The 270,742-nt window shown below is 38.8% G+C and overlaps 11 protein-coding genes across 17 annotated transcripts in view; 4 read left to right on the plus strand and 7 right to left on the minus strand.

Moving 5' to 3' along the window:
• commd1 (copper metabolism (Murr1) domain containing 1) overlaps window positions 1-3,117 on the minus strand; it is an 8,847-nt gene extending 5,730 nt beyond the window's left edge. The window contains exon 1 of the mRNA XM_051705624.1: window positions 2,907-3,117. Coding sequence (XP_051561584.1) covers window positions 2,907-3,080 — 174 coding nt within the window. The 5' untranslated portion in view covers window positions 3,081-3,117. The remainder of the gene's footprint in view (window positions 1-2,906) is intronic.
• Window positions 3,118-28,271: 25,154 nt separating this feature from the next.
• Window positions 28,272-103,483, minus strand: LOC127444554 (ubiquitin carboxyl-terminal hydrolase 34-like). Of its 2 annotated transcripts, none has more exons than XM_051703975.1 (77): window positions 103,170-103,483; window positions 91,753-91,840; window positions 91,125-91,596; window positions 87,529-87,579; window positions 85,684-85,833; window positions 85,441-85,508; window positions 81,921-82,113; window positions 81,754-81,815; window positions 81,569-81,650; window positions 78,267-78,359; window positions 78,051-78,176; window positions 77,708-77,837; window positions 74,255-74,385; window positions 73,368-74,161; window positions 71,982-72,196; window positions 71,554-71,669; window positions 71,323-71,450; window positions 71,122-71,211; window positions 70,748-70,843; window positions 70,577-70,659; window positions 70,334-70,488; window positions 70,121-70,234; window positions 68,526-68,625; window positions 68,261-68,420; window positions 68,017-68,143; window positions 67,662-67,809; window positions 67,457-67,557; window positions 67,125-67,334; window positions 66,899-67,024; window positions 66,686-66,808; window positions 66,430-66,513; window positions 66,077-66,163; window positions 65,265-65,465; window positions 65,106-65,188; window positions 64,771-64,811; window positions 64,453-64,577; window positions 64,217-64,369; window positions 63,878-64,038; window positions 60,683-60,987; window positions 60,433-60,596; window positions 59,890-59,955; window positions 59,632-59,778; window positions 55,872-55,928; window positions 53,444-53,521; window positions 53,113-53,207; window positions 52,841-53,013; window positions 52,587-52,737; window positions 52,379-52,457; window positions 52,203-52,256; window positions 52,032-52,127; window positions 51,877-51,941; window positions 50,644-50,719; window positions 50,437-50,484; window positions 50,119-50,184; window positions 49,945-50,025; window positions 49,788-49,873; window positions 49,464-49,632; window positions 49,269-49,343; window positions 49,035-49,186; window positions 43,492-43,645; window positions 43,292-43,336; window positions 43,114-43,218; window positions 42,219-42,366; window positions 41,711-42,015; window positions 38,444-38,773; window positions 37,723-37,880; window positions 37,387-37,465; window positions 37,175-37,301; window positions 34,172-34,279; window positions 33,950-34,054; window positions 33,659-33,783; window positions 33,450-33,573; window positions 33,279-33,358; window positions 33,018-33,158; window positions 30,016-30,162; window positions 29,757-29,913; window positions 28,272-29,601 (listed from the first exon to the last, which is right to left on the minus strand). In XM_051703975.1, the coding sequence occupies exons 1-77, from the start codon at window positions 103,210-103,212 to the stop codon at window positions 28,928-28,930; spliced, it is 10,905 nt and encodes a 3,634-aa protein (XP_051559935.1). In that variant the 5' UTR covers window positions 103,213-103,483; the 3' UTR covers window positions 28,272-28,927. The 2 variants fall into 2 exon arrangements, with proteins under 2 accessions (XP_051559935.1, XP_051559934.1); XM_051703974.1 differs by having other exon boundaries at window positions 71,554-71,708.
• Window positions 103,484-104,634: 1,151 nt separating this feature from the next.
• LOC127444555 (exportin-1-like) lies at window positions 104,635-118,104 on the minus strand. Its single transcript, XM_051703977.1, has 24 exons — window positions 117,530-118,104; window positions 116,811-116,940; window positions 116,613-116,714; window positions 116,363-116,435; window positions 114,524-114,585; window positions 114,212-114,256; window positions 113,915-114,096; window positions 113,588-113,636; window positions 113,371-113,490; window positions 112,121-112,249; window positions 111,721-111,879; window positions 111,438-111,635; window positions 111,205-111,343; window positions 110,937-111,118; window positions 110,591-110,747; window positions 109,737-110,035; window positions 109,316-109,499; window positions 109,114-109,220; window positions 108,837-109,031; window positions 108,277-108,445; window positions 108,054-108,188; window positions 107,428-107,587; window positions 105,724-105,820; window positions 104,635-105,527 (listed from the first exon to the last, which is right to left on the minus strand). The coding sequence occupies exons 2-24, from the start codon at window positions 116,934-116,936 to the stop codon at window positions 105,381-105,383; spliced, it is 3,216 nt and encodes a 1,071-aa protein (XP_051559937.1). The 5' UTR covers window positions 116,937-116,940; window positions 117,530-118,104; the 3' UTR covers window positions 104,635-105,380.
• Window positions 118,105-118,336: 232 nt separating this feature from the next.
• Window positions 118,337-127,004, minus strand: fam161a (FAM161 centrosomal protein A). The gene is made up of 7 exons (XM_051703978.1): window positions 126,776-127,004; window positions 124,021-124,283; window positions 122,360-123,655; window positions 121,214-121,381; window positions 120,502-120,601; window positions 120,263-120,423; window positions 118,337-119,969 (listed from the first exon to the last, which is right to left on the minus strand). Exons 1-7 carry the CDS (start codon window positions 126,929-126,931, stop codon window positions 119,630-119,632), a joined length of 2,484 nt encoding a protein of 827 aa, XP_051559938.1. The 5' UTR covers window positions 126,932-127,004; the 3' UTR covers window positions 118,337-119,629.
• A 2,242-nt stretch (window positions 127,005-129,246) lies between these two features.
• On the minus strand, window positions 129,247-141,082 carry LOC127444558 (T-complex protein 1 subunit delta). The gene is made up of 13 exons (XM_051703982.1): window positions 140,803-141,082; window positions 140,408-140,460; window positions 140,239-140,328; window positions 136,142-136,250; window positions 135,793-136,057; window positions 132,459-132,591; window positions 132,119-132,258; window positions 131,521-131,617; window positions 131,272-131,382; window positions 130,864-130,994; window positions 129,974-130,208; window positions 129,759-129,872; window positions 129,247-129,412 (listed from the first exon to the last, which is right to left on the minus strand). The coding sequence occupies exons 1-13, from the start codon at window positions 140,909-140,911 to the stop codon at window positions 129,398-129,400; spliced, it is 1,602 nt and encodes a 533-aa protein (XP_051559942.1). The 5' UTR covers window positions 140,912-141,082; the 3' UTR covers window positions 129,247-129,397.
• Window positions 141,083-141,148: 66 nt separating this feature from the next.
• On the plus strand, window positions 141,149-152,472 carry pus10 (pseudouridine synthase 10). 3 transcript variants are annotated; one of them, XM_051703979.1, is made up of 19 exons: window positions 141,149-141,352; window positions 143,379-143,508; window positions 144,280-144,507; window positions 144,669-144,755; window positions 144,831-144,865; window positions 144,952-145,063; window positions 145,157-145,218; window positions 146,033-146,078; window positions 146,411-146,455; window positions 147,860-147,924; window positions 148,010-148,095; window positions 148,182-148,307; window positions 148,391-148,447; window positions 149,396-149,472; window positions 149,986-150,041; window positions 150,390-150,507; window positions 150,614-150,756; window positions 151,903-152,002; window positions 152,184-152,472. In XM_051703979.1, exons 2-19 carry the CDS (start codon window positions 143,383-143,385, stop codon window positions 152,220-152,222), a joined length of 1,608 nt encoding a protein of 535 aa, XP_051559939.1. In that variant the 5' UTR covers window positions 141,149-141,352; window positions 143,379-143,382; the 3' UTR covers window positions 152,223-152,472. The 3 variants fall into 3 exon arrangements, with proteins under 3 accessions (XP_051559939.1, XP_051559940.1, XP_051559941.1); XM_051703980.1 differs by having other exon boundaries at window positions 143,382-143,508; XM_051703981.1 differs by lacking the exon at window positions 146,411-146,455 and having other exon boundaries at window positions 141,150-141,352.
• A 1,407-nt stretch (window positions 152,473-153,879) lies between these two features.
• Window positions 153,880-180,513, minus strand: LOC127444559 (RAC-gamma serine/threonine-protein kinase-like). Of its 3 annotated transcripts, none has more exons than XM_051703986.1 (15): window positions 180,266-180,513; window positions 170,469-170,724; window positions 167,361-167,486; window positions 166,724-166,835; window positions 166,238-166,382; window positions 165,968-166,099; window positions 165,818-165,883; window positions 165,598-165,666; window positions 163,736-163,858; window positions 163,508-163,636; window positions 162,155-162,253; window positions 161,860-161,975; window positions 161,591-161,678; window positions 157,488-157,590; window positions 153,880-156,879 (listed from the first exon to the last, which is right to left on the minus strand). In XM_051703986.1, exons 2-15 carry the CDS (start codon window positions 170,512-170,514, stop codon window positions 156,794-156,796), a joined length of 1,440 nt encoding a protein of 479 aa, XP_051559946.1. In that variant the 5' UTR covers window positions 170,515-170,724; window positions 180,266-180,513; the 3' UTR covers window positions 153,880-156,793. The 3 variants fall into 3 exon arrangements, with proteins under 3 accessions (XP_051559946.1, XP_051559945.1, XP_051559943.1); XM_051703985.1 differs by having other exon boundaries at window positions 157,389-157,590; XM_051703983.1 differs by having other exon boundaries at window positions 153,880-157,590.
• A 27,246-nt stretch (window positions 180,514-207,759) lies between these two features.
• Window positions 207,760-210,761, plus strand: LOC127444560 (uncharacterized). The gene is made up of 6 exons (XM_051703987.1): window positions 207,760-207,925; window positions 208,735-209,146; window positions 209,300-209,671; window positions 209,851-209,920; window positions 210,211-210,240; window positions 210,334-210,761. The coding sequence occupies exons 2-6, from the start codon at window positions 208,753-208,755 to the stop codon at window positions 210,401-210,403; spliced, it is 936 nt and encodes a 311-aa protein (XP_051559947.1). The 5' UTR covers window positions 207,760-207,925; window positions 208,735-208,752; the 3' UTR covers window positions 210,404-210,761.
• A 16,244-nt stretch (window positions 210,762-227,005) lies between these two features.
• LOC127445507 (uncharacterized protein DDB_G0271670-like) lies at window positions 227,006-245,126 on the plus strand. Of its 2 annotated transcripts, none has more exons than XM_051705636.1 (6): window positions 227,006-227,086; window positions 227,426-227,624; window positions 227,725-229,014; window positions 243,595-243,655; window positions 244,073-244,117; window positions 244,643-245,126. In XM_051705636.1, exons 2-6 carry the CDS (start codon window positions 227,462-227,464, stop codon window positions 244,710-244,712), a joined length of 1,629 nt encoding a protein of 542 aa, XP_051561596.1. In that variant the 5' UTR covers window positions 227,006-227,086; window positions 227,426-227,461; the 3' UTR covers window positions 244,713-245,126. The 2 variants fall into 2 exon arrangements, with proteins under 2 accessions (XP_051561596.1, XP_051561595.1); XM_051705635.1 differs by lacking the exons at window positions 243,595-243,655; window positions 244,073-244,117; window positions 244,643-245,126 and adding exons at window positions 230,299-230,359; window positions 230,459-230,509; window positions 231,709-232,951.
• Window positions 245,127-246,483: 1,357 nt separating this feature from the next.
• Window positions 246,484-249,212, plus strand: LOC127445260 (lysozyme C, milk isozyme). The gene is made up of 5 exons (XM_051705185.1): window positions 246,484-246,851; window positions 247,716-248,030; window positions 248,119-248,179; window positions 248,637-248,684; window positions 248,944-249,212. The coding sequence occupies exons 1-5, from the start codon at window positions 246,635-246,637 to the stop codon at window positions 249,008-249,010; spliced, it is 708 nt and encodes a 235-aa protein (XP_051561145.1). The 5' UTR covers window positions 246,484-246,634; the 3' UTR covers window positions 249,011-249,212.
• A 1,219-nt stretch (window positions 249,213-250,431) lies between these two features.
• Window positions 250,432-255,700, minus strand: LOC127445137 (small integral membrane protein 28-like). Its single transcript, XM_051704958.1, has 2 exons — window positions 255,451-255,700; window positions 250,432-252,935 (listed from the first exon to the last, which is right to left on the minus strand). Exons 1-2 carry the CDS (start codon window positions 255,553-255,555, stop codon window positions 252,513-252,515), a joined length of 528 nt encoding a protein of 175 aa, XP_051560918.1. The 5' UTR covers window positions 255,556-255,700; the 3' UTR covers window positions 250,432-252,512.
• Between the last annotated feature and the right edge of the window lie 15,042 nt (window positions 255,701-270,742).

Genomic DNA, 270,742 nt, shown 5'->3' on the forward strand with positions numbered 1-270,742 from the left:
AGAGACAGAAGGAGGTTAGGTTGGTGTCAGAATGGTGTACTATGGAAAAAATTAATACAGAAACATAATGATTTACTGTAAGCAAAGTAAGACTTTGAGTATGTTTGGAATGGAAAATTAGTATTCTGCACAGTATACACTGTATACTAGAGGTTGATTCGGACCATCACACCAATAGCTGCTTTTGGAACTATCGATTATAGGCGAAAATCAACACTGATAGTTATTTTCCATATATTTTTCCATGCCCTGTCAACTCATAAAGTACATTACAGTTAAAAGACCCATGTTATGCACCAAATCTTGTATTTTAATTGCACTGCATCTGGGATTTCATTCATTTTGGACTCTTGTTGCATTTTTGTCTGTACCCATTAGAGGTCGACCGATAGCTTTGCCGATAACCATAACTAAGGTGGTGGAAAAGGCCGATAACTGATTGATTGGCAGATAGTTTTTAAAAATTGATCTATAGAATGATAAAAAAAATCACTTAGTCTTTCCTTACTATGAAGGGCACAGATATTAAGGCTCCAAAATGAATAAAATCCCGAAAGCAGTAAATAGTGAAACCAAAATCCCAACAATAACTGAAAAAGATTTGCGGTATAACGCAGAACTTTTAACTACAAACAAGCCCGCAATACTCCAGTGACTCTTATTTAGAAATGACAGAGACTTGGCGCCATTACAATGCTCTTTGTGTACGTATTTACCAAATTACTTTTTATAGCCTATATATTCACCAGATGAAGAGTTCTGAATATATATATATATATATATATATATATATATATATATATATATATATATATACACACACTGTTTATCACTAGATGAGGTTTATTGATGTGAAAAAAATAAATATCAGCAACAATCGGCATAGATTTTTCCGATAACAGATAGTTCAAAAAAGCAACTATCGCCACCGATCAATCAATAAAACCGATATATCGGTCTACCTCTAGTACCCGTCACGGTAAGGAGAGACAATATTTTTTTTTTTTTTTTACATTTAAGAAATATAAAAATTCAATACAATTTTTAAAACTATTGGATGATTAATCGGTAATTGGCCTTTTCCATCACCTTAGTTATCGGTATCAGCTAGGGGTGTAACAGTTTATCGTGGGAAGATACACTGCAGTTAAAAATGTGACGATGCGCATCATGGAGATCGGTCTTTTTAAAAAGTTTTTTTCGCGTCTATTCTTTCCAATACGCGCAATGTCCTATGCCTACGTAATGTGGGCATACAAATGGAAATCGCTTCATTGCACACAAGAAGCTATAAAATACAATTGCACATTTGCAGCCACAGAGTGCGGCCGAAACTCTGAAAACTGAAACCATGTAAGCAAATATAATACAGGGAACACCAGAAGCGGGAGAGAGACGCACCTTTTCAGCGCGAGGGATCAAACGTCCATTTGACGTGCAAGATTGATCTAATGTCAAATTTCATGTCTGATTTGATTTCATCAGTAAATTATTTTTATTTCACTGGATAAGCATGCACATCCATTAAAAGAACAGTTCACCCAAAAATGAAAATTCTCTCATCATTTAATCACTCTCATGCCAGAACTCAAATGAAGATTTTTAGAAGAATATCTCTTTTGGTCCTCACAATGCTAGTGAATGGGTGCCAAAATGGCGAAGCTCCAAAAATTACATAAAAGGCAGCATAAAAATAATCCATTTGACTCCGGTGGTTAAATCAATGTCTTCTGAAGTGATATGATGGGTGTGGGTGAGAAAATCACTTCTGCATTATTCTTCTTGCGTTTTTGGCGATTCACACTCTTCATCCATACCACCCATTACTGGGCAAGGAGAGGAATTTAAAGAGCAGAAGGACTTAAATATTGATCTGTTTCTCACCCACACCTTTCATATCACTTCTGAAAATATGGATTAAAACACTGGAGTCTTTTATGCTGCCTTTATGTGCTTTTTGGACCTTCTGAGCTCTGGTCACCATTCACTTGCATTGTACTGACCAACAGAGCTGAAATATTCATCTAAAAACCTTCAGCAGATGAAAAAGTCATACACATCTGGGATGGCATGAGGGTGAGTAAATTATGAGAGAATTAAAATTTTTGGGTGAACTATCCCTTTAAATATGCTTTTTTGAAAATAATATTTTGATGTAATCAGAGACAAAAAAAAATTACCATTTTAATTTAAATTATTATAAATGTATGTAATCATCAGTGACAGTGTGTAAGCAGCACATGTATCTGACATAATTCTATATTTTTCAGTAAGTAAATATTAGCAAATATTTCCATTTAGTGTCACCATTGCCCTGTTCTGGGCTGATTTTTAGTCCCAGTTCATCTCTGATGGATCATTTAGCACTTTTAAGAACAGTACCTTTAGCTAAATTTTAAGGGAAAGGAACTGTTTTGCATATTTCTTTAAAGTTTTAATAAGAAAAGAACACTTTCAATCTTAACTTCTCAAATGCTGGCCATATCTTAAAGTATACTACCATTCAATTCTTACTACTTCTGCAGTATACAGTATACATACTATGGGCATAGTATGATAATTTTCTGTAAGCACAGAAACCCCACAAGGCTTATATTTGCTAAAATGCGCAAAGTATACAAACTGCACAGTGTATACTACAGAAACAGTCAGAGTAGTATGGAAGAAAATGGTCACAACAGAAAAATTGAATTTTTCTCTAGTGGAATAACATGGTACTGCAGCCCCTCCTGAAATATGTAAATAAACAACTTGATACTCTTGCGTGCTCCCAGCTATTTCAAGTCTCACAAAATCACGAATTAGACTGCAGTTTGTATACAACTGCAGAAACATGAATAAACTACACTGTTGTCATTTATATTTGCTAATACAGTGATCAGAGAAGCAGCAGAGGAGAGATGTACCTTTAAGAGCGCTCTCATCTTCTCATGTAACGCGTGAAACTCGTCCTGGGACAGCTCGGCATACAGCTCATTCTTCAGTAACTCTTCTGTGATTTCTGTGTTCCCGTAATAAACTCTCTGCGCGATGCCGTTCAGTAACGCGCTCACACTTCTCGCGCTGTCCGCGTCAGCCATGTTGACGGTGCGTCATGTGATCGCGTCACAAGAAACCGTCCCTTCACTTCCGGTCTTCCGGTTGTTTTCATTTCCGGCAAATGCAGCGTTCTGTTTTCTTCTTCTTCTTCTTCTTTGGATTTATTGGTGGTTGGCGAACCAGGTGCATTTCCGCCACCTACTGGGATGGAGTGTGAGGCATTAATGGAGGAGGAAATAAAAAGATGGAAAAGAGAGAGGGGGGGGTTAAAAACTCCTATCTGAAATCTAATTGTTTAAACTGAATATCATATTTCCCAAGGACTTGATGTTATATTCTTTTAATCAGACCTGTTGTCTTTAGGTAATCTAATACAGCCTTAGTCACTTCTGAATTTTTATTCAGTAGGTTCTGTAATGTTAAACTATTTATTCCTTTGCATATGGCTTTAACATCTTCTCTGAGCTGAGATCTTTCTTTGTAATGGCCTATGCATTCTAATAGAGCATGTTCGACAGTTTCCGGTAATCCACAATTATTGCACAGTCCATTGTTATGCATTCCTATCTTAAATAGTGACTGGTTCAATGCAGTGTCCGATACGGAGTCATGAAATTACTGTGTCATCCCTTCTTTTGCCACAAACTACTCTCTCATTTCCTACCTCTTTTTTAATTCCCTTTCTCTCCTGGGTCCACATTTCTTGCCACCTCCTTTGAACTGGATTTCCATAAAATAAAATAAAAAATAAAAAAGGAGATTTATTTAAATAAATCTACATATGTAAGGCATTTGAAAAGTATCAAAAATAATTGAAGGCCTCGTACAAAGGTTAACAGTCAGTTTAATGTGACAAAAAGAACAAATCCAAAATCTGTTTCTCCTAGATAGAAATGAGATTAAATGGAGAGCAAATAGAGACTTTTCAAGTCCAACTCAGTCTCATGACAAGTTGTTATAATAGTACGAGATGGCGAAATCGCATGAGTTGTCCCGTACAAAAATGTACAACTTGTACAAATAAACGAACCAACGAACAATATTATTTTGATTTTTCCTAAATTTAATCTGAACCCCAAACCTAAACTTAACGATAAAGTGCATGTAACTCCTTACCCAAATCATAAACCTGATTATGATTTTAATCGGAAAATAATTTTTGTGTATCAGGAAAGAAAACATCGGAGTTTGGAACGAGACGAGGGAAGCGTTACAGGCTATTGACATACATAAATGAATGCATAAATAAATATAGAATGGGTAACCAAACTTGTTCACAGACATTTCAGTTCTTTCAAAAAAAGTGTTGGTTAGGCTAGATAAAACTGAATGCCTGTATTGTATCGATTTGAAATCCTTTTTGTTTATTGGATGGTGTTGAAAATCATACCTTTTCGTTCGAGCCAAGTCTTACGATATCTTATGATTTCGCCATCTCAGACGAATTATTACAAGTTGTCATGAGACTATTGTATGTTGCCAAGTCTCCAGCATCTCAGATGATTCTCATAAGAAAAATTCGTACCAGTTTTTTCACTTCTTGTCAAGAGATTTTAAGAAGAGTTTTGAGAAGAGGTCAACTACTAGTGGATTTTGCCATTACCAATAACTAAGGTGGTGGATCAGCCATTGTTTTAAAAATCGATTTATTTGGGGGACTGGGTAGCTCAGCGAGTAAAGACGCTGACTACCACCTCTGGAGTCGCAAGTTCGAATCCAGGGTGTGCTGAGTGAGTCCAGTCAGGCTTCCTAAGCAACAAATTGGCCGGTTGCTAGGGAGGGTAGTGTCACATGGGGTAACCTCCTCGTGGTCGCTATAATGTGGTTCTCGCTCTCGGTGGGGCGCGTGGTGAGTTGTGTGAGGATGCCGCAGAGAATAGCGTGAAGTCTCCACACGCACTAGGTCTCCGCGGTAACGTGCTCAACAAGCCACATGATAAGATGCGTGGATTGACAGTCTCAGACGTGGAGGCAACTGAGATTTGTCCTCCACCACCTGGATTGAGGTTAGTCACTACACCACCATGGGGACTTAGAGCGCATTGGGAATTAGGCATGCCAAACTGGGGAGAAAAGGGGAGGAAACCCCCCCCCCCCCAAAAATCTATTTATTGAATGTAAAAAAAGAAATAAAAAATCTTTCATTACTGTGGTAGGAAAAGGCATAGAGGCAACAAGGGACCAACATGAATAAAAGTTTATTGTGAAACCAAAAACCCAATAATAACCAGAGAGAAAAAGAAAAATCTGCAGGACTTTTAACTATAAACAAGCCCGAAATACACCAGGGACTCTCATTTTAAAAAAGTCTGTGCTTCCAGCTCACACAAACACACCTGGGAAACAAAACTGAACTATCGTTATTTTTGCAGATAATTAATAGTTCCAAAGAGCATCTATCGGCACCAATTAATCGGTAAAACCGATATATCGGCCTAACTCTAGTTTTGGTTTCTGATTTCCCAATACGATAGATTACCCAATTGTTAACTTCAATGAATTAATTTTATAGCAATTGATTCACTTGTGTCTATTTTTATTTCTCCTAAGGAATTTTAGTTGATAAATTGTGAAAAAGTTGATACTTCATAAAAACAATGAAATAAGTCAGACATAACAGAGAACTTCATTAAATCTTCTGCGCTATGAATGAGCATTTTATCTAAACAAAAGCACAGTAATGGATTTATATTTTTAGCAAAACTGTAGCACAATTATTCTTTTAGCAAAAGTTATGTTTGTTGTTTATATAACCATTATCATAAGACACGATAATGTTACTGAGTACACACAGTGTTTATTGTGTGAAACGGTTTCGCTGGGTGAGTTTACAATACCTTTGATTGGTTCTGTGATGTCACTGAAATTGCTGGTGTTATAAATTGTAAAGTTGCTTGTGATAAACCTGGCCCGTAACTTATAAGCAGTGATAAGATAAATCATTGATTATATTGGCAGTAACTACATGGAAATAAATGGAATATTACATTAAAATCTCAGTTACCCAGCAGTCCAGAGTTTGAAAAATGTGTCTTTACAACCAATGTTCAATTGCAGGCCAAAGTCCAGCATAAAGGTCAAACGATTTACGGCAATTAGTTAGTTATATGGGTTTTATTAATAAATACAAATATCCCTAGGTGACTGAAATCATTGTATGAGTAAGCATGGTAGTAAAATGTTTATACATGATCAACAACAAAGCCTAGGCTCAGCATAAATGATCAAGATTCCTAAGTGGAAAACCAAAAGTTAGAATGTGAGACACTACACAAACACAAATAAAAATTTCCATAAACACAAGCCATTTCCATTTCTTTCCAGCAAATGACCCCAGCATCATGATGATCACTCCTGTATTATTAGGCTTTATGAAGAACCTTTGATACTTGCTTACACCTCTTGAGCAGTGCTCATATCTGTTTATTGCATGTAATAAAGCACTGCACAGAGAGAGAGAGAGAGAGAGAGGCAGAGAGAGCACATATTACATGAGGAATGATCATTCCCTTTGCTCCCAGGTTTCATAACACAGACTGCACCTTTTTACAGTGAATTATGGAAAAGACGACTTTATTCTCTATTTTATTTATTTTATCCTGTCTGAATTTCCAAAGCGCATGGTGTGATGCTATTGGTAAGTCATAATAATTTATTAGAAATACACAAATTCTGAGGCTTTTTGACATGGATTCGACACGGTTAATAATAATAATAAAAATGACAATGTGCAGCAAGTTTAGCTCAATCAACAGCATTTGTGACTATGTTAATTACCACTAACAGTAATTTTGACTCGTCCCTCGTTTATTTAAAAAAATCAAAAATCACGGTTACAGTGAGGCACTTACAATGGGAGTGAATGGGGCCTGTCCGTAAACATTAAAATACTCACTCAAAAAAGAAAAATTGTATATTTAAGATTTTCGCATTTCAATTTCAATTTGAATAAATGTACGTTTTATTTATTTAATTTTGTTAAAGATTACACAATTCAATTTGATTAAGAAATTGCATAAATCTTAAAAATAGACAAAATATTTGTTGAGAGCTGTTCAAAAGTATAGTCACAAGATGTAAACACTATACATGATAATATGATTTTAGTGTGATAAAATCAGCGATTTACCAGCATTTTACCAGATTACAGGTTTTCCCAGCATTACGTTGTAACATTGGATAAAGGTTTATACAGTTAGGGTAAGCAAGTGATTTATCACACTAAAATCATCATAACACGTATAATGTTTACGTCTTGTGGCTATACTTTTAAATTGATGCGTATTTGAATGTTTATGGACTGGCCCTTATTCACTTCTATTGTAAGTGCCTCAGTATCAATGTGATCTTTTTAATTTATTGTAATAAACACGGGACGAATAGAAATAATAATAATTCTTTTTTGTAATCAACATAATGCCACCAATGCTGTCGATTGAGCTTAACATCTGTATTGAACCCGGAACATTCCTTGAACCAGAATCTTGAACCAGAACCTTTAATCAGAATTTATGCTGCGCTGTTCCTGAGAAAATATCATAAAAATATATATATATTTAACATTTCATTCGTCATTTAAAAAGACCTTCACATAGGCTACAAGTTGTAAATCAGTGTGTATGATCTGATGACAATTTACATTTCCCATGAACACTGCTCACTGCACACTGAGTTAATTTTATTCTACATTCTCTGAATTGCCACCAAAAGCTTATCGATGTTGAAAACAGAATGAGAATTTAATCATGTCCCCTGCATTTCCATTTAAGTACTTCAAAATACCTCTAAACAAACTTTTTTCTCATGTTTTTCCATCTATTATGTGGTTATATGTAGTGTGTGCTGATGAATTTAAGGCCTTATCCATTAATTACTTTCTGAATTCTTTATACTTGTTTTTTCAAGGTACCTCAGAGATAAAATGTGCAGAGGGATCTATGAAGACTGTAGGTGATGTCCTGGAAGGATATGAGGGTGAGATAAATATAAAAATAAACTGAATACAACTAGTGCATAATTTTTGTGTTATATATACAATACTAGTATTGTACTACAAAATATAGTGTATTAGTTTGCAGTATTTCCAAATCAAATGACCAGCCAAATTTAGTGACAGTTAAGATTAGATGTATTGGATCCTTTTTTTATATATGGTTTTAATATTATAATATTTTTTATTCGGGTCAGGGTTAGGGTTAGGTAGGGTTAGAGATATATATATAATTTTATTTTATTCTAAGTAAAATATATAAATAATTAATATATAGCAAATTATATATATAGTATTTATATATAAAATATATAAATGACAAAATATGTTCTTTATTATTTTTAATAATATTCTTCAATATTTTGATTTCTGTGGTAATCATAACAGTTGCTTGTGGGAGTATTATAGGAGTAATAATGCAAGTAAAGTACTGTTTGATTGTGTGTTAGAATGTAATGGTGTGTTTCGACATTGATTTATCTGGCGGCTTACAGGAGACGTGGAGTTTCTCACTAATATCAGACCTGAAGATCGTCTGGAACTGGAGGAACATTTATTCCCCATCGGTGTGACATTTCTGGAACTGGATTACACTGAAGGAGAATCAACTGCTACCATTCGCACAAGGAAACCACTGGACGCTGATGCACTAAAGGGGGTTTGTTTGACCTCACTGGTCGACTTTATTTGGACATCATTTACGGTCTGTACACTGGAAGATACATTTCTCTTGTTGTGTGTTTTATCTCTTCTAGGTCGGAGAAAAGGTGTTTTATTCAGTCACCTGTAGAAACACAGGAGTAGGTTTATTAAATTAAATAAATATATAATGCAAGAAATTAACATTATATAGATACCAGTGCATAAACCTTCACCATAAACTCTTCTTTTTGCATCTTAGCTTCAAAACCAACGGACATTAAATGTTCTTGATGTCAATGACAACCCTCCAGTCTTTGAGCACAAAACATACAGTGAAACAGTTTCAGAGGTGTGTACACGGTCACATCTTCTCGTAGCTGACAAACACTGACAAAAATCTCTTACTAAACTTTTTCGTTTGCTCTAGACGCTGTCGGTGAATTCAGATGTGCTCAGGGTAAAGGCTACAGATGCAGATGTCTCTCCAGAAAACAGCAGAATTACATATTCAATACTGGTGAGTCATGACATATCTGAGTGTACATTATGTTATACATTAGGTTACTAAATGAGTAGTCCACCTCAAAAGCTAAGGTACAAGACTGGTTTTAACTGGAAACAGACTGGAATACTGCTCCAAGACCAAAGAACATGTCATACTTGGCTCAATTACAATAAGCTCAGTTTATGTTCATACACTTTTTGCATAGCTTCATGCTAATTCATGACACTTCTGCCATAAACAGCATCCAGCACCAGCTGAATTTGAGCTGAGAAGTGATGGAATCATCAGGTTGACCCAACGTCTGAACTACAACAATAATGCTGCCTACACCTTCACCGTAGAAGCTAAAGTAAAGTCCTATCAGTGTCCTCTTTACTTTTAGCACTAAACTTCAAAGTATTGCTCTATACTTAAAGACAGACCTTAACATTTGTCCATTTCTTTGCAGGACAAAGATGAATTCAAGGACACAGCAACTGTTACAATAACAGTTGACGATTTCGACAACCTAAACCCTTATTTTGATTACAGTCTCTACCAGGCATCCATAATGGAAAATCAGGTACATGACATCAGAGGACAAAATCAATGCTTCAAATGCATTTCTGATCAAACGTATAAGACCGTACATCTGTTCTACACATTCACAGGCAGGGCAATTCTCAACAGTCTCTCCCGAGGCCATTAAAGCTCAAGATGGAGATACTGGGATCAACGAGCCTGTCATTTATAGCATAACAGCAGGTACTGTTAACAGAGGTTTTACAACATATTTCCATGACATAAACTGTAATCTAAACAACATCCTCCACTCGTTTCCAAATATAGATTCTTGATGTGGTCTGGCTAGTGGTGAAACATTTTAAATCATTTTAAATCGAATAGTACAGTAGATATGTAAAAAGGAGTGGTCAACCGAAATGGATTTTTAAACATCCGATGATGATTTAGGAACTATGCACACGTATATACTGAAATTTAAAACAGAAACTCAAAAATATATAATATAATAATATAGTTACAATGTACAGTATATATATATATATATACACACACTATACAGTATATACACACAGTATACATATATACACACTGTATATATGTATAGAAAATCGGGCATGGTTGTCATTCAGTACCATTAAACTATTTAAAAGTACAAAACATTTTTACTTGAGGATTGGTACAGTCAAACTTTTACTTAAAGGAACGTTGCAAGCTCAAAACAAGTTAAGCTCAATTGACAGCATGTGGCAAAATATCGATTACCACCAAATAAACATTTCAACTCGTCCCTTGTTTCTTCAAATAAATAGCAATAGTTACAGTACAGTAATCACAGTAAGGCCTTTACAATGGTAGTGAATGGAGCCAGGCCATAAACAGTAAAATATACACTGTTTCAAAAGTAGAGCCACATGACATAAACTTTATATGTGTTAACATGAATTTAGTGTGATAAAATTGCTTACTCACCTTATCTGTATAAAGTTATATCCAATAATACAACTTTGTTGTCATGGTGATGTAATGGCTGTAAAACCTGTAATCTGGTAAATGCCCTAACTCTTGTAAATCTCTGATTTTTTCATTAAATTATGTTAACAATTATAATGTTTACATCTTGTGGCTATACTTTTAAAACAGTGTGTATTTTAACATTAATGCACTGGCCCCATTCACTTCCATTGTAAATTACTTCCTGTACCTGGAGTTTTTGCTTTTTTTAAAGGAATATTCCGGGTTCAATACAAGTTAAGCTCAATCGACAGCATTTGTGGCATAATGTTGATTACCACAAAATGTCATTGTGACTTGGACCTCCTTTTCTTTAAAAAAAAAAAAAAGCATGAAAAAAAAAGGCACTTACAATGGAAGTGAATGGGGGCCAAGTTTTAAATGTAAAAATACTAATTTTTTCAAAAGTATAGCCACAAGACATAAATAATATGCATGTAAACATGATTTTAGTGTGATTAAATCACTTACTAAACTTTTCTGTGTAAAGTTAAAGCCATGTTACAGCCATGATGCTGTAATGTCAACAAACCCTTAAAATGACTGTAAAATTAGGATTTAAACAAATTTACATCTCAAATAATACACGAGTTTAACAGTAGAATTCATTATTTAAATGCTTTTGTAAAATTATAAGCTTCACATTTCTGCCTTTAAAACTACTAAAAATTGTCCCCATTGACTTCCATTGTAAGTGCCTCACTGAAACATTGATTTTTGCTTTTTTTTAAAGAAAAAGAGGGACAAGTCAAAATACATTTTTGATAATCTACATTATGCCACAAATGCTGTCGATTGAGCTTAACTTGTATTGAACCCAGAATATTACTTTAATTAAAAGCCAAAGTGGCCAAAAACTAGCCAAAAACATACTTGAATGAAATTGTTCTTATGTAATCTTAGTACATAGAATAAAATGTTGTATTGTTACTCATAAAAGTAATGTTGATGCACAGGCTTCTCACTGCTTAAAATGTAAAAGATACAAAGTTAGAGAAAACAAATGATTCAAATGAAATGTTGTTTGCCCAGATTATATAAGGCTGTTAGGCTCACCGTATTAAACATTTCTGTTTCAGTCTTTCCAAATGAATATCAGACCAACTTTGAAATTGACCCAAATAGTGGAGTCATCTCAGTGGTAACATCTCTGGACAGAGAGGAAGTAGAGCTGATAACAATTTACATGCAGGTATTGGAAGTTTTTTAAAGACCAAAAACAACTATGCTATTAAGCAAACAACCTTCCCGAAGAGCATTAATGCTTCACAGGACAAAAAAAGGAAATTTGTCTCTATGTTTCCAGGCCGTTCAGCAGGATGACTCCAGTAAGACAGCTAACGCTGTGGTGTCTGTCACTGTTGAGGATGTGGATGACAATTCACCAAAGTTTGAGCAGGATCAGTACACAGTAGATATTCCAGAAAATTCACCACAGGACCAGTTTGTGCTTCAGACCAGAGTAACTGATTTAGACCAGGTATTATTCCAGAAAACCATTGTCTGCATTGAAAATAAAAATATACAGATCTGCATAAACTAAAAGTATAACTCTTAAACAAACTGTCAAGAACATGTCCGGGTCATATCTCACCTCAAATTCAAAAGAAAAAATTACGAAATTTGCATTAATTGCCTGAATTAATTAACTGAATTTCATTGTTTACATTACATTACAGTTATGAGAATTTTGGGGTAAAATGTACTTGATTGTCATACAAAAAATGTCACAATGCAAAAATTATTTGTGGTCCTAAAAGTAGGCTTCATTTTCTTTATTAAAAAAAAAAAATTATATATATATATATTCATATTCTTTTGATTTTTGGGGTGAAATAAGACTTGGACATTTCTTTGAGAGATTCACTCAATCACCAATGCAAGTCTTTGACTTGAAAAAGGAACAAACTAAATGACTTGTTTCACCACAGGGAGGGTTTGTAGGATCATTCCGGATTATTCCAGACTCCGTCCCTTTTTCCATCAGTTCTGACGGGACTATTCGGGTGAAAAGTTCTGCAGAGCTTGACAGAGAGATCACAAGCAGCTTCAGTTTTCAAGTAATATTAAGGAGCATTTAAACATCAGATATCACTTGGATTTTTCTCAATGACATAAAGATTTCTCCTTTTAAACCTTTTTACCATTGCATAATAAACAGACCAATTTTGTCTCCAAAAACTAAAGGTAGAAGCACAAGAAAACCCTCCTTCCAGCAACATGGCGACGGCCAATGTGAACATTGTCCTACTGGATGAGAATGACAACAGTCCACAGTTTGCAACCTCCAAGTATGAGGGCAAAGTTTACAGCAATCAGACAACTGGAATGCCGGTTATCAAGGTGAGTCATCTTATCATTTACCAGCATAAGGTGCAATCAATATTTTAGTACAATTCAGGAGATTATAAAATTATTATGTTTTAAAATGCCCATATAACTACCATATTATATAGGAATGTGTTGTGCAATACAAACTAAACAAATATTTTCATGTAAATCAGGTTGAGGCAACAGACCTGGATGAAGGTCAAAATGGGGAAATCAGTTACACAATTGAGTTTGGAAATGATGACGGTTACTTTGGTATTAATGAGAATGATGGACAAATCACACTGGTTAATACAATCACACTGATGGAAAACACAATCCTCAATTTTTCACTCTATGTGACTGCAAAAGATGGTAAGTTACACAGTTACATACAGTGGGTTCCAAAAATCTGAGACCACAAGATCTGGAAATACTTTTATTTAAACCTATAAAATCTTTAGGATTTTTAAAGATTTTAAATTTTTTGCAATTGAAATGTTCAAATTGTTATGTAAGGGATAATCTACAGCAAAATAAACCCTGACAGTGTGTTTACTTTGCTATTATGACTGGCTGACTGTAGATTGTCCCCCTTATTACATGGCTAATTACCAAATAAAAAGTAAATCGACATGAAATAATGAATTATGAAATTATTGTAAGTTGAAACTATGTTATTATGTGAGAAGAAAGAGTCCGCAGAGTCTCTAGAAACAGCTGAATTCCACTTCCAGTTTGCGTCGGAGTTCTGTTGGTGTTTATACGTCGAAAATGTCTGTCTGACTGCTCATTATCCTGCTTATTACACGGCTGCTTGCCCAGTGAATAAATAAATGGATATGAATAATGATCAAAGTGAAATGATGTTATAATATGAGAAGAAAGAAAATGTGTGATGTGTGAAATTGAGTCTCCAGAAACAGCTGAATCCAACTTTGGGTATGCATCAGAGTTCTGTTGGTATTTATATTGCGAAAATGATTTCCTGCAGTTCATTATCCCGCTTATTACACAACTATTGCCAAACAAATAATGGACTTCAAATATTGAAATTATTTTATTAGCTTACTTGTAAAGATTGCAGAAAGATATGGGAAGTAGGAAAGAAGACTTGCAATCCCCGGATGACCGGTAAAATATCACTTTACCCCCAGATGTGCGGTCATTATTCAGAAATATCAGACCACTGGATGGCTCGACTGACCAATCAGAATGGAGACTCCAGAGCGCTGTGTAATAATCTGATGTTTTTAAATCATTTTTATATTATATGTAAAAAATTGTGAAATACAGTAGAAGCATTTTCACTAGTGGTTTCAGAATTTTGGACCCCATTGTATAGGCGCTTTTCCATCATCGCGCCAAACGATTCTCATTGTTGAACCATGCCATTCCCTACTGATCCGGGCTTGTTGGAAGGTTACAGTTTATTTTTCCACTGTGATGATGCAAAAATTAGAATTAGAATGGACTGACTGAGCAAGCGAGCAATCTCGAGTTATCACTATAGGCATTCCACCAGAATGGTTCTCTGTACTGAGTATGGTTCAGTAACCATGCTGAAAAATCCAGGCAGGGAACAGTTTATAATTGTACCATACAGAAGCATGCTCTAGTGGAATTGCAACTTGAACTGTTACTGACCGTTGACAGAACCATTTGGCCTGATGGTGGAAAAGCGCTGAATGTTTTTTCTTGGTAAACATTTGATGAAGGTAAATATGGCTGCGGATAAATAGATTACTGTTGTCTTAAATATGGCTGCACTTCCTTTTCATATATTTAGGAGGCGCTATAAGTCGATCAACTTCTGCAATGGTGGAGGTTAAGGCACCTGGAGATTCCCGTCCTCAGTTCCTTCAGAAGATCTACCAGGGTCAAGTAGAAGAGGAGAAGTCAGGGGCCAATATTGTCAAGGTACATATGGTATATTGTGACGCCGTAACAGATTTGAAAGGCATAGAAGAGGGTAAGATTTTCAACTATCACCTGCATTGTCTTATTTACAGGTGGATTTCCTGTCCATTTATCCTGTTGTTCCTGTCAATTTAATGGTTGAGAGTGAAGATGACAAGTTCTCCATAGACCAGAATACAGGTGTTCTCTCAACCAAAGTCAAACTGGACTTTGAGGTACAGAAAAGTTACACTGTTCAGCTGTCTATATCAGATGGAACCAACCGGGATGAAGCATCAGTTCAGGTTGAAGTGTTGGACATCAACGACAACGATCCTGTGTTTGAATCTAACCCTGTAACTGTTGACATACCAGAAGATCTCGCCATGGGAGATACTGTATCATCAGTAAAGGCGATGGATGCAGATGATGGGTTTAACGGTGAAGTGCGGTACACTCTTCAGGGAGGTGCAGCGAGGTTTAGTGTTGATCAAGAAACAGGGGTGATAACAGTAGCAGCTCCACTTGACAGAGAAACCCAGGATGAGTACAGCTTAGAGATCATTGCACAAGATCAGGGACGCCCATCACGTTCCTCAACCACCACTCTGGACATCTCTGTGACTGACATCAACGACAATGCCCCTATATTTTCCAAGCAACAGTATGAGGCCACAGTGTCCGAGCATGCAACAGTGGGAACAGATGTGGTCAAAGTTGCTGCGACTGACAAAGATAAGGATGTCAACAGTATCGTGACCTATCACATTGTCATGCAGGAGCCTTCTTCAACACCACCTGTCTTTAGCATAGATGCTGTGTCTGGTACCATAACCCTGGCAGAAGCACTGGACTATGGCAAAGTGAAGAAGTATACTCTGGAGGTGGAGGGACGGGATGGAGGAAGTCCGGCTCTCACTGGCAGTGCTGCTGTCAATGTGTGGGTGCAGGACATCAATGATAAAGCTCCCCAGTTCAGTATGAATGAGTACGATGTGTCTGTCTATGAAAACCTGGCAGGTGGAGCTGCTCTGGTGTCTTTGGAGGTTACAGATGAAGATGAGGTGAGAGAGGAATTTTGGATGTCAGAATGGATTGGTAGATGAATAGAGTTACTGGACAGTTTACCATCAAGTGAAAGCTGTTATTGTACACATCTGGGTTAGAGTTTGCCCAAAATCTAGTTACTACCTAACAGATGCTCAGAAGATCTTAGCAAATGACTAGCAATGGCCTAGAAATGCCCCAAGCAACTACCCAGAACACATAAGTAAAACCTCACTCAGAACACATCTTAGCAACCTACAAGCAACAGCTTGGTAATGCCCCTAGTAACCAACCAGAATACCTTAGCAATCACCTTGCAATGCCCCTAGCAACTACCCAGAACACATAAGCAGAACCTTAGCAATCACCAAACAAGAACTTAGAACACCCTGGCAACAGTTTGCTACTGCCCCTAGCAACCAACCAGAGCACCTTAGCAATCGCCTAGCAATGCCCCTAGCAACTACTCAGATAAAATAAGCAAAACCTTAAAAATCACCTAGCAGCCACCAAAGGCACCCCTTAAAACTGTCTAGAACCATTCACAAGACACAAGAAAACACATAGCAATGCTTTTGCACCCATACATCACCCTAGGAACTGCATAGTAACCACCCAGAAAACCTTATCAATTGCTTAGAATGCCTTAGCAATACCCTAGCTACCACCCAGAACACCCTGGCCACAACTTTTGAATACCAAGACAAATGCTTAGCAATTCTCTAGCATCCACTCAGAGCACTTTAGCAATAGTTTAGTAATGCAAGTTTACAAGTCATAAATCTTTGTGCGTTACAGATTAGGATGAGGTGAGAGACGATAGGATTGATTGGTAGATGAATAGAGTTTCAGGGTACTTCACTGTCAAATAAAAATGTTACTGGGTGGTTCACTGTCAAGTGTTTTCACAGTTTTTTTTCTTTCTTTCTGCTCAGGGTGGGTTCTCACAAGGTTACTTTTTACTGGACAGTGATACCTTTGATATCAATAGTCAAGGTGTTGTGTTGCTCAAGAGCGATGTCACTCTGGATAGAGAAACGACAGACAGTTACATCATACAGGTACAAAACAATCTGTTTCACATTCTTGTTTGCTTCACCTGAAAAATGAAAGTTCTTTCATAATTTACTCATCCTCATTTTCTTCCAAATGCATATGATTTTCTTTTTTCTGTGGATCACACTTGGATTGTCTTTCTCAGGTAATAGCAGTAGACCAGCCTGTTGATGGTTTGAGTGCAACAGCTCAGGTCAAAATCACTGTTCTTGACGTCAACGACAACAACCCAGAATTCCTTCCTCTCCCAGACAATATTGAGATCCAGGAAGGTCTGTACACCCCCTCATCACCTGGAGAGGTGTGTGTGATCTCAGCCACAGACGCGGACACTGAGGACAATGGACGGGTCACCATCTCCACATCTTCTTTCAGTGAACTGTTCAGTTTAAGAGAGGTGAGAGGTCGATGCTTTTAGTGCATATCAGTATAATCAGTATATTCCAACGTCAAGAAACACTGTAGTTCCAGCAGAAATCTTAAATGCGTCCTGCAAAGTTTTTGGAAAAAAGTGTATTTTCTTCTCTTTTAGGATGGGACTCTGCTAGCTGTTGAAGAGCTGGATCGAGAAACCCAGGATGTGTACGATTTAGTCATTGTTGCCATGGATCATGGGATGCCACAGAGAAATGTAATAATTTCCTCTTCTTTTTATAATCAAATGTTATAAATATGTGTAGCTCAATACCATTTTGTGATAGCACTGATTGGTACATTCAAGTGTGGGTTGAAATAAAAAAGAAAAAAAAAAAGAAAAGAAAAATCATAATCAGTATTCTGGTGTTGTTTTCCAGCAAAATTTCTAAACATCCTTAAAACAAGATACATTTACACGAGAAGTACAATTACATAAGATATTAAGACATTAAAACAAGGATATTCTGGGCAACAAAGACATCTGTCTAGTGCATGTTTACATAGAAAAACTATTGAAAAACAGTGCAATTGAAAAATAGACGAAAAACGCATTCAGTGAGAACGGCCCCTTATTACTGAACAAAAGTTTGCTTCAAGTAAATTTATCTTTTTAAGGACTATTTAGATATTTTTACTGAAAAACACAACATAAATACTGATTAAGAAAATATATTTTTTTCGGTATGGGGCCAGAATTACGGTTCCGTAAAAGGTTAGGGTTTATACTATGCAGATTTTAGCCTATATGGAAAAGTTTTGCTTTGGTTCATTTTCTGCAGAGCATCACCACAGTGAGGGTCAGTATCACAGACGTCAACGACAACACTCCCGTATTTTCCAAGCAACAGTACGAGGCCACAGTTTCCGAGCATGCAACAGTGGGAACAGATGTGGTAAACGTTGCCGCGAATGACAAAGATGAGGGTGCCAATGGTATCGTGACTTATCATATTGTCAAGCAGGAGCCTTCTTCAACACCACCTGTCTTCAGCATAGATGCTGTGTCTGGTACTATAACCCTGGCAGAAACACTGGACTATGGCAAAGTGAAGAAGTATACTCTGGAGGTGGAAGGACGGGATGGAGGAAGTCCTGCTCTCACTGGCAGTGCTGCTGTCAATGTGTGGGTGGAGGACGTCAATGATAAAGCACCTCAGTTCAGTTCGGAAGAGTACGATGTGTCTGTCTATGAAAACCTAGCAGATGGAGCTGCTCTGGTGTCTTTGGAGGTGACAGATGAGGATGAGGTGAGAGAGGAAGAGTGGACGTTAGAATGGATTGGCAGAGGTACTAGAAAGTGGCTGACTCCTGAAAGTGACTCAAAAGTGACAGACTCACATTCTCTTTTTGCTTAGGGTGGCTTCTCTCAAGGTTACTTTATCCTGGATAGTGATACCTTTGTTATCAACAGTCAAGGTGTTGTGATGCTCAAGAGCGGTGTCAATCTGGATAGAGAAACTAAAGACAATTACATGATACAGGTACAAAACAATCTCTTTCATAATTTCTTAAGCCTAGTTTTGAATACTCAAGGTGAATGAGACAAATGCATTGTCTTTCTCAGGTAATAGCAGTAGACCAACCTGTTGATGGTTTGAGCTCAACAGCTCAGGTCAAAATCACCGTTCTGGATGTCAACGACAACAACCCAGAATTCCTCGCTCTCCCAGACCATATTGAGATCCTGGAAGGTGCGTACACTGCCTCATCGCCTGGAGAGGTGTGTGTGATCTCAGCCATAGATGCAGACATTGGAGACAATGGACGAGTCACCATCTCCACTTCTTCTCACAGTGCACTCTTCAGCTTCAAAGAGGTGAGAGATCTTATGAGAAAGGCAAATGTCAATGATATTTTATTAGTGCTTATCAACTGTAAATGAGCTGTAATGTGAAATACTCAATATTCTATAGAGTATTTACAGTAGATGTGGCATACTGTATGTACAAGGCACATTTTCCTTCTTAATTTGTCAAAGAAATCCTAATTTTGCTGTCTTTCAGGACGGGACTCTACTAGCTGTTGAAGAGCTTGATCGGGAAACTCAGGATTTGTATAATTTGGTCATTGTTGCCATGGATCATGGGATGCCACAGAGAAATGTATTAACTCACTCTTCTTTGTTTTATCACATAATGCGAATAGGTGTACCTTACTGATCGTTGTGTTTATACAACATAAGACATGGTCCCTGGATCAATGTCTTTTGTTGGAACTGGACAAACATTCCTGTTAAAGACACAAAGTTCTGACCCTATTCATAACCCTAAACATAACCTAACCACTACAATCAGACAGAAATAATAAGTTGATAAGAATGGTGCATAAGCCCCTAACCATAACTTAACCCCAACCCTACCCTTTCTCCTATCGCTAAAACATGATTGATTGACACAATGTTGTTTCAGGAACATGTCACACTTGGCAAAATCATGGCCACAATACTTCAATACCATTTTGTGAGAGCATTGATTGATATATTTCTAGTCTCAGTGTCTGATAGCACCCCACAGACAATCTGATGCATATTGTGCACAAAAATAACACGAACTTTCTTAAACTGGGAAGCTCAAATCTGATTAGCAATTTCTGGGTGTCAAAGCGGAAAGGATTTTATTATTCTCCTGGGATACAAAGTTTCTAACGAGCACTTCCAAGGAAGAACTAGTCGCTGGATTTTCTATAGTGATCCAAACACAAAACGTTTTGCACCTGTTTACACCTGTATTTAACGCTGACCACTTGTGATAGGATCACCTGAAGTGCATCTTAATACAAGGTGTAAATGAGGTCACTGTGAATTCTGTGACAGTACATTGAAAGTTCTTCAGCTGAAATCAGTCTTTGTTTACCGAAATTTGAACTGCCCTCAGTGCCTGAAGTTGGAAGTGTTGTTGAACGTATGGGCATGTGTGAGTTCCAGTTTCCAGGCAATATGTAGAAAGTGTGGTGCCAAAAGAGAGATATTTTTAGTTGTTAATGATGTAATACAGTCAATTGGAATGCATATTTTATTAACCATACACACCCTAGCCCAAACCTTAACCGTCAATGGAGTAAAAATGTAATCTCGCAGGGAAAATACAACCTCAGAATCGCACTTGTCATTGATTAGGTGTACGTAATTACTTCCTGGTTTCCACGGGACCAGAACACATGTCTCTGAGGCTTCTTGTGTAACGTGCTATCAGCTGCATAGAGGAAAAGGTAAACACATTTAAATTAATGCAAAAATGTCTGATGGGAGATGGAGCTTTTCAGAAACTCAATAAGGTCAAATATAGGGTCGATGTGAGGGTACCGGAACATTCGATTTCCTTTGTGATCATGTTAGGGTACTTAGAGGCACTTAGTAGCAAGTAAATTATATATCCTTAGGCACACCTTTGCTCTCACGTTTATATCTGATTTCAAATGTATCCATCCCTAAAGGACACATAAAAAGGCAAACTCAAGTTGGTAATTTTTGCATGTCGGTCAGATGGTCTCTTCTCGGCTAAGGGGGGGTTCTTGGCCAGAAGAAGCTGCTATGTGAATCAGACTCTTATGTCGATTGGCAAAGGTCTGCTTAGGCAAGACTAGAACATTCCTTATCAATTAAATACTGTTAATACCAGAAGTTAGGTCAGATACTAGACATGTCATATGTGGATTTTGTGGTCATATGTGGGTCATATACTGTACCTACAAAATGTTTGTTTGGTTCATTTTCGGCAGAACATCACCACATTGCGGGTCAGTATCACAGATGTCAATGACAACGCTCCTGTATTCAGTTCCGATACTTACAGCCAAAGCATCCTGGTTAAAGACGCCAAGGTTGGAGACCTACTGTTGACACTCTCTGCCACTGATAAAGATGCTGGAAGAAACTCACTCATTATCTTCAGGTCAGCTCCAGACTTTCACATGTTTACAAGAATTCAGACCATGCTTGCATTCAGAAACATTCAACATTCTGCTCTTGAGAATCAGTAGTATGGAGGCAAAGCCATGAACACACTTTACAGAAAACTTTTTAAGACAGATACATGATTCATCATGAAACTTGTGTATCTGTAGTTTCTTGGAAGACTCGTCCATGGTCACTCTTGATCCTGAGACGGGAGACATCACTTTGGCCTCTGACCTTAGTGAGGTCACAGAGGACACACTGCTAACCCTAACTGCTAAAGCAACAGATCATGGAACACCACCAAAATCTGCTACAGGTTTGTACTTCAAACTCACAAATTGTTCTTCTGCCTTAGAGACACGGATGTCTCTGCTGTGCTCTGACCTACATAGTCTTAGTCGGAGACAGCAAGCCTACAGACAGTTCACTGACTGTCTGTTGCATATTGCGAACAAAACTGACACACACTATCTGAACATCGGTGGTTGAAACTTATCTGGGTGCACCTGTCAGCTTAAACACAGACGTGTTTATTTAAGCCAGTATTTGATTAATAAATTGAGCACTTTTGAGAAAGAACTGGTCACTACATTTAACGTTTGCAAGGTTAGTGGCATCAAGTCTTTGAAAGATATTCAGAGTTGTAATGGAGGCACCTGAATTTGAGTTTTGCCTCAGAAACAAAGCAGAATATACAGTTCTGCTTGTGAATATCTAGTTAAAGTACCTCAATTTGTGTGAAATAATGTGAATTTGATCTGTAAAGTAATGTACCATTGTGCAACAAAAAGTTCTAGGATCTAGGAACCAGTTGATCAATGAGAATTTCAGATAGGCGAGTCCAGTTATGGTTTCTGAAATCAAATTAATTGTACAGTAATTCAGTCCAAGTAAATAGCAATTCCCTCCACAATGCAGACAATGCATGCTAAAACACAACTCTATCAGTTGGCCACAATTTATTCTTAGTGTATTCTGCCCTCAGTATTCTAATACGATCTGACTAACATGTCTTCTTCCTTCTCTTTGTAGCGGAAGTCTTGATCTACCTCAAACTTGTCTCTGTCAGTGAGGGTGTGGCTTTTGTCAGCTCCTCCTATAGCTTCTCGATAAAAGAGAATGAACCGGAGGCCACTGAAGTGGGTGTGGTCAAAGCATCAGCAGGAGATCCACTGCATACAGTCAGCTATAATATGAAGTCACACAAGGACATCTTCTCTGTGGATGCGGATGGGACCATTAAAGCTCTTATTCCACTGGACAAGGAGGAAGAAGAGTGGTACATCATCAGGGTGGAGGCTAAAGACTCTAGAACTCCACCAAATACTGCTGAGGCAACGGTATTATTTAAAGACACAACACATCAATGACTGGATTTCAAATGTACTAAAGTCAGAAACACACTCTGTGCAAGTATGCAAATGTAAAGTCCTAGCCAACGCATTAAAAGCGTACCATCCTGTAGATACTTAACATGCGTTCTTGTGCCAGTGTGGCAATAACAAAGCTCAGTACCAAAGGGGGAGATAGAGTTATCTTAAAAATCCTGCAATTAAACCAAATGTGTTATTATTCAGGTATCTATAAACATGTCAACAGTTTAACTAACTTTACCTTTCTCAAGATTCTCTTCAGATTGTTGCTCCACCATGACAGTAGTGGACCTGATAGAACACATGGTCTGTAGATGACAGTACGTCATAGCACCCCTTGTGGCAACGCTGAGAATGCAATGCATACTTGTGTAGCGTTATAAATCGAATAAGGACACATTTCCGAACAAACAATGCGAGTTTGCATAACTAGAAGGATTTGCGTTCACATACTTGCATAGAATTAAGTTTCGAGCCTAATTCCTGCTCTTTAAGCACTTTTAAAGCCAAGGTTTCTTAAGAGGATGCCCATTCGAGGTTTATTTAAATTGCCATTTTACTTTCTCCCTCTTAATGTTTAGGTCAGCGTTCAGGTTGAGAATGTGAATGAGGCTCCTGTGTTTGATGCTGAAAACTACAAGGCAGAAATCTTCAGGATCTCTCCCTATAAATTCCCAATAGTGAAAGTACAGGTACGTATATCTCAGTGAGGCCTGGTGCTTTTCATAGGAGGGCATAGATGTCAGTTAGCAATGAAAATAGACATTTTCAAATCAATTATATTTGACTGCTCAGGCAAGCATTAATTTACCTGCTATTGCTCAAATTAGGGTTAGGGTTTTGAACAAACCCAGAACACCATAACAACCACCCTTACATTCAGAAAATCACGTTTTGGTGTCTACATTTTTGCTCCCAAAAGCAGCTAAGCTGCTAGCCATCAAATTTTTCGTAAAGAGTGAATTTGCCTATTTAGAATACTTGACCAAGAACTGAATAGTTTAGAGGTTTAAAATGGTTACATTTACTTCTACACTTTCTTTTTGTACGTCCCTCAGGCATCAGACCCAGATGTTGGGGAGAGCTCAGAACTGCAGTACACCTTGCTGAAATCGACCTCACTGCTGGACGTAGATGGTCCGACTGGTCAGCTCTATGTGTTGGATGCAACCAGTTTTGAAGGGTCTCAGACCTGTGAGGTTAAAGCCACCGATAAACACGGATTGTCAACAACTACAACAGTACAGGTGAGCAGAGATGGAGAGAGGAAGCCATTAAATGAAAGATTCGAAGGCATTACACTGCAATAAATACACTTTTTTGAAAGTATAGCCACAAGACGTAAACATCATACGTGTTAACATGAAATTATATTGTGATAAAATCGCATACCAACCTTGTGGCAACCTTATGTGTGGCATTAAAATTGAAACCGGAATGTTCTTTGAGTCCAAGCACCAATGTGTTTGACCCCCCCTTTAGGTGGTCGTAAAACCAAGTGAAACTGACAGCGTCGTGGTCATCTCAATAAACCAACCAGTCTTCTCAGTGGAGAAGAAAATACCAGAGATTCAAGAGTGAGTAACACTGCACTTTATGATTACCATATTCAAGTACAATGGTATTTACATGGTACTTCAAGTTACTTAAGAGAATACCATGGTACAACAGTGGTACATGCCCAAAAATACCAGGGTATTACCATGATACATGTCTTAAGAGCTATTTCTATGAATCCATGGTGCTTTTTGCTGATGTTGTGTGTTTTCCACAATATCTGATGATATATTTTTCTCTCAGTTCTCTGACGAGAGCTCTAGGCTGGACTGTGAGCATCCTCAGTGCGAGAGCTGATAATGGAAATGAGATGCGCTCCGTTCTCAGAGAAACCACAACCAAGACTTACGTCAGGTTTATCGCTACTAGCACAAGCGGGACTGTGATCAGTGCAACAGACGTCAAAGAGTAAGATAAATTCCTAACCGTTTGTTATTTAGATTAATCTTGAGTGGAAACATCTACCTGAAAATATGGAAATGGCATATTCTGGGTTACTGTCAACTTAATGTCTGTGTACTGCAAGAGTAATTTGGGGATGGTTCTCTCCTTGTCCGACTCCATGGTTGCTTCATCATCCGACTGGACAAGTGAAATCTGTAGGGGCAATGCCCCCCTCTTAGACCGAGTCATGTTACCAATCCTCCTAGTTACACAGTATCTGTATAACTAGGAGTAATCCTGGTTACTTTCATGCGTTCACGCAAAAATACCAGGATGGAGCATGGAAAGAACATGTCTGTACCTCATTTCCAGATGTTCCTATGCATAGAAAAGAAGTCCTCAAAAGGACGATTCAGACTTCACAGCTCAAAAATAAATTTTTCTAATAAAGAATTACTGCCTGCTAGACTTCCATTGCAAGTGCGTATCTTGCAGAATGGGAGTTTTTAGGAGGCTAGAATCTGACCGGTGTTGACTTCCACAGAAAATTGCAACGTGAGCAGAATGCTGTAACAGCTGAACTGGAGAATGTGTTTGGTCCTGGTCTGGAAATCTCAGTGGAGGAAAGTTCTGAAGACTTTGGCGATTCTGAAGATTCCAACCAAGCAGTCGTCATTGCTCTCGGCATTCTGCTGGGAGTGAGCACTGTGGGGCTTATAGTGCTAGCGACAGTCTTTGTGATCAGGTAAGTTACTTTTTTTTTTCTAGGCTGGTGTTTTCTTAGACACTGAGTAGCCTTAACTTAGTTCTGGCCTACTGTCTTGAAAATCTGAAAACTTGGCAGGAAAACAAAATCGAAAACAAATTTACACCAACAACGATTAGAAATGATCTCTAAGTCAACATGAAACCAAAAGTGACCCTATTTACTTTTTTAAATGCACGTTCCTTGTCTTACTGTACATGTTATTCCAAAGAACAAAAATGTTTCTTTGCAATCTTTTATGAAATTGTCATTGCATGCTCTGCCTCTGAAGAGCACAAATTTATAACATCAAGTCCCACTCTACGGTGGCCCAGTCGTGCGCAACACAACAAAATTAGCAAAGCAAATAAAAGCTGAAAACAACTAAATTAAGCCACAACACACTGAGCATGCTTTAACATGTTTTGTGGGAAGATAAACTACTTTAATACATGTTGTTACTGTTTCAGGTTTAAGAAACTGAGCAAGGACACGTATTCGGACAAAGAGAGCTTCAATATTGGCAAAGATGAAAGTTTTAACACTTTCACGTAAGTGCCAAAATCTTGATGCAAACCATTAAACTGACATTTGTTTGAAAATGAGTTCAATTGCAAAATGTGTATTATCTTAATCAGTTAGTTTTGAGATGTTCAGCTCAACTTTCTTCTCACTCCAACAGAAACCCTGCAGTGTCCACAACCAAAGAGGTACTAAAATCACATGACCTTAACAAAAATTCAAAGGGATAGTTCACCCAAAAATGAAAATTCTGTTAACTTATGCTCATTTTGTTCCAAAACTGTATGACTTTCACATTCTGTGGAACCCTTAAATAACGTAAAAGTCTGGCAATATTTTATTGGATTGTATTTTATTGTATCTGATTTTTCTAATGTCCAGTGATGTGTGTTTTTCAGGAGCAGGTCGTTAGCAGACGTGATTCTGAGAAAGAATACACATATGACCGAAATGAAAACGGCATCTCAAGCTTCTGAAAACACCGATTGATCAAAACACCTCTTGATGGATTCAAAGACTTACATAAGCTCACATCCCTTCAAGAAGATATAGAGACACTTTTAGACAATATTTACTGATATATTTAAGATATTTTCCTTTAAGATATATGAACACAGTCCATGCAACTGCCTTTTTTTTTCTCCTTAATTCCCAAATGTTATCTTTGATGCAATTGGATATTCTGTGCTTACAAATGTTTCAGATATTTTGCACTTTAACCGTTCTGCATTTAATTTGTGTCTTAGAAAATGTAAATAGCCATGAAAATAATTCAAATGTATTTGAAAATAAAAAATGTTTCTTAACCAGCATGTTTGATAGACATGCAGTGTTGGGTGTAATCTGATTACAAAGTATTTAGATACTATAATCTGATTACTTTAAATTTGAAAAGTAGTGCAACTTGTTACATTTTAAATTCTTGTAATCATATTAAAGTTATCGACTTTCAATAATGTAAATTACTTTTAAGAACAGTATTTCAGTTACACGAATTTCTAAAATAATATTATGTTGAATACATTTAAAACTTGAATTATGTTCGTATGTACGTCTGTTTGCATTTCTGTGATGGTGTGTGCCCGCTAACAAGTCATTGTCAGGGAGAATTGTGTGGTGCTGAGTGCATGAGGTGCAGTGAACAAGGAGGAAATACAGACAATTTGGAATTCATTGAGCGGAAAAAACTTTTCTATGAAATGTGTTTTAGAAAGTAACGTAAAAGTACTTAGTAATGGGATTAAGTTTTCAATAAATTAATCAGTAAAGCAATCTGATAAAAAAAATGTTTTAGGTGTAGTTAGTAATTTGTCGTGGATTACTTTGAGTAATTTACCCAACACTGAAGACATGGCTTGTTTCCATTCATCACACTTTAAACCAGCGGATTTTCATTGGCTATGTTCAGCATACTACCATACTATCCATACAATATCCACAGTACCTTTACTGTTTGCAGCGTGCAAAAATCAGTTTTGACGGAATCCTCAGCCTACTAAATACCAAAATGTGCAACATTTCCAGTGTGACAAATAAACAATGATTTTTAACATCTCTTGAATTGTTATTTAATCGGACTGCCAAAAATAAACACCTTTTCAAACAAAATTTTATTAAAAATGTTAAATTACCATTTTTATTTTCACGATAACCAGATGGCAGTCTGAATTAATCGTGATCATGTAACAATGTAACTATTTTTTGAAACGTTTATTGCCGCATATACATTACTTTTTTGTTGTTGTGTGATTTCCTGGGGTATTTTCTGAATAGCATACTTCTCATTCCATTTCTGCAGTATGCAGCATGTTTAAATTTCTATTTAACTGAATAATCAAACTACTAAATGCCAAAATAGCAAAACTGGCATTATTTAGTAGTATAATAGTAGTCCAGTCTAATAGTAGCCAGTATACATTCTATACTACACAGTATGTAGTAAGCAGTACGCTAGTATTCCCAGGAGATTCACCCAAAACACAGACTCTCACACACACACAAAATCAAAACCAACACACCTGGTTTTTGACTCTGTTCATAATTAAATCATATTAAAATTTTATTAAGTTATATCCTATATTAAAATAAAATCAAAACAGAAAGACTGAGAAAAAAAATCAAATACAGAGAATGCAAGAATGACATCCAATAGATTATGGAATGTATTTCGGTAAATAAAATAGAGAGCTGTTCCAACAAATGTGCAATAATTCAGGCCACAAATGTTCTGAGCCTGAAAAAAAAGCACCGTTAAGTTTCTATATACACAATGTAGGTATATATACAGTAGATTTATATATACAGTATACTGTGCTTCAATGGTTATATACTGTATACATATATCTTACAGGAATATATATGTATATATATGTATATATATATATATATATATATATATATATATATATAACCATCTCATTTACAAAGCCAGGCAACAACTAGAAGATTCTTTACAGAATCAAGGTTCTTGTGGTTCGTTCTTCTTTTCAATGTACAAGTAAACATAGTTTTTCATATCCACCACAAAGAAACAAAAACACAGCAAGGCCATTTTCAGCCCCGCATCTTTAAGTACAAAACTGGCACAGGAGACAATCATAATAATAATAATAATAATACACGTGAATAAAAACGCAAATTAAACTTTGCACTGACGGGACTAAAACGTTGTAAACCTTTTCCCTGTTTCACTGCAGCCTCAAAAATCAAACCACTTCAAAAACAAATAAACCAAACAAAATTACGCTTTTTTAAAAAAAGAAATTGCCCTTTGCGAAAAATAGGTATCAGCTAATATTGGTTATTTTTCCTTTATTTTGAGATAATGTGTAATTGATTTCCCCGTCAACGGAAATGTCTGTTACCATGGTAACCACATGTATATCCAGAGTGCCACGGAAACGTGAAACAAATGATGCAAGCGTGTAAAGGGCAAAAAAACAAAAAAAAACAAAAGGACAAATCTGACTCAAAACTGAAATGTGTGGCGAACGGTAAAAGAATAAGAAAAAGGAGGGACACGACAGTAATGTCACAAAGGTGGCGGGCGTGACCCCCCTTTCCCGTTCGAAAGTTTGGCAACCACCGCGATCGTGGCCTCGACTGTGCAACAGAGTATTTCCAAAGCGTCCTGTTGTGGCCCTGCTGGATTTAAAACACCCTGTGAGAGGGCGTGGCCGTATGACTCCGCCTCCTGGAGTGAGCAACTCCGCCCCTCGGCTGCATCCGACAGACTGGAGAGAAGAAGCGTCGGGTCAGCAGAGGAAGTGGAGGGGACTTCCTCTCTTTCTGGCTCTACTTCCTGCTCTTGTGGTTCTTTACTTCCATCTTCCTCCTCCTCTCTTCCTGCTATCTGGGGTGGAGCTTCATCTGTCCGACTAAATGCTTCGTGAAGGGAAGATGATGATGATGATGAAGATGACGACGATGATGAAGCATCCATTTTCTTCTCCTCGAGTGATGCGCTGTCGGGAGTGGGTGGGTCATTCTCGGTTCCTGGGTCAATGAGGGAGGAGTCTCGGGTTTCAGTGTCTGAAGTGCTGGTTGGCGTTAACGCCTCGCCTGGCTCCGCCTTCTGCTCAGAGCAGGGAGCCAATGAGGAGGTAGAGGGTGGGCAAAAGGCGCTGCTGCTGCCCTCTGCTGGCCGATCTTCAGCACTGCTGCTCACTCGCCTGCGCTTCACTGGAGTTACACCCTCCTCTTCCACTGACAGTGACACAGAGAAATATTTTTAAAGCATTCTTAGATGTAAATTAATTCTTAGATGTTCATTCAATCAGATTATAGAGCCAGAACGATCTATTTTATAATACAGTGAGTTTAGCATTTACAAGTGTCTGTGATTGTGCATGTATTGATACCTTTGACCTTGCTTTCCTTGGCCTCCATCTCTAATGTGGTGCGATGCTGCAGGCACAGTTTGCATTTAGACAGCAGCTCCTGTAAAGCCGGGCCTAAAGCCGGGTCTAACTGCTGAGGAGCGTAAACCGACACTATCAGCACCAGCGCCTGCAGATCCTGTAAAACACCGAAAGAAGAGAGAGAAACAAAGAGTTAAAAAAAAAAAGAGTGATGGATAGCTGGAGTGTGGACATGATGTGAGGAGGTGGCTGTACGGACTGCGTTGAGGAGGCTGCTGGTCTTGCTGATCTCTGCTCTCTGATTGGTCAGTTCAGGCTGCAGACTGTGGTACTCGTTCAGTAGGTTGGTCACCAACACATTGATGAGATTCGAACAGCTCTGCCCTGATAACACTTGCACCGGCACCTAAACGCACGCACGCACACACACCAGTGTTTTTATGGTTAATGAAAGCTAAAACAAAAACTAAATGAACAAATTTCCTGAACTTAAAAATAAAAATGAAAAACTAAAAACAAACTGAAACAAAAAACCTAAATGTTAACATTTTAGTTAACTAAAATAAAAATGACCTAAAAAAAAGCATTTTTGCTAAATAAAAATTACAAATGAAAACTAAATGAAAACAATTTCGTTAACTGAAATAAAAATAAAAAATAAAATAGAGCTGCAAGCAGCGATGACGGGCCCAAGCACAACTGGTCCATTTCCACCTGGTGGCTTTTGGAAAACAATTCAAGTTGGACACATGCATTTGGCATATGACATTATTCAAAAAAATTTCGAAGCAATTTGGGTAAATATAAAAGGACTATTTTAAAGTCTGTTGTAAGAGCCACACTTCCTGCTGCCAGGTGGTGGCACTATGGCCGTGACCCAAAATAGTCAAATCCATGTGATTAGCCCCCAAGACTAAACATATATCTAAATTTTGATCTAAATCACACATTGCACACAGATGATACGAGACATTTCCTGTTTCCTATTTTTCGCCATTAATGCCTCGCCATGACAACACCGTTTGATATATCATAATCTGTTCACAATTTAGCATCTTCAATGTCTTGGCATAATGTTGTCTAAATGTGGTGACAGTCTCATGAATCACCTAGGAGTATTTTTTATTTTTATTTTTGGGGGGGGATTTTTCCCCTTTTTGTCCCATTTTGGAATGCCCAATTTCCAATGCGCTCTAAGTCCTCGTGGTCGCATAGTGATTCGCCTCAGTCCGGGTGGCGGAGGACGAATCCCAGTTGCCTCCGCGTCTGAGACAGTCAACCCGCGCATCTTATCACATGGCTTGTTGAGCGCGTTGCCACGGAGACATAGCGCGTGTGGAGGCTTCACGCCATCCACCGCGGCAACCAGGCACAATTCACCATGCGCAACAATTTCAATTTCAAATTCAACAAACCACATTATAGCGACCACGAGGAGGTTACCCCAAGTGACTCTACCCTCCCTAGCAACTGGGCCAATTTGGTTGCTTACGAGACCTGGCTGGAGTCACTCAGCACACCCTGGGATTCAAACTAGCGAACTCCAGGGGTGGTAGCCAGCGTATTTTACCACTGAGCTACCCAGGCCCCAATCACCTAGGAGTATTTAAATGTTCAGAGACTGCAATATTCAAAAAAATCTTCCTGTTGGGCAGACCTAATGACTATACTTATGAAAGCTGTCCGGCTTGAAGAGAACTATATATGTACCAAATTTGGTGACTGTGGGTGAAAATGGGGGTGCTACAGAGGCCGTCTTACACACCTATTTTAAAGGGGATGCTACAGAGCTCCCCCCTACACGCCCATGCGTGAACTTTTGGCCAGACCTAATGGCCAACGACTCTGACCTAACACTAACCCTAACCATGTGTGCAAAATTTCATGAAATTTTAAGCATGCCAAATGCCTCAAAAACATCCAATTATAGGAAGGAATAATAAAAATTAATGTGTTGCCATGGCAACAGTATTTAAAATATCAAATATCCCTTTACAAATTTACATCAGCAGTGTCTTGACATTATTCTAAAGAATTTTGAAGCAATTAATGTAAACATAAGAGGGCTATTTCAAAGTCTGTTAAAAGTGCCATACTTCCTACTGCCAGTTGGTGGCCACATCAATGTGATCAGACCCCATTACCAAACAAACAGCAGAATTTTCATCCAAATCATACAAAGCACACAGAAGATATAAGGAAGTTCCTTTTTCGACGTTACTTTATCACATCGCCATGGCAACACCGTTCGATATATCAAAATCCGTTCACAATATAGCATCGTCAATGTCTTGGCATGATGTCGCCCACATTTGGTACCTGTAACATGAAATCCCTAGGAGTATTTCAAATTCCAGAGCATGCATTTTTCAAACAAAATCCAAACAATCCAAAATGTTCAACTTCCTGTTTGGCGGAGCTTATGACTGTAAGTGCAAAATTTGTCCAGCTTGATGAGATCTATATATGTACAGGAGCCCCCTGAACATGTCCATCTTCTAGGTGGCACTACATATCCCCCCCATGCACCTTTGCCCAGCCCTAATGGCAGACGACTCTGATGTGAGTGCAAACTTTCAAGAGTTTAAGCATGTTAAGTACCCCAAAAGTACTGAAAACCTTGAAAAGAATAATAAGAATCTTTGGAAGAACAATAGGGCCTCTGTACTTTCAGTGCTTGGGCCCTAATAATCCTTAGAAGAACAGCAGAGCCTCTGTACTTTCAGTGCTTGGGCCCTAAATAAAAACTAAATGAAAACATTTGTTATCTAAAATAGAAATTAAAACAAAAAATGAAAACTTTAACATAAAAAATGCAAAAATAAAAAACTAAATGAAAACATTTTCATCATCAGTTAACTTTGTCAGCCATTAAATACTAAAACTAAAATACAAATGAACTATACTAAAACTAGAAAATGCTGCCAAAACTGAACCAAAAAAAAGTTTCACACAAAAAGGAAAATTCTGTCATCATTTTTTCCCACCCTCATGTTGTTCCAGAACCCCTACAGAGAGGTCAGACACTGTCAAGCTCCAAAAATAATAAAAAAGCACCATAAAATGAGTGCATACAATACATACTTTAAAGTCTATTAATGTAAAGTTTGCAGAGATTTGACAGCTTGAATTTGGGTCTGTTCCTCAAAGACATTTTATGACATAAGAATTCAGTGAATACAACATATGCACTACTTTTTTATGGTGCTTTTTGTCATTTCTGGAGCTCATCAACATCCATCTTGATTTCTGTGTATTCACCTTGTTTAAGAAGCAGGTGAGGAAAGAGTAGGCGATGTTGTTGTTGAGGAAAGTCCTCTCGTCCATCAGGATACACTTCATGTACTCTCCAAATGCCGGATCCTCACACAACAGCTTCACACACGACTGAGCCATCGCACACTTACACACAAGAGAGAGAAGCGAGACTATAAGATTTTGTGTATGTGTGTGTGTGTGTGTGGGTGTGAGAGAGAGAGACAGATAGAGTATTTACAGTATGTATATGACAAAATATCATACCTGAGATTGAGAAAGTTCTGTCCATAGTTTTGGAAAGAGAGCCAAGTGCAGAGGAAGTCCTTCATATGCAATCAACACACCTGTATACACATGAATAAAAAAACATCAGCACACACACTCAAACACACACACACACTCACACTCACACACACAGAGCGAATGGGCTCTTACTGAGTTTGACGAGAGTCTCTGTGAACTTCTCGCAGTTGATGGCGACTCGACAGAGCAGGTGAATGAACTGATGATATGACAGGAAGTAGTCCAACAGCATCCTGTCATAAACCTCATCTTTACCCTACAGGAAACGCAAAAGACACACATGAACTAAAGCCGACAGTGAAAAATTATTTTCCTTGAGCTGAATTCCCGGTCATACACACTTTGCTGGTCTCCACCATTGATGGCAGCAGGCACATGTTGAGTTCAGGCCTGGGTGGCCGAATATTGTTCTTTCCTCCCATCAGTTTAATGTTTTCTCTACAGGGCAGATACGGCCCAAATGACACTACAAACACACGGAAAACAAAAAGTGTCATGCAACAATGCTAAAAACATACATTAAAGTGATATTACAATGAGAAACAACATTTACCACTCTACTCTGCCCACCTAAACAGGCATGAAGTCATGATATTGATTATTATGGCTGTAAGTGTTATGGTTTGACTCACTTGGGATGTTGCTATGGTGATAGGTGCAGTGGTTGTGTTGCAGGAAGGGCACGAGTGTGTGCAAGAAGTCATGAGGACTCAACAGCACCAGCTCCTTCAGCACATCTGAGGACGAGAACAGACACACAGACATAGCTTTAAGATGCTGGTTTCCTTTAAACTATGTCATGGAGTGTACTGCAGTTTTTGTACTTTGAGTACTGCATTGTAAAGGCAACTCACCCAGACAGGCGTTCCTCAGCTCTGGTGGACTGTACGAGTTGAGGAGTGTTAGCAGCTTATGAGCAAAATCAATCCTTTCCTGCCACTGGATCAGAGCCTGCTTCACATCTACACAGAGAAATCATATTGGCAGCTATTGAAGGTTTTGGAGTCAGTGTAAAACAGTGTCCAAAGCAGGTATGAATCGATAAAATGATATGCAACAAATTTCTTGTACATTAAAGGAATGTTCCGGGTTCAACACAAGTTTAAGGGATAGTTCACCCAAAAACCAAAATTCTCTCATCATTTATTCACCCTCATGCCATCCCAGATGTGTTTAACTTTCTTTCTCCAGCAGAACAAAATGAAGATTTTTAGAAGAATATCTCAGCTCTGTAGGTCCATATGATGCAAATGAATGGTGACTAGAACTTTGAAGCTCCAAAAAGCACATAAAGGCAGCATAAAAGTAATCTGTAAGTAGGGTTGTCACGATTATGATATTTAGCTGAAGATTAATTGTCAAACCAATAATTGCGTTTATGATGATTGTCTGTTTTAGGGCTGTGACGATTAATTGTCTCGTTAAGGGCTTTCACGATTAATTGTCATATAAACGGTCATATTTTTTTAATGTGTGCTTTGTTTCTGCATGTGTGCTTCATACACCTTAAGAAGTCATTTTTACATATTTAACTTCAAATATATAAATCAAATAATAAAAGAGGGATAAACTATGATTTTCTTTTAAGGATTTAAAAACTTATGAATAACATGAAAATGTATGCTTTAAATATCAAAATATTTCTAAATACTTAAAAAAACAAAAAAAAACAAAACAAAAAAACAAAAAAAAAATATATATATAAAAATCTCTTATTGGTCAACTTTAGTTTTGGTCAATTTTACATTTACACTTGTTTTTTGAACTCATATTTTATAATTGTTTTAATAAAAAATAAAATATATTTTATATATATATATATATATATATATATATATATATATATATATATATATATTATATTTATATAACATTTTTATTACACTATGCAATAGTAAAATATTTATTTCCTTTTGCATGTTATTTTAATGCTCTGATTAAACCCACGAGCCCTTATTTTATCATGAAGCAAAACCTTTGAGATTTCGTTTTATCAGTTTATCACTCCACAGAAATAGAGTAAGTGTGCGTCTCCTCTGTCACTGCATATCATTAACACTGTGTGTATGAACCAGAACATATGCCATTACACGATCATTTAAAGTGAAACTGGAGTGCTCTGCGTTCACTATCAAGGTTTATACTTGTTCATTTATATTTACGCAGGAGTTTGGCATGAGCCTCTGCTGACAGCACACGCTCTTCTGGACAGAAGCCGGTTGACCGCCGCGATGCGTCTCAGAGATGCTCGGACTTGTAATTCTATTGAACTCCACGCACGTTCATGGCATATATACAGTATATTCGCTTAAAATTCACTTAATTGGGCATTAAAATGTGATTGGAATTTGAATGCCCAATAATTGCGGTTGTCTCAAATAACCACGGTTAGATGAAATAACCGCAATCAGACGGTTATTTAATAATCACGACAGGCCTGACTGTAAGGCTCCAGTCTTCTGAAGTGATCTAATCGGTTTTAGGTGACCAAAATATAACTTATTTTTCACTGTAAATAATGAAATCAGCAAATCAGACTCCTTGGCGATAATTATTTTAAGCTCAATTACACTTCCTATAGTGCCATCTAGCGCTCTGCGCATGTGTCAAGCACTAGGAAGTGTAATCGAGCTTGAAATCATAATCATGCCGAGAGACTGCAAAGGCAAGATGTTCAGTGAAAAAGGAGTTACAGTGCATTCAGAAAGTATTCAGACCCCTTTATTTTTTTCATGTTGCAGCCTTATGCTAAAATGCTTTAAATTTTTTTCACATCAATCTACACTCCATACCCCATAATGACAAAAAAAATAAAAATATAATGTAAGTATTCAGACCCTTTGCTATGACACTTGAAATTTAGTTCAGGTGCATCCCATTTCTCTGGATCATCTTTGAGATGTTTCTACACTTTGATTGGAGTCCACTTGTGGCAAATTCAATTGATTGGACATGATTTGGAAAAGCACACACCTGTCTATATAAGGTCTCACAGCTGAAAATTCATATCAGAGCAAAATCCAAGCCATGAGGTCAAAGGAACTGCCTGCAGAGCTCAGAGACAGGATTGTGTTGAGGCACAGATCTGGGGAAGGCTACAAAAATGTTTTGGCTGCATTGAAGTTTCCCAAGAGCACAGTGGCCTCCATAATTCTTAAATGGAAGAAGTTTGAAACAACCAGGACTCTTTCTAGAGCTGGCCGCCCGGCCAAACTGAGCAATCGGGGGAGAAGGGCCTTTGGTAAGAGAGGTGGCCAAGAACCTGATGGTCACTCTGGTTGAGCTCCAGAGATCATGTGTGGAGATGGGAGAAACTTGCAGAAGGACAACCATCACTGCAACACTCCACCAATCTGAGCTTTATGGCAGAGTGGCCAGACTGGAGTCATACACATCTGGGATGGCATGAAGGTGAGTAAATGATGAGAGAATTTAAATGTTTAGTTGAACTATTCTTTTAATCCACATAACTGTTAGATAAACATCAAATTTGATTGGATGGGAGTTTTTTCTCTCTCGCAGCATTGCTGCGTTCAGAAAAATGACTTGGTGCATGAATCTTGTTGCATCACCTGGTTAAGCATACATTTTACACAGTAAAGTCAAGAAATTAACATTTGTGTCATTTTGTCATAGATGCATTTGCAAAAGAAGATAGACAGTAATCTGATATTGTCATTAAGAGTTACTGTAGTTGTATGTTTTTAAGTAAATATGCTTCCTATATAAGGTAGCCCTAACCATTTCCACGTAACTGTAAAGTCAAGTGCAGTACCCTTATATAAGATGTTAGGGTGCATTACGGGTAATGAGGTAACTCTGTTTTGTGGTGTGGTGGATTGTGAAAAATGTAATACCTTTGCGCTGCATGTAGGGCCGTGTTGCCTTTAAAACTGACAGAAAGATGGAGAGCAGCTCCACTAGATCTCCTGTCACATGACACGCTGTGGCCTCATGGTACATCATGTGAAGGGTGTTGAATGACTGCAGACACAGACGTATTTAATCGTTCATTACATTCAAAGACAATAAATAGTTTAATCACAAGAGACTGAATGTGTATGAATACCTCAGTCATAAGGATGAGGCCTCTGTTAAACACCACCAGCAACCGATCTTCATCATTCTCCAGCAGTATCCGGAAGGCACTGACAGAGATTTAGTATGAAAGAACATTTTTTTTATTTTTTTTATTTTTTATTAAGTGAACATGAAATGACATTTGAGACCTATTTTACCTTTTAATGTGCCGTATTTCTGGGCTAAAATATTTAACGAGAAAAAAGTAGGGCGGGACGTGATTCTATTCATATCCATAAGGAATTTAATAGGATGTGAAACGTGGGTGCTCTCTACCGGAGTGGAGCCAGACCTAAATGTGAGGTGTGTATTTGTGTGTCTGTACCTGATGAGTGTGGTCCAACAGGAGCGTCCGTCCAGACAGCGCAGGTAACAGCTGATGGTGGTTTTCTTGAACTGTTTCACGTCCTCCAGTTCTTCCTCTCTCATATCAGGCCTCTGAGCCACAAACAACTGCATCAGGTTAAACAACTCCTCCACCGCCTACAGACACAAAGAGAGAGATAACATGTTGTGTTAATGGATTTTTCTAGCAATAAACATTAAATCTCCTATAGTTTAAGAATCTGCACCCTACTTTTGTCCTTCGGGTCATTTTGACCCATACTGAAAACCATTCAAAATGCATAAATTCTTGAATGCAAGAATCTAAGGCTTGTTAAATATTTTTTGGTCAAATTTAATTCATATATTTACAAAAAATTATTTCAAGCTGTAAAACATCCAGAAAGTCTGAAGGTGAAAGGTCAAAACTGGTTCTTCCAATATGGGTCAAAATTGACCCATTAAATTTATCAAATTAAAATTCTTATTTCACATAATTATATACAAAAATACATTTTCGTTTTTGTTTTATTTGTTGTGATGGTCTTGATCAAGTCACAACATTCTTTACCTGTTCCGAGTCAAAAATGACCCTAAGAAAATAGGAGGGTTAAATAGACATAAAAATTGTCTATGTGACAGGGATGTTCAACGGTAAAGGGATTCCAGACAAAAAACAAAAAAAGAACACTATAGTAACAGGGAGACATAGGAGTACCCACCCCTGGGTACTGGCTGGCATGGGGCGTGAGGTTTTTGAAGGCCCACTGGATGTTCTGGTGAGATGCCAGCTGCCGGGTGAAGGCAGGCGACTGCTCGCAGCACATGCGCAGTATTGCATAGTACGCCGGCAGCATCCCGCGGTTGAACAGCACCACCTCCTGATCGTCATGATCTGCCAGGATGTAGTTGAATGCGATGTTTTTAGTGACCACGGGGTTTTGAACAATGAGACGGACGTTCTCGTTGCAGTCCACACACACATTATACCAAAACGACAGAAGAGCCTGTTTGTTGTGATTCGTGGCAATCGCTGGCTCTGACAACTTGGGCTGAAAACACAGAGAGAGAGAATGGTTGACAGGTGATTAAATAAAACAGGATGTAATAGTTCGAATTTACGCTGAAATATACATCATAAAGGTGGACAAGAATATCACAGTTGGTCACATTAATTTGGTGTAAAATCAAGAGAGTAACTTTAGCAAAAATGGTGCTAAGAATTAGAAGTTCAATTAATTTCCATGAATCAGTTTAAACTGTCCATGCCAATGAATCGGTTCAAAACACAGATTTAAAGATTTGTTGGTATCTCAACTCAAAATGTTCATGGAAGTCTCTGTGTGACATTTTATATGCTTTAAAAAGTTCTAGTTAAAATTAGGGCTGTCAATTTAACGCATTAATTCAGTGCAATTCAGTATATAAAAAAATAATGCAATCAATCATGCCACCTTCATAATAAGGAATATTTCACCACTGGAGCAATTTAAGCTTGAAGTACCACCTGTTTTCAGCAGGGGGCAGTAAGCGAAACTCCAGCTGTAGAGAACAAACCACACTACACTCAGGTCGAATGCGTTCTTTCGTTCAAACGCAGCTGGACACGTCCGTCTGAAGTAGGTTTACATTGATGCATCCTTAGAAAGTCCTTATGATAAATCTATCTCAGACAGACTGACAATTCAGTTGCAAAATAGATTGCTGTGGACTGTAGGCCAATGATAGACTTATGTTCGATAATATGAAAATAAACAATATACTGCCTTCTAAAGCCACTTTCTGTCTTATCAATGCTTTACTTGTCTGCCACAATCATGTAATGCATTTTAGTAATTATATTATATTTGTTTTTACTATGTATTATATTTATAATTGTTTAAATATAATTAATCATTATATATATAGAATTATTGGTATTTGAGGGGCTCTCTCAGCAAATATTTATATATGCGATTCATTTGATTAATCAGCATATCATGTATTAAATTAAAAATTATCGATTGACAGCTCCAGTTAAAATACATGTAAATATTGCTGTTTATTACTAAGTACTGCTAAATTGGGGCATTTAAAAGAAAAGTACTTTATATCATTCTTCCTTTTGTTCATTAATTGAAAATTATACTGGAAATCATGCCTTACACAGATTTTTATATCAATATTTTACTTTTTGCATTGAAAATGTTAAATCTACTTGGTAACAATGGCTGTTTGTTCCACATGATGGTTCCTGGAAAAAATTGTAATCTCCTTTTTCAAATAATTTATTGGAAAAAAAAAAAAAAAAAAAAAATGTATATATATATATTAACTACAGTATAGACCACTTCAAGGACGGTTCGTTGGTTTAAGGAAGTGACGTATTTGACCATTAGTTGTCATAGAATGTCATTATTAAAATTTGGACCATGTTGTTCAGTGGTTGGATGCTCCCTAGATGTCTGGAACTAACGTAAATAAAAGTGTTTAGATTGCCAAAAGAGCAACCACAAATGGACGCATGAACCGCAGCAGTGAAGCGAGGTATGTGCAGTACTAACTGTAGCACTGTCTTATTTCTGGAAGGTGAACAACGTTTTCACAAACTAATAGTAAGTTTGATAGGTAGAGTTTAGCTGGCTAATTAAGTCAGACTATTTCTTTACGGGCTCTCAGAGTGAATATAGATAGCCCCTACTATAACCCAGAACTGTCGACAGACTGTTGATATTATTATAATACCTCTATAATAACAGAGGTATTAGGGAGGCCAGCAGGGGGTGCGGTCTTTGTGGGTCCTAATGCCCCAGTATAGTATACTGTATATACAGTACACTATACTGTAAAAAGGTCCTTCGGATGAGACATAAAACCGAGTTCCTGACTCTCTGTGGGCATTAAAAATCCCAGAACACTTCTCAAAAAGAGTAGGGGGTGTAACCCTGGTGTCCTGGCAAAATTCCCCCCACTGGCCCTTCTCAATCATGGCCCCCTAATAATCCCATTTCATGAATTGGCTGTATCACTCCACTCTCTCCTCTCCACCAATAGCTGGTGTGTGGTGAGCGTACTGACGCACTATGGCTGCCATCGCATCATCCAGGTGGATGCTGCACACTGGTGGTGGTTGAGGAGAGTCCCTTGTTCACTGTGTAAAGTGCTTTGAGTGTAGTCAGAAAAGCGCTATATAAATGTAACGTGTATTCATTATAATAAATGAAGCTGCGCAAGTTATTTACATCTTCATTTAGCAGATGCTTTTATCCAAAATGACAGAATTGAGGAACGTAAGCAAATAGTCATAGAAAAGTCAACAGTAGCTTGAGAAGTATAAAAGCTAGCGCAGAAGAAAAAGACACACCAGGAAAGTCTTTTATTATAATAAAATAAAAAAAAAAAATAAAAAACTTACCTTGTCTGCAAGACACACACTTACAGCTTCATTGATTATAACAGGAGCGATCCAATTCTCCTGACCTAAGCAAGCATGAGCATCTAAACTACGATACACTTTCATCACCTCTCTCACGTAGACACGCTCAGTATCAACAACAAGTCTGGATAAGTCACTGGAAATGTTTGTTCTCTGAGAAAATGTGTTGACTTAAAAGGATCCAGTAATGACTCTTCAATGTTTATTTATTTTTTGCATGTATCGTATTTGTTCTGTTTTAGCTAGACTCTCAAGGTATGTGAAAGTAGTCATTTTATTTTGAGAGTTCGGGTTTATAAAAAAGCTGCTAAATGGAAATGCTTCCACAAGACATGTGCAGTCCTTTGTTATGGTTTACGTCTTTGAAATGGTGTATATAGCCCAGCCCAGTTGAGAACTGTACTTTAACGTTTTCAAAACACCAAAGATTTTCATCATCCACTCTTCATTCATTATTTATTCTTCATCCAGAATAAAGCTGAGCTCTTGAATAAACCTTGCATATTTAAAGGAACACCAGCGACAATGTCAATTACTCCAACATTCAGTGTCTCTTCATGTGTGCGTAAAATACCTGGAAGAGGTTCCAGAGGTCCATGAAGTAGCTGGAGAACATGAGCTTCTCAGTTTTGGAGATGAGGCAGTAGGTCATGAAGCTGAAGTACTGCACCAGTTTGGTAGTCCCGTGCACGGGCACGTCCACGTAAAGTTTGGCACGACCCAGCAGACCCAGCAGCAGGTTATACACCTGGTGCAGAACCACAGTGGTGTCGGGACTCAGCGGGAGGTCTCGCGTCGGGATGTGAAGAGAGCGCGTGGAGCGAAACATCTGACGAAACGAGTTACTCGGGATGAGAGAGACCAGAAGATATGCCGCAGCTAGGACAGAGAAACAGAGGGGAGCATTAGATCACAAAATATCAAACCAAGTGGCATATTTTTTGTTATCAAATGCAATTACATTCATACATTTTTAAGCGTGGCGTTGTTTTCAAATCATTTTCTTTCCTGGCCATGCATAGAGACTGTGTTTGAGCTTCTCCCCATATATGTGTCTATGTAAAATAAAGGTGTGTTCTTACATGTGCGGACACGAGGGTAGTTGTGTGCCAGCAGAAATCTCTCCACCCAGTTCTCCATGTTCTGCAGAACCCAGCTGTGAGCCAGTTTATTACGAGGAGTCTGCACCGCCAACCAGTCCAGACACTGAGATGGGTTATACTCGATCACCTTGCACAGACATTACAGTTTCAGATTATAGAGTTTCAGAACTCAGTAGAGGTACAACGGTGTTTCGTGGCACGATACATCGTGGTTAAAAAAAATCAAATCAAATCATTGATAAATTATGCAAACAGCTCTGAATCCAATTTGGTGGCGAAACTGATAACATCAAAACTCATTGGTTCTTGAGACATGATGTTTAGTTACTAAATGTGCAAGAACCGACAAGGTTTGATCTTATCGACATTGCTGCCATAACCGATTCAGGGCTGTTTACATCATGATTTCAATGAGTGAAAAACAACTTTCATTTTAATCCGTATATAAAACAAAGTCATTATATGCATTTAGAAGACTATATAAGATATAACACAAGGACTACTATATGACATCTCTTGGGTGCTTATTTATAATCATTAAAGTGAGTAACTGTTTAATGTCATTTGATTGAATTCAGCCATTACATTTTCTCCTTTTGTGTTCTGCAGAAGAAAGTCATGCAAGTTTGGAATGACACAAGGGTGAATAAACGATGGCAGAATGTAATTTGAGTGAACAATCTCTTTAATATGAGAGCGCAAATCATAAAGAACGGGCTGTAAATGGAAGAAGTCTGAAACAGGCTTTTGAGTCTCAGATGAATTGTGACTGAATCAGCATTAGAATCTCAGATCAGTGAGGATTGATTTAACATCACAGAATCAGATCAGTGCGGCAGCATTAGAGACTCAGATTGAATATGAGCTGATTTACCTCCCAGATCCTTTGCAGAATGTAGGACGCAAACGAGGGCATTCCAGGAGGACCAGCAGCAAACTCCATCAGCATTGTCAGCAGCTTGAAGAACGGGTTTGCTGCCTGGGAGACAAACACACAAAATATAAGGTCATGTGTGTACAACAAAGAGATCAAATGAATAAACAGCACTTACTTCTGGAGTGAGTTTAGCTATGGAGGTGAACAGCATGGACACAATCTACACCAACAGAAGAAAACACAAATCATGAGGTGTTACATTACAGTTTACAATGCATACGTGTATGTCTGTGTGTAATAGAAGTACAATACAATAGAAGCCTATGGTATGTCCTCATTTAGATGCGCAAGTAAATGTGTGTGTGTGTGCCGTACGTGTTCTGCCAGGCGGTTGTTGTATCTGCAGAGGCTGAAAATGAGGTTGCAGGTCTGTCTGATATTGATGCTGTCTCTGATGTGCTGGAACAGGAAGGGAAAGCCTTTTCCTCCTGTCAGTGCTGCCATATCACTCTGAGACAGAGTCAAGTGTCTGCAGATTCACACAGACAAACAACAACCAGTCAATGTCAATGACCTCTTTCAAAAATACATAAAAAATACAATTCACACAAAACAATTACTTGAATACACCTCTTCTATGATGAACATGTTTTCAATTTCTCAAAGTTAACTTGATATTCATTCTGTAAAAGCAAAACGGCATATGATATTTTGTCTTGTTTTCAGAGAGATCTAACTAAATTTAGTGAGTGTTATGCTTAAAACAAGAAAAAACGCTGATTACGAATGTAACTGTGGTTCTATGAAAGACCGCCAGAGGCAGTACTGAAAGCACTAGTGGAAAACTCTTAAGCTTTGACCGAGAATCGAATTAAGAAAGTTGTCACCCTGTGACGCATGACGTGTCTTCACCTATAAAAACCCCTGAACACGTCAGCTCGATCTCTAGATCATTCTCGCGAACTCCGAGTGACCAGAGACTCTGGCGGTCTTCCACTCCACCACTGTTACATTTGTAACCAGCCTTCTATTTCCTTCCATTCTAGACCGCAAGAGGCAGTGACGAAAGCACTAGTGGAAGACGAAAACCTATGCAGTCACGAAGAATCCCCTTGCGATGCATTAGTGGAGGTAGAGAGCACCGCAGCATACACTGCTGGCAGGGCAAGAAAAAGTACAGGCTGAAGCCCATGTTGCTCCTGCACAAATTTCAGAAAGCGATAGACCTCTGAGTGCTGCCCAAGATGTTGCGAGTGCATGCATAGAACGACAGTTAACAGATGAGGGGCCCTGAAGACTCGTATGCATGAGAAATGACCTGCTTCACCCAGTGCGCTAGCCTCTGCTTGGAGAGTGCAGTCCCTTTGCGTGCATCACTAAAGCAAACAAACAATTGGTCAGTCTTGTGCCAGGCTGCTGTCCTGTCAATGTAAACCCTCAAAGACCTAACAGCACATAGCTCAACCCGCACGCCAGCCTGATCTGGTGGCACAGCAGCCAACACAATGGGCTGATTCATAAATTGTGGAGACAATGTCTTGTGTAAAAATGCTGGATTGGGCCACAATGAAATATTACTGAAATCCAGCCCCCAGCGCAAACAGGGAGTGCTAACTGTTAATGCATGGAGCTCATTCACACGCTTTGCTGTTGAAATGGCCAAGAGCAATGCAGTCTTTAAAGACAGCCATTTAACATCAGAGTCCATTATAGACTCAAATGGTGCTTGACATAAGGAATTGAGCACCACACTCAAGTCCCATGCTGGGCTTCGCACATCCCGTGGAGGGCACAGATGATTAGCTCCTTTCAAAAATGCCACAACTAACTGGTCAGACCCAAGTAAGACACAGCTCACCTCAGAACAGTGGGCTGCCAAAGCTGCTACATACACCTTGAGTGCAGACGCAGAACATCCAAGCTCCAAAAGATCTAGCAAAAAATCTAAAATCGATCATACAGAACAGTTTAATGGATCAGCAGCATGGCCGGTGCACCAATCACAGAACACCTTCCACTTACCAACATACAATTTTCATGTAGATGCTGCACAAGCATTCAAAACATTGTCCCTGGCCCCCTGTGGACACTCCAAGAGAGGCCTGGTGGACCCAGTGGCCACATCCACAACTTCAACCAGTCTGGGTGAGGATGCCAAACTCTCCCCTCCAACTGAGTCAGCAGATCTGATCTGCTGGGTAGTGGACAAGGTGGCCCTGCTAACAATGACAAGAGAGTCTGAAACCATGGCCTCGCAGGCCATTGAAGAGCAACTAACAGCAGATGGTGACCACAGTCACGCACATGGCACAGGGTTCTCCAAATCAGTGGTAAATGGGGGGGGGGGGGGGGAGCATACAACGTTACGTCCGGCCAATCGTGAGCCAGTGCATCCAGGCCCAGTGATCCTGGCTTGTCCATCAGAGAGAACCAACAGGGCAGTAAGCTGTCTGACTGTCGATGAACACATCGAATACTGCAGTCTCGTAAGTCTGCCATATCATCTGCACCACCTCCGGGTGTAGTCTCCAATCTCCCTGTAACACCATGCCACGTGAGAGAGCGTCCACGGCATGGTTGAGTCAACCGGGCATGTCAGCAGCACAAATGGAAAGAAGGTTTGCTTGAGCCCATCTCAGCAGATTGTGAGCTACTTGAAGTGCGCTCTGTGATATTGTGCCCCCTGGTGATTGATGTAGAAAACCATTGCCACATTGTTTGTGTGCACCAAGACATGTTTGTCCCTGAGCACTGTCTGAAAATGGAGTAAAGTGAGAAACACTGCAGTCAATTCCAGAACATTTATATGTGCTGTGCACAAAGCCCTGCTCAAAGTGCCATTCACTCCTCTCTGGCGCCAGACTCCACCCCATCCGAGAAGACTGGCATCCATCCTTATTACCTCCCACGGAGGACTCAATGGAACTCCTTTGAGGAGGAACTGCTTCCATAACCATGGAGCCAGGGCCTGAATGCAGCGCTAGGTGATTTTGACCCTTGCATATTTGTCCCGCACTGGACACAGCTGCTTCTGAATGTGCCAGAGTTGGAATGGTCTCAGTCATAGCAATCCTAGTGACACCACTGCTGTTGATGCTGTGAGCTTCCCTAAAAGCCTCATTAAAATAATGTAGCATTGAGTGTGGCCCAGCCAAAGATGCTTCACCGCTGTCAGAATTAAATTCCTTACATCTAAGATCGGCCGAAACCTGAACTTCGTGTGCAAGGGTGTCTACCTGCCGTGGATCCTGAATTACTGTGGATCTCACGCCACTGTGTACAGGGAGTCGACGGCGAAACTGTATCAGATAGCCTCTTGAGAGGGTAGTCAGCAGCCACTGGTTTGTTTTATTGATCCCCAATGAGCCAGTTGACTCTCCATAAAACAACCCACAGTCGACCTTACCATATCAGCGCTCCTGTCTCAACTTGTCTGCAGACATGGGAGGGGAGGGGCGACGCTGGGGGCCTTGATGTTGCATGTGAGACTGATGACCCATAGTAAGGTGCCACCACGTCTGGCAGGAGGAGGTTGAGTTTGGGGTCTTGGATGGCGAAACTGATGAGGCGGCTTAAATGTAGGTTTTGACCAACATTCTGATAGCAAGCAACAGGGGTCACTGTAGGTGCCCTGGGGCCTGAAGCTGTTCCTAAATGATGGGAACGATTCTCTGAGACTGAAACACGCCAATCCAGAACTTCCTTTGCCGTCGGTCCAAAGATACGACCAGGTACTAGCGGTAGCCGTCTCAAGTTGTTCCGACAGACCTCTGACAAAAGGGATTGGGCCAACCAAACCTGCCACCGTGCTTGCACTAGAATGCCCAAAGCTGTGCCGCAGTGGTTGGCAATGACACCTATCGCCTGCAACACAAGTTCAGTCAGATCAATCACTAAAGGGTTAGATGATGTTGTACTCAGGGAGGAGTGCAACGCAACAAGAATGTGCGCCAAAGAATTAGAAACACGACCAAGACATGCTGTAGATTTGTATGCCCATGACAGCAGTTTATCTGTGCGTCTGCACTCAACGTTGAGGCACCGCACGTTCTCACGGAGTGCCTCATCAGGAGACACTATGAGTGCCGCAACACCCACTGCCTCCGGGTCCTGCATCACAGCCAGTGTGCAGGCCAGTTGATCAGGACGTGTGGCCTTTGATGATCTCTGTAATACAGACACCAATAAGGATGTAAAATCACAGCACTGAGGCATCATAAAGGAGGCTCTTTGTGCACGACGCAGAAAAACATTGTCAGAGCCCACTGCTGGCTGTGGGGGATCCAGATTAATACGAGCAAGCATCGTTTTCGACGTTCCCTCCAAGCACATTACCATTGAAGACAACCCACCCGATTTCTCAGACACATTATCATTGTAAGAGTGGTGTAACTGGGCCTCAGGCAAACTCTCATCAATCACTGAGGTCGCGACCGGATTTGTGCCAAAAAGCGAGTCAGAGGCAGCCACTGACATTACATCTAACTCCTGTTCTACATGCATAGCTGGTGACGATGGCGTGCATGAGTTTTCCACTAGTGCCTTCAGTACTGCCTCTGGCGGTCTGGAACGAAAGGAAGTAGAACTATTTGCCAATGGCGTAAGAAAAATAAACTTAATTTAGAGGGAAAACATGTTCATTTTTCTTGTCTTGTTTTAAAAGTGAAGTTGACTACATTTTGTCAGATTTCGCTGAAAACAAGACTTAAAATTTATACCACTTTGATAGTCAAATAAAATTGTCAAACACAGTCTTGTGGGATTTGATGGACTATTAATAAAAAATATTTTTAAAAAAAATTCCCACTGCTTATCTTTTTTTAAAATATATTTATATATATTTTACTTATAATAATAAAAATAATACGATTATTCCAAACTACGTATGCCAACATTTTTTTTTTTTTGATTTTCAGCTTTTTATTAGACTTTACTTAGATAGTTAGTCTGCAAAAATCATTTTGTTAATTAGTATTTTTGTCATATTTTACAGTAAAAATATCTAAATATTCTTAAAATATATATTTACTTGACAAGCAAAATGGCATAACATTTTAAGTCTTGTTTTCAGAGAAGTCTAAAAAAAATTAGTAAACTTCATACTTAAAACCAGACAAAAAAATCTGCCAATAGGGTAAAAATGAATTTGTTTTCCATTTGAATTAAGTTTATTTTTCTTACCCCACTGTCAAATAGTTTTTATGCCATTTTGCGTGTCAAGTAAATGTATCTTGTTTTAAGAATATTTAGATATTTGTACTGGAAAATATGACAAAAATACTAATTAACAAAATGATTTTTGCAGACTAAGTAAAGTAATTTTAAAAGCTGAAAATCTTGAAAAAAGACATGCTGGCATAAGTAGTTTGGAATAATCTTTTATTATTATTTCTGTAAGAAAAAAAAGCAGTGAAAAAAAATTTGTTCTAAAGCATTAAATGAGTCGTGGTGTAGCCAAAATGCAGGTAACCAGTCTGTTGTCATGAGACAAGAAAACCATAAAACAGAGAAAGCCTCAAGACTGTGATGCGATCTTTGTGAAAAGGCACATTTTGTTCAGGTCAAATGGAATACCCTGAGAAAACGTCTTGATGTACGTGACATAAAAATTCATGATATTTACAAAAAAAAAAAAAAAAGTATTCAAGGATCAAAGAAAGTAATTTAATACATTTGACTTGATGGTTACACCACTTGACATTTTTTAAGTCATTAAATATTTTTTGTTTGTGTAGAAAATGCTATAAATACATGTTTTTTTAAAAATGTATGAAAGCAACATGGACACAAATATTACATACATACGGACCTGATACATGGGTTTTAAGCTAGTTATTTTTTAAATATTTCACATTTTTATTGTCTTCCACAACCTCATTTTGTATAACACACCAGTGTACATTTGAGCATGTGTGTACCTCTCAGATCTGGACTGCTCCACCAGCAGAGCTATGAGCGCGATCATCTTCTCCAGAGCGGCCGGCCGGTATTTCTCCTCTGCCAGAGACAGGATGTCCTCCTCTTCATCCTCCTCTCCCTCCTCTTCCTCTGATAACACCTCAACCTGAGGCTGAGAGACAGAACGAGAGTTTGATGTCACAATTTGAGATATTTGAGGGAAAGATCTAGAGAAGGTCTGCAGATCCACTCACATTTTCAGGTCCTTTAGTGCCCATGTAGAAATGCACCATTATAGAAATGGCTTGAAGAGACAAGAGGAACTGACTCTAAGGACAAAATGACCAAAAGAAGAAAAAACTTTATTGTATAAATACATACATACTGTACAATAAAAAACAAGACTGGTTATAAAATGTGCGAAACAAAGTAGATAAAGTGATGTGTACCTCCTCTTCACCCATTTTTGCAAACTCATAAAGGAAGGCAAAGTATTCGGTCAGATGTTTGCTGTGCGGCTTCACTCCATGTTCCATGATTGACAGCAGCGTTTTGACAAACCGCGTTACACAAGAGCGGCTGCCGATGTCCTCCACAGGCCCATCCATGTCATCAGAGCTGTAGAAGAACAACAACCATTAGAACCAAGCCATTTAACAGAGCACAGTAAGCAGAACTTTGCAGAGTTACATTAAAGGTGATGCTTTACATTATAGCTACACAAAATACTTTCAATTATTATCGAAATAAAACATCTAAAAAATATCACACACCCGTCCTCCATGCCAGGCTGCAGGTACAGGTGAGCGTGGACTGGTCTGAGCCTCTGGATCACATGAATACACAACCTCTGGAACATCTGAAACAACACAACAGCATGTCAGACAACACACTTCATGGTGATTGTTTGTGTGCATGCAACACACTCACCTGCCGTACAATCTGATTGGGACACTTGATGAGAATCTGCATCGGCCACCAGTTATCATCTGCCATTTGATCCAAAAACCACTGCACAGATAGAAAGTTACCTTTGTAAAAACACAGTACTGAGGAGGTTGGTGGGAAACAGGAAGCTGGAGGTTAAGTGTGTCTGCTTGTTACCTCGCAGGCAGCTTGACTGTTGTTGAATTGTTTGGTGAGGAGCTCGATCCACTGCAGCATGGTGGGCTTAGAGAAATAACATAACAGAAGATTAACTAACAAGAACACGAGATAAACATCAAAAACATACTCTGTCCCGTCCAATCAGATACAATCACATCATCAACGAGACCCCCCTACAAGTATTAATAATTTAAAACAAACTGCAACAGAACAACCACAGAAGTCTAAAGTACACAACTCAAGTAAACACATCGTCTTGATCTTTAGGGAATGTCCATTGAGTGGCGCCTGTGAAAGACGACAACACTGTCTCACCTTTTCTTTGGAGTGAATGAAAGTCTCTAAAACAAACGACGTGCTGAGCTGTGAGAGAAAGAGAGTGAGGAGAATTACTCTGATAATCTGTACAAAGCATTTCCAAAGGCAATAACTCCTCAAACAACCTGTAAACCCTGTTCAGTTGATATTTCATCAGTTGAAGAAGTGTTGCGCTGATAATGCTGTTTACGTCAACAGACTCACCTTAGCAGTCATAAGAGACACAGATTTAGGATCAGGTAAAGTGCTGGGAATACTACTGCACAGCTGCCACATGAAACTACAGAAACAAAACAAAAGAAAAAACCAAAACAAGGCAAAAGCACAACACAAAACACAAAAAAAGAAAAACAACAAATACCAAATTGCAAACAAAAAACAAAAACACAAAGAAAAAACAAAATGCAAAAACAATAAAAAAAATAAAGCAAAATCACAACAAAGAAAACAAAATAAAGACAACAAAGAACAAACAGCAAAACAAAAAGCAAAACAATGCAAAAAATTTAAATAACAACAAAAACCATCAAAATAAATAAAACAGCAAAACAAAAGCAAAAAACAAACAAAAACCACACAAAACAAAAAGAAAAAAACAACGCAAAGCAAAAAAAAACAAAGAAAAAAACACAAATAAAAAACAACAAAATGCAAACAAAAAACAACAACAAAAAAAACAGAACAAACAAAACACAATAAAGAAAAAACCAACCAATGAAAACACAAAATAAAGAACACAAAAACAGCAAATAAAAGCAGAACAAAAAGCAAAACAAAACAATGCAAAAAATTACATTAAATAAACAAAAACCATCAAAACAAAACACCAATAAAACAGCAAAACAAAAAAGCAAAAAACAAACAAAAACCACACAAAACAAAAAGAAAAACAAACAACGCAAAGCAAAGCAAAAACACAATACAAACAAAAACAACGCAAATAAATACATAAAAACAACAACAAACAAAAATATCATTAAAAAACCCAAAATAAAACAGCAAAAACAAAGCAAAAACACAAATAAAAAAACAACAAAATGCAAACAAAAAACAAAACAAAAACCAGAACAAACAAAACACAATAAAGAAAAAAACAACCAATGAAAACACAAAATAAAGAACACAAAAAAGCAAATAAAAGCAGAACAAAAAACAAAACAAAACAATGCAAAAATTATAAACAAAATAAAACACCACAAACAAAACAAAAAACAGAACACAAACAAAACAAAAAAGACAACAAAAACAAAATAATGAAAACAGAAAACAGCAAACAAAAGGCAAAACAAAACAATGCAACAATAACAAATACACACAAACAAAAAACAGTAGAAACACAAGAAAGAGAAAAAAAGATTAGTTGTCAAAGATTTCAAAAATATCCTCATATATTCACCAACTTTATCAAAGTTCAGAAGATGGTTCTAATTCTCTCACCCAAAGTATGTGTGTTCAAAGATGTTCTTGTCTTGGAGAAACTGCATGTTGTCATGCCAGATCCACTATAAGAGAGAGAGACAAGACAGATGCCAACTGTTAAATGCTCAGAAAAACAACAGTGAAGTTTGAGGATGAAATCGAGTGAGGTTTACCTCCAGAAGGTCTGGAGAAATGTCAAAGTTAAAGTCTTTCCCATTTTCCTCTTCCACTTCCACTCTCTTGTAGAACAGCATATATGCACTGTGTGTCTGAAAGAGAGAGTCATTTGTCACTCTGTTTTGAGAGTAATTCGAGAAGAAAAAAGTGTGAAAAATCTCACCAACCTTCTCGAAGGAGAAATCCATGAATTTGTCTGTGACAGAATCATAGGTTTTTGTCTGAAAACAGACGCAAGAGCATATTTCTCAATTTAAACGTTTTACACAACAAAATGAAAAAATAAAACTGAAACTGTATTGGATGACTTGATCTGATAAAATAGAAATATGAAAATACATACTGTCATCTCTCCACCAAAACACTCTGAAGCCAGCTGAGCCGAATCAAAAGGCTTCACCTCTGCATCATTAAACAGGTACCTGCAAACAAGAAATGACATCAGCACTTCAAAATGACATCAAATGCATCTAAAAGCCAGTTATCAATACCAAGACCTGTGGGTGGTAAAATGACTCCGTAGCTGTGAATGCATGAGTGTTAATAATCACCATTTGTTATTTCGGTAAGCGTGTGGATTAACAATGTCCCTGATGAAGCTGTAATAATGGCCACCATCCGCTGTGCCCGTGTGCACCGTCACACCGATGAGGTCATACTCATAACTCTCTGCTGCCTTTGCATCACTGTCGTCACGGAAACCTGCCAACGAGGTCATGATTAGTTGACTGGAGTGGACAAACAGCATTTTACATTTCAATTCTTTACATCTTTGAGGTTGTATTCTAGAAGAGTCCCAGTCTACCTTCCTTCCTGTCTCCCTTGGCCATCAGGAAGTCCTCCGTGTATGGCGTCATATCGAGCCGGAGTGGAAATGAAAAGTGAGTGTTCACTTTTTCTTTCATCATGGTCACCATGTTGAACGTGTATCGCATTGTGTTAAAACTCAAGATCCGTGGAAGCTTCTTAAAACACGCCCTGAGAGAGAAACAGAGAGGCAAAGAATGAAATATTTGCTTCTCTGTAACATAATGGAAATATTTCAGTTTGCAGACTCATAAAAAAATTGAACTGTACCGTTTTTCAGCACGTACTTTCTTCCCACACTGAGAGCAGGTGTACATGTTATCACCCTCTAGTGTGTCTTTAATAGTGACCTCATCCAGAGACTCCTGAAAGACAATAAAATTGATAACGTCTTAATGTTTGTCTGTTCCTTTCAGAAGACTGATGCTGCTATTTTGTCCTTTTTGGAGCTTGACAGCCCCCTGGTCAATTGTATGGAAAAGAGCAGCCTGGACATTCTGTCTAACATCTCATTCTGTGTTCCACAGAAGAAAGTAAGTCATATGGGTTTGGAACAACATGAGTGTGAAGAAAAATGACAGAATTTTCGTTTTTGACTCACATAGATGTTCTTCATGTCTGCCACCTGACACCTCACTGTGTAGAACTCCTCAGCTGTTTGACTCACATGATCACAGTCCTACACACACACACACACACACACACACACACACACACACAGAGAGAGAGAGAGTTGCAGAATCAACTTAAATGTACAGTTTTGCATACCTTGGCAGAAATTTTGGCATTGATTTTGAAAATATGACTGATCATGCACAAAAAAAAAAAAAACTGTCTTTTATTTAAGGATAGTGATCATATGAAGCCATTTATTATCACATAGTTGTTTGGCTCCTTTTTAAATCATAATGATAACAGAAATCACCCAAACGGCCCTGATCAAAAGTTTACATACCCTTGAATGTTAGGCCTTGTTACAGACACACAAGGTGACACACTCAGATTGCAATTTAAGGTTAATTTCCCACACCTGTGGCTTTTTAAATTGTAATTAGTGTCTGTGTATAAACAGTCAATGAGTTTGTTAGCTCTCACGTGGATGCACTGAGCAGGCTAGATACTGAGCCATGGGGAGCAGAAAAGAACTGTCAAAAGACCTGCGTAACAAGGTAATGAAACTTTATAAAGATGGAAAAGGATATAAAAAGATATCCAAAGCCTTGAAAATGCCAGTCAGTCCTGTTCAATCACTTATTAAGAAGTGGAAATATTCGGGGATCTCGTGATACCAAGCCAAGGTCAGGTAGACCAAGAAAGATTTCAGCCACAACTGCCAGAAGAATTGTTCGGAATACAAAGAAAAACCCACAGGTAACCTCAGGAGAAATACAGGCAGCTCTGGAAAAAGATGGTGTGGTTGTTTCAAGAAGCACAATTCGACGATACTTAAACAAAAATGAGCTGCATGGTCGTGTTGCCAGAAAGCAGCCTTTACTGCGCCAATGCCACAAAAAAACACCTTGACACGCCACACAGCTTCTGGCACACTGTAATTTGGAGTGACGAGACCAAAATAGAGCTTTATGGTCACAACCATAAGCGCTATGTTTGGAGAGGGGTCAACAAGGCCTATAGTGAAAAGAATACCATTCCCACTGTGAAGCATGGTGGTGGCTCACTTATGTTTTGGGAGGGTGTGAGCTCTAAAGGCACGGGGAATCTTGTGAAAATTGATGGCAAGATGAATGCAGCATGTTATCAGAAAATACTGGCAGACAATTTGCATTCTTCTGCACGAAAGCTGTGCATGGGACGCTCTTGGACTTTCCAGCACAACAATGACCCTAAGCACAAGGCCAAGTTGACCCTCCAGTGGTTACAGCAGAAAAAGGTGAAGGTTCTGGAGTGGCCATCACAGTCTCCTGATCTTAATATCATCGAGCCACTCTGGGGGGATCTAAAACATGCGGTTCATCCAAGACGACCAAAGACTTTGCATGACCTGGAGGCATTTTGCCAAGACGAATGGGCAGCTATACCACCTGCAAGAATTTGGGGCCTCATAGACAACTATTACAAAAGACTGCACACTGTCATTGATGCTAAAGGGGGCAATTCACTGTATTAAGAACTAAGGGTATGCAGACTTTTGAACAGGGGTCATTTCATTTTTTTCTTTGTTGCCATGTTTTGTTTTATGATTATCATTCTGTTATAACCTACAGTTGAATATGAATCCCATAAGAAATAAAAGAAATGTGTTTTGCCTGCTCACTCATGTTTTCTTTAAAAATGGTACATATATTACCAATTCTCCAAGGGTATGCAAACTTTTGAGCACAACTGTACATACATATTCTTTAGATAATGCATTCACACACGCTTCTCTTTTTCCAATTAAAAGATGTTCATTTGCGACCCTATATTTGGCTTTTTGACACTGTTTATAACAGAGACGGTATAGAGTAGACAGAAAGTTATGGTAGGACAGAGGAATAGGATGCAGGCAGCACTCAAACCTGCATCTCCTGCATTTCAGAAAAGACATAGACACACGTTCAGACAGTTGAGTGATTAAGTTTGCATCCTCCTTGCAGAATCCGCAAGATGTTTCTCATTTAAAAACAAATTTAAGGGATCATAAAAATTGCATTTTTTTGCAACAGTGGATATGCGTTATGAAGATGAGATCCAGCTTCAGTGCTTCAGTCAATTGAGGGACTTGTACACAATTATTACAAAAGGTGCAAACATTCATTGATGTGCAAGAAAGCAAGATACTAGATTACTTTTAAACAGGATGATTTGAGGTAACTGTTATTATTCTGTCTTTTGGAAAATACTGTATTTAAATATCTGTTATGTAGCTTCAGAAGGGCAGAACTAAATAAAAAAGAAAGATGATTTTTTTACCTCACGTTTGCATAAATTCAGAATGGGGTGTGTAAACACAGGAGACAAAAGTGGGATGCAATCTTATACAAACAACTGTAGAAATGGTTGAGGGTTGAATAAATCCATCGTCTTACCAGTGAAACAACGTTGTTTGTGATGACGCCTCCAAAAAGTGTTTTCACTGTGTTTTTCTGAAACAAACACACAACAGTTATTTAATACACAGACAAAGAGACAGATTGATATACAGACAGACAGTCAAAATGATCGACAGATAAATAGACAATGATCCACAGACAGATAGATATACAGACAGACAGACAGACAGACAGAATGATAAAAAGATAGACAGAGAGATAGGAAGAAATGTAAACAGATAGACAGACAGACAAAAAAAACAGGTATACGGACGGACAGACAGATATACATAGACAAAAGGATCAACAGATAAATAGACATACAGACAGTCAAATATTTAGATATAAAGACAGACAAACAAACAGACAAATAGATAGACAGACAGATAGAAAGACAGATCAATAGACAGATAGAAAGACAGACAGATTTCACTTTTTCTCTTCCGATCCGATTCCGATATCTGAAATCTCAGTATCGGCCGATACCAATCCTGATCCGATAACAGTGTTGTTTTTCTGCATAATCAGTTTAGAATATCTTTACATTATTGAGTGGAACTAATTATGGGTACTCTTTAATATGTAAAGAAACAAACCTCTAACTACACATTATTTCAATATAAATGTATAGCTTATTAAGAAAAACTTTACTGTTAACTAGTTTACTGGATAATGTAGCAAAAAATTAACAGTAATTCCAGTCTACAAGTCTTCAGTAGAAAAGAAACCAGTGTTTTATTTTTTTCAAAAATGGACTTTAAAAGATTCAGATCTCTTTTTTTGTTCAATTTAGTTGTAAGACATCAGTCCACTTTTCATTCACACAGTTATTTATTGGAACTCATACAACTTAAATATTGTTATAAATTGTAAACAAATACTAATGATGACAATAATAATAATACATTGTTATTAATATTATTATTATTGACATTTAATTTTAAATACAACAGTAATATATTTAAATCGTGCACTTTTTAAACCCTCACGCTTTTCTAAACTCTCCAGGAAGTCCTGTATGAGTCTGTTTGTAGGCACGTTCACAGTAGTTGAATTCGCTTCTTATTCAAATTCAATCTAAATGCATATTATAAATGAACCGAACTACTGAACATCTACATCTGATATGCTGTTCTTGAGTAGCGCTCAAATATTGCGCACCGCTGTGAAGGCTAAAAATAGCCGCGAGTGCATCACCAGCCTGTGCGTGAGTTTGTTTCAACATTCACTAACACGCTGGCGCTGCAAGTGCATACTATATATTTACTTATTAAATACAGCCTTTTGTTATTCACAGAGCTATCAAATGTCTTCAAGTGGCTTTGAATAAAATGCACAAGTCATATGAACTGCTTTAATGGTGTTTTTATGGTTCTTTTATGTCATTTTTGGAGCTTGACAGTAACGAACATGACTAACACACAGTATCGGATTTGGATTGGGCTCATCAGACCGATACCCGATCAGTCTAAAAGCTTCAGTATCGGAGCCGATACTGATCCATGTATCGGATTGGTGCATCCTTAATCAAAAGACAGATATACAGACAGACAAAATTATCGATAGATAGACAGATAGATAGATATACAGACAGACTGACACACAGACAGATCGATATACAAACAGACAAATATAGCTGAAGTCAGAAGTTTACATACACCTTAGCCAAATACATTTAAACTCAGTTTTTCACAATTCCTGACATTTAATTGTAGAAAACATTCCCTGTCTTAGGTCAGTTAGGATCACTACTTTATTTTAAGAATGTGAAATGTCAGAATAATAGTAGAGAGAATTATTTATTTCAGCTTTTATTTCTTTCATCACTTTCCCAGTGGGTCAGAAGTTTACATACACTTTGTTAGTATTTGGTAGCATTGCCTTTAAATTGTTTAACTTGGGTCAAATGTTTTGGGTAGCCTTCCACAAGCTTCTCACAATAAGTTGCTGGAATTTTGGCCCATTCCTCCAGACAGAACTGGTGTAACTGAGTCAGGTTTGTTGGCCTCCTTGCTTGCACGCGCCTTTTCAGCTCTTCCCACAAATGTTCTATCGGATTGAGGTCAGGGCTTTGTGATGGCCACTCCAATACCTTGACTTTGTTGTCCTTAAGCCATTTTGCCACAACTCTGGAGGTATGCTTGTGGTCATTGTCCATTTGGAAGACCCATTTGTGACCGAGCTTTAACTTCCTGACTGATGTCTTGAGTTGTTGCTTCAATATATCCACATAATTTTCCTTCCTCGTGATGTCATCTATTTTGTGAAGTGCACCAGTCCCTCCTGCAGCAAAGCACCCCCACATCACGATGCTGCCACCCCCATGCTTCACAGTTGGGATGGTGATCGTCGGCTTGCAAGCCTCACCCTTTTTCCTCCAAACATAACGATGGTCATTATGGCCAAACAGTTAATTTCTTGTCTCATCAGACCAGAGGACATTTCTCCAGAAAGTAAGATCTTTGTCACCATGTGCACTTGCAAACTGTAGTCTGGCTTTTTTATGGTGGTTTTGGAGCAGTGGCTTCTTCCTTGCTGAACAGCCTTTCAGGTTGTGTCTATATAGGACTCATTTTACTGTGGATATAGATACTTGTCTACCTGTTTCCTCCAGCATCTACACAAGATCCTTTGCTGTTATTCTGAGATTGATTTGCACTTTTCGCACCAAACTACATTCATCTCTAGGAGACAGAATGCGTCTCCTTCCTGAACAGTATGATGGCTGCGTGGTCTCATGGTGTTTATACTTGCGTACTATTGTTTGTACAGATGAACATGGTACCTTCAGGCTTTTGGAAATTGCTCCTAAGGATGAACCAGACTTGTGGAGGTCCACAATTTTTTTTCTGAGGTCTTGGCTGATTTCTTTTTCCCATGATGTCAAGCAAGTTTGAAGGTAGGGCTTAAAATACATCCACAGGTACACCTTCAATTCAGTACACCTCCTATCAGAAGCTAACTGGCTAATTGTCTAAAGGCTTGACATCATTTTCTGGAATTTTCCAAGCTGTTTAAAGGCACAGTTGACTTAGTGTATGTAAACTGCTTACCCACTGGAATTGTGATATAGTCAATTAAAAGTGAAACAATCTGTCTGTACACAATGTTGGAAAAATTACTCATATCCTGCACAAAGTAGATGTCATAAACGACTTGCCAAAACTATAGTTTGCTTATATTAAATCTGTGGAGTGATTAAAAAATTAGTTTTAATGACTTCAACCTAAGTGTATGTAAACTTCTGACTTCATTTGTAGATAGAACACACAAATGATAGACAGAACAAACGATGGATGGATGGATGGATGGATAGACAGACAAAATGATCCACAGACAAATAGATAGATAAAAAGACAGACAGAGAGAATGAAAAATACAGACAAATAGGAAGAGATGTAAACAGATCGATAGACAGACAGATAAAAAGACAGATATAGAAACAGACAGACAGATATACATACAGATAGAAAAAAGACAGATAGGAAGAGATATAAACAGATCGATAAACAGATATACAGACAGACAAAATGATCGAAAGATAAATAGACATACAGACAGATAGATAGACAAATAAAACAGATCGATATACTGTACAGCAGACAGACAGACAGTCAAATAGCTAGATATACATACAGACAAAAAGACAGACATACACACACACAGACAGATCGATATACAGACAGGCAGACAGATAGATAGATAAACAGACCGATAACATTAGATAGACAGTCTGACAGACAGACAGGTGTCGTACCAGGTCCTGAGACATCTCCTCTATCTTGGTGATGAGGTCAGTGAAGAACTCAGTCATGTCTTTTTGTTCTCCTGTGTTCAGAGGTTGTTTGTCCATCGTGTAGGTCTTACAGAACGGCCGAGGGTTATATGCCTTCCTCTCACTTTCCTGCGCATTGAAATAACATTTATATTGGCATTTAACGCACTTTCATTCCAAGAGACTTACAAATGAGAATAATATGAGAATTATACAAGCAGATCAGTTAGAATCACATACCATGAGATAGGTGAACATCTTCTGCAGCTCCAGCAGCGTGGTCTTATGCTTTATATCCTCCAAATACTGTAAACACACACAAAAACATACATACACAAGAGTCACACATGGCACATTCCAACACATCTACAGATATACACAACAGAAAACATGATTCTTTGACTGAGTAATATACTGCAGTTCATTAGCTTCCCAGTAGGCTGTTTACAGTTGCCAAGCAACACGCAGGAGACATTCACACTGAACAGTTCTTGCGTTGAAAATGCTAGACGCAGTGCAATGTGTTTAACAGAACTCAGGTGTCTTGACAACTGTTTTCTGGCATGGCGCTGAAAAAATAGCAAGAAGTGCCACAACGGTCAAAAATGTTTGTCAAGCCTATGTTTACATAGCAAAAAAAAATTAAAAACAGCAAAGACAGATGCAAGAATCTGTTTGGTGTGAATGGCCCTAGTAGGTGTCTGTATACTGCCTATTTTACAACAGCTTCAAATTTAGCTCATCCAGTCAGATTAGGGTGTCCTTTCGGTGTGTTGTACTCACTTTAGCAGTAAAGACTGCTTGTCTGGCCTCTGGGATCATGTAGAGTTGTTGGATGGTGGAGGCCAGGTAACACGTGGCACCCAGGTTTGTCAGCCCCACAAATCGACATTCGGCTCGGACATCATCATGAGGCCAGTAATCCCATTTATATGGTGCATGAGATGCTACAGAATGTAAAGACATATTTGAGTGGTTTATACGTTTTCTTGGTCTTTATGTGATGATTACAGAGTATGTGTGTATTCCTCACCCTGCATGTGCTGCGACATGACCCAGTTGTGCAGGAGTCTGTAGTTCTCCACCGAGCCCTTCACCACCTCCACCAGCAGGTCGTAGGCTGCGGCACGCGCCGCGGGACTCTTGCATTTGGGCTGCTGGCGGTCCTTTAAGCTGGGCAGCAGGAACAACAGATCATACGTGTCCCTCAGGAACTCTTGACCCTCCCGTGAGAACTTAAAAGGAGGCTTGTGCTTCAGGACACTGGTGGCCAGACGCAGAAGACCCGTCAGACCATCGTCCTCGATCGCACTGTCCTGCTGGTCTAGAATCTCACGGCTACTGGATTAAAACAACCATCAATTAGAAGTGATGTAAATGTATAGCATATTTCATTCTGATTGGTCAAACGCAGCGAACTGATTTCTTAGCTGTGCTTGTTTCATGTCTCTCGAACCACTCTGCGCTCTCTTTTTTATTCTCACATAGGCCTGTCACGATTATTAAATAATCGTCTGATCGTGGTTATTTGAGATAAATTGTTTGAGAGGGGCAGTGGTGGCTCAGCGGTTAAGGCTCTGGGTTACTGATCAGAAGGTTGGGGGTTCAAGCCCTAGTACTGCCAAGATGCCACTGTTGGGCCCTTGAGAAAGGCCCTTGACCCTATCTGCTCCAGGGGCGCCGTATCATGGCTGACCCTGCACTCTGAACCTAGCTTAGCTGGGATATGTGAAAAAAAGAATTTCACTGTATATGTGCAAACGTATAAATTAAATTAATTAAATTAAATTGCGATTATTGTTCACTTTAAATTCCAATCACATTTGTGTCATTCAGTTAAACTCCGAGTGTCACTGAGCCGCACCATGGATGTCAACCAGACGAGAACCAGCCAGATATATATACAAAAACATATATATACAAAAAACATAAAATACAGGAGTTCCAAAAACAACAGTGTAAATGCAAAATTGACCAAAACTAAAGTTAACAAAACAGAGACACATTTCTAAAATATTTAGAAATATTTTTCGTCATTCAGAAGTTTTTAAAGCCTTAAAAGGAAATCATATTTCTCTATTTTATTATTTGATTCATATATTTGAAGTTAAATATGAAACATGACAATTTATCTAACAATTAATCTTCATAATCACAATTATTTGTCTGACACATAATTGTCAGTCAGATTTCAGAATCGTGATAGCCCTTTTCTCACATAATAAAATAATTTAAATTCAAATCAATATTTTATGTCTTAATATTTAATATACTTATTTGGCATGTAGATGTGTAATAAAACATGTAATATGATTCATGTCTTGGTCCTGACGTCAGCTTTATTTCATGATATTGACTGGTAGCACTGGTTAAATTTGTTGATTTTTTTTTTATTAACCGTGAGTCCATTCACTAATCCCATTATTGATTCTTAAAATCCCAAGATCGACCTTTACATTTTACTTTAAAGTTTACATCAGTTTTGGTTGTGTTGATTATTATCTGCTATATCTGTTATAAATAGATAGCAACTGAACTGCAGTTTGGGCCCTGTTGTTAATTGTTTAAAGGTGCAGTCAGTAATTTTTTTCCTAATAAAAAATTTTTACTCCTAAAGAAATGAATTGTAATTTTGAAACATATGTAATAAATAATGAGCACTCACATGAGATGAGGACTCTAGTCATATCAGTAACCTTATAAAAGCTGTTTTATTCTGCATGGGGAGGGGCGCCCTCATGGGGGCTGCCATTTTAGAATCACATGACCAGCCAAACTCTACTCGCTTAATCTCAGTAACCATCTTATTGGACACTTTCACTCTTGGGTTAAATTAATCACGGCTGATTGTGAATACTGAATTTCTACAGTGGCATCTGTAACTGAAAACTATTGATTTTGAATGATGCTGCATCCACACCACTAGGTGTCACTGTAAGTCCAAGATGACACGAGCAAAAAGTCACTGAGTGCACCTTTAAAGTTTTCGTAAAGTAACAAGTTAGAAGGTTCCCTGTATAATTTACAGCATTAGCTGAGAATTTCTTTCATATGCAAGCAAAATAGACATTATAACTGAAATATAGCTAAATAATTCAGAATCTAATCAAACTGTATCAAAATCGGAATCAAATCGAGAGCTAGAGAATTGGAATTAAATCAAACCGGGAAATCTGTATCGATTACCAGCCTTAATGACTGGCCTACAGTATATCAGATATTTTGATAGTTACATGGTTTCTATTTCCGTTGCATGCGTTGGTAAAATCTCATTGGTCCAAAATCTCAGTCCACATAGCTGCACATTAAAGGAATAGTTCGCCCAAAATAAAATTCTCTCCTCATTTACTCATCCTCACGCCATCCCAGATGTGTATGACTTTCTTTCTTCTGCAGAACACAAATGGAGAAATGTATTTGAGCTCTGTAGGTCCTCACAATGCAAGTGAATGGTGATCAGATTTTTAAAGCTAAAAAAATAAAAAATAAAAAATCACATAAAGGCAGCATAAAAGTAATCAATATGACTCCAGAGGTTCAATCCACATCTTCTGAAGTGATAGGTGTGGGTGAGAAACAGATCAATATTTAAGTGTTTTTTTTTTTTGTTATAAATTCTCCTCCCTTCCCAGCAGATGGCAATATGTACAAAGAATTTGAATCACCAAAAACAAAATGAGAACACTTAGGAGAGCTGTAAGAAAGTGGACATTTATAGTAAGGACTTAAATATTGATCTGTTTCTCACCCACACCTATCATATCACTTCTGAAGACATGGATTTAGCCGCTAGAGTTATTTGATGTATTACTTTTATGCTGACTTTTATATGCTTTTTAGAGCTTCAAAGTTCTGGTCACCATTCACTTGCATTGTATGGACCTACATAGCTGAAATATTCTTCTAAAAATCTTTTTTTTAAAATGCGCAAACTATCCCTTTAAACATCAAATCTGTTCAGATTGACTGTGATTTTTGTTGCTTTGGGCAGGATTTTCATTTTCAGTGTGGACATTTAAATTACTTGACATGTTGTGAATGGTACAAATTCTAGTGCTGGCCTTCACGTTGATAGTGATTTTCCATTTAAAATGCAACTCTAATCCAATTTCTAAGTTGACGTGTTTGTGGTTGAGCCTAAGAGGAGCCAGTTCTCTTTACCAAATGAAACTATTCCAGTTAAAGGAAATCGTGAAATCCTGCTGAAAGAGAAAGATGTGTGTGTGACCTGCGAATGCAGTCGGCGAGGTGTCGGGCCAGCGCGTCCAGATCCAGTAGGGTGGTCTGACTAGCGTCTTTCACATGGATGTTGTCGATGAGTTTGCAGAGCAGCCAGAAGTATTCCTTACAGCCTGTGCGGAACATCGCCTCTTCCTCAAAATCCTCCACCTGAACCAGCAAAACAGAAGCACGTATACTCATTTAACAAAGGGTTAGCATGTACACATTTTAGAAACACTGTGCATCTATTCACTCAGCATGGCATTTTACTTCTAAAGCCAAAAAACCCCACACCATTTACAAGTATATACATAAACATTGAGAACTACTGTACGTGTGTACTGACTCTGGTTGGTTTAAGCGCTTGAGCGTCTGGCAGGAACTTGAGCAGTGTTGATGCAGCGAGCAGCAGGAAGGATCTATTGATGGATTCTTCTCCTTCCAGTCCAGACAGAGAGAGCTTATAGAGACCACTGCATGCCTCCTGACGCACCGCCGTCTATACGCAAAAACACAAAACAGTTCAGTGTTATAAGACCAATGCCACCACCAATGCCAGTGTGTCTCTCTTCTGTGTGTCACCTCGGGTATGAGCAGTGTGAGTTTCTTCAGCCAATCGTGCAGATGTTCACTATCAGCCAGACTGGATTTCACCAGAGAACAGCAGTGAGCCCAACTCACCAGCAACCACATGGAGTAATGAGTTACTGAAGAACCAAACACAGCAACATACTCATCATGACACTATAAGTGAAACATCACAGGATAACATCACAAACAACCACAAAGACCACTAAATATGTTTAAGAAACGAAAAACAGTCCAGTTGGAAATTCTTCCTGGCCGTCTATGACTACCTAGACCCATCACAGATAGATATTCAACCAATCACTTGCTTACCTTCATGTCTGGATCTGTGATCTGATTGGGCCTTCAGAACCCTGCAGAATAATCAGAGGACAGAAGGTATTCAAGAGGAGCTGAGCTTGACTGGAAACAGATGGTTGCCATGTGCCCTGACTTGCCTTAGAGGCTATCAGTTTGTTTAGCTTAGCAACATGCCACTGTCAAACTCTACAGAAATTAACTGAGAGAAGTCTACTGTGTGCTTCACACGAGGAGCACTATTTGAGCGGATGCCCATCTAGAGCATTCCAAATCAGTCACGAGGTCCAAATCGGGTTGGATGCTGCCTTAGATGGTAGCTGCCTACGTAAGCAGCGAGTGTCTCTCACCTGTGTGCCAAATTGTCGTAAGTGTAGGCCACGTTGATGAGTCGCTGGATGAGATTGGTTCCTTGAACAAGACTCAGGAACACCTGACAATAAACAAAATTAGCTGCAGTATACACAGGCACACACAGACTCTGGAAACGTTTGGAGAAGGTTTCACACCTCCGTAAGGCGTGCTATATGCAGGCCCTTCCCATGGTCCCCGCCGGCTTTGCGGGACTTCCCTGGCCACGCCCTCTTCCTCTGGGAGTCCGTGAGACCAGACCAAGCGAACACGTCGTGATACGCCAAGTCCAGATCGGCCGGGTCCACCGCAAACTGACAAATCAGCTTCAACAGACACGCGAGACAGTCCAACAACCACTACGGAGAGAGAGAGAGAGCAAGAAAATGGTAAGGCTCAATATGCCGGCTGTAGGAATGAAAGTCCTACCAGTTGAGTTTGTTTACTCTTGAACATGCACATGTGCATTAAGTTTTTAGCATGTTTTGAGCTAAAGAAGCAACATTTGATGATCCCACTGTTCATACTGTCTTTCTTTGAAATAAGGTCTTTACCCATTCAAGTAGACAAGAGCTGTACTTGTACGTAGAGATGGACGCTTCAAAAGTGGATTTAATACATATAATACACGTTGTTATTATTATTGTCATGGTACAATCAATCATTTAAGACAACCAAAGTTGGTTTGATAATTAATTTGCTTATATCTAATCATTGCACAGGAGAACTGCATTGCCGACAAGGGGGAGAAGATAACTTTAGAGCTAACATTAGCTGTTCAAATTGTTAGAACAATGTTACAAAGTCAAGGATGGAAACTGCTTACCTTTCCTCTTAATATGCTCTTTTGAATAGAATAAAAAAAGTCACTTATGAATTCTGATCATATTTATCAGTTAATCGGCTATCGGCCTGTTTTCCCACCTTAGTTATCGGTCAACCTCTACTGGGTTTATCCAGAGACACTCACCACAGTCCAGGATTCCTGTTCTTTCGGCTCTAAAATAGCTGAATTAAAAATATCCAGCAGAAGCTGAAGACCTCCAGACGACACAAACTACAAAAGAGACACAGGAGGATACATTAATTCAGAAACAAGTTTCCAGCACAATCACACATCACTGACAATGAGGCCATTTGTAACAACAGAAATATGTTGGGTGTGCCCCAAGGCTCAGTAATTGGCCCCCTCTTTTTTTTTCTAATTTACAAGCTTAAAATTAGCAGATAATTCAGCAGCATGGTCTCAGATTCTATAGCTATGCTAATGACATGAAAATCTAGGCCTTTATCAGCTCCCAGGTAGGACCCAGGTGTTTGTACCTTGCAGCTCCAGGTGTTCTTGCTGTTCTCAATCTGTTCTTCACTGGAATCATCAGAGTCTGGATATAGATCACTGTAGCTGCCCTGCAACCCACACACATCAGAAAGGTCAGCTTCAAAACTGAAGACAACATTCAGGAACCCTTACAGACTCAACAGATGGCACGCATGGACAAGTAATTGAGAAGAAAAATTATGAACGTGATGTTGGGTGAGTGTGTTTGTCAGCTGAAAAGCAGCGCAAGTGTGTATGTACCGTAGATTCACGGTGAATCCTGCGGTTTGGTTTGCCGAGGGCCTCAATGATTTCTAAAGCATACAGCAACTTATGAGGACTCTTGATTCTCAACAGATCCTTCCAGCACAAACCGTCAGACCCCTAAAAAACATACAACACATGTATGTCATGTAGAAAATACAAAGGCTTTAGGTCAGTGAAGACCATGCTGGCGAGGGTCATGTGACTGACCGTGTCATCAGAGATGTTCTGGAAGGCCTGAAGCATGCTGGGACATGTCGGTAGCAGCATGAGCAGCTCCCAAACACGGCGAGACAGATTTTCTGCATGGAGGTGCAACTCCTCACAACGAACACTCTGCCGAAGAGTAAACACACACAAACACTGATTAGAAAAGACCTCTGGATACTATTTCGCTTTATCTGAGCTCAAAGGTGTGGAGCCAGATGTTTGTTACCTCAGTGCTGTGCTGGGGTCTGTCGGGGCCGGGTGGTTTGAAGCAGGCCAGCATTTCCAGCAGGTCAAAGAGTGTGGTGAGGTGTGGCTCCTGCAGAAGGAGCAGCATGGGGATGTGTTCCTTCTGAGGTGGAGGTAAACACGATGCCGGTAGCTGAACTCCCTCGCCCTTCCTCTCCCTCCGCGGAGCCCCCAGAGACACAAACACCATCTGACGGGACATGAAAGATATGGAAATCTGAAAAAGTGTGTATGTGAGAAAAACTAGGAGTGTTCTAATTGCTATCTTTGTTAATCAGGTTAAGTGTATGTATGTTGATTTGTTCATGTTACCTGCATGTCTTTGAAGCCGAGCTCATGAAGAGTTTTCTCATCGTAGTCAGTGGTCAACTCGTGTCCTGATGAGATCATACGCACTGGACCCATCAGACCACCTGTACAATGGCAATGAAACAGAGTCACAATGATCCAATACTGGTATTTTTAATAACATCTGGAGAGTGTGAAACTAGCCGGATCTCTGTGTTTGTGTGGGTACCTGGGAAGTCCTGCTGGCGGCTGGTTTGGCCAAACTCCTGCAGCTGAGCCTGCTGACTGAACTGATCCTTCTGAAGATTTTCATACCAGTGAGTGACCTCTGCCCTCAGATCAGCCACCTGATCACTAGGGTACATCTCGATGGTCATCTACACACACAGCATGACAATAAGGCTTGTTTACAAAAGTCAAAAGGACAAGACAAAGTTTTACACAGTTGGTCAAACTGTCAGTATAAACCAGTCGTTGATATTACTGAAAGTGCATGTGTTAGCATGTGCTTACTGCTTTTTGAAGCCCAGCCTGAAATCAGAGCTGATATTTTTAATGATGATGAGGAAGGTATTTAGTCTGACCTTGTCTGGCAGTCCAGCAGGCTGGCACACAATTCTGAGAGGGAGTGATTGTTTATCACTGAGTGCTTTCAGATGACTGCTGATGCCTGTTCCCTCAATCTGCCACTGGCGGAGGTGATATGCAAACCTGAACAGACACATCAGATCCAAGCAGCCTGACTATAACACACTCAATAACTGCCAGTAATTGTGTGTATCTGTGCGTTTAGTGTATGGTTGTGTGTTTGTGTAGTAGTGTGTATACCTGCGTCTGAAGGCCTCCAGGTGTGTTTTGAGCAGCAGTAGACCTCTCTCTATGATGGTGAGGCTGGAGTGAGCGTCTTTCTCCAGGTTAGAGGAAGCCATCATCAAACTCTCCATACACTTACTGATAAACTCCTGCTCTTTCTCTAGACCTGTCTTACCTGCAGCCAAATTCACCCATAAATAAATAAATAACACAATGTCCTTTTTGTTATGTGTTCAATGAATTATACAAATGTATGGGAGGGAGTTTAAAGTTTACAGACCGCTGATGTAATATGAGTTGATATACTGGATTGCAGCTCGGCTAATGTCTGCAGACTGAGCCCTCAATGCGATTCCCCACAGCTGATCCATACCACACAACTACAGACAGCGAGAGAGAACAATCAGAGAGAACAGTCAGAGAAAACAATTAGAGAGAGATAACAGAGAGAGAATTCAGGGAGGGAACAGAGAATGAGAAAAATCAGAACATTTACAGAGAGAACAGAGTAATACTCAGAACAGAGAGAACAGTCAAATAACAAAGGGAATAGCCAGGGATTAAGCAGGGAAACAATCAAGAGAGAGAATAGAGAGTGAGAAAAGAGAGCAAATTTAGAGAACAAATTTTAAGTATAGCCAGAGAAGAGAGAGAACAGCCAGAGAACAGAGAAAGCCCAAAAGAACAGTCAAAGAGAGAACAGAGAGAACAGCCAGAGATAGGAGAGAAAACAGTAAAAGAGAGAACAGAGTATGATAACAGTCAGAGAGAACAGAGAGTGAGAACAGTTAAATAAAAAGAACAGAGTGAGAACAGTCAGATAGAAAAAACAGAGTGAAATAGTGAGAAAACAGAGTGAGTGCAGTTAAGGAACAGAGAGTGTGAACAGAAGAACAACCAGAGAACAAAGAGAAGAGTCAGAGTACAGAAAGAATAGTCAGAGAACAGAGAGAGAACACTCAAAAAGAACAGAAAGTGAGAACAGCCGGAGAAAACACCCATACAACAGAGAGTGAAAACAACCAGAGAACAACGATTAAGAACAGTTTGAAAGAACAGCGAGTGAAAACAGTCAGAGAGAACAAAGAGTGAGAACAATTAATTAGAAAGAACAGAGTGAGAACAGTCAGATAGAAAAAACAGAGAGTGAGACACTGAGAAAACAGAGTGAGTGCAATTAGGGAACAGAGAGTGAGAACAGAAGAACACCCAGAGAACAAAGAGTGAGAAGAGTCAGACAGAGAAAAGCCAGAGAACAAAGAGTTAGAAGACTCAGAGAAGAGTCAGAGAGCACAGAAAGAATAGTCAGAGAGAACAGCCAGAGAACAGAGAGTGAGCAAGAACAGTCCGAAAACAGTCAGAGAGAACAGCCAGAGGAAGAACAGACAGAGAGAACACCCAGAGAACAGAGTGAAAACAGTCAGAGAGAACAGCCAGAGAATAGAGTAAGAACAGTTGGAGAGAACAGCCAGAGAATAGAGTAAGAACAGTCAAAGAGAACAGCCAGAGAATAGAGTAAGAACAGTTGGAGAGAACAGCCAGAGAACAGAGAGTAAGAACAGTCAGAGAGAACAGCCAGAGAACAGATAGTAAGAACAGTCAGAGAGAACAGCCAGAGAACAGAGAGTAAGAACAGTCAGAGAGAACGGACAGTGAAAACAGTCAGAGAGAACAGCCAGAGAATAGACTAAGAACAGCTGAAGAGAACAATAAAGAACAGAGAGTAAGAACAGTCAAAGAGAACAGCCACAGAATAGAAAGTAAGAACAGTCAGAGACAACAGCAACAGAAAAGAGTGTGTGAGAACAGTCAAAGAGAAAACAGACAGAGAACAGAAAGAGATAACACAGATTGGTAGTGGTTCTAATGTCTCACCTCGCAGTTGGAGTTGCTGTCGTAAGCACTGGTGGCCAAACGAGCCAGATTACACAGATGCTGAAACAAATTGAGTCCCGTCATGCTGATTGTCTCCGGCTTGAGCTGAGGCATCTGAGAGAGAGAGAGAAGAGAGAAAACCAGGTGATGACAGACTCATTCTCACACCACATTCTGTTTAAGGCTTAGTGTTCAACTCTGCATTCACCAGACCTTCTCCAGGAAGAGATGTTTATACGTCTCCATGCCCATCGCATGCTGGTCTTTACTACGGACCTGGTTTAAGAACCAATGCAGCGCATCATCGTAACACTCGGAGTCCTCTACCAAACAGTGCCACAGGATGTCCACCTGCTCCAGACTCAACCCTGACAAAAACACATTCAAGAAATCCATCCAGTTAGAGTGAGTCTCAGATGCACAACCTGTAGTTATATGAGAGAGAGAGACACTCACTGAAGTGGTCAGGTGATCCGAGTGTTGAGAACACACAGGTGAGAAACTGGAGACGCACCTGCACCTCTGCACTGTGACTGTATCTGGGATACACAGGACCGATTTTAACACACACAATCCGGACATTAAACACACATACTTATAGGCAAAAACACACACAGAGAGACTTACAGAGCAAATTTGTGGCACTGTTCTCTCACTTCCTGGATATAATGTAACAGATCTTCAAAGAAGAGCTTCATCATGTGCAATTCCTTCTCAGCCCACCTGCAGCACAGACAGGACACCATCCTCATCATCTTTATCACAATTCAGTTCTGACACATGGAGTAAGATTCTTATAGCTATACTATAACTATTTTACTTCCATAGTCATTATATTATTTTACTACAGTTTTTTCCCCAACGTTTTCTGAGATATTTAATTTTAACCCCATTTTAGAAATAACTTAATTATTTTCAAAACTTTTGCCATCCTCAGAATTAACAGGAAAATAAGATCCAAAACAAGTTGGGCAAAGCAGTGGTGGGCAGAGCTTTCTTACATGGTTATCCAATGAGTGTCATAACTGGAGCCAAACTGCTGAAAGGTTCCAAAGAGCTTTGGCAGCAAACGCAAAGACACCACCACCGACCTGACATCAGAAACAAACACTTGAACATCTGCTGGATCTCAGAGAGACTCAAACCTCCCAGTGCAAACCGCAAACTGAAATCAGTAGCAAGTGTATGTCTGATGGACTCACCGGTGGTCAGAGAGGTTCTCCAGACAGCCCTCGATGAAACGCATGCGGATCTGACGATCGGTGAACCAGCACACCAGAGAACACAACAACTTCTCTGCTTCATTAATGAGGCCTTCTGACAGGTGTATCTAATCACCATAGCAACAAAAGAGAAACACATTTACCAAACATAATTAAAACTATACATGCAAAGTTTCAAAATAGTCTCAGTCTGTTGTAAGGGGAATGTACCGCGTTGTCATCCTGGACCAGGTCCCACAGAAGAGTGTTTCCATTCTTGCACACGTTGTCCAGGTTGATGTCAGTCACGCCGTGGGCAGAGTACTGATGCTTGTGCACCGCTGGGCCTGGACGTTTAGACATACATCTGACTGAAACTCCCAAGACTTTTATTTGAAAAAGGGGCAAAATGAACCTGCTGTACAATTGTTGGCAGAATTACTGAAATAATGTCCGTTTTACCCATGTAATAAGTGACTGCTAATGCAAGCATAACCATTACTAATGCTTACAGGGATTTGACCAAACCCCTTACCTTAAGTACTTTACTTCGGCATGTAACTTGTCCTGCGCATTTGTGCTTCGGGCATGAATGATCCCTCAAATCATGTAGCTTGTTTAGGAGAGGTGAGTAGGTGTCAGTGCAAGTGTGTATGTACCTTGTGCCAGGTGTTCATGGTATATGGAGGCCAAGTTGGGCAGATGTTGCTGCAGGTGTGAGCTAAGTTCAGCGTGAGAGTTGATCTGGACCAGCTCTTCCTCGCATCCGGATTCCTCTCCGTCAAAATCCGCCATGTTTTTCTCGGACTTCGCACTGACCTGGGAACTGCTGCAACTGACATCATCAGCACTCAGCATGTCCTCTACCATATGACTACGAACAGAGAGAGAGAGATTGAGTTTGAGAGAGGGACAAAGGTGGTCTTGAGAGCACATTTCTCAATGAAGTTGGAAAACCTAGTGAAGCTGCCTACCTAGACAGCATTTTTATGTATCACAGGTGCATTCCCAATGCGAAGGCTGTTCCAAGAAGTAGGCAGCAACATTATGCTGCCTTCTATGATTTCCTTCTTATGCCCAAATTCTAAGGCAGCAAAGTCTACGTATATCCTTCGTGGAGAAGGTAATCACAGAAAGCAATGCGATGAGTGGAATAATTCTTCAAAGATGGCAAAAAATGAAGTGTTGATTATAAATGTAATTATTACCAAAAATATTCATACCAAAAACACTGTTGAAACTAGTTCCAAATGGTAAAAAATGTCCGCCTGCGCTATTTTTTATGTAAACGTGCTAGACGAAAGTCTTTGACATATGTCCCACATCTCACTGTTTTTTACAGTGTCATGTTTTTAAATGCACTGCAACAAGCTCAGTGAAAAATAATCCAGGATGGCAGACGAGTTGAGACAAAATGTTGATTATAAATATAATTCATTCACTACCAAAAAATACTGATAAACTTGTTGAATCTAATTAAAAATCGTTCTTCTGAACTAATTTTTCTATCTAAATGTGCTATATGAAGTTTTAGACAGTCGTATCGCATCTCGCTGTTTTTTATCATCTCACGCTATGAGTGCCACATTTTTAAATGCATTGCAACAAGCTCATAATCTAAGATGGTGGACGTGTCTAGATGAAATGCTGATTATAAACATAATTAATCACCAAAAAGTATTGAAACCAAAAACACTAGTTGAAACTAGTTAAAGATAGCAAAAAACTTTCATCTGTGCTATTTATAATATGTAAACATGCTCTATTTGGATGTCTTTGAGAGCTGTAACATGTCTCACTTTTTTTGTAGCATCTTGCGCTGTGAGCACTGCATTTTTTTCGATGGCATGTCTAGCTGAAAACTTTTCAAAATGTGTCTCGAGATTTTTCCGTTCTGTTCCTTACCTTTGCACTGCATCTACCTGTTTTTGAACACAAGTCCTGTGTGAACAGCCCCTTAGATGGTAGCTACCTATGTAGGCAGTAGACAACAAGGCAGCTCACTAGATTTTAATGTATATATCACTTTAGAAAGGTAACCTCACCCATCATGATGATGATGGTGATGGTGGTGGTGGTGATGATGTGGGCTAATAAGACGTCTGCAGTTGAAGAGCTCATTGCCCATGGCCTCAGTCAAGAAGTCTGTTGGCCGTGGCAGACAGGGTGGCTCCTGGGAAACGGATGGCCCGTGTGAGGGGCCCATCTCTGGCCCGCTCTGCTGTGGCTGCTGAGGATTCTGGGAATGGGAATGTGAGGAGGGATCCGCCTGCTCTCCGGATGTTCCCTCCAGGCACATGGACGAAGAGGAGCAGGGTTCGAGGATTCGAAGAGATGAAGAGGCGACCACAGCAGCAGCTGCCTCAGGGGAGAAGGGGAGGGACTTGTGTTTGGAAAGTCCAGAACCGGAGGCGATGGATCCAGGAAATCCCGGCGGAATCCTGGGTCGCTCCGGAGGACCCTGGACTTCTCCGAGAGCTTCACCGGCTTTCCGTTTGCGCAGTTCTGATGTAGGAGCGTCTCTGGAATCTCGAGATTCTTTCTGCGGGCTTCCCTCGGCTGTGACGGCAGGCAGGTCATCATCGTCGTCTTCATCATCATCTTCATCATCCTCATCATCATCTTCCTCTTCTTCTTCATCCTCCTCCTCCTCCTCCTCTTCTTCTTTCAGAGCCTCGCTGTCGGCCATGTCGTCGGAGTGCAGCTCACTGCCGGGACTGCCTGCTGATTGGCTGGCTCTGCTGGATCCAGCCTCATTACTGGATGCTTCGCTGCGGCCGCTGCTGCTGCCCTCTTCCCCGCTGTTGGCTGTCTCGTCTGAGCTGCCCTGCAGAGACTCCTGTGATAAAACCCACCAAAATCAATAATAAACATGTATGACACACTCATTTTTTCAATACTTATTGGAGTCTTTGTGTGTGCTCAGTATTACCTCTGTGTCCGACAGCCTTTGCTGCCCCCGTTTTCCGCTGCTCATGATTGGGTCGTCCATCTCCATGTCACTTCCTCCACTGTGATGAGTGTCACTGTTGTCACTGCTCTCTGGGCTTCCTGCAGGAGAGCCTGTGGGGACAAATATCATACAATGACATTTAAATCCTTTACCAGAGCTATTGTGGAATAAATCATTCATACATTCCGATTCATTAAGTGACCTTTTCCAATTTCTGGTTGCACATCTAAACACAATGAATTAACTAGTGTCTGATTCAGCATAATATCAATCAAATGTGTTGTTGGAGTAGGCTGGTTCACTCAGTGGCCATCATGGTGATGAACTTGAATGGGAAAAAAAATGAAATCTCCAAAACTATTTGTCAAGATTGTTCAAACCAGTAGGGTGATCCTCACAAAACAGTTCAAGAAAATGTCCTACATTTAACCCCAAATCAGTTTTATTGAATTTGATTCAGCATAAAGAAAATGAAGTCTACATTTAGGACCATATAAAGTTTTTTTACTTGCATTGTGACATTATTTTTTTAAGGATACTTTAAGCACTTTTTGCCCCACGATACTCATTTCCATAAGGGACATTTTACTTTTTACAATTCCCATTGTTTTCAATGATGATTCTCAATACCATAACATAGTCATTTGTTTACTGTATTACTGTAAAAACGATAGTGTTGTACACCAATTTTTTAAATTAAAATGAGCAAAAGGTAGTACCAATATAGTACTACTATGATGTTCAAATAATTTACAATTTTAATAATATATAATTTTTTCATGTTGCAGTAATGAGAATATCATATTAATCGTCTTTTATCGTGTCATTATTGTCAGGACACTTGAGCACGTTACCCCCAATTCTCATTACCAGGACATTTTATTTTAACTATTCCTATTTTTTCAATGATGATTCTCATTACCACAATCGTTATTTACTGTAATACAGTAAAAACGCTGCTGTTATACTGTCTTTTTTTAATTAAATCATTAAAAATGGGAGTCACGTGATGCTATGCGAGAGGATATGGAAAATCGGAGCAGATGTAATAATGTGCGTTTCGTTGGAATCCCTGAGTGAAAGGAAGGTCAAGAAATGGTGAGGGTTTTGGAGGCTTATTCCAAAATGTATCGACATAGCAGGCTGCCGGCTCGAGAGCACGCACCAGAGCTCTCGGTCAGCTTCCCGGGGCAGGTGACAGACCCCGATCTATCCAGGCAAAATTCTTGCAGTCGGCTGACAGAGCCTTTGTTCTACGAGCAGCGAGGATTAAAGGCAAGCTGTGCTGGGAGGACCACAACATCATGGTTTTTCCAGACTTTGCTAGAGCGACCCAAGCGAAGTGGGACGGTTTCAAAGAGTGTAAAAAATTACTGCACCAACAGAAGGTAAGCTTCACCATTTTCCTGCAAAGCTGTAAACTGATGCCAGGGACATGTGTAATTTTGCCTGCACTCGATCAACAATACAGACTACACCTCGTGCATTTTACTGATGCAGCCTGAGAGGGTTTGTTGTTTGCCCACTGGCTCCTAACTGACAACTTGGCCTTGTGCTTGGGGTCATTGTTGTGCTGGAAAGTCCAAGAGCGTCCCATGCGCAGCTTTCGTGCAGAAGAATGCAAACTGTCTGCCAGTATTTTCTGATAACATGCTACATTCATCTTGCCATCAATTTTCACAAGATTCCCCATGCCTTTAGAGCTCACACCCCCCCAAAACATCAGTGAGCCACCACCATGCTTCACAGTGGGGATGGTATTCTTTTCACTATAGGCCTTGTTGACACCTCTCCAAACATAGCACTTATGATTGTGACCATAAAGCTCTATTTTGGTCTCGTCACTCCAAATTACAGTGTGCCAGAAGCTGTGAGGCGTGTCAAGGTGTTGTTGGGCATATTGTAACCGGGCTTTTTTGTGGCATTGGCGCAGTAAAGGCTTCTTTCTGGCAACTCGACCAAACAGCCCATCTTTGTTCAAGTATTGTCGTATTGTGCTCCTTGAAACAACCACACCATCTTTTTCCAGAGCAGCCTGTATTTCTCCTGAGGTTACCTGTGGGTTTTTCTTTGTATCCTGAACAATTCTTCTGGCAGTTGTGGCTGAAATCTTTCTTGGTCTACCTGACCTTGGCTTGGTATCAAGAGATCCCCGAATTTTCCACTTCTTAATAAGTGATTGAACAGTACTGACTGGCATTTTCAAGGCTTTGGATATCTTTTTATATCCTTTTCCATCTTTATAAAGTTTCATTACCTTGTTACGCAGGTCTTTTGACAGTTCTTTTCTGCTCCCCATGGCTCAGTATCTAGCCTGCTCAGTGCATCCACATGAGAGCTAACAAACTCATTGACTATTTATACACAGACACTAATTGCAATTTAAAAAGCCACAGGTGTGGGAAATTAACCTTTAATTGCCATTTAAACCTGTGTGTGTCACCTTGTGTGTCTGTAACAAGGCCAAACATTCAAGGGTATGTAAACTTTTGATCAGGGCCATCTGGGTGATTTCTGTTATCATTATGATTTAAAAAGGAGCCAAACAACTATGTGATAATAAATGGCTTCATATGATCACTATCATTAAATAAAATACAGTTTTTTTTTGCATGATCAGTCATGTTTTCAAAATCAGTGCCAAAATTTCACAATTTCTGCCAGGGTATGCAAAATTTTGAGCACAAGTGTGTGTGTATGTATAGTATATATATATATATATATATATATATATATATATATATATATATATATATATATATATATATATATATATATATATATATATATATATATATTATTGTTTATTATTTTTTACACAAGAATCAATAAAAACTGTTAATAGCAAATCATTAAAAATGAAAGGCACTACCAAGGGAGTAGCACAGTGATGAATAAATACTTTACAATTTAAATATATAAATATTTTTATTTTATTTTTTCCACATTGCTATAACAAGAATACCACCATTACCATCTTTGTCTCATAGCGGTCATGAGAATTAGGGCGTTAGAAATTGTGCAACTGTCATGAAAATAATGTCACAATGTAAAACATCTTAATGGCCCTAAAAGTAGGCTTTATTTTCAATATGCAAACAGTAACTTATTATTTGTTTCTTTTGATTTTGGAGAACAATACATTTTCTTGACAGGTTTTGTGAGAATCACCCAAAATTGGTATTGACAAATGGTATCTGTGATTTCACTTAAGCTAAAAATTGTATGTTAGACCAAGTTATTTTAGGCTGATAGCTACTAGGCTAATTTAGCTAGTGTATATTTAAGTTAATTAAACCAGGTAATTCTTCTATTAATAAGGCGATTGGCTCTTTTATCTGAAAGACAGGACTTTCTTTCTTATAGCTGGCATGTTAAACATTGTAATTTTTCCCTCTTCTCCTGTGCGTTAAATGCAGATCTCTTACACACCTTTCTTGTTACCCATGGGAATGTTGGTGTTGAGCAGCGAGGCAAAGGAGCTCTGCTTGGACAGCTGAGTTTTGGCTGCCAGGGCATTATTCCACAAGGCCTTGATCAACATGGATGCCAAATACAGCGTCTACACACAAGGAAACACAACTTAATCACATAAAGGCATAGTCAGGTGAAAACACACAATTTAATTTCAATCTGTCCAGAGAAGGCTGTGACATTCTAGGGACTTACTATGCATTTTAGTGCTCAAATGAGAATTCATCTTAAATATATAACACTGTCATGCAGTCATCAGGTCATATAATTGCTAGATATGCACATATAGAGTGTGGCATACCTGTTCGGTGTGTGCGCTGGGGTGTAACCCAGACACCAGGCTGAGCACGTGTCGCAGGGGCAGAGGGTCCAGGTTCTTTATGAGCGAGGGGAACAGGTCGTGGATGTAGCGACTGCAGTGTTTCAGCTAAACACAGAGACAGCAGTTTAACACTACAACATTTAAACCATCACAACTGTATGAAATACAAAGAACATCAGAACAGCGTGTGTGTACCTGAGCAGCAACCCATATACAGTCCACATGCTGAGTGCTCAGTCGGCCCTCGGCAGCCAGAAAGTTCAGGATGACTTGGCACTGTTTAATGATCTACAGTAGAAACAACACAATAATAAATCTCTAGTCAGTGATCAGGGAGAAATAAATGTTCAACTAGATTAAATGTCACAAAACATGCTCAGAGCAAAAGCCCACTGACAACAAGGACAACAAGACTAACATTTTCAGAAGAATATCTGAGTGGTGCTTGACAGTGTAAGGCCACATTCTCAACATTTTGGCCTTTGTCCAGTGAAAACGGAGCTTTTCGAAAATGCTCTCCCAAGTGGATAAATTTGAAAATGCCGTCTTTGTCTACTAGTGTGAACAGGAAAAACGGAGATGTTCGATAAAGACTGTGTTGTCATGTGACGCAGTCATGGGATCCATTCAACCCAAAACAATCAAGATGGCGCCCATGGAGCCTGGGTAGCTCAGCGAGTATTGACGCTGACTACCATCCCTGGAGTTGCGTGTTCGAATCCAGGGTGTGCTGAGTAACTCCAGCCAGGTCTCCTAAGCAAACAAATTGGCCCGGTTGCTAGGGAGCGTAGAGTCACATGGGGTAACCTCCTCGTGGTCGCGATTAGTGGTTCTCGCTCTCAATGGGGCACGTGGTGAGTTGTGCGTGGATCGCGGAGAATAGCGTGAAGCCTCCACATGCTGCGAGTCTCCGCGGTGTCATATACAACGAGCCATGTGATAAGATGCGTGGATTGACGATCTCAGAAGCGGAGGCAACTGAGACTTGCCCTCTGCCACCCGGATTGAGGTGAGTAACCGCGCCACCATCAGGACCTACTAAACAGTATGAATTGGGCATTCCAAATTGGGAGAAAAGGGGATAAAAAATAATAATAAATAAATACAAAAAAGATGGCGGCCCATGTGTATCGCGTTTCAATAGCGTTTCAGACCGTACATGGAAATTAAATTTTTTTCACAAGTGCAGTAAGGGGATTTAAATGTTTTCTGACGGTTTAGAAGCTGAAAGAAATAACAAGATGTGAATAAAATCTCCAAAATGCGCATTAAAACTTATAAGCTCACTTGAGGTGGACACATTTTTTATTCGATAAGAAGAAATACCCATAAACTATGATGGAAACACATTTACAGAATGAACTATTGAATTTATCAGGAATACAAGATGCGCATCAAAACTGTCATGTGACTGAATAACTCGTTCATAACTGGACTAACCAGCGGACCTGAAATGTCGCTCTAGTCATCCTGAAATAATGTGTCCTGAAAATCCAAAGCCTGCAGAGAGTTTGTAGAGAAAATAAGTGGAATATAAACTTGAACTGTGCCGAAGAGCAGGTTTATTGACACTTTTGAAAATTATCTTCTAGATCCGCACGGTAAAGTCATAAAGATGGAGGAATGCACACACATAGCGCTGCCAGAACTGTGTGATGTGCTGTCGCTCCCAGACATGTGACAAAGTTCTTTACAGTGTTTTGTCTGCGTGATCGAAATCGCAAGTATTTTAATTAATAAAAGAGTGGCAGTGGCAACAATTACTCTGGAAGTGACGATTTTCTTCTTCTGAACACATGGTATGGAAACATGGCTTTATTCGCACATTGTTTTTGCGTTATTATGGTTTTTCGCATAAAGGAGCACTCAGTCATTTTTTGAAGTATGTCGAAGTACGACTTACACTGACACCTAGTGGCATGGATGCTGCATCATTCAAACACAGTAGGTAGAATGATGTAGTTCAGTTACTGATGCCATTGTAGAAATTTACTATGCACTAGGAATGTCAATTTTCAGACATTTTCATAATCGATCGTCGAGGAAATGAACAATCAATTACTCGTTAATGTTAATATCATGCAAAATGCCTGTGGAGGACTCCAAATAATATGTGCATGTAGCCTACTGTTTAAATATAATTTTAAGAAATGCAAGCATTGGTGTTTTCCTCTTAAAATATTCTTAGTTCAGTGTATTTTTTATTATAAATGAAGTCCCATTATAACACGCTGCATAAACAGTACATAACACGCTACCACTTCTCTGGTGATGGTGAGACGTTAGCTGAATGTGCCTTAGTGCTTTCCCGGTGATCGCTGACGCAATTGTACATTGGGATGAAGCAAGGAGATCAACAGTGCTTGTTGTCAAGTTGTACTTTAACACTATCATGGTGTGTGCAGAAAACATTAATGTTCATTTATAAAGAAATGCTCCAACATTGTTTACATTGAGCCCGCTTCATCTCTGATCTGTGTGTAAGTGTGGCTCTTCTAATGCGAAATGGATAAAACATGACATGCAGGATGCAAGCGCCCTCGAGCGGCGGGTGACTGTATAGACAGCCTAATCACCGTCTGCAGGAATGATTACTGAACAAAATGAATTAATTGATAAGCTTAATTGATCAAATTATTATCAACAATTAATCATTAACATCCTTACTATGCACAGTTAATCATGATTAATTTAATCCATGAATGAAAGTGTCCAACAAAAGGGCAGTTACTGAGATTAAGCGAGTAGTATTCAGCTGGTCATGTGATGCTAACATGGCCGCCCCCATGAGGGGACCCTGTTTCATGTAGAATAAAACTGCTTTTATAAGGTTACTGATATGACTGAACTCTTCATCTCACATGAGTGGTCTCGATTTTATACATACATTTCAAAATTACTATTCATTTCTTTAGATGTAAAACTTTTTAAATGACGAAAAAATAAAAATTCGCCTTAAATTCACCTTTAAATTCGCAACTTGGATGGAAACATAGCTTGTGTTTATGACCAACTTTTGGAAAACGTATAAAAAACAGCAGCATGGTGTCTCGAAAACTATTTTGTTAACAGGACTAATAATAAAAACTAACATGGTTACAAAATACTGAAACTAAAACACTCCAATAGTTCATTACTCCAAAACCAACTAAAATAAACTACAAATGACCAAAATAATGAGTTTTAGTTTTTGTTACTCTGTATATTATACAATTTGAAACATTTAACAATATAACACAATAGATAGCAGCAAAGCTAAACGTCCCTGCGAAATGTAATGCAGCTTAACATATTTAAATAACACCAGTTAACGCATTAGCTTTGGAAACCATAAAATACTACAATAAAATCAGAATTGAAACTAGAAATCACTGAAAAAACTAAAACAACTAAAATAACAAAGATAATTCAAAAATTCAACTGAAATCAAAACTAAATTTGTCTAGCCAAGGCTGTTGTAAATATATGAAGCATAATAAATTAATACATAAACTCACCTCAATGTGCAAATTTGGTCCAAATATGTGCTCTACAACATTGTTGTTGATGAGCCAGTCAGCGAGTTCCTTTGCAATTGACCTGAGAGAAGAAATGTAAATCATGTTGATACACGTTCAGGCTCTATTAATAGCATTGGACTATTTAAAAAAAAGTCCAAGAGCTAAAAAACACACAGACTCACGTCTCAGTGTCAGACACCAGCGATTCATTATTACAGACATCATTGAAGGTGTGCAGCTGATTCTGTGAAAAAAAACACAAAAGACACAACATTTAAAACACGAAGCACACTGGGGAGAGAGAGAGAGAGAGAGAGTGTGTGTGTGTGTGTGTGTCTCTCTCTCGTACTGTGATCTGACTGAGTCCAGCCAGTCTCATGGTGAGTGTCGGACTCATAAAGTATTTGAAGGCCAGGTCCAGACTCTCTCTGTCGAAACACAGCGCACTGTCCAATGGCTCTTTCACCGTACTCCACATCAGATCGGCCATGTTACGCGCCGCGCTCTGACGCAATTCCTGATCCGACAACTTACACAGATACCTACAGAGAGAGAGAGAGCAAGATAGTTTCAGACAAGACTCTCCAGCTGTGATTTTTCATGAGGCAGATCAAACAGGCTGTCATCAGGTGCATATAGATCTCTGTTGGCAAATATTCAGTACAATTTAAAGGAATAGTTCACCCAAAAATGAAAATTCTCTCATCATTTACTCACCCTCATGCCATCCCAAATGTGTATGACTTTCTTCTGCAGAACACAAATGAAGAATTTTAGAAGAATATCTCAGCTCTGTAGGTCCATTCAATGTAAGTGAATAGTGACCAGAAATTTGAAGCTCCAAAATGCACATACAATTAGCATAAAAGTACATTTATCGATCCAATCGATTTTGGGTGAGAACAGACCATAAATATAACTCATTTTACACTATAAATCTTGACATCAGCAGTCTCCTTGGCAATCATGATTTCAAGCTCGATTACTCTTCCTAGCACCATCTAGCGCTCCGAGCATGTGTCAAGCACTAGGAAGTGTAATCGAGCTTGAAATCATGATTGCCAAGGAGACTGCAATAGCAAGATGTACAGTGAAAAAGGAACATTTTGGTCTGTTCTCACCCAAATCCATGGATTGGATTGCTTCAGAAGTCTTATGGATTACTTTTATGCTGCCTTTATGTGATGTTTGAAGCTTCAAAGTTCTGGTCACCATTCGCTTGCAATGTGAGGACCTATAAAGCTGAAATATATTTCTAAAAATATCCATTTGTGTTCTGCAGAAGAAAGAAAGTCAGACACATCTGGGATGGCATGAGTACCGTATTTTCCGGAAATAAAGTTGCACCTGACCATTAAGTCGCACCGAGTCAAAATCGCATTGTTGAGAGAAAAAAAACACACATAAGTCGCACCTCTGTATAAGTCGCACTGACAGAGGTTGCATGCAGAAGGCACTAGGACCCAGGAGCAGCCGCCAGACTTATACAGTATTAAGACAATGCCAGACAATATTAAGTCCTGCAGTCCTTGCAACTAAAAGGGATAGTTTAAACAAAAAGCAGAGGTGAACAATGTTTCTGGAAGTACACTAAACATACAGTATATATTTAAATTTACAGTGGATATAAGATATTTTTCACCATCTAAGTATAGTTATATGGAAACTTTTGAATTCCACAAATTTGTTTTAACTGTAATGTGCTATATAAAATCAAACTAAACTTAATTTAACACGTTAAAAATCATTTGTTTCCTAATCCATAACAGGCATCGTTTTCCTTTCATCAGGCTCTTTAATGATATAAGGAATCTTTATGAATATCTGAAGCAAACAAGGCCAGTTTATTTCCTAATATCTAACACCATTCTCACAGAACATACAGTATATGACACATTAGTTTGGCACATGAAGCAGAGCGGTTCCCTCGCGCTAGCAGTTCTGTGATGGCTCACGCCGCATATTTAGTGCAAGATGAATATAATGATTTTTTTAATGAAGGAAAAACCTCGGACAAGCCAAAATGCAGCCAAACTGTGGATTTGGCAAAAAAACAACAAAAAAAGCAACAAAAAAAAAAGAGGGGAAAAAAGGATAGAGGCAGGCAGATTTTGAATAGTCTCCGATGCATCCATGCTGTCAAAAACTTTTCCATGTTGTGGGTGATGTCTGAAGAGTTCTGTTGTAGTGTAGCTGTTGTTTAAGTACTAGATCGATTTGGTTAAGAGAACGTTTTTTCCCATGACCATAAAATTAATGTGGAAAAATGTAAATAACAATATTGATATTTGGTGGGGGCCTGGGTAGCTCAGTGAGTAAAGACGCTGACTAACACCCCTGGAGTCGTGAGTTTGAATCCAGGGCATGTCGAGTGACTTCAGCCAGGTCTCCTAAGCAACCATATTGGCCCGGTTGCTAGGGAGGGTAGAGTCACATAGGGTAACCTCCTCGTGGTTGCTAGAATGTGGTTTTCGCTCTCGGTGGGGCGCGTGGTGAGTTGTGCGTGGATGCCGCAGAGAATAGCGTGAAGCCTCCACACGCGCTACATCTCCGTGGTAACGCGTTCAACAAGCCACGTGACAAGATGCGCGGATTTACGGTCTCAGACGCAGAGGCAACTGAGATTTGTCCTCCGCCATCCGGATTGAGGCAAGTCACTACGCCACCACGAGGACTTAGAGCGCATTGGGAATTGGGCATTCCAAATTGGGGAGAAAATTTGTTTTTTAAATTAAATAAAAATAACAATATAGATTTTTGGCACGTGAACAACAATACAATATCGTAAGGAAAAATATTGCAATACTTTAACATAGATTTTTCTCCCCCACCTCTAGTTGTCATGACAACAAAGTAATATTGGATGTAACTTTGCACAGATAAGATTAGTACGCAATTTCATGTTTCATGACACTAAAATCATGTTTTGTGGCTATACTTCTGGAACAGTGTGTATTTGAATGTTTATGGACAGGCCCCATTCACTTCCATTGTAAGTGCCTTACTGTAACCACAACTGTTGCTCCTTTATTTTGTTGGAATAAATGAGGGAGGAGTCAAAATAATTTTTTTGTGGGAATAAACATCGCCACAAATGCTGTCGATTGAGCATAATTTATTTTAAACCCGGAACATTCTTTTAACACGTATGCTTTCAAAACTTTAAAATATTAACATTTATACCACTGCAATGCGCTGCCCCACAGAGTTTCGATATAAATGCATTACTGTAAATGAGATTTTAGCTAGTTTCTACAAACAGAGGGATGAGTCGAAATTATTGTCAGAAGCAATACACAGCCATAAACCCAGAGTTTACCTTTAAGGGGAAGCTGTATCTGTATCAAAAGTGCGTAACCACTGGTGAATGTGATAGCTTGTTGTATCAAAACCCAGAAAAACAGTTGACCGTTGAAAGCTTTAGTTGGAAATTAAAGCTAGTAAATGTAAGAGTCAGTATGATAAAGTCAGGATAGAGCACTTCCACGACACCATCAAAACCAATGATCAGAAAACCAAAGAAAAAGATAGAAACAGTTCTTCAGGATTCTGCCTGTATACACAAATGCTCTTTCTCACTGTGTCTCTATTTTGCTGCTCTAATCCTGTCTGGCTTGAGTCACATGACCTGCATTCTCTCAGCTCCCCCGCCAGCCGTCTGGCTCCCCCAAAGGTGATGTGAGGAGAGCTGTGGCGACTGTTGCTATGGTGAGGGATGCTCTTCCTAGCAACATTCTTGGCGGTAGTGCTCTTTATGAGAGCAAGCTCTGCCTGCCTCCCGTTTATTTTTTCTCTGTGGGTCACTCTTATAACCAATTAGATTAAACTAACACATTTTAGGAGAATGAGATCTAGTTGAATGTTCTTACCTGATAACATAAGTGCGAAAAGGGATGATGTGCTGCATCACAGCGGGAATGTGCAACCATATTCTGATCTGTAAGAAACACAAATTATGCTTTTAAAATAACTATTTTCATTTCAAGATTACTTTCAATGAGCATGAGATCGAAGGTTAACGTATGTGTAACACTACATGTCTGATTGGCTAAAACTCTGACATGCTGATCTCTGATTGGCTGAGACGTTTATTTCGATTAGGATAGACTCACGTTAGAGACAATGTTGATGAAGGCATGGGCGATGGGGAAGGGCAGTGTGTCAGGAGTGCCGAACTCAAAACAATCCTTCATCAGAGAAAGGCCGTGCTTCCCACAGAACATACACACATAGCGCAGCAGGTGTAGCGGGACCTCCACATCCTGTAACACACACACGTTAACACATTAGCATGCTACGTAATCCTTATTAAAAACAAATCACAAGTTATTTCTATCACAAATGACACCAAAAGAACAACTGTCTTCATTTCTAAAGCATGAACATGTGGCAAAATAATACCAGTTGGATGGAACAACAGGACAGAAACTGATTTTAAAACACATTCTTTAGAAGAGCTCTGTGATCACCAATCGTGAACAAGATTCCAACGAGATTCCACTTTGTTTTTTCGAGTTCTATCTGTTATATAACTGCTACTTGTTACTTTCGCATTGTCAAAAAAAATACAAATTTTCATTTCTTTGTTTTCTGTACATTCTAAGACAGCCAAACCATTATCAGTCTTCACTTTTAAAGGGATAGTTCACCCAAAAATGAAAATTCTCTCATCATTTACTCACCTCATGATTTTAAGAATATCTCAGCTCTGTTGATCTTCACAATGCAAGTGAATGGTGGCCAGAACTTTGAAGCTCCAAAAAGGTCATAAAAGCAGCATAAAACTAATCCATAAGACTACAGTGGTTTAATTAATATCTTCGGAAGCGATATAATAGGTGTGGGTGAGAAACAGATCAATATTTAAGTCCTTTTCTTACTATAAATTCTCCTCCCTGCCCAGAAGAGGGCAATATGCACAAAGAATGCGAATTGCCAAAAACAAAAGAAGAAAGTGAAAGTGGAGATTTAAAGAAAAAAAAAGGACTTAAATATTGATGTTTCTCACCCACACCTATCATATCACTTCTGAAGACATGGATTTAGCCACTGGAGTCTTACGGATTAGTTTTATGCTGCTTTTATGTGCTTTTTGGAGCTTCAAAGTTTTGGTCACCATTCACTTGCACTGAATGGATCTACAGAGCTGAGACATTCTCCTAAAAATCTTTATTTGTGTTCAGCAGAAGTCAGTCATACACATCTGGGATGGCATGAGGGTGAGTAAATGATGAGAATTTTCATTTTTGGGTGAACTATCCCTTTAAGTTTTAGTATTTAAGTTGTAGTATGACTGATTTCAGATTTACCTGCCACTAAATGTCACAAAAAAATAAAACAAACTCTAGATGGTTGCTTTAGATACTGGTCACATGGTCTCTGAGTGGGCCGTTCTTTTCCAGAATAAACTGCAGAGTGGACCAGACTTTATTCTTATAGTCAAAAGTAAGTCTCACAGAGTCTTATGTACGGCTCCTGTTTCCTTTACATTAAAACAGGAGCACAACTGTCTGTTTCCGTGGCATGTTTGAATAAAGTGAAAACAGACTGGTGGATCAGGGCGATGACAGATGTTCTTCTAAATTAACAGCTGACATGAATTTCATCCAGATACAGCTTCAGTCCGAAAGACATGTTTGCTGATATCGTGCTCATACGAGCTCCATGGATCTACAGAGGCCTGCTTTATATTAAGTTTTTGAATGAGAAGTCACTGCCAATGCCATAGTTGCATTTAATAACTAAAATCCTTAATGATTCATGAGAGCAGATGAATTGTAATAGCCAATATTCAAACAAAGAACAACTCGTAATTTGAGACATTGGACCACACCTAGTTCTAGTCAGAGTCAGTTAGTACTGAACTGAAAGGCAGTGGCCCCAAAAAGTTTATTTCTGAACTTTGTGATTCAGGCCAATGTCATGAGCGTGTCTGCTTATGTGAGCGAGAGACTTACATTCATATCACAGAAAGAGCCGAGGATATTGCTCTCTTGTGCCGAGATATCCTGGGGGAAAAAAAATAGGGATATTAAAATAAAATTAAAAAAAAGAGAGAAAGAGAATGACCAAATTAAAATAAAATAAAAAACATACAAGTGAGCGACTACAAACAATCCAAAACTGTTCAAAGAAAAAAGCTCCTCCACTCTATTAAGGTTTTGTCAAGTTATTTAACACAGTTTGTCCAAATGTTCAGGAATAATGGAGCCCTAACTGGAAGAGTGTATCAAGTAACTCTTTGTGCATGTGTTATATCTGTAGTGTGATTGTGTTGTGCGGGTTGTGTGTATATATTATCTCTATGGAGCTCAAAAGCAGAGTTCTGAAAGTAACAAAGCCAATCAAACGCAAATAGCGCAATTCATTTTTTGTGATAATACATGTCTACAAACCATTGAAAACAATGTTATTTCATTTTGAATTGCCAATTCCTATTGAAGTACTACACTACCCACAATCCTGAAGCGAGATCCACCAATCAGAACCAGGGTGGGTGACATACCAGTTAAATCAATGTATTCGACAAAATGTGTCAGCTGGTGGAAATTTTTGAGTTTTGTTTCTCTTGCGGTAATGCAAAACCCCGCCGTACGGTAGGGAATTCACATTCCAGTAAAGGTTGCGCAACAAGTAAAAAGTGCCTTTTTCTTCACTGTCTTGGATAAACATGCACACAGTGCTGTAGATAAAGTAACTAATACAAATTGTAAAAAAAATAATTAAAAATAATAATTGTAACACTTTAAAATAAGGTTCTATTAGTTAGCGTTAGTTAATGCATTAGATATAATAAACAATATATTTATATTTTTTACAGCATACATTTTTACAACAATATGTTTACAGCATTTGTTCACCTTTGTTGATGTTAGTTTACAAAAATACAATTATTTATTATTAGCTCATAGTGTATTAACTAATCTTAACATATACAAACTTTTGAATTTAAAAATGTCTTAGTATATGTAGAAATAAACATGGAAAAAATATATACACTGGCGGCCAAAAGTGCAGCAATGACAGCTTTGCAGATCATTGGCATCCTAGCTGTCAGTTTGTGCAGATACTCAGGTGACATTTCACCCCACACTTCCTGTAGCACTTGCCATAGATGTGGCTGTCTTGTCGGGCACTTCTCACGCACCTTACAGTCTAGCTGATCCCACAAAAGCTCAATGGGGTTAAGATCCATAACACTCTTTTCCAGTTATCTGTTGTCCAATGTCTGTGTTTCTTTGCCCACTCTAACCTTTTCTTTTTGTTTTTCTGTTTCAAAAGTGGCTTTTTCTTTGCAATTCTTCCCATAAGGCCTGCACCCCTGAGTCTTCTCTTTACTGTTGTACATGAAACTGGTGTTGAGCGGGTAGAATTCAATGAAGCTGTCAGCTGAGGACATGTGAGGCGTCTATTTCTCAAACTAGAGACTCTGATGTACTTATCCTCTTGTTTAGTTGTACATCTGGTCTTCCACATCTCTTTCTGTCCTTGTTAGAACCAGTTGTCCTTTGTCTTTGAAGACTGTAGTGTACACCTTTGTATGAAATCTTCAGTTTTTTGGGCAATTTCAAGCATTGTATAGCCTTCATTCCTCAAAACAATGATTGACTGATGAGTTTCTAGAGAAAGCTGTTTCTTTTTTGCCATTTCTGACCTAATATTGACCTTACATACTGTGGCAACTCAAAAACAAACACAAAGACAAAGGCTGTGTCTCGTTTGGAAGACTGTGTCCTCCGGAGGTCGCATTTGTCGGCCGCATACGTCAGCGAGGCTGTCTCGTTTCAGAAAAGCGAGCCTTCGAATGTGACCTTCTTTCACGGGAATTCAGAGGATGCATGAGGTGAATCCTTCGTGGGCACTCACAACCCACAATTCTTTGCTTCAACAGAAATGTCTAAAAAATTAAATGACGCCAATTTGCCCGTAAATATGATGTTCAAACGCAAGGAATGTTAATTCCCAAGTTGAAGTACCTCAGTAGATGGGTGCAGAGTATATGTATAATTATATTAATATATAATTAAAATAACGTATTAGACTAAAAGTACACCTGTAAAACCTATTTTGTTTTCTCTTTACATCATAACTCTCCTAAATTTTACATCATACATTCCCTTCTAAAGGGACTTTGTTCCCTTCTCACTCAAAGTGCTCCCGCTTGTTAAAGAGTGGCGTGCTGTCATAGCAACCATGATACAATCTGTTTCCGTTTGTCCTACGAAGTCCGTCTCGTTTAAACGAGACTTGTTTAAAGGAGGATGCTCAGTATACTGCAGCCTTCAAAGGACACGTCCTACCTAGCATGCAGCCTTCCAAACGAGACACAACCTTTGTTAAGCTTCATTTAACGAACCAAATAGCTTTCAACTGTGTTTGATATAATGGCAAGTGATTTTCTAGTATCAAATGATCAATTTAGCATGATTACTCAAGGATAAGGTGTTGGAGTGATGGCTGCTGTCTAGATTTGATCAAAAATGACTTTTTTCAAATAGTGATGGTGCTGTTTTTTACATCAGTAATGTCCTGACTATACTTTGTGATCAGTTGAATGCCACTTTGGTGAATTAAAGAACCAATTTCCTTCCGAAACAGCAAAATCTGAACATTATTCCAAACTTATGGCCGCCACTGTATAAAATGTAAAAGTAATGTTCATTATAGGTTCATGTTAACTAATGTTGTCAACTAATGTTAACAAATTGTACCTTATTGTAAAGTGTTACCATAATAATTTATTTATTGATAAAGGGGTTTCACTGCAGTGAACATGACAGGTCAACATACTTTGGACATCATTTTAAAACGAACTTTTTTATTTATTTATTTTTTAATCATTTATAAATGCATATATTGTGATATATATATATGTATATTGTTAACGACCAAAACATTTAGAAGAATATTGCAATCTACATGTCTGCTTATATAATCCACCTCTATGTATGTAAAAGAAATTAGAGCAACACTTAAAATTAAATAAGGCTGTATTTGTTAACATTAGTAAATGCAACCAACAATGAATAATATATTTTTACAGCATTTATAAATCTTGGTTAATGTTAAATTTACACAAATACAATTGTTCATTGTACGCTTCAAGTTCATAACATTAACTAATGATAATATATACAACTTCTGATTTTAACAATGTATTAGTATATGTTAAAATGAACATTAATAATAGCAGAAAAAGTATTGTTCATTGTAAGTTTGTTCACAAATATTAACTAATTCAAACTTTTTGTAGTGCCGTCAAAATTTCATTAAAAATTCCAGAATTCTTTTGTAATGTTCAACACGAAATGCCTCTCACAACCCATTTAACTTCTGCAATATGACATATTTCTGACTGAAACAGGATACTCAACAAGATAGGGTGGGACTTTATTTTATCCATCAGGAATTGATTGGACGGTGAAAATTAGGCATTACAAAACAATGAAATTTTGATTGGACAAGCACGTTTGAAGGTGTTATAAAATTACTATACACCCACACCTGTGAGCACACACTATTAATGCACTGTGTGTTTTGTTTTTTATATTACCTCTATCGTGGGATGTGTGTTGTGTTTGTAGGCCGTATATAGGGGGAACTGGATCTGGAAGATCTTGGCAGCACATAGCAGCAGTTTCTCCTGGTCTTCTGTGCTCCAGGATGCAAATGGGTCCAGGCTACTGTCAGTCATGCTCTCGTCCGCCATGGGCTCACCGAGTCTGGGCTGAGGGTCCGGTTTGACCCCCTGGTTTTGGTTCTGCTGCTCATCTCCTTCCTCCATTCCACCATCCTCTTCAGCTGAGTCCCTTTCCACATTCAAAGGCTCATCCTCATTGGGTGAAGGCTGGGGCTGGGAGGACCCCCACTCTGACCCCGCCTCCTCAGTCCTGCTGTTGCTAATGCCATTGCGTAGACTGTCCCTAAGGTTGGTCACTTGGGCAATCACCAGGTTAATGAGGGCATAGACCAGCTGGCTGAACACCTCGAGGTGTTTGTATTCTTTAAAACAACACAGACACTGCCTGCAGATGAACACAAAGAAAATCAAGGTCTGCTGTCCCGTCACGTTTACATGCCAGTGTATGAAATAATGTGTGAAAAACTGCCATAATGAAAGAGAAAACAACACAACATGCTGCAGAATGGAGTGCAGAACGAATGAATGAATAAAAACTGACCTCTGTGTCCATGTGCTAATATATGTGAAGACTCTTAAGGCGTGCTCCTTCTTCAGCTGTAGGCCATCTGAGCTGTCTGCTTCTGAGACTGAGAGAGAGAGAGACCCACACACACATTTAATGAACCTGGTACAGGTCCAGGGTCAGGGTGAGTTCAGATACATTTCGCACTTTAAACGTTTGCATTCAGTCAGCCGAAAACAATAATTCATCCTTTAAAATTTACAATTAAAACACAGAGAACAGAAACAATAAAATATCCAGTAATTTAATCTGACTTACTTTCTCTCTCTCTCTCTCCAACACACACACACACACCACACACACACACACACACACACACACACACACAGTCTTTTCACTCATTCTGTCTTACACCGTCAATCAGTGATTTGTTTTACATTTCATTAGGAACTGGTACAGAGTTTTGTTTGATGTTCAGTTTTCAGAGCTTGCGACTAGATTTACTTTCTCATGTCAAATGCACTAAAGAGGATTTTCAATAAAAAAGGCATTCTTTAATCAGAATTATGTGTTTTCAGTAATGAAATTCAGTTGGTCTTATTAAAATGAAGATTTTTAGTATTATAAGTATTATTTGCAAACTGTACATTTGGGTGTCCAGCTATACAACTCACGTTGCACAAATGCCTGTTTTCCCCATTCTATATGTATCACTTGATATAAAAACTAAAAAACTAAAACTAACAAATAACTAAAACTAACAAATAACTAAATTGGAGTGAAAATGTAAAACAAAATAGAAATAAAAACTAAATTAAAAATGTAAAACTATTATAACCTTGGTTGGATTTTAAGAATCAATTTCCAATTGCAATTAATCTGAAAATCTTTATTTTTACCTAACCCTAGACATTTTGTGAAAGTAAATAATGACAGAATTTTCATTTTTGGGGGAGCGTTTCCTTTAAAGTAGCACATCTCTCCTCCACAAACCGCATGATTTGTCGTATCACTTATGGCTGAAACACAATTGTTGTGCAACATGTTAATACAGAATGTTCTGTCTTTCCCACGCACAAATACATCTTAATCCGTAACAGTCTGGACAACACTATGCCTGGAACTGGGAATCATTAGATCCTCTGAACCCAAAATTTCAAAAATGTAAGCTCCAAATAAGCATCAAGCATAATAAGTTACATATGATCAAGAAAAAGTGAACTCATTTGCAGTATTAAGTAAGTACAGGTCAACCAAAAGTGGATTTTGCTGATAACGATCATAACTAAGGTGGTGAAGTCAGATAACTGATTAATCGTTTGATAGTTTTAAAAATCAATTTAAAAACAAAAAGTCTTTCCTTACTGTGACAGGTACAGATTAGGGATACACCGATACCACTTTTTCTCTTCCGATCCGATTCCGATATCTGAAATCTCAGTATCGGCCGATACCGATCCCAAGCCGATAACAGTGTTGTTTTTCTGCATAATATCTTTACATTATTGAGTGGAACTAATTATGGGTACTCTTTAATATGTAAAGAAACAAACCTCTAACTACACATTATTTCAATATAAATGTATAGCTTATTAAGAAAAACTTTGTTAACTAGTTTACTGGATAATGTAGCAAAAAATTAACAGTAATTCCAGTCTACAAGTCTTCAGTAGAAAAGAAACCAGTGTTTTATTTTTGCCTTTTTTTTTCTTTTCTTTTTTTTTTTAAATAGACTTTAAAAGATTCAGATCTCTTTTTTTGTTCAATTTAGTTGTAAGACATCAGTCCACTTTTCATTCACACAGTTATTTATTGGAACTCATTCAACTTAAATATTGTTATAAACTGTAAACAAATACTAATGATGACAATAATAATAATAGATTGTTATTAATATTATTATTATTGACTTTTAATTTTAAATACAACAGTAATATATTTAAATCGTGCACTTTTTAAACCCTCACGCTTTTCTAAACTCTCCAGGAAGTCCTGTATGAGTCTGTTTGTAGGCACGTTCACAGTAGTTGAATTCGCTTCTTATTCAAATTCTGGTATAATGCACCACCGGTGTCGTTCTAAATGCATATTATAAATGAACCGTACTACTGAACATCTACATCTGATATGCTGTTCTTGAGTAGCGCCCAAATATTGTGCACCGCTGTGAAGGCTAAAAATAGCCGCGAGTGCATCACCAGCCTGTGCGTGAGTTTGTTTCAACATTCACTAACGCGCTGGCGCTGCGCATACTACATATTTACTTATTAAATACAGCCTTTTGTGATTCACAGAGCTATCACACGTCTTCAAGTGGCTTTGAATAAAATGCACAAGTCATATGAACTGCTTTAATGGTGTTTTTATGGTTCTTTTATGTCATTTTTGGAGCTTGACAGTAACGAACATGACTAATACACAGTATCGGATTTGGATCGGGCTCATCAGACCGATACCCGATCAGTCTAAAAGCTTCAGTATCGGAGCTGATACCAATCCATGCTATGTATTGTTCAACCAAAATCCCATTAATAACCGGGAAAAATTACGATTTGGTGCACAATGCGGGACTTTTAACTATAAACAAGCCTGAAACACACAAGGGACTCTTATTTTTAAATGACAGAAACTTATCTCAGTTACAATTACAAAATATGCATTGAAGTATAAAAACATCAATTATGAAAGATTTAAATACAGCAAATCACAACATGACTGTTTTTATTTCACCTCTAGAGGCCGCTTTTATACGGTAGAATCAAACCGTTCTTACCGTCGAGTCCTCCAGATTTGGCCACAGAACAAGGAGGAATAAAACAAAATAAAATCTATTGGCAACTATCAGCACAGATGAGGCTAATCGGTAAACCTGATACGTTGGTTTACTTCTACTATTGAGTGATTGTGTACCGTGTTTGTGTGTTGAGTTTAGGTGCACCCTCTCACCTAACCACACACACATACATACACACATGTATGCACAATAGAGCGCAGTAAAAGTTTTCCATGGTAATGAGGGAGTTAAAGGACTTGGTAATGTACCTTAGGGTTGTACAGTTCAGTCAAGCAGCTGGCTAGCCTTGACCTACATGAGATTTTTCTCTCTTCACTCCCTCACGTTCTGTAAAACAGCTTTCCTGTCTATTTTCCATCATTCCCATGCAGCTCAAATGGTAACAATCCAGGGCATTGTGTTCAGGCCTGACTGAGAAACAGAATGATTGTGATAATAATCTGTTTTCAAAGCCGTTCTTCTCAAAACTCACAACCGCAAAAGCTTCCTAAAACCCTCAAACCCTTATGCTACAAAAAAGTTAGTAAAACTCCTCACACAGTCTAACCGAATAGCATTATTGGGTTCTTTTTAAAGGGATAGTTCAAGAGTTATATGGAATACTTTTGTGGCGCTTTAATGGGGTGATTCTCATGAAACCCGTCAACAAAATGTCCTTGTCCTATTTCACTCCAAAATCAATTAAATTTTTTTTGCATTGAGACATTATTTTCAGGACATTTAAGCCCTCAATTCTCATTAACGCAGTACGAAAAAAGATGGCCATTATAATATTCTCATTACCGCAACATGAAAAACAAAAATATATATTATTTAAATTATAAAGCATTTATACATCATCATGGTAGTAGCCTACTTCCTAGGAACTTAAAGGTGTACTCAGTGACTTTTTGCTTGTGTCATCTTGGACTTACAGTGACACCTAGTGGTGTGGATGCAGTATTATTCAAAATCAATAGTTTTCAGTTACAGATGCCATTGTAGAAATTCACTATTCACAATCAGCCAGAATTAATTTAATCCAAGAGTTGAAGTGTCCAAAAACAAGACGGTTACTGAGATTAAGCAAGTAGTATTCATCTGGTCATGTGATTCTAAAATGGCAGCCCCCATGAGGGCGCCCCTGCCCCATGTAAAATAAAACAGCTTTTATAAGGATACGGATATGACTAGAGTCCTCATCTCATGAGTGCTCAAAATTTTAAACATATGTTTCAAAATTACAATTAGTTTCTTTAGGAGTAAAACTTTTTTTATGGAGAAAAAATTACTGAGTGCACCTTTAATTGTAATCAAGTAAAAACAAAACTGTTACAGTAATGGGAATCATCTAGTGCTGCAACAACTAATCGGTAAAATTGATAATGAAAATCATCAACAATGAATTTCATTATCCATAAGGATATGTGCTGCGTGCACAGAGAAGCTCCGTCACTGACATCACTTTACAGTGGTGAAAAAGGTGTTTGCATAATGATGGAAAAATTACGGAGACAAGTTTAAGTGGAAAAAACGATAATTTTGAGTTTTGTGAGAGTACTGAATCATGAATTTAATGTGAATCTAACCAAATCCTTTCACCCTTTATCATTTCTTTAAAAAAAACACACACACACTCACACACACGCGCGGGCCTGGGTAGCTCAGTGGTAAAATACGCTGGCTACCACCCCTGGAGTTCGCTAGTTCGAATACCAGGGTGTGCTGAGTGACTCCAGCCAGGTCTCCTAAGCAACCAAATTGGCCTGGTTGCTAGGGAGGGTAGAGTCACATGAGGTAACCTCCTCGTGGTTGCTATAATGTGGTTCGTTCTCGGTGGGGCGCGTGGTGAGTTGGGCATGGTTGCCGCGGTGGATGGCGTGAAGCCTCCACACGCGCTGTCTCCGTGGCAACGCGCTCAACAAGCCAGGTGATAAGGTGCACGGGTTGACGGTCTCAGACGCGGAGGCAACTGAGATTCATCTTCCGCCACCTGGACAGAGGCGAATCACTACGCGAGCACGAGGACTTAAAAAGCGCACTGGGAATTGGGCATTCCAAATTTGGAGAAAAAGGAGAAAAAGAAGAAAAAGAAAAAAAAAAAACACAAAACATCCACATTTTAATAAAATACTGGAAGTATTTTTAAATCCAATTAATCGATTAATCGAAGAAATAATCGAAGATTAACCGATTATCAGAATAAATCATTAGTTGCAACCCTAGAATCATTGTTGAAAACAATGGGAATAGTAAAAGTAAAACCTCTAAAAATTCCATTACGTTAATGAGAATTGGGGGGTTAAAATGTGCTCAAGTGTCATGAAAATAATGTCACAATGCAAAAACAATTAACTGGTCACTATATGCTTTGAAACATTCTATAAAATTAGCCACATTTTTTTTTGAGTTCCATGGAAGAAAGTCATGACAGTGAGTAAAAGAAGACAATTCTTATTTTTGGATGAACTAACTTTTTTTTAAAGAGGATATAAAGTTTTTTTTTTTTTTTTTTTTACAATGATTTAGGCCTACATCTTTTCTTCTTTTTTGTTTTTTATGACATCTGGCACCAGAACTGGTCCAGTGACTGTCTGGCTGCTATTGTACCTAAACATAAAATTACAGTGTATGCATAAACTACCACTTACAAATACAAAGCATAAAGGTTTTAAAACACACACACAGCATTAAAACTGGAAAAGGTCTGTCCTGAACACACATACAGCAAATCTTTTTCAGGTTAACAACACTGTCAAACACACACAATTAAAAGGAATAGTTACAAAAATGAAAATTCTCTCATCATTTACTCACCCTCATGCCATCCCAGATGTGTATGACTTTCTTTCTTCAGCAGAACACAAACAAAGATTTTTAGAAGAATGTTTCAGCTCTGTAGCTCCATACAACGTAAGTGAATGGTGATCAGACCTTTGTAGCTCCAAAAAGGAAACATAGAAGTAATCCATAAGACTCCAGTGGTTCAATACATATCCTCAGTAGCAATATAACAGGTGTGGGTGAGAAACAGATGAAAAAAAAAAAAAAGTCATTTTTCCTATAAATCTCCACTTTCACTTTTACATCTGAAAATGTCACATGTGGTGCCTGTTTAGTTTTACTTCCACATCTGAAAGTGAATGTTAAAGTGGAGATTTACAGTAAAAAAAGGACTTAAATATTGTTCTGTTTCACACCTATTATATTGCTTCTGAAGTCATTAATTTAACCACTGGAGTTGTTTGGATTACTTTCATGTTTGCTTTATGTGATTTTTGGAGCTACAAATGTCTAATCAACATTTACTTGCATTGTATGGACCTAAAGAGCTGAAACATTCTTCTAAAAATCTTTGTTTGTGTTCTGCTGAAGAAAGAAAGTCATACACATCTGGGATGGTGTGAGGGTGAGTAAATGATGAAAGAATTTTCATTTTTGGGTGAACTAACTTTTTAAAGGGTGGGGTTTGCTGGCTATCTCCATACACACACAAACCACAGCTTTTGTGGGGGTCAAAGGTTAAGCTGCATATGCACATATGGGGCTGCAACTCACTATGGGGGAGCACAGACACGAGACATGCCTGAAGGCCAAACACACACTAACTAATAGGCTTATATTATAAGATTATTCACACAAAATAGGCAGAAATTATCTCGCAAGTACGCGTATGCAAATGCAAGCCCTTGGCCAACGCAATGCTAATGCGCGGTCCGGTTAAACAAGCTTAACATGTGTTTTTGCGTTACTGTAGCAGTTACAAACTCAGTACTCGAGGGGGCGATAGAGTTACATTCAAAAGTATGTGCCATTAAACTGGATGTGTTATTCAGGTAAGTTGCTATAAAATATTGACTTGTATTCACTGACTAGTTCACACTGAATTGTTCTTTAGCATCACCTGCACCGACATTAGGGATGCAACATGTACTTACGTTGTGTTATGAATTGCGGTCTGACACAGTTTGGAACACAACATATCACGAAATTGAGCTCGGGTAGCTAGAAGCGCCAGCGTTCATGTTTGCATAGTGTGTTTCGGTCTCAAGAGTCCAAGCTTGGATTATTTACTTCTTAAACGTAAACCTGGATTTAGGTAAAACAATTAGGCTAATCTAAACAAAAGTAGGCATTTCAATACACCGGAGAACACTAACAAACCACATCACCTCTGTGAATGGGGATTTACAAAATGTTTACAGCCACGAGATGCTAAAAATGACTATGTTTAGGCTATCACCTTGTCAACCATTGCGAAATCAGGAGTGACTCCTGTTTTCTGTTTACACATGGAATACAGGAGTCACTCCAGAACTGGCGATGGTCGACAGTCAGTACGTTTACATGCACTTTAAAAGACTAAAACAACAATTTGTCTTATTAAAATGTCTTATTAAAAAGTGTAGTATCATCCCTAATGGAACACGTAACATTTTTTTTTACTACACGGAAACATTCGCCATTTAACTGCGGACAGAAGTGACATCAAACATGCAATGTGTTGCCGCTAGCTTTAGCCATCCTCACTTTAACACTTGTAACTCAATTCACATACATATTCAGACAAATTGGGGTAGGCCTGTCGCGATTATTAAATAATCATCTGATCGCGGTTATTTAATCTAACCGCAGTTATTTGAAATGATCGCGATTATTGTGCACTTCAAATTCCAATCATATTTTAATGCCCGAATAAGGGCATTTTAAAGGAATATATAAATGCCATGAACGGCACATTTGTGCGTCATTCAACTGAACTCCGAGCGGCACTGAGCCGCACCACGGACATCAACCCAGAGCAGCTCCTGTCCGGAAGAGTGTGTGAAATGCTTCTCAAACGCTCTGATGCGCTCATGACAAACTCCCACGAAAATATAAACGAACAAAGGTAAACGTTGATAGTGAACGCAAAGCACTCTGGTTTCACTTTAATTTAATGATCGAGTCATGGCAAATGTTCCTGTTCAAAGCGGGTTCATTCACACGTTGTTAATGACACAGAGGAGGTGACGCATGCTTTATTTCGGAGTGATGCTGAAATCATATATCAAAGGTTTTGGTTCATGAGAAATAATGGCTCGTGGGTTTCATCAAAGAGCATTAAAACAATTTGTCAAAGTGAAGAAATTAGGACAGAACTATTTTACTATTGCTTAATTTAACATAATATTCTATTATGTAATATAAATACAAAAAAAAAATCTATATTTTTTATTATATTTAAATTATATATATATATATATATATATATTGCCCCCATAGCCTTCAATTTTGTTTTAAATAAGTTCCAAAAACAACAGTGTAAATGTAAAACTGACCAAATCTAAAGTTGACCAAAGAGATAGATTTAAGTATTTAGAAATATTTTATATATGTTTTTAAAAACATATTTTAATGGGGCCTGGGTAGCTCAGTGGTAAAAGACGCTGGCTACCACCCCTGGAGTTTGCTAGCACGCTAGTTCGAATCCCAGGGCGTGCTGAGTGACTCCAAGCAACCAAATTGTCCCAGTTGCTAGGGAGGGTAGAGTCACATGGGGTAACCTCCTTGTGATCGCTATAATGTGGTTCTCGTTCTCAGTGGGGCATGTGGTGAGTTGAGTGTGGTTGCCGTGGTGGTTGCCGTGGTGGATGGCGTGAAGCCTCCACACGCGCTATGTCTCCGTAGCAACGTGCTCAACAAGCCACATGATGAGATGCGCGGGTTGACGGTCTCGGATTCATCCTCCACCACCCAGATTGAGGCGAGTCATTACACGACCACGAGGACTTAAAAGCACATTGGGAATTGGGCATTCCAAATTGGGAGAAAAAGGGGAAAAAATCAAAAAAATAAATAAATATTTTAATGTCATTCATATAGTTTTCAAGTCTTAAAATGAAATCTTATATCCCAATTGAATTCTATGATTAATATATTTGAAGTTAAATATGTAAAAATGAATTCTTAAGATGTATGAAGCACACTTGCACCTTAAGAAATATGACAATTTATATGACCATTAATCGTGAAAGCCCTAAAGGGGCAATTAATCATCATAGCCCTGAAACACACAATTAATCGTCATAGCCCTGAAACAGACAATTAATTTTTAAAAAAATTTTTTTGCTGCATTTTCTGTGTAAACAAACTACTCGCACTACTTGCACTTAAAAATAATGTAGAATAGTGCAGAAGTGTGCGGTTTCGGATGCACCTTTTGATAATGCGTTAGTAGCACAGATCATATTGAAAGATTAGAACTGTAGCTCGATTATAACTGGACATGTAAACACTGAGTGATCTAGTGACATCGATTTTATGGGATTCACTCCCGCATTTAAATGCTATTGCTAGTCCCAACACTTTTCATGTGCATTTGGCTTATGTCAACAAACACAAAATTCCCAATACATTCAACAGAATGCATTTTCTTTTATTTCTTTGCATAGGGATTATAATACTTCTGAAGGATCTGAACACAAATCCACAGGTTTATTTACAAAACAATCGCACGGAAATTAATGGATTCATCCTGGTTGTTTGAGTCAAATCATGACACCCATCTTAATATTCAGTTATTGTTGTTTTTTTTGGAGATACTGAATAAAATAGTATTCGATGTCCATCCAATTAACCAATGAGATACAAGCAAGACAGTCTGCACAGTAATGAAAGCCCATCATCAAAAGACAAAGGATTTCTGGACATGGTACCATGGCAATGCCATGTTTTTTGGACATGGTAATTCTATGCTATCCTTTGAATCACTTTGGAGCACCATGCAAACAGCATGGTATATACACTGGCAGCCAAAAGTTTGGAATAATGTACAGCTTTTACTGTTTCTGAAGGAAACTGGTTCTTTTATTCACCAAAGTGGCATTCAACTGATCAAAATGTATATTTAGGACATTAACAGTGTGAAAAATTACTATTACAATTTGAAAAAAAATTTCAGAACTTCTTAAACTACTTCAAAGATTTCTCATCAAAAAATCCTCCATGTGCAGCAATGACAGCTTTGCAGATCCTTGTTATTCTAGCTGTCAGTTTGTGCAGATACTCAGGTGACATTTCACCCCACACTTCCTGTAGCACTTGTCATAGATGTGACTGTCTTGTCGGGCACTTCTCACACACCTTACAGTCTAGCTGATCCCACAAAAGCTCAATGGGGTTAAGATCCAGAACACTCTTTTCCAATTATCTGTTGTCCAATGTCTGTATTTCTTTGCCCACTCTAACCTTTTCTTTTTGTTTTTCTGTTTCAAAAGTGGCTTTTTCTTCGCAATTCTTCCCATAAGGCCTGCACCCCTGAGACTTCTCTTTACTGTTGTACATGAAACTGGTGTTGAGCGGGTAGAATTCAATGAAGCTGTCAGCTGAGGACATGTGAGGCGTCTATTTCTCAAACTAGAGACTCTGATGTACTTATCCTCTTGTTTCGTTGTAAATCTGGTCTTCCACATCTCTTTCTGTCCTTGTTAGATCCAGTTGTCCTTTGTCTTTGAAGACTGTAGTGTACACCTTTGTATGAAATCTTCAGTTTTTTGGCAATTTCAAGCATTGTATAGCCTTCATTCCTCAAAACAATGATTGACTGACGAGTTTTTAGAGAAAGCTGTTTCTTTATTGCCATTTTTGACCTGATATTGACCTTAAGACATGCCAGTCTATTGCATACTGTGGCAACTCAAAAACAACACAAAGACAACGTTAAGCTTCATTTAATGAACCAAATAGCTTTCAACTGTGTTTGATATAATGGCAAGTGATTTTCTAGTATCAAATGAGCAATTTATCATGATTACTCAAGGATAAGGTGTTGGAGTGATGTCTGCTGGAAATGGGGTCTGTCTAGATTTGATGAAAAATTACTTTTTTCAAATAGTGATGGTGCTGTTTTTTACATCAGTAATATCCGGACTATACTTTGTGATCAGTTGAATGCCACTTTGGTGATTAAAGTACCAAATTCCTTCCGAAACAGCAAAATCTGTACATTATTCCAAACTTTTGGCCGCCAGTGTAATTATGCCAATCATTCAGTACAATGGTATATACAAGTACCGCATGCCAATTTATCATCACTGAGCCAAACAAGATTTCACTCAATCCACAACTATAGCATCAGTCACCCCGTTGACATGCCAAAACATCACCATTTAAGCAAAGAAATCCAATCAAGCCACATCAGATCACACACAACAAAGCCCAAACAACACACAAATACTGGCTCATTTCTGCCCTGCATCCCACATCAGGCCAAAGACCCTTAAAAGCTCCAATCATGCCTGTCTGATCACTTTAAATGCACCATAACACCAACGAATCAGTCGATTCAATATCAATAAACTTCGATAAGGATCGTGCTGTGTGTGTTCATAAGTTGATCGGAGTATTCTGAAGGATGACAATGTCAAAAACACTTTCAGCTCAGGCTAATGCTAAAGCTAATGTCAGTTCAACTTCTCGCCAGCCTCCAAACACACGAAAACAAACTGCTGTTGAAACCTTAAAATTCAACCATATCTGACATATTCGTATAAGGTTATTGCATATCAGATTAAACATGTAAATCTGCGCTGCTGTGAGGCATTGAGCCGCATGCTCGGACACTCATGCTAACAACTTCAGCTGCAAACAACTCGAAAAACACAACAAACTAAACAAACAACAAATACCGATGACTTACTCTCATTGAGCACCTCCAGAAGCTCGGCGCAGTTTTCACACATGGTTCATAAAGGCGGAAAGTGTGATTAGACCATTGGACAAACAAAATGTAGCCTGTTTTTCTCTCTGTCTCTTTTAAGGGGGTGTTTAAGGCCCGACGAAATGCTTGATAGAGGTTCGTTTTTATTAGACAACACAACCAGGGAGGTTTGTACTCATGCAAGCGGAATTATTAGCCGAAATGTCGAGGGTGCAGACTGTAAATGTGAGGCACTAAATGAACAGAGAGTCAGTCTCCGAGCAGAGCGTTGCTGTGTAGACTTGCACATACGGTAGCCATGATGAACAGGGACGGCAGTTCCACTTCGGTTGTTTCCGTCGGGTGCCCTCGGATATATTCGGGTTCCTCCGGAAATTTTCGCGGTCGCTCGGGTGCAGACTGGCAACGTTCTGTGAGACACCGGCTGTTTCCGTCATGTCTTGGTGTGGTACGTTCGGCTTTTTTCGTCAATCCCGAACGGAGAGAGGGAGGAGCAACGGTTTGTTACACATCGGCTGTTTTCGTCATGTCTTGGTGCGGTCCATTCGGTTGTTTTTCGGAAATCTCGCGATCTCTCAACAACGTCTCGCAGTCGAGCACGTGGATGCGATGCGTATTAGTTTCAATTAATGTACTATAAGGACTGGTGACATATACAGAACACTATCGGTATTTGTTGTTTGTGCAACAGTTCTGGAGCATAGATTAGATTCATTCTGGGTTATAGCCAGAACATATCTTTATATCCTTTGTGTACAAAATAGGATCCGACTTTGTACATGCATAATGTAAAGACTTCCATACAATGCAAGTTAATGGTGGTGACCAAAACTTTGAAGCTCAAAAAATCACATAAAGGCAGCATAAAAGTAATCCATCTGACCCCAGTGGTGTAATCCATGTCTTCTGAAGCAATCTAATCGATTTTAAGAACAGACCAAAGGATAACTGCTTTTTCACTATAAATCATAACGTCAGTGATGATTTCAAGCTCGATTACACTTCCTAGCACCAGTTAGCACTCTGCATGAAGCAAGCACTAGGAAGTGTAATCGAGCATGAAATCATGATCACTCCGGAGACTGCTGATGTTATGATTTATAGTGAAAAAGGAGTTACATTTTCATCTGTTCTCACCCAAAATCAATTGGATCACTTCAGAAGACATGGATTAAACCACTTGAGTCTTACTTCTGCTGCCTTTGTGCTTTTCGGAGCTTCAAAGTTTTGGTCACCATTCACTTACATTGTATGGACGTACAGAGCTGAGATATTCTTCTAAAAATCTTCATTTGTGTACTGCAGAAGAAAGTCATACACATCTGCCCATGGCTTGAGGGTGAGTAAATGAGGGAATTTTCATTTTTGGGTGAACTATTTAAGTTCAACAAGTCCTACAAGCTAGGTGAAAGACACAAACACAATGCTTTGTAAAAATATCCAACTTTATGTTGCCATAGTACTAATACACAGCTTTACAAAGTGAATATGAACAGACCCTTCCATTATAATGGCATCCTTATGAAAAACAAAAAACACAGCAGACACTGAATTAAGACAACAATTCAGTCATTCCCAAAATACTGCAACCAAAGAAAAAAAAAAAAAAAAAAGAATTATATATATATCAAAACCTTCAAATAATATAAAAATGAACTCAGAGCAGCTTTACCACTGATCCCAATCCTTCACATTCACTTGCTGTGGTATGTACAAGCCACACGGCCGCACAGCTCAATGACGTGTCCCTATGTGAGAAAATCTCTTCCTGTGCAGTACACTTTCACCTTCATTGGCCTGTCTTACTATATATTACATATTCACAAACAGAAGAGGGTAAAGGGCAACAGGGAAAACATTTAAAATGTTTGAATAGTTTAAACGTTATGTACTTGCAAACAGGAAAGCAAAATACCAAACAGAAACCGTGGTGATTAATATACAGTGAATTGATATACACCAGTTTCCTCCATATAAAACACGCTGTTATGCTGCCAAGTAAATCCAAGGGGTGGCCGGGGACCGAGTGGGAGGGGCTTGGTACAAAGTGAAATGTTTTTAATTTACATATTGGCATTGATTTGGTCGACAAACAACCAACATATTTGTCCTCATCGAACCACTATGTTTCCATTGGAGGAGCTTTGAGGGCCCCTCACATATTCCTTCAGTGTAAAACTGTACAGGTGCTCATTCGCACATCTCCTCCGGGAGCTCGTGAGGGTTCAGGATTCCAGGAACAGACAGCTGGAGCTTGTGTTTCTCCTCCTGAGCTTGACGCAGAGCTGCTTCCCTCTCCTCCAGAAACAGATCTGTGGAGTCCTCGCCCGCAAACTCCTGCAAACACACAATATATTTGATTATGAGCAACTGTGGAAACAAAATCAGTCATATTAGACTGCAACAATCAGAATTATTAGATCCTGGTTGGACTGATTTTGTTCTTGTTAAACTTTCAGTGGCTGGCTGTACATTGGTCTATAGTTAGCTACAGAAAGAGGATGTAAAATCAAGCAGGAAGGAAGTGACATACCTTAATCTGCACCAGGAAGTCCCTTAGATGCTCTTTAAAGGCAGGAATGTCCTGATTCAAGCTGAACAGACCCGTGACAAACACCTTCACCTGAGCACTGAAAGAAACAGTATATTAACCTCTTCAACTCGTACAAATTTTTTGCCTGCAATTTTTCACACCCAAATTTAAATGCTCACCTTCCATACAGTTGACCAATTGCCAAAAAAAGGTAATTTTACAGAAAACCGCCCAAATTTCAAAAACAGATTTCAATCTTTCATAAATAATACTGCATATGTTTATAATCTTATGATGAGCAAATGTCCTTAATTTGTTAATGTAATTCTGGTTGTGTTCGCTCTATCTCCCTGCATGACATCTTATTTCATTCCACTAGACGGCAACAAGTACCAGCAAAAATAATTTTTCCTCTATCACCATCACAATATACAGATCTGAACTGTAGGTGGTGTTCTAATGCAGCTAAACACTGACACCATAGACATCCTGTCTTTTTTGGATCGCATGCGTGTTCCCCACTGTTTCGTCAAATATCTCGGCCTCTGAGTGGACTAGAAGCTCAATCTAGGTATCGTAAGAAAGCTGATATCGGTGATATATAACATTTCATCAGTAGTTGATAACATATTTTGCCAATCATTTGTTAATCATGCTTTTTTTTTTGCTGGACTGCAAATTATGCCTGAGATATAACATTTAATTAAACAAACAAGCTCACAGACATGTAAAAATGGCTCATTTTGAAGAAAACAGGCTATTTGGGTCTTACAGAAGCAGTGATCGGAGCAGGCATGAGACATTTGTTTTTGTCATCTTACAGGGATGATATTTTACTTTGTGATTCCTTTGATCATTCAAACTGTGGTGTTAGGATAAAATAAAGTCACATTACATTCACATTCCTCAGAATGAGAGCTTTCATTTGATATATGACTTGCCTATTTATGTGCTATGTGAAAAGTATTTATATTCATACTCTTATTTCTACATCACCTCTAGGTGACGGTCATTTGCGCCACAGAGGATTTCTGGCTTTTTGTTATTTCATATGTAACAAATGCAAAAGTGATGGGTTTCTATTCAAGTCTTTCTGGAACACTCCCGGGAGACTATTTCCTGTCATGACAGTGCAGCTCTTATCTACTTGAATGGGGGAACACCAAAATCTCAAAAAGGGTTGGTGAAGATTACGATCAAAGAACATATTTCAAATCATAAGTAAAATCTGACAACACTGGTATCATTAATTGTGCTTCTTTACCTCAGATTACACAAATAAAAAAATAAAAAAATGCAATTTTCCCAGCTTGTATAGCTAATGCACATGCACGTTCTCGAGATGATTGACAGGCTTATGCCTGTATCTAAACGTGATTGGTTCTTTTACCTGTAAGGTGGGACTTCCTTTCTACATCTGTTGACCATTGGGTGCTAGAGCTTTTTGGCTGGGCATTCCAATTTCTCTCATCCATTTTAATAGAAGTGGCACGTCTCTGCTAAATAGTCTCTGGTTTCTATGATAAGTTCAGATTCTAACCTTTCAAACGGTACCACACCTGACTGACTTATGTCTCCAGGGACTTGTACAATTTAAGCGTAAACATATCGCCAGCGGAATTTACAGTAAGAGGTTAACAAATGACAATGGCCACATGTATAACTAAAACAGCAACAAGATTCGAGACTGTTCAAGCAGCTTACTCTTGCAGGTGTGGGAATGCCGTCTTTAGCAGGTTGGCCACGTACTCCTGCACGTAGCCCTGATTGTTTGCCGTGGTGCCTGCGTTCAGCGCTACGCTGATTTTACCCTCCTCTATCAGGTTAAACATGTAGGCCAGGATGGAGGCGTGCATCGTCAAACCTGCCAATCAAATACACAGAGTGAATAAACTTTATTACAACACATAAGCATGGTGCTTATATCCACAAGTAGAAGTTGAATAAAATGGAATGAACAGAAAGGATCTCATAGGCACGTGAATCTCACAAATAAATGCCCCAGGGTATATTTCACCACAAAAGCAATAAAAGAAAAACAAAAACAATACTAATTTCAAAATGCTAAAGTTTAGAAACAAAGAAAATGAAGCCTATTTTTAGGACTGCTAAGGATTTTTGCATTTTGATATTTTTCAAAACAATTATGCAAATGCCCCAAAATAGGCTTCATTTGTTTTTTAGCTAAATATAATTTTCTTTCTTTTGGCTTTGGGGTGAAATATGACCAGGCCATTTCTTGTTTTTGTAAGATTCAAAAGCGTTTTGTTTGACAAGTTTCCATTATCTACACTGTAAATTTGTCACTCCATCTCTGCCTAGCAACTGACCAGCCGTGTGCGACGTATCCGTGACAACAGAGAAGATGTGTTGCAGGATGTCGCAGAAGTAGGTCTGATAGAAGCTTTGAGCGGCTCCCTCTTCCTGTGCGATGTTCTGCAGCATGGTGAACAGGATCTGAAGCCCTGGAGGGACACAAACACACTCCCAGTGAGTATTTTAAGTGATGTTTATGAATCAGAATCAAACTGAAGCTCAAGACATGCTGCCCACCTGTGTCGGCCACGTTCCTCATGGTGTGTTTAAAGGCCCAGATGATGGAGTCTAGCACCAGTTTGAACTGTGCAGGTGGGATGGACAGGAATGCTGGGAAACACTGGGAGTTGACAGCCTGGAGAAGGTAGAAGAAATGTGTTCTGTGCTCTGGGAATTCCTCAAAGTTCTGAAAAGGAAAATAAGGAGTGAAAGTGTTAAAATACATACAAATGCACATTATTTATCGGCAGCTGTATCGGTCAACATTATAATTATTTTTATTACCACAACAGCCTGATTAGGCCAATATTGGAATATTTAGTGTAAAAAAGGCTTAAGAACAGGCAAAAACCTGCATATTCATAATTTATGCCATAAAATTAAATGAACAGCTAATGTAAACGGCCAAAAATTCTATCAGTGATTCACTGCTTAAGTGAAGTCATGTCCTCATCAGGTGATTGATCCTTTCATTTGCCATTTACTTATCTATACTCAAGAGTCACACTGGTTGGATATGGCAGTGTTGGGCTCATGAGAATCTAAATGAAATAACCAATCACTGATAAAAGACTAACCTTGTTGATCATTTCCAAGGTGCATTCAAACACAGCGTCAAATATCTTCGGGATCTCTCCTGTTATGTGACTCCCAAGTTTGTTGACGATGGTTGCCATGGTGCTGAGCACCTCTGGTTCTCGAGCAGCTGGAACGTTCCTTTGGTAGTCAATGAGAACTGCCTCCAGCAAAGGTGGAACAAAGTTCTCTCCGACCTGAGAACACAAAATATCATTGTCAAATCTGTCTTTATGACTCATTATAAGCTCTGGCTGATCCAGGACAAGCGGAACTCACCATCTGTGGGTCGTTGGAGCGGCTGACCCATCCTGAGATGAGTTTGAGAGTTTCTCTCTTCACTGTTCGCATGCTCCTGATCAGAGGCTGCTTTGTCACCATTTCGCCTGCAGAGACAGTGTTTTACACATTAACTCTGATGTATAACAATAAGCCAGTTATTGAGTCTTATCCTAAATGTCTGTTTGTGTGCGTCGCTCACCGTTGGTCTGGACGGCAGAGGAAATGTTCTCACTAAGGCACTTGTACACATTGAGCATGTCCAGGTAGATGCGTCCCAGCTGCAGGACGAAGGGGTGTCCCACAGCTTTACATGCTCTGACATTGGTCTTCAGGATGCTGCCTAGCTGACGCACTGTCTCGGGGTCCTTCAGGATGTCCACGTTCTGAAAAAAGAAATCAGATTTTGGTGTTATTCTTTCAAGTTTTCAATCTTAGCACCCACTTCTGTATCAAGCGATATGAAAATGTTCACCGCCATGCTCAACCTCACACAACAAACTAATGACTATGAAATGGAAATGGTTTTGATTTATCAGAAACTGAAAACTGAACCTTTTTTTTTTTTGCTCTAATAGATTTGTTTGATTTATTAAATGTTTCCAAATTCTAATAACACTCACCTTGGTGGCCTGCTGAATGATGCTGTCCCACACCTGGTTGGGGAGCAGCATGTATTTCTCAATCAGGTGCTCTTGGACAGTCTGGTCCGTCTGAGCTCCAATCATGTAGCCCACAGCCTCGTAGAAGGTGTGCACCTGCTGTGGCTGCAGGTCACAGATGATGGTGTTGATGTTGTTGAGAATCTCATCGATGAAGGGCATCACCTCGCCCACCTGCACCTGTACAAAATGCCTCCTACATTTCTGAGCGATCTTGATGAACGTGTCACACGCCATGTCCTGCACGCCATCGTGCGTCTCTGAAAAAGAGATGAGGCTTTCTGGTTAGCATAACACCAGAATAAACACATTCGATGGAACTTGCCGAGACAGGAAAAACAAACATACACATGGAAGGACACCTGGTGTTAATTATGCTTTTTCTGCTGGACTGCAAATTTTGTTTAGGACATCTGCGATATAACATTGAATTATTTAACCAAGCAAGCTCACAGACATATAAAAATGGCTTATTTTGAAGAAAACAACCTAAGGTAAGAGTTGATAAAGAGTTTGTGGCTATTTGGGGCTTACAGAAGCAGTGATTGGAACAGAAACGAGATGGTTGTTTTTGTTGTCTTTAGAGATCATTTTCACTTTGTGATTCTTTTGAAAATCATTCGAACTGCGGTGTTAGAACAACAAAATAAACTTAACAGTCACTTTCCTGAGAATGAGAGCTTTCATAATGGTGTTCCGATTGACATACACCGGAATAAACACATCCAATGGAATTTGCAGAGACAGGATAAACACAGTCTCGCAAACATACACATGACAGCACACTTGGTGAAACTCTGTATACTCTTCCTCACCGTGCATGAACTCGAATAGCTTGTTGACGACAGTCTTGAGGAACTTCCAGTGGGCCCTAAGGAATCGTGGATACTGGCCAACGATGTACATGATGTTAGAGGCGATGATCGCCTTGTTGTCTTTCCCTCGTTTCTGTTCGCACAGACCCAGCAGATCCTGAGACAGAAAAACGGATCACAGTGTGAGATCCAAACATTAAGGGAAGCGCTTTTTCTCTTCACTGAAAGAGAAATGCATCCACAAAGCATCCAAAATCACTCACTAAAGTAGTAAGTTCTTTAGTGAGGTTTTATTTTCACTTTTAGTTTTCAAGCTCTGACTGCAATTTGAAAGTTGAGTAAAGACCTTAATGACGGTGACGAGGAATCTCTTCTCATCCTCCTCGTGCATGGCTCCACTGATGGACCCAATGGCCCAGCACAGTGTGTTTAGGTTCCTCCAGGACCACTCAGTACCGTTAACCTGATTATGAAGCTTCTCGGTCATGATACGCTCCGTATCGGCATAGTCTAGATGAGTCAAGTAGACTAGACAAAAGAAAGAACCAAACAAAAACATAAGCCTTCTCTGCCTGAAACGCTTAAGCCGAATGAGTAAAGCTCATGATGATTACCCAGAGTCTCTCTCATGTTCTTATAGAGGTTGATGGAGTCGGTGTCCTTCATGAACTCTCTCACTACCTCACCCTGATCGTTCTCCACCACCAGAACCTCCTCTGGTTTGGCCATGCGGCTCACCATAAGCAGACGCACCTGAGATGGGTCGAACACACACATGGCTTTCAGAAAGAGCATTTATGAGCAGATTCCTACCAACACCCTTTTATTTGAGGACAGCATGTCTGACCTTGGAGAGCACAGGCAGGTAGAGGTGTCTGCGGGGCGGCACGTCAAAGTGTTGGCTGGTGGACAGTAGAGGGGAGGTAGAAGTGGAGAATGGACTTTCTCTGTACAGCTCAGCAGCCAGATGGTTCCAATACTCCAGACAGATCTTAAAGATCTCCGTATCCTCCACCTCGGAAACCAGCAGCATGTAATGCAAAGCCTGAACACATGGAAGTCACATTATTAGACATGAGATCATCTGAGTGTGTGTGTATTTCAATAAACATCTCTCAGTATTTGTGTACCTCCATGAGTGTCTCTCTAAGGTTCAGTCGTTTCTCTATCAGTTGTCCGTGCTCTTTGAGGAATGTGCAGAGGAACAGGCTGAGGTTCTGGATGAAGTTTTGCTCGTCATCTTTCCCATTTGCGTACGCCAGACGAATATTTGTGTTCAGTGGCAGCATCTGTTAAAAACAAATCATATAATCTAATTTCTGATCAAACAAACATGGTGATAGCCATCAATTACACTTCATAAATGGACGTTTTTCTCCATCTCAACCTTTTCTTAAGCTTTGTAAAAAAAGTTTCAATTCTAAAAACATTACTGGGAACTATAAGAGGCAAACTCTTTGGACATACCCAGACCCATGTAACATCATGAAGTGTTCCTCCAATCGGAGGACCAGTTGTGTGTGCGTGTACCTGTTTGAGCTGCATCATGGTGAGAGTGAACAAGTTGACAAACTGCTCCTCGTACTGACTGACACTGACGCCTGCGATCTCCGTCAGACACTTCAGCGTCACGTTCCGGAACATTGGTACGTTCAGAAACTGCGCAAGGAGGCAAAACACCAATTAACAACCAATTCTAAGCTTGCTCCAAAGATCTTCAACTATCACTCTGTGATATTTGGTAAGACGAAGATGTAGGACTGCCAGCTTGGACACAAAGCTCGCAGCAGAGTGCCGATGAGATCAGCCAGCAGTCCTAATGATCTTCCTCTCTTTCTTACGCACAGGCAAACTGAATCAATGCAAGTGCGCCTTTGTCAGAGGATCAACTAATTTATTAAACAGTTACAACTGTCAGAGCACACTAAGATCATTTCCTTAGATTTGAGTCAGAGGTAGATCGATATATCTGTTTTACCGATTAATCAGTGCCGATTATTGCTTTTTGGTACTACCTATCCACTGCAAAACTCAACAGCGATACTTGCCGATATCTTTTTGGAAAGATTCTACAGTTACAACTGCTTGGTTCTACTGTACAACAGTGGCCTCTAGAGTTGAAATAAAACAATTACTGACACCTCATGGGGATTTGCTATATCGAAATCTTCCATCATTAACCATATTTACCCCTATTTTTATCACCACTTTATTGCATACTTTATTTTTATTAGATAATATACATACAAAATCCTTAATCTGGTGGATATACAAGCTAAAAAAGCCTAATTTGGTAAATACTTGAGCACTGTAATGGAGCTAAGTCTCCGTCATTTCAAAACAAAGAGTCCTTAGTCTGTTTAGGGTTTGTTCACAGTTAAAAGTCCCACGTTATGCACCAAATCTTGGATTTTATTAATTTTAGACTCTTGTAGCGACTATGTCTGTGCCCGTCATAGTAAGAAAAGACTAGGACATTTTTTTTTATCCTTCTATAAATTGATTTTTAAAACTATCTGCAGATTAATTGGTTATCAGCCTTTTCCACCACATTAGTTATTGGTATCACAAACTTCACTATTGGTTGACCACTAATCTGAGGTACTGTGTTGCTTAATAGATCAAGTGTACAGATCCTCATTTAATTTTGGTCTTTCAGATTAATTCCGAATTTAAGCACTGGACACTGTATGGGACTTTTCACACATGGGCCAAGTCACTTACAAGGACACCTTCAATAATATATTGGTGCTGTCATTGACCAAGTCACTTTCAAGTACCTTGTATACCAGCGTGCTGATAAGTTTGGTCTCAAATATGTAACCCAGCGGAATCCAGTTCAGGAAACGAAGCAGTGTCTCCAACGTGGCATGGACCAGAGGGGCATTCTGGGAATTCTCCTGGTGAACACAGCATCATGTCAGTGTTAAAAAATGAGAGGCTGCCACTGTAATATTCCAAGATAAACATGAGAGAATGATGTTGTTTGTAACCTACCATGACAAACTGGCAAAGCTGGAATATTTGGGAAAACTCATTGCACATACTGGGAGAAAAAGACAGATAATGATTAAACAGTTTCCACATCAGACTTCTCATTTAAGATTACTGAATAAGGATTTTTAAGAGAGCACCCTCATGAAGCAATTTCTAGCCAATAAAATATCTTAAAGCAGAGTATGACTAGAAAAATGTATGTTCACTAGAACTATTTCAACACTAAGATTTCATGCTGTCCCATTACATTTCTAGGCCTGAAAGTCACAGTTTTAAAACTCCCTGACATTTCCAGGTTTTCCAAGAACTTGGGAACCTTGAAAATACCTGTCCTTCAGGTGCTTGGCTTTGACCTGAGTCATCTGTCCACTTGAGAAGTCAAACACCTCTTCACTCAGGAGCTTCAGAATGATCATGTTGTTCTGACACAGACTCTCACTGGTGCGACTTGCTCCCACAATGTCACTGATGAACGTGGGCCAGTGCTTCGGCCATTCCTGCTTCAGGATCTACACACACGTACAAGAAAATGCATTTACACAAGAACCACAGTCACTTCTTAAATATCACAATGACTAAATATGCCCAGCCACAAAAAGAAATGATTTATTTAATCACGCTCACCTGCACCAGGATCATGTTCAGCTTTGCTATGTAAACTCCCTCTTTCTGCAAGAGTGAAGAGATGAGCTCAGTTGGGATGCATTCAGTATGCACAAAACACATGGAGTGACTGCTTATGGATGAGCATAGTGTGAACAATATTATGTACATAGGTGTGTGCGGTTACAGTGAGTATGGATTGTGTCTAAGAATGAACTAAGAGTGTGTTGGACATATATGTAGCTGCAGTACTGATGCATAACTACTAGCCCAGTGTACACTTAAATGATGAGCAATGCTAAATATGAAACTACCTAAAGAGGGACTGTTTACCTCTACACTGTTTGCATCAGAGGAAGTCTTGATAATCAGCCCTACAACATACTTCTTAATTCCTGTGGACACAGACACAGCTGTTAGTTATTTGTGTACAAATGATACATTTACAGTTTTCAAACATTTGGAAAATTAAAAATGATTCTTGGAGATTATTCAAATGCGGTTGTTTGAGAATACTGGTCTTGCAAAAATCATATTGATAACAGAATATGCCCAATACAAGCATATCTCAGAACAGCAAACACTAACTTTTTCTAAAGATATATATTTTTTAAATTATATTTACATTTTTATAGAAAATCTAAGTGGTGCTTGCATGTGCAAAACTCCCCACTAATATGCTTGTATGTTTGCCAGGGCATTGCCATTGTATAGCAAGTATGAGCAATAGTAAAATAGGTGCTTCCCATAGCAACCACCACTAATAAGTGTTTTGATCCAGTGTACTGTAATGATTGCTTAGACAGGGAATGTTAAAATGCTATATATTCCAAAGAGCTGACAGTAGGTCTTCTAATAGCTGTACTGTTATATAATCCGGATGTGTGCAGTAGATTTGACATAATGAGACTGAGGATCAGGGCACCTTTTCTAAATGCTCTTTTGGAAATGTTTGATGTTTGTGATTTAACACCATGCCAGCTTCCATGCCTTTTTTCATGGTGAAAACCAGGTTTAAGGCTGAAGTATGTTACTTTTCGGTGTTAAAATGTGTTCTCCTATCACAGCTTAATATACAGAGACAACTATAAGTAAGCCATTCATGGGTTAATTTTCTCAAAAACAGTAAGCACTTTGTCTCTGTGGCTCTATGAAAACGGCTCTGTTTGTTTGGAGTGAGCCGCTTAGACCCGCCTCAACAACACTACTCAACCAATGGCATGAGTTGGGGGCGGGACTATCTCTGTTTGACCAACAGCAGTGTATTCAAAAGTCTGATTTGATAGTTTATTTTTGCAATTCCGTTTGGTGGCGCAGAAATGACATACTTCAGCTTTAAATGTACTAAAAGGTATAGTGATTAAAAATCTAATATAGATATGTTTTTAATAAAAGTAATAGCTCAACCAAAAATGACAATTTTCTCATCATTTACTCACCCTCATGCCATCTCAGATGTGTGACTTCCTTCTGCAGAACACAAATGAAGATTTTTAGAAGAATATCTCAGCTCTGTAGATCCATACAATGTAAGTGAATGGTGACCAAACCTTTGAAGCTCCAAAAAGCACATAAAGGCAGCATAAAAGTAATCCATAAGACTCAAGTTGTTTAATCCGTCTTCTGAATCGATAGCAAAATATAGCTCCTTTTCCTCTATAAATCTTGATATCAGCAGTCTCCCTGGCAATCATGATTTCAAGCTTGTTTAAACTCCATAGCGCCATCTAGCGCTATGCATGTGTCAAGCACTAAGAAGTATAATCAAACTTGAAATCATGATCATGCATAGAGACTGCAATGGCAAGCTGTACAGTGAAAAAGCAGTTATAATTTGGTCTATTCTTACCCAAAACCAATTGGATCGCTTCTGAAGACGTGGATTTACCACTGGAGTCGTACAGATTACTTTTATGGTGCCTTTATGTGCTTTTTGGAGCTTCAAAGTTCTGGACACCATTCACTTGCATTGTATGGACCAACAGAGCTGAAATATTCTTCTAAAAATCTTCATTTAAGTTATGTAGAAGAAAGTAAGTCATACACATCTGGGATGGCATGAGGGTGAATAAATGATGAGAGAATCTTCATTTTTGGGTGAACAATTCCTTAAAAGAAAAACCCCCGTTGGAAATGATTGTTGAGACTAAAGACATTCAGTGTGTGCCTCACCTTCACATTGATTTCTTGGTAGAATTTTCCAACGTGTTTTGATTACAGTCTCGAGTATCTGCAAAGCGTAGTACTGCAATACAAAAAGCAATCGTGTTGAAATTACAAGAGATTAAACATCAGCTCAGTGCCGCAACAGAATAAATCAATTTAATTAATGCATTTTTGCCTGTAAGGAAAATGAATTTTGCCATTCCATAGTAGTAAGACAATGTGAGGACGACACACACTCGCATCAGTGTTGACATACTTTGGTCTTCATGTTCTGGGAGAACTCCAGAATGGTGTCCACTCTGGTCCATGCATCTGGGTGATCCTTCAGGTTAGTAAGGACTTCCTGTGCCAGTCTTTGCTGAAATAAACACAAAGAAAACAAGATTTTAATGCACCTCTCTGGTACCAACTTACTGCTGTGAACTTGTCTCTGGGTCCACAAATAAACTCGTACCTGAGATCCCACATCATAGTACATGGAGTTGACGACATTGTCCAGCAAGTTGATGTCCAGCTTCTGACTGAAGTCCAGCAGCTGTCGGGCTGTGTGATCCGCCAACATGGTCATGTCTGCCGGCATAGAGCTGCAAGAATGGGGGGAGGGGGGGGACACTTTTATGACACATCTTTGATTGCTCATTCCAGCACAACATGAGCTGGAATTTCTGATAGGAAAAGATAGGAGCTGACTTCATCTTGATCACTGATCCAAAGGGCTCACATCACATGGGATGGGCTTTCCCGTTTAAACACACTGTAAGCATGCAGATCACACTGAAAATAACTTATAACGATTACAACTCAGTGCTGTTTGCTGATTTCAATCTTAAACAGTCTGTGTTATTAGTTAAGTACTAGTTTCCCTACTAAATGCGTTATTAAGCTAACAGGATAACACTTAACACATGCTGCATGTTATTCTTGCACTGCTTGGAGAGATGAGCAAGTGAACAGACAAGTTTAATTCAATGGATTGCAGGCTGATCAAACTTTCACTATAAACCCACATGTATTCAAGCAGAGCAGCTGCAGCTACGGTGAACGATGAGGGACAGAACGCGTTTGAGTTTATGCAGTGTGTCAGCAGGCAAACCAGTACTTCATTCAACTCACTTTTGTTTATGGATAATATTTACATCAAATTAATATATCACTCATCCTAAATATACTTACATGTTTTAATCAAAGCTCCTCTTTCGCTGAAAAAACACGATGCTAATGCGGTTTAGGAATCGTGTCCTGGAAATGTATGTCGCATCAAATCACGATGATGTAGGAAAAAAGGCTTCAGGTAACAAAGTGAGTCAATTTTATCTCATTTTACACAACAACAGTGTGTAACACTAGTCCAAATTCAATCCGAGCGCCCTGCAAGTTCACTTTAAAAGCTCCCTAGCTAGTTAGCTCACTGCACAGCAATACACACTACAAAGCACACCGTGTGTATGAAAAACTCTTCTGGCGCTATTTTATTTTATTTATTATCTTCAGTAATTGAGTCCGAGTCTCTTCTCTGTCAGCAGCTCGTGCTAGTTCATCTGTTTCTGTGTATAACGCTCTACAAATCGTTTTAACGAATCATTCCTTTACATAACAACCGCATCAAACCAACCGTTAGTTTATTGTTGTATCTATTGCAGGAAAAAAACGTTGTTTATAAAGCAGATATCTGTGAGACTCTGTAACCCAGCAGCTCTCCAGTCTCACGCATCACACGCAAGACCGGTTGAAACCGGTTCAGACTGGCATATTCCATCTCGGTTTAGTTTTCAGCCCGTAGCGCCGCGGAAAATTTTGGACTGTTGACACGCCCTCTGCTGCATCTGATAGGCTGTAGAGAGCAACGCGAACGGCGTTCTGGATTGCGATTGGATAGAGGTGCTGTCGATCAGGATTAACCCCTCCCCTCGTGTCATTTGCCCTTGGTCTCTTGTATGAGGCGGGCTTTGCATCACAGCGTGATGTGGGCTGGACCGCGTGGAGCATGGAAAATTACTGAGATGTTGACTGCGATGTACATGACTTAGTATGCCGCGTATTTTTAGGTTAATGTTTAAAATGTTTTATATGCATATATTTATATTTAACACGTAGAAATAAAACAAGGACATTTGAATATAAAGTTGCTTCCTAATTATTTTATTACTCTCATACATTCCATTAAAATACCAACATAATTCCTTTGATGCAGGGCCAGTATTGTGCTTTTGCCCTTTGTTAATTATATTTGACTATTCTGACATGAAACAGGGCAAAATAATATATATTTGAAACATCCAGGTCACATTTCACCTCAATATCACATTATTTTCATGACAATTAAGCACATTTCCTTCTTGAAATTCTAATTTACTGTAATGTGCCTGGTCACTTTACACAATACTGCATTACTGTAATTGAGTATTGTTTTACTGCATTACAATAAAAATGATTGTAATACAATGATTTCTTAAAAAAAAAACACTAATAAAAACTAGTACATGATATTCTTAATATATAATTGTATCATTGTTTTTTCACATGATGTTATGACAATAATTTTTTTTATTTTTTTTATTTTGCATTACAGTAATCTGCTTAATTGTCATGAAAATAATGTCAATGCAAAAAAAATTTAAAAAATAAAAAAATCCTATATATGGTCTATAATAATACAATAGGCTTATTTCTCTTTTAGTAAATACATTTTTGAATTTGGGGTGAAATGTGACCTGGACATATTTTTGACAAGTTTCATGAGATTCATTAACAATAATGTGCTGATGAGGTTCCTTTGGTTTAAAAATGCAATAAAGTGGGGGTCTGGGTAGCTCAGTGAGTATTGACGCTGACTACGACCCCTGGAGTCACGAGTTCAAATCCAGGACGTGCTGAGTGACTCCAGCCAGGTCTCCTAAGCAACCAAATTGGCCCGGTTGCTAGGGAGGGTAGTCACATGGGGTAACCTCCTCATGGTCGCGATTAGTGGGGCGCGTGGTAAGTTGTGCGTGGATCGTGGAGAGTAGCATGAGCCTCCACATGCTGTGAGTCTCCACGGTCTCAGAAGCGGAGGCAACTGAGACTTGTCCTCCGCCACCTGGATTGAGGTGAGTAACCGCACCACAAGGAGGACCTACTAAGTAGTGGGAATTGGGCATTCCAAATTGGGAGAAAAGGGGATAAAAAATAAATAAAAATGCAATCAAGTACTTGGACAAAAGCTACATGACTATCAGTCCTCACCACAAGGGGCACCAGTGAGACTCACAACATTCATTCAGTCCACTCTCATCATCACTTTTCTGATCCAATACTTCCTGATCTGCTTCTGTTGCTACGGTCACTGCTGTTACTCTCACTACCTTTTCTGCTCTGGCTGCTCTTACTGATGATGTCATCACCCTTTACACTGTCATCCTGCTCAGCTTCATCAAAATCTAGCTCATCATATGAGTGTCCATCATCCCCTCTTTCCTTATCACTGTTATGGTATTCATTTAGTTTCTCATCATCATCTCTGTCCATGTGTTCTTGCTCCTGTTCATGGTCGTAATTTTCATAATCATCTGGATAATCATCGTGGAAAGGATCCTGCAGGTTTGCATGCTCCACAGTATCCTCACTTCTGTTTTTACTATAGAAGAATACATGAAAAGCAATTCAGAAACTGTTAAATGCTATCTTAAATGCTCGTTTCACATAGTTTGATGAACAACCAATTAATCTCAAATGATTGAGACAAACTTATGAAATACTACTGTACTGCTCACTGCACAGTATACTGTTTAATTACTTCTTTCATAAAGTTCAGTTAGCTACAGTATAGCATGTATACTAAGAGTAGTATGCTAGTCTGAACACAGCCTTTAAAAATGTGAAACAGAACACGGTACTTTGACCAACTCATTCTATTTGGTATTGCCTTACCTGTATGTGGGTGGAGTTTGGCTGTCTGAGTGGGAGGGGCTTGGAGTATCCTTTCTGTTTTTCAAGTCTTTAGGAGCTTTGCTTCTGATAAAGGATTCACTCAAACCACATCCATGCAAAGTGGCAGAGTAGAGCTTTTCTGCTGCTCTCTTAGCATTCATCTGAGACACAGAGAGAGTACAGAAAGTAAAAGACAAAGTAAAAGGCAAAGACCAAAAATCAAAAGACAGAGAGCTCACCTGTGCTACCTGCTCCAGTAGTAAAGGTCTTCCCTTCACTCTCTCCTGGATTTCTCTTATCTCCTCCTGATACTCACGACATCTCTGGAGATCTTGCTTTCTGTAACCGTGTACACATGTATACAAGAACGTATAGAAATATATAACATTTGTCACAGCTTGTTTCTTGAATTCATGTTTAAGTGCTTCTAAACAATTTAGCATCAATGTTTTAAGCGTTACTCAAAATTACACGGCACTATTGGCCAGGCCCAGACAGAATACATCTGTTTCACATTTTCCACACTAGTTTTGTGGGAAAATCAATGGGAAGAATTTAAACATGGTAAAATGTGTTAAACAAGAGTATTGCAGTCTTATTGGTAGCTGAAAGTATGATCAAATAAGCAACACATAAGGGGGTGTACCACATTGCGAAAAACGGGCATTGAAATTTTGGAGAACCTCTAGACACCTTTTCAGTTGTTACTCTTAGTTCCTGCAAGACCTCTAAAGAACTCTTAGGAACTGTCAACGGTTCCTTTGGTAACCCCATCATTTGGGAAAGGCCTTGAAGCACTTGAAATGTAACTTGAAGTTTCTTGAGTACAATAATGGAAAATTTGAGGCTCCTTTAGAGCGTCTGGAGGATCTCCAGAGGATTATGCTGTTGTAGGTGAGGATTTAAGAGGAACCACCCAACATTTCCCCAAATCCCAGTTGCAGTGGTTACCTGAACTCTTTGAGTTTCGACTGGCATGTCTGAGCCAGGGCCACATGAGGGTCGTTTGCCTGGGCTCGCTTCGTTATCAGTTTCTGCAGTTTCTTCTCTCTCTGTTTTTGCTTCTCCTTCCATCTCTCCTCCTCTTCCTCTGCCTTCTTTCTCTGCTCTAGAACTTTTCTACTCAAAGGGTCAAAGAGTTATCAGAACTGAAGGAACTTCTGAATTAAGGACACCAGTAAAGGGATGACTCTACAGTAAGCCAGCAGGGACAGGGTTTGTGCTTATGGGAGTGCACAATGGACAAAAGCTGCCTCCAAGTCATGTCGGAATGATCTTATTTATGAGACAATATAAATGGCAACGCAGTGTATGTAACTTTTGCCAGTGTGGGATGCTTGGGCATTTTGAGGGCTTCAATATGGGACACAATGGACACGACGTCAGATCGAAGCCCCCTTTGAGCGTTTTGCCATTTGTGCATCCGGGTGGGGAGGAGGTGTCCTCCTTGAGCGTTCTGTTAATAGGCAACCCATACAGGACACTTCATTTTGCCCAAAACACTAGACGACATGGCAGTATATAAGACAGTTGGCAACCCTACTGCAATGTCGTAATTACCATTAGGAAAAATTTATTTGAGGCCCGACATTGTGAAGGAAATTGGTATTGACCATAGTTAAGTTTTAATTGTGATTGTTGACTGTACAATTTATTTTGTACCCATTTTGTGTACATGTGATGAAGAATATCTATAAAGCCAGTTGGAAAATACTACTCCTTTAGCCAGTTAGGACAACAAGCCTATGTAACAAAACTATATCTCCCAAGTGTAAGTGAAAAGGAGAAAAATATTAAATTGCCCAATACAGTATGTCCATTTCATTCTGACCAAAATCACTTAAACGGACCTTCCCAGTAGAACTTGAAGGCAGCAAGAGGATTCAGGATTATCCACAAACTCACACAAACACAACTAGCCTTTTGTTGTTGATGGATTTTGAGGTTGCAGTGGGAGACACAATGGCAGGGATAGTCACTGGCTGCACAAAATTTGGTGGCAGTCACAGGACTTCCCTTGAGTTCTAGCAGGGTGAAGGTTTAGAATAGGATTGGGTTGGTACCAAACAGGGGTTTGCCCTTTGGCATCATAGTTACCTCACAACCTCTTGCCGTTTCTTGGCCGCATCAGTGATCTTACAGGACAAGTATTCCTGACTACCAGACAATGAGGAGCAAAGAGATGAGGAGGGTGTCTTGGGCGAGAGGACAGGTGGGGTTACAAACGGCCAACGCAATGGTCTTGGGCTTTTATTTTCCTCCTCGATATCTGCAATGATGCGTTCCTTGTGTGAGGTAATGTTAGCTGTGCACAACTGGAAGGGTTCGCATGCTGTCACAGGCCGCACATCTCTCCGATTCGCAAGCTGCTTCTGAAATCTCCTGTAGCTTGCATCAAAGTCTGGAACTTCCGTGTTGATCTTGGGTCGGTGGCTGCCGTGGGCCTTCTTGTCATCCTGGGTGGCTTTCTGCGCTTGTCTTTCACTGAGGTGGCGTGCTAGCATGCTCGGAGGCATGGAGGCACTGTGCAGCAATTCTTTTGCCCGCATTTGCATCTTTATTGCCCGATAGAGCTCCTCCTCTTTCTGTTTTTCACCCAACGCTGCCTCCTTCACTGCCCGTGGGACAGGTTTAGACCTGAATGGGCATTTCCTCCTCTCCTCTTCCTCTTTAGTGAGTTTGAGCATCTCTTCACAAAGCTTGGCCTCTTTCTGCTCTTTCTTCAACCGCTCACGTTCTAGGAAGCTGAAAGGTCTCTGTGAGGAGTGAAGACGCTGCTGTTCCATCTCTCGATGAAGTCGGCGGCGTTCCTCATCACGCTCTTGCAGTTCTTCATACAGCGGGAGGCGTATGTGTGCGGGCACCGGGCTGGCGTGGAACTTCCTCTGGCACTCTGTAAGCTCCTCCAGTTGGCGTCTAAGATCCGCATTCTCTTGTTCGATCTGCGAACGTGATTTTATACCCTTCTTTCGTCGTTCTGCCTCTCGGAGAGTCATCTGGAAAGGTTCAGGGACTGTCATTCTCAAATGCCAACCCTCGTCTCCAGGTTTCTTACGTTGTTTCAGTTGTTGACGCTTGACCCTACCCTTTGGTTTAGCAGCGGTTTTCTGGCAGTCTTCTGGCAGGCTCTGCAGTGAGGATGAACACAGGTGCCGTTGAGGTGGAGAAAGCTTCTTTACACTGAAGTCCTGCCACATGTTTGTAATGTGTTCTTTGGGTGAGAGGAGAAGACCTTTCTCTGTGTTGTAGTTGTTGCGGTCTCCTTGTTCCTTGTCAACAATGGGGTCCTCATCAGACACGTCGGAGAGTTCTGAACCACGCCGCAGCTCCAGAGCGGACTGGGCTTTTTTCAGACTGCCAGTTAACATCGGACTTGACCTTTCCCGCTGTGAACTGCAGGTTTAAAGAAAATATTACACTGCAGTTAATTTCTTTATTTCTTTTCAAAGAGTTAGGCTTTATGAGGAAACCACTGCAGTTTTTCTTGAGATGATATAGAAAATCTATATGTATTCTCATTGACTTCAGACATTCATTGCAATATTTCGACAGTTATCGATAAAGGCCTATATGATATTACAGGGGTCAAAAATAAAGATGGCCTGCTGGCCCGGGGCCAGTGAGAGAGTGTTTCAGGCCATTTTATTCAGACAATTTCTTATTTTTCATTCAAAAGAAACCCTCAATATAACTTGACAATGTCTTTTGTACTGAAGTATTAAAAACATTGATCAAAACCAGTGTGAAAGTAAACTCACTGATTGATTCGATCAGTGTTCTCTGCAGGTGTCACTCCATTGAGCTCAAGTTTCTTGCGATACATAAGTTCGAGTTCGGCCATCGTCTGAAGATGAGCTCTCTTCAGCTGTTCTAGTTTATGGTAGTACTCTTGATTTGAGAAGTAGAACTCCCTGAGATCAATATGATCGCCCGTCATGCGGTAGTCTTTGATCAGCAGAGGATTACCATCTTTAGCTGGAGAGTCATCAGCCCCCGAATCAGATCCTGAGTCATATTCCATCTATTAAGATTCACAGGAGGAAATAAAAAATATACATTGAATTAAGTACGTTTACTGTAATGGTCCACAACTCCATACACTGCAGTCCACATCATAGATTAATTGGACATGATTGTTTTGAGCCTTAATGTCAATAAACCATCTAGAACAAATAAACTATGTAACATAATTCATATAATAAAAGAGAAATTAATGTGTTAGCATCAACAGCACACCGAATTATGAGCACAGTACAAATATTAATATCATATTCTTTCATTATTTCATGCCATCCCAGATGTGTATGACTTTCTTCTGCACAACACAAACAAAGATTTTTTTAAGAATATTTCAGCTCTATTGGTCCATGCAATGCAAGTGAATGGTGACCAGAACTCAGATGGTCCAAAAAGCACATAAAGGCAGCATAAAAGTAATCCATTAGACTCCAGCGGTAAAATCCATGTCTTCTGAAGCGATATGATATGTGTGGGTGAGTAACATCAATATTTAAGTCCTTTTTTACTGTAAATCTACACTTTCACTTCCACATTCTGGTGTGAAACAGAATTTCAGGTTCACATTCAGCCACCTACTGGTAAGGGATGGTCAAAGGTGGAGATTTATAGTAAAAAGAAAACGAAAAAACATATCTTATCATACCTATCATATCTCTTCTGAAGACTTGGATTTAACCACTGGAGTCTTATGGATTACTTTTATGCTGCCTTTATGTGCTTTTGGACCTTCTAAGTTCTGTTCATCATTCACTTGCGTTGTATGGACCTACAGAGATGAAATATTCTTCTAAAAATCTTCATTTGTGTTCATGCACATCTGGGATGTCATGAGGGTGAGTAAATGATGAGATAATTTTCATTTTTGGGTGAACTATCCCTTTAAATACAGAGTTGTGAGCTGCTCGATTCTGGCAGGTAATTAGTATAAATCTTTCATACTTTAATGCTTTTAACTAGAAATGGTTTTAAAATTGCAGTTGCAGTTCTCAGCATTATTGTAGGTGGTAAAATGGAAGAGTATTGGTTGAAAACCCTGTGTCTAATACATCAGACTCCTTGTGTAATTCTTGCCTGAAAAACAGTAATTTGCAGTCTGTAGGTGCAAATGTTATGACTCAGTATGTATGTGTGTGCGCACGCACACTGTTAATCTGCAGGTCTGTGAGATTAAGTGCCAGATGGCAGAATGTGTTCCTCATTCAGACAGGAGAGTCTCACAGGTCTTCACTGTAGTTAACACAAAACAACACAATTTTATACACTTGTTTACATAGCAGTCTTCTTGAGGACACACCATAGACTTGTATTGTTTTATATAAAGCTTACTGTAATGACAACAGACCAGGGCTATTACCACAATTGCAACCAAACATTGAGGTGGACACGTCCCCCCTAATATTCAGACTAACAAACGATCAAGATGGATATCTCATTGACTGATTCTTAAAATATGACCTTCACTCCAATCTTAAATATTTGGTTACATCCTACAACTTTTTGATTTAGAATTAAATTTGAGGACAGATTTTGTCAGATTTAGCTAGCTTCTGGGCGGATTTTGTCCCCATAGCTAACTCATAGCCAGCGTTGTGTGTAATGCATTACTAAGTAACTAATTACTGTAATTAAATTACTTTTCATTGAAAAAAAAAGTAAAGGGATTTTTCTTAATATTTCAGTTATTTAATTGCAGTTACTTCTGATGTAATTGTGTTAAATACTGTACAGACTATAGAACAATTCTATATAAAACAATAGTGAATTTAAAATCGAAATTTAACGTCTAATGTTAAAATATATGTTTTCTAATTTAACGCTGCCCCTTTAAATTCTTTGGTCAGTTCATGAATAATTTATTTGATTTTATATGATTTATTTGAAAGAATTAAAAGAACAGTTTCATGTCTGTCCTTGTATTTTCATCTGGTCGAGGATGATCAGGGTTTTAGAAAGTAATTAGTAATAAGTAATGCAGTTACTTTAAAGACAGAGTAATCTAATTACACTGTAGAATATGTAATTAGTAGTTAGTAACTTACCCAACACTGCTCATTGCACGTAATACTTTCTAATCCATAAACGGTAATTTTTCTAATATGTTGGTAATAAAATGGCATTTCCTTCATAATCAATTTAATATGCTTTTGGCATAAAGAACAATGTTTCCATGGTGATAGACCTTCAATTAGTCACAAGAAGTCACAATTTAAGGAGGTCAATCTTTCCACTTAACCACCTGAGTCTATTACATAAATATTGCTTTCAACACTGAATCTTCAAAAACATGTCATATTCCACTGTTTCCATTACAGATAATGCCACCAGTTTCAATTAAAACCAATGCAATTGCCACTATAACTTGTGTGAGGGTTTAAACTCTTGTTTTTTTCTGCAGAGATCGATGCAATATCGCCTTCAATTAAATACATCATCTTAAATCTATTGCAAATGCAGATTAATAACTTTTATCGCCATAAAACCATTTTTAGTTACCTCTTTCTCGTAGTCCGTGTTGTGCACGAGTCCGGCGGGCGCACGCGGCAGTGATCTCTCTCTCTCGTACTGCGCTAACGGCGTTTTAGTGTGCGGGTCCACCGGCGTCTTCAGGCAGGATGTCACCAGAACATTATTCCGGTGACACTTCTCCATATCTGTCTGTCTCTCTATCTCATTACAATCACTGAATGAGTGAATGACGGACTGCTGCTCTGTAACAGGTGCGCGTCTCCTTGGAAACGGCGTAGCGTCGGGAAGCCGCAGTGACGCTACAGTTGCGGGAGCGCGCGCGCGCACACACACACACACACACACACACACACACACACACACACACACACACACACACACATACATACATACATACATACACACATATATATATATATATATATATGGCCACGCCTTCTTTTGGGTATGTTTGGACTATCCTCTTGTTTCCATGCATAAAAAAAGCCGATGCATTTTTCTCCTTGTATTGTCCAATGAAGCGAACTACACGCCTTTTCTAAAAACAAGTTTCAAAAGTTAAAGGGATAGTTCACTCAAAAGTGAAAATTCTCTCATTTACTCACCCTCATGCCATCACAGATGTGTATGCCTTTCTTTTGCGGAACAAAAGTATTTTTAGAAGAATATTTAAACTCTGTAGGTCCATACAATACAAGTGAATAGTGATCAAAACTTTGAAGCTCCAAAAAGCACATAAAGGCAGCATATAAACCACCCTTAATACTCCAGTGGTCCAATCCATGGCTTCAGAAGTGATTTAATTGATTTGGGATGAGAACAGACCAAAATATAACTCCTTATTCAATGTACATCTTGCCATTGCAATCTCTCGGCACGATCAGGATTTCAAGCTCGATTACACTTCCCAGTGCTTGACTTCCCAGAATGTCTTGGAAGTCTGTGACATTGTTAAAGTTCTGGAGGTCACCATCCAGAGTGATTTGAGATGGGATAGTCAAGTGGATCACATGCTGACCTCAGCCAACAAAAAGCTTTTTGTTTTCCATCGGTTAAAGAAATGTGGTGTCAGAGACCCTGAACTGGTTACCATCTATACAGGATATGTGCGCCCTGTGCTGGAGTATGCAGTTCCTGTTTGGCACAGTTCTCTGACTGTAGATCAAGTTAAAAGGCTTGAAAGTGTGCAGAAACGGGTCTGTAAAATTATACTTGGTCAAAGGTATTTAGGGTACTCCGATGCTCTCTGTCTCCTTGGACTGTGCACTCTAGCAGAGAGACAAATTCAACTGTGTCTTGACTTTGCCAGAAAGCTATTCAAGTCTAGTTTCAAAGACTGGTTACCTCCCCTCAGGGAGGAGCTTACAGGTCACCAGACAAGGAACTCAGATAAACTGACAATTCCAAGATGTCGAACTGAGAGATATCGGAGATCACCCATTCCCTATATGTGCAGACTTCTAAATGATTGCGGATTTTAGAAACTACCTTTGTAATATGGGGTGTTTGATATTAGATTCGTAATTTGTATATCTTAATACTGTATGTTTTAAAATGTTGTTTATTTTAAATTGTGTTTTATTGTAACAGCAAAATAATTCAGTGTTCTTCATTGACGAACGTCTTGAAGAACCTGTAATAATGCTGAAAAGCCAATAAAAAATCAAAATAAACTTGATGCGTGAGCGCTAGATGGTTCTAGGAAGTGTAATCGAGATTGAAGTCATGATCGCCAAGGAGACTGCTGATGTCAAGATTTAAAGTGAAAAAGGAGTTATATTTTGGTCTATTCTCACCCACACCTATCATATCTCTTCTGAAGACATGGATTTAACTACTGGAGTCTTATGGATTACTTTTATGCTGCCTTTATGTGCTTTTCGAGCTTCAACGTTTTGGTCACCATTCACTTGCATTGTATGGACCAACAGAGCTGAGATATTATTCTGAAAATCCATCTGGAATAGCATGAGGGTGAGTAAATGAGAGAATTTTCATTGTTGGGTGAACTATCCCTTTAAAGCACGTGCTTTATTCTTGGTAACAATAGTGACCAGCGAAAACACACAGTTATAAATTGTTTAGTTGGTCAATAAAATCTGAAATAAAGATTAAGTAGCAATACTTTTACAAACAGGCAGTTGTAGGAAAAAGGAAGCGCTACTAAATGCATGTTAATTTTTGCTTTGTTTCATAATTTAACGTAACAGTACTTTGAAATATACAATTTTATAATGGGAGCCATACCTATTCAAAACGTGTTGTTTTACTGAAATGTATTGTGCTCCGTGAGAACTTATATATACACTGCATATCTAAATCATAGGATAGTTGATTCAAACTGAAATCTTCACAGACTTGATTTTCACCACCCTCCAATCACTGCCTTCCCTCCGATTAGATAAGATTAGCTAATAAGATTACACTGACCTGCAGTAACACAAGCCATTACGAGTACCATATAAATTACAACACCATGTATCAAGGTAAAGAAACAACAACAACAAAAGGCGAGAATTGGAGTGTCAAAAAAAAACGTTTTATTAAATTACTACAGGTAACATCTACAGAAAGCGACAGAGCCGTTGGTCTTAGCGGGGTGTTAGAATGGTGCAAGGCCTTCCTTCAGTAATCACATTCAGGCACACTTTACCGGGTATTCACCTGAAGAGCAAATGAGAGGAAATTAGTGTTGGTTCAATGCAATTAAAGTCACTGTATTCTGAGCTTGTCGTTGTTAAAGGAGTTCTATAGAATTGCTTTCAAAAAAATATACTAATTTTGTTAGCATTAAAGCGATAGTTCACCCAAAAATGAAAATTCTGACACCATGCACGTTCATTGCATCTTTTTTCCATTCAATTAAAGTGAATGGTGACTGAGGCTCACACTCTGCCTAACAACTGCTTTCGTGTTCCACTGAGTGGGAGTAAATGATGGGCCATTTTCGGTGAACTATCCCTTTAAGTATTTACTTTAGTAGACTAATTGGTTGTGACAAATCACTCACAAGATCATCAATCTTCAGGATGCTGCGGACCGTTTCCGTGGCGAGGGTGAGCGCGCTGATGGAGACTAGCAGAGGCTGAACAACCAGCTCCTCTAGGATGTTTGAGATCCCACCCTGAAAGACAGACAGAGACATTACACACTTCCATTACCTGCTAGCAGTTACAGGTGTCTGTCAGTAGGGGGAACTAAAGAGCAGGTTGTTTTAAGTCAAACCTTGCGGACATTAATCCCAGCCATCATCTCCCCCTGCGCATGTCTATTACGCAGCTCCGTTACTGTGGAGATGGGATTAAGACCAGCGTTCTCTGCCAGAGTGGAGGGAATGACCTCGAGGGCATCGGCATAGGCACGCACACAGTATGCCTCCATGCCACTCAGTGAACGGGAATATTCTGCCAACCTCAGTGCCAGCTCGATCTCTGGTGCTCCACCGCCGGCAATCAGAGCTCTGCAAGACCACAAAGTTAATGAACTGATAAGCTCTAAAATGTAATTATTGAATCTTTGTAATGAGTCCATTTCCATAATTTTGTTTTGAGAAAGTAGTATTATTGCCATCTCATAACAAGTGGTCAAAAATCTGGGTTCCAGCGTGGCACTTACAATAGAAGTGAATGGGGCAATTTTTTAATGTTAAAATACTCACTTTTTCAAAAGTATAGCCACAAGACATAAGTGTGATAAAATCACTTAACCAACCATTTTTGTGTGAAGTTATAGCCAATTTTACAACTCTATTGCCAGGACAATATAATGTCAACAACCCCTAAAACGACCATAAAAGTTACGATATACATACCTTCACAGCTCAAATAATACATGAGTTTTAACAGAAGTAATGCAAGTGCTTTTATAAAATTGTAAGCGTCACATTTCTGCCTTTAAACCCTCCAAAAATTGGCCCCATTCACTTCCATTGCAAGTGTCTCACTGTAACCTCGATGAGTTGAAATACATTTTTGTGGTAATCAACATTGTCACAAATGCTGTCAAATGAGATTAACTTGTATTGAACCTGGAATATTCCTTTATATCTCATCTGTCAAGTAACCAAAACTCTTGACTGAAAAAAGCAGTCCTTGGTACAAAAAAAATAGCTTTACCTCTTTTTGACGAGGCAGCGGATGACGCAGAGGGCGTCATGGATGGATCGCTCTGCTTCCTCAATCACCAGCTTGTTAGAACCGCGGACCACAATACTGACGGTCTTTCCGGGATTGGCAACCCCTGTGATCTACAGACATGCAAACACAAGCCCAAATCAAACTCTGCATTCATTACACAGAAAAATAAAAAGAGTAATCAGTTATCCAAGCCTGCACAGAACATCAATTAAAGTTTCATTAGTAGAACCAAAAAGATGATGTTTCTCCACAAAGCCAGGTGACACTAAATTCATTTTCAAGTGAGTCTAGCAAAAATCATGTTAATGTTTAAAATACAATGAGGATTAGAACGCCTCTGTCCACATTCTAGGTTATAAAAAGGTCAAATCTGAATGGCATTCTCACCTTCACCAGTTTGCCTGATCCGTCCAGGCTGACCTCTTCTGCCAGCTCAGCTGTGCCCAACATCTCTGGAGTGAACTGGTCAATGTGAGCTATGGGTTTGGTACCAATAGTCTGACGAGAGTGGATAAAAATGGAGCAAGTTAAATAGCAGACAAAAGCGATGTCAGATATAGGCCTTGTTTAGTGGCTTCAAGACAAATGTTCTGGTCATCTTTAGTGTCTGGCTGAGAGAGTTTCAGCTGGATGTACCTTGCAGATGAACTCAATCTCTTCCCTCTCGATGTCCTTTATCACCATGATCTTCATCTTATTGAGGAAGTGCAAGGCCAGATCACTCAGGGCATCTCTGAGAAACACACATTCACAAACATCATGAGAACCTCTCAATTACTTCCCACAGTGTCTTTCAAGTGAAAGCAAAATGGACATTACTGAAATGTATCTGAATAAATCAGAATCGAATGAAACTGGATCACATCATGAAATCTGTATTAATACCCAGCCCTATTAAAGAGATTATTATATTAGGGTGTAGGATTCCTAAAGCTCTTTGAGGCGAGCATACTGTAGATAATGTTTGCCGTCTGTATAATGGAGGTTTGTGGTCAGTAGTGTAGCGCAAACAGCGGTGGCCCACCCGCAAGAGAGGTGGAGCCCTCGATAATTAGTACCAAAATAAAAGTCCCATTGTTTCACGTAATGGTTTAATATTAGCAAATAAGCTTTGGCCTATTTATTTGCATCCAACTTTAGGTGGCCTTTAGATTTGCGTCTAACAGTCAAAACGTTAGCCTCCCCCCTACAGTGTGTGCCCCTCCTTATGCCTCTGTTTGTGGTACTAGTGTACCTCAGAATAGATTTCTGGATGAGCAGCACATTACAGCCAGCTTTCTTAATCTGCTTAATGAGGTTGAGGATGTAGGCTCTCTCTTCACGCAGAACACGGTCCATCTGAGCATAGTCTGACACCACAATCTGGTTGTCCATCTGTCCACAAACACACCAACAACTAAATCAATGACCATTACTTTGAAACCAAGGCATACTGAAGATTAACAACAAACATTCTCTCTTATTTTTAACATTTAAAAGAAAATAATCTATATTCAAAACCATGGTCAGAAATACAGCCGTATGTAAAAGGCTTCTGGAACAGTGACTACTGTAGAATGCATGTGATCACGTACATCAGTTTTGGGAGGGGACAGGCAGAACTGTATCAGGCCGATTTTGGCCTTCTCCACACGGGACACTCCGGAGTTCACCACCTTCTGAGTCAACACAAGACCATCCACAAGCTCACAGTCATCAATGGTCCCTCTGCAAACACACATGACACAATAAAGGTTCAACAGGGCTGGGTGGCATCAAATATTTTATTATATGAAATTAGCCAACATAATGTGGTGCATTAAAATAAGATGATATAAAGTATCAATGTCGAGATGATTAACTATTTATTAACATTTATTCTAAAATTTTACTAAGATTTACACTTCTGTATAGAGTAGAGGTAGAATAATATATAAGTTTTACACTGCTGTACAGAGTAGAGGTAGACCGATCTATCGGTTTTACACTGCTGTACAGAGGTAGACCGATATATCGGTTTTACACTGCTGTATAGAGGTAGACCGATATATCAGTTTTACACTGCTGTGTAGAATAGAGGTAGACCGATATATCGGTCTTAAACTGCTGTATAGAACAGAGGTAGACCGATATATCGGTTTTTCACTGCTGTATAGAATAGAGGTAGACCGATCTATCGGTTTACACTGCTGTATAGAGGTAGACCGATCTATCGGTTTTACACTGCTGTATAGAGGTAGACCGATATATCGGTTTTACACTGCTGTATAGAGTTATATGATATATCAGTTTTAAACTGCTGTATAGAGGTACACGATATATCAGTTTGACACTGCTGTATAGAATAGAGGTAGACCGATCTATCGGTTTTACACTGCTGTATAGAGGTAGACCGATATATCGGTTTTACACTGCTGTATAGAGGTACATGATATATCAGTTTTACACTGCTGTGTAGAACAGAGGTAGACCGATATATCGGTCTTAAACTGCTGTATAGAACAGAGGTAGACCGATATATCGGTTTTTCACTGCTGTATAGAATAGAGGTAGACCGATATATCGGTTTTAAACTGCTGTACAGAGTAGAGGAAGACAGATCTATCGGTTTACACTGCTGTACAGAGTAGAGGTAGACCGATCTATCGGTTTTAAACTGCTGTACAGAGTAGAGGTAGACCGATATATCGGTTTTACACTGCTGTATTGAGTTATATGATATATCTGTTTTAAACTGTTGTATAGAGTAGAGGTAGACCGATATATCAGTTTTAAACTGCTGTATAGAGGTACACGATATCAGTTTGACACTGCTGTATAGAATAGAGGTAGACCGATCTATCGGTTTTACACTGCTGTATAGAGTAGAGGTAGACGATGTATCTGTTTTAAACTGCTGTATAGAGTAGAGGTAGACCGATCTATCGGTTTTACACGGCTGTATAGAGGTACACGATATATCAGTTTGACACTGCTGTATAGAATAGAGGTAGACTGATCTATTGGTTTTACACTGCTGTATAGAGGTAGACCGATATATCGGTTTTAAACTGCTGTACAGAGGTATACGATATATCTGTTTTACACTGCTGTATAGAATAGAGGTAGACCGATATATCGGTCTTAAACTGCTGTATAGAGTAGAAGTACACGATATATCAGTTTTACACTGCTGTATAGAGGTAGACCGATCTATCGGTTTTACACTGCTGTATAGAGGTAGACCGATATGTCGGTTTTAAACTGCTGTATAGAGGTATACGATCTATCGGTTTTACACTGCTGTATAGAGGTATACGATATATCAGTTTTTCACTGCTGTATAGAATAGAGGTAGACCAATATATCGGTTTTAAACTGCTGTATAGAATAGAGGTAGACCAATATATCGGTTTTAAACTGCTGTATAGAGGTACACGATATATCAGTTTGACACTGCTGTATAGAATAGAGGTAGACTGATATATCGGTTTTACACTGCTGTACAGAGTAGAGGTACACGATATATCAGTTTGACACTGCTGTATAGAATAGAGGTAGACCAATATATCGGTTTTAAACGGCTGTATAGAGTAGAGGTAGATCAATATATCGGTTTTACACTTTTGTATAGAGTAGAGGTAGATGATATATCTGTTTTAAACTGCTGTATAGAGGTATATGACATAACAGTTTTACACTGCTGTATAGAATAGAGGTAGACCGATATATCTGTTTTAAACTGCTGTATAGAGGTAGACCGATACATTATATCAGTTTTACATTGCTGTATAGAGTAGAGGGTAGACCGATACAGTATATAAGTTATACACTACTGTATAGAAGGAAACCGATATATCAGTTTTACACTGTTCTATAGAATAGAGATATACACCGATATATTGGATTTACACTGCTGTACAGAGTAGAGGTAGACCAATATCATTTTTACACTGCTGCATAGAGTAGAGGTAGACCAATATATCAGTTTTACACTGCTGTATAGAGCAGAGGTAGACTGATATATTGGTTTTACACTGCAATAGAGAGTAAAGGTAGACTGATATATAATTTTTTTCAGATTAATCGTGCTGATAGTCGCTTTTTTGAACTATGGTATCGGCAAAAATCGATACCTATTTTTTTTTTTATTATCCCTCCGTGTTCCTCTGTGGCCGACGCTGGAGGATTCTACCATAAGTACGGCTTAATTCTACAGTATAACAGCGGCCTCTAGAGGTGAAATAAAAACAATCACGTGTGGTTTTGTTGAATCTAAATCTGTCATCACTGACAATATTCATGTTTTTATCCTGACTTCAATTCTGAATACTTGATTATCTAATTAAATTTGAAAAAATATGCACTGAAGCGAGGGCACGCAAAAAAATAAAACATTTATAAATATATGGAAACGTGCCCCGTCAGAACGTACATCGTATCTCCAAATTATACCTTTTGAATAATGCTAAACATTAATCTTCATTAAGCCTCGTCCGGTTAAATATTTATATATTCAAAACTTTTTATCTGATGAATATATTGTTTATAAAAAGCTTAATTTATACTTAAATATTGAGCATTGTAACAAAACCAAGTCTCTGTCTTTTCAAGATGAAAGCCCCTTGTGTGTTTTGGGCTTGTTTACAGTTAAAATCCTGCATTTTGCATCAAATCATAATTTTTTTGTATTGTCGATTTTAGTTGAACAATAAACTGCTTCTGGGATTTTATTAATATTGGACTTTTTAGCCTCTATGTCTGTGCCTGTCATTGTATGGAAAGAAATTGATTTTCAAAACTATCTACTGATTAATCGGTTATCTGCATTTTCCAGCACCATAGTCAACGGTATCGGCAACATCCACTGTCAGTCGACCTCTAGTATAGTGTTCTCAATCTTCCTGTTTGATGCCTTGCTCTTCCTTGAGAGGCTCTTTTATGTCTCACCCTAGTTTCTTTATGATATTGATGTTGCGGAGGTCGACACCGGTGGCTGTTGTGGGGTCGATGACCCTCATGACAGCGTCGACGCTCATGGGTGCGAGCAGACTGGAATATTGAGACACAACTTTGGAGCACAGGGAGGTGGTGGCGCTGTTCAACAGAGTCTCTCGGTCACTAAGCTGCACCGGCTGACTCATGGAGGTCAGGATCTCCACACCTTTATCTACAGCCTTCTGAAATGACTCAGAAATGATGGTCGGATGGATACCTGCCAGGAAACACAGAAATTCAGCACTTTCATGCAACCTTTATAATTAGCGCAAATATGACTTTAGCAACAACTTGGCCTTACCTTTCTGTAGCAGTTTAGTACAAGAATCAAGAAGAGCTCCAGCAATCACCACCACTGATGTGGTGCCGTCACCAGCCTCGATATCCTGAGCTTTAGACAGCTCCACCATCTGAAAACACAGTGAAATATCCCCATTATAGTCAAGCTATAGCCTCAAATTGTGGCAATTTCTAAGTTCTATATCAGTGAACCGGATGAATGCTCAAGTGCTAATCAACCACGGACCATGCCAAATGCTTTTCATCAAGGACTACTAGAACTAACAAGAACCACCAAACTATCAGTATCAGATGTTATGATAAAAAAAAAATTGTGATCAGCACTTCCCTAGCTTATACGTTAAGACAGTTCAGTTTAACCCTTAAATGCATACCTCAGGTCTTTAGTGACTTGGAAGCTCATTCCACCCCCTTTACCTCATTCATTTTTTGGAGTTTATTCCCACACCTCTTTAGCATTCCTCAACCTATCTTTAATAGTGTGTAAAAAAAAAAAAAAATAAATAATAATAATAATAATATATTGTAGTCACAGTTATAAAAACTTAGGACACTAAAGAGACCTTTCTACTGACTCTGAAAAACACCAGAAGAAAGATGCCCAGGGTCCTTGCTCATCTGCTTGAACGTGCCTTAGGCATGCTGCATGGAGGCATGAGGACTGCAGATGTGGTCAGGGCAATAAATTGCAATGTCCGTACTGTGAGATGCCTAAGACAGTGCTACAGGGAGACAAGAAGGACAGCTGATCATCCCCACAGTGGCAGACCACGTGTAACAACACCTGCAGAGGATCGGTACATCCGAATATCACACCTGTGGGACAGGTACAGGATGGCAACAATAATTGCCCGAGTTACACCAGGAACGCACAATCCCTCCATCAGTGCTCAGACTGTCCGCAATAGGCTGAGAGAGGCTGGACTGAGGGCTTGTAGGCCTGTTGTAAGGCAGGTCCTTACCAGATATCACCGGCAACAACACTGCCTATGGGCACAAACCCACCTTCGCTGGACCAGACAGGACTGGCAAAAAGTGCTCTTCACTGACGAGTCACGGTTTTGTCTCACCAGGGGTGATGATCGAAGGAATGAGCGTTACACTGAGGCCTGTATTCTGGAGCGGGATCGATTTGGAGGTGGAGGGTCCGTCATGGTCTGGGGCGGTGTGTCCCAGCATCATCGGACTGAGCTTGTTGTCATTGCAGGCAATCTCAACCCTGTGCGTTACAGGGAAGATATCCTCCTCCCTCATGTGGTACCCTTCCTGCAGGCTCATCCTGTCATGACCTTCCAGCATGACAATGCCACCAGCCATACTGCTCGTTCTGTGCGTAATTTCCTGCAAGACAGGAATGTCAGTGTTCTGCCATGGCCAGCGAAGAGGCCGGATCTCAATCCCATTGAGCACGTCTAGGACCTGTTGGATCGGAGGGTGCGGGCTTGGGCCATTCCCCCAGAAATGTCCGGTAACTTGCAAGTGCCTTGGTGGAAGAGTGGGATAACATCTCACAGCAAGAACTGGCAAATCTGGTGCAGTCCATGAGGAGGAGATGCACTGCAGTACTTAATGCAGCTGGTGGTCACACCAGATACTGACTGTTACTTTTGATTTTGACCCCCTCTTTGTTCAGGGACACATTATTCCATTTCTGTTAGTCACATGTCTGTGAAACTTGTCCAGTTTATGTCTTAGTTGTTGAATCTTTTAATGTTCATACAAATATTTACACATGTTAAGTTTGCTGAAAATAAAAGCAATTGAAAGTGAGAGGACATTTCTTTTTTTGCCGAGTTATTTTTATATATATATATATTACACACTACCGGTCAAAAGTTTTGAAACACTTGACTGAAATGTTTCTCATGATCTTAAAATCTTTTGATCTGAAGGCGTATGCTTAAATGTTTGAAATTAGTTTTGTAGACAAAAATATAATTGTGCCACCATATTAATTTATTTCATTATAAAACTAAAATTGAATTGCATTTTTTTTTTTTAAATTGATGACTTGGTCCGAATAATAAAGAAAAGCAGCCAATAAGTGCCCAACATAGATGGGAACTCCTTCAATACTGTTTAAAAAGCATCTCAGGGTGATACCTCAAGAAGTTGGTTGAGAAAATGTCAAGAGTAAGTTTCTGCAAATTCTAGGCAAAGGGTGACTACTTTGAAGATGCTAAAATATAACACAGTTTTGATTTATTTTGGATTTTGTTTAGTCACAACACAATTCCCATAGTTCCATTTATGTTATTCCATAGTTTTGATGACTTTGCTATTATTCTAAAATGTGAAAAAAAAATTATAATAAAGAATGAGTAAGTGTTTCAAAACTTTTGACCGGTAGTGTATGTAATACTTGCTTAAAGGAATAGTTCACCCAAAAATGAAAATTCTCTCATCATTTACTCACCCTCATGCCATCCCAGAAGGTTATGACTTTCTTTCTTCTGCAGAACACAAAGACATTTAGAAGAATATTTCAGCCCAGTAGGTTCACACAAAGCAAGTGAATGGTGCCCAGAAATTTGAAGCTCCAAAAATCACATAAAGGCACCATAAAAGTAATTCATATGACTCCAGTAGTTTAATCAATGTCTTCAGAAGCTATATGATAGGTGTGGGTGAGAAATAGATCAATTTAAGTAATTTTCGACTACAAATCTCCACTTTCACATTCTTCTTTTATTTTTGCCGATTTGCATTCTTCGTGCATATCGCCACCTACTGGGAAGAGACTAAAAAAAACGACTTAAATATTGATCTGTTTCTCACCCACACCTATCATGTCGCTTCTGAAGACATGGATTTAACCACTGGAGTCTCGTTGATTACTTTTATGCTGCCTTTATGTGCTTTTTGAAGCTTCAAAGTTCTGGTCACCATTCACTTGCATTGTATGGACCATCAGAGCTGAGATATTCTTCTAAAAATCTTTGTTTGTGCCCTCCAGAAGAAAGAAAGTGATACACATCTGGAATGGCATGAGGGTGAGGGAATGATGAGAATTTTCCTTTTTGGGTGAACTATTTCTTTAAGTACCAAAAGTGTATCATGCCACGGTCCAAATTACTGAGGTCACATTTTTATGCATGATTTTATGCACTGCTGCCACACGATTGGCTGATTAGATAATCTCATGGATGATTGTTGGTGCCAGATAGGCTGGTTTGAGTATTTCTGTAACTGCTTATTTCCTGGGATTTTCACAGTTCATTTACTCCGAATGGTGCCAAAAACAAAAAACATCCAGTGAGCGGCAGTTCTGTGGATGGAAACACCTTGTTGATGAGAGAAGTCAACAGAGAATGGCCAGACTGGTTCAAACTGACAAAGTCTACAGTAACTCAGATAACCACTCTGTACAATTGTGGTGAGAAGAATATAATATCAGAATGCTATTCTGAGATGCGGGTTGGCGCTGTTTTGGCAGCACGAGGGGGACCTACACAATATTAGGCAGGTGGTTTTAATGTTGTGGCTGATCAGTGTATTTAGACTGAAAAAGTACATGAGAAAATACACGTGTAAATTAATGTGTTTAGACAGCCAGTTGCATCTAATGACATTTCAGTGCGGAAGTGATGAATCCCGTTCTATATTTGTTGCATCTCTTTGATTTATAAAAAACAAAACATCAAAATATATCAGCATATATTCTCTCTTTTTTTAATTGTCTTTTAAATGCTTTGAAAATTTGACACTATCTGAACATTTTAAGACGGACACACATGCCGGGTCTCTAAAGATTAAAGTATGTAATAATGTTTGATTAAACACCATTAGTTGGCTCTAACACTCCACCAACAGCTGCTGTATGGCGGGCGTACCGGTGCACTATGGTTGCCGTCGCACCATCCAGGTGGATGCTGCATACTGGTGGTGGTTGAGGAGAGTCCCCTGTTCACTGTGTAATGCGCTTTGAGTGTAGTGTCAGAAAAGCACTATATAAATGCATTTAAAGGCTAAACATGACTGTCAGTTTATAGTGGATATATGCCTTATGGTGACACTGTCACCTAATTAATATGCATGAGCCAAGCTGATAAGGTTTATAATGTATACACAAATTTTCAGATCTGAACCGTGACTCACCATCTTAGCTGCTGGGTGCAGCACCTGCATCTGTTTGAGGATAGTGGCTCCATCATTAGTGATGGTGACATCTCCCTTCCCATCCTGAATCTGCAACAATACACATACACTCAGTGCACGGGAAAGACAAAAGACGCAGAGCTTTAAATCAGTCAGGAGACAGCTATACCATTTTATCCATGCCCTTAGGTCCCAGACTCGTCCTGATGGCATCAGCAACAGCTGTCAATTAAAAGACAAGATCAATCGTCACACCTGCTGCCACACCCATAACACAATGCACAACTGCTATACAGAAATATGAGCAGTAAGTAATGGACAACATGAGTTTAACAAAACGAGTTCAAACACAATGCCTGAAAAAGACTTATAAGGACGCAAATCAGTACGCATATGACATGAACTGAGCTTAAAACATGTGAGAGGGTCATAGGCAGCTTTAAATGACTTTAAATACAGCATATATTGACTCGTGTTTCCAGTGCAAGGCATAGCATGGAAAGCAGCAGAATAATATGGATGCTGACAGTCACTGTATGTGAATCTCCAGAGGTAATTTCTCACCTTTTCCAGCACTAATGTTGCTGAATCGGATCTGGGCGGGTTTGTCTCGGTCCACATACGCGCCTCCTTTGTTTTTAAAACCACTTGCAGCGGCTAAGGCTCCCGGCATGGTGGGCAATATTAATGTTGTTTTATTCTTCAGGAATCACCGAAGGGAACTAATGTTCCCTGGTCTCTCTAAGCCGCCTGTGCGGTTCGGATGAGTTCAGATGAAGCTCGGCTCTGATATCCCGAACAGAACCTTCCAGAAACACCGGTAGCGACGGAAGCTGAGAAAGGACCCCAAGCGCGACCGTGCGGGGCGCATGATGATGACGTCGACGGGTGTCTTAAAATACGCCATGCTGGACAGATGCTGCAATAAGTCTGCAACGCCACCACATTAGCATACAAGTTGCTTAGACTATATTATCACTGCGGTTTGTATGCTTTAGGATAACTTTGATTTACATGTATGTGTAGTTCGATATTGTGATCTGTTTTCATAACACGTGTGCTTGACTTGGACACGCATGGAAGAAGCCGGTGTCACTGTGATCTTGTAATAAAGGTAAGCTAGAGGAAAGCTTTTGTCTGACTGAACATCTCTGCGCGTCCTAAAGGAATCAAATAGGATCTTGGACTGAGTGAACTGAAATTCTGGGGAACAGCTGAAAATAGAATTAATTTTAGTTCACCTTATTTGATTCCTACAGGATTCCCATTAGGATCGGTTCCAATGTATGATCTAAATTCCGTTAGTATTCCTTTAGATTTATTGACAAGTTTGTTTATCTCTGGCTTCTGTGTGATATGTGATGCATTTACTGTTTTTTAGTGAGACATTGTCACCTTATTATTTACTCACACTCATGCCATTCCAGATGTGCATGACTTTCTTCTGCAGAACACAAATGAAGATTTTTAGAAGAGTGTTTAAGCTCTGTTGGTTCATACAGTGCAAATGAATGGTGACCAGAACTTATAAGCTCAAAAAAGCACATAAAGGCAGCATGAAAGTAATCCATACGACTCCATTAGTTTAATCCATGTCTTCTGAAGCGATATGATAGGCATGGGTGAGAAACAGATCAATATTTAAGTCATTTTTTACTATCAGTCTCCAATCTCATCCAGCCCTCCTCCTGTTTTTTGTTTCGTTTTTTTTGTTTTGCAAATATGATTGATTTATTCTTTTCGTTTCCTTTATCACTTCCTTTTTTCTTTCGCCTTCCTCCCCAGTAGGTGGCAATATGCACGAACAATGTGAATGGCCAAAAAACAGACTGACTGACTGTTGAAGTTTAGTTAACAGCATTTGGGACATAATGTTGTTTTTATTTTATTAATTTATAAATTTTTTGATTTTCTCCACAATTTGGAATGCCCAATTCTCAATGCGCTCTAAATCCTCGTGGTGGCGTAGTGACTCGCCTCAATCCGGGTGGCGGAGGATGAATCTCCGTTGCCTCCGTGTCTGAGACCGTCAATCTGCGCATCTTATCACGTGGCTTGTTGGGCGCGTTACCGTGGAGACATAGCGCGTGTGGAGGCTTCACGCTATTCTCTGCGGCATCCACACACAACTCACCACGAGCCCCACTGAGAATGAACCACATTATAGCAACCACGAGGAGGTTACCCCATGTGACTCTACCCTCCCTAGCAACCGGGCCAATTTGGTTGCTTAGGAGATTTGGCTGGAGTCACTCAGCACACCCTGGATTCAAACTCGCGATTCCAGGTGTGGTAGTCAGCGTCAATACTCGCTGAGCTACCCAGGCCCTCATTTCGATTTAATTTGTAAAAAAAAAAAGAAAAAGAATAGAAAGAAGCAAAAATCGCATTTACTGTGAGGCACTTACAATGGAAGTGAATGGGGCCAGTCCATTAAATGCTAAAATACAAATTATAGTCACATGACATAAACCGTATTCATGGTAACATGGTTTTAGTGTGATAAAATCACTTACCTTATCTATGTAAAGTTATATCCAGTATTACAACTTCTTACCTTCTAATCCCAGTATTGGATATAACTTTACAAATAAAAGGTTAGTAAGCGATTTTATCACACTAAAATCACGTTAACATGCATATTGTTCACGTCTCGTGGCTCTACTTTTGAAACGATGAGTATTTTAGTGTTTATAGATGGCACCATTCACTTCCATTGTAAGTGCATCACTGCAACCGCTTTATTTTTTAATAAAAGAGGGACGACTAGAATTTATCAACATTATGCCAAAAATACTGTTGATTGAGCGTTACCTATGTCTCTTATATTTCAACTAGAAAGAAATGTGCGTTATTCATTTGTTTCTGTTACTAGGGAGTTATTATGTTTGATATAATATTAAAAAAAATGGAGTGGTTTCAATTTCACCCATAACCAGGCAGCCCATCAAATGATCTTATAACAAGAAAGGCAGAAATACTGAATAATGATTTTGACATAATATCTGCCTATTTGCTATTTATTTGTTTCAGTTTGTATTTACACTACGTATTTGGATATGACTGTTTGGAGTGCTCTTTATTCATACTATGAAGAAAACAAAGAGCATCATTCTGTCTCTCTCTCCCTCTCTTCTCAGCAGTATGCTTTCCCTCAAAGAGAAAGATCGACCCATTGTAAGAAAGCTGTTTGACGCTGGCTGCTGTGCGAGATGTGTTCTCCGGTTCTGTTGTGTAGGAACCTACTCATCTTACAGACAACCCTACGAGGTCACTCTTAACCTCTGTTAAAGCACTGATAGAAAAACTCTACTATATATGAATGCAAAACATTTTGAATGTGTTTTGTATTAAAGGGATAGTTCACCCAAAAATGATAATTCTCTCATCATTTACTCACCCTCATGCCATCCCAGATGTGTTTAACTTTCTTTCTTCTGCAGAACACAAATGAAGATTTTTAGAAGAATATCTCAGCTCTGTAGGTCCACACAATGCAAGTGAATGGGTGCCAAAACTCTGAAGCTCCAAAAAGCACATAAAGGCAGCATAAAAGTAATCCATGTGACTCCAGTGGTTAAATCCATGTCTTCTGAAGTTACATGATAAGTGTGGGTGAGAAACAGATCAATATTTAAGTAGCTTTTTTTACCACAACTATCCACTTTCACGTTTGTTTTTGGCAATTCACGTTCTTCGTGCATATCGCCACCTACTGGCGGCACTGCTCAATGGTGGAGATTTATAGTAAAAACGGACATAATGTGAATCCTGTTATCACCCACACTTATCACATCACCTCTGAAGACATGGATTAAACCACTGGAGTCTTTTATGTGCTTTTTGGGGTTTCAAAGTTTTGGTCACTATTCACTTGCATTGTATGGACCTACAGAGCTGAAATATTCTTCTAAAAATCTTAATTTGTGTTCTGCAGAAGAAAGAATGTCACACATCTGGGATGGCATGAGGGTGAGTAAATGATGAGAGAATAAATTTTTTTTGGGTGAACCATTCCAGTAATGTTCGTTTACTTTGTAGGATATACACAGAGAGCTTTTCGCCTTCATCGGCGAGGAAAACAGCAAGTCCCATGATGCATCTGATCAGGGTCAGTCCGAGGACCCACCGAGCAAACGCATGAAAATAGAAGACAACGGCAGCCTGGAAGATTCTGTCACGCCAGCAGAGCCAAAGACAGTTTCGGATATTTGTCCAGTGTGTCTCGGAGTACTGCAGCACTTCTGTGATCACACTTATGCCAAACAGGTACAACGGATTACTGAGCATTCAATGTGAAAATCACCCATTCAATTCAGTACATTTAAAGGAATAATTCACCCAAAAAAATAATCATTTACTCCTGCTTTTCCAAACGCATATGAGATATTTTGCAGAATGCTGCTCTCACTGTTTTTATTTGTCTGCAGGTGTCCGATGCTGTGAAGAAAGAGCAGTATGAGTTTGACCGTCTGGTGCTGACTGTCTCTCTTCCTGCTCAGCTCTCCGTCCGAGAGGTCAGTCACACTTCCACATGTGACCGCTGTATAATGTGACTTATTATAATAGTCTCTCTCTCTGTCTTGCTACAGCACTCTTGCTGGTTACACATCAAACGGGAAGTCAGGTACGTGCATTTGTGAGCAGCACATGTTTGCCTTCAGTGCTTGCAACCGGTGTTTGCTAGAACCTCATGAGGTGTTGTGTTTCCAGGGAGAAGAGCATGTGTTTGGGGAAAGATGATGTCATCCAGGTGAAGGATGCCTTCAAGTGGGCCGTACAGGGAAAGATCGGCCAGGATCTGGGCGCTAATGTACTGGCCAATGTAAGACTCTCCTTTGACAGTGTAAACACGGGAGTATTTTTCCCTTTTTCTCTTTTTATTTAGTCCATCATCTGTCTGTTCTCTGATCTGTAGAGTGCGTTTGAAGTGAGTGTCGGGTTTACACACCCAGAAACAGATGAAGACTGTCATTTTCTGTAAGTATTCGAAGAGATGGATTCATTTGAACAACAACAAAAAAACTGTAGGGCGATATTTGGGGTGGGCGGGGGGGGGGAATTATGCTTTAAAAATGTAAAGAGAGGTACAAAAGCTGTTTTATTGTTCTAACATGAAATAATTTCCATTGAATATGGATTGGATCTGTTGAATATTTCCAAAATTTTAAGAAAGCAACAATGAAATGTAAATACAAGAAGAAGAAATATGTTAACACGATGCTTGATGGGGGGGGGGAATTGATGGTTGATGTTGGGATATTTTGCACTTTTAAAATTTTAGTGCATTTGTGTTTTTGTGACTCACATTTAACATATTATGACAGAGCTTGACAAATTCATAATATGCACATTTGACATGCTTTAATTTTTTGGATTTAATATTTTGGCAGGTATTTCTTATTTTTATGATACATTTACTGCATTATATAAAGTTTATGTAATTAATTATAAATAAACCATCTGTTTTTCATATCTGCATTTTTGAGCTTATCGGTATGCCGATGGTTAATAATTGGCCTATAAATATTGGTGGCCGATACGTCAGTGCATCCCTAGCGTTGGAAGAATAAACAAACCAAAATCCTATTTTATAAAATGGATAATTTCTCCTCGACATTCTGAGTGGATGAGCCGCTATTGAAGCCTTTGTACAATGCAGACAAACGCACACCTGCCAAAAATGATGCCAAAAGAACAATCCCTTACCTGTGGTAAAAGCACTGTGTTGCACAGCGCCTCACAACATATTGCTTTAATTTATGCAGATCTTGTCATTCTCTCTCTTTTGCAGGGCGACCATTTGTCCAGACTGTTTCAAACCCACCAAAAACAAATTGGTATGATTGTTGTCTGTAGTAGTAAACAAAAGTTTTCATTGTCTCAGAATTGTATTTCTTTTGTGCTGGTGTAGTCAAGCCGACATGGGTGAGGAAAAATAATATTAACCATTAATATCATAGCCTAACATGTTATGATCTAATTAAATCCTGTTGAATATAATCAAATCCCACCTCACATTATTTCCCACAAAAAATTCAGTTTTAATCAGAACCAAGTCTAATTATGCAAATTGTGCATGTGTTGTAATTAGGGCTGTTGAATTAACGTATAAATTCAGCGCGATTAATTATGTAAAAAATAACTGTAATAAGGTATTTTCTTACCATAGGAGCCATTCAAGCTTGAAGTACCACCTTGTTTTCAGCAGGGGGCAGTAAGCAAAACTCCAGCTGTGCAGGCAACAAACCACATGTTGTTCAATGATATGGAAATAAACAAATTGCCTTCTAAAGCCACTTTTAGTATTGTCTTATCAATGCTTTACTCGTTTGCCACAATAATGTTATGTATATTAATTATCTGAATTATATTTTTTGAATATGTTTTAATTATTTAAATATGACTCTTCGTAATTATTTAAAGGAATATTCCGGTTTCAGTAGAGGTCGACCGGGCCAGTGTTGAGAGGGTTTAAAGGCAGAAATGTGAAGTTTATAATTTTATAAATGGCAATTGCATGAATTAGTCTGTTAAAACTCATGTTTTATTTCGAGCTGTAAAGTTGTTTAAATTGTCATTTGTACAGTCGTTTTAGGGTTTGTTGACATTACATCGTCATGGTAACGAAGTTGTAAAATCGGCTGTAGCTTTACACAGAAAAGGTTAGTAAGTGATTTTATCACACTAAAATCACGTTAACACGCATATTGTTTACGTCTTTTGGCTCTACTTTTGAAAAAGTTAGTATTTTAACGTTTACGGATTGGCCCCCATTCACTTCCATTGTAAGTGCCTCACTGTAACCGCAATTTTTTTTTTTTTTCTCCTCTTTATTGCCCAATTTGGAATGCCCAATTCCCAGTGCACTCTTAAGTCCTCGTGGTGGTGTAGTGATTTGCCTCAATCTGGGTGGCGGAGGACGAATCTCAGTTGCCTCCGCGTCTGAGACCGTCAATCCGCGCATTTTATCACGTGACTTGTTGAGCGCGTTACCATGGAGACATAGCGCATGTGGAGGCTTCACGCTATTCTCCGCGGCATCCACACACAACTTACCATGTGCCCCACCGAGAGCGAGAACCCCATGTGACTCTACCCTCCTTAGCAACCGGGCCAATTTGGTTGCTTAGAAGACCTGGCTGGAGTCACTCAGCACGCCCTGGATTCAAACTCACGACTCCAGGGGTGTTAGTCAGTGTCTTTACTCGCTGAGCTACCCAGGCCCCATTTTTTACTTTTTTTAAGAAAAGGAGGGGCAAGTCAAAATAAATTTTTGTGGTAATCAATATAATGCTACAAGTGCTGTTGATTGAGCTTAACTTGTATTGAACCCTGAATATTCCTTTAATGATTATATTCCAAATCATTTTTATTTGTGGGCCTTTCTCGACTAATATTGATATATACGATTAATTGCGATTAACTCGATTAATTAATCAGCATATCATGTAAAAAAAAATAATCGATTGACAGCCATAGTTGTGACTGATGTTTCACGTCAAATTTAAACACTTCGCTGGATCCACCTTATTAAATTTATGGAAATGAATATGCTTTGCTCTGTGTTCAAACATTTTGGAGATTAAATGTAATTGTAATCTTTCTCTGTGTCCCTCAGTCTATCTTCACCAGGATGGCGGTGGTGAAAGCTCTAGAAAAGATCTCTGATGAGAAGTTTAGCAGGTCAGTGTTTTGAGTTTTCTTCCGCACGTTGGTATGTTGGTATTTTTATAATCTCTGGTTTTGTGATTTGATTTATTCTATACAGACATTACCCCTGTCCACCGAAGAAACCAGAAACTACATGTACAGCACTGGACACCACATGTCTCCACAATTCTGTCTTTATAGCAGGTACATCCAAACCAGTACTAAAACTTAAGATTACAATGTGTTGATAGGTAAACAAATACAAAGTCTCTCTCTCTGTTTGTCTGCAGGTCGGTATAATAAGTTTTCTCGGGAGCTTCCACAGACACCGTGGGTGATAGATGGAGAGAGACGGATGGAGGGATCCGTGGAGGAGCTGATCGCTGCTCCTCTCCTCTTCTCGTTCAGAGCTGACGGTGAGTGTTTGTGAATGTGATTCTTGTGTCAAATGATCTTCAGCATGCAGTAGGAGGTTTACTGTTATCTCTCTTGCATTCAGGTTTTAACTTCTCATCATCAGGACGAGAGGATGTGGACGTGAGGACTCTTGGAAATGGTAAAAAAAAATAAATATATATATATATAGATTTACATTTACACACACACACACATTCTTTCTGTTTGGTTTCTTAAAAGGAATATTCCAGGTTCAATACAAATTAAGCTCAGTCGACAGCATTTGTGGCACAATGTAGATTACCACAAAAATTGGACTCGAAATAGAAAATTTTAAGCGATTTTATTTCACGAAAATCATGTTAACGCACAAATTGTTTGCATATTGTAGCCAAACTTTTGAAACGGTGAGTATTTTCATTTATTTTTATGTATTTACAAATTTTGTATTTTTTTAGAAAAGGAGGGACGAGGGGGCCTGGGTAGCTCAGCGAGTAAAGACGCTGATTACCACCCCTGGAGTCGTGAGTTTGAATCCAGGGTGTGCTGAGTGACCCCAGCCAGGTCTCCTAAGCAACCAAATTGGCCCGGTTGCTAGGGAGGGTAGAGTCACATGGGGTAACCTCCTCATGGTCGCTATAATGTGGTTCTCGCTCTCGGTGGGGCATGTGGTGAGTTGTGCGTGGATGCCGCTGAGAATAGCGTGAAGCCTCCACACGCGCTATGTCTCCGTGGCAACGTGCTCAACAAGCCACGTGATGAGATGTGCAGATTGATGGTCTCGGACACGGAGGCAACTGAGATTCGTCCTCCGCCACCCGGATTGAGGCGAGTCACTACACCACCACGAGGACTTAGAGCGCATTGGGAATTGGGCATTCCACATTAGGGAGAAAAGGAGAGAAAATCCAAAAAAAGAAAAGGAGGGACGAGTCAAATACATTTTTGTGGTAATCAACATTATCCCACAAACGCTGTCGATTGAGCTTAATTTGTGTTGAACCCGGAACAGTCCTTTAAGTATTGCCGAAATGGTGTAATATACAGAAGCGGTTATGTAATTGTTTTTGGAAAGATATTTGTTATATTTGTCATCTGTGTTCCTCAGGTCGGCCTTTCACTATGGAGTTGTTGAACCCGCACCGAGCTAAATTTAACACAACCGAGATCAGACAACTGCAGGAGGTAAAAACCTTTTACTGGATCCAGTAAACTGCTGTTTTACTCGCAATTCTTTGGGAGCCCAAACACATAAAGAGCATCTCTCTTATGACCTTGTCACACCAAATACATATTTTTAGCATGAAAACCATACATGACAAGATTTTAAAAGAAAACTTCTCCACCCAGCTAGCACATATACGTCTCTGAGATGTCTAAGATCTTTTCATCTTTTCACAATCTAATTAACATCTGCTAAACGTCTTAAAAAGATCAGATTTACAAACAATATAAATCATAAATGTCTCAAAAGCATCTGTTGTCAAATTGACATCCGAGAGGAAATGTCTTATAGACATATTGCAGATGAGCAAACAACATAAAAAATACATTTTCCAGATGTAAACACACATGACAAATAGTTTACAAATAGTCATTTTATCACTTATCATCAAACATGAGCTCTCTCGGTCCTGGCATAATGAACATTTACATTTTCAACTTTATGGATCTGTGCATTTCTCTCCTGTCTTGCAGACGATCAACCAGTCATCTGACAAAATTAGAGTACGAGACCTACAGATTGTCACAAGGTGTGTGTGTGTGTTACATATAAGCCCAAACCCTTCCAAGATGTATGTAACAAACTGCAGTTTACTCACCCTTGTTGATCAAAATCTGTATGACTTTCTTCCATGGAATAAAAAAAGGAGATGTTAAACAGTTTGTAAGTTTCAAGTACAATTCACTTTCATAGCATCTTTCTTTTTCCATACAATGAAAGTGAATGTGACTAAGGCTGACATTCTCCATAATGTCTCTTTTTGTGTTCCACGGCAGAAAGTCATATGGGTATGGAACAACGTGAGTGTAAGTAAACGATGACAGAATTTACATTTTTGGGTGAACTGTCCCTTTAAGGTGTGCATGTGTTCCTGTAGGGAAGCAACAAGTCGCATGAAAGAGGGCGAAGAGGAGAAGACGAAATCCTACAGTGCCCTCATCTGGACACACAAAGTCATCTCCAGCACTGATCTGGAGTTTCTGGGAAACATCAAGGTGTTCAATATCTGTCCATAATCTTAGATACCTGCACAGGGCATCAGTGAAACAAGAAAAGAGAGGTACTGATTACTGTTGTCTGTCTGTGTTTGTATGTGTGTAGGACTTGAAGATTGCTCAGAAGACCCCGTTGAGAGTTCTTCATCGCCGGCCGCTGGCGGTCCGACAGAGACTCATACACTCTATGAGTGTTTCTTACCTGGACACACACCATTTCACCTTAAAGCTCTGCACACAAGCTGGGACGTATCCTTAGACACACACACATATTTGTTTATATCCTTGTGGGGACTTACGACTCACAATTATTGTTCTAAGATTATGGAAGCCCTTTTCCGGCACGTGAAATAAATGTGCTTTGTTATGCCATAATAATGAGATTCATATTTATGTGTTAAATAGTCATAATTATGAGATTCAAAGTCATAATTTTGAGATCTGAAAAAAAAATCTGAATTATGAGATAATTCATACTTATGAGATAAAATGTTGATTATGAGATAGAAAGTCATAAAAATTAGATAAAAGTTATAATTATGAGATGAAGTCAAAGTGAGACAGTAAGTCAGAATTATGAGATAAAATGTCAAAATTGAGAGTGTCAGAATAATGAGATGCAAATTCATAAATATGAGATAAAAAGTCAGAATTATGAGATGCAAATTCATAAATATGAGATATAAAGTCAGAATTATGAGATAAAATGTCAAAATTGAGAGTAAGTCAGAATAATGAGATGCAAATTAATAAGAAATGAAGTCAAAATGAAATAGTAAGTCATAATTGAGTAAAAAAAGTCATAATTTGAGTCATAATAAGAATATCTCAGAATTACAAGATAGTACATCTTAATTATGAGATAAAAAAAATCATAAGATCTGAAGTCATAATGAGAATATCTGAATTACAAGATAGTAAAATCATAAGTGAGATCAAATTCAAAATGAGATGAAGTCAAAATGAGATAGTAAGTCATAATTATGAGATAAAGTCATAAATATGAGATACAAATCAGAACTGTGAGACAGTTAATTATAAAAGTAATAATTATGATAAATATGAGATAAATATGACTTTGAATCTAATAATTATGGCTTATCCTACAATTATGATTTTTTAAAGTCATAATTAGATAAAAGTCAGAATTATGAGGTTGTAAATCATAAATATCAGATTAAAAGTGAAAATTATGAGCTCAATATGTCTTTAAATGAAATACTAATGGCAGAGGAGTTTATAATTATGACTTTTTATCTCATAAATGTGACCAAGTATCTCATGAATTATCATAGCACTATTTGATGTGGTGGAAATGGGCTTCCATACAAAGCTAATTATAAAACTAATATATAATGATACTGAAACTTGGTTTTCCTTTAATGATTAAACTAGTTACATAAAAGAGTTTGTGCACGGGGACTTTGGCCGCACTAAACCAAACCTCTGTGACCTCATGAAAACTGATGCTGATATTCTAGAGCTGGACGTCGAGGTCAGTTTCACTCCACGTTTTTTTTGTTGTTTTTTTTTAAATGCACTAAATATAATTTTTGTGCAAAAGTTTTGCATTTGATAAGGTTTGAATGCAGGGTGGAGGTTTTTCAGCTTTAGTTGCACTTTATTTCATTTATAGTAAGATCACTAAGATTTCTCCCACCTGTTTTTTGTTTCAGTCAGTAGATATCGACTGGCCTCCTGCGATTCCAGATTGACTTTCCATCTTGAACCGAGAATTACGGAGGAATTCTGGGGAATTAAATTTAACACACAAAAAAAGCCACACAATCCAAAAAAATAAATAAAAATATACCCATTCCAGTTTGAGAATAGCTCTGAGTTTGTCAGAATTATATATTGTGCTTTTGTTAGTTTGACAGTTATATTTGTAATGGCATTTGTTGCATTATAAAACCAATCCTAATGCATTGTATTTTGTTAATAAAACAGCCCGATTTTGTTTTAGCTTGTTATCGTCATGTTCCTCTTTCTTAGTGTAGCGGCTTGTTTTGTAGTGTAATTGTCACATAGAAAAGTATATAGTGTGGGGTGAGATTTCTAAATATCTGAGTGTAAACGGACCCATATTGAGGGATATGTTTAGGTTTAATTACATTTAATGTGTAAGAAAAAATGTATCTTTAGACACTTTTTGCTTAGATAATCAGGCAAATATAGAAACTGCATTATACAATTCCAGTTTAGATGATCTAAATGTAAATGTATTAAAACACATTTCTGATTAAAAATATAGTGAAAAAGTACTTTTTTTAAAATTACTATACATATAATTACATACTATTCAATTTAACAGAATATACAGTATACCGATCAGCCACAACATTAAAACCACCTGCCTAATACTGTGTAGGTCCCCCTTGCACCGCCAAAACGGCACCAACCCGCATCTCAGAATAGCGTTCTGATATTATATTCTTCTCACCACAATTGTACAGAGCGTTTATCTGAGTTAACGTAGACTTTATCAGTTTGAACCAGTCTGGCCATTCTCAGGAGATCAGCAGTTACAGAAATACTCAAACCTGCCCATCTGGCACCAACAATCATCCATGTGATTATCTAATCAGCCAATCGTGTGGCAGCAGTGCAGTGCATAAAATCATATACGGGTCAGGAGCTTCAGTTAATGTTCACATCAACCATCAGAATGGGGAAAAAATGTGATCTCATTGATTTGGAGCGTGGCATGGTTTGAGTATTTCTGTAACTGCTGATCTCCTGGGATTTTCACACACAACAGTCTCTAGAATTTACTCTGAATGATGCCAAAAACAAAAATCATCCAGTGAGTGGCAGTTCTGCGGACGGAAACACCTTGTTGATGAGAGAGGTCAACAGAGAATGGCCAGACTGGTTCAAACTGACAAAGTCTACGGTAACTCAGATAACCGCAATGTACAATTGTGGTGAGAAGAATATAATAACAGAATGCTATTCTGAGATGCGGGTTGGCGCTGTTTTGGCAGCACGAGGGGGACCTATACAATATTAGGCAGGTGATTTTAATGTTGTGGCTGATCATTATATATATATATATATATATATATATATATAAATAATGCGGGGTCATTGTTTGTTCAATTTAGCTAATGCATAAATACTAACAAATAGACCTTGTTATAAAGTGATACCACATTTTTTTTTGTTAAACATATTGAGCTGTTATATACAGTATCAAAATGAGTAACTTAATTTTACTTTAGGTTTTAAATCTTTTTCTTTTTTCTTAGAAAAGATGGTTACAAAATTGCTAAAATTATGTCTATACATTGAGCATTAATTTAATACAGATATAACACCATAAAAACATCCCAATTTGAATTTAGAAAGAAAACCACATGGAAACATCCACAAATTTGAACATTTTAATATAACTTAAAATAAATACTACCAAATGGCAATGCAAGTCCTCTATGTGGCACTTGCCCTAATGATTTGGTATGAAAACAAAACAGGCAAACGACTAAAGGAAAGGTATAAAAAATAATGAGGGAGAGAGAGAGAGAGCACTTAATGAACGCATCCGACAGCGTCCTTCATCCCAACATATGAAAATAAATACAACTAAATTACATCTATGGTACAAAAATACGCTGAAACAAACAAAACATTAGAAAACCTAGTGAGGATTTGCTGTTAGCCAGAAATGTCACAGAGTGAAAATAACAAACTTACACTCACATACACTCATATCATTCGCTATGAAGAATACTGGCAGTTTCCAAAATGTTCACTGGATCAGGAACAAACAGGATGGGACTGAAACCATAGCAACTCGTCTCTATGGAAACATCCACATGATAGACGTTTTCCAGTGATTTTGTGTCATTTCAGGACATTTTTTCAATTCGCATTTTAATTTTTGTCATCCAACAGTTCACACAATTACTGTCACACAACTTTTTTCTCGGGCTGTGACGCATCACAAACGGAAGGCATTGCATATGTACATCACACTTGGGGTGGTTTCGGGGTCGGGAGTCATTCACACTGGTATTGCATGGCTCAGTTGCACATAAAATGAGTCTGTGATCTGACTTGTTATTGATTCCAAACACAGACAACACGCATCCGTACGATTTCCACAGCAATGGAGACAGGACTGTAACGTTTCGATGCAAAAAATCATAATACATGTAACGATAATGGTAAAAAGAGATAGAGAGTTTGTATTTACATCTTCTGGAATAGTCCAACATTACTCCAACTATTATAAGTTAACTCTTTGTGTTATGAAGTGAGGGATAGTGGTTGAGTTGTCTTTCTCTGTGCTGGGTGAGAAAGACATACCTGTTGATCGATACAGTAAAGGTGAAACGCCACCCAAATCCAGTCCTTAAACATTGTCCTTAACGGTTGAATCAGTTTTGGAGAGAGTAAAAAGTTCAAAGTGGTCCTTTTCAGCAAGGCAGAGGTGAGGAATTAAGGACAAGATGATAAACATCATATCTGGGTAGGTTTCACTCCGTCGGTGGGTAGATTTGTGGGTGAATCTCACGAAAACATGTCCAGGTCGCATTTCACCGCAAAATAAAAAAATAATAAATGATGTTTTGTGTCAAGGAAATGAAACTTGTTTTAGGGCCATTGCAAATTTTTGCATTATGACATTATTTTCATGACAATTTAGCAGTTTTCCTCTGTAATGTATACGGGTGTATTGTAATTGGGGGGTGGGGGGTGCATCATCAATCTCACAATATGAGACTTCTTGTATAACAAATACTACCATGACATAAATACTTTAATACGAAACAAAAGAGTCATTTAATTTTAAGTGTTCATGTCACGATACTATTTGTTGTACGAGTCGTTTAGTATTGACATTTTCATGACATTTAGGCACACTTTCCCTCAAATTCTCATTACTGTAATGTGAAAAAAAGCGCTCTCATTACTGTAATATGAAACAAAAATTCATTTAAATTTTACAGTAATGACAATTAAAAATAATTACATTATGGTCATGAGAATTTGGGGGGAAATTTGCTCAGTTATCGCTAAAATGTCACAACGCAAAACATCTTGTACAACAAATATTTATTTGACATAAATATTTAGATGACATTTTTGTTTCGTATTACAGTAATGAGATTTTTTCACATTACGGTAATGACAATTTAGGGGGAAATGTGCTTAATTGTTATGAAAACAATGTCACAATGCAAAAACTCTTGTACAACAAATACTACCATGACAAAGTTTTAAAAACTTTAGATGTCTTTTTTGTTTCGTATTACAGTAATGACAATGAGATTTTTTCACATTACGGTAATGAGAATTTAGGGGGAAAATGTGCTCAGCTGTCAGGAAAATGTCACAATGCATAAATTATTTTACAACAAGTACTACCATGACATATATTTTAAAAAATGTAAATGACTATTTTGTTTCATATTACAGTAATGAGAATGTGGTATTTTTCACATTACTGTAATGAGAATTTAAAGGGAACATGTGCTTAATTGTCATGAAAATGATGTCATAAACCTGATCGAATAATGACATAATTTCTTATGATGGGGACATGTTCTTGCCAGGTTTCGTGAGATTCACTCTTGTGCTCTGAATTGCCTGAGAGAGCTTACAGTAACGGCAGTTTGTTGTACAGTTGTGTATTTGTAACTTAAACCTTCATATCAGAATGTAAGCATTAAAAAAAGAAACCAAATATTAACACTAGAGTCCTCTGATACACTTTCCCACTCTTTCTTTACATTTTCCTTTTTATCGAAAGTATCGATAAAGATCAGAATCCTCCAGCTCCTCCAAAGGAGGATGTGTGTAACATAAAAATCAACTAAATTTAATTTGTGAGCCTCATAGGAACAGAACTAGTGCTGCTTCTAATAACCCTAACTACATGTCTGTGCATCCATCTGTCTGACAGATGAGATCCACACACATAAGGCAACATTTTTGGTTTGTTCCCAACAACGGCTCTTAAACAAGTGCAAAATAAAAAATAAAATTAGGTCGTCATTAACAATACTGGTCATTTTACCGAAAACACTGTCCATGATCTGTAAACAAGCTGACAGTGAACAAGAATTTTAAATGTGGGTCGACTTGCTCAAGACTCACCCAACTGTGCAAAACCCCCTTTTTAAGTCCCACATTAAGAAATAAACCAAACCCCGCCCCCCCCAAACAAACAGAAAGCAACAAAAATAACTTGCTATGTTTATCAGTAATGAATGAGAGGGGGTAGAGAGACGGGAGGCTCTTTCTAGCATGGCTACTCAGGTTCCGTTGTTTGATGACATCACTCCCGCCCGCTGGCTGAATAAGAGAACTGTGGGAAATGTGGTCTCCGTTCGCTATCGGCTGAGTCCATCCCGTCCTCATCATCTGCAGGGAGAGACAGAGAGAGAAAGACGATCAGTTAAAAATGTCCATGCAAGTTTGCCTCTATGATATGCAATATAAATATCTTATTTTTACTGGTATTAATGCATTATGCATTGATGCAAATTTAAACACTTTCCACTCCAGAATGTTCACTTTAGCAGCAAGAAAACAGATTCCTTGTCAGAATAGAATGACATCTTTCTACCGAAAATACATCTAATTTCTCATTAGATTTCTAGAAGCTACGACCAGTTATGCAGCCCACCAAAAACATTAGAGCGACCAGCGTCAGGAACGGCCACTACCGACGAACAATACAGCGACCTGGTGACCTCCAGTGATAAAATCACTGTCTGTGTGAACGGGACTCAATGCTATTCACCGACAACAGATTGAATTTTCCATTTGCTCTAAAAGAAAAATTAATTTCCTAGCGATAGCAGAAAAAAGGTGTTCACTGATTTTCACAGTGATATGCTCAATACAGAGAGGAAAAAAGTGTCTCTTACATTGTGTACAGCTCAGACTTGAATGTAACTTCCTCTTCCTGTGCCATGAGGAAGTGTCTACGGGAAAAGAGAGAGCGGGAGGGAAAACAGCACACTCACATTTCTCTGGAGGAGTGATGGTGATGGTTTGTGCTGTGAACTCCTCATCAAAATACCTGGTGTCAGTTTCAGATGATACCTGCGGCATGAATGGCGGTACGAGCTACACACGAGATGTGACAGACAGACAGAGAGAGGACCAGAGAGATGAAAGAGAAGAGAAATCAAACATCAAAAACAAAAGCCGTTTCATATTGTTAACTAATGATATTACAATTATATATTCCAATAAAAAAAAATAATAATAATAATGTGTAAAATTGTATAAATGTACAGTATACACAACTATAGAAATGTTTACTAATGTATAAATGTATACAGTATTGTACAAATGTATATATGTATGCATAACTGCACAAACATATATATGTACTGTATACATAACTGTGCAAATGTAAACAATTGTATAATTATACACAGCTAAATAAATGTTTACTAATATATATACAATATGTATACATAACTGTACAAATGCATATATGTATACATAATTGTACAAATGTAAACAAATGTTTATGTATAAATAACTACACATATTTACAAATATATAAATGTACACATAACTGTACAAATTTAAAAGAAAATATAACTACACACAACTATACAAATGTTTACAAAAGTTTAAATGTACAGTATATGTTACTGCACGAATGAAAACAAATGTATATACACAAACGCATATGTATTAATAACTGTAGAAACATATACACTGGCGGCCAAAGGTTTGGAATAATGTACAGATTTTGCTCTTATGGAAACTGATTCAACTGATCACAATGTGTAGTCAGGACATTAATAACATGAAAAATTACTATTACAATTTGAAAAAAATGTTCAGATCTTCTTAAACTACTTCAAAGAGTTCTCATCAAAAAATCCTCCATGTGCAGCAATGACAGCTTTGCAGATTCTTGTTATTCTAGCTGTCAGTTTGTGCAGATACTCAGGTGACATTTCACCCCACACTTCCTGTAGCACTTGTCATAGATGTGGCTGTCTTGTCGGGCACTTCTCACGCACTTTACAGTCTAGCTGATCCCACAAAAGCTCAATGGGGTTAAGATCCAGAACACTCTTTTCCAATTATCTATTGTCCAATGTCTGTGTTTCTTTGCCCACTCTAATCATTTCTGTTTGTTTTTCTGTTTCAAAAGTGTCTTTTTCTTTGCAGTTCTTCCCATTAGGCCTGCACCCCTGAGTCTTCTCTTTACTGTTGTACATGAAACTGGTGTTGAGCGAGTAGAATTCAATGAAGCTGTCAGCTGAGGACATGTGAGGCGTCTATTTCTCAAACTAGAGACTCTGATGTACTTATCCTCTTGTTTAGTTGTACATCTGTTCTTCCAAATCTCTTTCTGTCCTTGTTAGAGTCAGTTGTCTTTTGTCTTTGAAGACTGTAGTGTACACCTTTGTATGAAATCTTCAGTTTTTTGGCAATTTCAAGCATTGTATAGCCTTCATTCCTCAAAACAATGATTGACTGATGAGTTTCTAGAGAAAGCTGTTTCTTTTTTGCCATTTTTGACCTAATATTGACCTTAAGACGTGCCAGTCTATTGCATACTGTGGCAACTCAATAACAAACACAAAGACAATGTTAAGCTTCATTTAACGATCCAAATATCTTTAAACTGTGTTTGATATAATGTCAAGTGATTTTCTAGTATCAAATGATCAATTTAGCATGATTACTCAAGGATAAGGTGTTGGAGTGATGGCTGCTGTCTAGATTTGATCAAATATGACTTTTTTCAAATAGTGATGGTGCTGTTTTTTACATCAGTAATGTCCTGACTGTACTTTGTGATCAGTTAAATGCCACTTTGGTGAATTAAAGTACATATTTCCTTCCGAAACAGCAAAATCTGTACATTATTCCAAACTTTTGGCAGCCAGTGTATATGCACAACTGTACAAATCAGTATATGTATATAAACCTGTACAATTGTATATGTGTATTCTTTAACTGTACAAATTTATTTGTATGTATACTTAACTCTAAAAATGTAAACAACTGTATATACAGTTGTGCTCAAAAGTCTTCATAGCCTTAGTTCTTAATACTGTGTATTGCCCCCTTTAGCATCAATGACAGCGTGCAGTCTTTTGTAATAGTTGTCTGAGGCTCCAAATTCTTGCAGGTGGTATAGCTGCCCATTCATCTTGGCAAAATGCCTCCAGGTCATGCAAAGTCTTTGGTCGTATTGCATGCACCGCACGTTTGAGATCTCCCCAGAGTGGCTCGATGATATTAAGGTCAGGAGACTGTGATGGCCACTCCAGAACCTTCACCTTTTTCTGCTGTAACCACTGGAGGGTCAACTTGGCCTTGTGCTTAGGGTCATTGTCGTGCTGGAAAGTCCAAGAGCGTCCCATGTGCAGCTTTCGTGCAGAAGAATGCAAATTGTCTGCCAGTATTTCCTGATAACATGCTGCATTCACCTTGCCATCAATTTTCACAAGATTCCCCGTGCCTTTAGAGCTCACACCCCCCCCAAAACATCAGTGAGCCACCATCATGCTTCACAGTGGGGTTGGTATTCTTTTCACTATAGGCCTTGTTGACCCCTCTCCAAACATAGCGCTTATGGTTATGACCATAAAGCTCTATTTTGGTCTCGTCACTCCAAATTACAGTGTGCCAGAAGCTGTGAGGCGTGTCAAGGTGTTGTCGGGCATATTGTAACCGGGCTTTTTTGTGGCATTGGTGCAGTAAAGGCATCTTTCTGGCAACTCGACCAAGCAGCCCATCTTTGTTCAAGTATTGTCGTATTGTGCTCCTTGAAACAACCACACCGTCTTTTTCCAGAGCAGCCTGTATTTCTCCTGAGGTTACCTGTGGGGTTTTCTTTGTATCCTGAACAATTCTTCTGGCAGTTGTGGCTGAAATCTTTCTTGGTTTACCTGACCTTGGCTTGGTATCAAGAGATCCCCGAATTTTCCACTTCTTAATAAGTGATTGAACAGTACTGACTGGCATTTTCAAGGTTTGGATATCTTTTTATATCCTTTTCCATCTTTATAAAGTTCCATTATCTTGTTACGCAGGTCTATTGACAGTTCTTTTCTGCTCCCCATGGCTCAGTATCTAGCCTGCTCAGTGCATCCACGTGAGAGTTAACAAACTCATTGACTATTTATACACAGACACTAATTACAATTTAAAAAGCCACAGGTGTGGGAAATTAACCTTTAATTGCCATTTAAACCTGTGTGTGTCACCTTGTGTGTCTGTAACAAGGCCAAACATTCAAGGGTATGTAAACTTTTGATCAGGGCCATCTGGGTGATTTCTGTTATCATTATGATTTAAAAAGGAGCCAAACAACTCTGTGATAATAAATGGCTTCATATGATCACTATCCTTAAATAAAAGACAGTTTTTTTGCATGATCAGTCATGTTTTCAAAATCAATGCCAAAATTTCACAATTTCTGCCAGGGTATGCAAACTTTTGAGCACAACTGTATGTATTGTATACATAGTTGTACAAATGCAAATATGTATACACAACTATACAAATGTACAATTATAGATACTGTAACTCTACAAATGTAAACAAAAGTATACAGTACAAGAAAAATGTAAACACACTGTATGTATACCTAACTGTATGAATGTATACAAATGTCTGTAAATTTATGCATAAATGGTGGCTTTAGTTTAAATGTTGTACAGCAGTAATTAGGCATTCACAAAGGACACATTCTCTCAGTCCATCTGCACTATTTTTTAATGGTTTAAATATACATGCGTCAGATGACTTTGGTTGTTGCATCAAACCTTGTTGTTCTTTCACTGTTTCACACCATCCGAGTTAGAAGTTAAAAAGCCAAGTTAAAAATAGTGCAATCTTTGCTACACAGCATTTAAATGGGAAAAGGGACAGGATGGTCAAGTTGATAAATAACCAATTAGTGATTAAGGCAGACTTTTCGGTTATTTTTGTGTGTGTGTGTGTGTTTATTTTTCCATTAATATTTAAGACAATATCTTTTGATGATCTTTTCAACTGTTGATGAGTTGTCCCAGTGCCCTGCTTGATCAGATAAATAAAGGTACCTGTGATAACAGGTAATCTAAGATACAGTGCTCAGTTGTACCTTTTTGTCATAGACATCCTGCCAGTCCACTGCCGTGAAGAAACTGTGCCTCATGATTTCTTTAGCATCATCCGGTCCTCCTCCGAGCCTTCAGAGAATAAACCAGCAGTTTAAAACTCATGTACAGATCACATCACACAAAAACACATTCAGTACTGAAAGAATGATTATGTCACTGATCTGACTGCATTTAATTGGTGACTTTAAAATGTCAATATATGAGAAAGAGGGAACCTCTCTCATTCTGAACCATACACATATACACTGACCTCTTGTTGGGATCTTTTATGAGTAGTCCAGACAGTAAAGACTTGGCATCAGCAGAGAGGGTTCTGGGGAATTTGATCTCCTCCATCAGAATCAGTTCAAACAGCTTCTCATGGTCCTGAAGACAGATGCACATCGGAATAAATGAGATAAATCATTTGTGTCTGTAATGAAGACAATCAAATAATACCTGATGCAAAAAAAGTCTTGTTAATATTCAAAATATGACTTGCAAGATTCACAAGATTTACTCTCTAGATTAATCATTGTAATTACTGTTGATATAGTATATCGTACCTGATTGTAAAAGGGCAGGCGTCCACACATCATCTCATACATAACGACTCCAAGACCCCACCAGTCCACCGCTCTCCCGTAATCATTGTCCTCCAATACCTGACCAACAATCAATCAGTCAATAAATTACCCTCCAATACCTGATCAATAATTAGTCAATCACATTACGATCCAATATCTTATCAATAATCACAATACATGATCAATAATGAATCAGCCTATCACATTACCCTACAATACCTGATCAATAATTAGTCACAATAAATACCCTTCAATATCTGATCAATAATCAATCACAATATCTGATCTATAATCAATCACACTACCCTCAAATACCTGATCAACAATAATTCACGCTATTGTCCAATACATAATGAATGATCAAATTACTCTCCAATACTTGATCAATAATCAATCAGTTACATTATCCAGATATCAGATCAATGATAAATCAATGAGTTACATTGCCCATAAATATCTGATCCGTGATCAATCAGATTATCCTTTGATACCTGATCAATAAATCAGCCACATAATCGTCTTATACTTGATCAATCATCAATCAGTCAACACACTGCCTTCCAATCCCTGATTAATTACAACCTCAATAATTAATCAGACACATTATTCTTCAATATTCATTCATATTATTCTTAGATACCTGATCAATAATCAGTCATATTACTTTCCAATATCTGTTCCATAATCACTTACATGATCCTTCAACACCTGATCGAAAACATCAAACTGTCTTCAAGTACATGATTAATTACTACAATAGCCTTGTTATTTTCCCTGAAATACTAAAAATGTTGCAATCACTAATTTCAGTAATCAATTAATCAGAATAAACCAGCTGTGCTTCTGTTCAGTGATGTTATGCCTCGTCTGAGATCAACCAATGAAATCATGGGGTGGGTGTATGACTCAAAAAATGGAAAAACATCCTGGCATGTGATTACATCATACAGTTACTGTATGATCATTATATCACCATGCTATGAGTCATCACTGTTACAGTATCCCTAAGCAATAACATCATTTATATTAAAATGTACACTCTAAAACACCAATTAAAATGATCTTCAAGAATGGATAGAAGTTCCCCATTTCCTATGTAATTAATCCAATTATTGCTCAGTCATGTCTCGACACCAGTTGTGTATCTATTTTTGTACAGATGTTAAAAAGGCTCAGCTAAAGAGTGACCCTGTTCCTGCTGACCTGTTTCTGGCAATGACAGACAGAAATTAAATTATCATTTATATTAAATTTATATTAGTATTTCCTGTGCTGTGTCTAAAGAGATAAAACAATATACCTGATGACTGTGTAAATGTTTGTGTGCGGTACCTCGGGGGCCAGATACTCTGGAGTCCCACAGAATGTTTTCATGGTGGCTGCGTCTGTAATTCCCTCCTTACAAAGACCGAAATCAGTGATCTTTATGTGACCGTCTTTATCCAACATCAGGTTTTCCAGCTAAAAAAACACATTTTTGTTGTCTCGTGATCAGCTAATAATGTTGACGATGAAGTTTGAGTGTGAAAATATTTATATTAAACTGTGTGTTTTGTTTACCTTCAAGTCACGGTAAACAATCTTTGCAGAGTGCAAGTAATCCAATGCAGAGACAATCTCGGCACCATAGAAACGGGTTCTATCCTCTGAAAACACACGTTCTCTCGACAAATGAAAAAATAACTGCAACAAAAATTAAATAAGAAAATTCTTACAATTCACAAATCCAAAATCTAGATGTACAGCTCAACCACATCTATTACACAACATATCATTTAGAAGTGCAGAAGAAGAAAATCTGAAGTTTAAAAGAAAAACTTTGTAGTAAACTTCATGAAGTTTATTAAGTTTGAAGTGCAAAAGTTTGAAACAACATTTGAAACACTGAAAGAAAGTTTGAAATATAGAAAGTTCCAAATAAAGATCCAAGCTTGAAAAAGTTTGTTTGAAAGAAAAAAAGATGAAAAGAAAGATTGATGTTTGAAAGTTCGAAAGAGATTGAAAGTTCGAAAGAAAGTTCAAAAGAAAGTTCAAAAGAAAGTTCAAAGAAAGTTGAAAAGAAAGAAAGTTGAAAAGAAAGAAAGTTGAAAAGAAAGAAAGTTGAAAAGAAAGTTCGAAAGAAAGTTCGAAAGAAAGAAAGTTCAAAAGAAAGAAAGTTCAAAAGAAAGAAAGTTCAAAAGAAAGTTCAAACGAAAGAAAGTTCAAACGAAAGTTCAAAAGAAAGTAAAAAGAAAGTTTGAAAGAAAGTTTGAAAGTTCGAAAGAAAGAAAGTTCAAACGAAAGTTCAAACGAAAGTTCAAACGAAAGTTCAAACGAAAGAAAGTTCAAAAGAAAGAAAGTTCAAAAGAAAGTAAAAGAAAGTTCGAAAGAAAGTTCGAAAGAAAGAAAGTTCAAAAGAAAGAAAGTTCAAAAGAAAGTTCAAAAGGAAGAAAGTTCAAACGAAAGTTCAAACGAAAGTTCAAACGAAAGAAAGTTCAAAAGAAAGAAAGTTCAAAAGAAAGAAAGTTCAAGAAAGAAAGTTCAAAAGAAAGAAAGTTCAAAAGAAAGTAAAAAGAAAGTTTGAAAGAAAGTAAAAAGAAAGTTTGAAAGAAAGTTCGAAAGAAAGAAAGTTCAAAAGAAAGAAAGTTCAAAAGAAAGTTCAAAAGAAAGTTCAAAAGAAAGTTCAAAAGAAAGTTCGAAAGAAAGAAAGTTCGAAAGAAAGAAAGTTCAAAAGAAAGTTCGAAAGAAAGAAAGTTCAAAAGAAAGAAAGTTCAAAAGAAAGAAAGTTCAAAAGAAAGTTCAAAAGAAAGAAAGTTCGAAAGAAAGAAAGTTAGAAAGAAAGAAAGTTCAAAAGAAAGAAAGTTCAAACGAAAGAAAGTTCGAAAGAAAGAAAGTTCAAAAGAAAGAAAGTTCAAAAGAAAGAAAGTTCAAAAGAAAGAAAGTTCAAAAGAAAGTTCAAAAGAAAGAAAGTTCAAAAGAAAGAAAGTTCGAAAGAAAGAAAGTTCAAACGAAAGAAAGTTCAAAAGAAAGAAAGTTCAAAAGAAAGAAAGTTCAAAAGAAAGTTCAAAAGAAAGAAAGTTCGAAAGAAAGAAAGTTCAAAAGAAAGAAAGTTCAAAAGAAAGTTCAAAAGAAAGAAAGTTCAAAAGAAAGAAAGTTCGAAAGAAAGAAAGTTCAAAAGAAAGAAAGTTCAAAAGAAAGAAAGTTCAAAAGAAAGTTCAAAAGAAAGTTCAAAAGAAAGAAAGTTCAAAAGAAAGTTCAAAAGAAAGTTCAAAAGAAAGTTCGAAAGAAAGTTCGAAAGAAAGAAAGTTCAAACGAAAGAAAGTTCGAAAGAAAGAAAGTTCAAACGAAAGAAAGTTCAAACGAAAGTTACAAAAAAAGTATGTAAAAAATAAAAACTTTGAAATAAATTTTAAAAGAAAGTTTAAAAGACTTAGAAGATTTACCTCTCCTCCATTCACATACTCCATAACAAAACATAAACGATCCTTCGTCTGAAACGAGTACTTCAGCGACTGTAGAAAAAGAGCAAATATTACAAATTTTACTTTCAATAAAAAATGTGTTAATAAATTATGGGTAGCAAACAAGGATTCTGTTTGGCTCTAATATTGAGGAAAGTGTGATTGAAAAAATGTGAAGATACTGTGTTCAGAAGACACTCACAGTTAAAAACGGATGCCTAGTGTTTTTCAAAACTCTGCTCTCTGTAAGCGTATGAGCCACTTCATCCTGAGAGACAGAAAGACAGAAAGTGTTTATATAAGGTATAATACATCTCATCATGTCTCAGTACGGTCAGTTCTCAGAACATACCTTAGCAATAATAACCTCCTTTTTCAGGATCTTCATTGCATAATATGTGCCGCTCGCTTTCTCTCTGACCAGAATCACTTTCCCAAATGTGCCTTTGCCCAGTAACTTCAGATAGTCAAAATCATTCATTGTCTGTTGAAGAAAAATACATTCGAATGACCGGCATGTATATGTATATGTATATGTATATATATATATATATATATATATATATACGTACTACTATATAACCATCTAACTATCTTTTTCTATCTCTAACTCATTCACTACCTTTCGTTTGTGATGACTGGTTGACGTGTCCATCTCTTCCTCATTGACGTTTTCGATCTGCGATATGGGGCTACACAGAATTCCTTCCTCTTCCTGTTTGGCGAGCTTGTCCGCCACCATCTGAATGGCCTCCACCCACTCATCCCTTGTTACCAGGGCAACAAAAGTGCAATCAGGAGCAGCGAAAGACAGGCCGATTATTCGTCAGATTTTTTTTCTGCATTTTCTGAGTGAATTCAATATATAAGTATTTTTTGTGAATTTGGTGTAAATAACGTGAAAAATACGTTTGTTAGACAATTTTGTGGATGTCTTAAATAATGCAAATTGCATAAATAAATATGCAATTTAGACATTGGTCAAAGCATTTCAGCCATAAACGACATAAATTAAAGTCACGTTTTCTGATGTAAGAAAAATAAGGACTAAATTTGACTTGATCTGGACTATTCAGTCATGTGATGACATCAGCGTGATGTGTAGCACCTCTCCTCAGGCGTGTCCACGTGGAAGGTGCGTTCGATCACAGTGGTCCACTGCAGACACCTGATGATGAAGGTGTTAGGCTTCGGTCTCTCCGTCTTCATCAACTGACACTCTAATAGCGAAACAACGAAAAAGAGGAAGGGAAATAGTGAGATAAACAAAAGGGGCAACACATAGTCTATGCTTGGAATAGCAAACTACCGTACTACTATAACTATATCTGCAGTATGCAGTATGTATTCAGTGAGTGGTGTACAATTATCATCTTGGAAAGTGAGCCTATGCTACCGTCTGAAACATTTATCAATGCATAATTTATTCTCTTTCACATACTATATGTGAAAAATAGTAGGCAGTATAAATATAGTATATAATATAGTATACTGCACAGTATGTAGCAAGCATTCCATTCCGGGCAAAGCCACAGAGATGCATGCATGTTGTTGTGATGGTATGGTGACGTCACCATCTTAAACTATTGAGTTCAACTTTCCTTTGATCGTTGTGAGTCATGGATCTGAATAACAGAAAATGTACTTATTTTCCAAGAACATGAAATTCTGTTCTCACAGATGAAAAACAGACTAAAAATAACATTATCTAATAATGAGAGAGAGAGAGAAAGAGAGACACTAACTGGCCACAGAGAAGTTGTTGAGTGGATATGCCAGATCAGCATCCTGTGGCTTCTCTTTATATCCAATAAACGATCCATCCGTCTTTAACAGGAAGTACCGCGGTCGCCAGTTCTTAATGTATTCACCTGTTGAACAGAACAAAACCAGATTATCAGGCACACTTATACACACACAGAGGAACATAATGAGTGTTTCTTCAACTTTGGGCACTCTAGCACTGAGGAATTCTAGGAAGTAAAGTCTTGTTAAAAAATGTCATACTTTTACAAAAAAAAAAAACATTTGTCTGCTAACAATGTCTAACCGTATATTTACATGCATAAGAGGAGATTTGTGTCATTTTTGTAATTTTTTCCTGAAAGTCATGAAAATTTCCATCATAGAGTGATTTCCAGCAAATCTCAAATTCTTTATTGTGTTTAATAGAATTAGGTGCTGGAAATGTCGCTGAAGGAATGACAATTTTTAACTTTTCTGAAATAAAGTGGCCGACTCCTTTGTCTTGCTAAGGGTAATTTCATAGCTAACATTTTATACACCCTGAATACACACAAGTAAGTAATATTTTCACAGTTTTTGTGCAATTTGGCAAAATTACAGCTTGGAATGATGCCTAATAAAAATAATCTGTTCACAAGTTATATTTACCTAATTAATTGATTTTATTATTTTACACCAACCTTTTAAAAAAATTCGGGGAAAATTGTTTGGTGTGGCGAAAATGACAAAAAATCTGGAGCAGTCGTAATTTCTGAAAAATATCCACAAATCATTTCCCACGATAAATATTGAAATGGTTTATGTTTATTTCACGCTTTGTTTAGATTATCATAGTTTTTATCATGTTATAATTTTTATTTTTATTATGGATTTTCATAGTTATTATTGAAAGTCTGGGTCTGGGACAAGGCTAAAACAGCCTTTTAATAAAAATCAAACTCTGGGACATGAAAGTGCCCAAAGTTAAAGAAAGACCCAAACAGAGATCAAAATCGTAAGGAATTTAACGTTTCTGTTTCCGATTCTTATTTCACTTAATTATTGTATTAATGTTTCTTAATACTTTTGAAGAAGAACCAAATAAGTAAGGGATAATGTACAGACATTATCCGCTTCGCATTGGGGTCCTGATCACCCTGTCGGGGTTTATTTTGTGATAACAACTGGCTGACTGTACATTATCCCGCTTATTACATGGCCACTAATAAAATAAATAAATACATGAACATAAAATATTGATTTGCGTTGAAATTACATGAGAAGAAATATACTGCTGAACAGCTGAAATCCACCTCTGGTTTGCGTTGTTCCTTTGGAGTTTACTTTGCAATTTATGCATCTTATAACAAGACAGCTTGTCAAATAAATAAATATATGCACATGAAACACTGATTTGAGTTGAAATTATTTTATTAGCTAACTTGAAGAGATCGCACAGTGAGCCAAGAAGCAGGAACGATGGCTTGCAATACTACGATGAGCTGTCTGATACGTGGATGTGCAGTTGTTACTGAGCAATATCAGACCACTAGATGGCGCCATTGACCGATCAGAATCGAGTATTCCAGAGAGCCGTGTAATACTTAACTATATCATATTACATACTATATTTTGTTTTTATGATTATACTATACTATATAGAGTATTATATACAGTAACCTGTATATAATTAAATTATTACAAACCATTTGACCTTTTTATCATACATATCCATGTATACATCATATAACCATTTATTACAAGAAAAGTCTGTTTCTATCTTTTACTTCATGTTGTCATATGAACAACAACTCCAATGAACATTGTACAGCATAACACACATTAGTCGTACATCATAATAGTTCTTGGTTTCCTTTCTTTTGCGGAGGAAACTCACTGTCCACATTCATCAGAAGAAGAACCATTAACTAGACAGAACATCAAGAAAAAATGGAACCAGTTTGGCATAAGAACCGATTCTCAACACCCATGATTGGTTACACAGCTCAACCACCCAAAAAAACAATTTGTAAAAAGAAAATTTGGAAGCTACGGGAGTAGACCTGGAATGCTGTAATTGACAGTTTTCACAATTAGTTACAGTAATTGTGTTAGCTTTAATTGTACTCTCAATTATTTATGAGTAGGGCCTTCAATTTAAAAAGTAAATTCTGTGCAATTAATAATATAAAAAATAACCAGATAAAACATATCTGATATTTCTACCATCAGAGCAATTCAAGTTTGAAGTACCAACTGTTTTCAGCAGGGGGCAGTAAGCGAAACTCCAGCTGTAAGGCATCGTGCTGGTGAACAGACACAAACCACACCTAGGCTTGCATGACACTAGCGACAGCCCAAGATGAGAACACATTCTTGCGTTCAAGCACAGCTGGACTGAGTGCAATTTCGAATGCAGGGATCTCAAATCTTGTTTTTCTAAGTTTCAAACTACTTTTAACGACACGGCAACCTAATAAAACGTAAGATGCTCCAAAAGCGTCCATCTGACGCATGTGTACATGACGAATTCATTTGCAAAATAGATTACTGTGGACTGTAGGCCAATGACAGGCTTAGGTGTAATAATATGGAAATAAACAAAATATTGCCTTCTAAAGCCAGTTTTGTCTTATCAATGCTTTACTCGTCTGCCACAATAATGTAATGCAATTTAATTATCCAAATTATTATATTTTAAAATATTTAATATTTACTGTTTATTTGTTTAAACATAACAATTTATAATTAGTTAATCGTTGTATATTGAATTATTGTTATTTCAGGGCCTTTCTCAGCAAATATTTAATATGTGATTAATTGCAATTAATTAATGGGCATATCATGTAATTAATCTATTACAATTTATAATTGATTGACAGCCCTTTTTATAAGAATAATTGTGCATCCCTATTTCCTAACAGACAAAATTTCAAAACCCACCCAAATCCAGCACAACTCTTCTATGGACACCTTGAAAAACCCTCAAAAAGCAAAATAAACATAAACACACCCATAAAATAAAAGTCCACATCTGAAGAAGCACAGCCACATTTCAAAGACTAGATTTTTACCATTTTAAAGAAATTGTGTGTGGTGTTTTGCCTGATATAAAATCCAGGTCTCACCTCTCTTCTGCACCCAGCCCTCTTTCACCACGTTCTGGTCATTCATGTTGGCACCGAGGTCAAAGTTCAAGGGTCAGGGGGTGAGCCCAGTGCTCTACTTTCTGTTTGTTGTTTTGCCCTCTTCTCTTGCTTTCCCTTACGTTCACTTCACTCTGGTCTTCTTTTCTCACACACTTCCCCTGCCACTATGTGATGTAATGTCTCTTCACTTTCACTCTCTCTCTCTGTCTCTCGGGACCTTCAGTGGTGACTCAGCCTGGAAGGAAACAACAAAAGAGAGAGAACACACACACATGGATCATTCTCTTCCGCTTCTCCCCCTATCCCACACACACTTTCAAGAGAAATAAAGTCATTGTTAGGAGCAGAGAAACATTTCCCGCCTCTTCCTTTCTTGTGGCCTTCTCTTCCTTTCTCACACTGGAAGCTGAAGCTGTGGATGACTCTAAACCATAATATGAATAAAGTCATGTACGCTGTTTTAGTGTACATGCTCTCTAAAATTTAAGGAATTAGAACATAAGAATCAATCTTAAACCCTACAATAAAATGTGGAACCGTAGAATGATCTCAGAATCAACCTTAGAACCCTTGAAATCAATCTTAAAACCCTTTAATCAAATGCAGAACCTTAGAAAACTATCAGAATCAGTCTTAAAAACTAATCAAATGTAGGACCTTATCAAAGAGAATCATCTCAAAATCAACCCAGAGATTCTAGAACCCTAAAATCAAACTCCAAAATGTACAAGAAATCTTACAACCCCACAATCAATTTTTAAACCTTACAATCTTCAAGACCTGAAGTGGGAGACCCACATTGACTCCATTGTGAAGAACGCCCAGCAGAGGTTGTACTTCCTTCGCCAGTTGAGGAAGTTCAACCTGCCACAGGCACTGCTGATACAGTTCTACTCAGCAGTCATTGAGTCTGTCCTCTGCACTTCAATAACTGTCTGGTTTGGTTCAGCTACGAAATCAGACATCAGAAGACTACAAAGGACAGTTCGGACTGCTGAGAGGATTATTGGTTGCCCCCTGCCCCCCCCTTCAAGAACTATACACTTCCAGAGTGAGGAAAAAGGCTAGAAAAATCACTCTGGACCCCACTCACCCTGCCCATTACCTTTTTGAACTGTTGCCTTCTGGCTGACGCTTCAGAGCTCTGAGCACCAGAACCGTCAGGCACAGGAACAGTTTATTCCCACATTATAGCGACCATGAGGAGGTTACCCCATGTGACTCTACCCTCCCTAGCAACCGGGCCAATTTGGTTGCTTAGGAGACCTGGCTGGAGTCACTCAGCACGCCCTGGGATTCAAACTAGTGAACTAGCGAACTCCAGGGGTGGTAGCCAGCATCTTTTACCACTGAGCTATCCAGGCCCCCAGTTTAGTCTTTTTTTATATTTATCCAATACATCCAACCTTTTCTGCCATTTCATTCCTCTGAAGAAGAAGAAAAAAAAAAGAAAAAAAAAACATTTGCACTGTACATAACAGATTTCTATTTTGCACTGTACATAACAGATAACAGATTTGTTTTAGATTTGCACTACGTATGTGTATGTATGTGTGTGTCTGTGTGTGTATTTTTTATTATTATCTATGTCTTGCTGCTGTATTTGTATCGTTTTTTTTATTGTTGTACACTGGAAGCTCTTGTCACCAAGACAAATTCCTTGTATGTGTAAGCATACTTGGCAATAAAGCTGATTCTGATTCTGAATCGTAAAATCAACCTTAGAATTTCAAAAACACCCTTAGAAAGCCAGAATGGATCTTGAAATTTTTCATTCAATTATATTAGAACCTTAGAATTAACTTTGGAACCTCAGAATCAACCTTAGAACCTTATTTGACTCATACACAGAACCTTAGAGTTAACCTTAGAATCTAAAAATGATCAACCAACCTTGGAACCTCATAATCAACATTAGAATGAGACTGATGTCTCTGAAGAACAAAAATGGGGGTTTCCCAATCAGTGGGCGTTTTCAAGCTTCTAATCAAAATAGGGAACCTCTATGTGAGCTCAGACTTCATTGAGGTGAGGAAGGTATTGGGAACCGATCACTTGAATTTAGCAAATGAAGTGGTTGAAAAATGCCCATCCTGGTTTGAAAATGCCAACTGATAGGGAAACCCCCATTTTTGTTCCGCAGAGATATTTACTTCCTTTGAATCATCTAAGAATCAAACACTGATCCTCAGAATCAACCTTAAGGCCTCGATATACTTCCGTAGAAGTTCTTCTTCGTTTTTCCTTCAGGGGTAAAAAAGAAGTTCTAAACAGCCGAGCAACAGTATACTGTTTCTGAACATTCAGACACCTGCCACACTGATGTAAGAGTTAGAAGTACATTTAAATATGAGGACGCTACATGTAAAACCTGTGTTCAAACTGTGCGAGAGACTTTATGCCTCATTCTGAGTAGAATTCACATGAGGTCAGTAAAAGAAGCCACTCGATGATGATTTAAAGTAATATATATGCAGTAGAAAATGTTTACATTATGAATTCATGACGCTAATGCACTAACATGCTACACGCGGCCATAATATGCTCTGTTATTGTAATTTATTATGACACTGATACCATTGCAAAGACGACTGTATAAAAGTTTTAATTTGCAGAACAAAGACAAAATGATGATAGTGGCATATCTTACTTTAGACAGATGTGTGAATGGCTTTTGCCGCAGATGGCACATGAGTGAATGGGCACTTGAGAGTATTTGAAAAGATCTGATTCCTTTAGTAGATAAAAAATAATAATAATAATAATAACAATAATCACATGACTCTAAGCAAATGTCTCTAACCAAACGATCTTACAGATGTAGGTACATTTGCACCAGCTCGCTAATAACTCTGCATATCGATGTGTTCATGTTGACAGATTTTAACTCACTGAACAATGTAAACAAACAAACAAAAAAAAAGCTCTAGGTCACACCTACCGATGACGTGGTCCAATGGCAGTAAGAAACTGTTTAGCAGCCGATAAGAATTTTTCCTAAAAGTTCGCCCCAGCAAGCTGTTACGAACCATCAAAAAGAACACAAAAACACCTTCTTTTTGGCCAGATTTTGTTCTAAATTATGTCACACCCATTTGTTCTTCGATTTCGTAGGAAGTATATCGAGGCTTTTAGAATCATCTAAGAATTAAACACAGATCCTTAGAATCCAGCTTGGAACCTCAGAATCAACCTTAAAACCTCAGAATCAACACTGGAACCTCAGAATCAACACTGGAACCTCAGAATCAACCTTAGAACCTCAGAATCAACACTGGAACCTCAAAATCAACCTTGAAACCTCAACATCAACCTTAGAACCTCAGAATCAACACTGGAACCTCAAAATCAACCTTGAAACCTCAACATCAACCTTAGAACCTCAGAATCAACCTTGGAACCTCAAAATCAACCTTGGAACCACAGAATCAACCTTGGAACCACAGAATCAACCTTGGAACCTCGAAATCAACATTAGAACCTCGAAATCAACATTAGAACCTCAGAATCAACCTTGGATTCTAAGAATCAACATTGGAACCTCAGAATCAACACTGGAACCTCAGAATCAACATTGGAATCAACTTGAAATCAACATTAGAATCATCTTAAGAATCAAATGTACAACCTTAGAAACAACCTTAGAACCTCAGAATCAACATTGGAACCTCAGAATCAACCTTAGAACCTAAGAATCAACATTGGAACCTCAGAATCAACCTTGGAACCTCAAAATCAAACTTAGAACCTCAGAATCAACCTTAGAACCTCAGAATCAACCTTGGAACCTCAGAATCAACCTTGGAACCTCAGAATCAACACTGGAACCTCAGAATCAACACTGGAACCTCAGAATCAACATTGGAATCAACTTGAAATCAACATTAGAATCATCTTAAGAATCAAATGTACAACCTTAGAATCACCCTTAGAACCTCAGAATCAACATTGGAACCTCAAAATCAACCTTAGAAGCTCAGAATCAACATTGGAACCTCAGAATCAACCTTGGAACCTCAGAATCAACCTTGGAACCTCAAAATCAAACTTAGAACCTCAAAATCAACATTGGAACCTCAGAATCAATCTTGGAACCTCAGAATCAATCTTGGAACCTCAGAATCAACATTAGAATCAACTTGAAATCAACATTAGAATCATCTTAAGAATCAAATGTACAACCTTAGAATCACCCTTAGAACCTCAGAATCAACATTGGAACCTCAAAATCAACCTTAGAACCTCAGAATCAACCTTAGGACCTCAGAATCAACATTGGAACCTCAGAATCAACCTTGGAACCTCAAAATCAAACTTAGAATCTCAGAATCAACCTTAGAATCTCAGAATCAGCATTGGAACCTCAAAATCAACCTTGGAACCTCAGAATCAACACTGGAACCTCAGAATCAACACTGGAACCTCAGAATCAACCTTAGAACCTCAGAATCAACACTGGAACCTCAAAATCAACCTTGAAACCTCAACATCAACCTTAGAACCTCAGAATCAACACTGGAACCTCAAAATCAACCTTGAAACCTCAACATCAACCTTAGAACCTCAGAATCAACCTTGGAACCTCAGAATCAACCTTGGAACCACAGAATCAACCTTGGAACCACAGAATCAACCTTGGAACCACAGAATCAACCTTGGAACCTCGAAATCAACATTAGAACCTCAGAATCAACCTTGGATTCTAAGAATCAACATTGGAACCTCAGAATCAACACTGGAACCTCAGAATCAACATTGGAATCAACTTGAAATCAACATTAGAATCATCTTAAGAATCAAATGTCCAACCTTAGAAACAACATTGGAACCTCAGAATCAACCTTAGAACCTAAGAATCAACATTGGAACCTCAGAATCAACACTGGAACCTCAGAATCAACACTGGAACCTCAGAATCAGCATTGGAACCTCAGAATCAGCATTGGAACCTCAGAATCAGCATTGGAACCTCAGAATCAACATTAGAATCAACTTGAAATCAACATTAGAATCATCTTAAGAATCAAATGTACAACCTTAGAATCACCCTTAGAACCTCAGAATCAACATTGGAACCTCAAAATCAACCTTAGAACCTCAGAATCAACCTTAGAACCTCAGAATCAACCTTGGGACCTCAGACTCAACCTTGGGACCTCAGACTCAACCTTGGGACCTCAGAATCAATCTTGTAACCTCAGGATCAACACTGGAACCTCAGAATCAACATTAGAATCAACTTGAAATCAACATTAGAATCATCTTAAGAATCAAATGTACAACCTTAGAATCAACCTTAGAACTTCGAAATCAACCTTTCAATCTCCCAATCACACATAGAACCTTAGGCCAGGTCCACACAAATATGTTGTGAAAAAGTGATGATTCCTCTATTTTGCTACGTTTATGCCTCTTGTCCACACTGGAACAGTCGCTGCATCCGAATATCCATACCTCCCTACTATATAGTATGCCGAAAACAGTATGCCAATGGAGTAGTATGTCCGAATCCACAGTGTTCATGAAGCAGTAAGCGAGAAATACCCAGATGACCTACTATTTCCGGTGAGATTCTGAAGTGCAGATGGACTGGACAATAAACAATCCCATAATCCCTCGAGAGCTGAGGCAACGTCACATTCAAAATGCTGAATTTAAAAGAACGGCAGTGAACCGCGAGTCAGACAGCTCTTTTCAACTGTAAGTGTTCCATATGTCAAACTGTTCCTTGTGCTTAAATGATAGTTGATCTTATGTCATATATGCGGGTCACGAGACAATGCTCACGTCCTCGGATGAAGTATGTCCGAAATCTATTCATTCTACTCGCATGCATACCTAAAAGAACATACTGTTTTGCCGACAGATAATTGCATCCTTCATCAAATACAGTACATACTGTGACAGTATGCGATTTTGGACGCAGGGAGTGCTTTCTCTACCACAAATGGAGACTTTCGTTATGTCTAGTGCCACATATTTTGGAAAACGATGACGTTAAGAACCTAAAAACAGAGTTTTTAAATGAAAATGAATTAGTGTGGACGATCAACCCCTTAATCACTGAATCAACCTTCGAATCATATTCAGTCAAACTCAGAACCTTGGAATCAACTTTTATTTCTTAAAAGGAATATTCTAGGTTCAATACAAGTTAAGCTCAATTGAGAGCATTTGTGGCATAATGTTGATTACTACAAAATTAATTTAGACTCGTCCCTCCTTTTCTTTAAAACAAAGCAAAAATTAAGGTTACAGTGAGACACTTACAATGGAAGTGAATGGGGCCAATTTTTGGAGGGTTTAAAGGCAGAAATATGAAACTTTTAATTTTATAAAAGCACTTACAATAATTCTCCTGTTAAAACTGATGTATTATATGAGCTGTAAAGTTGTTTACGCTATAATTTTACAGTTGTTTTATGGTTTTAGGGTTTGTTGACATTACATCAACACAATGATTTTCTCCCCTTTTCTCCACAATTTGGAATGCCCAATTCGTTCTAAGTCCTCATGGTGGTGTAGTGACTCACCTCAATCTGGGTGGCGGAGGATGAATCTCAGTTGCCTCCACGTCTGAGACCGTCAATCCGTGCATCTTATCATGTGGCTTGTTGAGCGCGTTACCGCGGAGACGTAGCATGTGTGGAGACTTCATGCTATTTTCTGCGGCATCCATGCACAACTCACCACGTGCCCCACCGAGAGCGAGAACCACATTATAGCGACCATGAGGAGGTTACCCCATGTGACTAGCAACTGGGCCAACTGGTTGCTTAGGAAGCCTGACTGGAGTCACTCAGCACGCCCTGGATTCAAACTTGCGACTCCAGGGGTGGAAGTCAGCGTCTTTACTTGCTGAGCCACGCAGGCCCTGTAACCCAGATTTTTGCTTTTTTGAAAGAAAAGAGGGCAAGTCAAAATTAATTTGTGGTATCAATATTATGCCACAAATGCTGTCGATCGAGCTTATCTTGTTTTGAAACCAGAATATTCCTTTAAATCCTTACCATCAATGTCTCACATTTTTACTTATCCTAAATAGTCTATTCTCTTATTTCTGACTTCAAGGTTCTTTGTTTGATTATAGGGTTTGAAGATTGATTCTAAGGACACATCTCTGGCTAGGCTAATCCTTGCTAAGAGAGAAACTGGTGTGTGGTGAAACAGGCTCCTTTCACACCCATTTTATATTTAAACATCTATCTCCATCTAGTAACTACTGTGTATTCATGAGGCATCATTATCTACAACCTCCTTTGTCAAATTAACAATCCATGAAATCACACAGCAACATGCTGAGATGGAAAAAGTGAAATTACAAATAAGGAAAATTAAAGGGGAAAAAATTATCCCGAGGATCATTGTACACTTGTGTTATGGCATCTGTCCCAGTATAGTAAAACATTATCATGCAGTTAGGATACCAGGAAAGTAAAGATCCACATATATTAAGCCATATTCACTGGGTTCTGACATGGTAAACTGTCATGAGAATGTGAAATTGTACAAAAAAGATTCAAATAGTGGATGGCCAGACACCAGGGAATAAACAATGCTAAATGCAAATAATAAAATGCAATGAAATTCCATATTTATTTTAGATCTGGAAAGCATCACATTCTAATTAACATCTGCTAAAGATCTGAAAAACAACAACAACAACAAACAATCTAAATCTTAAATGTCTGCTGAATGTCTTAACGACATCCGAGAGGAAACGTCATATAGACATATTGCAGATGAACAAACAACCTAAACACACATCAAATAAACATCGTACGTGACAAATGCTATCAGGGAGATGTGTGTGTTTACATCTGGAAGACGTGTTTTTTTTTATTCATGGTTTGCTCATCTGCAATACGTCTGTAAGTCATATGTCAATAAAAATGTCTTGGATGTCAATAAGACATTCAGCAGATGTCTTTGAGATGGCTATGATTTTTATTTTTTTTGAAAATCTGATCTTTTTCGGGGACTGGGTAGCTCAGCAAGTAAAGACTCTGACTACCAAACCTGGAGTCGCAAGTTTGAATCCAGGACGTGCTGAGTGACTCCAGTCTTAAGCAACCAAATTGGCCCAGTTGCTAGGGTGGGTAGAGTCACATGGGGTAACCTCCTCATGGTCGCTATAATGTGGTTTGCTCTCAGTGGGGCGTGCGGTGAGTTGTGCATGGATGCCGCAGAGAATAGTGTAAAGCCTCCACACACGCTACATCTCCGTGGTAACACGCTCAACAAGCCACATGATAAGATGCTGGATTGACAGTCTCAGACGTGGAGGCAACTGAGATTTGTCCTCCGCCAACCGGATTGAGGAGAGTCACTATGCCACCACAAGGACTTAAAGCACATTGGGAATTGGGCATTCTGAAAAGGGGAGAAAAAAAAAAAGAAAATCTGATCTTTTTAAGATCATTAGCCGATGTTAATTAGACCGTGATTCTTACCAGATGAAAAGATCTAAAACAGACGTCTCAGAGATTAACGGGTGTCATTCAGAAGCAAGCCAAATTAGACATGGAAAGATAATGTGACATGTCCTCATCATCAAAAACCATAAACAAAACTATATGCAAGGTAAAATAAAATACAATCCTGCAGATTACATTAAATATGAGTTTTAATTGTAGCGGGATAATCAATTATTGTCTGCTGTCAGAATAGACATTTAGAAACCAAAATTGTCAATTTTCAAATTCAGCATAATGTCTTGTTATGCGGTCAGGGGCGTAGATTCTGGGGTGGGGGGTTGGGGGGGGTAACCCGCCCAATAATCAAAACAACCAAGTACAACCCCCCCCCCCCCATCACCCCCCCAATATTTATACCATAATCAATGGAAACATGTAGATGCTTAATGCTGCAAAGCCCCCCAATGTTCAAGACAAATCTACGCCCTCCTGTGCGTTTACTAGTAATATCAATAAATTTCAATGTTACCATAGATTTTAAGGACATTTTCGTGTGCTTTTGTCCGCTAAACAATCTTCTGATTCAGAATCTGGGCCCTGAAGGCAAAAACAGTTGGAAAATCAGTGCTCTAAACAATGGTGTTGTTTTGTTGTCAGTAACCCATCAGGCCACCCAAAAATGAGGTGTGTAAACAACCTACCGGTACGCACAATCTCATGCACCTTTCGTCACATACACCTGCATGCTGTAAAAACGCATCAGTTTCCTGCTTGTATCACATTTGTTGTAATTCTACGAGTTAATTCCTGTCGTTAAGAATAAAGCGAAGTCCGAGCTCTTGCAGTAAACACAATGAAGCAGAGGCTTTTGTGTCCAAGGGCTTGTGGTGTCATATTGAGCTGCTGTTATATAATCCATCGCCATAATAATAAATACAATACAGCACACTGACAGCTCGCCATAGGGAAGCATGAACAAATAGAACAAATGTGCATAAGAATAGAGTGTGTATGCACAAACAATACAAAAGCATGCATTTAAAGTGAGTGTTGGAGGATGTGAAATGTGTGCGCTCTCTATTTGCGCGTGGAATGCGTAAAATGGTGGACGCGCATCAATAATATCATGCAGAATGTGGTTTAAATGTGTTTATTATGGCCTATTATGATGGTTTGTGTCAATATCGCTTTACATCTGTAAAGAAGCGCGTAATTAAAGCTTTATATGTCCAGCAGCATCACGAGCAAGGCCGAGTGGCATCCCCGCCCGGCGGCCAGTGATGCTCCAGCGCGGATGCTCGGCCTTGCCCGTGATGCTCGGTGATGGAAGAAAAATAAACAGCACGGAACGCGCGGTACCTGGCAGACGCTCCGCCAGACGGGGGGATCGGTTCCACGCCAGCCCGGTAAGAGACGAACCCAAACCAGCACGCAGATGCTGCCGCCGCCGCCGGTCGGTCATGAGGAGAACGGAGGCACGCGCGCCCGTGATGTGGCCATCATCTTCGTCTACTGCTGCTGTGTTACCCCGGTGAACCGAATGACCCTGTATGAATGGCGTAAACCGATGCAGAAAGCGCGGTGACGGCGCACCCCGTCTCCTGCATGCGAATGTACACGAATCCTACTACGGTGAAGGTTTGGTTGTTCATATTCATGAGATAAGCTTCGACATTGGACGGTTACCAGGTTAACGTAAGCGGGAGGTAATTAATATTCATAACTTAGGTGTTTATCACTATAAAGTGAGCATGCAAAGTCAGTTAACATAATTCATATACAGAATGTCAGTCTTTTTTTATTTTTATTTTGATATAGCACTGATCAAGGAACAATACAAATGCTACCCATATCCAAGTGGTTCCAAATAAAAGAAAATGACAGGATGTAGGTCTGATTTGAGATCAAACCAATCAAAAGTAGAAAAGGAAAATACATTATTAATAATTGTAAATTCTTAGGAGTTATCGATATCATTTAAATAAAGTGTGATTATTTTAAATTCACTATTGTTTATATAGAATTGTTCTAGAGTCTATACAGTATTTAATACAATTACATCAGAAGTAAATGTAATTAAATTACTGAAAAATTAAGAGTAATCCCTTACTTTACTTTTTTCAATGAAAAAGTAATTTAATTACAGTAATTAATAACTTAGTAATGCATTACACCCAACGCTGAATATTTAGAACGCAAGCCTTCGCCATTGGAAGGTTAGCGAGAAACGTCCGCTTGAAGTCATTAATATTAATGAGCTGAACCTTCGCAATAGTAGGATTCGTAATTTGGTCTCCTTCACCAGCCATTCAGCCACTGCCAGTGGGACGGAGGTGGAAACCTCACGACGTCACACCGGGTCCCGTTTTTATCCCCCCCCCCCCACCTTCCTGGCTTTGTGGTTCGCCAAGCTTTTGTTGGTGTGTTTGTGAATAATAAATGCTTCATCTACCTCTCACCAACCCGTTAAAGACCACCAATAAAAACATAGCTCCATAAAATGACGATAACAATAATAGTCATCAGTTAAAATGAGTGTCCCCCACCTCCATCCCGGGACAGAATGGGGATTTGGGTCCCTTTGTCTCTTTTTTAATGAATGCACCCCATCCCACAATGAAAACAAAGGACACAAAAGAATAATACTATCACTAAGACTAAAGCTACTCTTTGCAAAACCACCACCACCAATCTATTAAAGCCACAACATCTGAGAGTAATTTTCATAAACACATATGATATCATCATTTTTTTTTTTTTTAAACAGACTACACGTGGAGTGCATAGTTTATGAGCTCCCTCTTGCGTTCAACGCATAAAACTGATACCCCTTATGAAATATGACTGATTGGTGAACAGAGTTTTCTCAGATTCACAGGCATGCATAGATGTAATTTTAATGATATACAACTGATCTGCCATTGTGATTGATTTGATGAGGCCTGAACCAGCAATCCTGCAGGCAGCATCAATGTATCTGAATCAGGCCGTTCCTGTGCTTTGGCCGATGGAAGGCCTGTGTCAGATTTCTCTGCTCAGGTAACAGAAGCAGTGTTGTCTATCTATCACTCTCATATGCACAGAGGACAGAAGGACGGTGAGTTTCAGTCACACAAAGTGCAAATGAATCTACCTGCTGACTGAAAACAAACAGGTAAGGCAGCTTGTGTTTTTGCCTTCTGTTTTCACATTTGCATGTGTCATTATTTGGATGCAAATGACCCGGTGTAGTCTGATTGCTCAGCACTGATTCAATGTGCAAAACAACATCTCCACAAAAACAAGACAGAAATGAGGAGATGCGACAGACAGACAGACAGACCTGTTTTCATTAACATGTAATCATAATCAAATTATAATCATGTGAATTATGTTCAGTGTTGGGTGTAATGCATTACTAAGTAATTAATTACTGCAATTAAATTACTTTTTTTATTGAGACAAAAATGTATTAAGAACAATTCTATATAAAACAATAGTGAATTTAAAATCGAAATTTAACATCTAATGTTAAAATGTATGTTTTCTAATTTAACGCTGCCCCTTTAAATTCTTTGGCCAGTTCATGAATAATTTATTTGATTTTATATGATTTATCTGAATGAATTAAAAGAACAGTTTCATGTCTATCCTTGTATATTTCATCTGGTCAAGGTTGATCAGGGTTTTAGAAAGTAATTACATTTACTTTTATGCATTTGGCAGATGCTTTTATCCAAAGCGACTTACAGTGCACTTATTATAGGGACAATCTCCCCGGAGCAACCTGGAGTTAAGTGCCTTGCTCGAGGACACAATGGTGGTGGCTGTGGGGATCAAACCAGCAACCTTCTGATTACCAGTTATGTGCTTTAGCCCACTACGCCATCACCACTCACAGTATTAAATATTCATTAGTAATAAGTAATGCAATTACTTTTCAGACAGAGTAATTAGTACAGTAATCTAATTGCACTGTAGAAGATGTAATTAGTAGTAAGTAATTAATTACTTTTTTAGAGTAACTTACCCAACACTGATTTTGTTTTTGTCAAGGGTTTCAGTACATGATGGCTGGGTCAGGTGTGGCTCTCAGATTACATGTATTTAAAGACACAGCGGGCACAAATCAACAACCAAAACACATGTAAGAACAATGATTTAAAAAAAAAAAAAAGAAAAAAAGCATTTAATAAATACCCCATCCTTAAAGATTCCAGTCCTTATAATTCAAATCCAAATTTGTACATTTATAAAGCTGCATGTTTCTGTCAGGTCATAACTTTCAGGGGCTGTTCAACCGTGTGCAGTGTTAACTGATCTGTGTGTTCCTCCAGTGCTCAGCACCAGGACAGAGATGTTCGGGGACTGTATCCAGGTCTCCAGAGTTCGCACCTCGAGCACACACTTGGGTAACAGAGACACAGACACAATATCAGCTGATAGAAAATGGTGCTTGCAACACCAGCATGGGTTCAATTCCCAGGGAACACACATACTGATAATATGTAAACCTTGAATGTGGATTTGGATAAACGCTTATCCCAAAAGCATAGATGTGTGAGTGTAATGTAACTTCTATAACTACTGGTATCGAAGTGCCAATTTAATTTACTAGGAAATAGCAATCATATTATTAAATAGAGTTTAATTTTAAATCAAATCGAATACAATTTCAATATGTGACACATTTTTGAATAATTAAATAATAATAAAAAAATTAATTGCATTTTTATCACACTATTGCATATTTTAATGAATTTACATGCACTAGTTTTCCCAGACCTGCTGATTAGTGGAGTTTATAGAACCTAAAATTCTTAAATATTCACAGTAGCTTTTACTTCCATGTTCCTATCCCATGCATGTTCCTTTAATAGACTGCAGTTCACGCCATGACCACTAGAGGCCACTTTATTCTACAGCAGCTAACACACATTTGAATGAGAATGTGATGACTCCTTTCCTCTACTATATATTTGGCAGTGTTTTTTTAATTGTTTAGTTTAAATAACATTATATAACATTATACTTTGTATTATATTACTCCGGAAGTAATTTTAAAAAGTAGTTTCCACAGCTGTGATGAAGTTTCTAATACATCTGATGAGGGAATGACAGTTCAGTGGTCGTTTACTTATTTTTGTACTGACTGTCCTATTTCATATCTCTCTCTCTCTCTCTCTCTAATTCTCAGAGACTTGCAGTCTGAATCAAACCATTTTTCAGTGTCCAATTTCTTTTGTATGTTAATGTATGTTATTGCCAGTAATGAATCAGGCCCCATGTGATTCTATGAAATCTAATTCTACACTGGTTCTAGAATTTAAATCACCCAGAAACAGCACATTTCCCTGGGCCGGGAAATGGCTGATTTCTCGCTCTATGTTTTGAAATGTATCTTCTTGGAAATAAGGTGACTCAAGGGGGGGTATATTTATGGCACACAGGAAGACAGGCTGAGATGTTGACTTAAAGTCTTCAATTCCTCTCATAAAGTCAGAATTTCTACTCTTTAGGCCAAAAGCTGAGGAGTTCAGACCTTGAATGTTCCACATGGAAATACTAAGTGATTTCATCACAAAACTGTTAAGAATATCTACAGGGTTCGTTTATAATTTTGAGAAAAAAGAAAGACACACACACAAAAAGGCAAATACACAACTGTTCAAAAACAACAGCGAATACAATCAATGTGAGTAATGTTGAACATTTACAAAGTAAAAAGGGAATTTATTTTCTTTCTTTCATTGAGTCTTTACACTGATATTATGTATGTATGTATGTATGTTTTTTTTGTTTTTTTACCACTGTCTGTTATGAGTTATTAAGGAAGACCAGATGGTACTCAGCATGTGTTGGATGTCCTGAAGTTCAGCGTTGGCTCGGTTTGCTCCTCCACTGACAACCTGGGCATAGCTCTGCCTACCTGGCTGGTGCGGGATCTGCTGTGGAGGGGGTTCCAGTGCTGTGCGGTATTCGGTAGGAGCTGTGTGACTTTTATAGAGTAATCTCTGTCTGTGTGGCTCCTGTCTGGGTGCTGAAGCACTGGGCGGGTCCCTGGTAGATGCTCTGGTAGATGCTCCAGATGAGGTGCTGAGTGGGCCGTTGTTTCTTGAAGTGTGTCTCACTGGATTGGCTGGGGCTGGTTCCGTTCCACCTGGGGCTTGTCTGGTTGGTCCTGTTAGCGCAATATCTTTGAGTCTCTTTGCCAGAACATGCAGCAGATTCTTATATAAGTGGACGTGATCATACAGACAGTCAGTGTCCAGGTCTGGGTGGTGGGCCAAGTGAACATTAGGCAGAAGGGCACAGTATCTGGAGATGCTTACGTTTATTTATTAATTGTTTGGGGATGGAAATCTTTCCTCTGAAGCAGAGTGGAAAAGATGGTTTTTGAGTTGGAGAAAATGTGTCTTGCTCTCTCCACAACAGCTCTGAGAGAGTCGGACACTCTGTCCTGTTGGCTCCGCAGGTCGTTTGTGTCCGTATGTATTTTGATGTGGCTGGGGTGGCCCAGCTTGGATTCTGTCAATAGCTCCAGCACTTTGTCAGTGTTGGGATACCAGAGTTTAACATTTCTGTGTCAGGGGAAAAGTTTCTTTATATCAATGTATTTCCCATTTGAATCAATAAGTAGGGCTATTTCAGGTCCTTCTGTGGTTGGTGCTGGGCTGCTGTCAGACGAGTGCTGCTGCTGCTGTGCTGGGGCACTTGACAGGGGGCACTGTGATGACTGTGAGCTGTCTATGTCAGGCCTCTCTGGACTGGGGGGTGATGGATGTTGTCTGTCTGTGTCAGGTGTCTCTGGGGTGGAAGAGAGTGGGGAGGGGGGCAGTGTATGAGCTCTGTGGATCTGTTGTGATTCTCTCTCTCTCTCTCTCTCTCTCTCTCTCTCTCTTGCTTTGCATGTAGGGATTGTTGGGTGTGTGAGCGTGTGAGCGTTTTACGGGTGAGAAGAGTGACTGTTTTTTCATTTTTCTTTCTCCTATTTATTTTTTGGGTTGGTTATTTTATTTATTTTTTTATTTTATTTATTTTTTTATTTTGTGTGTGTGTTTGTTTGTTTGCTTGCTTGTTTGTTTGTTTTCCGACCTCGTGGCGGGGTGTGGAGATGGAAGCTCACCCGAGTGAGTGGAATTCTTCTCTTTCACTCCGTCATGGAGTCAGGTGTGTGCCTGATGCCGATGCGTCTGTGGAAGATGTGCTCGTGGCTGTGGGCGAACAGATTGGCTTTGAGAATATCATCTCGGCCTCAAGAATGAATAAGGCCGTCGTGATCTTTTTGAAGGAGCGCGGTTTGGTTAGTCGGCTGATTGAGAGCGGCGTTTTTTCTGTTATTTCACCGCTTGTGTCACTCTCAACGAGGGTTACTATTTCCAATATCCCGCCGTTCATATCTAACAGTGATATTGAGCATGAATTGCTGAGATTTGGAAAACTTGCTAGTGGAATAAAAATGATTTCACTCGGTTGTAAAAATCAAGCGTTAAAGCACGTGTTTTCATTTAGATGCCAGGTGTTTATGTTCTTGGAATCGTAATCTCTGGATATTTCTTTCCGTGTTCAGCATGAAGGGAAATCCTATATGATTTATGTGAGTACTGGTAGTCTGAAATGTTTCGAGTGTGGAGATATTGGACACAAGAAATTTGCTTGTCCACACAAAAGCAAACTGAGAATAATGTGAATACAAACAGAACGAAAACTGTAGTGCCAATAGCAGAGGAAAAAAGGGTTGAAGCAGGGGAAGATCAAAATGTAACCAAATATGAGAATGAACAAGGTGTGGTTGTGCGGGAAAGTGTGGAAAGTTCAGCAGGTGTAGTGATGGAGGACAGTTCAACAGGTGTAGTGATGGAGGACAGTTCAGCAGGTGTAGTGGTGGAGGACAGTTCAGCAGGTGTAGTGATGGAGGACAGTTCAGCAGGTGTAGTGGTGGAGGACAGTTCAGCAGGTGTAGTGGTGGAGGACAGTTCAGCAGGTGTAGTGGTGGAGGACAGTTCAGCAGGTGTAGTGGTGGAGGACAGTTCAGCAGGTGTAGTGGTGGAGGATAGTTCAGCAGGTGTAGTGATGGAGGACAGTTCAGCAGGTGTAGTGGTGGAGGACAGTTCAGCAGGTGTAGTGGTGGAGGACAGTTCAGCAGGTGTAGTGGTGGAGGACAGTTCAGCAGGTGTAGTGATGGAGGACAGTTCAGCAGGTGTAGTGGTGGAGGACAGTTCAGCAGGTGTAGTGATGGAGGACAGTTCAGCAGGTGTAGTGATGGAGGACGGTTCAGCAGGTGTAGTGATGGAGGACAGTTCAGCAGGTGTAGTGGTGGAGGACAGTTCAGCAGGTGTAGTGGTGGAGGACAGTTCAGCAGGTGTAGTGGTGGAGGACAGTTCAGCAGGTGTAGTGATGGAGGACAGTTCAGCAGGTGTAGTGGTGGAGGACAGTTCAGCAGGTGTAGTGGTGGAGGACAGTTCAGCAGGTGTAGTGGTGGAGAACAGTTCAGCAGGTGTAGTGGTGGAGGACAGTTCAGCAGGTGTAGTGATGGAGGACATTTCAGCAGGTGTAGTGGTGGAGGACAGTTCAGCAGGTGTAGTGATGGAGGACAGTTCAGCAGGTGTAGTGATGGAGGACAGTTCAGCAGGTGTAGTGGTGGAGGACAGTTCAGCAGGTGTAGTGGTGGAGGACAGTTCAGCAGGTGTAGTGGTGGAGGATAGTTCAGCAGGTGTAGTGGTGGAGGATGATAGTGAAGTGATAGAGGCTGCTTGTGTTGAATCTGAAGCCTCTGAAGCCATGTGTACTCTAGAAACTGTTAGTGGGGGTAATACAAGTGCAGAACAGTCTTCTCTTTCACAGATAGAGGAGACAGGAACTAGTGATGGTATGGAAGAGATAGGTGATGATGATAACATTTCTGAAATGTCGGACATCCCTTCTTAGTGTGGAGATGAACAGCTGCACACTGTAAAATAAATAAATTTCTTAGATGAAACTTTTGGCAGAGCAGTTGAAGTGCGAAAGTTTTTCCCAGACATCAATTAGTTTTTGATTTCAGTGGGAAAAATACAGAAGTCTGTGGGTTTTGATGAGCTTAGTAGAAGGAAACGGTTTAGATTGAAGAAAATTGTCAAAAACTTACGGAGAGGGAAAACCTCAACCAAAAGACTAACCAAACCATGTTAATGTCACAAGGGATAAATCTTGTCTTGTTTTGGACTGTTTTCCTTCTCTCTTCTTGTTCTTTTTCTTTTCCCTCTTTTCATGGAGAGCTTAAAATTAGGAACAATTAATATTAATGGAGGGAGGGGTAGAAATAAAAGGTTAGTCTTATCAGAATAAATTCAGACTAAGAACATTAATATTATTTTTTTTTTACAAGAAACTCATAGTGGCATGACAAATGAAATAGACTGGAAAATGTTGTGGGAAGGAAATATCTTTTTTAGTCATGGCTCTAATGTAAGTGGGGTTGTTGCTATTTTATTTGGGAAAAATTTAAATATGACTGTTGTTTCTTCTTGTGAGATAGAAAGAGGATGGTGTTTAGCTGTTCAAGTTGATATAATGGGCCAATTGTTTGTACTTGTTAATATCTATGCTCCAAATATTGGAGAGGCAAGACAGTACACCTGGGTTAAAGCATCCAATGCACATATTAGTTCAGCTAGGTTAGAGAGGTTTTATATTAGTAGAAATAGGAATAATAGAGTTTTAAAATCTATTATTTCTCCAAATGGTTTTTCTGATCATCATGTGTTTTTTTGAAATAAGTTTAAAAAAAAAAATCACAACGCTCTAGTTTTTATCGCCATTTTAATGTTAAATTATTGCATGATGTAGTTTTTTGTGAAAAGTTTGTTTTATTGTGGCATGAATGGAGAGAACAAAAAAGTGAATATGATGATATTGTACAATGGTGGGAGGTGGGGAAAACCCAAATAAGAATGTTTTGTCAAAATTATACAGCTCACAATAATAGTTTGTTTAAAAAAACTATTAGAGAACTTGAAAGAGACATTGAACAACTTGAAATGAATGTAAGTAACAATAATTTAGCAGATGTGGGAATGTTGAAGAAAAAAAGATTGCTTTAGGTTCTCTTCTTCATGAACACGCAAAAGGAGCTTTAATCAGAGCCCGTTTTTCCTCGTTGCAGGACTTGGACGCTCCTAGTTCTTTCTTTTTTAGTCTAGAAAGAAAAGAATCAGAGAGAAAACAGATGCTACATCTGAAACGAACTAATGGAACTTTGACGTCTGATCCAAAAGAGATGCGGACACTTGCAATGGACTTTATAATGAACTGTTTGGAGCACAAGAGTGTGATGGCCCTAGTATGGACTTTTTACTTAAGGATCTGCCTAAATTGAGTGCTGAGCAGCAAAAGAAATTGGACTCTGAGATACAAATACAGGAATTGTCAAAAGCAGTTCAACAACTTTCTGTTGGTCAGGCCCCTGGTATTAATGGACTTCCTGCAGAATTTTATAAACATTTCTGGGACTTATATAAAGAAGACATGTTAGAGGTTTTTAAAGTTTCTTTTGAAAAGAAGGAATTACCAACAAGTTGTAAAAGAGCTACATTATCTTTACTGCCCAAGAAGGGTGACCTTGGTCTTTTAAAAAACTGGAGACCAGTTGCTTTATTATGTACAGACTATAAGATCCTTGCAAAGTGTTTTTCAAGTAGACTAAAGCAATACCGTGGGTATGTGGTACATAAAAGCCAGACCTACTGTGTACCCAACAGAACTATAATGGACAATCTTTTTTTATTAAGAGATGTAATTGATTTAGCATGTATGGATGATCAAGATTTGGGTATACTTTCTATTGACCAAGAAAAGGCTTTTGATAGAGTTGATCATTTTTATTTGTTAAGTACTCTTAAAGCTTTTGGAGTTGGAAAAAAATTCATATCAGGGATAAAACTTTTATATGCTGGGGCATCGGCCATGTTAAAGGTAGGAGGTGGGCTTAGTCGGCCAGTTTTAATACATAGGGGCATTAGACAAGGTTGTCCTTTATCAGGGCAACTATATTCTCTGGCAATTGAACACTTGCTTTGTCAGTTAAGGAAGAAATTGCAAGGTTTTTTAATTAAAGGGTTTGAAAATAGACCTGTTAATGTATTTGTATATGCTGATGATATAACTGTTTTTATAAAAAATGATAATGATGTAAGAGTGTTAAAAGAACGTTTAAAAATCTATGAAAAGGCCTCATCTGCAAAAGTCAACTGGGAAAAAAGTGAAGGTTTTATTATAGGGAGCTGGCAAGAGAGAAATCTCCCTGTACTTCCAGGTGGAGTTGAATGGGGTAGAGAAGGGCTAAAAATTCTTGGTGTCCATTTAGGAAAGGAGGGGTATCAGGGAAAGAACTGGGAGGGTATGGTGGAAAAGGTATGTGCCAAGTTGTCTAGATGGAACTGGGTGCTACCTCAGCTATCATATAGGGGAAGGGTTTTGGTTGCCAATAATCTAGTTGCTTCCATGCTCTGGCATAAAATGACTGTGCTTAATCCACCAGAGGATGTTGTTCACGAGATACAAAAGAGACTAATTGATTTTTTTTGGTCTGGATGTCATTGAATGAAGGCGGCTGTGCTTTTTTTGCCCATTCATGAAGGTGGGCACGGATTAATAGATGTAAAAAGCCAACTCATGACCTTCAGACTTCAAGCTGCACAGAGACTGCTATATTCTAGAGGATCAAGTTGGATTGATACAGCCTGCGTTTTGCTGCAAAAAGTGGACATTTTTAAATATGACATGCAGTTGTTTTTAATAAGGCTGACAGACTTGGATTTGAGTGGCACTTCGTTTTTCTATCAGTCAGTTTTAAAAGCATGGAGATCCATTTTTAAATTGGAGAGAGATTTTTCAAATCTTGGAGACTGGATAAAATTTGAACCATTTTTCAGTAATCCCCTGATAGAAGCTAAGGTGTTAAACCTTAAGAGTTTAAGGACTATAATGGCAAAAGCTTTTTGTACCAAAATATCAGATCTGAGAGCTGGTGAAACTTGGAAAAGTCCTGAGGAGATGTGTTGCCTGATGGGCATTAAGTCTGTCAGGTTCATGAAGATGGTACTTAATGAAATTTATTATTTTTTACCTTCGGTCCTTAGACAAGTTTCTGAGGCCAACAAGATATCTCCGCTGGAGGAGGAAGGCTATTTTTTTTTCCAGAGATAAAGGTTTTTGCTGCTATTGAGAAACAACCAAAGGAGGACTCGATTCTCAATTTCAGAACTCCAGAACTAACAAAGTTTGAGGAAACCTCTAAGAAAGCAATGTATGTAACATGTGTGAAAGTGTCTCATCATGCCTCCCTAAAGAAGCTGAAGGAATCAAAATGGCTAGATCTATTTGGGCCAGACTCGTCCCCTAGGTGCTGCTGGAGGTCCCTGTATAAGCCTCCCATAGAGAAATGCACTGCGGATCTCCAGTGGAGGGTTATTCACTGGGCGGTAGCCACAAACAGACATGTGGCACATATCGATTCCACTGTGGAAAAGGGGTGTCCGTTTTGTACATTTGACGAGTCTGTAGACCATGTTTTTTTAAACTGTTTTAGACTGAAAGGGTTGTTTCAGACTTTGGGGGAATGGTTTAGGAAATTTGGGGAAGCTTTTAGCCCAATACATTTTATATTTGGACCCAAGTATGTTGCTTCAGAGAGGAAAAACATTTCTCTGATAAACTTTATAGTGGGTGAAGCAAAGCTGGCAATATGGTTGACAAGAAAATGGAAATTAAGGGGGGGAAATTCAGTGGACCCTTATTTGACTTTTAAAGCCCTTATAGCTGCTAGAATTAAAGCAGAGTTTTCTTTTTACAAAATGACAAATAATCTGTTTGCTTTTAATGATTTTTGGGGTATTGGTGGATTTTTATGTACAGTTGATGAAGAGAACAATTTAGTTTGAATTCTGTAATTATATGTTTGTTTTTTGTTTTTGGAACACATTGTTGTCATAATGTGATTGTTTTAAATTTTTTAAAAATGTTTGAATAAAGGAGTATTAAAATTCAAAAATTATTTCTGTCTCTCTCTCTCTCTCTCTCTCTCTCTCACACATACACACACACACACACACACACTCACTCTCTCTAACTCATTATCTCACTCTCTCTCTAACTCATTATCTCTCTCTCACTCTCTCTCTAACTCATTATCTCTCTCTCACTCTCTCTATCTCTAACTCATTATCTCTCTAACTCTATCTCTCTCTCTCTCTCTCTCTCTCTAACTCATTATCTCTCGCTCACTCTCTCTCTCTAATTCTTTATCCCCCCCACCTTTCTCTCTCTAACTCATCTCTCTCACTCTCTCTCTCAATTTTAAAGTACTTTATTGGCATGATTGTGTTTACATACAATATTGCCAAAGCATTAATACACAAAACAGATAATGACAAGACAAATAATAATAATAAAACAGTAACAAATAACAATAAAAATAGAATTAAAATAAGGTGGCAGGTGATGAATAAAATAAAATAAAAACTATAATAACAATATACACTATACAATATAAAATAAAATAAGCATTTAACAAGACATTATGAACATAAGAAAATAAAAATACTGTGACTGAAGTACATTAAGGCAGTGATTGGTTTCTGAGGGTGTGCAGCTCAAAAATGAGTTTAGCTGCAACTGATGCATGATTGTCCTCCCCCAGTAACACCTGCATTTGATCTGTTTCTGCTGAACTGGAAAACTGTGACATGAGGTTTGAGAGTTTGTCAAAGTGTTTCTCTCTCACCTCTGTACATTTCTCACAGTGAAGGAGAAAGTGTGTCTCTGTCTCGACCTCACCAGTGTCACAGTGAGCACAGACTCGTTCTTCCTTTGGAAGCCATGTTTGTCTGAGTCTCCCTTTTTCTATGGCCAAACTGTGATCACTGAGCCTGTATTTGGTGAGGATCCATCTCTGTTTTGGATCTCTGTAGAGATATTCTGCCAGATTATACGTTCTGTTTAGAGCCTGATAACATTCCAGTTTGCTTTGGTTTTTACTTTAATTTTCCCAATGGTCCAAATATGAATATCTGCTTTCTTTTATGATTTGGTTTATTGTGATTTGGTTTTGTTCAGCAGTGCTGGTCTGAAACTGGTTAGTTGTTAGTGGGTTTGTGAGTTTCAGAGCCAGCTGACAAAGGGGACTGGTTTTAGGCTTCAGCTCTTGGGTTTTAAGGGCTTCATGTTGCAGTGTGTTAGGGGAACTTGAATTTAGGTGTGTCCAAAATTTGAGGGATCGTTTATCAATATGTATAATTAGGGGGTATCTGCCTAGTTCGGCCCGGCATGCATTAGTAGGTGTTCTTCTCTGAACTCTTAGAATGTTTCTACAGAATTCTACATGCAGGGATTATATGGGGTGTTTGTCCCATCTAGAGTAATCTGCCAGACAGAGTAGACCCCAAACCTCACATCCGTACAGAGCAATAAGCATAATAATACTATTAAAGATTTTACACCCAATTGTAACGGGAATGTCTATTTGGGTAAATTTGCCCTTAAAAGCATAGTTTGAAGTAAGTTTGGAGCAGAAGAAAGAGAAATAAACCTTGTGTAAATTGTCAGCTTTACGCTAAGCTAAAATGCTATTTCTAACCATTTTACATGCACGTTACCAGGCATGATCATAATTTCTTTTTTCTAGTAAGATCTTTGATATTAGGGCAAAATAATTTTTGTATTGTTTTCCTGTAAAAATATCCAAAAATCCTTAAAACAAGATCAATTTGATTAATCTTGTTTTAGAAACAACACTGCATAAGATATTTCGGTTTTTCAGAGAATGTATTTTTAACATGTGTATTTTGTCTTACTGTACTGGCAGAGTTTTCATAGTCAAAACAAGTGAAAAAATCTACCAGTGCTGAAGAAGTAATCCAAAGTATTTAGAATACGTTACTGACCTTGAGTAATCTAACGGAATACGTTACAAATTACATTTTACAGCATGTATTCTGTAATCTGTAGTGGAATACGTTTCAAAAGTAACCCTCACAACCCTGTTCCCAGATAGCACACGTACGTCTCAGAGATGTCTGTTTAAGAGTGTTTCATCTGGAAAGCATCACATTCTTATTAACATCTGCTAAACATCTTAAAAAGATCAGATTTACAAACATTCTTAATCATAAACTTCTCAAAAACGTCTTATTGACATCTGAGAGGAAATGTCTTTTGGTCGTATTGCAGATGAGCAAACAACCTAAAAAATACATCTTCCAGATGTAAACACACACGTCAAATAGTCGTCAAGGTGATGTACGAGGGATTTTAGCAAACAGTATTAAACTTTGGCATGTATCTGTGCTTTAGACATGAATCACACCTCAAATGGTGTGGCTTGTATACACTCAATAAACACCATACACCCCTAAGCACTTATCAGATGGAGTTCAACTCCCCGGCCTGTCTATTCAGTCAGTGTTTTTGCCTGATATCCTACACTGACACAGGGTTACCGAACCCTGTATTATTTCAATCCTGCCATTGTCATTTTTGAATTTTAAATACTTAAAATTTGATCTGATAATATTATTGATAATAGTTTTAGTCATATCAATTACTTTTAGTGTGTCTTGAAATAAATAACATATTGCAACTGGAAAATATCATGACATTTCTCTTTCAAAACAGGTTTTGGTTAGTGAACATTCAACAAAATGTTTTGGGGTTGAATGTTACAGGGTTACAAGTACCACTGAGTGCAAAAATACCTTATTATAATTACTAATAATCACACTGCACCACATTACTCACAGTCAATTTTTGTTTACCTTGTACAAAACAAAGAAAAAGAAACGAAATCTGTAAAAAAAGAATATTTTTTTTTAACAATAGAGCTCGATATAATTGTAAACACAATGAAATACTGCTACAGACATGTGGTGGAAAAAAAGACAATGTCTCTCTTTTGAATATTATTTCAGAAAGAGGGAAATAGTGTAACAGGGTTGAACAGAAAATGGAGCGGCAAAGACAAATTCTGCATTTTTGCATGGATGTTTTTCCAAACCAAATTTCACATTTGACAAAATGAACAAAACATTTACAAAGCATTGTTAGTCGTAACATGTTCATGTGCCATTAAAATTGGCAGTGTCTAGTTTGTAGATGTGGCCTGTCAGGTAATGTACAGTATATACTGTACTCTTGACATGTTCTGCAGCTCTTACAGTATCTGCTCCCTGATTCCTCTTTTACTGTCTATGTGCAATAAAAATAGCAAAAAATGGCAACAAAGAATGAGCAGTGAATACTCTGAATCCATTAAGAAAATGGGAAAAATCCATAGTATTAAGACCACTAATCTTTTTGGGTGGATCAATGGAAACATTGTTCATTATTCAATTCCAGTTATTGAGAAGTATAATCCCTGATATTACTTGTGGTTACATCAAAGACAATTAATCAGGCACATAGTGCTGACCAGCTCTCCTGAAATTGGTTAAAAAAATGAGAAGTTCTATAACATGTTTAATGACATATATATTAATATGAGCCTTCATTGCTACTTCGGTTAAATTATTATTTGAAGTACATTTATTTGAATTATTAACCGCAGCCTTCTAAATTAGGAGAACAAAAATGACATTTTGACGATCTTCCAACATAATGTGTAGTCAAGGCAACAGGGGAGAAATATTTGAAAATTACATTGACACCCATGGAATCGTAGTGAGAAGTTTAAGCCACTACATTTTTTTTAAACATGTTGCGCAATGACCGTTCAACCCTGTTACATTATAAATGTGTTGTGCAGTGCTGAATGTTACAGGGATGAAGGTCAGTGCAAAAATGGCAAATAACGGCCTCATCTCACCACACTACACTATTCACAGTCAATATTTTTAAATTAAGTACATTTCCTTTAACAGAGTTTTACTACTGAGCTTGATAAGGCTGATATCTGAAAGTGTAAACATAATGAAATAGCTCTTAAGACTTTAAGAGAAAAGTACTTCTGTTTCACCATGTGGTCATAAAGATTTTGATGATGCCACTTCATCAGATGTGGTGTCAAAAGATCACACCATTATTTTTAAAGGGGGAAAAGTCACAGCATAACAGGGTTGAATAGAAAGCGACAATGACAAATTCTGCATCAGAAAATGACTGTTTCCATCAATAATAACGGCAAAAATGCCATTTAGCGCAAGGACCGTTCAACCCCGTTATATTCTAAATGTGTTATGTGAAGTTGAATGTTACGGGGTTGAAGGTCAGTGCAAAAACAGCAAATAACGACTTTATCACATCCCACCACATTATTAACAGTAATTATTTTTTTTATTTAGTACATTTTGTATAACAGAGTTGAACTATTGAGCTCGGAAAGGGCGATGTAAGTGTAAACATAATGAAATAGCTCTAAAAGACTTTAAAAGAAAATTACTTTAGTGACTTTAGTGATGTCATTCCCTCAAATATGATGTCAGAAAGATCAAACCATAATTTTTAAAAGGGGAAATGTCACAGAATAACAGGGCTGAACAGAAAGCGCAGGGACAATGACAAATTCTGCATTTTCTCAGAACATGACTCTGTCTTGTCTGTCAAAAATGGCTATTTGGAAAATGGGAAAATTCAATATTATTATCTGCTGTATTAAGACAGAGGACAAGTCTGCATAAACATGTTGTACAGGGGCGTAGCAATTATTTTAAAAGTGGGGGGACACAGCTGTCAGTAGGTGGCTCGCACAGATTAGGGTTGCTCTGATACCAAAATTTTGGCTTCGGTACGATACCAGCCCTGGTAACTCAATACTTAGGCAACAAATAAAAAAAACCTCAGATTTTTGATGAAATTACACAGAAAATTATTGACAAATAGAACTGCATTATGTCTTATAGATACAAATTATGCCTTTACTGTTTAATGTTTTAATGAAATGTTATGATCAAATTGTTTAATCAAATACAGTACATACTGTACAGCTTCAATCAAATGAAAATATAATACTTTTCAACTAATATATATATATATATATCATAAATATATTTCATTACAGTATTAATGAAAACATGAAATGAAAACAATCTGATTACCTGAGGCAAAATGCTGCCATGGCTGAATCACAACATGCTGATATTCAGTACACTTGCTTATGTGATATTGCTTACAGATAATAATACTAATAATATAATCATTTAATGTTATATTATTGTTACTATGAGTAATATTTTTCTGTCGTGATGTCTTCCATTTCACGCAATGAGTTTAATAGAGCTCTCGTTTCAGCAGGACTTTTGGACTATTTTGAAACATCTTTGACGTTCTTCCTGTTTGTGAAGGGTTCATTACATCAAGCTTCCCGCAACTCATGAGCTAAAATCTCTGAGCAGCAACAGAGAAAGAGTTCATTTGAGAGTTCATAGCTGTTTGTACACTAAAGACACTGATCTGTGACTACTATTAGACACACTGCATGAAAATCAAGCATTAGTATTGTGTGTTCGTGTGTGTGCGTGTGTGCGTGTGTGTTCGTGTGCGTGCCTGTGTTTGTGTGCCTGTGTGTGTGCGGGTGTGTGCCTGTGTGTGCGTGTGTGCCTGTGCGTGTGTGCGCGTGCCTGTGTGTGCGTCCTTGTGTGTGTGCGTGTGCCTGTGTGTGTGTGTGTGTGTGCATGCCTGTGTGTGCGTGCTTGTGTATGTGTGCGTGTGCCTGTGTGTGCGTGTGTGCCTGTGTGTGCTTGTGTGCCTGTGTGTGTGTGCGCGTGCCTGTGTGTTCGTGCTTGTGTGTGTCTGCGTGTGTGCGCCTGTGTGTGTGCGCCTGTGTGCGTGTACCTGTGTGTGAATGTGCGTGCCTGTTTGCGTGCCTGTGTGTGAGTGTGTGTGTGTGTGAAGGAGATGACAGGGCAGATATTCATCTTTTATACTGTGGCACGCAGTGCATGTGACTGTATTATTTCATTAAATGACATCCTTCTGCTGTTTAATGATCACACTTGGCCATATAGAGGCTTTTTTATTGTTATTTTCAAATGGTCTTTGATTTCATGTCAGAACTCTCACATTACATTACATTTAGCTAATGGCATCCTACCGAAATTAACAACATGATGATATCGTACCGTTTTAATTATTTTAGTATCGCGATATTTCGTTAGTGCCGGTATACCGTGCAACCCTAGCACAGACCCAACACTTACAGTGCAGTATTAATATATTATTACAGTATATATTAATATACAGTATAAGTATTATATTAATATATATGTATTATTTACTTTTAATATTTGTAGTATTTTAAAGATTCAAGTATTGCAAAATAATTGCATAATTTAGCTAAATTAGCTGCAAAAATAAAGGGCATCTTGTGGAGCACTTGCTTCTGTTTCACACATGACAATAAAAGATTGAACACAAGCTGGTCCTGAATAAATTATTTAATCAGTTACAATAATGACAATTGTGCATGTGCATTATTTTATGTTTTACTCTGTGCTTGTGCATTGTGGGATTTAAATGTATCTCAAGTGGCTCGAGTGTTTTGACTACATTCACCAAAATTAATTCAGATCCATTTAATGATTCAGTCACCATTTCTGGTGATGCCAGAAGGTGACAAATGAGTGTCTGGTGTGAAATTAGTCACAGATCAACGATCAAAAGAACATTTGAATCCTTTAAAATGTGTATGTCTACAGACCTACAAAGAGACTTTAGTAAAGGTTTTATGCATTATAAGAACAAAGCAAATCTATCATTTCCCTACAGTTTGTGAGCTGCTGAGCATGACATTTATCAAAAGACATCAATAATAGTCTTATAATAATTATAATGAGTATCAATAATGTCCGTATGTTTTCATGTATACAACAAGCATGTCTACATACTGTATCTACTGACTTCAGTAAAATGTGTTGAACGCAGCAGATCTTTTTTCCTCCAGTTTGTCGACTGCACACCAACATTTTTAAAAAACAGGAGCTGGTATTAAAAATAGCTTTACATATTTAACACAGATCTGCTTAAATTGGCAAAAACAACTGATCAAACTATTACCTCACAAACATAATGTAAAAAGCATAACTTAATGAAGACTCATGCGCTGACATAAACTCCACTTACAATGTGTGCTTTAAAGAAGGATTGTCTTATGTTTTCTGCAGTGCATTTCACGTAATGCTGCCAATCAAGAACGAAATGCAGATAAATAACTCTTATTTGTGTGTTCCTCATTTCTAGATTATTAATTTAGATCAACATCAATGGCGATAAAAAACATGGCGAAATGAGCATTATTGAAAGCAACTTCATTGAAATGAACGGAGCCGCGTTGTTTAGACTGTCTGACTAACGGCCTGTTATGTAAGGGTTGTTTCGGCTCATGAAACTCACCTGTGATTGGCTGGATGCTCACTCAATCCACCCAAAGAAACAAAACACAAAGAATACTGTATACAAATGCACCATTTGGACTGTATGGAGTCTAGCTTGGAAAAGTGTGGGGGACAAAAATCACCTTTTTAAAGAGTGCGGGGGACGTGTCCCCCAAGGCTGCTATGCCCTTGATGTTGTACTGTCACAGGGTGTATGTTCACACATCTTTGCGCAATACTGATGTATTGTATGGATTACCATTGTACCACTAATCTGATTTGGGTGGATGAATAGAAATATTGTTCATGAAAACAATGAGAAGTTACATGAGAAGTATAATCCCTGTTTCAGGTTTCTGTTCTGTACTGAAGTTTAACTATTTTAAAACTTATCTGAGAATAGGCTTAACTGTATTAACGTTTTTGGCTTTAGCGGTTATCCACCCAAAATGACACCCATGAAATCAGAGACGTTTACTTTGGATGCATTAACAAGTTTAAAAAAAGAACAGGTATAATGGCTTATGGATGACACCTTCTGTTCTCATAGACACTTTCAAGATGATGAAGTGACCAAAACCTCTATGTAAATCTACTGCGGTGGGGCTTTTGTGCTGGCTATTTTGTCATTTATTTGTGTAACTTTATGTAACACACAATGCCACAAAATCACTTCACTAGCTGGTGTGTTGATTCCCAATAAACACAACAAGCCAATGGCAATGGTGTGCACTGTAGAACACACAACGCATGACAAACTTCAAGAAAACATTAGAATTTTGAATGTTCAGAGGTGATGGCATTTTCTCTTTTTAGTCCTTTTTATTAAAAGGTACAACAAGACAGAGCACAGGCAATGGGGAAATGAAATGTAATGGGGAAATTAAATAAAGCCAGAGTGTCACAACTGCCAGGCCATGGCTCGAAATCGTTTCATTTTTAAAGTGCATTGCTAAATAATATACAAAAGTTTGAAGGTGTATGGTGATGTTTTGTGTTGTTTTACGCAGGTCCTGATGTCTATAAGTTCACACCAAGTTTGCACCCACTGGATGTCGAACAGAACTATGGGAGATACAGAAAAGGTTACCTTTAGACTTTGAATGCAACTTCCATAAATATACTTTTATTGGAAGTAAAAAAAAAAAGATTATGTCAAAAGCACTGTAGCAAAAATCACCCAATTCACAAATCTTAACTAGTTCTATGCAATCAAGTTGCATCTTCCACAGATCGTTTGTTTTAAACAAAACACTCATTCGTGAGTCTTGAACCCTTATGTTGCTCAAAACTCGTATGACATGAGCACTTAACACAGATTTTCTCTGTGTACAAAACGTTCTTCCTGGTGAAATTTGAGCACACAGTGACACAGCAGATCTGTCAGTGCTGATTTGTAAAACATGACTTCATATGTTATTTTCCACAGGAAGACAAATGCAAGCCATAAATAGACTATCTGACATGCATAACTATGATTTTCCTTTTTTTATTTTCCTTTGTGAAACATATTTGGCAGAGGCTATTTGCACCCTGATGTAAATAGTAACATATACAATTATAAAATAGTATAATAAAACACACACACACACATACACACAAACACACACACAGCTCTGGAAAAATTAAGAGACCACTGCAAAATGATCAGTTTCTCTGGATTTACTATTTCTAGGTATGTGTTTGAGTAAAATGACATTTTTGTTTTATTCTAAAAATTACTGACAACATTTCTCCCAAATTCACCCCCAGATTAACACCGATCCTCCACCAAATTTCACAGTGGGTGCGAGACACTGTGGCTTCTGTGGCCTCTCCGTTTAACCATTAGACGACCAGGTGGAGGATCAGTGATGATCTGGGGGTGCTTCAGCAAGGCTGGAATCAGGCAGATTTGTCTTTGTGAAGGATGCATGAATCAAGTCAAGTACAAGATAATCCTGGAAGGAAACTTGCTTCCTTCTGCTCTGACAATGTTCCCCAACTCTGAGAATTGGTTTTTCCAGCAGGACAATGCTCCATGCCACACAGCCAGGTCAATCAAGGTATGGATGGAGGACTACAGGATCAAGACCCTGTCATGACCAGCCCAATCTCCAGACCTGGACATATTTAAGATTCTGCACTATTTCAAAGCCACTTATCAATTGTAAGCAAATTTGTGACATTGTTAACCCCTTTGTACAAAAAGGTCAGATTTCCTTGCATCCACTGAAGCACTCTTTGGATTCTCTTTTGGAATATTTTCAAACCATTTGGGATACTGTCAATGAAGCAAAAGGGGAACATTCCAAATACTGTTCTAAAAGGAATTCTGTCCTGTTAATTATTCAATTAAACTTTTCACTGGAGTTGTTATGCTGCTAATATCATTTGTAATATTGTAATGTATAAAAAGAAAAAAAAAATGTAATTAAAATACATAGTTCATTATATATCATATAATATAATTTCATTTGTTTTAATAATATCATTTGTTTGTTAACATAAACGGTTATAATAGTATGATTTGGGGGTTTTACCAGTTTTTTTAAAGAGGGGTGTTTCTTCAACTTTGGCCACTTTCATGTCCCACAGGATTTATTAAAAGAAACCAATTTCAACGTTTATTATTATTATATGAAGGTCATATTAAAACTGACTTGTAAACCTTTTACCAGGCCTTCATCATAATAATTTTTTTTTTTTTTTTTTTTGTGGTAATTTTCAAATAACGTTTATGTATAGATGTTACTGTTTTAGCCTTGCCCCGGCCCAAACTTTCAATATTGAACTATGAAAATCCATTACAAAAATACAAATTATTACATTGTTAAATCCAGGATAACATAAACAAATAGTGAAATAAACATAAACCATTTCTATCGTGTAAAAATGATTTGATCCATCTGGTCAAAACGGTGACAATTTTGCCCCTATTAAAGTCTTTTCAAAAGTTACTGTACTAACATTTCGACAAAAGTGTCAGAGCTTGAGATGAAATATGAGACAAGTGATGATTGAAGAAAACAAAGAAAAGTCAAGGTAAATATCACTTGTGAGCAGAATAGTTTTACTGGGTGTCACCATGGACTAAAAACTATTCATTTCAGTTCGTTCTGAGCAAAACTGTATTTTTTTGTTCTGGTTCAGAAGTTCAGTAGCCTCTTCTCCAAATGGTAACCGGTTAGTATGAAAGAAAAGAACAGTTAATAACGTTAAAAGCTGTTTCTCAGTCAAAACCCGGCAGCATCAAATCTGTATTAATGCATCATATCTAACAATACTTCAGTGAAGAAACAACTGAGAAAAGTACTTTTTACCTCTAATAATATTTAACTTTTATCTGGATTATCCATGCATGTATATGTTGTAAATAGTTGTTAAAAAGGTCTTCATTTACAGAGTGCTACATCCACAAAGGGAAATTAGACAAAGAAATGTGAGATGCAGTAATTTTTTACGGGCAACATGAAGTGATGTAGCTGAATTGTTTTTTACAGTGATAAACCCTTTATAATGATTTTATTTATTTATTTATTTATTTATTTTTTACCAAAATGTAAAAATAACATTTTCACTCTGGAACAATTGAAAATCACTTTGTTATTAACCGTTCTTTTATTTCATTCTAACGGTAACCATTTGGAAAGAGGCTGCGGAATGCCAGAACCAGGACGGAAAACAAACTAAAATGAAAAAACGTGTGGTTTTTGGTCCCTGATACATACATTACAGAATTTGAGATGTGCAGGAAATGACACTGTGGTGGGAATTTTCATGGCTTCAAGAAAAAATGACAAAAAATGACATACATCTCCGGTGATGAATGTACATACACAATTTAACACATATTAAAAATGATTTACGTTCTAGAGGTCCATAGTGCTAAAAGTGGAGAAACAAAAAGGGATTTAGATTTAAACTAAAAAGGTAAAGATGTTTTTATGATTTTTTAAATGTATTATGTACTTTTCACTTTCTCTTTTTTTCTGACTGAATCTGTTTATCGCACTATTGTTGAAGAGTGTGAAGTATTTGTTGGCAACTGGTTCTAAATCTAGACATCTAAAAAATGTCTGAGTCATGCTGACTTTCTTGATCTTGACTAAAACGTGTCAAAAACAACTCAAACTCTTCTTACCTCTCTTCACTTCCTGCAAGCTGACACTTCACTACACAAACACTGAACAATTTATGTTTTTTCTACACAGATGATTTTCAGATTGGTCTGAAACTCAACACTCATGCCACATAAGACCATCAGGTTCTTCGAATGCATTGTTCGCTTTGTTCTCTCACATGATCCATTGTGTGTGTTTATGAGATGCCGCATCACTACATTCACTGTAATGTACTTCTTTACAAGCAGTTAAATTCTTAATCCATAAAAAAAAAATACAAAATAAAATTCTCACTTGTTTCTCCTGCAATGTGATTAAATGGAGATCAATAGTGATGTTTAAGTGTCTTGCTTCTTTTTGTTGGCATATTGTTTCCAAGAGTTCTGGTATACCCTAGGATCGGCCGCATTATGCCGACTCACCAACAAGTGCCATCTTCTATCAGCCATTTTTGCAACGGCTCTAGTGTGTTTCAATTCACCTGTGGTGGGACCGGAAGTGCGTTGCATCAGCAGCATGGGAGACCCAACAACACTTAGCTCTTTGGCCACCTGGTGCAGTGTTTGCATTTCGGTAAGCACAGACCAATTTTAGCTTAATAAAATTAAACCTAACTGTGACGAGGAAGACAGCTCAAAGTTGCTCAATCAGCGGGAGAGAGATAAACGAGGAGCTGGGGATACCAGAGAGAGAGAGAGAGAGACACATGCGGCCGCTGTGTGTGTGTGCATCAATGTGTCGTTATGTTTCAGTTTTATGTTGGGGTCTAATTAAAGTCTTTGTGAGTGTTAAACCGGTTCCTGCTTCCTCCTTTCCCGACGAACAAGAGGCTTGTCTGTCACACTGGTGCTGAAACCCAGGAAAGGAGGAAGAGCACACTGTCCGCGAGAACTCGCCGCTGCCATCCACCAGGGGGCGGAGGAGTTCGCTGCCATCCGCCAGAGGGCGGAGGAGCCGTTGGCATCTGCCTGGAGGCAGAGGAACTGCTGCCATCCTCCAGGAGGTGGAGGAGCCCGCTGCCATCCACCAGGGGGTGGAGGAGCGGCTAAGGACCGGGTGGGCCTTATGCCCATGGGAGCTGAATAAGAATATCATCTGTTTCTTCTCTCTCTCTCTCTCTCTCTCTCTCTCTATCTCCCTCTTTCTCCCTCCTTCTCATGCTCTCTCATTCTCTCACTTCCCCACGCTCTCCTTCCCCTAGAGCAGTGCCTAAGTACCGGAGGCGGGGAAAACCATCCAGCGCTGGGTTGACTGGAAGGACCGCGGATCCTCTCCAGAGTGGGAGGGGAGTAAGTACAGGCCAGATAGGTCCCCGACCTGAATTGGGCGATGGTGGAGTGTGGCAGACAAGCCTCTTGTTCATTGGGAAGGAAGGAAGCAGGAACCGGGTTAACATTCACAAAGACTTTAATTAGACCCCTGCATAAAACTGAAATATAATGACACATTGACGCACACACACAGCAGCCGCGTGTGTTTCTCTCTCTCTTTCCTTCTCTCTCTCTGGCGTCCCCGGATCCTCACAGCCCGGCCACACCCTCCTCCTTGTCACATACCCCCAACGCCCTATTCAGGCTGGGAAAACCTCCTTCCTGGAGGAGAGGAGTTGCCCCTTCGGCCGTTCCGCCGCCGGCTGGTCTTCCTCGCCTCCTGGGAACCTGGGTAGGACGAGGGGAGGGGGAGGTGAGAGAGAAAGAGAGTGGGAGAGCCCGAGAGAGAAGGGAGAGAGAGAGCGAAAAGAAAAAAACTCTGGTTCCCGACCATGCCGCCATTCAGTCCTCAACCAGCTGTCTAGTGATCCTCCACGACGCCAGGTGATGGCACTGTATTACGCCTCCTGGCGGATGGCAGCAGCTCCTTTGCTTCCTGTCAGTTGGCAGCGGACTCCTCCGCCTCCTGGCAAACCACTCCAGTACCATCAAACCAATCCTCTCCTTGGCGTCGCAATCCTCGGTCAGCGACAAGGGCTCTCTGACGGTGCGCCTTCCTCCAATCCCATGTTTTGGCACTCGTGTGGCACACAAGCCTCTTGTTCATTGGGAAAGGAGGAAACAGGAACCGGGTTAACACTCACAAAGTCTTTAATTAGACCCCAACATAAAACTGAATCGACACATTGACCCACACACACAGAGGCCGCGTGTCTCTCTCTCTCTTTCTCTCTAGCATCCCCGACTCCTCCTTTATCTCTCTCCCACTGATTGAGCAACTCAGTGCCAGGCATGCATCCTCACGACCCGGCCACACCCTCCTCCTCGTCACACTAACGTTTCTTTTTTTTTTTTTTTTTTCACCCAATTTGGAATGCCCAATTGGAATGCCCAATGCGCTTTTAAGTCCTTGTAGTCGCATAGTGATTCGCCTCAATCCGGGTGGCAGAGGACGAATCTCAGCTGCCTCCACATCTGAGACCACCAACCCACGCATGTTATCACGTGGCTTGTTGAGCGTGTTGCCATGGAGACATAGCATCCACGCTCAACTCACCACACGCCCCACCGAGAACGAACCACATTATAGCGACCACGAGGAGGTTACCCCATGTGACTCTACCCTCCCTAGCAACCGTGCCAATTTGTTTGCTTAGGAGACCTGGCTGGAGTCACTCAGCATGCCCTGGGATTCGAACTAGTGAACTCCAGGGGTCTTTTACCACTGAGCTACCCAGGCCCCCACACTAATGATTTCACTGTGAGACCAGCCTGGAAAAAGAAGAGAGTTTCAGAAGGGATTTCAAACTAAGCTTTATCAAGATTGTGAAGACTGTTGAGATTTCAACAAAAAATATTTCTCCCCAAATTCCTCCAAGAGCAAATGATTTGAGCTAGGAGATCCACATTACTTCCATAGTTTTATACATTAATATTGAAGAAGAAATATTTCACCAAAATTACCTGCCATAAGCTTCCAGTGGGACTGCGATGCTCCTCACGGAATGATACCTATATCAACTTGGTCAAAGGAGGGACAACACTCTCTTAAAAAAAATAACTACATAGAAAATGAATTAACCACAAACAAAAGCCTTCATCGGCCAAAAATCAAAGGACAATGCATCCACGTGTATTTCCTCAGTTAATTCGGGATGACTTCAAGGACTTTAACACTAAAACGTATAGTTCATACAAAATCATTTTGTTTTATCATTGACCCACAACACTTACAGTAGTTTACTTATTTTAACCACTAATAGTTCTAAACATAACTAATATTGGCATTAAATTCATTCATTTTCTGTTATAGCATAATTTCATGTACAGCTGCTTTGAAACAACACCTGTTGTGAAAAGCGCTATACAAATAAATTTGACTTGACTTGACATTTAAACCAAATTTATCACCTAAATGAAACACAACTGAGAAGTGAAAGAGCAACCTCTGAGCAATAAAAGTGGGGTGCCCTGCATATATAAAGATACAAACATTTTTACACAGCTGGACAGAAAGTAGTAATGACTGTACTCCAGTCTTAACAGAGAAACTTTGCAGAGGTATTGTAATATTGTACATTTGTTCTGTAATTTGTCATGCATTGTTTAAACAGCTTTTCTCTTTCCTGTTACTGTATTAGAATATAACAACTCACAAAATACATTTGTTCAGTTATCAGCTACTATCGAAACTGTCTGGCAGCCCAGCTAAAATTACATAATACTTCAGGAATTCAACCAGGTGAACAATAACAGTCCACCTTTGTCTGGACTTTCCCTATTCATCACCATCACATTTTATGTTTAATTTTATTATAAAATTATAAAAATATAATTATATTTTATTTATAATTGAGTGTGCAATTACGAGTATGAGTGTACTTACAATAAATACAATTTTGAGCTGTTCTATAATGTGAGTCATTATAAAGACCGGGTCAAATTGACCCGTGAGCACTTCTTAGGTACTTTTTTAAATAGCAAAATGAATCATTTTAACATCCAAATCACTTATGTGAAGGATGTAATGAAGGTTAAAGTTAAGATAAGATACAATAAAAATGATACAGGTCACACAGGTTTGGTTAAACTCTGCCCTGAAGTTCACCAATTACCTTTTCAAAGGACATCAGAATTTTAATTCCTGACATTTCCAGGCACAAATGCCATAAGAATGGAGCAAAAAAGAATGGTGGATGAGAAAATATCTCAGAAATAGTACTGTACTTGTCAGCCATTCTACTCATTTGCAGAGCATTGAGACAAACTCCTCAGGTTAAAAGAACAAAACAAAAGCCTCACAATCACTTCATCATGGTTTCAAAACAATAGGAATGGCAAGCGGAAAAACTGATGAGGCAAATCCTATAGACTCTTGACTCACCTTCATTGTCTGAATGCCGCAGTGGTGTTACATCACAGAAAACACTGATTAATATGTCATTTCAAAAGAATTCAGCAATGCATGCCTTCTGTCTATGGAATTACAGTCATGTGTTGGTTAATGGACAAGTTTAGTGAGTTCTAGATGTGGTGAGATCATGATGTTCTGCTTAAATATATAAGTCCCCTTGCTCATCCATTCTGCACACATAGGTTGGTGGAAACAATCACCAGCCCAAAGCAAGAGTGAAGACAAGATCTATTTCTGCAGCAAACCTAATTCTGGTAAAGTCACTTCTCATCTCTTTTAATTTGTGAAAAAATATTTTAATGTGCAGATGTATGTTACATTTTGATTCGAAACAATAAAATGGTTTATTTATTTGCAAGGAAACTGTTAAGAAAACATGCAAATGCATAGGCACTTAGGTACAAATTTATACTGTACATATTTAAAAAACATGCAAAAAAAACCAAAAAAAAACATGCCTTTGATTCCCAGCATAATTACTGCACTTTAAATCAGTTCCTCTCAACCGGATTTGATTCAGGACCTTGATTTTACATTAGAAATCAAGTGGCGACCCAAAACAGTACCAAACGTGACAAAAATGTCATAAATCCTGTCGATTGAGCTTAACTTGTATTGAACCCGTAATATTGCTTTTAAGGTAACATGTGTAGGTTACCACTTTTTACAGTGTTTTTTTCAAGGATGAAGGCATGTCACTCAGCTTGTCCATGTTGGAATCTTTCTAATCTGGCTAGCTTCTTCCAAATAAAAGATACATTTGTGTCTTAGAGTTTGATTGGACACACTGCCATCAATGTCAAAGACAGAAGACATGATAAGAGATATGATAAGAATTTTCTCCTCCCAATTGATTTAGTTATCTTAATGTAATTATGCATTATATGGTTAAATGCGTTGTATCATTTGCATTTAGCATTGTTTTTTCTCTGCTGACTGTGACCCCATCATGCACTCTAACTCACTATTTATCAAATGCTGAGAACAGTCCAGTTAAATTGAGATAAACAGTTGATTAGGATAATTTTAATGAATTTTGCATTGATTTGTGTTTAATGTACAGATATCAGAGCAAAGAGAGATGAAGAGTGTTCTCTCAGTGAAGATTTTGGCAGTGTTGGCTCTGGTTCTACTGGCATCCAGTGTGAGTGAAGGACGGATCCTGAGTAAATGTGAGCTGAAGGCCCAGCTGGAGGCAGCTCTGGGAGCTGTGTATGGAAATATGAATGTGCCTGTAACTATAGCCGGAAGTTTACCTGAAAATCTGACCGGAAGTGTGGCTGGAAATACAAGTTTACCTGTAAATGTAACTGGAAGTGTGGCTGAAAATATGACAAGAATTATGTCTAGAAATACAAGTGTGCCTGTAACTATAGCCGGAAGTTTACCTGGAAATCTGACTGGAAGTGTGGTTGGAAATACAGGTTTGCCTGGAAATATGATTGGAAATATTGCCAGAAATCTCACAGCCACAAGTAAGTATTGTAGAATAAATAAGCTAAATGCTGCCAATTGCATACTGCCCTAGCGTTAATTTGGTGCTGTTGAAGCTGGTCGACCAGCATGGTGCTTTTGGGTTAAGTTAGTAACGTAAGTTACTCTATGTTAAAATTTTTTCTTTCTTTCAGTTGTCTGTACGGTGGAACGCACTTCAAAATTCGACACCAGCCTTGTCAAAACCATAAAGATGAACCACCATTCCGGCAAACCTCCAGGCAAACCCCAAGTCCAATCCCTTTCCAAACCAAATGGACCCCCTTCAGGACGGCCAAATGAAAAACAAGATGGAAGACCCGGTAAACCACCTATGGGCCGCCCAGGTGGACGGGGAAAAAGATCGCCTGGCAAGTTCGGTGGCAGTTCAGACGAGTCTTCAGAGGAAGTGTCAGGCCCTGCTGGTGTTACCGCTAAACTGTTCGGCATCTTCCAGCTGAGCGATGTCGTGGCTTGTGATTCCGGATCAAACCCAAGTCTGAACATCTGCGGCATGAACTGCATAGGTGAGTATCGTGGATGATCATGAATGTAAGATTACATTCCATATCATATTCTGGACAACGCCTTAATAATTTCAGAGGTGACTTTCTTGTAAAACTGTACCATCACAATTTCTGACATGTGTACATGTCAAATTAGAGCGATTTCTAATTTCTTCCAACTTCAACTTTGTTTTCTGCAGCCCTGACAGATGATGACATCAAGGATGACATTGCCTGCCTGAAGACCCTGATGGACTCACTGAACAATGTGTAAGTTTGTAACTCACTCACTACTAAGGGAATTCAACTAAGTAACTGTTCATTGTCTACAATGCAAGTGACGGGACAAAACTAAATGCTTCTGTTTTACTCAGCAAAGTTGTCAAGGATACAAATGAGCAAATCAGCTTTGTTGATCACAACAGGAGCATTTAGTGTTGTCAAATCTTTGTGCTAGCTCTCAGTGATTTCATCAATATCTCACCTTTAAGTTTTGTAACTGTAATACATACTCAAACACTCACAAACTGTTCCTGAATGGCCCTCCTGTTTTCTTATAGCACGGTTCTTCCACCTCCCCACAAGAAGATGTAAGTAAACATGACAGTCCATTACCATCATTTGCCATTGCATGTTAACACCTTTCCTGTAAAATAAGATTAACTGTGTATTGTGTGTTACAGGTTGGAATTGCTGAACGTAAAGGAGTGTCGCTCTGTCAATGCCACACAGTACTTTGCAGAGTGTGTCTAAAACTTTCCTCAGACGTGAAGATTCTGTCAATCTCCATTACTGTAGTACACTGTATTACTGCAGTACAGTACTCCTTAACAGTTTACTGGGTGGGTCTTCTTCTGGACAAGGGATCTTGGTCTTTCAGAAAGGAGCTAGCGATAATGCACTCAAATTTAGTTGCATGTGTCAGGTCTTCAACTAACTTCAACTTCAACTAACATGTCTTTATTGTGGACTAATTTCGCTCTTCTATTCTACTGTATGCAGCACCTGGAAAATGTTCTCAGAATGGCCTCAATTAAACAGATCTCTGCTGCTTCATGTACAATAACATACCTCAACCTGAGAGAATACAATTAAAACTGTTTATGAAAGAGTTCCTTGTAGTCTTTTTTCACACACACACACACACACACACACACACACACACACACACACACACACACACACAAAGAAAATCAATACTGCCCTGCAAAGCCAAAATGCAGTAACAATGCCATACTCTGATACTATACTAAATACAACCCCAATTACGAAAAGGTTGGGACAGTATGAAAAGGGCTAATTAAAACAAAAAGGAGTGATCTGTATATTTTATTCACCATATTCTCTATCAAAAGCACTACAGCAACAGATTATTTGATGCTTTACCTTGTGAATTTAATTGTAGACACTCGTTTAAAATCAGATGATTGCAACATGCTCCAAAAAAGTTGGAACAGTCGAATGTTTACCACAGTGTAACATCCCTATTTCTTCTAATAACACTTATTAAGTGTTTGGGCACTGAAGACCCAACTTAGTTTAGTTTAGCAAGCAGAATTTTCCCCCATTCATCCATTATGCATGTCTTCAGATTCACAATTGTACAGAGCCTTCCTTGTCGTATTGTGCGCTTCATAATGCACCACACATTCTCTATTGGAGACAGGTCAGGGCTGCAGACAGCCCAATCTATCATCCACACTCTCTGTTTACGCAGCCTTGCACTTGTAATCCCGGTAGTATGTGGTTTGGCGAAAATGCATGGACATCTCTAGTGATATTTCAGTTTTTTTCTTTTTAATAAATTTGCAAAGTTTGCAAATCCAAAAACACTGGAAACCATTTAACAAAGACATGACTGCTTGGTTAATTCGCGGAAAATGGCACAATGCGGGGCAATTCTGCACACAGCCCATGCAACTAAAATGCATCCACGTGTTATCGTTTTTAAAAAATTAGAGGGATCATGTATTTAGTACTACCTTAAAGAAGCTATTTGAGAACAGATACACACATATATTCCACAAGACAAAATAGTAACTGAATTTAAACAAGTGATCCTGTTCTAAAGCTGACATTCCCTTGGTTCTAAAAGGATTAGTTCACCCAAAAATGAACTAATCACCCCTGTGTTGTTATAACCCCATATGACTTTCTTTCTTTTCTTAACATAAAGGAAGAAATTGTAAAAAATAAATAAATAAAAATAAAATTGTGCTCAGTGATGCCATACAATGGCAGTTTATGGTGACCACCTCTTGAAGCTTCAAAAGGACACAAAAGTATAATTCAGAAGTCTAAAAAATTGTTGTATGCGACTCATGTCTTGTTCTCAAGGAATACGATAAGGTTTGGTGAGAAACTAACCGAAATCTGATGTATTATTAAGTGAAACACTTGACCGACCTTTGGTCTCCTGTGTGCGTTCATGAGACAGACTGCACGCGAGCTTTAGAGCTACTGGCATGAGAGCAAACCCTTTAATATGGTGTGTTGCTTTCTCGATGATTAATGACTGTGTAATAATTGTTCATGAGTCTCTGCTTTGTCCTGAGCTATGAAGCTGCCCACTTTTCTCAAGGAAAATACCCCAAAAATACTATAAATTCTTTGGTGTCCCAGCATCTTCTGCACATTTCAGTTCTTCCCAACAGTGGCTAAATGATATATACATCCAGCTTTTGACGCTTAGGACAATTGATGGACTCGTACACAACTATCAAGAAGGCAACACAAGAACCAAGGGGATGCTAACTTTTGAACAAGATGATTTGTGTAAATTACAGTAAATTCTGTGTAATGTAGCTTTTGAAGGGCAGTACTACATAAAATATATAATCTTTTATCTCTTATATTTGTATACATTCTGAAAGGTTTGTGAAAACTTATAGGCCTAAAACAAAAGGGGTATGCAAACATCTGCAGTATATAGTTTGTGAAAATTTCATTTTATTTTATATGTTGTTTTTCACGATTTAACCACATTTTAGCATTTTTTAATGTAGAAATTCCATGAAGCCTATTCTAACCATACAATTTCATATTGCATGTATGATTATGAGTAGACTTGTCATGTCAGGTACACATTTTAACACAAAATTCACAACACTGGAACCTAAAATTCGTAATACAATCCCCACATCTCAACATTTAAGTGCTTGTACTGTGTAAAAAGTGCTGTGTGTAGCTATCTGAATATGACATTGTCTGACTGACCTCCGTGTTTGTGGTGAAATGAACATTTAAGATTTTATGTTTGGGCCAAACATACTTCATGCAAGAACGCAAATGCAAGTGCTTCGCCAACGCATGGCCAACGCATGGTCCCACTGTACATACATTACATGTGCTCGTGAGTTGCTCTGTCGGTTATAAACCTTGGACCACAAGGGGGCGAAATAGTTTTTTAGGCGCCACGAAACCGGATGTGGTAGAGTCAACATGTTGACAGTTGAGGAGTGTGCTTTTGTATTTGCTAAAAAGACGACAGAAAAAATATGTTTGTGTAATCTAACTTGTTTGGTAAGACTCACCTAAAATTATTGCTTCGTCATGACAGTTGTTGATTGAAAAAATAAAATCCACTGTAGCGCCCCTTACGGCAATGCTGAGAATACACTGCGTACTTGCGTTATGTTATGAATTACGTTCTGACACATTATGCAATGCCGCATGAAATCGAGCATGCGTAGCAAGACGCATCTGCATTCACGTACTTACGAAGAGTATGTTTGGGCCTTAACAGAGTCAGAAAATACCTTGCTTACATTTTCACATGTTGCGCAAAGAAATGGATCGGCTTCTTTCAGCTCGTTGTTGAAAACACATTTTTATATGGTCATTTGCACTGACAGACAGGACGATTCGCGCTTCGACAGAAAACAAGAGAGTATATTTTCTGAAAGAGCTTTTTTCCTCTAAAAGAGTATATATTTCTCTAAAAGAGCGGCACACACAGAATGTCTTTTTAAAGACGAGTCTTTTTAAAGATGCCTTTCCGATTGTGTATTATTCCTGGTTGCGGTCGTTATCTCTCAACTTCGGATGGTCATGATCGCTGTCTTTCGTGTCTGGGCACGACCCACACAGAGGCAGCATTTGTGGATGGTTCATGTTCACATTGTGAGAACATGACCATAGCAACGTTGCGGTCGCGGCTTGCTTTCGGAAGAAAGCAAGCCACCCCAGCGGCACCCCGCCTTGGTCCCTCTACCTACGGGTATGAGGCCAGCGCGGCTAGCACTGGGGGCAATTTGGGGACCCCAATGGGATAATCTCCGCCGGGTATCCCCCCACAGACCTCCCATTCCCCAGCACGCTCATCTGCCCCAGTCGGGCTTCCGGATGAGTTTGCCGGCTCCTCTCACGGCGAGTCTGGCTTCTTGTTCGGAGCTCGCGAAGATGATGAGCTCTCGAGCACAGCATCGGAGAGCGGGCTTGTTCAGTCGGATGCAGAAGCCTCAGCTGGTCTTCCCCCTTCAGGGACGATTGCCCAGTAAGAGGCCGATGCCGAAATGACGGACATGCTTTCCCAGGCGGCTGTGAGCGTCGGGTTAGAGTGGAACCCTCCGCTCTCCCCTGAACCCTCGCGGCTTGATGATTGGTTCCTGGGCTCGCGGCGCCGCTCAAAGCAGCCACGCCCCACTCCAGTGCCATTCTTCCCGGAAGTGCACGAGGAGCTGATGAAATCATGGGAGGCACCTTTTACTGCCTGGCCCCGATTCCGCAGTTCCCCTACTCTCACTACCCTCGATGGCAGGGCGGCCAGGGGCTATACGGCGATTCCCCCGGTGGATAAGGCGCTCGCGGTGCACCTATCCCCGCAGAGCACCGCCACCTGGCACGGACGCCCTAAGCTCCCATCCAAGCCCTGTAGGCTCACGTCGTCCCTGACGGCTAAAGCCTACTGCGCTGCTGGACAAGCCGCCTCTGCCCTGCACGCCATGGCTCTCCTGCAGGTCCACCAAGCCAAGGCGTTGAAAGAACTGCACGAGGGTAGTTCCGCCCCAGATTTGATGCAGGAACTGCGCTTGGCGACCAAACACACTCTCCGAGCAACGAATGTCACGGCGCGGTCTCTCGGGCGGACGATGGCCACACTGGTGGTCCAGGAGCGCCACCTTTGGCTCAACCTGGTCGAGATGGGCGAGGCCGACAAGACACAGTTCCTTGCTGCCCCCATTTTCCAGGCTGGCCTATTCGGTGACACCGTCGAGGACTTTGCCTAGCAGTTCTCGGCGGTGAAGCAGCAGATGGAGGCAATCTGGCACATCCTGCCCTGGCGCGGCTCAAGATCCCACACCCCGTCTGCTCGTCGCCAAGGGTGTCCCCCTGCGGTGACTGCACCGGCTCCGCCGCAGCCCGCCCCTTCGGCTCGGCCCCGGTGTGGAGCCCACCACAGGAAGCAGACGCCACCCGTCTCACAGCCGGCGCCTAAGAACCCACGGAGGTCGTCAAAGCGCCCCTGAGACGGGCGACCCAGAGACGAGGGAACCCACTCACCTGGAGCTGGTAAAAAGACCACTCCATCCCCCGGTGGAGGGCCGGGCGGAAAATCTTTTGTTGCCTTTTTGTTTGTTTTCGCCGCATGCCCAAGTGGCTGCGGTACCCAACAGTTCAGCAAAAGAGCGGCTTCCTTCCTCCCTGGGTCACATACCCGGTGTGCACAGAAAACGATGCTACCTTGCACGCAGAGATCGCTACCCTCCTACGGAAGGGCGCGATAGAACCTGTCCCTCCAGCCGAGATGAAGAAGGGGTTTTACAGCATCTACTTCATCGTACCGAAAAAGGTCGGTGGGTTGCGGCCAATCTTGGACCTGCGAGTACTGAACCAGGCCTTACACAGACTCCCGTTCAAGATGCTGATGCAAAAACGCATTCTGGCAAGCGTCCGGCATCAAGATTGGTTCGTGGCGGTAGACCTGAAGGATGCGTACTTCCACGTCTCGATCCTTCCTCGACACAGACCCTTCCTGTGGTTTGCATTCAAGGGTCAGGCATATCAGTACAAAGTCCTCCCTTTCGGCCTTTCCCTGTCTCCTCGCATCTTCACGAAGGTCGCAGAGGCTGTCCTTGCCCCGTTAAGGGAGGTGGACATTCGCATTCTCAACTATCTCGACAACTGGCTAATCCTAGCTCACTCTCGAGACATGTTGTACACACACAGGGACCTGGTGCTCTCACACCTCAGCCGACTAGGGCTTCGGGTCAACTGGGAAGCAAGCTCCTCCCGGTTCAGAGCATCTCTTTTCTCAGGTTGGAGTTGGACTCAGTCTCCTTGACGGCGCGCCTTACGAATGAGTGCGCCCAGTCGGTGCTGGCCTGTTTGAAGGTGATCAAACAGAAAACAGCGGTTCCACTGAAACATTTTCAGAGTCTCCTGGGGCATATGGCATCCTCGCCGGTGGCCACCCCGCTCGGGTTGATGCATATGAGGCCGCTTCAGCACTGGCTCTAGACTCTAGTCCCGAGATGGGCATGGCACCTCTCGTTTCTACGGGCAGGTGTTCCTCTAGAACTGGTCTCCAGGCGTGTCGTGATCATGACAGATGCCTCCAAAACGGGCACGCAGCAACAGGCAACACAGCTGCCGGCTTCTGGACGGGTCCACGACTGCATTGGCACATCAACTGCCTCGAGTTGTTGGCAATTCTGCTCGCCCTGCGGAGGTTCCGGCCGTTGATCCAGGGCAAGCACGTGTTACCTCGGACAACACAGCAACGATAGCATATGTCAACCGCCAAGGTGGTCTGCGCTCTCAATGTATGTCACAACTCGCCCGCCGTCTCCTCCTATGGAGTCAGCAGCACTTCAAGTTGCTGCGAGCCACTCATATCCCGGGCAACCTCAACACTACAGTGGATGCGCTGTCACGGCAGGTTACCCTCAGGGGAGAGTGGAGACTCCACCCTCAGGTGGTCCAGCTGATTTGGAGTCGATTCGGATGGGCACAGGTGGACCTGTTCGCCTCCAAAGAATCCTCCCACTGCCCGCTCTGGTATGCCCTCACCGAGGCTCCCCTCGCACAGACGCGCTGGTACACAGCTGGCACCCTGGCCTAAGCAAATATGCGTTTCCCCCAGTGAGCCTACTTGCACAGACCCTGTGCATGGTCAGGGAGGACGAGGAGCAGGTCGTCCTGGTAGCACCCTACTGGCCCACCCAGATGTGGTTCTCAGACCTCATGCTCCTCGCGACAGCTCCCCCCTGGCGAATTCCCCTGAGGAAGGACCTTCTTTCTCAGGGACGGGGCACCCTCTGGCACCCGCGACCAGACCTCTGGAATCTCCATGTCTGGCCCCTGGACGGGACGCGAAAGACCTAAGTACCACCTGCGGTGGTAGACACGATCACTCAGGCTAGGGTCCCCTCTACGAGGCGCCTTTATGCCTTTAAGTGGTGTCTGTTCGCTAAGTGGTGTTCTTCATGACGGGAAGACCCCCAGAGATGCGCAGTCGGATCAGTGCTTTCCTTCCTGCAGGAGAGGTTGGAAGGGAGGCTGTCACCTTCCACCTTGAAGGTGTACATTGCCGCCATAGCAGCACACCACAATGCAGTCGACGGTAAGTCCTTAGGGAAGCACGACCTGATCATCAGGTTCCTAAGAGGTGCCAGGATGCTGAATCCCTCCAGACCGTGCCTCATTCCCTCATGGGACCTCTCTGTAGTTCTTCAGGGTCTACAGAGAGCCCCCTTTGAGCCTTTGCAGTCAGCCGAGCTTAAGGCACTCTCCTTGAAGACTGCCCTCCTGACTGTGCTCACTTCGTCAAGAAGGTAGGAGACCTGCAAGCGTTCTCTGTCAGTGAAACGTGCCTGGAGTTCGGTCCAGGTTACTCTCACATGATCCTGAGACCCCGACTGGGCTATGTGACCAAGGTTCCCACCACCCCTTTTAGGGACCAGGTGGTGAACCTGCAAGCGCTGCCCCAGGAGGAGGCAGACCCAGTCCTGTCATTGCTGTGTCCGGTGCGCGCTTTACGCATCTATTTGGATCACACGCAGAGCTTTAGAATCTCTGAGCAGCTCTTTGTCTGCTTTGGTGCACAGCGGAAAGGAAGCGCTGTCTCCAAGCAGAGGATCGCCCACTGGCTCATTGACGCCATAACTATGGTATATCATGCCCAGGACATTCCACCCCCGGTAGGGCTATGAGCCCATTCTACCAGGGGTGTAGCGGCTTCCTGGGCCTTGGCCAGGGGTGCCTATCTAACAGACATTTGCAGAGCAGCGGGCTGGGCAACACTCAACTCCTTTGCAAGGTTCTACAACCTCTGGGTGGAACCGATTTCGTCCCAGGTAGTGGCAACACAAGCGGATAAGCCAGGGATAGCTGGCCGGGTGTATCGCTTGCACATAGCACCTTACACCTCCTTTTGAGCTGAAGATGTGTGCCATTAATTCCCAGTAGTGTTCACAAGTTTGTTCCCTGGTTGATTTCCTCCGAGCCCTGTGGCAGTCGAGTTTTCGGAGAGATTCGCTGCTGGCCCAGTACACGTGCTAACTAAGAGTCCTGTTCTGGGGTAGGTGCTCCGCATGTGGTGGTTCCCTGTAAGGCTAACCCCATGAGATATATATCTTCCGCTAATTTGTTTCCCTGTTGGCAAACTGCGTCTTCCTTGGGCAGAACCCCTCTGCTCCAGTCTCCATGTTTGCAGTAACTCCTCTCCCACTGGGCAGGATCTACCTTGAAGACTCTCCACATGGTTGGAAAGACCATGTGATGTATCCTTCCACTTAAATATCCCCCCCTCGCTTTGAGCGAGGTGTGGTCTCCACTGTGTCTTCCCCTTGGGAGGGACACCCCCCGACTAGACCTGGTGGCCCAGTCGGATAATCCCCCTTCTTTTTTAGGGAGAGGATAAAAGGGAAGGGGAAAAGAGGCCACGACTGGGTTAAGCCTGTCTCTATCTCTTGGGTAGTCGACTTGTCCCCAAAAAGGGCCGTTCAACACTCATAACTATGTTGGGGGAGGTTACGTGTCAACCTGGTGTGCTGGCTATGAGGCACACAATAGTCTGCCCACCACACACCGCCAGTTCACGTAACACAGTTCAGCCAATTGTGGCGTTTCGTATAGGGACCCCTAGTGTCACTACATCGACACAACGTCGAGTGAGTGACATATAGGGAACGTCATGTTTACTTGTGTAACCTCTGTTCCCTGATGGAGGGAATGAGACGTTGTGTCCCTCGTGCCACAACGCTGAACTACCCGCTGAAATGGCCGGACCTTATATCGGCTCCTCAGCATAAAACCTGAATGAGCAGTTACATACCAGCTCCTTTTATACCAGTATGTCTGGGGGAGTGGCATGCAAATACCACTCGCCAATTTTCATTGGCCTTTTATCAAAGAGTGACCCCTAGTGTCACTACATCAACACAATGTCTCATTCTCTCCATCAGGGAACGGAGGTTACACAAGTAACCATGAGGGTTGCCACGGTGTACGGTGTTATCAATTTTACTCGGTACAAGGGACAACACTGGTGTTAAAATTTATACTGGTGGAAACATTATGAATGGAACTTCCAATATCAATACAATAACCTATGAATAGAACAGCCTTAAATAAAGAATAGTTGCCTAATGAAGAGTTTGCGACCCATGAAAATAACCTAAATAATGCATTGAAAGTCAGATGTTCTTTACCAGCGTATCAAATTACACAAGCAGCAAAGTATACGCAATGACAGAAGACATTTAATTGCAGGTTGCGAATATAATGTGCATGGTGGGTAACTGTAAGACGTCTCGGATTTGGAATGACACAAGAAATGCTGTTAGACGATATAATTGGATATTGTGATATTTCGTTTTTTTAAATAAAAATATCGTGAACATATGTCTTGCATACCGCCCAGCCCTAGGAGGGAACAAAACAAATTTATTTACACACATTCAAAGTCATTACCCTTTCAAGCAGCTAAACTGGGTCCTGGGATGAAAGGCATCAGAGGGGTATTCCAGAAAGCAGGTTAAGCAACTTACCCGGGTACGTTCACTCAGAGTAAGCTGATAACCTCAGCTTTCGGTTCCAAAAATTGAGGTAAATTTTAGGGTATGTTAGTAGCCATAGCAACTTACTCTCTGAACATAACCTGTTCCGGAGTAGGTTATGTTCCAGAGTTAGTTTATTTCAGGTAGATGGCAGTAAGTTTCAGAGGTTGTCAGCGCATGTGTTCCCTTCTGATAGTGACACAGCTACACAGGAAGTTCACATTATGCACAGTATTATACGTTTAAAGCAATATTACGGTTAACTCCAATCTTTACCTCACAAATCTTCTTTATTTCCAGTCTCATACACCACAGATTTGCATTCAAAAGTGAACAAATTGTGTACATTGTACTTTTTTCTGATTCCTTATCACTTTAATTCATGTACTGTACGTATAAATGCACACATTTCCAGACTTGTTCATTATACTCTCTTTATTATCTGAAAATATAAATGAGACATGCTGTCATTTAGAGTCACCCACAGTGCCATCCTTTAGCTGGTGGTCAGGTGATTCAATGAAAAGATGTATCTTTCTGATGCTCAGCCTCCTCTACTCCATCAGAAGCTGTATATGGTCCTTCTCTAAATTACATTTTTATTGTGCCTTTCAATAGGGACCTTTTACAGCTTCCTCTTCAGCAAGGAAGAGATGAGTTACTCTTCCCTAATGCTGACATCATGAACATCTATAATGTATAATCAGACACATGATCTTCAATGAGACTGCACAGCCACTGCCTTTTAGGGACAAGATATCAAGCAAGTTTTAATGCCATACCAAATAAGAAAAGAACATAATGGATATGTAACTCCTATCATTGTACACCTCTGTTACAGCATATCTTCATCTTATAATGCACATTAATTATCAAGTGTGGCCCACTGAAAAACATTCTTTAAAATCTTTAAATCTATGGAAAATGATGACAACTGTGGGAGATCCTACAGTTGACAGAGGGTCTATTAATACAGTGACACTATCAGCAACTGTGGGAAATGGAAGATGATACGATAATTAAAAGTTTTCAGAAACCCCAATGTTAAACTGGGTACACCAAATGCTATTCAAAATAAAAGTACATAAAATTTGCATGCACAGTACATGCTAAATACTAGTAAAATTAACCTTAAAATAAAAATATAGTAAATCCATAGCTATAAAACCTATATTATTACTTTCCGCCATGCAAACTCTCAGTCCTAAACCAATGCAGCTCCTATCGCTATTTCAAGTGAAGACGAAATTATTGTAATTTGCAGACATTAAAACTTCATGTTCCGCATCACTGAAATATGCCATGCATTTCTTTTTAGCCTCTGTTTCCATGGCGACTCGTGAAATCGACACTCCATTGACAATATCTTTTAGTACTCACTCTGTGCACACGTTAACTCTGGTTACCAATAGGAGGCTGATCAAACTAACTCCTCACAGGTGTTCTGGAACCTGAATACTGTGAGTAGGCAATGTTTGGATTAATCAACCTAGAGTTCAGGGTTTATGTCTTGGTGGGTTAACCTTGCTTTCTGGAATACCCGCCTCCCCAAATGCCATGGACTCGGCTGAATCCTGAGTCCCAAAGGCTCGAGTCTGAGTCAAGTCCGAGTCTGTGACAAGTCCAAGTCCATTAAAATTGGACTCGTGACACGGACTCGAGTCCGAAAAACTTGGGAGAACTCCAATAAGAGATGCTGTTTTGAGGTTTTTAAAAGCAACAGGAGTGGAGTCATGAGTACAGTTATACCATCAATAAAAAAAAAAATTATTCTTTATTTTCTCAATTTAGAGGATTACTTGTCCTTCCCTATCACTGCCCCAACCTCCAGTTCAGTTGTTGGTGGTTATACACCAAAAGCTGGTTTGCCAACAACCAATAAACTCAAAAGAAGAAGACTTGAGTCCGAGTCCAAACTCAAGTATCCCAGCTCTGCTTGCAAGAGCTCTATTTTGCTATGGTTGCTCTTGACAGCTTTGACAACACTAAGAGGTCTGTGTGATTTGCTGTGTACCCTATTTATCTCTCTAATCAAAGACCGCTTTATTTAAACAGACTGCTGCCACTTGGAAAAGAGATCTCCCTCGTGTCTTTCAGTGCTGAACGTTGGGATTTCTTATCTCAAAACCTGTTGTGTGGTGTCGGTTGTTGAACCTGTTGTTACTTGTCTGCAGTTGTTTGCCAGACTTATTGCTTGTGTTGGCTGTTGGTTTGGCATAGGGTTAGGTTCTGGTTCATAATGGGGCGTTGTTTCCCCCAAAAATCTGAATGCTTGCCAACTTGATCCATATTCATTGACATTATTAATACAAGATTAATACTGCCTTCACGTGCTAACGGATTTATCTTAAATACGATTTTCCCACTCTAAGTTGCACATGAACGACCCCTCAAGTAGCAATTACGACTGGGAAACTCTGAGATCATTTTTATATCAGAGTTTCCAAGTTGTGAGGAGACATGGCAGAGAAGAGTACGGTTTCTATGGTTTTGTTAATTTGTCTAAATACAGCTAATTGTTAGCACTTGCCGTTTCGTTCATGTAGGGTATAACGGAGCTAAAGGCACCCCTTAAGAAAATGTAGCTTTATTCTGGTCACAAAATGTATTGAGATCGAAAAAATTTTGTGTGAAAATAAATAATAATGGAAAGTTGTTTTGATTAAAATTCAGTTGTTTAAAAAAAGGTGGTACACTTGGGGTAAAAGGCTCCCTCACCTGGGGTAAAAGGCCCCTAGGGGGTTTAAAGTGATATCGTGTAGATATCTGGGCAATAGTTATAGTGCAAAATTTTGCCAACTAATGCAAATAATTTTGAGACAGCAAGATGCTTTTTTTGAGTAAAAAATTAAGATAATACTTGCTCAAAATAATCACTTCAGAAAAAGGGTTTTTCATTTTCTGTTAATTTCAAACATATTTGACATTTCATCACATCTCAAGTATTTATAAACAAATTAATCTCCGTTATGATTGGATGAGTCAATGTGAGCCCACTTTCAACATTTTTCATAATAAATCTATTCCCCCCACTTTAAAAAAACAAAACAATGTGTTTAAAAGGGGCCTTTAGCCCCTGCAACAGGGGGGCTTTTTACCCCAAATACCACCCTTTCACTTATGGGACAGTTTTTGAAAAAAATTTTTGGTTTAATAATCTTAAACAAAACTGAAAATGATAAGTATTTTGTGTTGAAAGAAATGTGTTAATTTCAGGGAATTTCATTAGCTATATTTACAGCATTTTAAAAAATATAAAAAATTAGATCAAAATCAACCTTTAGACATTACACACAATGAACTCATGGATCAGGAACGTTTTGCAGTGCATAGTGACAAATAGGTGTTAGAGCCTTTAGCCCTATTGTACCCTATATTTTTGTATATTAGCAACCATTTAATGCACGTTGTACATTTTTACACCATGAAAATAGCTTGTATTTGACCAAAATCCTATTATCGTCAGCAAGCTAACTGAGTAAAATACACTGACGGCCAAAAGTTTGGAATAATGTACAGATTTTGCTCTTATGGAAAGAAATTGTTACTTTTATTCACCAAAGTGGCATTCAACTGATCACAATGTATAGTCAGGACATTAATAACGTGAAAAATTACTATTACAATTTGAAAAAAAATAAAAAATAAAAATACTTCAAAGTGTTCATCAAAAAATCCTCCACGTGCAGCAATGACAACTTTGCAGATTCTTGTTATTCTAGCAGTCAGTTTGTCCAGATACTCAGGTGACATTTCACCCCACACTTCCTGTAGCACTTGCCATAGATGTGTCTGTCTTGTCAGGCACTTCTCACGCACCTTACAGTCTAGCTGATCCCACAAAAGCTCAATGGGGTTAAGATCCATTACACACTTTTCCAATTATCTGTTGTCCAATGTCTGTGTTTCTTTACCCACTCTAACCTTTTCTTTTTTTTATTTATTTTTTTTTTTAAAGTGGCTTTTTCTTTGCAATTCTTCCCATAAGGCCTGCACCCCTGAGTCTTCTCTTTACTGTTGGACATGAAACTGGTGTTGAGCGGGTAGAATTCAATGAAGCTGTCAGCTGAGGACATGTGAGGCGTCTGCTTCTCAAACTAGAGACTCTGATGTACTTATCCTCTTGTTTAGTTGTACATCTGTTCTTCCACATCTCTTTCTGTCCTTGTTAGAGACAGTTGTCCTTTGTCTTTGAAGACTGTAGTGTACACCTTTGTATGAAATCTTCAGTTTTTTGGCAATTTCAAGCATTGTATAGCCTTCATTCCTCAAAACAATGATTGACTGACAAGTTTCTAGAGAAAGCTGTTTCTTTTTTGCCATTTTTGACCTAATATTGACCTTAAGACATGCCAGTCTATTGCATACTGTGACAACTCAAAAACAAACACAAAGACAATGTTAAGCTTCATTTAACGATCCAAACAGCTTTCAACTGTGTTTGATATAATGGCAAGTGATTTTCTAGTATCAAATGGTCAATTGATCATGATTACTCAAGGATAAGGTGTTGGACTGATGGCTGCTGTCTAGATTTGATCAAAAATGACTTTTTTCAAATAGTGATGGTGCTGTTTTTTACATCAGTAATGTCCTGACTATACTTTGTGATCAGTTGAATGCCACTTTGGTGAATTAAAGAACCAATTTCCTTCTGAAACAGCAAAATCAAAATCTGTACACTATTCAGAACTTGGCCGCCAGTGTAAAGGTGCTGGTCATATAATTAGAATATCATCAAAAAGTTGGAATTAGTGAAATAAATCATTCAAAAAGTGAAACTTGTATATTATATTCATTCATTACACACAGACTGATATATTTCAAATGTTTATTTTTTTAATTTTGATGATTATAACTGACAACTAAGGAAAATCCCAAATTCAGTATCTCAGAAAATTAGAATATTACTTAAGACCAATACAAAGAAAGGATTTTTAGAAATCTTGGCCAACTGAAAAGTAAGAACATGAAAAGTATGAGCATGTACAGCACTCAATACTTAGTTGGGGCTCCTTTTGCCTGAATTACTGCAGCAATGCGGCGTGGCATGGAGTCGATCAGTCTGTGGCACTGCTCAGGTGTTATGAGAGCCCAGGTTGCTCTGATAGTGGCCTTCAGCTCTTCTGCATTGTTGGGTCTGGCATATCGCATCTTCCTCTTCACAATAACCCATAGATTTTCTATGGGGTTAAGGTCAGGCGAGTTTGCTGGCCAATTAAGAACAGGGATACCATGGTTCTTAAACCAGATACTGGTTGCTTTGGCACTGTGTGCAGGTGCCAAGTCCTGTTGGAAAATGAAATCTGCATCTCCATAAAGTTGGTCAGCAGCAGGAAGCATGAAGTGCTCTAAAACTTCCTGGTATACGGCTGCGTTGACCTTGGACCTCAAAAAACACAGTGGACCAACACCAGCAGATGACATGGCACCCCAAACCATCACTGACTGTGGAAACTTTACACTGGACCTCAAGCAACGTGGATTGTGTGCCTCTCCTCTCTTCCTCCAGACTCTGGGACCCTGATTTCCAAAGGAAATGCAAAATTTACTTTCATCAGAGAACATAACTTTGGACCACTCAGCAGCAGTCCAGTCCTTTTTGTCTTTAGCCCAGGCGAGACGCTTCAGACGCTGTCTGTTGTTCAAGAGTGGCTTGACACAAGGAATGCGACAGCTGAAACCCATGTCTTGCATACGTCTGTGCGTAGTGGTTCTCCCCCACATTTTTGAATGGGTTTTGTTTCACAATCCTCTCCAGGGTGCGGTTATCCCTATTGCTTGTACACTTTTTTTCTACCACATCTTTTCCTTCCCTTCGCCTCTCTATTAATGTGCTTGGACACAGAGCTCTGTGAACAGCCAGTCTCTTTTGCAGTGACCTTTTGTGTCTTGCCCTCCTTGTGCAACGTGTCAATGGTCGTCTTTTGGACAACCGTCAAGTCAGCAGTCTTCCCCATGATTGTGTAGCGTACAGAACTAGACTTAAAGGCCTTTGCAGGTGTTTTGAGTTAATTAGCTGATTAGAGTGTGGCACCAGGTGTCTTCAATATTGAACCTTTTCACAATATTCTAATTTTCTGAGATACTGAATTTGGGATTTTCCTTAGTTGTCAGTTATAATCATCAAAATTAAAAGAAATAAACATTTAAAATATATCAGTCTGTGTGTAATGAATGAATATAATATACAAGTTTCACTTTTTGAATGGAATTAGTGAAATAAATCAACTTTTTGATGATATTCTAATTATATGACCAGCACCTGTATATATAATGGTGTCAAAATAAAAGTTCCTCAAGAAATATGCATGAACAAACCTGCCGTCATCTATGTTTCCTGTTCTTTCTAACAACAAAGCAACAAAATGCAACAAACTCATAATTCCCACTTCAGAATTTGGAAGTAGGATAATTCCAACAGCAAATTAAGTTGAATGGAAATAATTTAGAGAGAGGTATTTAAAATATATTAGTGTGAATAAGTATGGAAATCAGTAATCATATTTGGAAGCCTGTAATAAAGTATCCCACCTTGTTAACATAAACGATAGAAATTTGAGTGTGAATGTCACATTGGCTTTGGAATTGACTGCATGGCTGTGTTTGGGTTGGGCATTACCCCCCTTGATTTTGGGTGTCAGTTTGTTTTTGGTTTGTTGTTTTGGACGTACTAATAACTAGAAAGCTGTTTGTACAGAAAATAGAGACAAATGTACTTCTGTTTCCAAGGAACACCCGTTGGATTTCAAATTCTCTCTGGTATGATAATGCAGAAGATCAAGTTTGATTTGAATTGTTGTCTTTGCATAATTCACACAATAATTAACCTTAATGATTAGGCTGTTAGAAACTAACAAAATCATTGTCAGTTTCTAGAAAGAGCTATTCAAATGACAGTGTCTTAAGCAAAAGGCATATATGCAATGTTTTAAACAGGCTTTAAAATGATTTGTCAGGTCCACCCAAACTATAGACCCACCCAAGGAAAAGACAGTTAGTATTTGAAGCTTTAAAGTGTGACTTCTGTTGTCTGTTATGAGTGGAGACGTCTGGATGTCCAGCAGCATGAATGAATATTTGAAATGGAAATGTTACCGTGGATGCCTGTGTGCCTATGAGTGTTTTTGCATATTTAAAAAGCATAATCAAAGGCTCAAACACATCGGTCCTTTTTGCAATACCTATTGTTACAAAGCAGTTGAAAAACTGCCTTAAAACTCCCCAAAGACGGTTAGGGAGGATGAGGGAGAAACCTGGGTAGGAACCAAAACTCAGCAGGGAGAGTCAGTTTTGGTGGGATGAGCCAATAGCACAGGTGCACACCAGGTAGAGGTGATTCTAACAAGTATAAAACTGATCACAGTGAAGTACAGTGAAGTCTGAGAAACTCATCAGATTCATCTACTGTATATCTCCACCAACAGAGCATCTGGTAAGACTCATTATAATATTATTTCCACTATTTGATTGCATATTCTGTATTCACACTGGTATTAGATATGCCTTGTTGGTTATTGTTCTGAAAAATTACAACAAAAATATTTATATTTGTTCAAATAATTCTATTATAATAAGTATCATTGAAAACATCAATTAGTATTTGGCACAAATGACTTATTCAGTAGTTTGTTATATCTAAAATGTTGTTGCTTGTTTGCATGATCAGAACTAAAATGATGAGCCTTTTTAAAAAAATTTAACAAAATTTTAATTAATTCCATTCCTTTTTTCTTTTCTTTTTTAAGTTCACTGTTCTGTGTTTATTCTACAGATATCAGAGCAGAGAGACATTGACAGTGTTCTCTCAATGAAGATGTTGGCCGTGTTGACTCTCGTTCTGCTGGTGTCCAGTATCAGTGAGGGACGGATTCTTAGTAAATGTGAGCTGAAGGGCAAGCTGAAAGTGGTACGGTTTCCAGTGATTAAAGCCAAAGGAGAAAAAATTACTGTGGAAGATCTCATCGCCAGATGTGAGTTACAGAGTTCAGCCTATTCTTTCAGATTCCTCTCTCTCTATCTCTCTCAGTCTTTTTATTTGTTTGTTTGTTTGTTTGTTTCTTCTTGTGTCAGTGGTCTGCAAAGCCAGTGCTTCGGCTTTCAACACCAACTTTGTCAAAACCATCACAATCAATCATGAGGAGAACAAGTCCACCATAAGTTCCACCTCAAGCTCCACCACAAGGCCCACCTCAAGCTCCACCTCAAGGCCCATCTCAAGCTCCACCACAAGGCCCACCTCAAGCTCCACCACAAGGCCCATCTCAAGCTCCACCACAAAGCCCACCTCAAGATCCACCTCAAGGCCCATCTCAAGCTCCACCACAAGCTTTACCTCAAGCTCCACCTCAAGCTCCACCTCAAGGCCCATCTCAAGCTCCACCACAAAGCCCACCTCAAGATCCACCTCAAGGCCCATCTCAAGCTCCACCACAAAGCCCACCTCAAGCTCCACCTCAAGGCCCATCTCAAGCTCCACCTCAAGGCCCATCTCAAGCTCCACCTCAAGGCCCATCTCAAGCTCCACCACAAAGCCCACCTCAAGCTCCACCTCAAGCTCCACCTCAAGGCCCATCTCAAGCTCCACCTCAAGGCCCATCTCAAGCTCCACCTCAAGGCCCATCTCAAGCTCCACCTCAAGGCCCATCTCAAGCTCCACTACAAGCTTTGCCTCAAGCTCCACCACAAAGCCCACCTCAAGCTCCACCACAAGGCCTACCTCAACCACCGTCTCATGGATCATCTCTAGCTCCACTTCTTGGCCCAACTCAAGCCCCACCTCAAGCCCCACCCCAAGCTCCACCTCAAACATCATAAACCCCACCACAAGCCCCAGATCAAACCTCATAAACCCCAGCCCAAGCTCCACCTCAATCATGACAAGCCCCACTTCAAGCTCCATTTCAAACTCATCCTCAAGGTCTAACTCAAGCTCCTCTTCAAGCCCCAGTTCAAAACCCAATTCAAACTCCTCCCGAAGGTCCACCTCAAATCCCAATTCAAACTCCTCCCGAAGGCCCAACTCAAACCCCAATTCAAACTCCTCCCGAAGGTCCACCTCAAACCCCAATTCAAACTCCTCCCGAAGGCCCAACTCAAACCCCAATTCAAACTCCTCCCGAAGGCCCAACTCAAACCCCAATTCAAACTTTTCTTCAAGGCCCATCTTAGGCACTGCCTTAGGCAAGTCCCGTATTGTCCGCCGTCACATCCCCAATCGAAAACCCATGGAACCCATCCATGAGAAGAAGGAGAAGTGGCCTGTCGTCTGGCGCCTGTTTGGAGTGTTTCAGCTCAGTGAGCTGTTGGCCTGTGATTCTGGTATGATGCCATCTCTCAATGTTTGCAAAATGAACTGCACTGGTAAGTATGAGCGAAAAAAAGCTACATCAAATATAACACCATTTCCTCACCAGGTTCGACATGACAAGTTTGACAAACCAAGGTTACAGTGAGGTGCTTACAATGGAAGTGAATGGGGCCAATTTTTAGAGGGTTTAAAGGCAAAAATGTGAAGCTTATAATTTCATAAAAGCACTTTACTACTTTGGTTAAAACGTGTGTATTATTTGAGCTGTAAATTTGTTTAATTTACATTTTTACAGTTGTTTTACGGTTCAATTACGGTGTTACATTGTCATGGCACCAAGTTGTAATATTGGATATAACTTGTCGGGGAAATTATCCAATAAAGAAAGACTCAAGAGAAGTCTTTGTATCGTTTTCCAAGAGAAAAAAGTTTATTTCGGTACTAGGTGAAGTTGAAGTGCGAGAGGTTTGAACGTAGAAGTCACACAAAACTCTCTGAGTCAAGGATTCTTGCACATCTAGCAGTACTAAGGATTAACTCTGATTTGATGCATTTCTTTAAACAAATAACAAACATGCCTATATGGAAACAGGGCATATAGACCCTTATGATTCTGATAACGTGAGTGAATCTACCACAATGTCTTTAATGTTTAGCCACTTGGCGCCTCAGAGACAGCTTTGTCAAGGCCTAGACACACACACACACACACACACACACACACACACACATCAGCAGAATCATAGTCAACAACTCTTATTTTAAAATGTCATTCTAATACCTTAGGGATTAGGGATTATTATTCAATTTAACATCTAAACATTAACATCATGAATGCAATGTATTCAAAGTAAAGTAAGTGACTTTATCAAACTAAAATAATGTTAACATGCATATTGTTTAAGTCTTGTGACTATACTTTTGAAACAGTAAGTATTTTAATGTTTACTGATTGGCCCCATTCACTTTTATTGCGAGTGCATAACTGTAAATACAATTGATTATTTTTTTAATAAACAAGGTATAAGTTGGACTAGTTTTTTTGTGGTAATCAACATTATACCACAAATGCCTGAGCTTATCTTTTATTGAACCCAAAATATTCCTTTAAGACATGGTGTTCAACTTAAATTTCCCATTTATCATCAACCAGATACTACAATTCAGTTAATTTACAGAAATTCATTTAATTTCACAGTCTTGTGTTTGTGTGTGTTTTTTTCTTTCTGCACTCAAAAAATTGCAAGAAAAGTGAATTATGTTTGTTTAGAAACATAACCAAAGCATGAGCCAACTACATAACGCTTTTATAAGATTTTTTCTTGTTTTCCCAATAGCTTTGATTGATAATGACATCACAGATGACATTGCCTGTCTGAAGACCCTCATAAGCAGCGTGTAAGTACTCACACACACACACACACACACACACACACAGTAGTAATAGTAACAATAGTAATTGTTACATTCATTACACTGTATTTTCTGTCTTAACAGGAAACCTAATCCCAAAGACACACCCTCTGGTATTACTCTTCCACTTAATATGTAAGTTAAAAATAATAATTGTATGACTGTTAATAATTATTATTTTTTTTTATTTTTTACAAATAATGTAAATCATAAATGTAAAATATAAGAATATATAAAACAATACACTGATATATAAATATATTAGTGCATTTCATGTTATAATATCTTTGTTAAAGAAATAGTTTACTCAAAAGCGAAAATTCTCTCATCATTTACTCCCCCTCATGCCATCCCAGATGTGTATGACTTTCTTTCTTCTGCAGAACACAAATGAAGATTTGGTCCATACAATGCAAGTGAATGGATGCCAAAATTGTGAAGCTCCAAAATCCACATAAGGGCAGCATAAAAAGTAATTTAGACGACTGCAGTGGTCAAATCCATGTCTTCAGAAGCAATATGAATATATGTCTGTGAGAAACAGATCAATATTTAAGTCCTTTTTATACTATAAATTCTCCTCCCTGCTCAGTCAGTCTCCACTTCGGTTTCACTTTCACTTTTCCATTCTTCTTCTTCTGTTTTTGGTGATTCAGTCTTAATGCATATCACCCCCTACTGGGCAGAGAGGAGAATTTATGGTAAAAATGATCTAAATATGGATCTGTTTCTCACCCACACCTATTATATCATGTCTGAACACATTATTTAAACCACTGGAGTCTTATAGATTACTTTTATGCTGCCTTTGTGTGGATTTTGGGGCTTTAAAATTTTGGTACCCATTCGTTTGCATTGTATGGACCATCAGAGCTGAAATATTCTTCTAAAAATCTTAATTTGTGTTCTGTAGAAGAAATTAAGTCATACACATCTGGGATGCCAGGAGAGTGAGTATATCACAAAATAATTTTAATTTTGGGGTGAACTATCCCTTTATATCTAACTATCCCTAATTATAAATAAATACATAAATAATATTTTTAATTTTTCTCTTTGCTTATTTATTTAGATGTTTATGTTGTGAATGAATGGTCATAAACAAGATAATATTAGATATGCTTAGCAACTTGTTGTAATGTGTTAGCTAAGTGAATCGCAAGGCATGTGTACTGTACATTTAATGTTGAAAGAATAAGATTTTGTTTACAGAAGTTAAATAATACACTCAAGTACACATTAACTACTTGTATTAATGTAAATGACAAATGCACGGTCATTATTATATGTCTAATACATTAAAGTCTTAAAGTGTTGATGTCTGTGTGTTACAGGTTGGAGACACTGTTTGTGAAGGAGTGTCACTCTGTTGTTCCCTCTCGGTATTTTGCTGAGTGTGTTTAAAACACTCAACACCCAACAGACAAGACTCAGTATAGCTTGGTGTGGGACCTGGGTGTATTTCGACATCTAATGACTCCAAACAGACACCAAACAAAGGGCATTGGTGCATTAATAAATAAACCATTATTTACTGATATAAAAGTTAGGTGGGATGAGGTGTTTACTAAAATGTCTGTCTACTGTAAATAAAAATATCCCTGTTCCTTGTATCACACACTGTGCCAATGACCGTGCTTTTATCATTAAAAATGCTGTTAAAGGGATAGTTCACCCAAAAATGAAAATTCTCTCAGAGAATTTTCATTTTTGGGTGAACTATTCCTTTTAAACAACTGGAGTACTCACAGTGTGCTTTTTCTTTTCACTGAGATGAATGGAAATGCTAATGGATATCTTTCTCCATGTACCCTCCTTGGTGGCGTCCAGTAATCATATTTGAAATAAAACCAAGTATTTTGCAGTTTGATTAATTTTGTGTAAAATTGTCTTCATTTTTGTCAGCCAAGAAAGAGAAGTTATTTAAATTACAACTGAAAAATCATCAGCTAAAAATCACAACTGATATTACAGTACATAATTGTGGTATGAAAGGTGAAGTGAAGCACATTGCATTGTAGGATACCGTATTGGGTTTCTGGGTATTCTATGCACAAAGAAAATTTTTATATTATGCACAACATACATACTATTGTCACGGATCCACCGGGCTCTCGCACTTTCTCTACCTCACTGCCAACACACTCCGCTCACACTCCCCTGAGTGTTGATCACACGCACCGGCTAATCAAGGACTGCATAAGAACTTCGCTCACACCCACAATCATGGTCTGCTCTCATCGTTAGTATCTTAGAGACTCCAGACCTCTCGTCCATGTTCTTCCTGTGATTACAGACTCCCTTGTTTGCTGATACTTACCTGTTTATACTTGCAGAGTTTAGTGTTCTCCTCGTCAGAGTCTGGTGTTTTGTATTCCCAATTTATCTTCCCTGTGTTTGGACTCTCCTGTGTTTACGTTCCCTACAAAGTCAAAGGACTTATGTGAGTTTACCGATCATCGCTACATAACCCTGTCTGGATCTTACTAACCAACTATCATCATTGCTACTGTTTCTGGATTGTCTCACCTGTTGTTTACATCGCTGCTTCAAATCACCTGTTCAATAAACCCTGCAACTGAGTTCATATCTCTGCCTCTGAGCCTCTCCATGACAACTATACACCGCATGAATAGTAGGAGTAGTGTATTCTATCCGTAACATAGCCAAACTCAGTTCCCCTCCCGCCATTGTTTTTGTATCTGTCAGTTTGCATCTAATCTTGTGTCTCATAACATTTCAGTGACATCTGATCCTCTCTGAGACAAAGACACTTCTTCAGATTCAAGATGCACAAAGCACAACTTTAGAATGGCCATTGTATTTCTCCTATTTATAGAATTTGGATGAAAGGGGTGCGAGTTCCACAGAGACACCGAAACTGTAATATTTCATACTTAACAGAGAACCATAAAATCATCTACGCACAGATACACAACAAACTTTTTATTTTATATGCTGGGATGGACTAAGGCTTGTTTGGAATGGAACATTTGCCTACCGTACAGTATTCTGCCTAGTAAATGCAATTTGTAAAACTCAAATGTAACTATTTGTTATATTAAAAGTACAGGTACTTCAGTTCCAAGTTGATACTAAAATAAAAAAAATGTCACGATACCAGTATTTGGGCAGCACTAGTAGTACAGACTCAATTCGATACCCATGCACTGTCTGATTGACACACAACTGCTTCCAAATTCTCAGACATGAATTTGACATATTTGGGAAAGAAAATTAATGCACAAATTAAAAAAGTTTTACTCCTAAAGAAATGAATTGCAATTTTGAAACATACAGTATGTATAAACTCATGGCCACTTACATAAGACAAGGACTCTAGTCATATCAGTAACCTTTACAAAAGCTGTTTTATTCTACATGGGGAGGGACACCCTCATGGGGGCTGCTATTTTACAATCACATGACCAGCTGAATACTACTCGCTCAATCTCAGTAACCGTCTTGTTATTGGACACTTTCACTCTTGGATTAAATGAATCATGGCTGATTGTGTATAGTGAATTTCTACAATGGCATCTGTAACTGAAAACTATTGAATTTGAATAATACTGCATCCACATCACTAGGTGTCATTAAGTCCAAGAAGACACAAACAAAAAAAAGGTACTGAGTGCACCTTTAATGAAGTGTGGAATGAGGAAACATAATGAAGAAATATAGCTTATTATTTTAATTCTAATCATGCAAACAAACAAGCAAATAAATTCATACACTCCCTGTTTTGTTATAGTTAAAACAGAATGGATATTACATTTATAAAATTAATGTATAATAAATATTTTAACAAGTGGAAAGAATGGTATTATAATGGGTCTTACCACAAGTTCTGTTCGAGATACAGATGCGAGTCTTCACTGTCCTGCTGTACTTTAATCTATCAACACTAAGACTTTTATGTCACCTCCAGCAGCTGCACCTGTGCTATTAGTGCGTTCCAATATTATTAATATTTCATCTTAATTTACTTCAACATGTGGAGGATGGACTCTCCCTGCTGAGTTTTGGTTCCTACCAAGCTTTCTTTCTCACCCTCCCAAACCATTTTAGGGAGTCTGAAAATTTGCCCAAAAATTAAAATTCTGTCATCATTTACTCACCCTAATGTTGTTCCAAACCTATAAGACTTTCTATCTTCAGTGGACCACAAAAGGAGATGTTAGGCAGAATGATAGACTTTCACTTTCAAGATTATTACATCAAATTTATGTGAATGAGACTAACATTCTGTCTGTATCTTCTTTTGTGTTCCACTTGTGGCAAAGTGTGAGTCTCCATCCATATCAAGAGCTTTATTCTGACTAACTGCACATAACATAACAATAACATAACATAACGTAACACTAGATAAGTAAAAGCAAAGGCCTTGTTTACATTTGATTTAAAAAAAATTGGACTGTTGGAGTTTAAATAGTCTTGGCCCATTTGAGCATTCTGTTAAAGGTGCTGTAAACGATTTTAGACGTTCTACTTCCACGAGACAGAGCTGTTGAATTAGCCACGCCCCCTCTTTCCAAAACCACATGCTCCAAAGGTACCAAATTAGCTTTATTGAGAGTGGAAATGGTTGTTAAAAACAACAGTAGCAAAATAGCGCCCTCAACTGATAACTGTTATGAACAACATGACATAAAAATACAATATGCCTCAAAAATTTGCTGCAACTACGATACTGTGACAACGCTCAAAATTATTGACAGGTTGAAAGCATCATTGTCCACGGTCCACGGACACTTTTTTGTTTGCTGATTACAGAGTCTAGAGCTGTCAGAATCAGAATCAGAATTAGAATGAGCTTTATTGCCAAGTGGTCTCACATACACAAGGAATTTTTTGGCGATAGGAGAAACAAGTGCACACAGAACATTACAGTGAGACACAGAATATAAAACAAGGTAAGAGTATAAATAGACATACAAAAAATAGGACATATAACAGAATGTGCAAGTGGTAATGTATGTGCAAGGTAGGGGTATGTACAATTATTGAATTGAATATGTGAATTTTCATTTGTACATGAGATATGTATTTACATTATTGCCCTATGGGAGTCCTGAAGGCAGTTAATTGTTCATGTGGAAAATGGCCTGAGGGTAAAAACTGTTCTTGTGCCTAGATATCCTGGTGCTCAGTGCTCTGTAGCGCCGGCCAGAGGGCAACAGTTCAAAGAGGGAGTGGGGAGGGTGTGTGGGGTCCAGAGTGATTCTACCTGCACGTTTCCTCACTCTGGAGATGTACAGGACTTGGAGGGTGGGCAGGGGGCACCAATAATTCTCTCAGCAGTCCTGAATGTCTGTTGTAGTTTCCTTCTGTCTGATTTGGTGGCTGAGTTGGGAGTTTGGGGGGATTTCTCCTGAAGTCCACTATCATCTCCACTGTTTTAAGTGTGTTCAGCTCAAGTTTGTTGTGACTGCACCAGACAACCAGCTGTTCAGCCTCCCGTCTGTATGCAGACTCGTCACCGCCGCGGATGATGTCGATGACCATGGTGTTATCTGCAAACTTCAGGAGCTTGACAGTGGGGTCCTTTGCAGTGCAGTCATTCATGTTCAGGGAGAAGAACAGCGGAGAGAGAACGCATCCCTGAGGAGCACCAGTGCTAATAGTGAGGGATGTGAGTTTCCCCAGTCTCACTAGCTACTGTGTAACTGTCAGAAAGCTGGTGATCCATTAACAGATTGGAGTGGGCACAGAGAGCTGGGTCAGTTTGGTTGAGAGAAGATCAGGCATAATGGTATTAAAGGCTGAACTGAAGTCCACAAATAGGATCCTTGCATAAGTCCTAGGCCTGTCGAGGTGTTGCAGGATATAATTTAGTCCCATATAGACAGCATCATCCACAGAACAGCAGAGGGGGTCCAGCAGAGGTCCAATAATGTCCTTCAGGTAGGCCAAAATCAGTCTCAAACAACTTCATGACCACAGATGTGAGAGCAACAGGTCTGTAGTCATTAATCCTGTGATTTTTTTTTTGTGATTTTTTGGGGGGGGACCAGAATGATGGTGGATTGTTTGAAGCAGCAGGGAAATTCACACTGATCTATTGAAGATCTGTGTGAAGATGGGGGCCAGTTGGTCAGTGCAGACTTTCAGACAGGCAGGTGAAACACCATCTGGGCCCTGTGCTTTTCTTGTCTTCTGTTTCCGGAGGACCCGGCACACATCCTCATCACAGATCTTAAGTATATGTTGAGTAGCAGGAGAGGGGATGAGGGTGGTGGCAGGAGGTGTTTGTGAGCTGTGAAGGTCAGAGCAGGTGTGGGTTTTGTGACTGGGCTTTTCAAATCTCCAGTAAAACACATTCAGGTCGTTAGCCAGTTGTTGATTCCCCACAGTGTTGGGGGATGGTGTCTTGTGGTTGGACAAGACTTTCAGGCCTCTTCACACTGATGAAGGTTTGATAGCTGAAAACTGGCTTTTCAGCTTTTCAGAATAGCTTCTTTTAGCCACTCTAATCTCCTGTCAGTCTGTATTTGGCCTGATTGTACAAGATTTTATCCCCACTTCTGTAAGCATCCTCTTTGGCCTGACGAAGCTGCCTGAGTTTTGTTGTAAACCATGATTTGTCATTGTTGTATGTTAAATAAGTCACAGTAGGAATGCACATATCCTCACAGAAACTGATGTATGATGTCACATTAGTATCTGTGAGCTCGTCCAGGTCGGTGACTGCAGCTTCAAAAACACTCCAATCAGTGCAGTCAAAGCAGGCTTGTAGTTCCAGCTCTGCTTCATTGGTCCATCTTTTTACACTTTTTACTATAGGTTTAGCTGATTTTAGTTTCTGCCTGTTAGTCGGAAGAAGATGAACCAGACAGTGATCAGAGAGTCCTAGATGCACATGGGACAGAGCGATATGCATCCTTTATTGTTGTGTAGCAATGATCCAGTGTATTTCTGTCTCTGGTGGGGCATGTAATGTGCTGTCGGTATTTGGAAAGTTCACGTGTGAGATTTGCCTTGTTAAATCTCCAAGAATAATAATAAGTGAGTCTGAGTGTTGTTGCTCTCTATCTGTGATGTGATCAACCAGCTGTTGCAGCGCTGCGTTCACACACGCGTGTGGAGGAATATAGACACTCACAAGAATACACGAGGAAAACTCCTGCGGCAAGTAGAAAGAGTTACAGATTATTAAGAGTGCTTCTAAATTAGGACAGCTCATCTTCTTCAGTGTTGATACATCTGTACACCAACATTTGTTGACGTAAAAACATGTTCCACCGCCTCTCGTGGAAGTTTAGCAGATGTTAATTAGATTGTGATGCTTTCCAGATGAAAAGATCTAAAACAGACAGATGTACGTGTACTATCTGTGTGTAGAACAACAGTATGTTGGCTTTGTCAAGCCAACAGTGAATAGGGACTGGTGCTGCAGCTTCATGTGACATTGGAAAACAACAGAAACAGGCCAAAGCAGATGTTTTTCATAAAGTATTTTTGCATTATTTGAATGAGCTCTATTGATCCCTCATAGCGTGACTCAGCATTCTGGTGTGGATCCAGTTTCTGACATAATTAAAATGGTGACATCTTCCACCTGCAAGAGACGAACTGTGTAAAGTTTCTAAAGCAAAAATTTTAAATTTTAAATGAAAGCTCATTCATATTTAACAATAAGCTTTCAGATCCTAAAAGATAAAGGACACACTACCAAACCAAAGAGCTGTAGAAACAAAAAAGAGAGACATTGTGACCTTTGGATTAATCAGTTGTGTGTGACATTGCAGATCAATGTTGCGTTTCCTAAAAGCAGTAGATCGTAGAAACCTTTGGTGCCAGTGGTCTCTACAATCAGCTTAAGATGGCAATGCTTTTGATAAATGCAGCCCAAGTCTGATTTAAAATAAATGCCACTGTATAGTTCTTCATTCAAAATGATCATTAAATTAGGTTGTTCGAAGCAATCAAACCCACTGTCAGTTCTTAACCCATTTCCTAGAAAGGGCTATTTAAATCACAAAGCACTTATACACTGTTTAAACAGGCATCAAACAGGGAATTGTTAGGCCCACACTGACTAACGCAATGAAAGTATGGTACAGTAAGGATTTAAATTGACTTTAGGTTTTTATTGTGACTCCAATCCTCTATTATATGTGCGGTGAAGTCCGGACATCCAGCAGTAGAAGAATGACTGGATTATTTGAATTGGAAATCTTACTGTAAACGTGTGTTTTAAAGGTGAACAGAGTTCCAAGGTGCATGCAACAAAGCTCTGTAAAAAATGGTGAAAAATATGAACTAAAATGACTAGATCATCCAGCATACTTTAGGTTACATGAACAAATATATTTTTTTAAGGGTCAGTGCCGCTGAACTTCTTAACTAAAGAGGTTTCTAGAAACTGGGCCCAGATCCAGTAAACATAACATAGGGTAACCAAAAGGGTTTGCACTGTATCAGTCCAAAAACTGATATCACTAACAGCTAGAAAATTAAAAAAACCCAATATGTTTGAAAGAGACTAGCAAAAATGACAACCTGAATGTTACATCACAAACACTTGCAGTTTTTTAGGAACAATGATGTCTTAGATGCAAGATTGCCCAGCATCATCTAAATTCAATCCAAAAAGTAGTTTTGTTTTTTTTGTTTTTTTGTATAGCACTCTAAGATGGTTAGGGAAGATGATGGAGAAACCATGAGAAGAACCAAAATTCATTCAGTCCATTTTCCCCTGGCACATGTCAAAACAAATTGAAACAAATTGTCAACCATGATGGGATGAACCAAAAGCACAGGTGCAGCTGCAGGTTAACGTAATACTTACATATCTAAGTCTTGGTGCTGATGGGTCACAGTACACTAGGACAGTGAAGACTGTCATCTGCATCTCCAACAAATATCATTTCAACAGAACGTCTGGTAAGACTCTTCATAATAGCTCTTTTAACTGTTGTAATTGCTGTGCTCATTAGCTGTGCCTTACTTGTAATTGTTGTAAAATAAGAATGTACAATGAAAATGTATTATCTATTTAGTATTTATTTACATTTGTTAAAATAATATTTTTATTAGGGCTGTCAATCGATTAACATTTTTTATTAAATTAATTACATGATGTGCCAGTTCTCAGAAAATTTCGATGAATGCGATTAATTGCAATTATTCACAATTAATTGCATATAAAAATAGCTATAATTCAATATGTGTAATTAAAATGACATTTATAATATGTTAAAATGATAAAAATGAATATTTTAAAATTAAAATAATTCAGTTATTCAAAGACATAGCATTATTGTGATAGACGAGTAAAGCTATTTAAAATTAAGCTTTAGATGTCAATGTATTGTTTGCTTTGGTTCCATATAATTGAACATAAGCTTATTATTGGCCTACAGTCCACAGTGATCCATTTTACAACTGAGTTCATCAATCTGTCTGAGGTAGACTTCTCACAGAATGCGTTTTTGTGTTCTCCATGCACTATTTTCATTGGTCTATCTGCAAAATCCGCAGAATTTCGCCATGCAGATGTGACTGAGCCTTTACCAAAAATGTTTTATAAATAGTTTCATTTGAATTAACATTATAATATTCATTACATGTAGAATCCAAAAAAAAAACTCTTTCCCTAATTAATAACCATTTCATAAGCCTAATTGTAAGCTTTTTTGGTTGCCAGGCAATGTAGCGACTAGCGCATCAATCTCTACAGTTATCCTGACCAACCACTGGGAGGCCCCATGATGATTCTGATTGCCGCTGGATTGTTTTCTGGTTCCGGTCTCCATATGTAAAAAGTACTGAAACAAGCGGTCCAGATGGAGAACAACAACCTTTATAAATTTAAGGGGCCGCTATACCCCGGTTGGGGGTACAAGGAGCCACTCACACTGAATGCACATTGCATGCACGCACATGCACATGAGTGCTGGAAAGAAGCCACCAACTAGACAGCGTGTAAATTGAGTCTGTATTTGGTATTACCGAAACTGTAAAAAAATTAAATGTTAGTATTGATATATGTTAGTATCAACCTGATATCGAAGCACTGGTACTTCTGACATAACAAGATGATAAATACTTCTGGATTTTAATGAAAACATTCAGGACTTATGCCCCGGTAGCCCAACCCTAGCGCTGCCCATGGTAACAAATAGTGCAGGCTATTGTGTCGATTGCATCATAATAGCTACGAGCTCTTTGACTCTCATCTATAAAGAAAACTGTGATGAGGAGGAGGGCGGGGCAAATCAATGACAGTCAGGCTATTACTTTTATACAATTGTTTGTACTTTCTTAGTATTTCTCATGGCTTATTGTTATGTTGCAGTCCCTATATAAAGTTATTGGCCAATTGCTTAAGTAAATCTGTTTAATTTGATCTAATCCACCTGGTGTGACAATGCAGAAGTTTGATTTGAATTATTGTCATTGTACAATTTATAATTCCTAAATGGTCCTTTAATTAGGTTGTTCGAAACCATTTCTAATACTGACAACTAACCGTTGTCAGTTGAAAGAGCTTTTGAAATGACAGTGAAAAAACAACTTATAACATTTTTTACATCACAAAGGATTTACAGTGAATTGTTTGGTCCACCCTGCAGATCCACCCAAGGAAAAGACAATAAGGATTTAAACAGACTGAAGATTGATGTTATTGTGATTTCAATGCTCTGTTTTATTAGGTGGTGCAGCCTGGACATCCACAGCGAGGTGAATGGCGTGTCTATTTGAATTATAAAACCAGATCTCATGCAAAAACCAAAACCAAAAAAACATCAGCTTCAGAATAGACATCACACCACTCACAACTGGAAATCCATTTGCAAACCAATGCAGATTTAGAGAAAAAAAAGTATATTAAAACACCCTTAGGGAGGATGGGGAGGAATCTTGGGAGGAACCAAAACTCAGCAGGGAGAGTCCATCAATCATCCTCTGGCATGTTGAAAAATATGTAGACAAAATATTAATTATTTAGGGATGGAGCAATTGCAGCGGTACAGCTGAAGGTGGAGGTGATTGTAACATATATAAGTCTTAGTGCTGATGAGTTACAGTACAGCAGCATGGTGAAGAATCTCAACTGTATCTTCAACAAGAATCAGCTCAACAGATCGTCTGGTAAGATAAATCATAATGTGGTTCTTCCCACTGTTTAACGTAACTGCTGTGCTCATTAGCTTTGCCTTGCTTGTCGTTGTAATGAAAATACACAATGAAATTATTTATAATTACTGTTATTCTACAGACTTTGTTTAGGGTTTTGTCCAATATCCCTAAACCAAGACCAAAATTTCTAACATTAACTCCTCTTACAGCTTTCAAGCTACATCCACCAAATTTGGCACAGACCTTCGGACTGTTCTGGAATAGTATTGTATGTCTTTTCAAACTGATCAGACTTACGGTTCTCGCACAGCTGACTATCAAATATCGTAAAAATCTCATAGACTTACATTGACGGAACGTTCAAATGGGCCAGCGGAATGCTCGTTCATTCAAACTGCAACTGTCAAAAATTCAAATGTAAACAAACCCACAAAAGGCCTTTGATCTGCTTGATAAAGTTGCTTTCCTCTCTCTCTCTCTTTCTCTCTCTCTATCATCACCAACTCACTCTTTTCTATCTATCTATCTATCTATCTGTCTGTCTGTCTGTCTGTCTGTCTGTCTGTCTAGCTATCATCACCAACTCACTCTTATCTATCTATCTATCTATCTATCTATCTATCTATCTGTCTGTCTGTCTATCATCACCAACTCACTCTTATCTATCTATCTATCTATCATCACCAACTCACTCTTTTCTATCTATCTATCTATCTATCTATCTATCTATCTGTCTGTCTGTCTGTCTGTCTGTCTGTCTGTCTAGCTATCATCACCAACTCACTCTTATCTATCTATCTATCTATCTGTCTGTCTGTCTGTCTGTCTATCTATCATCACCAACTCACTCTTTTCTATCTATCTATCTATCTGTCTGTCTGTCTGTCTGTCTATCTATCATCACCAACTCACTCTTATCTATCTATCTATCTATCTGTCTGTCTGTCTGTCTGTCTAGCTATCATCACCAACTCACTCTTATCTATCTATCTATCTATCTGTCTGTCTGTCTGTCTGTCTGTCTATCTATCATCACCAACTCACTCTTATCTATCTATCTATCTATCTATCTATCTATCTATCTGTCTGTCTGTCTGTCTATCTATCTATCATCACCAACTCACTCTTATCTATCTATCTATCTATCTATCTACCTACCTACCTGACGGTTTATCTGACTATCTATGTGACAGTCTGTCTTACTATCTATTTAGCTGGTTGTTTGTCTTACTGCATTATCCGTAGAACCTACAACTTTAAAACTAGTTGAAACTTTCAGACAAGTTGTTAAAATAATGTTTCATCCAAAGATATCAGAGCAGACAGAGATGGAGAGTGTTCTCTCAGTGAAGATGTTGGCCGTATTGACTCTTGTTCTGCTGGCGTCCAGTGTAAGTCAGGGACGGATTATGAGAAAATGTGAGCTGAAGGCCCAGCTGAAAGTGGCTCAGTTGCAGGTGATTAGTGCCATGGGAAACAATATGACCGTAGATGATCTCATCGCCAGACGTGAGTTTAGTCTTTTCTTTAAGTCTCTGCCTTTGTCATGCCATATGAATATGAAAGTGGTTAATTACTCTCACTCATCTCTTTCTTTTTTGCCAGTTGTCTGCAAGGCCAATGGCTCGAACTTCAACACCAGCTTTGTCCGTGAGGAAAACAGACCCACTCAAGCTCTACCTCAAGCCTTCCCAAAGGCACGCATTGTGGTCCCAGCGAGAAGAAACCAAGGGACCTGGCTCTGGGGGAAAGTGCCAAAGTGGCCCACCGTCTGGCGTCTGTTTGGAGTTTTTCAGCTCAGTGAGCAGTTGGCCTGTGGTTCCGGCAAGGTGCCATCTCTCAATGTTTGCAAAATGAACTGCACTGGTGAGTTCGAGGGAGAAAAAGCCACTTAACTTTGTCACTTTATCACGTCACGCCTGGCTGAACTTTACATTTATACCTAACCAAATATATTGTTGAATTGTATAACAATTCAGGTCACTGGAAGATCATTCCTAGTGTTCAAAGTGTTACTTTTTTGTGCATTTCTGCACTCAAAAATCACAAGGAACTGTAAATTATATGTGTTTAAAAACATTAACCACAGCATGAACCATTAGATTAAGATTTTTTCTTGTTTCCCCTAAAAGCTTTGGTCGACGATGACATCACGGATGACATTGCCTGCCTGAAGACCCTGATAAACAGCGTGTAAGTACTCACAAGCTCGGACAAACACTCATACACATAACACAAGCACACTCAAGCATACACACTTATTTTAGCTACAAAAGGTACAATATTGAAATATTAATTCAAAGCAGTACACTATTATCTTTATGCTATCACTTTTATTAAAATAGTTATGTTTCATCTTATTTTCTTTTTTCACAGTAAATTTCTGGCAACCCCAGCTGTCAGTTTTTTTAACCATAAATGTAACAATATTTTCTTTACAGTGTAGTTCTATATGTTAATACACAAATGTGCTTTCACCCTTTAATTATAGGGTTAGAAGAAAGGGATGGAATTTTTTATTTTTATTCAATAGACATGTTTTTAAAGTAACTATTGCATTTATGGCTATTATGGCTATGATCTTAATGTTCTCCATGTTTTTCTTAACAGGAAACCTAGTCGCAAACCCTTTGGTATTACTCTTCTGCTTTCTGTGTAAGTTGAAAATAATCTTACCACTGTTTATAATTGTACAAATTATGTGAACTCATACAAGTTTGAAGTTGAAGGCTCTATTTCTACTTGATCTAACCCATAAAAATAATTTTTCTTGGTGTAACTTTATTTGTCAGGCTGGTTTTAGTCAGAGTAAAAAACACTTTTGTCTTGAATACAATTAGCTAATCTAGAATCTTGCAAATGTTTTAGGTTACCTGATTTGTATTTATTTTTTACAGTGTAAGACAATAGTTATAAAAATATTAGCGCATTTCACGTTCACCACAAATGGAGTTCTAAACCAGTTTAACCATTAACCATTATCTGAAGCTTATTTGAATATGCCAACTCATTGAAAAAAATTGCTTATTTATTAAGATATTTGTTCATGTTGTCAATGGATTATGGACTAAATTATATTAGCTGTGCCTAGCAACTGTGTGTTAGCCACTATATAAACTCCTTTAGAAATCAAACCAGGCCTGAAGTATCAAAGTGTTGACTTTCTTTTGTGTGTTTCAGACTGGATACGCTGTTGGTGAGGGAGTGTCGCTCTGTCGTTCCCTTGAAGTACTTCGCTGAGTGTGTATAAAACATCCAATGCCTCCATGGACGGACCATTCTCACTTGAGCTTCCCCCACATTATTATAACACCACCAACACCATGATTTCATTCTTCTGATCTGTAATACTGCAGATTTGTACCAGTAAACAACAGAGTTAAGATTTCCCTTGACTGCTAATACCTGACAATTTGTCAGCTCTGTGACTTTAAAAGTATAACTGTTTGATTATGTCCATTGCAACTGCATTTCATTGAATGATAATTAGGTCAGTATGATGGTGGTGGGACCTTCTAAAGACTTCTAAATACAATACAATATATTGTGCATTAAGACAATTTATTGTATTCCTGTATTACTATAAAAGTTAGGTGGAATAAAAAGTATTTAAGAGTAAAGTTTCTGTCTACACTGTCAACACTTGTTATTTGTTTCACACTCTTCTGATGCTGAAGACTTTTATGCACTTTCACATCATTATTACAAAATATATTAAAACAAACCGAAGTGCTCAGGGTGTCCATGTTTTCTCATCAGATATTAGTAAGTAGAGACATTAAATATTTAGTTTTTACTGAGACCGAATTCTGAGCCCAGCCTCACTGGGACGTCATCACTTCTATGTCCAGCATTGGGTAAGTTACTCAAAAAAAAAAAAAAAAATCCACTGCAAATTACTAATTACTTATTTAAAATTTAAATGAACTGGTTAGTTCATTAGTAATCACATTACTAATTTTTCCTCTCAACAAATCCAAATAATGTCTAGATTTCCTTCTTTATTGTTGCAGATCCTTCAGCTGTCATTAAAATAGACATACCTATGAACATATGAATTCATATTTTAAATCTATTATACATCATATTATTTTAGAAAGATGTGCCACCCAAGTAATATACTTAGAAGTAATTACTTTAATTGAATGTCAGTAAATGTAATCCAATTGTAAGAATTTTAAATGTTTAAAATACATTACTTTTTGACTTAAAAGTAATATGATTACAGTAACAAATTACTTATTAATCAGATTACATTAGAGAATATTTATTTAGCCCAAGACGGAGCACTGGTATCAACATGAATGGGAGAAATTGGAACTGCCAATATGGCGGATATAAAAAAGGAAGTCCCGCCTTACAGGTAAAAGAGCCAATCACCTTTTAGATACAGACATCGCCTGTCAATCAACTCGAGAACGTGCTTGCGCATTAGCTAGACAAGCCTGAAAACCAGCCAATTTTTTCTAGCATGATCTGAGCTAAAGAAGCACAATTTATGAGACCATTATTGTCAGATTGAACTTCTGATTTAAAATATGTTCTTTAAATCATAATTTGACCAACTGTTTTGGAGATTTCAGCCTGTCCCCATTCAAGTAGATAGGAGCTGTACTTTTATGCTGCTTGTTTACATAGAAAATAGCTGTCTGGGAGCATTGCAAAGATGGCCGCAGAGTGGACTGACTTGCCTTGAAAGGGACTTTGATCACACCCAACACTGTCTATGTCATTAGGAAGTTTCATATACGTGACAAACTCAGTTCTCCTCCCATTGTCTCGTGTACCTGCCAGTCCATGTCTAATCTCGTCCTCATCTCACATCTTTATTGTTGTAGTCTAAAGGTGTCACATAACCTTTCAAAGACATCTGATCTTCACTGAGACAAAGACACTTCTTTATGAAAGATGCACAAAGCACAACTTCAGAACAGCCATTGTATTTCCCCTATTTATAGAACTAGGATGAAAGGGGTTTGGTCCAGTTCCACACCGAAACCCAAACATTTCAAACTGAACACAAGGTACCATAAAATCGCCTACGCACAGACACACAACAGCTTAACCTTCCAACTCTTTTATTTCCCCCAAACCACTGACGCATATGATGTGTAACAGACATCACCTCTCAGGGGAACAGGTGGGTCTATATCTTCACAGGTACTGTAGCACATGATCTACCTGCAGAGATTCCTTGGACACACAGACATCATGAGCATCTGTCCAGAAGTTAAGATGTTGGCGGTTGTGGTTGTTTTATTCCTGGTGGCCGGGATGGGCGACAGCGTGATTCTGAATAAATGTGGGCTGAAGAAACAGCTTGAAGCATCCCTTACGCTGCCTCAGGTTGTTCTGAACCAAACGACTCCTGCGGACCTTCTGGCAAAGAGTGAGTGTCCATCCATCCAGACTTACATAACACATGATGTTCTATTTAGATTAATATAGATAACATTGTTTCACTAGTTTCCACATGTGCTGCATTAAATGCACTGTACATATTCGTAAAAAAAAATTAGAAAACGTAGGCCTTAAAATAGCTTTTTATGGTAACAACTGTACATATGCTCCTTTTTCAGTGTGGTAATAAAATAATTTTGAAACAGCAGGCCATGTAGAGTGTGATACAGTATTTGTTTATGAATTTAAAAAGTTAATACAAACATATCTGTGTATTTGGTTGCTATTGGCAACAGTATATACAAATGTATTTGATTTGATATAAATATGGCAGCTAGATAGCTAGTCAGACAGACAGACTGTTGCTTTGATAGTTAGATAATCTCAGAGAGAGAGAGAGAGAGAGAGAGAGAGAGAGAGAGAGAGCAACTTAAAGCAGATCAAAGGCCTTTTGTGGGTTTGTTTACATTTACATTTTTTAAAGTTGGAGTTTGAATTAACAAGCATTCCATTGGTCCATTTGAACATTCCATCAGTGTCAAGTCTATGGGATTTTTGAAATATTTGATCATCCGTTGTGTAAAAGACGTGAGTCCTATCAGTTAGAAAAGTAATAGCACACTATTCCAGAACAGTCTGAATGTCTGTACTAATTTCTGGCAATGTACCGTGAAAGCTCTAGAAGGAGTTAGTGTTTTGAAAACCCCTAAACCATGATTGTGGAATAACATTAAGTTGACTTCCTCAAGACAACACAATAAAAATTAACCACTGGAACATAAAAGTGCCTGGAGCTAGTTGATGAAACACCCATATTTGGAAGACAATCATTTTTCAATAACTCTCTTTACAGTTGTGTGCCATATTCAGCTGACCACTGGCTTCAATACCAGCTCCGTTAAGCTGATCACAGAGCCGAGCAAAGCCAAAAATTCATGGGGGCACAGTGGCCGCAAGGGCCGTTCTGTTGGGAGCGGGAAAAATAAAGGGCGACCCACCAGTAATGTCACCCGCCCAACCTCTGCAGAAAGTTCAAGCAGTGGTGAGAGCCACGGATATGATGGTATAAAGTCATGCACACTGTATGGCCTGTTCCAGCTTAGTAACCGTGTGGCATGCAACTCGACGCTTTCTCCAACCCTGAACCTCTGCGGCCTGAAATGCAACAGTGAGTAGCCAACACTATGATTGCACGTTTCTTTACACTTTCTGAAAACAATACGTCCTTAAATGAGTGTGATTTTATCCTTTTTAAGTGCTAATTGACGATAATATCAGTGACGACTTGGCATGTGTCCAGGTCCTTTTAAATACAATGTGAGTAAAAATAGATTTTTACACTATTTATGCAAACTTAAGTCATGGCTAGTGTTGGGCAAGTTATTCAAAGAAAGTAGTCCACTGAAAACTACTAATTACTTATTCTAAAAATTGTAATCTGATTACTCCACTGATTACTTCATCGCAAAAGTAATCACATTTCAAATCAATTTACTTTTAAGTAACTTTCCAATTACAAGAATTATGAATGTACTGCTTTACACTACTTTATTTTTACTAAAAAGTTATTAAATTTACTTCGTAATCAGACTACACCCAACACTGGTTGTGACTCATATTACTATGGTATCCACATCCCATATCTCATTACTATTTTGTAATCTTAATAATACCCTGAATCCTGTTTTAAAGTAGCATCTTATGCCTTATGTTTTTAATCATATGATCATACATTACGGTATTACAATGTTTTTATTCAATCTCACCGTAACAGGGCGGCAGTCACTCCTAATCCCTTACACGCTGACCACATCCGCAAAATGTAAGTTTATAAACCTAAAGCCCTCAGTTAATATAGAAGAACCAATAAAATGTAGTCATTAATGTCAAACATGTCTTTGACTACAGTGTTTACATGTGAACGCATCTGAAATCTTTAAAGTAGCTGCTGTGCACAATGGAGTCATTGTTAGACTTTTTTTGTTTGTTTGTTTGTTTTGCCTAAAACAAAGATTTCTATATAGCATACAGGTTACTAATGGATTTAGTTTTTTTCTGAAATGTTTTCTTTAATTTTACAGGATCTCCTCGATCTACAAGACAGAGTGTGCCAATGTGGTGGCTTCTTCATATTTCGCTGACTGTTAAAATCCCTAATCTTACCATATCTGGATCAGTTAGTCTAAATCCTAATAAATGAAGCTTCTTCCTTTACTTTCTCATTTATGGTCGCTTATGTTCTTAACTTTCTTGCCAAAGCGTCCAACAATGCACCTCAGCACAGATAGCAATCGTGCTCCATGAACTCAGTCTAGATGTATGTTTTATCTAAATCATTAAAACCTTTTGAAGTGCATTTCTTTGCTTATGAATTTCATTAATGCCTGTGTGTTTCTTTGTTCTGGGGACAACTGTTTAGACTGAAACAAATGGCTATTTCTGCCTTGTGTAGGCCTTTACAATACACAGTGTGAAAGTTTTCTGCAAGAAATACTCAGATGACCAATTAGATTTGCCAAAATACAAAAACACTCAAGTTTTCTATTTATAGAATGTGATGAATGAGCCATAAGTAATATCAACCACATTTTTCTTTAACTATGATCTCTTTCTTGATGCAATATTTGATTCAGGCCCCAAGAGTTGTTTTTTCTTCTTCCTTGGACTAAAAAAAATTATAATTTTAAAAATTACGATTATAACTCCAACCGCTTTATTAAAGATGCAGTCATAATCAGTAATTAGGCAACGACTTGAAGGGGCATTCATGTGCAAATCCGAGTAGGAAACTCGTATTTACGATAATTCCTATAGTACATAAAAACAGCATGAGACGTTTATTGTTGCATATTGCCTACTGTTTCACGTACTATTTTTAGAAAACAATATCGGCCTAGAATATCTGTTGTGCAGTCAGTAAGTGGTACGGTGTAAGCCTTTCCAAACAGCTAGAATAATTACATTGCCATCTGCTTGGGGGCGCTAAATTAAATGAACTAAGACGGATGGTTTGTGGTGCCGATAACAGTATGAAAACAACAAGGGCTGTTCGATTCCATAAATACTGGAGTCAGCTCTGATTCCGATTCCTGATTTCGGAATCGATCCCAAGAGTTGATTTCAGGCTCATATTCTCGATTCTTTTTCGATGAACATGCCAATAAATGGAAAGCAGCTGTCTGATGTGTTAAAGGGCTTGTGCGATTGCTTCATATAGATGAAAAAACAGAGCAGATTTACTGATGGTTGATGGACTACAAAAGATTCAGGTCGATCAATCGAGAAATTATGATAATTTAACTGCAGTCATTTTATAATCTGTAATTTTTATTTGTGCTGTTAAGGCATCTGGAATGTTTAGTGGTTGAGGATATTAACACATTCCGAAAATATCACACCCTGAGCGGAGTCGATTGCAAGCTTTGCAGTCAATTCTCTATTCCCAACACATCAGAATCAAAGAATCAATTCTATTTGGAATCGATTCCCAGACCTATAAACAACTGTATAATGTAATTTGTGAACAGCATATAGCATATCGAAAAGTTAAATGACACTTACCTGTCTTTAATATAGTCTTTATTATAAATACTTTCAAGGTGAGGCTTAATGCAAAACTACATTCATGATACAAACCTGTCGGGATTGTGCTGTGGGGTAGATTAGTATGCAAACAAAGACTGATGCAACCATACAGAGTAAAAAAAAGTTCATTCATTACTGATGGTAATTAACTAATCTCTTCTAATTGTGGTTACTAAATGAGTGTCTAACTAAGCCTACAGGCTATTCTAAAGTAAAGCATGACATGTGGTGATTATTTTTTACGAATCATAGTCTACTCTTTTGTCTTTATAAATACAGAACAAGCAAGGGATGTCTTGATACCGATACTGGTATAAGAATCGGGTCCGATACCAAGCTCTTGTACTTGTGCTCGTAAAAATGCTCTGATACCAAAAAACGATATCATCTGATGCAAGAATGTCATTGCGTAAACATTCAGCACACAAAGTAAAATCATGTTATGTCCTAGTGTGATTATTAGACCACAAAGACTGCATTTTAATGAGATAAATAGATAGTTTGCATGTGCTGAGTGTTTTAAATGTGAGCATTTGTGAATATGTGGAGTTGGTGTTGTGTCTCATACCTTTTACAGCTCCTTAGCTCATACACAGAAAACACAATTTTCAGCATTACATGCTCTGTTTGTAGCAGATGACAGGGAGCAGAGTGCTCATTCACTTTGTAGCACGAGGCACACACAGACTACATATTTAATTAAATAGCAGCCTTTTGCAGTTTAATAATCACATTGGATCACATAGCGACCTGCTTTTCTGGAAGTGAGAAGCTACCATCAAAAACACACAGAAACGGAAAGGGCTTCAAAATAAAGCTTCCGCCAAAATAAAAGCTCAATTTAAATGGAAATAAGTTCAACAGAAATACAGTACCTCACTACTGTTTAGTTACAGTATGTAATATTCACTGTAATACCACCACCACTACTACTACTAATAGTAATAATAATAAATCAGTAGTACTGTAATTGTATTATATTTAAGCAATATCTCACATCTGTGGTACTCTGTTATGCAGCACTTTATTTGACAAAACTAACTCCAATGTTGTACTGTAGATTGTGCTGTGAGGTTCTGTATAAAAGCACTTCATTTGATAAAAATAATACAATATTAATTGTTATATTTTCACTTGATTTAAGTTTTAATGAATTCATTTATTAAAACACTATTTCTATGACATAATTGAAATAAGCTGTTGATATGGGATTTAAAAACAGGTATCGTATCAGTATCAGCATGTACTGAAAAGGGAGTATCGGTACTCATACTTGTTCTAAAAAAAAATGGTATCATGAAATCCCTAATAGAAGCACAACAGTTTTTTAGTCTCATAACAGCACATAATTCTTAATGATTCAGTTCTAAACTAGACAATATAAAATGTAAGATATGTGTATCATTTGGGTATAGCAGTATTATGTACAGAGTAGAAATCATTTACAGTGGTTGTTCAGTCTCTGAAAGTACCCACAAACTTAAGGTCAGTCAATGTCTTCACAACAGGGGATACCGGGGCATGTGGTCACACTTTAACTCCATTTTTCAGGATTGATTATAGATAATTGAAAGTTAGTTTCTGTATAGGCAAATACCTTAACATCATCGGTCCAGGAAAAAAAGAAACAGTTCAACAATATGTGGTAAATTGTTACAGTGCAAACGCCATTAAAAGGCCTATTATAGGCTTTTTAGCCAAATTTAAACAGTAAAACAAAAACGGAAAAATGGGAAAGGTAACATAGAAAAACTATCAAACCATTATTTTTCCCAACATACAGTATACTGTAGTTTATACACTGTATAAAATTACAACATATAAACGTATGTGACAACTTGCCCCAATAAAAAACAAGATAACCACTACTGGAGAACACAAGGATTTGTGCGTTTGAGAAAACCAAGATAGCCCTTGAACTACGGGGCAACACTGTCCGCTGGGACTGAATGTCTCTTGCATGCCTGCATGATCTTCACTTAATCCTCTCTGCGTTGTGCTGGAATTGTTCTGCCCTCCTGGTATCAACGATGAGCAAACTCTTTATAGTACATCTAGTATTCTCTCAGACATACTCCCCGCTTGCCTTGAGCTCAGGACACAGTTTGGCTTCGAGGTCTTCTATCTTGATGGACTCCACATCTTTGCCACTGGTGAGGCTTGCGGCCCGCGTGATCTTCGTCAGGGTTTCCTCGTAGGGCGGCGGGAGGTACACCATGAGGAAGACCCCATCCGACATGTCCGAGCTGGTGCTGTTCAACCGTTCAGCATTCCCCGTGAGTGACGAGAGAATCTCGGCATTGCGCTCCGGGTCCTGAAGGTCCAGCGCGATGATGTTGGCCAGTCCGAGCTTGTTCTGCCTGAATCTTCGGTAAAGGACGACGAACACGACACCGAAAACAAGGAACGTGGCGAGAGGGATGACGATGTACAGTATAAGCTCCGATTTCGCCTCGTTTTCTGCCGAAACCTCATTCCAGTGGTAACCCTAGGGGATGTAAACAGCAATAATGAACTTTTATTGCAAGTGCCTATCTTTTGCTTCTTTTTTTTTTTTAAAGAAAAGGAAGGCCAAGTCCAAGTAATTTTTGTGGTAATCAACATTCTGCCACAAACACTGTCAATTGAGCTTAACATGTATTGAACCCGGAATATTCCTTGAATTCTCTTATTCTTTAGTATAACATCTGTACTGGTGCTTTGAAGAATCTAGACACCAATAAACTGATCTGAAAGCTATAATGTAACATACAGAACTTTTTTTAATCTTCAAAGAGCAATACAGTCAACTCAAGAATTATCTGCAGTGATAAATGGGTCATGGTAAGATCAGGGTTTTGCCCATTTTGCTGAACCCAAGTGTTGCAAAGAACCATTGAAGAGCCTTTCTAACGAGTTTACAAAAAGATATCCACAAATTATGTAGAAAGTCTCATGCTCAATGAATGCTTTCAAATATTTAATATTTATGTTATTTCAACAAATCTGCAATTCACAGACACAAAAGTGTTGCACTCAAGTGCAATGAAAAGAAGCAGCCACAACATCGATGTCCTTGGAGAGCCTGCATGGACCTTCACCATCACTGGAGCGCATCCCAAAATCTGCTGCTTCTCTCACCGTTTTACAAGCACTAATCACTTAATGCTGCTTTTCAGCCAGATGAGATATGTTTGTGCTTTAATCCCCCTTGTTTATGCCAAACCTCAGTGTCACCTCAAATAAACCCATATTTGATATCAAAGCGAAAACTTCAGAACCCTAGAGCATCAGAACTTTAGCAAGAACTTTCAAATGTCCAGGTTACATAAATAGTTTCAACACTAGCAAATGTCTGGAACTGTTTATTATCTTGGTTTAATGGTCACTGTTGGAAGAAACTGTCCAAGGAACTGAACTTCAGGACCATGGACAGTGCAGCAGTCATCAACTTTCAGCATTTATTACATCTATTTGTTTTGTGGTTTCCCTTTCAAATGGGTCCAAATATCTGAGACTACACTGTAAATCTGGGATTAAAATCTAATTTAAATTTAAGCAACATTTTGGGATTTTGACACATTTAAAACAAAGACACAGTATGAAATAAAGGAAGAAGAAATTTTTAAGATTCAGCATATTTCAAGGTTCAATCAAATAAACAAATTTGTGACACTGACCATGTTAACTCCTTATACAAAAGGTAGATTTCCTTGCTTCTATTGAAGCATACAAGATGTTCTTTGGAACATTCTCAAATCATGCTGGATAACATGGATTATCAGGCTTTGCATATACTTGAGGATTCCATGCCAGCCCGAGTGCATACTGTGATTACAGGATATTGAGAAAATAAAAAATGTATCTGCATGGTTTTATGCATTGCATTGCTGACACACGATTGGCTGATTAGATAATCGCATGGATGATTGTTGGTGCCAGATGGGCTGGTTTGAGTATTTCTGTAACTGCTGATCTCCTGGGATTTTCACAGTCTCTAGAATTTACTCTGAATGTTGCCAAATATAAAAAACATCCAGTGAGCGGCAGTTCTGTCGACGGAAACACCTTGTTGTTGAGAGAGGTAAACAGAGAATGGCCAGACTGGTTCGAACTGACAAAGTCTACGGTAACTCAGATAACCGCTCTGTACAATTGTGGTGAGAAGATTATAATATCAGAATGCTATTCTGAGATGCGGGTTGGTGCTGTTTTGGCGGCACAAGGGGGACCTACACAATATTAGGCAGGTGGTTTTAATGCTGTGGCTGATCTTGTATATATATATATAAAGTAGTCACCCTTTGCCTAGAATTTGCAGAAACTTACTCTTGACATTTTCTCAATCAACTTCTTGAGGTATCACCCTGGGATGCTTTTTAAACAGTATTAAAGTAGTTCCCATCTATTTTGGGCACTTATTGGCTGCTTTTCTTTATTATTTGGTCCAAGTCATCAATTTCAAAAACTTTTTTTTTTAATTATTAAATTTTAGTTTTGTAATGAAATAAATTAATATGGTGGCACAATTATATTTTTGTCTACAAAACTAATTTCAAACATTTAAGCATACGCCTTCAGATCAAAAGATTTTTAAGATCATGAGAAACATTTCAGTCAAGTGTTTCAAAAATTTTGACCGGTAGTGAGTGTATATATATATAATTTAAATTATATTTATATTAAATCTATATTATATACAGTATATATATATATATATATATATATATATATATATATATATATATATATAAAATCATATACATTAAACACATATCATTAGAATTATATTTATTTAAAAATAATTATTTAATATATAATATATATTTAATATACATTTTATTATTAAAAAATATATAAATTAGAAAAAGCGATACAAGCATTTTCACTCATAGTCTTAGACTTTGGACTCCACTATTCTTTAAGATAACTGCAATTGTTTTAGCTATCTGTTCCTTTCTTTAATCTCCTCTAAAATAGGCTAACAATGACTATAGCCTTCTTGAAGTGGCTTGACTACTAACCTGTAGCTGTTTTTCCACAGTGGGGGGTGAAGAAGACCCCGACACCCAATCATCTCTACCAGCAGGTCCAAACTTTATCCAGCTGCTGTCCAGCAACCTCCGCATTCTGACCGAAAACAAGAACTTTATGGTGGTTGAGACTGAGTGCACGCTCAATGGATGCAATAGACAGACCAGCAGCTGTCTAAAGAGTACAGCGACCGAACATCTGCATTTTCTGTCTATCTGATTTTAGAGTGTGTGTGGTGTGTGTGAGACAGTCAAATTTTGCGTGTGTTAAGTACTGTCTCACATGCTCACACATGCAGATCAATGGAAATCAGGCCAGCAGCCAGCCAATGGCGCAGGGCGAAGAGAGACACGAAAGGCAATCAGTGTGGGATTTGTGATGTGCGCAGCTGGCCTATATTTAATAAAATGTGAAGAGGGATTGAGGAGACTAGGATAGAGCCTCATTGAGCTGTCAATCTGCCGAGTTTAAGTGCTACTGCTGTTTATAAAATTGGTAGAAACAGGCAGGACATTTTCTTTGCTTTCAAACCGGGCAAGTGGCGCATGAGCGATGAAATCACCAGCTGTCCTGAGAACTTTCATGTTTATGTGAGTGTGTGTGATGCAGGTTCACATGAGTTCTAGGAATGGTAAAGGCAAGCAGCTGTTGACTTAAGAGACAGAATTGCTTGGGAAGAATTTAAGAAAGAACTGCACTGGGTGAGTTAGTCTAGTTGGTTGGCAATGTGAAACGATTGCCTGGGTATTTAAGATAAGCTGCAATCAATCAGTCATAAAACACTGCAAATTCCAATGCAGCATCACTGTAATAGTCTTATTAGGACTAAAGCTCATTACTGTTATGCAGTGGATCACTGTTAGTACAATTGATTTATTAGTGGTTGAGGAGGTCCCTCTCCAAACCTAGAAAATAAAATACTGATTCTGCCTTGTCAAAGTTTGCATAAGCATACATTTTTTTAAATCAAACTTGAGGATATATGGTGCATTAAAGTCATGCCGGAATTATTGTATTTATGAGTTGAGTGCATCAATGCCATCACAAAGTCGTAATTACAAATGGGAAACTTTGGATTTTCTCTGAGCTCTGACTTTCCGAGTTGGTGTTTCGCATCATGGTGTTAACATCCAGCGTGTTTATGCAGTGTCCCAAAATTCAGATAAAAATATGTGGACTTAAACCCAGTTAGTAAATAATGACTTACATTTCAGTCTGTTTGAGATGTGCATGCTACTGTAAATATCTCCTTTTGTGATTCATGGAAGAAAGAGAGTCATATGGGTCCACGTGAGGTTGAATAAATAAGGATAGAATTGTTTTAAAGATTTGTGAGCATATTTGTTCTATATGCATAATAACAACTGTTCCAACAGGTGAATTGTGAATCAGAAAGAACATTACTGGCATTGCCAAACAGAGCAATAATATCTGGGTTTGTAGGGGAATCCCAGTGTGGAACATTTAAGGTTTAGCAGTGGGTGATTCAGGAAATTGCCATGCTTTTAATTATAGATATGGAGCTTGTGACATTTCTCTGTAATTCAGTAGAAATCTCTGATGCACATGTGAGTATTTGCCTGAAGAATGTTGCTGACCATTGGCAATGAGAGTTTGGTGGACGTCCTGTGAAGCAGTGGATAAAGCGATCACTAAAAAGGGGTTTATTAAAGAGACGCTCTAATCACATGACCAGACACAACAATCTGAAGGGATGCAAAGGGACGGTGACTGCACACTGTGAACCTCACAGTCATTTAATATGTAAAAACACAGAAGTTCTGTGTGTGAAATGTTTTACATCAGATATCTGGAAAAAAAGAAATACACAGGACATTCAAGTATGTGAACGCAGGCACTACGCTAGCTCATTACAATACATCACAATTCAAATATGCGTTGCATTCTCAGCGTTGCCACAAGGGGCACTATAGTGGACATTAGTGTGAACTGTTTGCTTCTATGGTGAGTTCTCTTTCAAGCCAACTACTGTCATGGCGGAGCAACAGTTTGAAGAGAAAATGGCTTAGCAAGTAAAGTTATAAAATCAAAATATATTTATAGCATCTTGCCTGAAAAATGAGGTTTGTTACCGCCACAGTAACGCAAGAGAGCACATTATGGATGCTCAGTCGGACTGTGCATCTGAGTATAAGTACTTGTTTAAAGTATGTTTCTGGCCTTAACCGAACGTTTCCACTGGCGCATGTGAGCGAAGGTGAGTGAGCATTTTCAAGTAGTTCCAATGGCAGTCGAGCGCCATGTCAAAAAAGTTGAAAACTTTTTTTCAGCTTTATGCAAATAAGAAGCGGAAAATGCCAGGCGCGAGCCAATCACCATGAGCTGAAAGCAGTGATGTCAGTCATAGTGCTTAAAAATCCATGAAAATGCTGGAAACGTATGGTAAGGCGCATTCACATTTACCTTTGCACAGCGAAATTCCGCGGGCGAAATACAGTCATCTCAATGAGAATCCTTGCAATCATGAATTTTGCGCGACAGACATTCTGTGGGTAAGAATCTCTCCTCGCGATTTCACGTGGAGTTCAAGTTTGGCGAACTTTGACAGGCGAAATCACCGTGTGATAATCTTATGTCATTCTGCTCCTTTTTAAGGATGTTTAGATATTTTTGTCAGAAAATAAGGCAAAAATACGTTCTTGTAAGTCTTTTGAATAAGCAACCGCCTAGGAACCACCAAGAACACCCTAGCAACCACCCACAACACTCTTGCACCGTGGCGGTGTGTTTGTCTTTAAAAAATTTACAAACTTAAAAGAATAATTCACCAAAAATCATAATTCTAAGAAAATGATCATTTACTCCCCAATTCAACAGTTTTGGGTGAGAAACAATGCAAAAAATCATCCTTTTTTCCTTTTACACATCCTCACGCTTTCATTAAGACAAGAACTTCCGGTCATATCGTATAGAACTCTTCCATTAAGAAAAAAAAAATCATTGCATATAGTACCTTTTGCCTTCAGTTTATCCAGTTATTCAGTTTTTTTTTCAGTGTCACCCAGCTTCATATTCAGCACTATATTCACAGAGCAACCAGACACGTTAGCCCTTCAAACACTCTTAACCACACACTCAATTGGCATGAGGACACAAAATTGGGTCACAGCTTTTCTCATCACTCCACCCAGGACCAGCGCTCCCAGACAGAGGCCAGCGCTGACCCAGACCAGTGTCTGCGTCCTACAACATCTGTGTGCATGTCATAAGAATGTGCAGAGAAGACTGATCATCTTTTAACCTACATTCATTTCAAACAGGAAATGACCAGTTAGAATCTATTCACAATAAAATTCACAAAAGAATCTGCTATTATTTATATATATGCTACAATCTGCTTCTTTCCTTCCTTCCCCCATTGCTTTCTTTTGTTTATCTTTTTCATTTGTTTGTTCTCTCTTTTGTTTGTTTGGGGTTTTTACTTTGGCTTGTTAGTTTTCTTTATTTTGTTTGTTCTTTCACTTGTTTTTACATTCTTTTGTTTGTTCTTTGTTTTACATTTGTTCATTCTCCTTTTTTGTTCTTTGTTTTTTTATTTTCTTTCTTTGTTTGCTCTGTTTCTTTTGTTTGTGGTTGTTCATTCTCTTTATCATTCTCTTTCTTCTGTTTACTCCATTTATTAAATTTGTTGTTCCTTCATTCCCTCCCTCCCTTCTTTCTTGCTTTCTTTTGGTTTTCTTTATTCCATCTGTTTGTTCTCTGTTTTGTTTGTTTGTTTTCTTTTTCTTTCTTTTGTTCGTTTTCTTTCTTTTGTTTGTTCTTTCACTTGTTAATACATTCTTTTGTTTGTTAGCGTTCATTCATTTAATCATTTTTTAATTTTCTTTTGCTCATTGTTCATTTATTTTGTTTATCCTTTTTTATGTTATTGTATTTCATTTGTTTGTTTGCTCTGTTTCTTTTGTGGTTGTTCATTCACTTTTTTAAATTTTTTTATTCCATTTCTTAAATTTTTTTGTTCTCATTCTTGCTCTTCTTTCTTTATTTTAATATAAAAATTGTATAAAAGAGAGGACAGTTGGGGGGACCTGGGTAGCTCAGCGAGTATTGATGCTAACTATCACCCCTGGAGTCGTGAGTTCGAATCCAGGGTGTGCTGAGTGACTCCAGCCAGGTCTCCTAAGCAACTAAATTGGTCCGGTTACTAGGGAGGGTAGAGTCACATGGGGTAACCTCCTCATGGTCGTGATTAGTGGTTCTTGCTCTCAATGGGGCATGTGGTAAGTTGTGCGTGTATCGCAGAGAATAGCATGAGCCTCCACATGCTGTGAGTCTCCGCGGTGTCATGCACAACGAGCCACGTGATAAGATGTGTGGATTGACTGTCTCGGAAGTGGAGGCAACTGAGACTTGTCCTCCGCCACCTGGATTGAGGTGAGTAACCGCGCCACCACGAGGACCTACTAAGAAGTGGGAATTGGGCATTCCAAATTGGGGAGAAAAAGGGGTTAAAAAAAAGAGAGGACAATCTGTTTGGTCTCTGTTTTTAAGCTGTAATATAAAGTCTTTACTGGCGCTTTCACTCTTTCGGTTTTACTCTTTAAGTACTCTGTTGTGTTACGCAACCACTTTTACTGAAGATTTACAGGCACTGTCCTTAATTCTACAATAATACCTTTGTCTCTTCATGCATACGCCCTTGTGCTCATTTTAATCTGTTTGTTTTAAATCATGATATATTCTTAGGGATACAAATCACGTGCCAAACTGCTGTTCTCCCCTAAAACGAGGAGTAAAAACATATATACATATTTTTTGTTTATTAAAATATATTAGCATAAACAAGTACACTAATTTTGTAAATATGAATTATTTACTTTTAGTTCATTATAATTTAATAATAACTTATTTTAAATGATTTATTTCATCACGTAGATGTTACATCTAGCTACATTAAGTTACATCTTCATGTTGAAGCAATCAAATCATTTAATACTGTCATGTAACATCATGTAACAAATTCACAAAAATGTGTGAAGGAAAGCACATAAATGCCATTAACAGTATATTAAAGAGTATCAAGTGTAAAAGTTAAAAAGACAGACTGTGAGGTTACGGCTGCATCTGAAACCAGGAAAATGCTGCCTTAGGAGGCTGTAGACAGAGGTAGGACGAAAATAAGATGCTTTTCCATTAGAGTGTCATTCATTCAAAACAGCTGTCAGTTAATCCATTAACTGATTAGGCAGCAAGGTAGCAAGTCAGCTGCCTATGTTTTCAGATGCAGCATACATCTGCCTATTTTTATAAATGGTGTAATATGTTTAAAGCATTTACATCAGAAATGTCGAGTGTCCATTTAAATTTCCTGCTACAGTTTTTCAATTTATTTATCTATTTATTTTATTATAGATGATCTAAATATAATCAGATCTTGTTTTTAATTTCATGTAATTTTTGTCTCTTAATTACAATTCTGTAGAGCTTTATTTCTCTCTCTCTTTCAATCAGGATATACACAAAACAGCTGTTGGACGAACATCTGTCTGAACATTTTGTGCGCGCGCGCGTGCGTGTGTCTGAATTTATCCACACAAAAGGTGCTCTTGCTTATCAGTCACCACATGTACAGTATGTGTGTGTGACCCTCGTGTGTGTGTTTGTAGAAACAGAGATGAGAGTTCAATAAGAGCTCTGTGTGCTTGTTGTGTGTGTGTGTGTGTGTGCGTTTGAGATTTAAATGTAAGGCGTGTGGAGCAGAAGAGCTGTAGTTATACTCTCACATGTCCATCGGAGTAGACTGTCCATCTGGGCTGCCACACTGGACAGTCTACACCAGCATGTGTATGTATGCATGTGGTTTCCAGGGCTTCCAGAAAGATCTTTTCATGTTTTCCAGGATTATTTTGATTAATGTGTACTTTGAATTCATACAACAGTAAATAAAGAACATGATTGTACATCTGTCGTTTTCTCTGTTTCATTAGTGGTGTTCGCTAAGGAAAGCACCCTACTACTACTGCTCATACATAGTGTTAATGATTGGAACAATAAGCATAAGCTTTTGCATATATACAGTACTTCTCCAGCACTATCGGTGCAGCAGACATGAAGGATACCTCAAATTATGCTATTATGTGCTACTGCTTTTCCATGCAGTTGGCAGGCAAAAAAATCCCACATATTTACATTTCAAGGCAGGACACGAGCCGTATCTAGAGACCAGAATATCAGAGATTTGGGGGTGGGCTCTTTTGACTTGTGGCAGTAAGCAACCTAACCCAACCTAGCAACCACCCAGAACACCCTAGAAATCAGATAGCATTGTGGCGGCAAGGTTTGCAAAGGCAAACACCACTGTAAAACTGACAATTGTGAAAATGTAAAAAGATTTCATAGTTTTCATTAAAGTTTTCACATACATTTGTGTTGGCTACAGAGTGTTATGATAAGTTATGATAGAGATGGATGTTACATCAGGAATGCACATTTGGGATGCTGGTTGCCTAGTTGTTAGGGATCTGATGTGTTGATAACAGAGGCTACAAGATAAAATAGCATTCCCATGATTAAGTGAGCTAGTTAAACCTGTGTGGGGACAACTCTCCCTCTTGTAAACTAAATTCTCTTTAAACCTTGCAAGTTAGTTAGTTAGGGACAACTTTGTATGTAAAACCGGTTGCTTGGTTGGTTTGTTGGTTGCTTGATTGGTTGCTTGCTTGCTTGCTTGGTCACTTGCTTGCTTGCTTGGTCGCTTGCTTGGTTGGTAACAACTCTCCTTATGTTTGGTGTTGGAACAACTCTCCATTTGTTTGAACTAATTTCTCTCAGCAGTTAGTTAATTAGTTAGTTAGCTAGCTAGTTAGTCAGTCAATCGGTCAGTTAGTCCTGTGTGGGAACAACCCTCTGTGATCCACCAGCAGGGCTGTATTCATCTCCTATACCATATGAATACTCTATATGTGATGCTTATATAAAGGGTGTAAAAGAAGGGTGGGAACATTTGCCAGGGATTTGATGATTTAGCGTGTGTGCCCTTGACCTGTCATGCTGGAGGTTATACCAGCCGCTGAGCTCTCAGCATATTGCTGCTATTTGAAGATTGACCTGCATCTGCTTTTCTGTGTGCAGCAGTATTATAGCAAACTCAATGGGGTGGAGTGTGTGTGTCTACTACAGTATATGTTGATGGTAAAGTGTATGCTTTAAGATGCTGTTACTGGAAACCATTTCTTTCAAGTTTCTCATAATTTTGCCATCACAAGTGCATTTCAAAATGCTGTGTTCAGTAGTATTAAATGGAGTGTATCATGTCACAATGCAAGACATTTTAAGGTATTAAGCTACTCTGACACACTGTTTCCATATGCTAGCATCCATCGAGAAAAGTAGTATAAATTTATGACCAGTCACTTTTGAAAATAGACAAGATAATAGTCATATGCTTAAAATGCATTTCTTTTTACATTGTTAATTTTGATAAATGTATTCTGTATTTCACAGTTCATGATGAGGACAGACACACCGCAGGAAAATGTACATATTTTACTTGAAATTCCTTAAAAATTAAACATTTTAGAAATAACAGATAAATGTATGTTCATGGACGAACTCTTTTCCGTCCAGTCAAATTATGAAAATGAATGGCCTTTTTTTCTGAGGACAGTAAAATAGCATGTCAACTGCCCACAAATAAATAAATACAGATTGGTGTGCAATTCTTTACATAAAATTGATTTATTTTTTCAAATTGAATTGAGTTGAATACCTCAAATATTTACCTGATCCAATACAATGTATTGTTAAAACTTTGATTGGCTGTCTACGGCAATCTTAAACATCCACCACATGATGTCTCCTCACGCTAGTGCACCTGTCCGGCAGAATTCTTTGTTTGTTCAATGATCACATTCACCTCACATCTGCTTTCACAAAGCACATCAGCTGTAAGCCTTTAAGAGGCTTAAGCCATGGCTTTCCTTTTCTTTCCCTTTGTGCATGTGCTTTTATTGACACTTCAGGGTTTTGCCTTAATAACTGACTGACAACATATTAAACTTAATATTCAACTCACTGTGTTAGTCACTGTATTGTTGTCATTGTCATTGAAGCGTATAGTTTATTCTAACTGCTTGAGCAATGTCCTTATTTATATTGTACGAACTCTGTTTCCCAGTAGGTTGCTATAAACTGCCAGCAATGTAAATGTAACATAATGAGTTAGTAAGGTCTCTGTGAGTTTGATAAAAAGAAATCATCTTGATTTTTGAACATACTGTAATGTTAATTGCATTGATCAGGCTCAAGCCTGTAACCGAAGTTATAAGTTGTTTATTTCAATCTATAGGAAATATAAATTTATCAATAACTAGTGTTGGGTGCAATCTGATTAGAATGTAATCAGTTACCGTTAATTAATTAAATTTTTAAAAGTAGTTTAACACATCACATTTTAATTTCCAGCTATCAGATTACTGTTACTGACTTTCAATAAAGTACATTTTATTTTCAGTACATTACTTGGGTTACACATTTCTAAAATAGTATTATTTATGTCAAATTTAAAACATGAATTATGTTCGTATGTACGTCTCTTTGCATTTCTACGACAAGGGTATACACCCCCCAATAAGTCATTGTAAGAGAGAAATGTGTGCTGCTGAGTGAACGATTCACGTACGACAATGAACAAGGAGGAAATAAAAACATTGTTTTGAATTCGTTGAGCAAAAAAAAAAAACCTTTCTATGAAAAATGTTTTAGAAAGCAACTTACAAGAAAAGTAATTAGTAATGTGATTACAACTAATTTATCAGCAATCTGATTCCGATTGCTTGAAAATAATTAGTAGTTTGTAGTGGATTACTTTTTTTAGTAAATTACCCAACACTGTCAATAACTGCAAACCAACATCTGGCCTTAAACTAGTGAGCCATTTCTGAGTAATTTCTTAATTTAGGTTAGATTAATTTAGACCTGCATCCCTGTTACCATTCTGGTGCATTTTTACTGATTTATTTGTTTATTCATTATTTTATAAATACATTTATTACATTTTGATGTTTAGGTAATGTTTATTCCTATAAAATACACAAAATTACACAAATCAGTGTTTTAAACTAAATTCAGGCATGTTGTGCAAAAATTACAAATTTCATTTAAAATAAATAGAAAATAAAACAGCTTATATGATATTTACTTTGCCCTACTGGGGTGGCCGATTTCTGAATGTTAAGCAGCGGATTTCGCAGTCACATAAAATAAATAAATAAATACATTTTGGTTCATTTTTCGGGAGTTTTAAGCCCTATTTTGTACCCTATTCTTGAAAAATGCAATTTCTATTGTTATACTTGACCAATAGTGGATTTTGCAGATACCGATGTCTAAGGATGTGTAAACGGCCAATAACAGATTAACTGGTTCATGGTTTTTTTAAATAGATTTATAGAATATTAAAAAATACCTTAGACTTTCCTTACAACATTAAAACACACTGGGGACTCTTATTTTGAAATGACGGATACTTGTCTACGTTACAACCCTTTACATGTAGGTATTTACCAAATTAAGCTTTTTGTAGCCTATATATTCACTTGTTGAAGGGTTTTGTATATGTTTACATTTTTAACCTGATGAGAGGCCTGTACCATGAAGGACGCTGAAGGAACTCAGGGTTTCAGGATTGGTTTCAGTTTGACAAATTCAAACCAATCCAATAAGGCTTAATTGGTACCATGATGCAGCTCATCAACTTTCTCTGTCAACTCAGACTTCAGTCCTGACTAGCCACCGAAACCAGCTACATGGTACAGGCCCCAGGTATAATAAGGTGTAATGAGGTATGGTTTATTATTATTCACAAGATATGAAGTTGGAGACATGATGTGCTGACAGGGCACATTTCCATATAGTCTTATTTATCTTTGAATACACTCGCTTAAATTTAAAACACTTGATTGTCTAATCAAAATAAATCAAAATATGCACTGAAGTGAGGAGGAAAATATTGTCAATGATGAATGATTTAGATACAGCTAATCCCCACGATTGTTCTTATTTCACATCTAGAGGCCGCTAGTACTGTTGAATCCTCCAGCGCCGGCCACAGAAGAACACGGAGGAATAATTTTTTTTTTTTAAACTATCGGCAATTATCGATTTTTGTCGATAACCGATAGTTACAGTTGAAGTCAGAAGTTTACAAACACCTTAGCCAAATACATTTAAACTCAGTTTTTCACAATTCAAAACATTTAATTGTAGAAAACATTCCCTGTCTTAGGTCAGTTAGGATCACTACTTTATTTTAAGAATGTGAAATGTCAGAATAATAGTAGAGAGAATGATTTATTTCAGCTTTTATTTCTTTCATCACATTCCCAGTGGGTCAGAAGTTTACATATACTTTGTTAGTATTTTGTAGCATTGCCTTTAAATTGTTTAACTTGGGTCAAACATTTTGGGTATCCTTCCACAAGCTTCTCACAATAAGTTGCTGGAATTTTGTCCCATTCCTCCAGACAGAACTGGTGTAACTGAGTCAGGTTTGTAGGCCTCCTTGCTTGCACACGCTTTTTCAGTTCTACCCACAAATTTTCTATCAGATTGAGGTCAGGGCTTTGTGATGGCCACTCCAATACCTTGACTTTGTTGTCCTTAAGCCATTTTGCCACAACTTTGGAGGTATGCTTGGGGCCATTGTCCATTTGGAAGACACATTTGCGACCGAGCTTTAACTTCCTGACTGATGTCTTGAGATGTTGCTTCAATATATCCACATAATTTTCCTTCCTCATGATGCCATCTATTTTGTGAAGTGCACCAGTCCCTCCTACAGCAAAGCACCCTCACAACATGATGCTGCCACCCCCATGCTTCACGGTTGGGATGATATTCTTCGGCTTGCAAGCCTCACCCTTTTTCCTCCAAACATAACGATGGTCATTATGGCCAAACATTCAGTTTTTGTTTCATCAGACCAGAGGACATTTCTCCAAAAAGTAAGATCTTTGTCCCCATGTGCACTTACATACTGTAGTCTGGCTTTTTTATGGCAGTTTTGGAACAGTGGCTTCTTCCTTGCTGACCAGCCTTTCAGGTTATGTCGATATAGGACTCATTTTACTGTGGATATAGATACTTGTATACATGTTTCCTCCAGCATCTTCACAAGGTCCTTTGCTGTTGTTCTGGGATTGATCTTTTCGCACCAAACTACATTCATCTCTAGGAGACAGAATGCGTCTCCTTCCTGAGCAGTATGATGGCTGTGTGGTCCCATGGTGTTTATACTTGCGTACTATTGTTTGTACAGATGAACGTGGTACCTTCACGTGTTTGGAAATTGCTCCCGAGGATGAACCAGACTTGTGGAGGTCCACAATTTTTTTCTGAGGTCTTGGCTGATTTCTTTTGATTTTCCCATGATGTCAAGCAAAGAGGCACTTCTTCTTCTTTTCCGTTTTATGGCAGCTGGCAAACCAGCTAATGGTGCATATCCGCCACCTACTGGGTTGGAGTGTGGATTAAAGAGAAGAAAAAAAAATATTTTCCTAAATAAATTCCTAAATCCCATTAAACAATCCTGTTCCCCTTAAATAACTTAGCAGAGCACTGTATATCCTTGATTCTTTCTGTGCATTATGAAATATACTTTTTAAAGACAGCTTATTTATTTCTACTATAATACTTAGTACTTCTTTAAGATGGATTCTTTCTCTCTCATATGCAGAGCAATAAATCAGCACATGCTCAACTGTCTCCGGTAGGCCACATTGTGCAAAACCCTCTGATTCTCTTTTTCCAATAACTGAAAGAGAATAATTAAGGGACATATGCCCAATTCAAAGCCTGGATATTATAGTATCTTCCTTTCTGCTTCCATATTTATTCCTCTCAACCCCAACTTTATTCTGGATATTATATTAATGTCTCCCTTTTAACTCTTTATCCCATATCTCTTGCCACTTCTTATTTAGAGCCTTTTTAATAATTCCTTTTACTTCAGCTTTACTCAGTGGGACATTAATATCTATCTCAGTATGTTTCAGAGCCTTCTTTGCTAAATGGTCCACCTCCTCATTACCCTCAACCCCCACATGAGCTGGAACCCATAGAAAGGAACTATTTACTCCTATTTGGCATATTCTGTACATATGCTGTAGAATTTCATATAAGATATCCTGCCTGGATAAAGATTTTCCAGTATTGAAACTTACTAGAGCGGAGTATGAATCTGAACTTATCACTACGTCCATAGGATGAATTTCTTCCACCCACTGAAGTGCCATTAGAATTCCTATAAATTCTGTTGTATATACTGATACATGATCTGATAATCTTTTCACAATACTGTATTTAAAGTGAGGAATATAAACAGCTACTGCCGTTTGTCCATAATCTGGGTTCTTTGATCCATCTGTATATATTTGAATACTTTTGTGATATTTGTGTTCCAAATGCTGTTTCACAACTATATCCTTTGAATATTACTTCCCTTTTCATGTATCTTATCTACCAACTGAAGATCAACGGCTGGCATTGGGAAAAGCCAGGGAGGTATTATTGGCACTGCCACTGTGGAACTGATATTAATGTTCTGAAATTCTTTTTGTGCATTCCATCCAAAGCTATTTAATTCTGCACTTTCATGTTCCCAACATTTTTCTAGAACCTTTTTAGCTGGGTGCTTTTCAGCATGTCTCTTTAATGTACTCCAGTATGTCATTTTTAATTTTAGCCTCCGAATTTCCAAACGCATCTCTGCCATTTCCACCTGTATTGCTTGAATATGGAATGTTCTGAATGCCCTGCAACTTATTCTTAAAGCTTGTGATTGGATGACATTAATTCTCCTTAATATTGATGCTGAACTATATACTATTACTTCCATAGTCTATTACTGGTCTAAACATTGCACAATATAATCTTTTTAATTATTTTTAATGATTGCCGATTCACGCCCCAATCAACCCCTGCCAGACATCTTAAAACATTTATTCCTTTTTTACATTTGTCTATTATTTTCTTAATGTGATAATCAAACGTAAGCTTTGAGTCCATCCTTACCCCAAAACACCTAATTAATGAGATTGTTCTAATGTTTGTATTTACAGTTTTAGTCTTATTTGTGGAGTTCTCTTCCTTTTTGAGAAACAAATGACTTGAAATTTTTCTACTGATAATTTGAAATCCCAGTTATTTGCCCACTTTTCCACTTCATCTACTGCTTTCTGCATGCTTTTTCTACATGTTACATTCCTTCCTCTTTTCCACAGTGCTCCGTCATCTGCGTATAAGGATTTACCCATCCCTTGTCCTACTTTAGAGATGTCATTAATCATAATATTAAACAATATCGGGCTACAAACACTCCCTTATGGACTTTGGTTATCTATTGAATATATCTTTGAATAGCTTGATCCAACCCTGACCTGTATTGTTCGACCAAATAAGAAATCCATGAACCAATTATATAACCTACCTTTAATACCTATTCTTCCATAACATATCATAGGCTTTTTCCATGTCAAAGAGCACTCCCACTAACACTTCTTTATTCATTAAAGCTTTCCTGATTTCAGACTCTAAGCATATAATAGAATCCAGCAAAGAGGCACTGAGTTTGAAGATAGGCCTTACAATACATCCTCAGGTACACCTTCTATTCAGTACACCTCCTATCAGAAACTAATTGGCTAATTGTCTAAAGGCTTTACATCATTTTCTGGAATTTACAAGCTGCTTAAAGCCACAGTTAACTTAGTGTATGTAAACTTCTGACCCACTGGAATTGTGATATAGTCAATTAAAAGTGAAACAATCTGTCTGTAAACAATTGTTGGAAAAATTACTCGTGTCATAAACAAAGTAGATGTCCTAAATGACTTATAAACTCTCACTTTCAACTGCTTTTATTTTCAGAAAATTTTACGTGTTAATATTTGTATGAACATAAAAAGTTTGTCAAAGACATAAACTGGACAAGTTTCACAGACATTTGACTAACAGAAATGGAATAATGTGTCCCTGAACAAAGAGGGGGTCAAAATCAAAAGTAACAGTCAGTATCTGGTGTGACCACCAGCTGCATTAAGTACTGCAGTGCATCTCCTCCTCATGGACTGCACCAGATTTGCCAGTTCTTGCTGTGAGATGTTACCCCACTCTTCCACCAAGGCACTTGCAAGTTCCAGGACATTTCAGGGGGGAATGGCCCTAGCCCTCACCCTCCGATCCAACAGGTCCCAGACGTGCTCAATGGGATTGAGATCCGGGCTCTTTGCTGGCCATGGCAGAACACTGACATTCCTTTCTTGCAGGAAATTACGCACAGAACGATCAGTATGGCTGGTGGCATTGTCATGACAGGATGAGCCTGCAGGAAGGGTACCACATGAGGGAGGAGGATGTCTTCACTGTAACGCACAGGGTTGAGATTGCCTGCAATGACAACAAGCTCACTCCAATGATGCTGTGACACACCGTCCCAGACCATGACGGACCCTCCACCTCCAAATCGATCACGCTCCAGAGTACAGGCCTCAGTGTAGCGCTCATTCCTTCGACGATAAACGCGAGTCCGACCATCACCCCTGGTGAGACAAAACCGCGACTCGTCAGTGAAGAGCACTTTTTGCCAGTCCTGTCTGGTCCAGCGAAGGTGGGTTTTTGCCCATAGGTGACATTGTTGCCAGTGATGTCTGGTAAGGACCTGCCTTACAACAGGCCTACAAGCCCTCAGTCCAGCCTCTCTCAGCCTATTGCGGACAGTCTGAGCACTGATGAAGGGATCGTGTGTTCCTGGTGTAACTCGGGCAGTTGTTGTTGCCATCCTGTACCTGTCCCACAGGTGTGATATTCGGATGTACCGATCCTGTGCAGGTGTTGTTACACGTGGTCTGCCACTGCAAGGATGATCAGCTGTTCTTCCTGTCTCCCTGTAGCGCTGTCTTAGGCGTCTCACAGTACAGACATTGCAATTTATTACCCTGACCACATCTGCAGTCCTCATGCCTCCATGCAGCATGCCTAAGGCACGTTCACGCAGATGAGCAGGGACCCTGGGCATCTTTCTTTTGGTGTTTTTCAGAGTCAGTAGAAAGGTCTCTTTAGTGTCCTAAGTTTTTATAACTGTGACCTTAATTGCCTACCGTCTGTAAGCTGTTAGTGTCTTAACGACCGTTCCACAGGTTCTTTATTTTGAACATGTTATCAATTGTTTTATAAATTAAAACCCAACTAATTTCTTTTTTGTGAAATGTTTTGCTTGAAAAGTGAGCATATCTCATTAAAGTACATGACACGTGCTTTGATATT

The sequence above is a fragment of the Myxocyprinus asiaticus genome, chromosome 8 (assembly GCF_019703515.2).
Source record: "Myxocyprinus asiaticus isolate MX2 ecotype Aquarium Trade chromosome 8, UBuf_Myxa_2, whole genome shotgun sequence".
Lineage (NCBI taxonomy): Eukaryota > Metazoa > Chordata > Actinopteri > Cypriniformes > Catostomidae > Myxocyprinus > Myxocyprinus asiaticus.

What these genes read in the sequence shown, in the direction of transcription:
- LOC127445507 (XM_051705635.1), top strand. Translation starts at nt 227,462, where the DNA reads ATGAAGATGTTGGCCGTGTTGACTCTCGTTCTGCTGGTGTCCAGTATC. An exon ending in GGAAGATCTCATCGCCAGAT is followed by an intron (nt 227,625 to 227,724) that starts GTGAGTTACAGA and finishes TTCTTGTGTCAG; the next exon opens with TGGTCTGCAAAGCCAGTGCT. An exon ending in AAGACCCTCATAAGCAGCGT is followed by an intron (nt 230,360 to 230,458) that starts GTAAGTACTCAC and finishes CTGTCTTAACAG; the next exon opens with GAAACCTAATCCCAAAGACA.
- fam161a (XM_051703978.1), bottom strand. Translation starts at nt 126,931, where the DNA reads ATGGAGAAGTGTCACCGGAATAATGTTCTGGTGACATCCTGCCTGAAG. An exon ending in AACACTGATCGAATCAATCA is followed by an intron (nt 123,656 to 124,020) that starts GTGAGTTTACTT and finishes TTAAACCTGCAG; the next exon opens with TTCACAGCGGGAAAGGTCAA. An exon ending in TACTGGAGCAGGTAGCACAG is followed by an intron (nt 120,424 to 120,501) that starts GTGAGCTCTCTG and finishes TCTGTGTCTCAG; the next exon opens with ATGAATGCTAAGAGAGCAGC.
- LOC127445260 (XM_051705185.1), top strand. Translation starts at nt 246,635, where the DNA reads ATGATCTACCTGCAGAGATTCCTTGGACACACAGACATCATGAGCATC. An exon ending in TGCGGACCTTCTGGCAAAGA is followed by an intron (nt 246,852 to 247,715) that starts GTGAGTGTCCAT and finishes CTCTCTTTACAG; the next exon opens with TTGTGTGCCATATTCAGCTG. An exon ending in CAGGTCCTTTTAAATACAAT is followed by an intron (nt 248,180 to 248,636) that starts GTGAGTAAAAAT and finishes TCACCGTAACAG; the next exon opens with GGCGGCAGTCACTCCTAATC.
- LOC127444560 (XM_051703987.1), top strand. Translation starts at nt 208,753, where the DNA reads ATGAAGAGTGTTCTCTCAGTGAAGATTTTGGCAGTGTTGGCTCTGGTT. An exon ending in CTGCGGCATGAACTGCATAG is followed by an intron (nt 209,672 to 209,850) that starts GTGAGTATCGTG and finishes TGTTTTCTGCAG; the next exon opens with CCCTGACAGATGATGACATC. An exon ending in ATGGACTCACTGAACAATGT is followed by an intron (nt 209,921 to 210,210) that starts GTAAGTTTGTAA and finishes GTTTTCTTATAG; the next exon opens with CACGGTTCTTCCACCTCCCC.
- LOC127444555 (XM_051703977.1), bottom strand. Translation starts at nt 116,936, where the DNA reads ATGCCGGCAGACATGACCATGTTGGCGGATCACACAGCCCGACAGCTG. An exon ending in ACTATGATGTGGGATCTCAG is followed by an intron (nt 116,715 to 116,810) that starts GTACGAGTTTAT and finishes TGTTTATTTCAG; the next exon opens with CAAAGACTGGCACAGGAAGT. An exon ending in GCCAAGCACCTGAAGGACAG is followed by an intron (nt 113,637 to 113,914) that starts GTATTTTCAAGG and finishes TTTTTCTCCCAG; the next exon opens with TATGTGCAATGAGTTTTCCC.
- LOC127444554 (XM_051703974.1), bottom strand. Translation starts at nt 103,212, where the DNA reads ATGTGTGAAAACTGCGCCGAGCTTCTGGAGGTGCTCAATGAGA. An exon ending in GTATATGGGTTGCTGCTCAG is followed by an intron (nt 78,177 to 78,266) that starts GTACACACACGC and finishes CTCTGTGTTTAG; the next exon opens with CTGAAACACTGCAGTCGCTA. An exon ending in CAGTGCCACAAATTTGCTCT is followed by an intron (nt 70,660 to 70,747) that starts GTAAGTCTCTCT and finishes TGTGTATCCCAG; the next exon opens with ATACAGTCACAGTGCAGAGG.
- LOC127444558 (XM_051703982.1), bottom strand. Translation starts at nt 140,911, where the DNA reads ATGCCGGGAGCCTTAGCCGCTGCAAGTGGTTTTAAAAACAAAGGAGGC. An exon ending in TACTAAACTGCTACAGAAAG is followed by an intron (nt 136,058 to 136,141) that starts GTAAGGCCAAGT and finishes GTTTCCTGGCAG; the next exon opens with GTATCCATCCGACCATCATT. An exon ending in CGCTGCCTCGTCAAAAAGAG is followed by an intron (nt 130,209 to 130,863) that starts GTAAAGCTATTT and finishes GTGGTCTTGCAG; the next exon opens with AGCTCTGATTGCCGGCGGTG.
- LOC127445137 (XM_051704958.1), bottom strand. Translation starts at nt 255,555, where the DNA reads ATGCGGAGGTTGCTGGACAGCAGCTGGATAAAGTTTGGACCTGCTGGT. An exon ending in CTGTGGAAAAACAGCTACAG is followed by an intron (nt 252,936 to 255,450) that starts GTTAGTAGTCAA and finishes TACATCCCCTAG; the next exon opens with GGTTACCACTGGAATGAGGT.
- pus10 (XM_051703979.1), top strand. Translation starts at nt 143,383, where the DNA reads ATGCTTTCCCTCAAAGAGAAAGATCGACCCATTGTAAGAAAGCTGTTT. An exon ending in GCGCTAATGTACTGGCCAAT is followed by an intron (nt 145,064 to 145,156) that starts GTAAGACTCTCC and finishes TCTGATCTGTAG; the next exon opens with AGTGCGTTTGAAGTGAGTGT. An exon ending in GATGAAGACTGTCATTTTCT is followed by an intron (nt 145,219 to 146,032) that starts GTAAGTATTCGA and finishes TCTCTTTTGCAG; the next exon opens with GGCGACCATTTGTCCAGACT.
- LOC127444559 (XM_051703983.1), bottom strand. Translation starts at nt 170,514, where the DNA reads ATGAATGACCAGAACGTGGTGAAAGAGGGCTGGGTGCAGAAGAGAG. An exon ending in CAACAACTTCTCTGTGGCCA is followed by an intron (nt 166,836 to 167,360) that starts GTTAGTGTCTCT and finishes TTTCGCTATTAG; the next exon opens with AGTGTCAGTTGATGAAGACG. An exon ending in CAGAGTATCTGGCCCCCGAG is followed by an intron (nt 162,254 to 163,507) that starts GTACCGCACACA and finishes ATTGTTGGTCAG; the next exon opens with GTATTGGAGGACAATGATTA.